Here is a 243,793-nt window from a genome sequence, read left to right on the forward strand (position 1 = left end):
TTTATTAAAAACCGATGACCATACACGATTTAAATAATTTTGTCCCATTGTCCTCATCAGGATCGTCAGGATAATGATTATAGCATGGTTATTACTTTTTAAACTATAATTTTATTAAGTCTCTAGAAAATAATGTGCGCGTTAAATTTACACAACTATTAATCACAATTGTATGCACATTACTTTGCTAAAAATAGACTCATAGTAATATTGTGCAGTCAGCCGGTAAGCGGTGACTAACACGTGTTAAAACACTTTTTATAAGGCTCCAACTAAATCTAGTAAGAAAATAAATATTGACTAAATGTATCTAGTAAATAATCATATTCTTAAAAGGCCTTGTTAAGTGGTGACTCTTGCCCGTAGAGATCTGTAACCAACTAAAACTAAATCAGTTCCGCTTGAAGTTGAATACAGGTATGTTTTCTGTGAAAATTAAATTAGAACGTCTCGTAGAAGCTTTTCTGTTCAAACCCGAATTTAGCAGCAACAGCAGCAACAGCTGTTGTACGGGTAATATAATTCGGTTGTACGACGGTCGAGTTACAAATAGTAAATTATTTTATTTTTTATCTCCATTATCCTAATTAGTTATTTAGTTATATAAGATTGTAGAGAATAATGCAATAATTTAATTTTGTGCTTCAATGATATTTATTAACATACAAAGTTAAACCTAAATAAATGTACCTAGAAATATTCAAATTATACTTTATTTATAATAAAATAGATGATTATTTTAATTATTATCTATCACAAGCGCCGTCAAAGTTTAAACGATTACACGGTTAATTAGTAAAAATTCTTAACTACAGATAAAACATTAGGAAATATCCCGGTAGTCACGGAAGCATGAACTCTATAATAGATTATAATAAAAAATATGTATAAATATAACCCCCTTATCTGTAATTTATTCAGTGCTTGTATAAAAAGATGTGTTTGATATTATGTATCTAACTGTATGCTATTTACCTTCATGACGATCCGCGTGGCGGGGCGGTCACCATACCGGACTGACGCGCAGAGGGTCCCGGGTTCGATCCCCGGCCAGACAAATATTTAATGATTAATTTAGATTTCTGATTTTGGGTCTGGGTGTTTGCTTACTTGTCTCTGTGTGTGTCCGTAGCACGCACTATAAAGGGAATCCTAGTGTGGAGCTGTGAGTGTAGAAAGCGACTATTGCATTATTTCATCAATAACCTCGACAAAGGATGCTTCTAGAAAGGAGGGTGTAGTACCTGCCACGAACGTACTTGTAACTTTGTTTATCCCCTCCCCGCCTCCTTCTTTACACACACGAATCCATGGTCACTGGCCTTGGATAGAGAACTAACTACAAGGTGCAGCCCATATTCTGAACTTCGTCATTGACAGGAAGATAACGTGACCTAATTTCTTGATACTTCTATAAAGTTACAAAATTAATATTTCTAAAACTGTCGCTAAAGGTTTACTAGATGTGCTTTTACTATTCCTTGAACTAATTCTGGTAATAAATTCGCTATAATCTTATTATGGAAGTTAAGAAAGTATTATTGTAGAAATGTAAGTACATACATCTGCAAATATGTTTTTATTCATATGTTTTATGTTTACAAGGCTGTACGAACAATGAGACAGAGACCCTTGATAGAATTGACCTTGTTCGAGGTATGTTAATTTAATAATCCGCTCTTCAACATGAGTTTGAATAGTACATGTTAAGTTTTTCAAAACAAACACACCTACATTACATCATAACCCATAGAATTTTAAATTTCAAGGTTCAAAAATATTACCATTAAAATATATGTTATGACCGTGTACGCTATTATGGTGGCGACAAAAGGTGCCCTTGTATTAGGTAGCTAAGTTATGGATGTGTGGCATTTTTTTGTTTAATATAAGAGTAGCAGATGAGCATGCAGTCCATGCAGCCAGTGATGGTAAGTAACTACTGCCGCCCATGGACATATATATAATCACCCCAAAGAGCATTAGATATTCCTAGCTGAGGTCGGCCACAGATGCGCCGCTAACCCTGAGGACTAAGCTGGAACGCATCGAAAAAGTAAGTTTCCCTTACCATACCCTTTGAACCAGAACACAGCAGCGCTTAACACTGCTGTTATGAGGCAGATGTAGACGTAGCGGTGGTATCCACAGAGTCGTTCAATTCACCAATATTGCTTGATTTCCGTGCAATGTCAATAAAGTAGGTAAAGTTCCTTATGTTTTAAATACGACGATATTACTCCCACGCCTATTTCGGCTTTATAACAGCAATGAAACGCTGCTAAATCCTGGTTTAAACATTTTTTATAGAATACTCTGGTCTACAGGCGTTCTTATGATGTTTTTCTTCGCATACATTAACGCAAGTGGTAATTAACTTTTAATCAAATAACATCAAAAAACTGCGTGCCTTTTATTCGAGATTTATCGAGATTCGATCCACCAGATGGAGAGGCTGAATTTTAAACTACTAAGCTATCACTGTTTGTTTTATTATGTTGCAAAATTTAAACTCTTATACGCCTATTGTCTACCTATCCAATACTTTGCTTACCAAAGGAAGAGATTTAACATTTTTTTAATTGGACAATAGACATTGGTTCATAAGTACATACATACGTTACGGACTAACTGACTCGTAAACCCTAAAGTACTGAAGCTAAAACCATTAAATTTATAATTTAAGTAGGTAACCATTGAGAAAAGATATTATATGCGAATCGGCAAACGCTAGTAACAGCCAATATTTATAAAGCTCAAAGACTTCATAGTGTTATATTATTACTAGTTAGTTCGTTAGTCACAAGATCTGAGGAAAACAAGAACGACTCTGTCCACGTGACATCCAACGTGCTTATGGTAATTGTAAATGCAATTACTCGTTAATTCATACCTACTTTACATACAGTTAAGCAGTATTCGCTGTGTTGCTTCAGTAAGATTATAGTATTTTTTTTAATGAATAAGACGCTGTTTATGGATTAAACGTGAATTGAACTATAGATATGGAACGTGCCAGACAAGGGCCGTGGCACACAAAATAATAATGAATTTCTCATAGAATAACAATAATACACATTACTCTGAGGAATTTCTATACGATATTTTGACAGGCACGACCATAGATACAGGAGATATATAGATACATGTCATAGTGAAAAAAATAAGAATATGGGCACGACCTGTGTAGCAGTGTTACGGTATAGTCCGCGTAAAACTGCTAGTCCGCTCTGAATATAGAAATGAAATAGCAAATTGTATGACTACACATGCTCGCATCATTCGCGTCTGAAAAGTTTAACGTCTGTAGATGTAAACTACTCCTGCACGTTGTCATTAAAAACTTCAGTACGAATAGTGTTTTGGACTGAATTTGACTATGGTGCTATAAGGCAAACCACCTTGTTTTTGTTTTGCATATCGACAACCAGCGCCATTTTCCTTAAAGTTTTAATGAAACGAAATTTCCGTACGATATACCTAGTATTTGAAAACATACATTCAAACCTAAATTTAATTAAATAATATATTTTAAATTATAATATAATGTGTTATTATTACATCAATATACTAATTATGTCATAAAACAGGTATAATACAATGGTACAATGGTAAATTGAAATACAAATTTAATTAAATTTTATATTTTCAATTTACTAATTATCTCATAAAACAGGTATAATACAATGTTACAAAATATACGTTAAAAATTGGAACACGATGTAAATTAAAAAAATACTAATCATTAAACCTATATTTTATACACTTATGTAGAGTGTTCTATTTACATTTAACGAAAAAAAAACAGGAATTACATATCAAAACATCTGAGAGGATGGGTATACAACTTCACCTTTTCTTTTATATTTTTTAATATCTGACATTGATGCATACCTCGGCTTTGTGATCGTCGAATCTTTGCCTCGCTTGACGAGAAAAAAGTTAAGAATGAAAAAGGTCGAAATGAAAAGGTTGTCCATATGCGAACAGCCAAAAAAGTAAAAATATGGCCGGAATGTGGTAGGTATTGATCATACAAGTTTTGAACTGTAATAGCTATTTCTTAAGGCCCCGCTTGAATGACAAATTAACTTATTAAATATTCGACTATCAAAAAGTTCTCCAAAAATGTTTTCAATGAAGAACCAACCATTTAAAAAAAATTCGACGTCAGGAATAGCATTAAATATGGGTTTCTACCCTTGAAAATTACCTTGGGACTCTACATGCGCTACCATCTACAATTAATATCTATTATTACTACGACAAACGGAAAATAGCCCAACAATATAAATTTCTTTATAACTATAATTATTTTACCTGCATAATGGGTAATCTAAAGTACTAAAAAATATGTATATAATATAAATATATGTATGTATTTTTGTGTGGTTGTGATAATGTGAGCATTTAGGACACGCGTAAATTAATTGACAACGTGAACATCGCATGGGCTGTCCGACTGTGGACCTTTGCCCAGTAATGGGTAATAAAAAAGTAGTAAACGTTTATTAGTAGAGAGGCACAGAAGACCTTACGCGGAGGTCGCACTGCTGGCAGGGCTGAGGTCAAGGCGAGCCTCCTGCAGCGGCAGTCGCTATGTCCTCTTAATTTACCTGGATTTTCCTGATATCATATTACTTACGTGATTGTTATTGGTTCTTCATAAAGTAACATTTTTTTCTAATGTTTGTCTGCTATCTGTATCTGTCTGTAAGGAAGAAATTGCATTCCTTATTTTGGTAGGATTAAAATAGGTTCATTTAACACAAACTTCTAGCAATCATTTATCCAGTAAGCATTTAATAATTATATGACTATTTTTATACTACTTAAGTCTAAGTAAAAGAAATATGATGCTTGTTTTTTGTAACCAAATTGAGCCTTAGCTATTTTTTTATATAAGAAACAAATATAAATCTGTATAGGTATATATTGCAAAATTAATTAGACACAACTTATATTCCTACCAGTTCTGTAGAAAATGTACTGTACTCGTAACTATCAAGGTGTGATATCCAATAACACACTATCCTCAAATTGATGAGGTAAGTAAGAAAATGTTTTCCGCGGTGGGCTCGCTCAGAAGGCTTCGTAATTTTCTCCCAACGGCGACTAAAATTGCGTTAACAAAATCCTTACTCTTTCCCATTCTCGACTATGCCGATGTTTGCTATCTTGGTTTAACTGAAGAGTAACTTAATAAACTTGAGCGTCTTCAAAACTTGTGCATTCGTTTCATATTTGGGATTCGCAAATATGAACACATATCCGATTATCGAACTAAACTCAAGTGGCTTCCAATCCGTCTTCGCCGGAATATGCATATACTTTCTGCACTATACAACGTGTTGTTTAGCCCCAATGCTCCTTCCTATTTAAAAGATCGTTTTCAGTACCTCCACCTTACTCATGATCACTGTCTTCGCTCCTCCATTAATCTCTCTCTCCAAACTCCCTCTCACACTACATCCTTCTTCAAAAAATCCTTTTCTACTATTGCTGTTTCCTTGTGGAATAAACTGCCCCTCTCCATACGCCGTGCTAAGTCGCTTGACACATTTAAAAAGGAAGTTATGAAATTATATTCATATCCATGACCTTGTTCTCGCTGTCGTCATCTGCATGTATGTCAAATATACTATGATCGCTCTCACTCAATATTTATTATCTTATGTGCTTTATGCGTTTGTTTGTTTCTATTTTTTTTTTCTCTTTTTCTTTTTTCTGTTGGTGTACTATACTTTGTTTCCTATTAACATTAACTATATTTTGTTTCCTATACCTTCTCTAACTTCACACACACTTCCCACTTTCCTTACTATCCTCCTTACCTTTTCCATGCATAGGTTGTCTGGAAGAGATCGCTGCTTAGCGATAAGGCCGCCTATTGCATACGATTAACCTACATAATTGTGTATTATTGTAATGATCTACTGAAGTGTGCAATAAATAATATATCTATCTATCTATCTATTTATTTATAAATCACAAATACTTTATTTTAAGTTGCTATAGTAAACTATCCCGAGATTTACATGGAAACATGGTGACCCTTGTATACCCCACAGCAAAGCATACAATATTGTAAACTACACGATACATTTAGCATTGAATCTTATCGCCACGGGACATAAAACATGAGCATACACTATACATATCAGCAATATATCAGTTTCAGTGCTGATTTGATGATAACGGTTACTCAATGAATAATGATTAGATGGGTTACCCGTGTTAAAACAATGAATATATTAAGGAGAGGCAGCATTTGTTTGTACAGAGAAATATAATCAGAGTTTATGCTGTAAATAAGCACATTATTATGTGAATCTTTTTATGGAGGTTTTCACTAAGAAGTCATACCTACTTCTTATGGCTTATGGAGTTATTCACTAAGAAGTCATACCTACTTCTTATGGCTTATAGAGTTATTCACTAAGAAGTCATACCTACTTCTTTCGGCTTACCTAAGCAATATCATATTTTTTATACATTCGAAACTTAAAACACATTTTAACTGGGCAAACTATAATGAGACGAAACTTTGTAGATACTACAAATTATGTGTTACATCGATGCGCGCAATTTCGCCCCACGTTTAAAATATGTGTTACACCGGCGCGCGCAACTTTGTCGCACTCTAAACTTACACTCGATCTATTTCCTCAAATAGGCCAAAAGAAGTAAAACTCTAAAACTGTCTAAAGGAACTGTTGGAGGAAGCTAGGAGTATTAATACAATGACATATCCATTAAATTGATATAAACTGTGCGACTATACATGCGCTACAAAGAGAAATCTACTTGGTTTCTTAGTGTGATTACAAACTAAATACCATAGATAAGTAAAGATTACTTACTCCTAACAAGAAAATTTACCCAGTTTTGAGAATTGAAATAGTTACGTAAAAAGATTTGCCATGTCCCTAAAATATTTGAAATAATTATTTATTTAGTATGTAAATTACGCAGTATTAGTCATTTATTCCTAAATTTTCTTTTAAAATGTTTTTATTTGTCAAGAATTCAAACAAAGAACTTACTAATAAGCCGTTTGTGGCTTCATTCAATTTCAAGGCGGCGAAGTATCTTTACTAATCTATGCTAAATACATATTACATTTGGAAAACAAACATACGTAAATAAAAAACGTCAAAATCATTAATCAAGAATATTTTTTGAATGTTTACATTGGCCAGCAGCCTAACAAGATTCTAAACAACGCTTACGTAACTACGCACAGTATGGCGGTTTTTACATAACAGTTTACAAAAAGTTTTTAGTAAACAACCATAAGGTAAGCTTTAGGGCCTTCAATATTACTGTAATGGTCGAATTTGGCATAATTATCGCAAGTAAATTAATGGATTGTCTGTATGTGATAGCGAAATAACTAATAATTGCGTACCATTATTAATGTTATTTGTATATGCCAAGTATGTAAGTTTGATGTAAAGTTGGTCTATCTGTTTGTCCATAAAATTAGAAAAAGGTTATTTCTGACATTACTTAGATTTTTTATGGAAAATGACTATTTAGAGGGTGTTATAAGTTTACATTAAAAAAAAATAATTTAAAAGATTTTTGAACCATTGCATCTTAAGAAATTTTATCAACAGTAAACTATTGAAAATTAAAATTTTAGGAATGATAAAAAAACAAATTACTTTTTGTGAAAACAATTATGGGAAATACAGACGCTATTAGGTACGAGTCACTACGAGTATATTATTTTATTAATGGCATTCTCTACCATACATAGAGCAATTAGGATCTAAAATTCTACATTCTTCCTAAAAAATCGTGTTTAAAGTCTAATAGATAGAATTCACTCGTTTTAATTATAACTATTTATAATATTTTTTAAAACTATCATAAATAAGTAAGTATAAAATAAAATACAAAATGACTTCGCTTTTAATTTACTATGCTTAATCCTTTTATCATTAAGATATTAGAAGCTTGTAGTTCAGCTGCATTGCCAATGCTACTGTCTAGTTAAACTTCGCTTCATACTCGTTGCTCGCTAACGATGACACAAGTCACTTACACACTGGAAAGTTTTTATAAACGTGCGTATCCCGGTTATCTCCCTATGTGTTATTCGACGATACAAAACATTGTTTTAGTGCTCTATGGAAAACACCTTTATTATCTTAAGGTTAAGTGGTTACACATTACAGCTACTTTTGGGTGAAGACAAGTGAGATAGTAGTTTTTAGTTTTTTATGGCAGTGATGGGACAGTAGGGCGACCACCCTACCAGTATGTGAAATGAGACTTTTCTTTTTATTGAAATAAAAATAACGTTTAATATTTTTAAATTAGCAGACGAGTGTGTAGTCCACCCGATTGCAGAGAGCAGAGTAAAGAGTGCAGTTATGGTAAGTTTGGTAATTGCGGTCTGGATATCTTTACCTAACGCCATTTACATTTTTATTAACATTCACTATTGCTAGAAGGTGTAACAATATATGTACTATTTTATACAATCAAATAAATACCAAGTTTTATTACTTAACTACTAGAATCATGGTTACCGCTAATTCAAAACAGATTTTTTATAATCTATCATTCATGGCCATATTTTTCTCAAATGATAGACCATGAAACCCTGAAATGTCGATTTGTAAGAATTATACCTAATTTAATGGAAACATATATTTTTAAATTAGCCACTTCACAAGCTTTCATATTTTCCATTGTGAATACAATTATTGAGACCGTAAATTTCCGTTGTTTTCTCATCCTAAATTCAGGAGAAAGAGGCAATAAAGGATTTAAATGACTATAACAGTTAGTGAAACGAGTTAGCGTAGGCGGAAGGAAAATAAAAACTGCAATAAATCCCACCCATCCTCGTGTAGACTGTGGACTGCGTCGACGTGACGCCTGAGTGTGCCTTAGAGCCGTAGAACTAGAAAATAAATAGATACCAAACATATTTATTGGTATTTTGAGATTATCCCACATTTTTTTTTTTATTTTATAAGAGTAGCAGACGAGCATGCAGTTCACCTGATGGTAAGTGCCTACTACCGCCCATGGACATCTGTAATCAACCACAGATAGGATTAGATATTCCTACCTGAGGTCAGCCACAGATGCGCTGCTACCCCCGAGGACTGAGCTGGAACGCCTCGGAAGAGTCTGTCTCCCTTACCACACCCTTCAAACCGGAACACAGCAGCGCCTAACACTGCTGTTATTAGGTAGAAATAGGTATGGCGGTGGTGCCGCCGGAGTCGAACTACAAAGGGTTCTACCACCTTCAAAAACACTTCTTTTCTTCGAAAGAATAAAAACTATTTCTTGTAACAATTTACAACTTTTATTATTCCCGCGCAAAATACAACTCAAACGTCAACATCGTTTTTTTCTTTTTTATGCTAACTCAAATAATTGTACCGCCGGTGACTATATAAATAAGAACTTAATTATAAAAATACCATAAAATAATTAATGTTAAATTAAATAATATTAATAATAAAATCATTTGAATAGATTTCTAACAGTGTGTAAATAAGTTAGTAGCGTATATTTTGTTATTTGCTTGCTTGCGTTTTCTGTCTGAAAGGGTGGGCTAATTGAGCTACATATTTATTGGTAATTTAATCACATTAGTTCTTTTATATTGCATAGCTTATATTTCCTTCCCGATATATAGAAATACGTTTTTATCGCTGAACTTTTCCTGGTCGAAGACAAACTAGTAAAAAAATACTAATTTATCTAATATTAGAAAATGCGTGGCATTATGAATCTATTTGTTTACTCTGTCCATGGTTACATGAGTTTACGATCGCTTTCGAGGACTCGCCTCGTAGATAAATCTTTGTTTAGTACTGTGACCATCCGTCCAACACTTAAACACACATAATTAGGCCGTATTCAAATGCAATGATAGTTTTATACATACTATGGTTCAAGTAGTAATGGTCTAGTGGTATGAACTATGAATATTAAGTTAACTTCCCTTACAAGGGTCTTGTATTCTATTCAAATTCAAATCTCATTTATTCAAAATTGATTCATATAGAAATCTTCTTCAACGTCAACAAACTACTACTTACTTTTATACTATTGTTGAAGTAGTTATGGTCTAGTGGTAAGAATATTAGCTTATGTTACAAGAGCCTAGGATTCTAATCAGGATTGTTATGGAGTTCTGACCGTGACCGAAACTATCGGATATATAAAACTTTCAAATAATTTCGGATAGGACAGTGTCTAGACAGATAAAGTCTCGATTCAATCAAGTCTTCCTCAGAAAATATAGTCAAATCATTACCTATTTGTATTTTCCACAGACAATATCCTAAAAAATCTAATACTTATCCGTATCTGAAACGATCGGATAATCCAAAAAATAAAGAAATAAGATAATTTGTAGAGTTTTCTACCAGTAGGTACTTATTTTAAAACTATATTACTTTCGTCATATATCAAATATATTTGGATAACCTAGTGTAACCTCTACTAAGAACGAGCTGTACGTGTCAGACGGACGGACAGCATCTCATTACTTGATAAACATTAAATCTAATCTGCAGTCAGCGTTCAAATGCGCATAAAATAAAGCACTAGGTCACCTGTCTATATCCGTTTATATATTGCATGCATTATAATATCAATGCCTAGGCATTATATATTTGAAAATGTATAATGCCTAGGCATTACTTTAAAATAAAAAAATAAACTTATGACGCGAAACGTCGTAACAAAATAAATGATCAAGAATTAAAAAAATAGTATTTTTTTAATAATTAGGTATATAATTAATACGTTGCATTAATTTATTATTTTACGTTTTTGTTCATACATTTCTCAAATCAGGTAGGTATAGTATTTCTTTTGTTTTTTGATTTATTTTAATTCAGTAAACATTTCATCGACGCAATATCAAAACAAAATTCGGATACACAATTATGTTAAGTGCCTACATATGAATATGGGTTAAGAATTTCTATGACTTCTAACAGGTTTTTATGCAAAACTTATGCACCTCCTCATACAAATATTTCGAATGGGAATAGGACATTTAGGTAAACAACTTTGAAGTAGTTATCTACGCATAATATAACACACAAACCTATGACACAAACTTAGATATTTATTAAATTTATGGAATGAATACCTAAAGTAAATACAAAACAACGTTTGGTAGTATTATCCAAACATTATTATTACGAGATGCACAGATGTGTAACGTGAGTAACATTTCTCTCGTGGCGTGTAGCATCATATTGAACGTATTGAGCACCTGTGGGGATTAGTCCCGAAATAAACGAACACGTCACCTTGCCATCGACAGTGCATTTATTTTTATATTTTCTTAGAAAAATCAATATATTTCGAGACGAGAATTACTAGTAAATTGTGCTGATCCAATGATGACTCAAAAAACAATAATTTAAAACCTTCTGCAAATAAAGTAGCGTTGTCAGTTCGTGAGATTTGGTTGATTATTGTTTTACAAAATGTTTAAATGTGTTGTAAAAATTTGTTCCACAAAATGTTTTACTACTAGTTCATAGATACTTCATTTATTAATATTTAAAAACCTAAAAATCACGGTTTTTTTCCACAATACTCTATTTCATAATAAAAGTAAGTATTTATACGTTTCTGTTATTGTATATTTATTAATTATATTAGTTAAGAAAACTAGATTTAATTGAAAACAGCAACCCTAGTTGCCTAATGTGGGAACCTAATTTCTTGTCCGTTTTTTATTGTGAAAATTTAAGAGACTACATCCTATTCATTATATGATGTTAATAATAAAAATATTTACTTGTTGTTATGAAAGTTTTTCTACAGAGAACGAAATTAAGAAGAAACTTCTCAAAAATTTCGTCGCATTGCATAATTTCCCGAGGAAGTCACATCTCATAAATATTGTTACGAAAGCATCGCAGCCTGTGAGCCTCTGAGGGTGTGTCGAACTGTCGAGCTGAGTGGAGCGCAAACGAAGCCGCGGGCATTAGTTACATCACGAGTAGCTGAAACATGTTGTTGATGAGAAAAAACAGGATTACACTACAGACACCTTTGAATAACATTAACTTCCAAGTGAGAGAATAAACAAAATTAATGTTACATGGCTATAGAATATTGAATACATTAATTTATTTATTATAGTATTGAAGTAAGGTATTGAAGTTGAGACATCCATAGTTGTAGATAATATCCAATGTTGCGCTTATAGAGATTTCTGAGAAACGCTTTTTGCACTTGCACTTACATAAGTCATACAATATTGAAATCGGAATGTCCTATTAAGTTCCGAATATACGGCGTCATTCACGCTGTATATTTAGATCACGTGTTTGAACTTTGAAACTTATTTTGTAAATTATTAATTATGTCAAGCCTACCATCCATAAATCGAGTTTTGAAAATCCATCTATGGGCGGTAAGTGATCCTTTTTGTGGCTGGTTATATAATATCCACTGCGCAAAAACCACTGCAGTAAAATACAGCTTTAACTGTATTTTACGACATAATTACAGCAATGCCCACGAGCACATCATCATCATCAGCAACCCATTATTGTCTCACTGCTGGGCACGGGTCTCCTCTCATAATGATCACCTCTCAGAAGGATTAGGACATAGTACACCGCGCTGGCCAAGTGTGTATGGGTAGACTTCACATATCTTTGAGATTTTTTATAAATCTCTCAGGTATGCAAGTTTCCTCACGATGTTTTCCTTCACCGTTTAGCAAGTGATCATAAATTTGTAATACGCTCATAATTTTGAAAAATCAGAGATGCGTGCCTGGGATTTGAACCTCGGACCCCTCGATCAAGAGGCCCAGTTTCTTAACTATCTATCACTGCCTTTGTTATCATTGCCTTTACGGGCACATATATACATAAATATACAATATAACAAATAATGGGAACCGGAATGTCCCATTAACTTCTGAAAACACAGCGTCGCTAATGACGGTTATTCACGATGTATATTTAGATCACGTGTTTCAAACGAGATGCGCGGTGTTTACGTTGTTTACGGACTCGTTTATGGCAAAAACAGTTCGTTTTATGGCTGCTAGCATTTTGAATAATTTATTAAGTACCTACTCTACTTGGTGAGTAATAAAGACGAGATGGTTACGTGGCACACAAAAATTAATGGCTGCCGTCAATTACTTTTGTAGATATTTGTCATCAATCCTACCCCCTAACCCCTGAAATCATGGTCATAAATAAGGGGGTTTAGGGCTCAAGCGGATTAAGGGGGGGAGGGTCGGTCCGCCCCGGGTCCCGGATCCTGTATTGCCCTTAACACAATTGCTAAAAAAAACAATGCCAGTCAGCGGAATCATACATATTTTTGGGCAAATAAGTGTATGAATGACACATTTTAACTCTGGGGGCCTCCATTCAACTTTCCGCCCCGGACTTCCGAGGACCTTAGTCCACCTCTGGATTAAGCAAATTAGCCCACTTAGTTCAGAACATTTTTTCCGTCCTTTAAATCTATTTCTTCTTTCAAATCACACTTCAAACTAGATCACAGCAGCAGTAATACTTCTATTAGATCTTCGAAGGCTTCGAAGAAGTAGCTTTGCCCGAGTTGGGCCACAAAGGATTCTAAAAATTCGATGCCATCTTGTTTCTTAAGAGTAAAGATGTAACTATAAACATGAGGTTAAATTATGGGAACTTGGAAAAACTAATAAAAATATTTATTATTGAAATTACAGACAATTTGGTGCGATCTTCGATCAACAAAACAATACCAACTTGGTATTCTTGATCGAAGAGTGCGATGTAAAACTATTCTCACTTCAGTAACGTATTTTGAGGTCCATATTAAAAATGTATACGAAATTTAGCAGCGAAATTTACATATCTACCAACCTTATATATGTAGGTATATACTTAGACAGAAATATGATATTAAGATAGCGACCAAGGTCACTTTACGATCGATATCAATATAGTTCAAGGTAATATGGAAGCACTACCCATCTGTGTTTCCTAGGGTTTTCAACTAATACCACAAACTAATAGATCCCATAATAATAATTAAGTAAAACATATGTTTTACGATCCTGTATAGGAATTTATAAATATCTTTTAAATTATAATAAAAAAATATAGTACAAATTTGTTGTGGAAAACACGTATTTGATTAATTAACAAGTAATGGTAAAAGTTACTTTGATTAGGTACGTATTGTATATATATTAATGAATTAAGTTATTCATTAATTCCTCTAAATAGTCAATTTGCGAAATTAATAGTCCATTTATGAATATTAATAATATTTATTAAGTTATCCCTCATTTGTAGCTGTACGTAATTACAAAAAGTTAGGAAATGCTATAAAAAGTAAATACACTAAATACCCACATTTAAAATGTAAGTTTGGTAGATGTTGCGTTGAAATGATAACATCCTAGCGTTTAAGAGATGATTGGCTTGGAAAATGCGTCAGGCGCTTTGGTTTCCGAGTACCTATATACCTTTAGGTGGTAGAACCCAGTGGCGTAACGTTTAGCTACCCTAGAAATAACTTGAAGGTGGTAGAACCCTTTGTGGTTCGACTCCTATTTCTACCTAATAACAGCAGTGTTAGGCGCTGCTGTGTTCCGGTTTGAAGGGTGTGGTAAGGGAGACAGACTTTTCCGAGGCGTTCCAGCTTAGTCCTCCATAAGGGCCTCCTATGGGAGATATATAACTGCAACAAATGAAAATAACATCGCGGAAGTCTCTTGTCTCCGAAACAAGTCTACGAAATAAATGCTCTCCTATAAATAATACACCTTTCTGTGATTTAGCCGTCTAGGTCTGAGTTTATTTTGCCTCCAGGAAATAATTCAGCGAAAAAAGTAGAGGATACACCATAGGAAAAGACATTAAATGTATAAATAAGAAAATAAAATATAAGAAATATGTATGTATGTAGTATGATATTGAGTCTTCACGTAGGTACCTTACTACTTCCCTCCCTTAATTCGCATTACAGCATTCGCATGATGCTTAAGTCTTATCTAGAAGACATAAAGAAAGTAGAAATCAAGAACCCAGAAGGTAAATAACATCGGTATATTAACGGCAAGAGTATGCATTTCCAAGAATGTCAAGGGTTATTTAGGGTGCGTATGTAATTATAGGTGGAAAACCCTTACACCTACGACCTAACATTTGCAACCCTACCGTTTTGTTCTGTACCTCCTAAAAGTTCCGTTACAGACCCTTTGTAAGTTATGTAACCTTTTGAAACATCAAAGGTATTTTTACGTCAGGCTTTCACGAGAAAGTACTTCAATTTTAATTGATAGACGCCGCCTATAATATTTCATTTTAGTGATACTTACTCGATCTATTATTAAAATTAAGTGATAAAGTAAAATTTTGTTTCTTTATGATATGTCTCAATTACTTTTTTATGTAATTTGGAAAATATAGAGCGTATGCCATAAATACGAACATAGAAATTAAAATGTCCTCTTTATGTCACAAAAATATACTGATTTCGAGAGAATAGTATAAAACTTTGTATTTAATTGGTTGATATATTGTATCGATATACTATAGCTTTATTTGTAATTTCGAAACAATGTTCCCGTGCGTTGTGGAAACCAAAAATTAGGGCATTTTCGAAATAGATTTCCAATTATTCAACAGCATGTTACCAAAAAATGCGAAACACTTTAAAAAAGCGGTGGAACATGGGTAGAATAAAACTCCAAATGATGTCGTTGAAATATTGTAGTGTAGTTGAACGGTTGAAGAGGGAAGGGAATTTGCCGCCCATGTCGGGTCGCACCGCTGGCGCCGGGGAGACGACGCGCCGTCGCGGCGCCGAGAGTATTCCTTACTACTGCGACTCGATTTTGGATCTCGATGACGGCTTATTCCACTTTTCCCCGTTGGATGATCCCCATTGATGGGGATTAGTGAACTTTTTGTTCACTATTCCCCGTTGACCCAAAATTTTTATTTAATGGGGATAAGTGAACTAAAAAGTTCAATAATCCCCATTAGGTAGGTACGTTAAAAAAATAAAATATATGAATCATGTTACATTTATTAATTAAAAATATAACTTTCTTATACCTAATAAAATCACAGATTGTACAATTATTAATTTAAAATAAAAAATATAACTTTCTTATACCTAGTAAAATCACAGATTGTACAATTATTAATTTAAAATAAAAAATATAACTTTCTTATACCTAATAAAGTCACAGATTGTTACAATCATTAATTTCAAATTGTAGCATGAAAATATTTCTTTCTTATACCTTGTAAAATCAAAGATTACAATCACTTAAGTTTTTCTAATTAGGTACGTCTAATAAGATACACAATACTGTAAAAGATGCTCATTTTCTAGAGGCGCGCGCGCAAGGCGGTGGCGGAGCGGGGTGCGAGTTAGCTCGTATGTGATTGGTCGACCCATCTTTTGTTTTTGTTTCGTAGTCGTTAAGGGTTAGTAGTGTGTAGTGTAGTTCAAGCGTGCAGTTCTTATCAGTTCGCAGTTATTAGTTTAATATAGGAATAAATAAAGGAAATGGCTGGTAGTTCAACTGACGTTTGTTTAGAGTACGTTAAAAAAGGTAAAGCTACCATACTTCTCCGGGCCGGACATCAATACAGTAAAAAATGCAAATATAAAAATGGTGGAGTTTTGTGGGAGTGTACCACAAGAAAACAAAGTAAATGTGCCGGATCCATCACTGTCATGGTAAGTTACTTATTATATTTTGTGATTAATAATGACAATAATAACTCAGGTTATGTGTGTTATCAATATCACGTTTATCAATATCAAAATTTAAAAATCAACGTTAAAGTTTAAACACTGTTTCTGTCATGGCGGCACGTGTGACGTCATTCTTTTGTCAAACAAGTCTATTACACCTAGTGTAAAAGAGTGTAGCTGAAGTGAATTGTATATATTTAATTATTATTACATATTTTAGTTAAGCATAAAGTGAAATATGTTTTGTTGAACTATTCTGATAGGATAACAACAATTTGTTATAAGTTTTAAAGGTTGTTAAATAGCCTATTTAATTTTGTATTCTATGTAAGTGCAATATTGTTTACTTAAAAAATAATGTAAAGTAATTAATTATTATTACTTAATTTTACAGGACAATCAAGTTGTAGCTGAGAAACGACACAATGTTTGTGAACCTGATTTTGCGCGGAATGAAGTTACCTTGAGGTTATTCAAACTAAAAACTACACTTGCGGATCCAGAAGCACCTGCTATTCCCACTGCTTACAACGCGGCTGTGAGCTCACTAAAAGATACCGGAATTGACAAAATAAAAGAATTCCCTGCCCTGAAGTCTATCAAAACAACATTATATAAACACAGAAATGCAGCATTTGAAGTAAGTAAAATTGAGTTCAAAAATGTTGAAGAAGTTAAAGTACCTCCAGCTCATCAGGAATTTATTTTAGCAGACTACAATGACAGTGGTATCCGTGTAATAGCTTTTTGCTCTGAATTTGCCCGACATCAAATGAAAAATTTGAAGATGTTCTTGGGTGATGGAACGTTTTGGATCTGTCCATCTCCCTTTTACCAACTCTACACCATTCATGGGGATTTGGGCAGTACAGAAAAACACATAAACATTGTGCCACTTGTTTATGCCCTCATGAGCCATAAAAATCAACAAACATATGAAATTTTATTTAGTATGCTAAAATCTGCATTACCTGATTGGAATCCAGAAATATTTAAATGTGACTATGAAGTGGCTCCGATGAACGCAATGCGAAATGTTTTTGTAAATATATCTATTAGCGGCTGTTATTTCCATTTCACCCAGGCAATATGGAAGAAAGGAAAACAACTCAAACTAACAAAAGATAAATTAACCAGAAGACAAGTTGCACTTAGCACTGCTTTGGCTTTGTTACCATCAGATAAAATCATTGCGGGTTGGTTTTATGTTGCCTCTCAAAGCCCTGATGATGATAATAGCAAGGAGTTTAGAAATTACATGCTCAGACAATGGCTACAAGATGATTTTATTAAAACGTGGTGTGTATTTGGACAGACTCATCGCACTACGAATTTAGTCGAAGCATGGAATAATAAAATAAAAAAGCGTGTGAAAATAAAGAAACCCAACATTATGAAGCTCCTCACAGCGTTGGCTGAAGATGCATCGTATTACGAAGTTCTTGCATTGGGGGTTTCTGAAAATAAAGGTATAGCGGAAAAAACAAAAAAAAGCATCAATCGCGATAATTATATACAGGAGGTCCAAATGGAACTCATTAATAATGAAATTACGATTGGGCACTGTTTAGAAAAACTTAAGTGAGTGTAATCTTTGATTTTACAAGGTATAAGAAAGAAATATTTTCATGCTACAATTTTAAATTAATGATTGTAACAATCTGTGACTTTATTAGGTATAAGAAAGTTATATTTTTTATTTTAAATTAATAATTGTACAATCTGTGATTTTACTAGGTATAAGAAAGTTATATTTTTTATTTTAAATTAATAATTGTACAATCTGTGATTTTACTAGGTATAAGAAAGTTAAATTTTTTATTTTAAATTAATAATTGTACAATCTGTGATTTTACAAGGTATAAGAAAGAAATATTTTCATGCTACAATTTGAAATTAATTATTGTAACAATCTGTGACTTTATTAGGTATAAGAAAGTTATATTTTTTATTTTAAATTAATAATTGTACAATCTGTGATTTTACTAGGTATAAGAAAGTTATATTTTTTATTTTAAATTAATAATTGTACAATCTGTGATTTTATTAGGTATAAGAAAGTTATATTTTTAATTAATAAATGTAACATGATTCATATATTTTATTTTTTTAACGTACCTACCTAATGGGGATTATTGAACTTTTTAGTTCACTTATCCCCATTAAATAAAAATTTTGGGTCAACGGGGAATAGTGAACAAAAAGTTCACTAATCCCCATCAATGGGGATCATCCAACGGGGAAAAGTGGAATAAGCGTCGATGACGTCTGTGTATAGCATGGGAAACCTCAGAGGTTGGAATAAGAGTTCACCAAGAATAAATTGTTCTCTATTTTCTCTTAAGCCCCTTACATTTACACTATTTTTATTTCAAATTCTCTTAGAACTTTGAACATAACTTGTGAGAAAAGTATTAGAAAATAAATAACCGACGGTGAAAACATATGTAAGAACTATGAGATAAATCGTGTCTTTAAACCATAATATTTTATTTAAGTGTATTTTTATTTGGGATTGTGTATTTTAGAATGAAGTTAATTTATAAATAATTAAAAGAATAATTATTTATAATGCCGGGCATTTCGGGTATTATAAAAACAGATTGTTAAAACTGTAAGATAATTTAACATATAATATTTTAATAATTTATTTTTATTTGTGATTATTTTATTGCCAAATTAATGTAATTTATAAACAATTATAAGAATAATTACGATCGCTCACGCCATTTCCGGTATAATAAAAGCAGTTCCTTTTGTTTAGTTTTTCTGTTCCGGTCACAAGGGTAGTTGGGAGGTGGCGAGTGCGAAAAGTGGTATTCGACTTTTAGTTCTGACCGCGAACGGTCGTAACTGTGTATACCAGTGTAATTGGTTGGAATTTGTAAAAGAAGCAAATAAATTATTGTTAAATGTGAAGAAAGTGTTATTATTTCAACGTCTAACACATAATTGAGTAAAACATTTTCGACTTTTGATGTACTTAAGGAAATCCATATTAGGTGGGTATATACAACATCAAGTTTATATAAAGCTCCCTTTAACACGTTAGCTGCGGAACGCGGCTTAAAACACCTCGTCCATGTCTGGTCGTTATAGCGGTAAGAAAAAACTTTAACTTCTCTGTGGTGCGAGAGGCATAACTTCCGTCTGGTTCAGTGTAGGAGAGTGATAACTATATGTTTGTGATGTGCTACTGATTCCTAGTTCTATGGTACACCAACCTAATGTCGGGTTTGTTAGACCTCGTACCGCACTGAACAAATAATAATGCTAACACAGTGCGGAACGAGGTTGGGAACGCCTCGTTTCCCCACGCACCTCGTACCGCACCCCACGCTAGCTTCACGTGGTTAGTGTTGTGCAACGCAGTCGAGGCTGCGTAACGACGAAGTAGGACCGCTGTCTTTATGTTGAAAATTATCATGTCGAAACGTTGCCGAAAAAAGTTGATCATGGAGGAAGATGAAGAAAAACCGGTTGAAAAATCTGAGCCAGAATCAGAATACAGGAAGATATTTCAAAAACAGGTAAGTCACAAATATACTCTGTCTAGGTGAAAGTCCAGTAGTGAGACTTGGCAGGCTAGGCGTATATCCGTATAGTAAGAAATTACATTATAGATAATTACGTTTCCTGTTATGGTTCAAACAAAAGTTAAGTAGCTACATTATTGATATAGGAAACGTAGGCAAAATCGTTACCGAGTATTCCGATTACTCTTTACCCTAATCTACTCGCTCCTACTTTTCAGAATCCACTGCAAAGAAAGCACATCATCTCGATAAGGGTCCAAAGAAGAAGAGATGTGTCGGATGCTACGAAAAACTCCGCACATTCTTGACATGTCGTGAGGCAGACAAAAAAACCAAAAAAAAAATCTCACGGAATGCACTGTTTGCAAAAAACCTTATTGTCTGAAATGTTTCAATGAAAAACATCCATAACTTTTCCCCTTTTTGTATTCATTCTGTCCATAACGTTGATAAATAAAAACAATAAAATAAAATCGGTATTTATTTTCCCATCACTAAATTATATGGAAACCTGCCATTTTTCAGTGCGGTCCGAGGTGCATTAGACCCACATTTTATTTTACCCATAGAATCTAAAGTAACGAATTTAACCAAGGGCGGCGGCAGTTTTAGGTTAATCAACTCATTGTTAATAATAATCAAGACAAAAGCCGTCGATTTTGTCTTATTTGGCGCCAAAAAAAGGATTTTAGTCTCCTTCGGGCGGTGGGATTTAACACGCCTCGTGCCGCCACAATGTCGGATATAGGACGAGGTTTAAAACAACTCGTAACGCAGTAATGGAAAGTACAGAAAAATCTGTGCCGCAGGGAACGTGTTAAAAGGCTGTTTTGCTGTAGTCTCCGCGCTTTGCAGTGGGTTTACGCGACCGCTCTATATGTAGGAATTATACGAAGAAGCTATTGCCTATTTCGTGTCAGTAATCTTGAATCTCGCTATAGGCTGCATTAATGAAGTGAATTACATACAAACTTTAATTCGAGTTCGAAAGTATGTATATTCGAGAACCTATGATAACGGAAAGTACCCCTACATAAACGTCACATATTTAATTTGGTCGGGGACGGTTCCGACGACCATCACGATGATAAATTTACTCATAATACCTTTATTTTATCGGCTTATTAAAGAAAATTAAATGTTAATTTCATGTTTCGTAACTTACAATGTTTGTAGAGCCCTCCGTGCATGAAATGAAACCACTATATAAGTATGAATGACAACTATTATATTTAAGTTTTTTGTATAAGTATATATGTATGTATGTACTACACTGTATGTAAGGACATCTGATGGATCTGATGCATTTTAACTTAAGGGTTCAACGGGTTGTAAACAACTACAGACATTGAGCACAGAACTTGACGCGGACGTGTTTTGGTGGATGTATGTAGACATAAAGAGAGGTAGCATCCCATCTGCGTTTATTTATATATGCCCAATGCCCATGGCTAGCACCGGCGACTTACCATCACGTGGACTACATGCTCGTTTGTTTCTTCTAGAATATATATAAAAAAAACTGTCCGTTTTTCAGTGTGAGATGTGTCATGTATCTTGTTACATAAATTGTCACGCTGCTGTATTTAGCAGACTATTATCTAAGCAATACAGCTTCAAATTCAGCACAGATACTGAATCCGTAATTCCATTTAAAGGTTCAGTAATCCTTCGGCCATATGACTCGTTTCGGAATTTTGCAATCAATTGACGATTTTTGTAATTTATAAGCTAAGGTTAATAAGAGAAAGTATAGACAGAGTATGTTCTGTGTAACAAATAATGTAATGTGTATAAGTCCAAGCCAAAAACGTATGTAGTATGTACCTATCTGTTTAATAAGTGTCTCGTCGGGTTTTCTTATGGGCGAATCTCAATTTACTAATTTTATTTCGTAACATATTACGTGTTTTTCCGAAATTGGTTACAAATACGAGGAAGTCGCAATTGTACCATGGACTCCATGAATAATTTTACCACCTTCATGTTTTGGTACAATATTTCGAAAATAACGACGCCTTTTATGTATATACGCTTGAACCGCTTAAGCTGTGCGTTGTTTGTCAGTAAATTTTAGAGTAGTGAACTAGGTAGTAGGTAAACAAAGCAATCAGCTAAGACTGGAAATAATCTAAATTAGCTGAAAAATCGTCCTGCGCCAGCGTCGAAGGCTGACTCACGCGACGGTGGCGCCACTTGATTTATAGCGGACTCGGAACTAAACGGAATTGGAGGAGACTAGAAATTGTTTAATGAGTAATAATTAAGCTCGCCGGTCGTAATTAACGCCTTGCGAATTACGCGGACGGAAATTGAAAGTTTTCGATTAGAGGAAGTTTACGGTAATCGTCATGTATCGTGTTACATATTTTTTATATTAATAATTTATGTAACAAAACTCCTAGTAGCATTTTTTCTATAATTTGTACAATTTTAAATTAGAAAGTAGGAAGAAGAAGACCGTACTTTTCTCATTCTGAGAGAAGATCAGTCTCCAGGAGTGGGACTATTGGCTTGATGACGAAACTTGTTACAGTTGTATAATCATTGGTTGTAAATTGGCTTGTAAAATTAGTTAATTATTCGGCTAAATTAATGAGTTCCATTTTCAAGTCGCCAATTCTAGTACAATTTAGGTCCACAATACGCACAGTCGTGCGTACTCTTGATATAAATAGGCGGCAAAAAGACAAGACAAGCCCGCTTTATTAGCGCCATATGCGGCACAGATACATAATGTTATTTATTCTGTGCACCTCTGAGAAAAGTAGATTTAGCTTTAACACAAATTAATTCTGGATTTAAACGGAAAATGTACCGAATGTAGGTACGTATTAAATTAATCTGTTTCAATTTAATTGTTGATTTGGAAATACAAAGCAATTAAATTGTTATAACTTATAAGTGTAGTACCAATATATTTTGATATGGGTGATCTGTAGGTATTAAATTTCCTCCGACTTCTAGATCTTTGTCTAATCAAAAAAAATATCTTACAAGTACCAAGCGACTTTTTTTAAGACCACCGTGGCGACAAGTACCTAAAGCGACGGTGAATGGCAATTGTCGCCCATAAATATCTATAATCAACCCCTGATAGGATTGAGTCGTATCTGAAGTCGAACATAGAAGCGTCACTCTCCTTGAGGACTAACTTAATCGAACGCCTCAATTGATCTAAAGGGAACGGTGATGGCATACAAGAATACATTATAATAATGCACTGTAGGTATAATTAAGTTCACAATTACAACTCATCACGCCCTTGCACGTGGTTCCACACGTGGTCTAAGTAAATGATGCTATTTTACTAAGCTACTATAAATAACAATATATCTATCGATGCATTACAATGAAGCTCGTTATAATAATGATGCCATTTCATTAGTAACATCGGAACTCAAGGATTACAAGGAAGTATAGGTTGCGGTTAAGATACTTTATCGCGCGTTACTAATAAATAATAATCATTCTATCCAATGTTTTATGGTGGTAGAACCCTTTGTGGTTCGACTCCGGCGGCACCACCGCCACACCTATTTCTACCTAATAACAGCAGTGTTAGGCGCTGCTGTGTTCCGTTTTGAAGGGTGTGGTAAGGGAGACAGACTTTTCCGAGGCGTTCCAAATTAGTCCTCAGGGGTAGCGCCGCATCTGTGGCCAACCTCAGGTAGGAATATCTAATCCTATCTGGGGTTGATTACAGATGTCCATGGGCGGCAGTAGCCACTTACCATCAGGTGGACTGCATGCTCGTCTGCTACTCTTATATTATAAAAAAATAAAAGGTGGACTGCATGCTCGTCTGCTACTCTTAAATTATGAAAAAATGTGAAAATAAATAAATTATATGAATATATTTATGAAAATTACAGACAGACACTCTTTTTATTTATATTAATACATTATGTACTCTTCGAGAAAGCTCTCTATTGCATCACATTTATTTATCCAATATTTTCTTGCGTTTCATGACCCATTGGCAAATGTCCATTGCTTACTCAACTCAGGGCATTAAAAATGTTTTATTTACCTTTTCGCTTTAAAAATATAGTCTAAAATACAATGAACTCCGATTCCCAGAATTTCTACATAAAAAATCGACTTTAGTTCACGACCATATGGTTTTTATTCGCAAAGGTAGTCAGATAGACTACTTTAATAGCATTTTCCGAGTATCTCCTACAATTCATTCATCACAGCGTTTCCTTTATTGAAAATGTTTACAGACATCTGGATTGATAGTGTTGAGAAAGTTTCTCTCAAGTTTCTTTTTGTAAATGTTTATTTACGGTTGTAGAGTTCGATTCTAAGGTTTGAGAACGTAGAGCTGCTAGATATATAGGTTTGTTTATCACGGTTATACTATATCTTATATTGCGTTATATTCGAAGATCTATATTAAAAAGTTTCTAAAATCAAGATTTTTAGTAAGGTACTTTTTCGTATCTTCCCAGGATGCGACATAAAATTATTTAAAATTGAACTGCAAAATTTGACCCTCATAATACCCGAACTAACAAAGCAAGTGAAATAAAAGTTTATAATAAGACTAGCAAGCCGTGTACCAGAGATTTGAGGAGGCCACAGAGATAAGCGGATACTGAACCGAAATATTTATTTTTCTCACAGCAACTGAGTTAATCGGGGATTCCATAAAGTACACACGCCACTGGCTTTCGCGAGCTGGACGGCCGCCAGATGACACACGGAGGAACCTAACGCGATACTTCCGTACTTCTGCGAATCGTACGTACACTGAGACGTAATCATCACTAGTATCAGCCCACGGTAACGTCTTCGAAAATTATTAAGTTTGGTTTCAATGTCTGTCTAACAATAATGTCGCAATGCCGCGACTGATCGACAAACAAACTTCAAATAACCCGACATGGTGGTTATAAAATGGTTATAAAATAGTTTGACGTATCAAATTTACATATAAGGAGTAAAACTTACATATTGTAAAGAGTAAGAGTTACGTGTTTCATTCTAAAGCCCTCTGTGTAGCATTTTTAATCGAAAAGAAGTGTCATTCTCCACTACCTTTTTACATTATTTTTACGTCCAGTCCGAAGGGGATGTTTAACAATGTACGAAGTACAAAATATTCAAATTAGGACAAAAAAAAACGGAAAAATTTCTTATGTGCATAGTAAACACCCGATAACATCGTCGACGTTCCGTGCAAACGAAGATTAATACAATAAAAAAATAGTTACAGGACTAAGGTAAAATCTCCTTCCTTGAAATCTGTTAAAAATATGTTCTTATAGAAAAAAATCATACGAAAAACAAAACACATTCTAAAATACAAGCGTTAACAAAAATCAAATGTCAAAATTAATTAAGATCGTGTCTGTAAATTAATGAATACATTTCTGTTCCTTTGAAATTTTCATTTTAAATCAATTTTCGCTGGACACTGGCAGCGTGTCAAGCTTGAGAAGTACGACCTTGAGTAGCTTATGGTCCATTTTCATGGCTGATTCATGAAACCACCCGAATGACAGCGAAATATATTAATGTTTATCTTTCGCTTTTTGAGATTTTAAGCCCAACGAAACGTAATAGGCTAATAAATTTTGACAACAAACTATTAATTTCACGTTTTTATTACTTTTATTGCTTTTGTGAAATCGTTTGCAAAACGTTAATTTTATCTGTGACACACATTGATAAGTACTATGTAAATAATATTTACTCTGTATGCACATAGTCAAAATTAAGAACTAAATAAATTATTATATTAGGATTGTTGAGAAATTCCTACATACATGATTTTTTTTTAATTGATGATAACTTATTTATCATTTGCCATGAATATATTAGACTTATTTATATTTTATGTATATGCATTTATTATTAAAGAAAAAAATCGAAGTCTGTGGCATTGATAGTGTGATGAGAAGTCACGATTAGTCATTTTGGCGCTACATTTTGACATTGGTCTGAGTCCAGAAACATGGTTCTAAGAAAATAGAGGTGACCTTTCGGCACCAATTCCATGATAGAGACAGCTTGTTGTCTCCATGTAGAATGTAGAGCCTCCTACGCATTTAATTTCGGTCTCTACCTACATTTTCGTAAAATATATTTCTATTACTAATGTTGAATGGGTATTTCTTTTCTAACGTAACAATAAAGGGTTCGAATATTGGTTCGAATTAATAAATTTTCCACTTGAGTATAACTGAACATGAATGAATAATCTTTTCCTCTACTGAAGTGCTCAGTGACACTGATCGTGCTGACCACTTATTTATCAGACAGGCTGTAGCCTGTACATAGATTAGTAAAGATTACTCACTCCTAACAAGAAAATGTACCCAGTTTTGAGAATTGAAATAGTGGCGTAAAAAAGTTTTGCCACGTCTCCGTGCTAAAATGTCCCTAAAATATTTGAAATAATTATTTATTAATTACGTAAATTACGTAATTATTACGTAAATTAGTTATTTATTCGTAAATTTTCTCTAAAGATGTTTTTATTTATCAAGGATTCAAAAAAAGAACTTACTAAAATAAGCCGTTTGTGCCTTCATTCAATTTCAAGGCGGCGAAGTATCTTTAGTAATCTATGAGCCTGTATGACAATCTAATTATGTAATTATTTTAATTTAAAGAAAACCGTAAGAAGCAGTTTTAGTCTTAGATAGTCAATGTTAATGTCATGAATTTTCCTCGTCGACCTATTATATCCTCACTGGCAAGAATTATAAGGTATGCTGGCGAAATGAAGGTTGATAGACTTTTGATTGACTGTTTGATTGATTTGACTGTTGACACACATCTTTGATAACAATATGTAGAATTAATCTTGGATCCCGTATACGATAGAAGTAATATATCACTACCTTAAAATGGCTCTTAATACAAACCCAAAAATTACTTACTATAAATGTGTCTACAAATTGTTAGAAAAAAATAATAAGGAAACCTTTGGAAATTTGAGTATCGTAATAAATAAGATAGTATCGTAATACCCCAATAAGTCAGACTTAGGGCAGGGAAAGTCTGGGGGCGTAGTAACCCCTGTCCGCCGTGTCACGAAATTCGCCTATATTTACGTAATTCGTAGGTAGGTGACCTTCAAGGCACCCCTAGCAAATAGGGCTGTCACAGTGAAATGAAATAGATAACCTGTGTATGTTTTGTTTATTAAATTGAACTTTACCTCATTATTAGTTGATAATATTTTAGTAATGTAAACTCGATGATGTAAAAAAGATTATTATGGTCTTATGTATCTAAGTGGCAGAGGATTTGGGTATTATTTTATTGATTAATACTGCATGCTCACTATTTGTTTATTTTAAATTATTTATCTCATAAAATGAAATGTATATTTCTTTTGAGAATAAATGTCTTTAACCAGATTTATATAAATATATATACCTACTTCAAAACAACACCTAACACATAAAAACACTAAATATAAAAATATATTATCTCGACGAAATAGAGTTCCGTAGATGGCGGCATAGACTCAACTACGTCCAGAGATGTTTATTTCTTAGTCCTTAAAGAGTTTGTGATTGATCGTCCGCATCGGTGGAGCATGGTGAAGTTTGCTTCAGGTCTCCCACATTTGTAAGAGGCTGTGAGACTGTCCAGTATGTGATATAAAAAGGTTTGCAACCAAATACACGTACGTCATAAAATGGTAACAACATTGTCTAACAGAGAAGACAGAGTTTAAACAGACGAATCTTTCTAAACCCTTCTGCATAATTTCTTATGAAGCGTAGATGCACTTAACATAATAATTTTTCTTGATTCGTCGCCAAATAATTGCTAAATAAATTTTATAAGCCGTATTTTTATAATAGGCGCCATTTGCCAGCCCTACGTCTACCCTCTCCCATTATACTCAACCAACCCCCACGCACGGCATTGGCACCCTTCGATGCATTTATATGCCAAATTATACAATCGATTCGAGTACGTAACAGCCACAAAATAAACACGATACTATTCGGCTTCGTGGTTTTATTTTATCAACTCTTATTCTAGTCTTCTAACGTAAGTAACAAGTAGAAAACGGATAGACAGTCTACGTAATGCTACGTGGCTATTGTTAGCGACATCTTTGAGAATTTTCAAATGAATAATGGGAGTTGTACTTGAAGGGGAGATTTTACTCCATTCTACTCCTAAAGGCTGTTTTCATGCCTGAAGCCTGAAGTCACATATGGATCTACGCTAATCGGGGACGTCTTGCTCCCCGGGCGCACATATTGCAGCAATGTCAACATGAGGGTGGTGAACAGGAAATTCGGGTCTCGAGGATACCCTCTTTGCCCGGGCAGATTCTCAGGTGGTCGAATGCCCTCTGGATTTATTATATTTTATCAGATGGTTGAAATGGGTGTGTTTGAGTGAAGTACCACAACTGAATCAGGAAGAGCTGTACTACGATCATGATGATGACATCATTTTTTGATTATTTTCGTATAAACAGATGATTAAGCGACCTTGAACTTCAGTTGTAACAAACATTAAGTAATCAACTGAGTAATTAAACATGACCATTGACCAGTATTAATTAAATTACAGTGACATATGGGATTAGCTGCTATATAGCCTTTTACAGTGATAGTTAGTGAAATATTACTCAATTTATAATTTTCAAGGGACATTTAATTACAAATAACATGCTATATAGGTATAGTCCGCGTAAAACTGCTAGTTCACTCTGAATATAGAAATGAATCGCGTTGGCATAGCAGATTGTATGACTACACCTGCTTGCAACAATTTTAGAACGGACTAGCAGCTTGGCGCGGACTATACTTACAACTTTTTATTATATTTTATGCTATAAAAACAGCAGGCTTGATGGCAATTGTTCTTTACCATCCGCGGAGATTTATCTTTGGACTCTGATACCTCAGAGGTCCTATCTGCTTGACACATGTATTGGTACTCTTCAGAACTAATTAAAAACTAATTGTGTGCACCCCAGGGAAATCCTTTGTCACAGACTTTAAACAAGAGTAGGTATAACAGTACACACTGAGTAGTAGATTATATAATTTATTAGCAGTTAGCATAATAAACACGAATAATAAGTACCTATTGATAATTTTGTTGTTGACCAACAATATCATACACCCTAATCATGTTCTATCGTATCATGTTCTGTATTCGATTACAAATCAGTTCTACGTCATAACCCCATTCCGGTACTGACCCAAGACAATAAGTTCTACACATAACAGCTATTCTATAGATCTATGTATGTGAATATAGAATAAATGTCAATCAGATACGACATAAAGTGAAGGTTTGGTCGCAGTAAAAAATAAATAGTAAATCAATTAAATAATATTATTACAAAATATTCCATTGGGTATTCAGGATAGTATGTTACCCAGTCTGGAATAGCGTATTTACGTTATCCTCTCCCTAAAGTAAGAGTTTATCTCTTTCCACTATCTACTACATAAAAAGCTAAGTACCTACTCACAAGCTCTTGAGACCCTTACTTATTAAATCACCAATCTCTCGTTTCTAAGATCGCGCAAGTAACGCAACTACAGAAATATTATAGGTACTACACCTGTTTTGACGAAAATTACAATGCTGACAAATATGATAATGATGATTTACAAAATAACACATATGTGTTGTTCCAAGTAATAGATCTAAAACTGATTAAAGCTCCTCTTATTTATAAAGGAACAAGATAAACTATGAAAAGTAGGTACCTACTTGGCGAGATAAAATAAATACCTACGATGGAAAGGACCACATAAATATTTGATGATAGATAATGATTTTATTAACACTGATTTCTGAAACAAGTGGTCTAATTTCTACTCAAAAATTCAATATATGCATAACTTACAGTTTATAAAAAATGGGTGCCGATGATGAACAACATGGTCAAGATCTATTATATAACTTACTGATTATATTTCTCTGTGGCAATTCTGAATCACTGATACATAATCTTTGCCAACATCCAAATTTTGCACATCTAAATGTGTGATCTGACCTACACTTCCACTCATGTGCATATTGTAAATTGTATTTTCTATAGTATTTTGTTTTCTGCGGAAAAGTCAACACTTTCAGCTTCCGTGACTCATCGCAACGTATAGAAAATTAACTTTTGTCAGCAACTCTGCTCGCGTCTCTACTTTTACCTACTTTTGTTATAGAAAAATATTGATAAAAGATAGTCTTTTTTTCTGAAATCGGTTTGTGTAAAGTTAGTTCTTTGGTTATTTTGTTTCTTCTTTTACGTAGGTGAATGAAGTAATGAATAATACTTCGAAATGGGGAACAGGGGTTTCAAAAGAAAATAGACAAATTCGATACTATTTGATTTTTCCCCGGAATAAATATTTTCCCAGATTTTTTCCCGGAATAAATAGACTCCAGTCTTGTTACAGCGATTGCAAATTGATTGTTTGTTTTCAGCGATAAAAAATATCTACCGGATCATCGTACCTACTCTTCATTGCGTCTTCAGAGAGCCTCACGGAGAAACACCCAGATAGGGGTGTCATGTTGAATTTCTTGATAGATGGAAATTAAATAATTAATTCTGACTAAGGCATAATGTAGACCTCCATAGGCGCATAGATAGAACACCTAACACGGAGTAAATTTGCGTATAAAATGCTGACTATTTCAAGGCAGAAATGCAAAACCAAATGGTTTAAAATATGATTTAACATATTATGCTTCAAATTGTAGTTTACTTAATATGATGTACTAGATTTGGTACTTTCGTTAAATAATATTTTCAACTATTGATATCATCACGATATTAATACTTTTACTATGTAACTGTAAGACATATATTCATTCATATGAGTACATACTCGATACATAATAAATTGTATCACTAAAATACGTTACGATACAAAAGAAAACACTACACAATATTGAAATATGTGTATTATGGCGCCATCTCGTATCGTGCAACAGAAGCGCACGTTCAACAAGCCGTGGTGTGATTTTGGCGAACACAGCGGGTTCTCGGAAACTGGGGGTTGCTACAGGGGCTTCTTGGCATCCGCTACTGTGCCGCTGTCCGCCCACGTTGAATTATTGATATCCTGATGACCGTGACTTAGCGTTTTAACTTACGACTATATTATGATGAAAATTCTGATAAATAAATAGAAATAGGCTATAAGCTTTTTTTATTTGTCTGAGGATGATATAAATTGACGACTGGCGTGGCGGTGCAGTCAGCGTACCGGTCTAACGCGCAAAGGGTACAGGTTTGATTCCCAGCAAGACAGATAGCTAAATGTTTAAAATTTAGATTTCTGTTCTGACTTCAGGAGTAAATTGTGTAGTCCTCTATATATGTGTGCGTAGAGGGTCCCAGGTTCGATTCCCGGCCAGGTAGATACCTCAATGATAAATTCAGATTTCTGTGCTCGTTGCGGGTCTAGATGCTTTTGTATTCATTTTTGTCGTCTAGGTGTTTTGTATCCAGGATATAGGGAAACCTAGTATGAATGTACAAAGCGTTTTTTAATAAACAATTTCCAACTTATTTTTATAAAAACTGAAATGAAGTCTTATTTTTATGCAAAAATGACGTGATTCAATATTTTTTCTATACTTCTAGCACAGTAGAATGTCTGTGTTATATGTATTGTGTATGACGGACATAAAACAAGAACACACATCATTCACAGTTTAATTAAGATTTAATGAAACTCCCGACACGGTCGATCCTATAAAATTGATGGCAACTGCTTCTTTGAATCCTGAATAATATTATGTAATTTCAACTTAAATTATTCAGGGAACAATTTTCTTTAATACGATTAGTAATCTGTAACTAATCAATTTAATAATACATTACACTATATTATTGTCATAATATATTTTCCAGTGTAAATTTTTAGTCTGAATTATCATTTCAGTTAGAAACTACAAGTTAGGAAATTTTAAGATATTGCACCATATTATGGTAATCGACGTATTTCATAACAAAGGGTAAATACTATAAATAGCGCCATCTTGTATACAATACAGTAGTTGATATGTAAGATACCATTTAACACAAAACGTACAAGAGTGAGATGGTTTTAATATTTTGAGGAATATTTAATTTGTTGAAATTATTTATTTAAAATCACTTCCTTCCTGAATTCTGAATTCCTGATTTTTTCAATACGTTTAATATAAAAAAACATATGTGTTTTAAGACTTGAGGTTAATACATTATATTATTATTTTAACGCAAGATAAATAATCATAAAATAATATATTATTTCAGACATTTTGTAATAACCTTGTTTTTAAAATTCCTCATTTTTACTTGTTTCTAGGTGTGTTGTAATCTGTGCGTATTATTAAACTGGCAACCCGATTTGTCTATGAATTATACGTCGGCTGACGGCTGGCAGGTACATCCGGCCCACGAAGGAAGAAAGGGCCCTTTTTCAAGCGTACGCCATTGCTGGCGTATGGTAGTGTATTTTATTGAAAGAAAAATCAAAAACCATCCAATATGGTGAGTATAGAACTTAATCGTAGTGTTCAAAAATATGAAGAGATACAATCGGGCTACTGTTTTGCGTAAATATTTTTGGAATTAAGTGTTAAATAGTCGTTTTATAACTTAGTTTCTTCACGACGGTCGTCTAATCGTCTTTGTAGTCGGATGACGTTTCTGGATTAGTTAGTGAAATACCTAAGTGTTGTGCGGGAGTAGTAATACATTAAATCATTTGCTATTACCGAGTAATATTCTGAGATTAACGGTTTATTGACGAGAAAATGCAACGTGCGTGTGACATATTGGCGTTCGAACATCTGTGTTATGATGTTTCGTTAGTCGGCGTGATGATGAGTGGTTTTCTGGTTTGCGCAGGTGAATTTTACAGTAGACGAGATCCGTACCATGATGGACAAAAAGCGGAATATCCGCAACATGTCCGTAATAGCCCACGTCGACCACGGCAAATCTACGCTCACGGACTCTCTCGTCTCGAAAGCCGGTATCATCGCGGGGGCGCGCGCCGGCGAGACCCGCTTCACAGACACGAGGAAGGATGAACAGGACAGATGCATCACCATCAAGTCGACGTGAGTAACACATGGTGCAATAACCTTTCTTTTTGGGTGTCATTGACACTGGTGCAGCTGCGGATAAAATGGCTGCTCTTTTCTTGCCGACATTTCATTATTTAACTAGCCATTTATTAGTAAAACGACTTTACAAACTCCTTGTGTCATTGCAACATTGTTGATGCATCCCAGCTGATACTATATTGAATCTTAGTCGTTATAGTTAGAAATAAAATGATGAATGTTCTTACCATTTGAAACTGAAAATCTTTGACGATTTTTAGAACGGCCATCTGATTAAACCTCAACACTTAACCTATATTTAAAATGAAAGTCATGATTTGTAAGATGTTCCAACATTCCACAGAGCTATCTCCATGTTCTTCGAGCTGGAAGAGAAGGACTTGGTGTTCATCACAAATGCTGACCAGCGTGAGAAGAATGAGAAGGGTTTTTTGATCAACCTGATCGACTCCCCCGGGCACGTTGACTTCTCCTCTGAGGTCACGGCCGCCCTCAGAGTCACGGACGGTGCCCTTGTTGTAGTGGACTGTGTATCTGGTGAGTTTGGATCCTACTTTTTATAAATTTAGAGTAACCAATTAGCAATCGGGCTGTCTGATGTTCGGTGACCACTGCTGCCCATAACTATGTGGAATGGAGTGGCCATATAGGACAAGTGTTCTACTTAAAACAAATCACACATGTTACTTCTTCTGGGGATTAAGATTTTTGCGTATATATGTTATAAATATTAACTATATAAATTAAATGTTTTAATTGGGGTAGCTGTAATGACCAATTGAAGTTTAATCTTTATCCTTAACTGCTGTAACAACCTATTACATAAAGAAAGGATAAGAAAGTATCCAAAATGTTTAATAATATCCTTGTTTTTGGTTGCATACTGTTATGCAACTATTATGCAATTTTTCCTACACAAGCTGTGTATTTGCCTTAGAAGTATAGGTATAGTATAAGGTTTTATAGCAGCTATAAAACCTTGGGACATTGTTCAAATCTAGGTTAAAGTTCGATGACCTGAATCTTTCAACTTAAAGCTGGGACCAAACTGGGATTAAATTTTAAACAGCTATTTGCTATATGGATATTTCATAATATCTTGATTTCACTGACATATTTTTTTTTAAATATGCGGATATCTGTGATCAAAGAAAAAATATGCATGATCAACCAGGCCTAGAATATCCCAGATTAGTTGCTTATTCTAAAGTTGCAGATGTCCTTTAGCAGCAGCAATCATTTACCATCAGGTGGAGTGCATTTTCGTTTGCTTTATCCACTTTTTCTTTTAAATATTTTCCTTCATAGTTTGATGTAAAATGTTCTGTGACCAGGTGTGTGCGTACAGACTGAAACTGTACTGCGTCAGGCGATCGCCGAGCGCATCAAGCCCATCCTGTTCATGAACAAGATGGACCGCGCCCTGCTGGAGCTGCAGCTGGAGTCTGAGGAGCTGTACCAAACCTTCCAGCGTATTGTTGAGAACGTCAACGTCATTATCGCCACCTACTCTGACGACAGCGGTCCCATGGGTGAGTACATACTTTGTCACATTGAATATCCACAAATGAACTATGGTACTAATTTTTAATTGGATTTTGAATAATTTTCACGGGCACTAAGTACATAATTTATGCATAAATTTCAATAATAAAAAAGCGTCAATTTTTAAAACTTGAATGTGTTTTAATAACGAAAGAAAATACATTCCTTAAGATTGATATTAGTTATACCATTACAATATAGGTGATTGGTGACAATATAGGTAAAAAATTTGCAGGCAATGTAAAATCAATATGGAAAGAAATGTGTTTCAATAGTGTAGTCTTTGTTAAAAGTCAGTTATTGCCTTGTAAAAGTTTCTCTTCAAACTTTCTCTCCTTTCACTGAGTATTGATTATGTTGGAGGCACAATTTTGTTAAGTGCAATTGATATAGGTACAAGGTAAATTATATTATGCTACTTATTGATGAAATGGTGCAAATTTTATTTATAGACATTGTGCAATCATTTTCTACGTACATTTGTTACTTATTATTATGAAATATGCTTTGTATGTTACAACAATGCTTTATGTTAAAAATAATAAAATGAGTTTATTTATTCTGTAAAAGCCTATCGAGGCAGTTATAATTTATATATCATTTTTTTCTTATCTACTACTAGATTAGTATGTAATAATTATGTATTATGAGCAATACAGTATTTTTCATAAAATTATACAATAGTAGCCGCTATAGGAATATTTTTATTGATTTTACAATATTATATCATATCTATCACATCATGATTAATTATTATTATCAGATCAGCACTGTTGCACGTTATAATTTGATAAAAGTGTCTTATCTTTTGCATTATTGTAACACGTGACGTTAAACCCCAATAACATTGTCAAGGTTATGCTTGTGTAATGTAATCTGACCTGTCGGGTGGAAGTTGCTGACTCATGCCTAGGTTTTGTGGAATTTGTTATAGTAACAACACTAGATTTTAGCGGATAACTTATAAATTAGTCATACATAAATTAATATCTCTAATGACAACTACTATACAAAAAAATGAGTTACTTGGGATGTTCTTCCTACGTTGCAACATAATATGGTGTTTTTTTTATATTCGTCCCATTGATACTGGGTAAAGTGTTTACTACTATACTCCAGCGGCAGACAAGGACGAACATTACGCTCTCAGGCTGGATTGGTAGGATGTTCCTGGTGGATGTTTTGCAACAAGCATTGAGAAACAAATTACATGCCAGATTCTTGAATTTTATGTGCTTAAAAAATAAAGGCAAGCTGAACTAGCCTCCCCCGTTCAAAAACACATTAATTTCGTAGTTATTAGCTATTCAAACATGACCAAATTACGTTGTTCGAAACACTTTGACTAGCTATCCTCATGATTGACTTATGTTTTCACGTCTATATGAGCTAACATTGCTAGGAATTTTAAAGTTAGACGTAATCCCGAACATATTTAGGGTTAGAAATCCGTGAACAATCCATGTGAACAACAGCGGGCGAAGCCGCGTTATTATGTATGTAAACAGTACAATAACTTGTACATTGTCTGGTCTGCCAGGTGAGGTACGTGTGGACCCCAGCAAGGGTTCCGTGGGCTTCGGTTCTGGCCTCCACGGATGGGCGTTCACGCTCAAGCAGTTCTCCGAGATGTACGCCGACAAGTTCAAGATCGACCTGGTCAAGCTTATGAACAGGTATGTAAGAATTTCACAAGTCATTTCTAGGATCATGTGTTACGACTTACAACCCCCTTTAAAGTAGATAGGAAAAAAAATTAAACAGGTGGAGCTTTTCGATAAAAATTGTTAGATTATTGATTTCAGCCCTCCAAACACAGGGTAACAAAAATGTCTACAGGCAGACCAGTCTTCCTTCTTTCCGTTTTTTTCTTTGCTACTCGTTTTGGACACAATTAACAAAGGTACACACAAGACAAGTATACAAATAAGCACACATACAGACACACAGATCACATCTACTTTTGTTATTCACATAGATCTAGATTTGGGTCATTGATTGCCCCATTTTATAGTTCCCTGACGAACTTAATCTTAAGTAACGGTTTCAGATAGATTTCATCACATTCATGAAATATACCTCTCAGGTTACTTCCATAAATCTTAAAATTAAATCAAGTTTATTGTCAGTAAATGATAATCTCTTTCTTGCATATCGTTAAATTTAATAGAATAATGTTGTAGGAGTAAAAATATTCGAATTTGAGTAAAATCCCAAGTTAAATATAGACACCGCCCACAACTAAGGGCGGGCGTCTAAAAGTAGATTCGTCATTAATATGGAAACAGTAGAAGTAGATCGAAAGTTGGTTGACGTCATTGAAATATAGCTCGCGTGGGGGTAAAAGGAAGTCTAGGTCACCTAACCCCCGCCTACGATAGCGCCTGAAAGGGCGAATAAGGTCAAGTTGTTACCACCTACTGCTGCCCACATATTGTAATGTATTTTATTAATTGAATCCATGGGGGTGTCGCGTATAATGGATAAATGGAATAAAGCTTTATTTGCCTTAGATAATCTTGTTTCATGGTTATTGAACTTAATAATAGGGGCAGATGAAACGAAATATGATGTAAACTTTTCTTTATCTATATTTTAGGGTATGATCACACAAATACCAACATAGAACTAGGATCACATCAGTTTACTTTCTAACGAAATTTCTTTAGCAATAAACAGTCTATAGGTATATAAAACTTTTTATAACGAAAGAAAATTCCTTGATATTACTTTACACTGTAATATAACGTTGGTGACAATCTATTATAACTTTGGCGGGCGTCGAAAAATCGATGTGGAAAGAAATGAGGGCACGCGTAGTGGCGCAGCGGCGACGCTCGCCCGCGATCGATACTGCAGCGACATGCACTGGCAGTAACCTACGACAGGACCCAGTACAATGCTTTCTATAGGTGTAGGCTCTTCTAAATATTGAAACACCTTGCGAAGGGGTAGTAGGAATATATTGACGTTCAAAACGAATGCCGTAAAAAATTACTATGAATAAAATATTTTTGATTTGGTTAGGTATACAGTTCAGATTACTCTATTTATCTTTATAGTATGTCTGCAATGTTATGTAATGTTTCATAAGTAATTATTATAATTATTTTAGGGATACTTTATTTTACATTAAAAAACACAAGTTAAACAGATAAAGGTATAAAAATAATATAATACAATTAAATCACGACAATGTTTAATCAAATACTTTGAATATGAAAAAAAAAATCAATAAGCGTGACGTGACATAGACGTGACGTCTATTTAAAATCAGTCATCATCATTCGAATTCCGAATATTGATGCTTAGTTTAATTGCATCCGTAACTTTTTCTCATTATGCTCTCCTCGGAATTAAAACAAGCGGTAATTACTTATATACGAAGTTTAGTTAGTGCTTCCAAGCATTTCTATTTCAATTAACTTGACGCTCATGTTTATAAGTGGTACGATAAATTAACCGTAGATTTGAATGGCGATTGTTTTACACGATCGTTTTGATCGGTCAAATAGAAAGTATTAACAATAGGAATCAATTCAATATTTATTACATCATTACGTGGCATTCTGATAGCTAACTTTATTGCACCCGAGTTTTACTGTTTTGATTGCACTTTACTACAGTTTTGTTTCGCCGCTCCCCAGGAATTTCGGTCGACGGTAAAAAAAACCTCATCAAGCGCTATAGCTTTTTTAAGAATTGTGGTCTCTTAATTTTTTTTGTCACACCAACGATCGACCGGTTCATCTCGATTAGCGGGATGACTACCCCCTGTGTATTCCTTACTTACATCGTCATAGACGACATAGATATATTTTCATTTTTACATAGCAAAAGGAAGTATTCCGAAAACGGAAGGATTATAGCGTTGAAAATAATAGAAAGACGTTTTGGCTAAAAGCATCTGCATTCGTCCCATTGATACTGGGTAAAGTGTATAATGCTATACTCCAGCGGCAGACAAGGACGAACATTACGCTCTCAGGCTGGATTGGTGGGATGTTCCTTATGGATGTTTTGCAACAAGCACTGAGCTACATTCTTACTTCGATGCCATCGATAAGGACAAAATGTTTTACCTTGTAATGTAAATGTATGAAAATAGTATATAGAGGATTTATTTGTCTTTAGTCCTTTATAGTATAAACTTAAATACTTAAAGTACTAACTTTTTCTTAATAATGTTAATAGGGGATGTGTATTATTATTTTTCATCATCAAAACCAATAATATATTTTCGATATTTTGTTAGTTTATCTGTTAACAATTACAATGCGTTTTACCCATGTAATGTAACATCTCATGTGTTATGCAATAAATCTGACACTAATTTGAATAAAAGACGATTCGACCTGGTTTTTAGTTGTTCCTGACAAAGAAACTATCTAAAATCAAAATCATAATGCACACAACATCACTTCAATTTAAAGTGATGAGACACAGTTTCAAAAGATACTACACGTTCTCAATAAACGCCTTCTCCACCAGGCTGTGGGGTGAGAACTTCTTCAACGCCAAGACGAAGAAGTGGGCGAAGCAGAAGGACGCCGAGAACAAGCGTTCGTTCTGCATGTACGTGCTGGAGCCCATCTACAAGGTGTTCGACGCTATCATGAACTTCCGCAAGGAGGAGATCGACGGCCTGCTCAAGAAGATCGGCGTCACTCTCAAGCACGAGGACTCTGACAAGGACGGCAAGGCTCTGCTCAAGGTTTGTTTTATAACTTGTTTTAGTAAAGGAAGTGAGGCTAAATGGCGATTTTGTATATGACATGCCTGGCTTCTACATTGTAATGTATCAAGAGGAAATACAGTCATTTAGTTAGTTAATGAATAGTATGTTATTTGTTTCTTTGTATATACATATTAAGGTTACATAATATTGATATTGATTTAGAGATGGAACGAAATAAATTATATTATTGAGAGAAGACTAGAAATAGGTTTAGTTGAACAATTACCAATTAATTACAATGAATAAAATGTGATTTCAGTAGCACTTTAAAAGTATGTAGGCATAAAATTTAATCAATAAACATATATTTTGTAGTAAGATTTTTTGTTATCAATATTAATAAAAGAAAGATGATTATTATTAGTCCCAAGTGTTGCCAGCTACTGTTACAATAAGTTTCTGGGTGTCAAAGTGGACTTACAGTAAATTCTTTCCGGAATTGGTTGTTAGCTTTAATGGTTTATGACCCCATAAATGGAAGAAACATTTAAATTATCATTGAATATAATATTCTAAACTTAAAATAATATATCAAATATGATAAATTACGAAGTGATATTTATTTCCTTTTACCTGATTTTCTGAAATTCTCAGCATAATTTCAATATAAATAAATGCTTTTCATTGGAATATAGAAATAGAAATATAGGAATACTTTCTCTTGCCACATTTACTATTATCAAGTCACATTAAGTGAAATCATAGTAAAATAACAATAACAACATGTTGTTTCTGTACAGGTGGTGATGCGTAGCTGGCTGCCCGCCGGCGAAGCGCTGCTTCAGATGATTGCCATCCACCTGCCGTCCCCCGTGGTCGCGCAGAAGTACCGTATGGAGATGCTGTACGAGGGACCCCACGACGACGAGGCCGCCATTGGTATCAAGGTACTGCCGAACTATTCAATCTCTGCTGAAAAAGTTGAAAACTTGTATAGAAATGGAAAATTTATAATGTGGTTCATATTTACGTCTTTGTGTTTTAATGCTAGAGGGAACATGACGTTTCTACACTTTGGTTTTTCGTATGTTGTTTTAATAATATTTAGGTCAAATTATGTCATACAAATAAAAAATATGTTGAAATAAAATTAAAATATATATATACAAAAGGATAAATTAAACGGAAGATGTATTTTAAGATAAAACTATTTTTTTTTTTAAATATATTTTTAAAAGTGCTCATAGTCATAGATGCTCTACAATAAATAACTAAGGGTGTCTGTAGGTTTTTTTTTATTATAAAAAATAATGTTATTTATCAGTTTTCTAAATGCCCCAATATATGTATCGTAACAGAACTGCGACCCCGAGGCGCCCCTGATGATGTACGTGAGCAAGATGGTGCCGACGTCGGACAAGGGCCGTTTCTACGCGTTCGGCCGCGTGTTCTCCGGCAAGGTGGTCACCGGGCAGAAGGCCCGCATCATGGGACCCAACTTCACGCCCGGCAAGAAGGAGGTTTGTACATATTAACTTGTTTGTTAGTGTTATGTCACTTGAGGTTATCAATATGAAATATTTTTATCATAATGATTATTTTGTTTGGCTTGTTAGGAACCACCAAGAATTAGCAATAATAGTAAATTACCTTAATAAAAATTATTAATTATTAACTCTATATAGAAAAAGAATAATATTATTCAAGATTTCAAGAAAACTTCACTTCCTTTACTATGGATTAATATGGAAATACATAAAAACATTCTTGGTGTAATATTTATTTATATACATTTTTCGGTACGTTAAGCGGTGATTAGCGATAAATATTTGAAGTCTGCATACTACTTACCACTGTTACCAATATGCAAGGTGGTTTATATTAAAGTGGTGGTAAAGATAGTAGAATAAAAAAAATAATGCAAATTAACTTGAATAACAAAAAGACTTATTACGTAAACGCTTCCGCGTAACGCGCCACGCCGTAGCGTATCCGCTGCGACTTCGCGGCGAGTACGCCGTGACGGCGGCGGCCTCCGCGGAAGCAGAGCGATGCTCTCGCGCGTCCAAACGCTGCAAAGGACCTCTATCCTTATGTCCCAGTATTGTACGCTACGGCGCGTGAGATACAGATCTTATTTTTAGTATTATTTTGTTCTTTTTTATGATTTTCGGACTACGGACGATGTAAATCGTATCCATTGTAAACCATATTTGTTTAAATTCCATACTAAATTTCTGTAAATAATATCATCAAAGGATCCTCCCTGGGTTTTGTTCTCTTGAGGTACTGCCCAGACCTAAATAATTCTTATCCATTCCCATCATACAGCCATTGATACTAGGTACTAGTTCCAGTGATACTAGGTATAAAGCGGGCCTCTCATATTTACGATGTTATTAAACTCCTTATGCTAATCACTTAACAATAAACCCAGGATCTGTACGAGAAGACAATCCAGCGTACGATCCTCATGATGGGCCGTTACGTGGAGGCCATCGAGGACGTGCCCAGCGGCAACATCTGCGGTCTCGTCGGCGTCGACCAGTTCCTCGTCAAGACCGGTACCATCACCACTTACAAGAACGCACACAACATGAAGGTATGTATTGATCTATATAACTATAATAATGATCTATTTTGAAGGAGGTAGAACCCTTTGTGGTTCGGCTCCGGCGGTACCACCGCCACACCTATTTCTGCCTAATAAAAGCTGTGTTAGGGGCACTGCTGTGTTCCGTTTTGACGGGTGTGGTAAGGGAGACATACTTTTCGGGGGCGTTCTAGCTTAGTCCTCAGGTAGCGGCGCATCTGTGGCCGACTTCGGGTAGGAATATCTAATCCTATCTGTGGTTGATAACAGATGTCCATGGGCGGCAGTAGCCACTTACCATCCGGTGGACTGCATGCTCGTCTGTTACTACTATATAAAAAAAACCCGCAAATTGGTAATGCGCCTGACCGCCATTTTGGGGACGACGAGTTTCAACACAGTACCGTTAGTAACACTGGCCGGCGAGTCAAATATAAAATATCCAGTTTTGATTTGTGAATTCACACATACAATAGGAAGCAAAGAGTGAAATTAGCCCTAATATTAGATTAAAAGCCCAATTAAATGCCCCAGCTACATTGGTAATGAAACAATACTAAAATTATGCTTTCAGAATACATTTTATAAATTCCTATTAAATATAGATTTCTGACTATATTTCATGAATCAGTCAGAAGTGGTAAACTTCATGTGCGAAATCATGTTTCTTAAACATCTAATAGATAGTCCCAAGTGTTGCTAGTTACTTTGAAACTGAGTAGCTAGGTGTCAAAGTGGACTTACAGAAAGTGCTCTCCGGAATTGGTTGTTCACTTTTATGGTTTGCGACCCCATAAATGAGAGTAACACAATAAAAAACTTTGACGGTGACAATAAAAAATTTTGACGGTGGTAGAACCCTTTGTGGTTCGACTCCGGCGGCACCACCGCCACACCTATTTCTGCCTTATAACAGCAGTGCTAGGCGCTGCTGTGTTCCGGTTTGAAGGGTGTGGTAAGGGAGACAGACTTTTCCGAGGCGTTCCAGCTTAGTCCTCAGGGGTAGCGGCGCATCTGTGGCCGACCTCAGGTAGGAATATCTAATCCTATCTGGGGTTGATTACAGACGTCCATGGGCGGCAGTAGCCACTTACCATCAGGTGGACTGCATGCTCGTCTGCTACTCTTATATTGTAAAAAAAAAAAAAAAAAAACAAAGATTTTACGCACAAAAGATTTTATACACAAATTTTAAATCGCATCGCGATGGATGAGTCTTTTACACCCGTTACATACATAAATATATAAGTATTTGATAATTTCTGTCTACTAAAACTTAGAATTTTAATCTTCGATAGGATAGATTGGTTATTAATCTCGGGCGTTAGACATGACTTTATATTTATAAATAAAGCACTACACAATATATAAGCTTCTAAACCATGATTATAAACCTTAAAAACCACAATGTATAAAGTAAAAAAAACTTATTATTAAGCCACTTAATCAATTCCTCTTATATTTGGTCATAGGTGATGAAGTTCAGCGTGTCGCCCGTGGTGCGTATCGCCGTGGAGCCGAAGAACCCCGCCGACCTGCCCAAGCTGGTGGAAGGTCTGAAGCGTCTGGCCAAGTCCGACCCCATGGTGCAGTGCATCAACGAGGAGTCGGGCGAGCACATCGTCGCCGGCGCTGGCGAGCTCCATCTCGAGATTTGTCTCAAGGTCGGTAATTGTAAACTTAAAACAACAGAAGGATGAATTTTCAGTTTGGTTTCTGTGGAATTATTATCATAATATTGATTTACTGTTATGAGAGATTTGGGTTCAATTCCAGTCTACCGAAAATGTAAATGACTAAATTTAAAATTTGACCATGATTTTTAAAACCATGATAGTGATAGAGCAATGTTATCATACTCGTCGGGCGCCATCTTGTCTGTTGAATTCTTTGTTCCACTTTTACTATTCAAATTCGATTATACAAAGAAACGGTATATAATACTATATGTACTATACGAAATATAGTTAAATCTGGCAATTTCGTACCATATTTTATTCATATTACGCGACGAACACAGAATTCATATCAAACTTCATCATTGTAACCATGTATAAATGTTCCCAGGACTTGGAAGAGGACCACGCTTGCATTCCCATCAAGAAGTCCGACCCCGTGGTGTCGTACCGTGAGACTGTCGCCGACGAGTCTGACCAGATGTGCCTGTCCAAGTCGCCCAACAAGCACAACCGTCTGTTCATGAAGGCCCAGCCCATGCCCGACGGTCTGCCCGAGGATATTGATGAGGTGAGCTCTATGTACATGTAGAAATAAATATACCTAATTGAAATGCATACTTTATTTTACAACAATGTAGCCAAATAAAAAAAATACCACCAAAGTAATATATCACTATGCACAACCAAAAACAAAGAAAAGTCGAATAAGTGCTGTACAACCCTAAGCAATATGTTCCAAGCAACCTTTTAGATGATTGTGACTATTCATACTGTGAATGATAATTAATAAGTATTATCCCTTGGTTGGGCGCGCTAAGCCTAAAGATTATTAATTTGTTCAAAATAAGTATTCAAAACAAAAATACGTGCCTCAAACATAATTATACAAATAAGAGACTCGAACGTTAAATTACAAATAACATTAACGAAATTTTACAACATGTTTCTAGAAATGTTTGAAAAACTAGTTAGATAGTTGTGATAGTTAGATATTACATTACACTAACTTTCCGATATAATCTTAGGGCCGCGTGAACCCCCGCGACGAGTTCAAGACCCGCGCGCGTTACCTGAACGAGAAGTACGGCTACGACGTGACCGAGGCGCGCAAGATCTGGTGCTTCGGCCCCGAGGGCACCGGCCCCAACATGATGGTGGACTGCTCCAAGGGAGTGCAGTACCTCAACGAGATCAAGGACTCCGTGGTCGCCGGCTTCCAGTGGGCCGCCAAGGAGGGTGTCATGGCAGAGGAGAACTTGAGAGGCGTGCGATTCAACATCTACGACGTGACGCTCCACACGGACGCTATCCACAGGTCAGTGCCATACATACCAGTGACGTCACGTACTTATCGTTTTTACATAAAATTATACAGCCTTTACTCAAAAGCTCTGTTTATAATACTATTGAAAATAATACAGTCAAATAGAAATCCTCATCTTTTTTGAAGACTGTTAAAAATTCGATATGAAATCAGTTAATTGATTTATAAAATTATGACATCACTTTAGTTTTATTGTAGATCAAGATGTATCGTAATATGTTATTAATAGTATTATCCAATACTTTTTATTTCATTATATTAAATCCACCCTTTAAAAAAACCTTATGTACTAAGAAAATATGTATCCTACCTCTCGTTTATGTTATAAAATATAATATTTATATACTGTTTGTCACAATTTTTATACTAAATTCGATTTAATTCTCGCAGAGGTGGCGGTCAGATCATTCCAACCACTCGCCGGTGTCTGTACGCGTGCCTGCTGACCGCGCAGCCGCGTCTCATGGAGCCCGTGTACCTTTGCGAAATTCAGGTATGACACACTATTCCTATTGTATGCTAACTATTGTGTGAAACTTCCCATTCCCAACTGGTCCATTACACCTATATTTACTACCATTGTCCTGGAGTAATTAAAATGTGAGGCTGTTCATTTTGTGTAAAATGTAATATACAAATCATATAAATTAATTTGTGAATAAGGGATGGTCATACATCATAGTTCATCATCACTGGCAGTCAGATTCTTTTGAATTGCTTATTGCGCAACAGGATGGCTACTTTTTATTGACATTAAAAAAATGAACAGTTTCATTTACGCCCGTTTTTAGTAATTATAATCAATATATCCTGCAATAGATGGAACTATTGATAATTTCTTCATATTCAAAATTTATTTTTTTTGATCGATTTTTTTTTTCGATTTTGATCTTTAGTAAGTCAAATTTGGATAGATGTTTTTTTTTTTTTTTTTTATAATATAAGAGTAGCAGACGAGCATGCAGTCCACCTCATGGTAAGTGGCTACTGCCGCCCATGGACATCTGTAATCAACCCCAGATAGGATTAGATATTCCTACCTGAGGTCGGCCACAGATGCGCCGCTACCCCTGAGGACTAAGCTGGAACGCCTCGGAAAAGTCCCTTACCACACCCTTCAAACCGGAACACAACAGCGCCTAACACTGCTGTTATTAGGTAGAAATAGCGTGGCTGTGGTGCCGCCGGAGTCGAACCACAAAGGGTTCTACCACTTTCTAATTGATTAATGATTGCTAAAAACTGGCGTTAAAGAATCCTAAGTGTAAGCATGATTGTTATGCTAGAAGCATGCCCCCACCCCACGTGATTCCTGAGCGGGCCGGCACCCTGACGCCTGACCGCCTTTCCGATACGTGGCACATTAACAGTTCTTTGTTTTGGCATCGACGACCCACACATACGCCTTGCCTGAATAGGGGAACTAACATGTATACAAAAATTCTTAACATATACCCGATATTGGCGATTATCCTGATCTATTATTTATAAATTCTATAACTGGGAATCCGTTAATAGTAGAATTATATTTCCCGTTAAGAGGTTCAAATAAGTTATTGGTCAATTATACTTTATATTGAGAAGATGTTTAAACATGATGTTAAAACATTTTGACACAAGTTAATTTGCATTCTGCAGCATGTATCCTGTATTTGTGGTATGATTCATTAATTCACACATTGTGTTGTCTATGTTATTATCATTTCTTTATATGGATTTCAATGTTTAAACAATTTGTTATAATAGTAGTACATTATGTATATTTAGCATTTCAATTTGTTGTTGTCATTATCAATAACACAATTCATTTTATATGGTTTCCCAAAGTAATGCTTATTTGTTTAGACGAGACTTATTTTTCTGTATTTCGTTATATAATAAATCGTATTAATTTATTTGATATTGTTATCAATTTTATTAATATTTTATGCTTATTACTCAACAAAACATATATGTGGAAATATTACTTCTATATTATTCAGTTTAATACAAAAAATATAATATAAGTTATATTGTATTTCTTTGTATGGTTAACTGCTAAAACATGAAAAATCGTATTTATCGCATTCATTCGGCAAATTTCGCATCTATTTCGTAAATATGAAAATTACGTATCCCTAAATATAATCAAACGAAATTTCGCATCAGTGTCCCGAGGTCGCCGTGGGCGGTATCTACGGCGTGCTGAACAGACGGCGAGGCCACGTGTTCGAGGAGTCTCAGGTGGCCGGCACGCCCATGTTCGTGGTGAAGGCGTACCTGCCCGTCAACGAGTCGTTCGGCTTCACGGCGGACCTGCGCTCCAACACCGGCGGCCAGGCCTTCCCGCAGTGCGTGTTCGACCACTGGCAGGTGCTGCCCGGCGACCCGTGCGAGGCCGGCAGCAAGCCGTACGTTGTAGTACAGGTTGGTGAAACTAGTCTCTTTTTTATATTATGTATATACAAGTGATTTTTTTTTAAATGGGCCTTTAGGGCCAAATCCGAAACTATAAGGATAAGCTAAAAATGCTGAAAGGCCGATCTTGATTAAAACTAAAACTGCATCTTTACTTTTTTAAGATATCTTATACTCGAGCCGGGAATGGAAATATTTCATTTTGAGAAAAATACACCCTCTATATTATTCCAGTATCTGATAGTGTTGATTGTAAGGATATGTCCGGTATGTTTGTGGTAGCCTAACTTGAAAAGTAGTCTGGATGCCTCTTAACTCATTGTACAGATTTATCAGATTAAATCACAGCAAAGAAAACTGGTATAAAATAACTCTATTTTCAGAATATTAAGTCATGTCTATTTTTTGAGTTTTTTTGATGATTTGCAACTGTAAGGTATAATTAAATATTTAAGATTGATTATAAATTTCTGTAAACTTTAACAAACACAATAGTTTGAAGAATTTAAAGTAGCTATATATCATACTAAAAACGCTTCCGCGTAACGCGCCACGCCGTAGCGTATCCGCTGCGACTTCGCGGCGAGTACGCCGTGACGGCGGCGGCCTCCGCGGAAGCAGAGCGATGCTACTCGCGCGTCCAAACGCTGCAAAGGACCGCTATCCTTATGTCCCAGTATTGTACGCTACGGCGCGTGAGATACATGTGTACATAACATACTTATAATTATGTGTTACTGTGGTTTGGAGAGGCAGGACATTAACATGTATCATTTCTTGTTCCAGGAAACAAGGAAAAGGAAAGGATTGAAGGAAGGTCTTCCCGATTTAAGTCAATACTTGGACAAATTGTAAACGCCGTAGCTAATGCAATCATACTGTAATATATGTAACATTACCGAAAGCGCCTCACGCACTATACAATATGTTTATTACACACATATGATTTGTTTTTGTTTCATATGATGAGCCACTAGTTTTCGCCTCATTAAGTTTGTAAGTGCCGCGGGAAAATATCGACAACTTTCAATAAAATATTCCTGATGGATGCGCATTGTTAATATTTACCACGACTTGTGATAATGGGCAGTTTGCCGATATCTTACATGAATATTATAAGATATTTACAGTCCCAACACTCGAGAGATTTGTTATCATTCAATCGTAGTCGGGAACCTGGACATCTTTATTATACTGTAATTAATTTTTAAATTATAATTTTTCTATTGTAAACACATTGTTTAATTTTAATTTGGATTAGGTTTAGGTAATTTGCACACAATTTTGTTATAAGGTGAGTTTTAAACAACTTTTTCATTGTGAAATATATGCAATATGATGTAATATGTAACAAATTATGTTTAACAATTTCTTTTTTTATTTTTAGACGACAACTGCAACTATTACTTGAAAAGGTAGGCAATATAAAATGTTAACCATATTCATAAAATCACATATTTTATATTTAGATCAATTACATATAGATAAATTATTAAACTATGACTGATCTTAAAAAATCCTTTGCTTGTTTTATCGTAAATTTATTTTAATATTAATTTATTAGTAATACATATAATTTTATTCCATTGTAATTACTGTAATTTGAAATTATTTGAAACATCTCACTATGATGAATATCACACAGACCTGTTCTGATGTAATGAGGACAACCTTAAAATATACCCTGACTCAACACTATAATGTATAATATTTATATGTTATATCGTATGAATATGAATTTTAAATATATATTTTTTTACAGTTACTACATGGTGCAAGTCTCGGTTGCTGCGGCTAAATAAGGTAAAGTATACATACTGTTATGGACTATTACAATTTACTATTACATTTTCTGGGGGAGGCCTTGGATAATTAATCAATTAACTGCAGTCTTGGTAGGAAAATATAGATAGCAAATATATTTGGGATTAGAAATAACGAAAATATAACATGATGATGTTAAATCTTTATTCAATAAATTTGTAGATTACTTTGACAAAGTACTATGCTTCATTTTACGATTGTGATGACAAAAAAATTGACCAGATGCCATCATGAAGGTTTCAACAAGCTCAACAGGCCTGATGTATTTATTTTAGGATTACTTACTTCTGTGCACTGAGTTATGAGAACTAACAATTCTTATAATTTTACAGGTACAAGGACTTGTGGCATTATGAAGTGCAACTGTTGACAATGGTAAGTGTATATCATTAAAGTTTAAAACTTTTACCGCCTTTAAAAATATAAATAACTACTACCTACTATGTTCCACTGTACGTATTTTTTAAGTAAAATGTTAATAAAGCCAAAAATATTTTTTAAAATTCTTTAAAACCTGTTACACTTTAGATATTCTTAATTACTATTATTATATATTGTGTAATGATGATAGACTTTCCCTGATGCCATCATGACGGTTTCATTAAGCTCAACAGGACTGATTTTATATATACCTTCCTATAAATTGGTTTATTTTTATGTATGTTTACTAATCCAACTTTTTTGTTGCAGTATGTGAAACAATGTATTGTTCGCTTCGACTTTGTGGTGAGTATTAAAATATACGAATAATATATCCCTAGTAACTGCATATTTACGACTTATTTATGGTCTTTTTTGCTCTTTTTGCTCATGAAAATGATAAATGACTACTGTGACCTTGTGAATGAATAAAAACTTGAAATGTTAACTGCGTCGATGTTGTTCTTTAGTGGAAAACACATTTTATAAAGCAATAGTTGTTTAAAACATTACTTTTTACCCGTCGACATATTTTTTAAATTTGTCTATTGTAGATGTAGATAATATTAAATGATGATCATATCACAGACCTGTTCTGAATATTTTTTGAGGTCAACTATTTAAAAACCCTGATTATGAATACATTCAAATTTTATGTTTCCATTGTATACCATTATTAATTTGTAAATTATTTGTTTCAGATAATTCAACTGGAATTGAAGCAACACTGCACATCAAATAATCATTTAATCAAGACTGTTTTTAAAATAAAATAATAAACCCATATATTTTGTTTTTTATACTTCCCGACACTATTCCTTTTTGCTGCAATGAACAAAGTATTTTTACTATTATACAGAACATTTATTTACATCAGTAATATTCTAAACTATAAAAATCCCCAAGCGAATCATGGGGATTATAATGCAAGTATATGAATGTAGATTACCTGGCACTTTTCCTATTACACGAGTTTGAGCCCGCGTGCGGCTTTGGTCCCCATCATATTTTTGCTGTCATGTGTGCCATACATACAAACAATAGTGAATGGTGAGGTGGTACTATTTTTCTGTCATGCGGGTTTACGGCTGCATGGGCATCTGGTAGTAAGGCGTAAAGCAAGTGCAGCAGTGAATCCGGGCTGCAGGAATGTATATTGATTAGTGCCTCTTAGCCAAGTGTAATATATAGTGCACACCAATATTGAAATTATAAAACTCAATAATTTAACTGATTACAAAATAAACATTGAATATGATTGCTGGTGATACTATACTACTAAATCAATATACGCCGATCAGTATAAGTAGGTATACGGTATACGACGGAATACAAATATTGATAAGAGTATTGAAAGTACTCTACTATACTACTCTATATAATATTCTTGTCTTGATAATCAGTTCAGATAAAAAATAATTATGGAAACTTTGAGCACTTGGCATCATAGGCTTTGGTACTCTTTGGGTCGTATTTAGATGTAGGCATTTTTAAAAAGCAGAGCGAGACAAAGCTTTCTATTTTGATTTGGTGTAGTATTATTAGCCCAAACATTGTATGCTACATAAAATGTGACTATTCTGAGTAACGTAGCAAACAAGATTATGTTAATATAATAGAATCATAGTATGAATAGAATGTTAATATTTAAGATTATAGTGTGAGTGTTACCAGGTTTCTTATAATGTGTTGCTTTAATGTGAGATTAAACATCTAAAGCCTTCAGGTATGCATATTTATTAACGTATCAATTTATTAAAATGAATATTCACAAAGATAACTCCGATAGATACCAAGATAACATGAACGCACCTCAGGTAAAAATATCGTATTAACCATGTCTGACGCCACCTTTAGGTAGGCCAATAAAAGGAGCGCTATGCGCCGCGATTACGTCAAAATCGAATAAAGCAAGGTTGCGGTTGTGCGCATGTTTTTTAAAACGAGGAAGACCTATCAATTATAATTAGGATAGCTGCTTAATGTTGGATCGCTTGGTCAGACTGTTTTCATTTCAAATCAGAAAAATGGTCCCCGAAGTCGTGTTCGTGTTGGGTGCGCCCGGTGCCGGTAAAGGAACCCAGTGCTCCTTTATTTCAAAGGAATTGGATTTCGTGCACTTATCCGCCGGAGACTTGCTCCGCGAGGAACGCCAGAGGCCCGGTTCCGAGCACGGGGAAATGATCGAGGAGAAAATCCGCAACGGGCAGATCGTACCCGTCGAGGTTACTTGCTCTCTGTTACACAAAGCGATGGAGAAGTCTGGCAAAACTCGTTTCTTGATCGACGGATTTCCGCGTAACAAGGACAACTTGGAGGGCTGGGAGCGCGTCATGTCCGACAAGACTAAGTTATTGTTTGTGTTGTTCTTTGAATGTTCTCGGGACAAGTGCACGGAGCGGTGCCTGGGGCGCGGCGCGGCAGGCAGCGGCCGCTCCGACGATAACCTGGAGAGCCTCACCAAGAGGTTCAACACCTACATGAACGACACCATGCCGATCATCGACCATTACGAGCAGCAAGGGCTGGTGCGGAAAGTCAACGCCGAAGTGGGGCCCCAGGACGTCTTCGAAGATGTCAAGAAAGTGTTCATGGATATAGGAATTAAGAGGATAGAAAATTAAATTATATAAATATTTAGGTAATCTTCAATGCCATGTTGAACATTAATGCATATAAAGATGTATTATGAATAATAATTATTATCCATGTAAATGCCGTCATTGATTGACAGAACATGTTAAGAATACTAGGTGGATGAGAGGCAAGGCTAAACCCGTTTGATGTTAATTTATTGTAATATATCTATTGTACAAAAACACTTCTTTCTTATCTTTTGTAATTAACTTATGTTTGCTTATCACTTGTTATGTCACATATAGTGAATGCTATTAAACACACAAGGTTACAATTTTGCCATCAACTCTGACCTTCACGGTAATAGCTTCCATTATAATTCAAGTATCTTAACAATGCATAAACCGAGGTCAACAATGCTGTGGATCTTGTCTGCTTAATTTCTTGTAGAATTTAAAAGATAATGTTTATAAGGAATTCAGTTTTACACAACATTTGTATTGAAATATATGTAATTTGCAGACAGTTGAAATTATAATTGTAAAGTGTTCATATAATTTACATAATGTCTTCAATGATAAGCTATCACTACTCGTTTTTTCCAGAATGTGGTTATTTAATATTTACAGTTTTGTTTAGGTATTAAATTTAATTAGTCAGCAATATTCAGTAGAGATTGCTCCACTTCAATCTTGATCATAATATAAAGCATCTTTAGCAACTCTAGTGTAAATGTGGAACTAAAAAGTATTGAATAAGGAGATTAATTCAATTTTATTTTATTGGAACGGAGGCAAGGTAGAAGCAATAAATAAAATATTTATATTATAATTTATAAACCAAAGCTCTAGAAACTTAAGATTGAAATGAAACTTTCACTAGTGCTTAGCAAAGTAAGTTGTGTCAGGTTTACAAAGTTCAAATCATGCTAGCTAATTAATACATTTAGTGTCCTGAGATTGTACAATACTAATAGTTTGTTTATCATATTGTTACTAGTGTAGTGGTTACATTAGTCAGAAATTAAAATAGATTTTAGCAAGCTTTAGCCGGAATACTAGTCTTATAAGATTTTGGCAATACATGCTTATAGCATAAATTCAAATCTTGTTGTATGTATTTTGTAAATGTAAAATTGAATCACCTGGGATAATTTGAGTGGCAAATCTCAAGTCTATTGGTTGGACAGTTTTGAGATTGATTGAAGATCTTGTTAGATACATTTCTTATTTACCTGGAATGCTAATGGCAATAAGAAATTTGTATGTATAATATAACATTAATTAAGAAGTTTGTAAAAAAAGACAGGAAGCCAGCACATTTTGCATTAGTTTTGTTTCAACATTCCTTTGACTTCATTTATTAGCAGCTAAATCAACGATTTTACTATTAAGCAATTCATAATCAGTGTAATTATGCAATAAAATGAAATAAAGATATAAATACTGTTTCATGTTCATTTTATTTTACTCGTTAAAAAAATGGTAAATTGATTTTGAGATAAGATTAATCATTTGTCACCTTGTAGGTGGGTACTGGGTAAATGTAAAAAATCATCAGTTGATTATAACGTTGCTTATCAATTATTTTGTTGAATAATTAAAAAAAATATTTTGTTTACCTATACTTCGAGTGTTGCAAATCTATAAAATTACAACATGGAGTATCTACTTTTGGTTTGAGCGTGTAAACCGTGTTTATTATAACTATCTCAGGATTTTTACTGAGGGATCTTTAAAATAAAAGGCGTACTGCCGATTTGGAGGCTGGTTATTAAACCAATAACCAGTCATTAGACTAAGTTAAACATTACATGGTGGGCTCATCCGGTGGCCCAGACCGCTGACTTTGCAACGTTACACGGTGGTCTCATGCGGTGGCCCAGACTGCTGACTTGGCTAATACTTATCTAGGCTGTCGCCATAGGCTTATACATAATTATAGCTAATCTAAGGCAGAGGGTTCTGTAGTTTCCATAACTCCTCCGACCTTAAGAGGAAAATTATCGGAGGCTTCGAGTTTAGAATCTATGTTTTATTATAATATTAGGGTAGCAATGCATGGGCATTTAAATGCTTTATGGTCCTTTAAAATCATTCTAGAAAAGTCATTGATATAGTAACTAAAGATACGTTACTAGTGGGCAAAAATTGAAGCACACAGCAATCTTCTAAGCCTCATAATGGTAACGAGAAGATCGCGCATTGCGTAAATGTACAAGTGAATGAGGAGAAATTTTTAAGTTTTGATTATTATTCGTGTTTGGTGCACCATGATTACGTAATTGACAAGAAAGAGAACATATTCCTTCCACAAGTAAGGTGACAGAGACTATTTACGGTTATATTATTACGTATGAATGAAACCTGAAATTCGAATGTCAAACACTATTGTCTTTTTCATCTTATTGTTTAAAATTTTAAATAGCTCTGCCCCTTATAGAATATTTCTCTATGTAGTAAGGGCTCGAACACAAAACTGCGATGCGACGCGATGCGAATTCGCAACGCAGAAAATTGCGATGCGATATCGTGCGGCGTAGCGTCTCTAAGGGTAACCAACAACAATAACCACTGTGCGATGCGAATCAATTCGCAAGTTCTTGCGATGCGTCGAGGGAGCTCGCAGATTTTTGCGATGCGACGTCGCATCGCAGTTTTGTGTACGAACCCTAATATGTAAGTAAAATGAAAGACGTGTATGTGTTGTTTAGTGGCCATGTAAACGTATCTATTGTTTTAATTAAAATTCCTATATGGAAAGGATATAAAATAAAACAAGGAAACATACACATTTAGATATTTAATAAACATCCACAGCATCGTAAATACAGTCTTATAGTAGTGAACTGTAATACAAGAATAAGTACAGAGGATAATTAACCCTCAATTACACAATTATACATAAATTATGTCACAGTAATTTATTTTTTCCACTCCACGCCCAGTTTGCCACACTTAGCGTCCATTTTATGATTTTACACTTTTACCAACAGTAGGTACTTTTAAATTTAATAAATTATATCGAAGTTATTTTTGAAAAGTTCAAGACTACAAGACAAAGAATTTAGAGATAAATTGCTAAGTTCTCTGTCTGTAGGTCGTTATATATAATCATTAACATAAATAGTTAAAAGTTTTGCTTTAATTTTTTATAAAACGTCCTTTTTTAGAAATATTTTTTGTACATATCTAGGCATAGATGCAACATTATTTATGATTTTATAAAATATATTCTTATACGATATGACGCCATCGAAATTTAACCCTGCATGTCACGCAGTGGCATATTTTGAAATGCATATTGTAGAACATTTAAATACATTCATTCCTTTCCTAAATTTGTGACATAATTTATGAGCGAACCCTCATATAGTAAAATAGTTGGACAGTTATAGCAATACATATACATCAAAAACATTAATACATCGAGACTTTTTGGGGAATAGTTATCCGTTATAAAACCCGAACCTCGAGAAATATTGTCACTTACAAAGTTTATATTTTATATATTTACGTAGATTCTCATAAGAAATCTATATGTGTACTATTCATTTAAGCGTTATATATAAAACAGATATTTAAAACTGCAAAAATATGTAAAATAATAAGACGAATTTATCAACACAAAATACAGAAGTAAGCATTTAAAAAAATATTCAAAAAGTGATAACACAAATTACTCACAAAGATTAAATCGGAAACTATTGTTATAACTATAATACTTTGGTATAAATACCTAACTAAACATAAACCTAAAATGTGATGTGACGATTTGTTGAAGCTATTACAGTAGTAGTAGAAATTTAATACGAGAAACCCTTAGCACAAAGAAAAAAGCCAGGGAATGAATGAAACGATTAATAAATGAATGACTGGAAAAATTGAAAGTGTGGAAAGTAAGGAGTATCTATTTAAAAACAAGAAAATAATACATACTGATAATATATATGTATTTATAACAATAAAATAGTTGAATGTCATTTATAATAATGATTCTTAATTAGCAGCATCTTAGAGACTGATTGAATTGGTCAACTTTCACTTGAAATAACTTAGGTACATTTATATTTGCAATTTTACAGTACGAAAGCTAAGAATCTACAAATATATATCACAGTTATATAGCAAAATAATCGTCATAACTGCCTTACGCCTAACCTTAACATTCTACCGTGTTACAATAATAATTTATAATAAAATATACAGCGTCATTGAAAATTGTGCTTGAAGAAAAAAGTTAGCTGTAGCGTTCATAAACATGAGTTTGCATTACCATTTATATTTTTCATGCGCTAATATTTATAAGACATATAAGCACTAAACAAATAACGTCTTTTTATCATGGAACTGATTTTTTATTTATGATGGAATGACAATTATTTGTGAAGTTGTACACAAAAATCTACAACACTCAAATGATCAAAAATTACCTTCTAAATTATCCTACCTACTTGTAGGATTTTCATTCATGCCTACTAATCAACATCGACATAATCAGACTTCTAAACAAATTGATAAATATATTGACGATCGAAATAAATTGATGATCTATGGATCACTCATAATATATCATGTCTATTCCCATTTAATAAATTACATACACATGATTCACATTCATACTAGGTTTGCATACATCAGAGGACGTAATAACAGGAATGTAATATTTCAAAGTTAACACGGCCCACTGCAACAAAACAATTGGGCAAAGTTTCGAGTAAAAAAGCAAGTACAAATCACTCCATTGGTGCAATCATTATTATCTTTATATGATCACATATTTAATGCCCAGACTCTTTCGTTTTTAATAATACTACAATTTGCCTAATTTATAATATCAACGTAAATTTTAAGCCATGAGATTACTCTTAATTGGAGGACAAACGAAAAAATAGACTGAATGCATGACAAGATATCTTCTGGTAATTAAATCAGTGAAATATATTTCACGTCACTCTTTGTAAATTTTCAAATTGTATTGGTGATTATTTATTAAATATTCATGTTAAATATACTTCTTCCGATATAGAGAGGGCTACCTTGCCTATTACTTCAGAAGACTCACCAAAGAAATGTTACCTAGTAAATTCAGTGCGGTATATAAGAGCAGAGTGGTTCAGTCCAGATTAGCACCGCTTTTTTGTCATGGACATTGGACATTGAATACTATAAAATCATTTTATTCAGGTTATAAGTGTCTCACTAAGTTACTGCTTTCATAGGGGAATTATAACCAAACATGGACTGAAAAATAGTTTAATGAAACATTTTTGGACTTTCAAGATTCAAGTTGGATTAGCACAACATATTTAAATTACATTTTAAATATATACATTTTTTACTTTTATAGTGTATTGTTTGCATAATTTTATAACACGCAAAAGCATTTTTGGTATTTCAACAGTTGCCGATGCAATCAATTAGCAACAAATATCTTTGTAATACTTTTTAACTATGTAGCTCTTTCATCTCTGACGTTTCAGACAGAACCATTATTTCAATAAACCAACCTATTTTCCCTGTACCATTTATATGTTATGTGGTTGTGTTTGCGAAGTGACCACAGCCTCTAGGGCGGGTTCCTTGGCGAAGGACAGGAAGACCTCCTCAAGCGTGGTCTCGGTGACCGAGTAGTCCTCCAGCAGCTCCGGGAAGTCGCCCCGGAGGGCCTCCAGCGCGCCGAACAGGTTGCTGTAGCTCATCGACTCGTTGATGTGGTAGTGGAGCATCGTCTGAGGAATTGGTTTTAGTTGTGTAGTAATTGTAAGCGTGTTTCACATATTTTATTTGCATTTAATTGTTATCAGCGCCACCTAGTTTAATAATTTAATAATTATATATATTGTCTTAGTAATTATTGTTTTTATAAGAAGAAAAGTGACGGTAACGCTTTTATTCTACATTGTACAAAATTCTAGAGGCTAATTTTGATTTTCAGCTGTGGTAATTAATACTACCGCTAAAGTAAGTAGTCTAACTACAAAGATTGCAAGATTTACAGTAAATATAAATAACAAGTTTACCGTATGTTCATCTTTCAGGGTGCAGTTGAAGACGTCGCGGAAGGCCGACTTCAGCTGCTGCAGTTGCGCTTCAGTTGGTGGCACGGAGCTGTCGGTTGCTGGAATATTATTAATGATTAGGGTAAGTTTTATTTATTAACAATTTTTATTTCTACAGAAATAAGGCAACTTTTTATTTTATGGAACTGATATTTTTTTATAATCGTATTAGGCAATCAATTTCAAGCCAGTGTTTCTAACAAGTATCACAGTCATACTTATATTTTTTTATATTTTGCAATTGCTAATCTTAGATATAAATTCTGTTTTACTATATTACTAGCTGTTTAACCCTCTTAGAGATGTTTTTTTAATTTTTTCTTAATCGAAGATGTGATGTGATTGTATTTGCTCGCTTGTGCATGTTTGTACATGCACGTAATATTTTTACGTTTATGAATGTGGTGTATTACCTACCGTTTTTATAAGACATTTTGACATATATATTTGATCGCAATCCGTCGGTCGGTCGATAGCGGCGAATGACATGTGTTTGCATATGTTTTGTTGTAGTTTTTGCCTATATGTATGTGTATGTATATGTGCAGCGTGTACATTGTATGAAATTTAGTTACCGACACGTAGACAAAAGTTTCAATTAAAGTGTAATATTGTGTGTTTACAGGCGCGCGCAATATATCTACACATGCCAGACTGTGTGCGGCACGCGTTCATTCTAACGCGGTCGTGCACGCACGGGTTCATGTGTGCGTGCATAATTGCGGATGTTCACGCTTAAGTGCGGTTGAGCACGCATGTGTGTTGGTGTGCACGTATGGGTGTTGGTGTGCACGCATGGGTGCGGAATTGCACGTATGGGTGCTTGTGTCACGTATTAGGGCGGATGTGCACGCATGGATGTTGGTGTCATACATGAATGCCGATGTGCCTGCATGGGTGCTTGTGTCACGCATGAGAGCGGATGTGCACGCATGGGTGCGATCGTGCACGCGCATACGTACCGTCGCCATGCGCGCGCGCAGCGGGGCGCAGCTTGACGCGCACGGCGTGTCCGGCGGCGTGCGCGGCGCGCAGGGCGGCGGCGGCGCCCAGCGCGCGCACGCGCCCCTCAGCCATGATCGCGATTCGGTCGCACAGCGCCTCCATCTCCTCCATGCTGCGGACAACGAGGGTAAGTTTAATGACGATTTTATTTTAAGTGAGAATCTAATTAAAATTTAAAAAAATCGTCTAAACAGTCGACCGATATGTCACAATTGCAAAATTCCATCTATCGTACTCGTATATATCATAATTGCAAGACACAGTTAAATTTAGACATGTATACTTCAATTGTATTAGATTCAAGTGTTGTTTTTGGACTTAATTAAAACACAAGTCTAACGCTAACTTTGCAATGTGAATATGTGAATATATGTGAATAGATACTAAAACGTTAATATATGTGAATTGATATATGTGAATTGACAAAACGTAGTATTATACCACATGCATTGATGTTGTTACATATGTTTATAAAATATTTTCCCACATGGCTGTGTGATCACCTGTGCGAGGATATAACCAGCGAGCGCTTGGTCCTCAGCGCGCGTCGCACGGCGGCCCAGAGCCGGCGCCGCGCGGCCACGTCGACGCCGGCGGAGGGCTCGTCCAGCAGCGCGGTGTCCGCGCCGCCGCACAGCGCCGCCGCCGCCGCCAGCCGCCGCGCGCACCCGCCCGAGTACGTGCGCGTCTGACGGTCCGCGTACGCCGTTAGACCTGTAGGTATGGAATTGTATGCATATTATTGTTAGTGCTGTAAAAATGATCGAGTCTGCACTTAAACGCTTGAGTCGATGCTCGAGCAGATTGCAAAAGCTTAAGTCGAGTCAAAACCCAACTTGAGCGTTTGTAATCTGCTTGAGCGTGCGTAGAATTGACTCGAGCACTATTTATAACGTAACACTTAACACGCACTGATCAATCGTACTGAAAACTGGGTCACCTATAGTACGTCACACGTATACGCCACCATCGGAACGCAGTAGTTTCAAGCTAGAATTCAATATTTCAGTTGGATTGGTAGAAGCCAACAAGCCAGCCAGTCAGCCAGCCAGCCACCCCCAACCATTCACCGGCAGCAAGCAGCAGCAGCGCGAGGTGCCGCTCGCTACGTACCGACAGCGGCGGTCCACTCGCGGGCCGCGGCGCGTGCGTCGGGCGCGCGCAGGCCGCGCAGCGCCAGCAGCAGCGCGAGGCGCTCGCTACGTACCGACAGCGGCGGTCCACTCGCGGGCCGCGGCGCGTGCGTCGGGCGCGCGCAGGCCGCGCAGCGCCAGCAGCAGCGCGAGGCGCTCGCTACGTACCGACAGCGGCGGTCCACTCGCGGGCCGCGGCGCGTGCGTCGGGCGCGCGCAGGCCGCGCAGCGCCAGCAGCAGCGCGAGGTGCTGGCGGCCGGTCAGCGCGCCGTCCAGCCCGCCGTGCTGCGGGCAGTAGCCCAGCGTGCTCACGTACTGGAGAATAAACACTATTTATTGTACTGCACAACTAATAGTACTCAGTAGTAGTCTCATAGTGCGCGATTGTGTAGCGCGCGCACACGTGCGCGAATAGGCGCGTAGACGCTCAAACACGTTTACATTATTCCGTACGTCTTTGTGTGTGTGAACACGTGTTTGAGCGGCCAAAACGTGGCTAAACACACAAACAATAAACCAACCAGAAACAAAGAAATCCAGAGAAAAGGGATAGCAACAGTAGGGTTGAAGGTGGTAGAACCCTTTGTGGTTCGACTCCGGCGGCACCACCGCCACACCTATTTCTACCTAATAACAGCAGTGTTAGGCGCTGCTGTGTTCCGGTTTTGAAGGGTGTGGTAAGGGAGACATACTTTTCCGAGGCGTTCCAGCTTAGTCCTCAGGGGTAGCGGCGCATCTGTGGCCGACCTCAGGTAGGAATATGGTGATAATATCTAATCCTATCTGGGGTTGATTACAGATGTCCATGGGCGGCAGTAGCCACTTACCATCAGGTGGACTGCATGCTCGTCTGCTACTCCTATATTATAAAAAAAAAAAAAAAACAGACATGGATGGGGTAGGATGCATTGGAAATGTTAATCAGTTATTTTATTTTGTTAATAAATAATGTAAACCTTTAAACGTGTTTTTCTTAATCCATTAAATTTCTGTATATTCTAAATCCGACACAAAGACGTTTATGAAATGAAATGACATTTATCGTAAAGAAAGATGGTTTATAGCAAGTGAAGGACGTACCATTTACAATGGTGTGCAATCATGTCAAATTGTAAAATTTAGAAATAACATAAAAAATGGAATATAAAACATACGGAAATGCAGCAACATGTAAAAAATTAAAATCAAGTTATCAACCTACACGACACACGACTGCTATAAACATATGTAAGCAGAATACATATTGAATAAAATCCCAAGGACACCTACACGGGTTAGCAACTAGTAGAATAGCAATCCTTACCTTATCAGGTAAGAAGCCGAGATGGTGTCCGTTGGCGTAGATGTTCCCGCGCGTGGGCGGCACTTCCGCCGTCAGCATCTTGAACGTCGTGGACTTGCCGGCGCCGTTCACGCCCAGCAAACCGAAACACTCGCCTGCGATACAGAAAACATTTATTTTTATTTTTATATATGTATATAGGAGTAGCAGACTAGCATGCAGTCTACCTGATTGTATGTGGCTACTGTCGCCCATGGACATCTGTAATCAACCCCAGATACGATTAGATATCGCTACCTGAGGTCGACCGCTGAATCGCCGCTACGTCTGAGGACTGGGCTGAAATGCCTTGGAAAAGTATATCTCCGTTACCAAAGCCTTCAAATTAGAAAACAGCAGCACTTAACACTGCTGTTATGAGGCAGAAATAAATATGGCGGTGGTGTCACCGTATTCGAACTGCAAAAGGTTCTACTATCATCTAAAGACGCCACATGAGTCACTACATGACACTACATGTATATTACTTATGACAGAGCAACCTACCCTTCTTGACGGAGAAGCTGACGCCGCGCACCGCGTTGCAGGGCTTGCGGAACATACACGCGTAGTTCTTGTGCAGGTCGTTCACTAGCATGGCGTCCTGGATCAAATCGGTCGCTGCAATACGAAAAAAAACCTGTTAATACAGTCATATCTGTCATATATACGAATGGGGTTCAAATTTTTTTTTACAAATATTGAATAAGCGGTTTAAAATGTTTTAATTACAAATATTAAATTAATTTTTCCTTACAATGTAGAAGAAAAAAAAGAAGATATACACAATATCCGATACATAAAAATAACAAACATCAAAAACATTGCATGTATGTAACGTATGTGTGCGTGTGTGGACGTTTGCTTGTTTATATATATGTGTTTCTGTGTGTGTGCGTACGCGCGCTTGTTTGTGTTTATGTGTGTGTGCGTGCATATCAGTCATACGCGTATAGTCCGCGCCAAATGGCTAGTCCGCTCTGAAGTTGTTGCGCACAACTACAAGCATATATACCTTAGCAACATAAGGACATACTAAAGCAGCTATACAGCAGTACCCGCGGGCGAGAGCGGGTAGCGGACGGGTGCCGGGAGAGGGTCCCGCGCTGTCTTCGTCCCGCTAATATCTTCAATTTGCTATTCGTCGCGGCTCATTTCTACACTCAGAGCGGACCAGCAGTTTTACGCGGTTTTATCATAGGACAACTCACGCAGGGCGATGGCGTTGGCGACATAGACCCGCTCGGCGCGCGCGAGGTCGTCCGCGTCGGGCGCGGCGCGCGCCGCGTAGCGCGCGTTGCTGAGCCGCTCCCACACCGCGCACAGCCAGCCGCGCTCCACCACCTCCACCACTAGCTAGGGGATGAACAAATAACATTATTGCTTTTTTATGCGAAAATCATTAGTTGAGGCGATATAGGGTAGTGGGGAAGAAACGTTCAGTTTTTTATTAAAAAGTGAAATGAGAGGTGCGAGTTACATTTGTTTTTTATAAAAATTACGCGTTCAGTGTAAGTGGAAAATATATTTTAAGTGAGAAAATGCATAGATAGATTGGAGGTAAAAAAAAAGAAACAACGACTATTATTAAACAACTCGTTTAGAAACATTTTAGAGACAAATTAGAGCATTCATGATTTTTAGGTAAAGTTGCAAACGTGTATACATAAATCAAGGTAGTCTAAAATGTAATCGAAGTCAGTACTCGTCGAAAATGAGCTTTAAGACAGCCTTTCCATTATAAAACGACAAAATAACAAAATAAAATTTAAAAACTAACAGATTTCTCATGTAACACGTCGTAGACGACGTTTATTGTACGAAGGCCGTCGCTGAACAGAGAGCGAACTTCAATCACAAACGCTTTATATAGGGAAACTTTTCTACCTGCGAAATGAACCAACGCAACAAGTACAACGGATCGACACTCCTACTTATAAATTTTGACAAAGATAAAAAAAAAAACCCTTGGAAGGTGGTAAAACCCCTTGTGGTTCGACTCCGGCGGCACCACCGCCACACCTATTTCTACCTAATAACAGCAGTGTTAGGCGCTGCTGTGTTCCGGTTTGAAGGGTGTGGTAAGGGAGACAGACTTTACCGAGGCGTTCCAGCTTAGTCCTCAGGGGTAGCGGCGCATCTGTGGCCGACCTCAGGTAGGAATATCTAATCCTATCTGGGGTTGATTACAGATGTCCATGGGCGGCAGTAGCCACTTACCATAAGGTGGACTGCATGCTCGTCTGCTACCCTGCATTATAAAAAAAAAATCCTTAGATTATTGTAATAAAAACATTATACTATATACTTACAAAGTACAGGAAAACTTGGAACACGAGGAATAACATCGCGGACAGCGGCGAACCGTCTTCGAAACAGAAATAGCATCGTGGCTTTTCATTGACTGTAAAACAAAGACAAAACTTATATAACTCAGATCCTCTGTCGTATATAAGTTGTTTTAGAAGTTGTACTTAGTCTTTTGATGTGTTTGGAAACAGAATAGTTTAATTTTTAATGTGGGAAAAAGTTAGGTGCATTGATGTAAGTTCAGATAAAATTGTTTTATAATAAAACAATATTATTAGTATTGTAATGTGCGTATATAAAATACATACAGGTGTTTTAAGCCAGGCGTAAACACTTTCAAAATAGTAATAAGAATTAGTTTTTATGTCAGCACCTTGAAAACTAAATAAGTAAAGTTATTTTATGTAAGGTCTTCCCAAATTGCACCATCTTTTTATCACCGGCAACGTTAAAATTTATTCCAAGATAAGCCCGTATTCTTATACGGTCTTCTCTCGGAATAAATTAAAAAAAATGTTATTAAGTTTTAAGCATATAAAATAAATAACTTATCAAAATACAAGTAGCTGCAATTAAAAGTGTACATTTTCGGCTTGTTAATTTATTCAGGCCTGGTATAGTCCGCACCAAACTTCTAGTCCGCTCTGATGTTGTTGCCCGCAGGTTTAGTTAACATATACTCCGTAACATAAGGGCACACTAATTGCGCTATGTACCCGCGGGCGAGAGCGGGCAGCGGAGGGAGTCGCGGGGGGATTTCCCGCGGTGTTGTCGGCCCACTAATATTTGCAATTTGCTATTGCGACGCGACTTGTTTCTATATTCGGAGCAGACTAGCAGTTTAGCGCGGACTATACCGATATAATGGTGGAAAATGCTCTGGACCTCCTTCAATTATGGCGGGAGACGCGGCATAAAACTAAACAACTCACCGCAGCACGCCGCAGCATCAAATCCAGGCTCAGCCACGACGAGATTGGGGCACCTGTCCCTGTTGAGCTGGCACAAGGCGTTGACGCGAGCGGTGAGCGCGGTGCGCGTGGCGGCCACCATGTAGGTGTGCGGCGGCGCCAGGTAGTCCGCGCACCGCATCAGGAACCACGTGATCGGGTGCTTCTGCTTCTCCTCGAACATCTCGATCGCGGAGCGGATGGACGGCGTGCCGATACCTAACGTGTGGAAATTTTATACTCATTAAAAATTGGGCCAAGTACGAGGAGGCTTATACACGGAGGGTTCCATACAAACAAAATTTTAATATTTTCCTATTTATAGTGTTTGTCGTTCTAGCAGGCATTGAAGTTAATGCATTATACACATTTTAACTATCACCTATTGTTCAATAGTTTAAGTGAAAAACATCGTTGAGTACTGAATCCTAAAAATTACAAGATTACAAGGTATAAGTATAGTTATTAAGTGTTTTTATGACCGGCATGACGTCACTGCTTACGGATTAGATCACTTTTTTTTTTTTTTTTTGTTGACGAGGGGGAAACCTTCAAAAGGTACCCGATGCCTTGGGAGCGACACAGGGTTATGTGGGACTCTTACCGCACTAAAACCCCCCCGGTGGCCGTCCTCAGCGCTGCGTAGAGGACTCCGGGATCTCCAAAGGAACGCAACCGGAGTCCTCTTAGCGCATTGCCCCGTCGGGCTCCGCCCAGGTGAGCTTATCGCTCACCGCACCGTCTGGTGCATACGACGGTATGCGACCACACATACCGCCGTCCTTCCCGGGGCCGTTGGCTGGGTGGTTCGAGCTCCCACTCTTGCCACCCACGACCCCAGAAGCCCCCTTTTAGTCGCCTCTTACGACAGGCAGGGGATACCGTAGCCCTATTCTTGTCCCGGAACTACAGGGATACCTCGCCGGGGACCGCTAAGTACGGCCGCGGCGATTTCTCCTCCGAGCGGGTTCAGCGCGCTCCCTTGCTCGCTCGGCGTCTTCCTTCGCACACATGACCATGTCGCAGAAGGTGATCATGCCGTCCCAGGCTTCGCTGCGCTGAACCATCGCTCCGACGATGGCCGACGGAGAGAGATCCGGTCCCACTTTTTCGACGAGGATCCGCCGCTGCGACTCCCACGCCGGGCAGAACTGCAGCGTGTGCTGTGCGGAATCCTCGTCGTGCCCGCAATGGTAACACCGGGCCGTCTCTTCTCTTTGTATCCTTTTCAGATACTCACCGAAACAGCCATGTCCGGTGAGTATCTGAGTAAGGCGGTAGGTCACTCTACCCCTGCTCTTCAGCCAGGCCCGAAAGTTCGGTAGGATAGCGTCAACCACCCTTTGGCGTATGTTCCTAGGCTCGTGAAGCCGTTCGCGCCAGCACCTCAGAGCTCGCCATTTGGCTCTCCTCCGAAGCGCTCCGATTGTCTCTTCGTTGAAGAGTTCAGTCCTCTGACGGAGGACTCGGATCTTATGAAAGACCCGTGCGTCCATATCCGCCAGAATGTCCAGGGGCGGAAACCGCCCCAGGACTGTCACCGCCTCATACGAAATGGTACGGTAACCTCGGGCGACTCTGATTGCGATCGTACGTTGCGCGGAATTCAGTTTCCGCGCACGACGCCGGCTGGCAGACAGTTTGTCCGACCATACCGGCGCACCGTAGAGCGCAATCGAGCGTATCACACCCGCGTAGAGACGGCGGACTTCTTCTCTTGGTCCCCCGAGATTCGGCAGCAGTCTGTGCATGGCACCCGCTACCTTATGAATCCGAGGGACGAGACGATCGAAGTGCTCGTCGAAGCACCAGCGGCTGTCCAATATTAGGCCAAGGTACTTCATGAACCTGCCTATCCGGACATCCGCTTCGCCGACACGCACTGAGGTCTCAGCTGGCTCAACTCTTAGCCTACGGCCGTGGAACCATATCGCCTCGGTTTTCTGGGACGCTACCTGTAGGCCCAACCCGCGGATCTTCGCTATGACGCGTGCTACCCCGAGCTCTGCTAGCCGAGCCGTTCTCGAAAAAGACACCCCTTCTGTGAGAACGAGGGTGTCATCGGCGTAGCAAACGATGCTCACTCCTAGTGGGAGCACCGTTTTCAGCACTGCGTCATATGCGATATTCCACAGTAGTGGACCCAGTACCGAACCTTGCGGCACCCCGCGCATGACGTTCCTCTCGTGAACGCTCCCATAGCGACCTGGGAAGCGGATACGCCTGTCTGATAAGTAGGCCTTCAAAACCTCCTGTAAATAGGAAGGCACTTGATGCGCAGACAGGCCCTCCATGATCGCTCTCCAGGGTAGAGAATTAAAAGCGTTGACAATGTCAATGCTTACTGCCAAGACTACTCTACCCTGGGATATGGCCTGCTCTGAGAGCGTTCGGACGCGGAGAATGGCGTCTACCGTCGAACGACGCTGCCGGAAGCCGAATTGGTTTTCGGAGAGGTCCGGGCCGTGGCACGCTAAGTGCTGGCTAATTCGAGAAGAAATTATCCTCTCGAATAGCTTACCCGCCTCATCCAACAGGCAGATGGGTCTATAGGCTGATGGGGAGTCCCGAGGCTTGCCCCATTTGTGCAACAGCACTAACCTCGCCTGCCTCCACACGGACGGGAATCGTCCATAGCGCAAGCAGGCGGTGAGCAGGTTTTGAAGCCTCCCCCCCAGCACTGTCAGCGCCAAGACCCAAGCCTGGCCTGGAATTCCATCCGGCCCCGGAGCAGTTTTTCGCCTCGTCATGCGCCTTATGGCTCCGTCGAGCTCGCAAGAAGTGACTGCCAAGTCGTCTGACCAACCAGGGAGATCCGGCGACGCGGCGCGAGGACCCGTTTCGTCAGTGGTTCCTGGAAACAGGCTGTCCACCACTGTGTCCACGAAAAGCGGGTCGAGAGTTTCCGTGAGAGGAGGCATCCATGGACGTAACTTGCCGAGCACTATCCTGTACGGGCGTCCCCATGGGTCCCGGTCAAGCCCCTCCACGAGTGCGCTCCAGTTCCGGGCCTTGCTTTCGGCGATTGCGCCCTGAAGCAATGTCGTTGCGACCCGGTACTCCACGTACTTCTCCTCCCTCTCCGCAGCGCCGGCTGACCGGCGACGTCGAGCCCGAGTGTACTGGCGTCTGGCACGCAGGCAGGCTGCACGCAACCGTGCGATGCGCTCCGTCCACCAGTACACAGGACGTCTCCAGGCAGGTCTGACACGCGGCATCGCGGTATCGCAGATGGCCGCCATGTCATCCCTGAGCCGGATCGCCTCCCGTTCGGGTTCGAGCTGGTCATCCCCTTCGGCGGCACTAGACCAGTCAACGACGTGGGCAGCAGCAACGAGCAGGTCTCGATTGAGCCGCTTCAATGCCCATCGACGCGGCTGATCATTTGCACGGCGGGCGTCTACAGCCGGAAGCTGTAACACTACGTCCACCAATATGTGGCGATGGTCAGACAACGTGACTAGGTCGTCGGCCACTCTCCAGCCCGTGACCAAGCGCTCGGCAGAAAGAGTCGCCCACGACAGGTCTACAACCGACTCTCCCTGCCAACGCACGCACGTGCTGACCGAGCCACGATTCAGCAGACGTAGGTCGAGCCCAGCTGCCCATTCGAGCGTTGCCCTTCCCTTGACACTGTCTCGTCTGTTTCCCCAGACCCTCGAATGGGCATTAAAATCGCCCATCACGAGTATCGGTCGGGGAAGACAGGACCGAACGCAGTTTGCCACACGGTCAAGGAACGTCTCGAATGCCGCCAGTGTGCAGTTCGGGGAGACATAGCATCCCAGCACCGCTAAGGGACCCCACTCCACTGCGACTATGCCCCGCTCGGAGTGAAGCCTGGAGAAAGGGGGATCTCCCTCACCGCCCGCCCAGTACACGGCGACGGACTGCGCATCATCTCCTGCCCACCGCGGATGCTCCGGAACTCTATAGGGCTCCGCCACCACAGCCAAGGAAACCGAACAGTCCACGAGGCATTGCTGGAGTAAGTCCTGCGCCCCGCGGCAGTGGTTCAGATTCCCCTGGAGTATCTTAAGTGACGGAGACCTATCCATTAAGAGTCCATCGCTTCCACTGGCGGACAATGGGACGAAGCGCTAGGATGCGCAGGCCCATCTGTCCGTGCTGAGCTGGCAGCTTTGGCCGCATTCTCATCCCCTCCGTTGCCTCTTTTCCTCCTTTTCGGAGGCGTGCACCTCTTGCTACCCAGGCGGTGGTCAGATGGACGACCGAGGTCCACGCATAGGGCGCATTTTGGTGTCTGTGCTTTGCATTGGCTCGCCCTATGACCGGGCTCGCCACATACGTAGCACAGAGCGCTCCTATCCCTGGTGCTGGTGCACTGGTGCCGAGCGTGCCCCATCTCGAGGCAACGGAAGCATTGGAGTGACCTAGCCGGCAGTATTTCCACCCTAGCGGACACCCACCCGACAAGAAGTCGCTTCGCAGCGGCCAGCTTCCGGATGGCTGTGAGGGGACAGCGCACCCATACTGTCCCCAAAGCCGAAGGTCTCTGCCGAATCTCTCCAACCTTAACGTCGGCGATCGCACACACGCAGGTCGCAGCAATGGCGCTGGCGACAGACATCTAATGTCTAATAACGATATTAAATATTTATCTTTGTAAGTGTATGGCACCTATGTCACAGATTCCTTATTTTTACCACGCCAACAGCTTAACAAACAAGACTTATAAATTAAAACAAACATTTAAGACTTTATCTTCTGAAGCCAATTATAAGCATGCACAATTTTAACATAAGACTATTATGATGTTAAATAACGTCGTATTAACCGCATGGATTGGAGATGAGATTGAAGTAATATCATGAGGAGGTGAGGTAGATTCATAATGTATGCAATTTGGAACAATCACAGACATAACACTATCAGTCTTCAGCTTCAGTATATTGTTATCTTGTGTGCGCGCCAACACGTGTTCCGACGCACGCAAAATCTATAGGGCGCCATCCTACTTATGCTGATACAATTTGCCAATGTATCTATCTATGTCTTGCAATAAAGATTTCTTGGAAGGTATTGCTTAAGGATAACAGTAGATAACGGTGGCGACGAGATAGTACAACAATCAATATGTCTGTCCGAGATTAAAAATTGCAATTTTATTTTACGGTTCATAATTATTTTTTAGGATTATTTATTATTATTATTGTTTTAAAGGTAGTAGAAGCCACTTTCATAGCTGTTCCTGCCTAATAACAGCAATGTTAAGTGCTGCTGTGTTCCGGTTTGAAAGGCAAGAGAAATACATTCAAGGCGTTACAACTAAGTCTTCAGGAGTACCAACGCACCTGTGGCTAAACTTAGGTAGGACTCGAATCTTATCTGGGGTTGATTACGGATGTCCATGGTCGGCAGAAATCACTTACCGTTAGGCAGACTGCATACTCGTGCGCTACTGTTATATTCTAAAATTCTCGTGTCACAATGTTAGTTACCGTACTCCTCCGAAACGGCTTTACCGATTTTCACCAAATTTTATATGCATATTCAGTAGGTCTGAGAATCGGCTACTATCTATTTTTTATACTCCTAAGTGATAAGGGTTGTTCACCCTTAACATTTTTTATTTATATGGGAACACAACGTTTGCCAGGGCAGCTGGTTGTATGTATAAAGCATGTGTAAATATGTACATGCCAATTAATCTTCGTAGCCGCTTAAATAACGAATGTGTATGGTTGGTTTAGGTTTAAAAGATCCGTAATGCAACTCTGTCATTTTTTTCAAAGTGATTTCCATCATCCGCTATTGATTCTGACCATTATGATCGATCATTTAGTAGTTCACGAAACAACGTCGTATTTTCGTTTCAGCCCTTAGCCATGGCTCAAGCGTATTGACATACACTACACGCTATCGTTATCAAAACTGTTTACTGGTTAGTGCTCATAACCTGATAACACGACTATGACATCATAATTACGTTCGAAATTTAAAAATGGATTTTAATCCAATTGATGGTAAGGGTTATTACCGCCCAAAAACATGTGCTATGAAATCCATAAGGACTTGATCATTTTATGTTCATCTCATTTTTTTTGTTAACGAGGGGGAAACCTTCAAAAGGTACTCGGTGCCGTGGGAGTGACACAGGGTTATGTGAGACTTTTATCGCACTAAAACCCCATGCGACCATACATACCGTCGTCCATCCCGTACTCGCTGGCTGGGCGGTTCGAGCTCTAACTCTTGCCGCCCGCAACCCCGGAAGCCCCCTTTTAGTCGCCTCTTACGACAAGCAGGGGATACTGTAGCCCTATTCTGGTCCCGGAATTACAGGGACATCTTTAACATGCAATGCAGCCTAAATAGTTTAACGGATGTTAACACATGGGATGTCATCGAATATTTTTAAGCCATCGGGTTTTTTATATTAATAAGAATCCTCTAGTTCCAGTTATCTTAGTGGTCTTACCGAACACGATGATGAAGACGCTGAGGAACAGCGTGGTGGCGCGCTCGCCGCAGCGGAAGGTGGGCAGGTACGCCACCGGCAGGAACGCCAGCAGCCCCAGCAGCATCACCAGCGCTATCGTACCTGTTGAGATCGCAACTTGTTATAGTCCGCGTAAAACTGCAAGTCCGCATGGAATATAGAAATGAATTGCGTCGCCGTAGCAAATTGTAGGACTATACCTGCTCGCAACAACTTCAGAGCGGACTAGCAGTTTGGCGCAGACTATGCTCTTAGACGAAGTAGCTTAATAGAGCCAAAAACAGAAAAGAAAGAAAAAGAGCCATGCTGTTGTACATTTTCGCGATTTCGTGACGTCATCTCTTACGTCCGATATACTGATAGCTATTACTGATATACTAATACACATGTATTATATTTATATTAGTGACCGAAGTAGGATAATTATGATAGGTTTGCAATAACTTAAAAATATTGTGCAATTGAATAAGGCAAAAATTGTCAAAATTTGAACTTTGATAGACAAAAATGATAAAGATATTATAATATTAATGAGCGTTTAGTTACAATATTCATATTTAGAGGGTATGTTAATATTTCACCTACATAACATATTGTATGATATTAAATTTTTTATATTTAGAACAAATGTATATGAAAATATAATAAGTTAGATTGTGACTTATTTTGGTAAGATTTTATATAATACTCTTATAGATAAGGAAATACGTATCACATTATTTAAAAAACAAGTCTATTTTTTAACTACTTTTTCGAATTTCGCGGATACACATATGTGTAATATATTGCGGATATTGTAGATGATTTTTTACACACAAAGATTTCGAGCTTCGTGATCCTAAACAAAATGTCATCAAACTTACCCAGAAAGTTAGTCTGCAGGAAGGTGTGGTCAGCGTCCGCAATCGCGGTGGCGGCGACGGTGGACAAACACTCACCTAGAAAGTCAGGCTGTATGAACGTGTGGTCCGCTTCCGCGACGGAGGTAGCGGCGACGGTGACGGCAACCACGGGCGTAGCGTACAACACCACGTGTGCTAGCGCCGCCGCCAGCCAGTGCAGCTCGGCCGCGCAGCCCAACAATAGGTCACCAAACTCACCCAGAAAGTCAGCCTGCAGGAACGTGTGGTCCGCGTCCGCGACGGCGGTGGCGGCGACGGTGCCCAGCACGACGGGCGCGGCGTAGAGCGCGGTGTGCGCCAGCGCCGCGGCCAGCCAGTGCAGCTCGGGCGCGCAGCCCGCCAGCGCGTGCAGCGCGCGCGTGCCCGCCGCGCGCTCCTTGATCACCAGCGGCAGCACGTTCATTATAGTCGCCAGCGTACCTGCGACGAACAATGTCTTAGGTGTAGGCATAGATGAGTAAAGATTACTCCCTCCTAACAAGAAAATGTACCCAGTTTTGAGAATTGAAATAGTTGCGTAAAAAAGTTTTGCCACGTCGCCGTGCTAAAATGTCCCTAAAATATTTGAAATAATTATTTATTTATTATGTAAATTACGCATTTATTCATAATTTTTCTCTAAAAATGTTTTTATTTGTCAAGAATTCAAAAAAGAACTCACTAATAAGCCGTTTGTGGCTTCATTCAATTTCAAGGCGGCGAAGTATCTTTACTAATCTATGGGTGTAGGTAGGAAGAAATCTTCAGAAATAGGTGGCGATGCCTCTGGTTTCCAGAAATTCTTTCTAATAACGATGCAAATTTAGTTGTATAAAAAAGAGCATTTACCACGATAAAACTAAACGGTACAAGCTTTTCTTTAACTTTATTCTTAAACATCCAAAAATTCAATATTAATTTGATTTAATTTCAATATGTTAACATCAAGTTATTTTACTTTTTGTTCATTATTCAATTAATTATTGTTAATGATGTTCTTTTGTTCTAATACCATACTATCTTTTTCTAATAGCATGCAAACCTGACATTGACTGTTTACGCAACATGATATTGAATTTTTAACTGAAGTCACACATGCATTGCTATCAGAGAACTTAAAACGATGCAGTAATTAGAACGGGTTAAATATACGCTTCAAACAAGCCACTACGGAAAGGGTAGCAGTCGCGAGCCGTAAGACAAAACCATGTTCTCATATAGCTACAACCATGTCTATGAAGTCTAAGAAGCGTAATACAACTGCGTAGATACTGGCACTGAGCCTGATACTTGGTCTATCAAGATATTGTAAAGAAATCATATTTGGTTACACGTATGTAAGATCTATTCATATAAATGGGGCCCAATCCGCCTAACACCAACACTAATCCTACAAAACAGAATGAGATTTTTGGGAAAGTCGAACAGTCGGAACAGCCAGTCGGAACAGCCAGTCGAAAATGGCTCTACGACTTACACTTTACGCTGATTTGCAATAACTTAAAAATATTGCGCAATTGGGAACATGCCTCATACTAGCGTTAACATTATTTCATAGTCTGCATAACTAAATTTTACTAAGATTTGCATTTATTCCTCACAGAGGAGTTATATACGATTGAAATCGCAAGTACCTAAATGAGGTCATCTTAATATTCAAAATGTCTGTAAACTACATTTCAACGGCCAAAAACAAAGGACCTTTATATTTTATTTATTGTTTTTAACGATTCAAAGGGGGCTTACGGGTAACGAGTGTTAAGAGTGGGAGTTCGAATGGAGGCAGAGGTTAAGAGACCTCTGGTTGCGTTTCATTGGAGGTCCCAGAGTCCTTTATGTAGGACTAAAGAAGACTATTTAATGTATGCAAGTATCAATAATAATAACCCAGTGTCTCTACCAAGGAATCAAATAGCATTTGAAGGTTCCCCCATAAAATATAAAAAGCATATTTTTTTTTTTTGTGCAAATTTCATAAAGTAATCAATACTGAGAAATACTTAACAAATTCTCGTTTACCTACTGACTTATCGCCCATACTAATCTTATTTACTTATCAAAATCGAACCGATACCAAAAATTTCATATATACATTTCGGGAGATAACATACATGTAACGATGACATTATGAAGTTTATTTGACTTTTCAACTAGATGGCGTTACAAATAGTGTAATAATATGAATTATAACTATGTAATTTGACATACAATATAATTTGTAGCAGCATTATTAAGTGATATCTGTAAATATTTTTACATAACACGTGAAAAAGTTAAGTAAATTTGATTTCAGATGTGTACGGGGCATAAACTACTTCTAATCGGACATCAGTGCATAAATCTATATTGTCTATGGCCGGGAGATTACGCACGAATTAAACCTGGCCGTTCATTCGTTAAATCGAGCGGCCTATATAAGCCTTGCGTCCACACTAGCAACTCACAGTATTCGAAAGAATCATCTAAAGATACATTCTCAGAGGATTACTCTGAATAATTCCAAGAAGAATTTGAAAATTTCCAAAACGAAGCTACAAAGATGTCGTTGACGAGGTGCATAGCGATCGACTGCGAGATGGTCGGCGGGACTCGCGGGGAGAACCTGGCGGCCCGGGTGACGCTGGTCAACGAACACGGCGAGGTGGTGCTCGATAAGTTCATCAACCCGATGAAGCCGATCGGCGACTACAGGACAGAGTACAGCGGGATTAAGCCTCAGGACCTGAGCGGGGCGGAGAGCTTGGCGGCGGTCCGTGCGCAGGTGCAGCGGATGATCAGCGGGCGGATCCTGGTGGGGCACTCGCTCGATGCGGACCTGGAGGCGTTGGGCGTGGCGCACCCCGAGCAGCTGCGGCGCGACCTGGCGCAGCACCAGCGCTACCGGAACCTCAACGGCGGCCAGCCCGCCTCGCTCAAGCTGCTGGCCGAGAGGATCCTCGGCCGCCGCATCCAGACCGGGCCGCACTCCTCGAAGGAGGACGCCATCGCCACAATGGATATTTACAAGGCCGACAGGTGGTAGGGACGGTCGTATATATTTTAAATAGTACGGTATATATTTTCTTACACATAAATGAATAAAAGAAATAAAGTGCTTTATTTAAAATACATTTTGGTTATTTTACACGTGAGTGAACTATTTAAATCCTAGTTTGATTATTACTTTCGTTTTTTTAAGTTATATGTCTATTGGAGAAAAGTATTATAATGATTATTATTCATTTTAATATAGAATGACAACATACACGCTACTGATACTTAAAGATGTAAGAATTCTTAAACATGTGATGGACTATAACCTAAAACTTGACTCTAGAAATATCATTTTTTCGTTTATCAAAAATAATTATTTTTATTATTTATATTTTCAAATTGTTTGTGTACGATTTTAGTGGTCACATGTCTAGCATTTATACTTATAGATACTTCAAACATTTTATCACTCGAATATATTTCTGAAATACAATTGTATTTGCTTTCGCTTGTGACCAGTAAAAAAAAGGTCAATTTCGATATTTGAAGAATGAAACGTGGTTAAGTCTCCTATACTTAGGTTATGTGAAAGATAATTTAAATACTGAAGACTGATACACTTGAACCACAATCAAGCTGCTCTTATTTTAAAACATTGCACTTGAATAGTCTAGCGGCCTGTTGGCGGCGGAAGGGGCCCCAGTCCGCCCCGGGCCTCCGATTCCGGGGGGCTTAAAATACAGTTGCTAAAAAAGGTAGTCAGAACCAAACAATGTATATCACTCAGGGAAAAAAAGGTCACCGAATCACAGGCGAATAATTCTATGACACATTTGTCATTTTACATTTTTACACTTTTGGGGGCCTCCATTCAACTTTCCGCCGGACCTCCGTCGACCTTAGTCCGCCACTGCTTGAATAGTTTTAGTTAATTTTAGTTACATTTTACACTAAAATTGTTGATTACATTTACACTTGACACTTCATTACTAACACTGCATACACTAAGAACCTAGAGGTGCTCCGATTTGTCTGCAGTATAACAATCGTAGACTCGATTTTAAACATTGCATAACAATACTGCTACTGACAGATATCCAAAATTGGATATTTTGGAAAAAATCTGCTATATTTGTATCACGGATGCTACCTGTAGGTGGTAGAACCCTTTGAGGTTCGACTCCGGCGGCACCACCGCCACACCTATTTCTACCTAATAACAGCAGTGTTAAGCGCTGCTGTGTTCCGGTTTGAAGGGTGTGGTGAGGGAGACAGACTTTTCCGAGGCGTTTCAGCTTAGTCCTCAGGGGTAGCGGCGGATCTCTGGCCGACCTCAGGTAGAAATATCTAATCCTATCTGGGGTTGATTACAGATGTCCATGGGCGGCAGTAGATGATGATAAGTGGCATCAGGTAGACTGCATGCTCGTCTGCTACTCTCATATTATAAAAAAAAAACTCATTACACACTTACTACACGGTAACAGTCTGTTCTCATCAATCAACGATGTAATGCTCGAATGTGAACTATATACATATAACATTACAGACAAATGTTGCAGAATAGAATACACACTACTTATTAGGCATATTTTACGTGTCATTTAGAATAAGTATCTCATAAAAGTCAAAATTAATAATTTTTTGTTGATTGTAAATAATTTATTTTACTGCAAAAGCTAAAAATACATTCGATATACATTTACATCTTCACAAGTACATAAGCAACTTCAAAATTTGCCCTCTTATTCCAGTGGTCTCAGGTTAGGATATAAGACATTTCTGATTTTTTGAAGTTATGTGCATATTAGATAAAAAATATCCTTTACGTAAATCTTTTAGATGAAAATAAATTCAAAGGTGTGTAAAGTGTACGAATCGGCCCTCTGAGTGTTTTCACTCTGAAAGGGAACCTCAATGTCCGACAGCTAGGATACCGAATATGAAGAACCGAATACCACCACCGAACTATTCTGTGGTGGTACTATCGCCACTCCTATTCTTGACTTATAACAGTAGTGTTAAGAGTGTTTGTGATCAATGTGTGGAGCATCTTATCTGGGGTTGATGACAGATGTTCACAGGCAACAGTAGCTACTTACCATCAGGTGGACGGGGGTTCTGGGTTCTGGGATTTCGGGGTTTGAAATTTAAATTGATCTTAATTTATTTTAATTATTATTTTATTATCGCTGTATAAATTTAATATCGTCAAAAATAAGAAACTAACATTTGATACATATTTTCTTGATAGGTCAACACACTTATTTACATTTTGGACACCAAATTATGGATCAGACTATAATATGCTTGCTAATACAATGTTTACAACTACTCACTGAACACGATCCCGGACGAGTAGAGCACGGCGCCGACGCTGCTCTTGGGCTCGACGGCGGGCACGTGCGCGGCGCTGTGCGCCAGCGGCCAGTTGCGCGCCGCCAGCGTGTGCGCCCCGGCCGCGGGGAGCGCCCTAGCCGCCATGTAGCGGCCCAGCAGGCGCAGCCCCACGGGCGCCGTGTGCAGGTACACCGTCGAGTACCACACCTGCAAGTGACAACAATGTAACACACATTTCTGCCTTCCATGATACAGGCTTTGTTTAGTATAGAAGGCGGTGTTCACTTATATTGTACTAGACATTGTAAATAATTATTAAATTATTTGTCAAATGATACACGTCTAAATTGGCTCAAAATTGATTTGATTATTATTATTTATTGGTGGTTGATTACAGATTTCCATGGACAGCAATTTACCGTTTTGTTTAATGCACAGTTGTTTGCAGCTCCAATATAAGTTATAAATTTAACAACTTAAAAAAACCTTTATGTACATTCGTCTAGATATAAATCTACCGTTGCTTCGTAATGGTTCACATAGAAGATGGGGAGAAAGAAAGAGTGAGAACAAAAGAGAAAACGATAGTTACCTTGGCATCAGTTTCATTAACTTCTATCCCGATTAAGTAATTCGAGTATTTTTTGATGCCAGATTTGCCGATTCGTAGTATTGCTGTGAAAAAAAAAACAATATTTAAAAGCAAACATGGATGGAACATTTAAAATTTTATGTCATTTTATGTTCACAAAAGGTATTATAGCGATATAAATGTATATTTTATAAAAATAAAATGATCATCTGTATAAAACAACAACTTGATACTGATTTATAATAATAATAATAAATTTTTATTCACGGAATACATAGCAGTACACACATGACTATAAAAACAAGAATTAAAACAAAACATAAACATAAAAAATTCTATAAATTTCTATAATACTTAAAAAGGTTGGTAAAACGTGTGGCGCTTTTTTATTATTATACGTTTCACCTATTTTTGCTTAAGAAGAAGAATGGGAATAAAGACTAGATAGTAACTATGACTTACCGTCGTTATGACGATTATAATTATTATTTATATTGTGTTTGTATCGGATATGTTCACCGGAAAAAATACCTTTATAAATTAAAATAAATAAACAAATAAGAATATAAAGTATGGTAACGGTGACTCACCATCGTTGAGGTCGGTCGCGGGCTCCAGGAAGGGCGGCGCCCCCACCACTCGCCGCAGCGTGTCCGTGTCGTTCACCTTGTACAGTATGCGAGCACCGCTCACCTGACCATTATAATTTGTTTATATATTTTTATTATTTAATTTGTCTCACAGAGAGTATAGGACATAGTCCACCGCTGGTCAGGTGAAGATTGGTGTACTTCACCCCACCCTTGACAACTATTAATTTTGTAAGAATGTATGCGTGCATGTTTCTTCACGATGTTTTCCTTCACTGTTTAAGGAACTGATTTTTTTAATACGCACATAACTTTGAAAAATCATTATTGCGGGCCTGGGATTTGAACTATGCTACCCCTGGTTGTGTATATAATTTTTATTTGCATATTACAAGTTTTAAAAGATGTGTAAAGTCTAATAATACACATTACGCGAGCATGGTGAACTATGACCTACCTCCATCTTATTCTGAAATGTTTATGCACAGCTGTAGGATAATAATGAATTGAATAAGACAACATTTAAATGGATTATAGCTACAAACCTTATCATACAAGTCCAAGTCAAGATTAATCGAGCGCTCCTTGTTGTCATACGAACTATCGTTGTTACTGGCGATCGTGATCAATACGGTCAGTAATATTGGCAGGAAGAAATACTGAAACAAAAACAAATACTTGTTATATCACACCAAGTCAGTAAAGTTGGTGTGGTAAGGGAGAAATACTTTTCAAAAGCATTCCAGCTTAGTCCTTAGGGGTAGCGGCGCATTTGTGGCTGACCTCAGATAGGACTCTAATCTATCTGGGGTTGATTACAGATGTCCATGGGCGGCAGAAGCCACTTACCATCAAATACTGCATGCTTGTCTACTACTCTTATTTTATATAAAATCAATTTTATTTCTCTTTTTTCAAAAAAATAATATTCAGAGTTTTTCGCAAACGTCCCAAAAGAAATAAAATTTTAGAATTTACACATTTTCAATAATAATTTTGACTACAAGGCAAAAACAAGTTCTTATTACAAGTAAACTATATAAATTGACCACCACGGTCACCATACCTATCTGATGCGCAGAGGGTCCCGAGTTCGATCCCCGGCGAAACAGATATCTAAATGATGAATATTACATTTATGTTTCTGGGTGTTTGTGTATTTGTCTATGTGTGTGTCCATGGCACCCACGACGCAGTGTGGGGCTGTGAGTGTAGAAAGCGTTTTTTTTAATATTGATGACTCACCACCAAGAAGTACGAGGTCCGCTTGTCGATGACGAAGCGCAGCTGCCGCCACAGCAGCGCCACTACCTGCTGCACGTACAGCCCGAACCCGGTACGCTTTTCGAACTGCAGCTCTGTGAAATGTTAGTATCGTTTAGTAATATGTAGGCGACCATTGTAAAATCACCCGTATGCTTTATATTGCCCTATCGTATATGTAAGCTTCGCTAGAATTCGCTTACTATCCCCCACTACTAGGTATAGGTGGAGTTCTGGTACGTATTCTTACACGTTGCTCATACGATTTGGTGGATCGAGTACAGATTACTGGTCACGTGTCAGATTTTTTTAGACTGCCTGTTAATTTAGAATCCTATTAGATTACAAGGATTTATCTAATGATGGAACTGACTGTTTATGGCCTTCTTATATATGACCTTCTGAAGTACGGATAAAATTTTGGCACTAATAGTAACAGGTCATAAAGTCATCAAGTTACAATCAAAAGTACTCCCAAAAAGGGAAAAGTGACAAAATGGCGAAACATTTGTCAATTGCCAAAACATTAACAAAGTGACATATTATAAAGTTACCTGTCGTGGTGTCATCAAGCATGTCTTCAGAGGCCATTGCGTCCGAGTCGCTGCATAACCTGCGAAATAAGAGGTCGACATACACTTACAGTAGACATTGGCACAATTCTAAAAATTTCTCCCGCCGGACTAGGTGATAATGCCCGGAGAGCGGCCGTGCTCCAACAGTCTCAGTTCGGAGCTTGTATATATGCAAGATGTTTAGAAAACTTCGATAGCGTGATTCAGCAGCGCCATCTCTTGACGAGTAGCGGGAAGTCGCAACAGTAGTGATAGAGTTGTACCGATATGATTTTATGGTTTAAGTAAGCATCGAACATGGTCTGGGTGTTATTACTTAGTATACAAGTTTTAGTGTGTCTATACCACCCACCCACTCACAACTGTCTTTAGAAAACAGTTTCAGTGTAAATGTAACAAATAAATAAATACTTGGGGTATGTTACGCATTGCTTAGGTGCTTCGTTTACGTCACGTGTTATTTTATTTGTTATTATTTTTATTGTATCCCTTCCATTGTTATTATTTTCTTTTGTATGTTGTAACTTGTATAGCATGTAAAATAAATGGTTTCTTTCTTTCTTTCTTTCTTAAAACTTTTTTAACATGACGGCATACTTATTGACTTGTGTACTTTTATAGTGTAGTAATGACGTAACCACACAAACATCATATTAATATGTAACTATATCTTATATATAAAATTCTCGTGTCACAATGTTAGTTACCATACTCCTCCGAAACGGCTTTACCGATTTCCATCAAATTTTATATGCATATTCAGTAGGTCTGAGAATCGGCTAATATCTATTTTTCATACCCCTAACTGATAAGGGTTGTTCACCCTTAACATTTTTTTATTTATATGGCAACATCGTTTGCCGGGTCAGCTAGTAATATATACAATATTATATACACGATACGGTAAAAACGCAAACTCACTTCAAGAACACCTCCTCAATAGTGGAGACACCGACACCGATGGAGTCGATGCCCAGCTCCGGGCGGCTGGTCTCCAGGTTGCTGAACAGCGCCGGGAACTTGGCGTTGTACTTGGCGGGCAGGTTGTATGTCAGCGAGTTCAGCGTCTTGCCCTTCAGCGTGGCGTCGGGCACGTGTGACGTCACCACCGACGTCACCGCCTCCTCCTTCGGGTAGCCGATCGTCGTGAAGGATAGACGGTAGCCGGTACCTGGTAGATTGAGTTTGAATTTGAATATGTACCGGTACTCACGATATGCGGTTTTTAATTTCTTTATTGCCGATATTTCGACACAGTTGCATGGATCGTGGTCACGGTAGTGGTGAATATGAAATATTTTTTATAGAACATTGCAAAATATTAAGAGGTTAAATAAGAAAATAAATAGTTTAATAATACACATAGAACAAAATGGGGAACGATATTTAAATATTCATACTTAACGGAGTATAGGTGTGTACAACTATGACTCACTCAACCTACACGTAACGTGTATATTATTCATATGTAGTGTTTTCTGTTTATGCGTCGCCCTACACCGCGCACGGATCGCAATGATGGCGTGCTTCAAGCACGTCATTTACGCGCATATTGTGCAAAAGCTGTAGTAGGAGGAACGCCTGTACAGACATATGTCTGTACAGGTCGGTGAAGTGACAGTGGAGGTGGTAGAACCCCTTGTTGTTCGACTCCGGCGGCACCACCGCCACACCCATTTCTTATAACAACAGCGTTAAGCGCTGCTGTGTTCTGGTGTAAAGGGTGCGGGAAAGGAGACATACTTTTCCGAGGCGTTCCAGCTTAGTCCTCAGGGATAGCGGCGCATCTGTGGCCGATCTCCGGTACTAATATCAAATCCTATCTGGAGTCGATTACAAATGTCCATGGGCGGCAGTAGCCACTTATTCAAATTCAAATTCAAATTCAAATCTCAAATTCAAATCTCATTTATTCAAAATTGATTCATATAGAATACTTTTTGAAAGTCAACAAACTACCACCGCTTCGGAAGGTATTTCGCTATGGAGAAGAAGCGGCGCAAGAAACTCCATACGTGTGCATATTTGCATCTTTTAAAGAGTAAATAATATACAATTTTACATAGTGGTACATATAATTATTTTTTGATGTTGGAACTGGAGTTGTCATACCATACGGATTTATCATTTAAGTATTGATTTACATTATAATAAGCTTTTTTACATAAAGTTAATTTTATAGTAGATTTAAACCTTTTCTCGGATAGATTGATAATGTCTTTTGGTATTTTATTGTAGAAACGAATACAGTTCCCCATAAAAGAATTACATACCTTGCTTAATCTAAATTGAGGTATGGCCAATTTATCTTTATTTCTAGTATTATGACTGTGCCTATTATAATTTTTTTCCAAAGAAGAATAATTTTTGCGAGCATATAAGATATTTTCATAAATATATTGACTAGGCACTGTCAAAATATTTATAGATTTAAACAGTTCTCGTAAGGACTCACGGGGGCGAAGACTATAAATGGCTCTAATTGCACGTTTTTGAAGTATAAAAATGACATCTATGCTAGCAGCGTTACCCCACAGCAGAATACCGTAAGACATAATGCTATGAAAATAACTAAAGTAAACAAGCCTAGCGGTTGGTATATCGGTAAGATGTCTTATCTTCTTTACCGCATAGGCTGCCGAACTAAGTCTACTACATAACTTTGCTATCTGAGGGCTCCATTGTAGTTTAGAATCTAAATTTATCCCTAAGAAAACTGTTTCATCTACAAATTCTAAGTGATCATTGTTAAGGGTAACATTCATCGTCAGCTTTTTAACATTAGGCAGAGCAAATCGGACACATTTAGTCTTTTTATTATTTAATACAAGATTGTTTGCGCTAAACCAGTTGTGAATTATGTCAAGTGCTTTATTGACAGCGCTCACGTCGTTAGATTGTCTTTTAACTTTAAATATTAAGGAAGTATCGTCAGCAAACAACACAACCTTTGATATGTCCTGCATTACATACGGTAGATCATTAATGTATACCAAAAACAAGAATGGCCCCAAAATAGAGCCTTGTGGGACGCCTACTTTAACACCAGAACCTAACGATTTGTGTCCCTTAACCTGAACTCGTTGTACTCTATTATCTAGATAAGACCTAAGCAGTTTTAGAGACGTACCGCGTATACCATAATATTCCAACTTTAACAAGAGAGTTTTATGTTCTACACAATCAAATGCCTTAGAAAGATCACAGAATACACCTATAGTATCCTGCGCATCTTCCCAAGCGTCAAAAATGTTTCGCATTAATTCAACACCCGCATCAACGGTTGATCTACCTTTGGTGAAGCCGAACTGTTTATTATGGAATAAATTATAAAAATTAAAGTGCACTAATAATTGATTAAGTATTAGTTTTTCAAATATTTTACTAAAAACAGGCAAAACAGAAATTGGTCTATAATTACTAGGATCTTTGTTGTCACCAGACTTAAATAGAGGAATGACCTTACTTACCATCAGGTTGACTGCATGCTCGTCTGCTCTATATTATAAAAGAAAAGCAGCGGTGCTCACCGACGGCCCGCTTGAGGTGCATGGTGGTGGCGTGGCAGCGCAGCGTGCCGCGGTGCAGCGCCGCCACGCGCTCGCCCAGCGCGTCCGCCTCCTCCATGAAGTGCGTGCTCAGCACCACCGTGCGCGTGCCCCGCAGCGACTGCGGACACACACACACACACAGCTATAGAAGCACATACACACGCGCAAACACGACACTGCATGCGCGTGTACAGATACACGCAACCGTGTACACGTACGTACGTACATTTTAATGTGCACGAGCGCATGTATAAGCGTGCATGCACACATACCACTTTGTATGCGTATTGCGTATATACACATATTGTCTTACAATTGTCATAAACGAATCACGCTCATGCTTGTACTCAACATTGTTGAAAAGTTAACACATAAAAAATATAAATTCGTCTAGTTTTTTCTTAAAATAATTATACACTAAACATGTGTAACATATCCATAAAAAAGCTTAATATGAAAACTTAATGAACAAAGCTATACTAGCACTAAATTAATCCATACTAGATATTAACATCGAAGCCAAGATAAGATTTGTCAAACATGAATACGTTTAAACACCTATCTAAGGACGCGAACTTTAGCGGATGTCACCTTAACCCATCCGATATTAAATTTCATATTATAGTTAACATAATACTAATATTATAAGAGATCTGTGCCTACCAGCAGCAAGTCCCACAGGCCTCGCCGCGTCTCCACGTCGAGGCCGGACGTGGGCTCGTCCAGCACCAGCACGCCGGAGCCGCCCGCCAGCGCGCAGGCCAGCTGCAGCCGCCGCCGCATGCCGCCCGACAGCTGCTCGCTCTTAGCACCGCACTTGTCCCCGATGCCCAGCTGCTCCAGCAGCTCGCGCGACGATTCCTTCGCTGTTGACCACGAGCCGCCCTTCAGCTGAAACGGACATAACGTCCTACAATTCAGTTCTTAATTAAGTTAAACCTGGGGTGTCCTTAAGAAAGATTTTTTTATATGTTATAGTGCAGTCCACCTGATGGTGAGTGGCTACAGCCGCCCATGGACATCTGTAATCAACTCCAAATAGAAGTAGATATTCCTACCAGAGGTCGGCCACAGATGCGCCGCTACCCCTCAGGACTAAACTGGAACGCCTTGGAAAAATATTTTTCCCTTACCACATCCATCAAACTAGAACACATCAGCGTTTATCACTGCTGTTATGAGACAGAAATAGATGTGGTAGTGGTGCCGCCGGAGTATAACCGCAAAGGGTTCTACTATCTTCTAAACTCCCTCAGACAGATCGCATATTTGCAGATTTTTTTTAACTACGTGCAGTTGCCGCCCTGCGCGATGACTTCCGCCCACGATCATTGCCCGGCACTCACCACGGTGAACATGACGACGTGCTCCAGCACGGTGAGGTGCGGCACGAACAGGTTGTGCTGCGGACACAGCCCCAGCTGCCGCAGCGCCCGCCGCCCGCTCTGCGCGATGTCAATCCCATCCACGAACACCTTGCCCGATGTCGGGGTTAACATGCCTGAGGGATTAAATCACTTAGAATTAAAGCCGTTTGATCATTCAACATCAAGTCAATATTAACAATTAAAGACGTTCATTAATTCATTCGACGTCAACCTAATTTTACGAATTAAACTCATTTGTTCATTTATTCCAAACGATATTTTCCATCACCAAATGATAAATAATTAAAAATAAAACAGATATGTGCATGGGAATCCCATTTTTATACCATGACACTATTTCATTATTATCAATTATAATGAAAGCGAATATCTTATACCAGTAATGATGGACATGAGCGTAGTCTTCCCGGCGCCATTGTGTCCGAGCAGCACGGTGATCTCGCCCTTGTACACGTCCAGGCTGACGTTCTTCAGCGCGCACTGGTTGCCGTACATCTGTCAACGTCACCGGTGTATTGTAGGGGGCGGTAGTGTAGTGTGCGTTACGTATACGCGCACATGCATACACAGATGTGTAAATGTGTATAGTCCGCGTAAAACTGCTCGTCCGCTCTGAATATATGAATCGCGTCGCTATAGCAAATTGTATGACTACACCTGCTTGCAACAACTTCAGAGCGGACTAGCAGTTTAGCGCGGACTATAACTATATTCTTGTGAGCATTTTATAAATAGGTCACCGCATAAGATTTTAATTAAGGCTGATTTAATTAAGCATAATTGGACCCTACTTGTAAATTCTTGAAATTAATAAATATGTTTTGGAAATGCTGAAATTTTGTATCAGCCATTTTTTTACTACTCAAGTTTCTGGTAGGAGTAGATAGGGCTGAATATACTTCAATTTATTAATGAGAGATATTACTTCACTATTATAGCGTAGGGCATGCCCACCAAATCAAAACACAGAGTCATTTAACATTACTAATAATAACAGTAACTTAACAACGTTTGGTTTATAAAAACCAATAACTGTGACGTGTGTAACTGTGACGGTGCTGTCCTCAAATATGGAATCATCAATGAATTTATTTCCTGTTCTTCATATTCTACTATTCATTACAAAGCAGCTACATTTTTTAAATTTCCTAGCCTATACCATATTTTTCATAACTTACCTTGGACACATTGACGATCTTGATGCCGACCTCCTTATTTTCGGGCACCTTCTCGAAGTACTCTGCGCCGGGCGTCAGGCCCTGCTCCTCGAGCGCCTCACCATCGCTTTCCACTTTCAACGCGTGTAGTTTTCTCTTTGAAATAAAAAGAGAACATTCAATTATATTATAAAAAGAAATTACACAAAAAAACAGCGTACCGACGCTCTTTTTTAAATTAACTTATGACTCACAGACACTAGATAAAAAGGAATTATATTTTGGTATCGTACTGTCGTACCCTATAGGCCTGCCCCCAGTTGTGGGAGAAGAGCGGTAATTAAGGTTTAATTTATATAATTATTACGTAAGCACAATGGGGTGTGGGGCGATTGAGGGAGTCTTCGATTTACTTATTTTTAAAACATGGAGGCAGGGGAAGTCTGTATGGTGTCATTATCAGGGATTTTATTTTTAAATTTGTTCCATTGAAATTTATTGTTAACGTAAAATAAGGGAGGGGGAGTTTTGATTACTTTCATTCACAAGTTGCAATGATACTAGTAATTGCTAAAATTTTGCATACGTACAATTTACATGACCTCCATTAAAAAAAAAAAAAACAACAAAAATCATACATACCATCCACAACCGGAAGCAAGGCAGCTTCAGTCCCATGTACGGCGCGTTGATCAACACCAGTACCATCGTGGAGATCAGCATCTGCACGCACATCGCTACGATGCACGTGAACGCCGACAGGCCGATCGGGTCGTGACGGTCGAACATGTTGCTACACGTTAGGCCCATATCTGAAAATTTTCAATTTTTTTTTATTATATTTAACTAAAATGAACACAACAAATACAAATTATATTGAGGCTAACGACTCACGGACCGTATTCGTCAGACTTTAACAGCAGCCGCCACCCATAGATTAGTAAAGTCGCCGCCTATATACTTCGCCTATATATTCACCTATATACTTCGCCGCCTTGAAATTGAATGAAGCCATAAACGGCTTATTTTAGTAAGTTCTTTTTTTGAATTCTTGACAAATAAAAACATTTTTAGAGAAAATTTACGAATAAATAAGTAATACGGCGTAATTTAAGTAATAAATAAATAATTATTTCAAATATTTTAGGGACATTTTAGCACGGAGACGTGGCAAAACTTTTTTACACAACTATTTCAATTCTCAAAACTGGGTACATTTTCTTGTTAGGAGTGAGTAATCTTTACTAATCTATGCCGCCACCGTAGCAAAATAGCTGTTTTATTTTAAGACAAACGAGATCGTAAAAGTATGCGGTTAAGCAGCCGCCGCACTGGCATGTCGGGAAACTGAGATCGATAGCAACTTTTCGCTTGCAATTTGAGTGCCACGTACGTGAAGGAATTTTACGAATAGCCGCGGAAGGTACACTTCTGCATGTTGCCTGTCAGTACAGCTGCAGCCATAGCGCTACTTCTCGACATCTCGACTCTTACCGAGCTTCTCGAGCGCGGCCAGCTCCCGCCAGTACCACTGCAGCGGCACGTCGGGCAGCAGCGCCAGCAGCGGCCGCAGCCAGGGCACACACACACACGTACCGAGCTTCTCGAGCGCGGCCAGCTCCCGCCAGTACCACTGCAGCGGCACGTCGGGCAGCAGCGCCAGCAGCGGCCGCAGCCAGGGCACACACACACACGTACCGAGCTTCTCGAGCGCGGCCAGCTCCCGCCAGTACCACTGCAGCGGCACGTCGGGCAGCAGCGCCAGCAGCGGCCGCAGCCAGGGCACACACACACACGTACCGAGCTTCTCGAGCGCGGCCAGCTCCCGCCAGTACCACTGCAGCGGCACGTCGGGCAGCAGCGCCAGCAGCGGCCGCAGCCAGGGCACACACACACACGTACCGAGCTTCTCGAGCGCGGCCAGCTCCCGCCAGTACCACTGCAGCGGCACGTCGGGCAGCAGCGCCAGCAGCGGCCGCAGCCAGGGCACACACACACACGTACCGAGCTTCTCGAGCGCGGCCAGCTCCCGCCAGTACCACTGCAGCGGCACGTCGGGCAGCAGCGCCAGCAGCGGCCGCAGCCAGGGCACACACACACACGTACCGAGCTTCTCGAGCGCGGCCAGCTCCCGCCAGTACCACTGCAGCGGCACGTCGGGCAGCAGCGCCAGCAGCGGCCGCAGCCAGGGCACACACACACACGTACCGAGCTTCTCGAGCGCGGCCAGCTCCCGCCAGTACCACTGCAGCGGCACGTCGGGCAGCAGCGCCAGCAGCGGCCGCAGCCAGGGCACACACACACACGTACCGAGCTTCTCGAGCGCGGCCAGCTCCCGCCAGTACCACTGCAGCGGCACGTCGGGCAGCAGCGCCAGCAGCGGCCGCAGCCAGGGCACACACACACACGTACCGAGCTTCTCGAGCGCGGCCAGCTCCCGCCAGTACCACTGCAGCGGCACGTCGGGCAGCAGCGCCAGCAGCGGCCGCAGCCAGGGCACACACACACACGTACCGAGCTTCTCGAGCGCGGCCAGCTCCCGCCAGTACCACTGCAGCGGCACGTCGGGCAGCAGCGCCAGCAGCGGCCGCAGCCAGGGCACACACACACACGTACCGAGCTTCTCGAGCGCGGCCAGCTCCCGCCAGTACCACTGCAGCGGCACGTCGGGCAGCAGCGCCAGCAGCGGCCGCAGCCAGGGCACACACACACACGTACCGAGCTTCTCGAGCGCGGCCAGCTCCCGCCAGTACCACTGCAGCGGCACGTCGGGCAGCAGCGCCAGCAGCGGCCGCAGCCAGGGCACGGCGCGCGCGGGCAGCACCAGCAGCGGCAGCCACAGCGCCGCGTACACGTACGCAGATATCGACGTCACGTATTGCACTGGAATCACGTAATGTCGTAAGCGTGACGTCATTTCACACAGAAAAGTGAAACATTAGACAAGTATTGCACAAAAAGTTGTTTTTTAGGGAAATTAATTCTGGAAATATTAATTAAATTTATAAACATATTTTCAAATTTTATAGGTCCTTTAATAGGGGTCAAAGAAGCTTATCTGAAAACAGAGATCTAACTTGACATCTCTACTATACTAAAATGTCTAAAATGGTAGTTTAGTCACGAATCACAATAAACACCAAAAACAATTATGTTACATTTAAAACCCACTAGACTTAAACGCGTAGCTGAGGACGAACGCTACGAACACGAGCGTGAAGAAGTGCAGCGCGAGCACCAACCCCATCAGCCCGGCGCTGGAGTGGCGCACGAGGGGGTTGGAGGTGCTCGTCAGCAGGATCGGCACCCCCACGCTGAACACCAGCGCCGCCGGTAACATGTTGATTATGTGTGACGCGAACACGTCCTCCGGTTTCACGCCCACCATACGTAGCATGTCCTGGAATGACGCAATATTATTAGGGAATTTTACTTTTTTATCTTCATGTTTTGGTAGTTCAATAAGAGGTTATAATGCGTGATTGAGGATTGCGTGACGCCGTGTCTTATCAAATCGCGAAACGTTGCTTCACTTGCGTAGAAAATGGCAGCTATTGGGGGCAGCCCAGGGCGGCACATTTTGTAGGTGGCAAATTTTCACAAATTACACTTTGTTTCGATGCTTAAAATACAATTCAATAACACAACTTTCATGTATGGAACAAATAGTAAAAATGAAGAGCTTCAAATGTTTTTATTAATTAGAATACTTTTACTCCTTCTAATTCCTTGGGGGGTAAAACCTGGATAACTAACACCCACGCTACATCACTATACCTGGATCCCCGAGACCTTCTCCTCCACCAGGCGCGTGAGCAGCGACATGAAGGGCAGCAGCAATGCCATCCAGCACAGGATCGCCGCCAGCACAGACACCAACTCCACTGCCATGTTCTCTTGCAGCCTCACGTATGGAAACTCTTGGAGTGACACGCGCTGTGTATTAAGGAATAGAGACCTTTTCATTCATTCATTCGCTTCGTCATTTACACATAAAAATGTTTTATTGGAGTACTTATTGTACATTGATGCCCCCTTTCTTATTATAATAATTCTCTTTCATATGATTCTTAGACAAAAATATAAACTATAATGTAATATTTCAAAAGTAAGTAGGTATGTTTCTAGTATACAATTTGGCATTTACTATGGATTTCAAGTCTAGTATTGAAACGACCGTAAATATTGTTTTATAGGTTTACAAAAGTGGAAAAAAAACATTTATGTATAATTAAAGCACTGATCTAAACCACTTTTACCGAGCGGGTCAATTTTTTTTCAAAAACTAGAAGGACGCTCACCTGTTTAATATCGGTTCCGCTGAGTAGCTTGATGTAGCTGGTATCGATCGCCCATTGCAGCCGCATAAACTCTTTGTATACAGTACCTGCAAATTATGATTTTCAGGTACTATACTATTATATATATAATGTAATGGTTACAATTTCTAGGAGACACGAACAACTGCAGTCATTTGCAAAAATATCTCGGTATTTTCTCCAACTCTATTCTTCACCATACATGTAATGATCAATGTTACTTACATACTCTTTTTGTCTGCTACAGTTTGAATTTTCGCTTATCTTAATTGTCATATTTCTAATTGTGGTAGGCAAAAATAAGTTTCAGATGGAATATTACTAACGGGTGAATATGTTCATACCGAAATTCTCATGGGGACCGATTTCCCCGCTCTGCGGTAACGTTAAATACGTCTGGAATTTCTGGTTCATGCGTATGGTGTAGTCCAAACTCGCGGGCCAGGTCTCCCCTTCCATATGCTGGAACAAAATAATATGAAAATATTTATTGTAGTTGTATATATGTATAAGATTATATAAATTCTGTGCGACTTTGCTCAGCTCATTATTATTTATAAATATCATAAAAAAATAGTTTTAATCGAAAGAGTGTACTATGAAGCGAGTCACATTGAAACTTATATTAAAGTATTTTTTGACGACTTCAAGTCTCAAGAGATATTTTCGCATTCCAGTAGCGTTCGGATCCCTATTTAAATTACTTTTAGTGCACGGAGGCTTAGAACAAAAGGAGCATTTTTACCGCTACCATGCGCGAATGTGAAACCGCAACGCGCGTAGATTTGACGGAAAAATCGCTTTGTGAGTGAGTGTTGTTTCTCACTCCAAAACTCACATAATTGAGTTTGTCTTCAAAATTACTACTTGGACACTTCAGGGCCTTTGAAACGTAAGGTACGTGCGTTTCTAAATTTGGATCTCACGATATACCAGATCTCATTTTCTCAGTCAATTAAATTATTTAAAATTAAATAAAATATTATATTTCATTGAAACTATGTAGAAAGCGGCGTTAACCTTCACCTGTATTGTAATAACAATTGCAATTGTCGCAAAAACACGGTATTTACAGCTTTCCGTTCCGGTTCCAAGTGTTTGAATAACATTTGTAACGTTTGTATTGTATTCAGGTGATCGTGCAGTTAATAGCGATTATAATAATTGACCAAAACATGATCTATTACCACTACAGCCCATATTTTAATGGAATTGAGGAAGCAATCGGCGGTTTCATGCCACCAAAGTTTTATTTTAATTGTTAGTTATGATAGCAACTGTGAAAATTTAAAGTATCCGAAATGCGCCAAAAAAGCGGTTCGTATCGGTATCAGGACCCCTTTTATTTTGAGTTTTATAATTTGTTAATGGTAAAAGTAATTAACACATTGTAAAAAATCAAGTGGCTGATCTATAATAATTAAAGAGAAATAGTCCTGTCACAGACGGACGGATAAACAGACAGAGGCTGAGTAAGAGGGTCCCGTTTTTACCTTGGGGTTACGGATCTCTAGAAAAATTTCCTCGTTTTTAATATGAGTCTATTCATTTTTTATGTCCTAGAAATTCCAAATTTTCAACCTTTGGTAGGCAAAAATCAATCTGTCCAATAGATTGATTTTTAAAAATAAATGTTACTATTACAAAACTACAATTTCAGTCGTACCCTAACTCAGACATAACCCCAACTAACCTTACTCAAGCAATATTCTTTATTGAATGAGTAGCGATGATGCACGCACTGCACGCGCAAATCCCAATCACACGATCGCATGTTACGTGATACAACTATAAACATTACACTCCCTACTACGCGTAGGCATGTGGCATGTTCTTTTTAACTGTTATCTGTCCTACCGTTAAACCACCTTGAACATGTGACTCATTTATCGTTAAATTAGATTAATTATTGTATGTATTGTAATTACAGTTATTAAGACTTTATAATAACTGTTTTTTTCTTCTATATACGCGATATTTAATTATAAACGAATGAAGCTCATACATAGCGTGTAAAATTGATAAGGCAAATTTACTGGAAATTCCTAAATTTATAACAATGCAATCAAACCCAAAAAAAAACTACTTCACCTAAAATTATATGGTAGAGAGACGGTAAAACTCTTTAAATAAATAACTTTAAGTCTTCATAATTTAAAGGTTTAATCTAACTTTATAAAATCCATTGAAGTGGGTACTACAGAGATATTATTTTTACGAATGATACGCATTGTTTGTATTCGTACCTTAGATACAAAAATCATTCTTTCATAAAGGAACAATGAAGCTTTATTAATTAAAAATTCTGCGAACTTAACAGAACAGTACGTACCAGAAATTCGACGAGAGCAACGTTTTTATCCAGAATACTATCAGAGCGCAGGAATTCATTTATATCAGTCACTGGGATAGCATTCGTCTTCCTGCCGAGTTCTGTAAAATAACAACTTATTTTAATATTACATTTTATGATTACTGAAGTGACACGAGCATAAAGATCTTAACATAAAGTGGAGTGTCCACTTTATGTTAAGTGATTATTCTGCTTGTAGACATTTGTACTCAAATCGAAATAGGAACTTAGGTCGCCATGAGGTGCGCGATTTTCTGATTTCTAAGTTGATCGCCTCTTGTGTCTTTCTCTTACCGTAATATTAAAAACATCAGACCTTGACACAACTGTTATATTAAAATTGATACAAAAAGGGTAATTATAAATGTTATTGAATGTATCTGTAGCAGCATACATCACACAAAACAAAATGACCATTTGATATTTAAAGTTATATCTGTTGCCCATAATCTTCTAAAACCGATTAAAAATAATGATTCGCCAAGTACGAGTCGATCTCGCACATGGACTCGCTCGTACTTCCAAATGTTTATATGAAACAAAAATAGATAACGTTGTGGTGATGATGAATGATACGTAAACAACTTATAATAAAAATAAAATAACTATATATAAATATGTAATATGTTTTATGGGTTCCGTTTTTACCCTATGGGTACGGAACCCTAATAAATCCACTTGTGGTTGATCATCGGACAAGTGAAGTAAGGTTTTATGGCCAATATTTGACAGATATTTTTGGCCTCAAGGTTTAATAACTGTTATCACATATTAGCAAATGGGACCGATGTTTCAACATGGTCTGCAAAACACGGAAATGCGTATGAAATTTGACTACATGTTGCATAACTTTGTAGATAAGTTATGATATTTAAGATCTACAGTAGGCACGGGGCTAGGCCTACATGTCGTACTACTCCCAATGACCGAAGGTGGTAAAACACTTGTGTTTTAACTCCGGAGGCACCTCCACCACATTTGTTTGCCTAATAACAGCAGTGCTAAGTTGCGGTGTTTCGTTTGGAATGATATGGTAAGAGAGATATACTTATCGGAGGTGTTCCAACTTAGTCCTCAAAGGTAGCAACAAGTTGGTAGCTAACTTTAGGTAATCTCACTTGGGATTGATCACAGACGTACATTGGCTACTAACCATCATGTGGACTGCATACCCAATTGCCATTTCAATATTATAAAATAAGAAAATCACAATCAATTTTTATATAAAAACTCACCACGTCGATTTTGTTGTTTCGGATACAGCTGCTCACAGGTTTTGTTCATGATCAGTTCTGTGTAGTTTGTTAGAGGGTGGTAGTATATTTGTGTTGGTGGTTGGAAGTCATCTAGCATCATCGGCTCCTGTACAAAAACAAAATACAATAAAACATTTTATTGTACACATACAAATAAGTAACTGGTCTAAGCTAGATTTGCCACTTCAATTATAAAGTCAAGGTAAAATTACAGTTCTATGATCTTAGTATGGGGCTTAGGTATAATGTTATCCTAGAAGACTAAGTAAGAATGCCTTAAATAAGTATGTGATCCCTATCAGACCCTTAAAACCAAAACACAGAAGTATTTAACACTTGTTGTAAGACATAAATAGGTGTGAAGGTGCTACCTCCAGAGGCTAACTACAAACGGTATATCACTTTCAATTTTATACCTTCCAAAAAGTATAAAATAGAAACAGTTCATTTGTATAGAATTTAACATTTATTTATATTATATAGTGCGTTAATATTGTATAAGCCAATTAATTTATTGATGCAAGGTCGGGAGACCCCTTCTGGTAGCTGTAATAGGTTTGTTAATGGAATAATTGATTTTCTCAATTAATATGTTAGGTCAAACATATTAATTGATTTAGAAATGTAGGTACAACAGCCTTTAATTCCCGACGAGCTCCTGCTAGTTTATCAACTTAAATACAAAGTAAATTGAATTTGAAAAGTCTCAGTGATCATTTCAATATAATACTGGTGGATGCATATGTAAACAGATGTATTGTTTTTTAGAATCAGAGTTTTTTTTATAGAGGAGTAGCAGATGAGCGTGCAGTCCATCTGATGGTTAGTGGCTATTGCCACCCATGGACATCCATAATCAACTCTATATAAGATTAGATTCAGAGATTGACTAACCCTGACCTATGAGGACTAAGCTGGCAAGTCATGTCTCAGAAAAGTATGTCTCCATCAACACACCCTTCAAACCAGAATACAGCAGCACTTAATCTGTGTTTCTTTTGTAACAGCAGTCTGTTACAAAAGGGATTGTTAGGGAGAAATAGGTATGGTGGTGGTGCCTTCGGAGTGGAACCACAGAGGGTTCTGCCACCTTCTAACTACTGCCAACTTCTAACTTGCGTGATTTAATCTTCAACATGTATAAACTAAGAAAGAAAGTTAAATGAAATTGTTAATTAATGAAGGTAGTTACATAACTGCAATGTGCAAGTTTATAAATCAAAGAAGTTTTAATATGATTACTGGGTTACCAATAAACTAATCTTAATAGATACAATGATGTGTCACTGTTCATAGTCTTCATACTGTATTATATAGTTCACGCCAAACTGCTAGTCCACACTGAAGTTATTGCGAGCAGGTGTAGTCCAACAATTTGCTATGGCAAGCAATCCATTTCTATATTCAGAGCGGACTAGCAGTTTTACGCGGACTTTACTGTCATACATGGTGATGTCCGAAGCTAATCAACCAACATCAAGTTTTTGCAAGAGTATATAAAGAGTTTCAGTTTGCAAGATAGCATCTAAGGTGGTTGTAATTGAGATCCAAAAAGATTATCTCTTATTGCAGAACATCTTTTCAGGTTTACAATATAGTCAATAATAAATCCATAAATAATTGTAAATATACAATAAATTATAAATGGCACAAACAAAAAAGAAATTGTTTAGAGTCGTTTAGTGAAAAATTTATCTCAAGCACTTTTCTGTTTCTGAGCAGAGCCAGGACACCAGAAATTGTTAATGATGTTATGGCAATAATAACTTACCGTATTTCTGATGTTGAACTTGTCCACCACAAAAGATTTTGGTTTTGGGTTGATATCATCCTTGAAGGTAAATAAGATCATGAAGAGGAGGATTGGAACCACAAATTCTGCGATTGTTAGAATATATCTTCTGACGCGCACGATGGCATGCCTCCAAATAAGGACCAGAAGCCTTTTTAGGAAGCCTACATCATCATCACCAATTTTCTCCATAGTGGATTTAGGTGTAGGTCGATCGATATTTCAAAAGTTTCCGCACGGCCGGATCGTTATGTGCAACCACCCATAAACATTGCTATTGTTTGCAAAATACCAGGAACACACTCATTACATTGTATTTTGATACCGTATGTTAGTCATTAGTCTCACATTTAATGAGCGCACTGAGAAACATTATATAAATTAGCCAGTCATTCTAGAGGTGAAATTTAAGCACGGCTATTAATATAGCCGTTTAAGTAAGACACAACTCTGTTAGCTTAAAATCGTCTTTTTCACACGAATTTTTAAATATCAACAAGAACTACAATCTTTTGGAGATGCCTTTGACTGACTGAAGTGACTGAACTGGCCCGTAATGTTGCCGCTACTGCGCTTGGAACTACCTATGTTTGAAATAAAAAATAATGTTACTGCACAAGCTATATATAATTTACATAATCTTTCTTCAATAAAAAAAAAAAGGATAAAAAAGGTACATAAAAATAGGTAAATAATTTCAATAAAAAAGGTACTAGCAATCAAATATCCTTTTTTATTATATTTTCAGTTTCAACAATTTTAATTCTATTTGCAATATTTTGAGACGGATAAATTTATTTTTTCTTCGAATTTACTTTTCGGTATTGTATCATTATGTCAAAATTATAATTTATTTCCCCCTTGGTTTATTTAAACTTTATTACTTAACATAAATTTCTGATAATAATCCTATAATTCATTTTATACAAAAGAGATTTTATAAAAAAGTTATGATTTTATAAAGTATTTACCTCGTTAAATAGTCGTTTAAAAATATATTACCCTATTTCAATGTTATTCCATCGATTTCCTTATAAAATGGTAAACGGCATACCTATGGCAACATTATCGCGTACATATGGTATGTCAAGACTGACATAATAAAAAGTCTACTAAATAGGGTTGGCGCAACCATAAACTCACTGAACAATATCTCGAATAATTATTTATAATGATATGGTGACAAAACGAACATATAATCGATATAATGCACCGTTGTTTTTCTTATTAATTATTTTAAGATATATATTACCAAGGATAACCAATTGATAATCGACAATATATCAATTTCGGTAATTTACTATAAAACTATAAATCATCTGTCTAGTAAAGTACTTAAAAAACAAAAATATTGATTTAGTATTTAAGTCGAGTACCGCGCAGGCTCGAAAATTTCCATACGGAGTCTATTGCAACTGGTTTCAATAAAATCAATCTCCTTTGAATGATGAATAAGGGTTGATCATAGATATATTATCCTACTGACGTATATATCTATGGGGTTGATGGTGGATAAAATATTTTGAGGTGCTATTAAAGCACTATACATAAATTAAATAATCTAAAAAATATAATAAAACGCTACCTTAAGTTACTCAAATAATTATTATCCAACACTGTGTCATGACTTAAACAACAACTATCATTGCATTCGCATTTTTTCTACAGATATGATTGTCAACTTTAAATCTACCCACAATAACACTACGCTAACCCATTTAAATTTGTTTATATTTTGTAATTTCTCTGTAAGTGATTTTTTTTTTGTAAAATCTTATGAGAAATAAATGTCTTTAAACGTAAGTACCTATTTTATGCATTGCATTATGTAAATTGTACACATCATCGGTTAAGCACTTAAGCAGAATTAGGTTCGCGTGCTTATACATTGTTGTTAATTAAAGAGTCATAATTGATTGCCCTATGACTATACAGTTAAAATAGCTACATACTACTGAGTCGGTTTCTTAACGCATGGCTTCTAAATATGAAAGCGTTTATAACTTTATTTTTGTATTGCACACCAATGTCATGGTCATGTAGACCCGAAGGATCCTGGCCAGAGTCTCCTGGAAAGAATAGTAAAAAAAAAGATTCCAATAAAACAGGAAATTATTTTTCACCAAATAATTCCTGGGGTGGATGGACTCCGCCAGAAGGGAACGATGACTGGAAGCAGTGGATTGAAAAATGGGGGAAATACAGGACCACAGATCGACCAGAGAGCGACGAGTGGGATTCGGAGAGGGGTCCCGATTCTAACTGGCCTCAAAATTGGAGGGGTAATTCCCATGCATTCCCATTACATTTTGTGATGTGTATTATGATGCAATGACTACAATAGTTAAATGAAGAGCATGCATCTAAGCATTGTTAATTAAAAGAAACGTCTTGAAGACTTTGAGTATTTAATTTTTTTATTGCATATAAAAAAAGAAAAGTTCGCAATACAAATGATTTGTTAGTTTTTTCTTAAACCGCGCGATCACGGAACTGGTACTTAGTTAAGCTTAGTCTAAACTTAGTACCTACAATACTTTTACTTCCCAATATCCTTAGGTTATGGAACTGGCATCGCAGGCGTCCCTCCACCTCCCTGGGCCTACCTCCCGGAGAGTTACGACAAGCCGGAGTATTGCTTTCATCGCCCGGAGTACGGAGATTGCATAGAAGATATAACAAGGTGGGTATGTTGATAATAGAAAAGTGTAGGTACAGTGTAGTACAGGTAAAGTGAGTAGCAGAAAGTGTTGAGAGTAAACCCTTTAGTCTATACTAATATTATAAAGAGGAAAACTTTGTTTGTTTGTTTGGTTGTAGGTAATGAATAGCTTCAAAAACTACTGTACCGATTTTAAAAATTCTTTCACCATTCGAAAGCTACATTATCCACGACTAACATAGGCTATATCTTATATGAAGTATATTTGATAAATAGATTTTGATGTGGTACAAAGTTTGCCGGGTCAGCTCGTATTCTACATAAAATTAGATATTCTGTTTATATGTATGCACGACCCAAATGAAAAGGTTTGAATAACAAATCGCCCTTGGCCAGCGTGATATTTTACATTAAACTCTCTTCATTTTGAAAGGGATACGTGCTCAGCAGTAAGACAATGAAAGGGTTAGTGACGAGGAAGGAGATCATCGAACAAAATCGTAAAAATATGCTTATTATTTTCCTTGACGAGTGACGTCCTTATCGATTCAAGTGGCTTATCTTCTAGATGGGGCTTCAACCCCACTTCAGGGCTATGCGAGACGTTCCCGTACAGCGGCTGCGGGGGCAACCAGAACAACTTCGTGAGCAAGGCGCGCTGCGTCACCGCCTGCGTGGACTGCGCCGCGCCGGAGTGCGAGGATGACCCCGGTGTCAACTTTGAGGAATTGGTAGACTTGGACCTTAATGTATGAATGGATTTTTTGTAATTTCACCCACGAGAAAAACATATTTCGATTCCAAAGTTTTGTTTAAGACGCGCTTGAGAGACACAATAAATTATTTTTTGTTCGATTTTAAAGTAATTGTGCTAATGACGCGTCCATTAACTTTCATGAAATGGACGTTTTTCGAAACTAATAATACCATACCGATAAAAATATTAGCACTATTTGCTGTAATTCTGATCATTTCGCTATGGCAATATTTATTTTTATAATGTAATCTACATTTTATTTAACAACGAAACAACAAGTAGTTCACCTTTACTTTATTAGAAAATAATTGTAAGTGTATAAACATGTATGTATCGAATGGATCATGATCAATGATCAATGATGAAGAATATCTTCTTCACTACGCATCCTCCTCTTCTTCCTCATCTTCATCTTCCTTGGGTTCATCAGTTGGCTCCGGCTGTAAAGGATAATAATAAAGAAATACTTAATAAGTTTTTTTATTCCAAATATAGAAATAGCAGACGAGCGTACGGTTGATGCAGTCCATCTGATGGTAAGTGGATACTGTCACCCATGAACATTTGTAATCAACCTTAAATAGGATTAGATTCCTACTTGAAGTCGGCCAAACATTCGCCCTTACCCCTGAGGACTAAGCTGTAACGCCTCGAAAAGTGTGGCTCCTTTACAACACCCTTCAAAGCAGAACACAGCAACGCTTAACACTGCTGTTATTAGGCAGAAATGGGTGTGGCGGTGGTGCCGCCGGAGTCGGACTACACAGAGTTCTATTTTGAAAATCATATATTGACATATCAGTCAACTGGTTACACGAGAATTTATTTTGAGCTCGATTATTATTTTGAGATCGATTTTGAGCTAGATTGTCGAGAAAACTTTTTCAAAACCAGTTTACAACAAAAAAATATAAATACCTCTGGTTCCGGCTCGGGTGCTGCGACCACTTCCTGCAAAATACAATAAAAACGAAAAATGTTACTTGTTTTGCGTGCAATTGATATTCTTAATAAAGGAGATACAACCGCAGTTTGAAGCTTTCAACTCTTCTCAGGTAAGTACATATTTTATTTCGGGTTTTTGTTGTAATCAACTCCAGATACGGTTACATATTTCCTAAGTTCTGCCACAGATGCGTCGCTACCTCTGAGGACTACGCTGGAACGCCTCAGAAAAGTATGTCTTCCTTACCACACCCATCAAACACACAGCAGCGCTTAACACTGCTGTTATGAGGCAGAAATAGGTGTGGCTGTGGTGCCGCCGTCGAACCACAAATGGTCCTACCACCTTCAAAACCAAATCCTTCAACTAACTTGTATTTCCTCCTCGACGACACTCTCTTCCTCCTCGTACTGGTCGCCGTAGCCGACGGGGAAGAGCGTGAGGCAGTCGCGCTCGCCGGACGCCACGTCGGCGCTGATGTAGCAGGGGTTGAAGCCGGCCAGCTGCAGCAGCGGCAGGCTCCGCTTCCGCGACACCATCAGCGCTAGGCGGTCTTTGCTGAACATTTTATTATACATATCTCTAACGCTTGTTAAAAAATCAATCTACAATTTTTACCAACGAGAGAATGAAATTTAACAAGTCCAGTATGAAGTTATCAAATGACGATTTATGCTAGGCAAAAAGTTGGATAATGTTGGATATTGATACTTTTTGTAAACCAAAAATAGAATGCTGTAGAAAAACTCTGTATTGAATTTAGAAAATATGTCATCGGTATTCTTGCTCTAGCCTTCACACAGAACGCTCGCTAAGCACTAAATATACTGTTAAACTCTGCTATTTCCTAGTTTTCTTTCATATACATTAAATGAATAGATTATTAATAACGAGTATAAGAGAGTTGAAGAAGAGGGGCACACATGTGATCTGTCAAACATACTATGTGTTGTACTTACTGCTTTCGTACTCTTTGCATCTTGTCGTATTGCTTGATCGTGAACGCAAGGTGTTCAGCTGAGTAAGGATCGTCACCAATAAATACACCAGCCTGCAAGTATTCATGATTGTGTAATTTCAAATGCAACGTCTCTTCACAAAAGCCAATTATCAAAATTGTTAGTTTACATTTAATATTTCATTAGGAAACTGTTGCATGACTTCTAGGACGTCGTGTCGCTTGTCGATGGTGAACATGACCAGCACGTGTGGCGGGAGGTGCTCTGTCTCGATGGGGGTTAAGTCGGTCACCACCTGGAAAACAATTAACGATAGACTTCGCCCATAAATTAATAAAGATTACTTGCTCCTAACAAGAAAATGTAACCAGTTTTGAGAATTGAAATAGTTGCGTTAAAAAGTTTTGCCACGTCCATGTGCTATAATGTCCCTATAATATTTGAAACTCTTATTTATTTATTAAGTAGCTAACCGCATACAACATTACAAATCTATTGAAGGCTTATTTTACAAATCCATGATATTCGTAACTTGCCATAATATTGAACAAATGTTCGTTTCATACTGTACTGGTTCGGTTAGTACAAATATAATGCAAATCGGTCCACTACCGTCCTACCCGCACGGCGTCCACACTAAGACTGCCAGACTGCCAGTGACGTGCCAGATCAACTGACAGCCAACTCGATGTCGCCAGATGCGCACCACTACCGCACGCTACACCAATACTCGTATCTATGTTTAGTGTCTAATTATGTGCGTATATACTAATACACTACACATACGTTTAAGTATTTAACTCTTTAAAAAAGTAGGTGAGTACGTATACATCATCATCATCAACAACAACCCATTACTGTCCCACTGCTGGGCACGAGTCTCCTCTCAGAATGAGAAGGATTAGGTCATAGTCACTGCGCTGGCCAAGTGCGTATTAGTAGACTTCACATACATTTGAGATTTTTTTCTTTATAAATCTCTCATGTATGCAGGTTTCCTCACGATGTTTTCCTTCACCGTTTAGCAATACGCACGTTACTTTGAAAAATCAGAGGCCTGGGATTTGACCCTAGGACTCCTCGATCGAGAGGTCAAGTTTCTTAACCACTAGGCTGCACTGCAACTGCACACTCCACTGCACTGAAAATATCACCTTAGGATAGAAGTAAGCCAGTCCATTAGCCTTCGCCAAGTCGTTAGGCGGCGAGTAGAGGCCGGGCACGAACAGCCCGCCCGGCGGGATGTAGTCCTCGCCCTCCACCGACACGTCCGAGTGGAACTCCTCCTCCTCTTCCACCTTCTCCATTTCGATGTCTTCTGGCTGTAAATTGGATATAGGTTTGAAGGTTTTTTTTTATAATATAGGAGGAGCAGATAGGAGGACGAGCATGCTGTCCACGTAACGGTAAGTGGCTACTGCCGCCCATGGACATCCGTAATCAACTCCAGATAGGATTAGATATTCCTACGTGAGGTCGGCCACAGATGTGCCGCTACCCCTGAGGACTAAGTTGAAACTGTTGTAATACATCAGACAATTGCATTGCATAGTAGTTTGCTACGTCTATATTATAATAAAGTGATGTAGGATAGAAGTAGCGAATACATTATATTTTGTTTCGATGTAGGTCTTTCAAGTAAGTACTACTTCTTTCAATTTAAAATTCTTACTGGTTCTTCAGTGGCTTCAGTTTCAGCTTTTTCAGTTTCTTCACCCTCTACAGCTTCTACACCTTCTACGCCTTCCTCGCCTTCAACTCCTTCTTCACCAACCGCCTGCGGTTCTGGTTCCGCTGGTAACTGTTAATGATAAAAAGTATAATCATTAACATTATCATTTTTTTTTGTATAATAATATATTTTTACAGTCTATGGCATATGTTAAGGTGTTTTGTACGTAAGCTTAAATTAAATTTAAGATAATTGTGAGAATCATTCACCGGCATATACATAACAAACATCTAATTTATATACTCTTCATTTCTATTATATGGGAGATTAAAACAGACAAACTAGTTTTTAGACAAGAACCTTTAGGCATAGCAACGCACTTATAATGACCCACATGACTGAGTGGTAATCATCCCGGTCTGACTCTGATATGCAAATTTTTCTTTCGTTTTGAATAATTCTGTACCATATACGTTCATAAATAAATGACGTTTTCAATATGTATGGAAAACTCAATTCATTCATCACATATTAAGTATAGGTATTTATTTATTTATAAACTTTATTATACCTTAACCTTCATTGGTATAAAAGGCGGATTTAATGCTAGAAGCATACTTTGACAGTCTACCTTTAGGCTAAACAAAAAAGCAAGGCGAGCAAGGCGGTATTCAAATGTGTAGGAAAAGTATATTATAACCTCTATGTTACTTTTTTACGTAAAAAGTTTCGGAAATGTGACTTACTCCTGCTTGAATGCGGGCCATTCGTTCCTCTTCTTGCCGCTGCTTCTCCAGCCTCTGCCTCTCTTCCTCCGCCTCGCGCGCCAGGCGAGCCTGCTCCGCTGCAAGGCGCTCGCGCTCTTCTTTTTCTTCCCGCTGTGGTTTTAAACCATAGGGTCAAATTAATTGACCTTTAAAGTACTTCGTCTATATTAAAACCATTAATAGCCTAGTGATTATGAAACTCGGCCTCTTGATCGAAGGCCTCGTCGTAGGTTCAAATCCCAGGCACGCACCTCTGAATTCTCAATGTTATGTGCGTAATAGAAATGAATTAACACTTGCTTAAACGGTGAAGAAAAACACCGTGAGGAAACCTGCATACCTGAGCAACCTTAAAAAAATGTGTCCAAAGTTATGTGAAATCTATCAATTCGCACTTGGCCAGCGCGATGGCCTAATCCTTCTGATTAAAATCAGATGGATTGTTTGATGGATTGTGAGATGGATGGATGGTTGATGATGATTAAAATCAGTATGTATATATTTTGGCCTACCAAAGATTGAAACTTAACCATTTCTAGTCAGCAGATATTGTTAAATTTCGATATATGGTGTGCAAGAAGCGATAGATTGATTATTATTTATGAAAAAAGAACGTAAGATAATGAAATTATCAAATTTATTCAGAAACCACCTTAGTTTGCTTACATTGGCCTCATTACTTTAAGATTAAATTTCAAAGATTTATTTGGAAATCCTGATAAAACATCCACAAAAGTTTTGTATGTATTTTTCTTCAGAAGGTATCGTCATCAAATTTAATTTAATTATAATGCCGACGTCTAAAAATAAAGAAAGAATAAGGATCTTACCAGCTTTTGCATCCTTGCTTCGTAACGCTCCCTGCGCACTTCCCGAGCCGTCTTGCTGATGGAGGCGTACCGTTCGTACGCTGGTATTGGTGGCACTTGCTTCTCCGGCGGCACGTCTTCCTTGGGTATGGGGATCTCTTCGTACAACGCATGCCTCATTAGTTCTACAAGAAGTTTTATTTGAGTATGTATTTTAATTTACTTCATACTCAAACAATCCCTTAAATACTGCGAAGCACATTGTTATGTCTCTAGAAAATCTTAAAATATTAAAAATAACATTAATATAAGTCGAAGATTTATGTTAGCAATCTACACTAATATTATAAAGTGGAAAACTTTGTTTGTTTGTTTGGTTGTAATGAATAGGCTTAAAAACTACTGGACCGATTTTAAAAATTCTTTCACCATTCAAAAGCTACATTATCCACGAGTAACATAGGCTACATTTTATATGAAATATATTTGATAAATAGATTTTGAGGCGGTACAAAGTTTGCCGGGTCAGCTAGTAGGAAATAAAGTGTAATAATGATATAGATATGTTAGCAATGCCATATCACACGAGTCTCTTTAGATTCCTCATCATTCACGAAGGATAATACCTATTATGCGGTTCGTAGGTAGGTATGAAGCCAAGGAGATATATTGGTCCACCGAAAAGATACACTATGAACTTCACACTTAATCATAATTATATATAATACGGCAAACGTTGTGTTGCCATATAAATAAAAAATGTTAACTCTTATCACTTAGGGGTATGAAAAATAGATAGTAGCCGATTCTCAGATCTACGGAATATGCATATAAAATTTGGTGAAAATCGATAAAGCTGTTTCGGAGGAGTATGGTAACTAACATTGTGACAAGAGAATTTTATATATCAGATAATCTTTTGTAAATATCACTTCACAATCAAAACACGCGAAAACATTTCACCGAGCACGTGGAGCGCGTGCGCATCAGTCGAAGGTAACGATCGAACTGCTAGTGAAATCCCTCCCGTGATCTATGACGTTGGCGACTTGCCGTCAAATAGGTACCTATAGCGTAACCCTACATAACTATAACGCAAAACTACCCTCATATTATTATTTGTTTATTTTGCTTTTATCTTTCTCGTACAATTGAATAGTGAAAACTGTATTTATTTTATTCCATTGTGTTGTATTAATAAAATATCTACCTGCGTATAAACAAATGAAATAATTTTACTTCGTCCACTTTCCTTATCCTTATACTTCACCGTTTCACGAAACTTACTAACAAAGTCCCGGTTATCTGTCTCAAACATCTTGAAGAGCACGACGAGCGCCTCCCCGGTCATGAGCGCGTGCAGGCAGGCCTCGTTGGGGTCCACGTCGCTCATGTACAGCGCCTCCTTCGCACCGCTTTCTGTTATTTTGAAGGTCTCTTTGGCTGCCACTGTTATGTCTGTAGAACGTTAATGAGGATCAGTCTTCGATCTAGATTTGCACTTCAACAATTTTTAGTATGCAGCAATCGTCAAATGACGATTGGTAAACAAAGCATTGATAAATTGATTTAATAACAGACATACGTTACGCAGCAATCCATAAGATCTACATGGATGTAAGCATGAGAAAAATCCTTTATCATCCATATTATTACATTTTATATATTAAAACCTAAGTTGATCTTCTGGAACCGTGTGGCGGAGCGTTAACTATACCAGTCTAACGCGCTGAGGGTTCTGGGTTTGATCCCCGGCCAGATAGATATCTAAATTTATTATTCTTTATTTATCTATTAATTTTTAGATGTCTAAATGACAAATTTAGATATCTATTATTAGTCTGGGTGTTTGTGTATTCATCTATGTGTGTGTTCTTGGCATCCACGACACAGGGAATCCTAGTGTAGTGTGGGTCTGTGAGTGTAGAAAGCGTATTAACACGTTAGCTGCGGAACGCGGCTTAAAACACCTCGTCCATGTCTGGTCGTTATAGCGGTAAGAAAAAACTTTAACTTCTCTGTGGTGCGAGAGGCATAACTTCCGTCTGGTTCAGTGTAGGAGAGTGATAACTATATGTTTGTGATGTGCTACTGATTCCTAGTTCTATGGTACACCAACCTAATGTCGGGTTTGTTAGACCTCGTACCGCACTGAACAAATAATAATGCTAACACAGTGCGGAACGAGGTTGGGAACGTCTCGTTTCCCCACGCACCTCGTACCGCACCCCACGCTAGCTTCACGTGGTTAGTGTTGTGCAACGCAGTCGAGGCTGCGTAGCGACGAAGTAGGACCGCTATCTTTATGTTGAAAATTATCATGTCGAAACGTTGCCAAAAAAAGTTGATGATGGAGGAAGATGAAGAAAAACCGGTTGAAAAATCTGAGCCAGAATCAGAATACAGGAAGATATTTCAAAAACAGGTAAGTCACAAATATACTCTGTCTAGGTGAAAGTCCAGTAGTGAGACTTGGCAGGCTAGGCGTATATCCGTATAGTAAGAAATTACATTATAGATAATTACATTTCCTGTTATAGTTCAAACAAAAGTTAAGTAGCTACATTATTGATATAGGAAACGTAGGCAAAATCGTTACCGAGTATTCCGATTACTCTTTACCCTAATCTACTCGCTCCTACTTTTCAGAATCCACTGCAAAGAAAGCACATCATCTCGATAAGGGTCCAAAGAAGAAGAGATGTGTCGGATGCTACGAAAAACTCCGCACATTCTTGACATGTCGTGAGGCAGACAAAAAAAACCAAAAAAAAAATCTCACGGAATGCACTGTTTGCAAAAAACCTTATTGTCTGAAATGTTTCAATGAAAAACATCGATAACTTTTCCCCTTTTTGTATTCATTCTGTCCATAACGTTGATAAATAAAAACAATAAAATAAAATCGATATTTATTTTCCCATCACTAAATTATATGGAAACCTGCCAGTTTTCAGTGCGGTCCGAGGTGCATTAGACCCACATTTTATTTTACCCATAGAATCTAAAGTAACGAATTTAACCAAGGGCGGCGGCAGTTTTAGGTTAATCAACTCATTGTTAATAATAATCAAGACAAAAGCCGTCGATTTTGTCTTATTTGGCGCCAAAAAAAGGATTTTAGTCTCCTTCGGGCGGTGGGATTTAACACGCCTCGTGCCGCCACAATGTCGGATATAGGACGAGGTTTAAAACAACTCGTAACGCAGTAATGGAAAGTACAGAAAAATCTGTGCCGCAGGGAACGTGTTAAAACCTAAGTTACTTACTGATTAAATCCCATTTCTCGTACAGATCATAGTGCGCCTTATGGCAATGCGGAAAGAAGAGTATGAAGTTGATTCTCCTGACGTGCCTGGCGAGTCTCTCGGCAACTCGCTTCTTGCGCGCCGCCAGCGTCAGGGTGCGCAGACGCTCGGTAGCTTCACGCGACTGCTCTTCCAGCTTCAAGTTCTCCTCTATCTTTGCCTATGTGCAGCCGTTTTTACTTTATATGTTATTGGTAATTTATTTTAAAGTTAAGTATATAAGATTACTACGTACGACGATGGAACTATAATATTTGTCTAATTTTGCCAATACAAAACTTTCATAACAATTGTGTTAAGTAAATTAGATAGGATACAAATTTAGAACAACCACCTAATTGTTTTTTTGAGTATTAATTTTCAAACCTGAATTATTAACAACTTCAAAACACAGTAGCGAGGAAAATAAAGTTAAGTACAACGTGCTATTAAAGTTTATAACACAAAGTATGTTTGAAAGTTAACTTCAGGAAAGGCAGAATGTTCGGAAGAAAATCTAGAAGCCGACTTATTTTAGGCATTTCACTGGAAACTTCAGTTTTTCAAGCAAGAATGTGCCTTCGAGAAGAATATAAGTCCAATTCTTCTGGGATTAGCTTACAACAACCCATAAATTTCTCTGTAGTAGGTATAAAGAAATATTGTGTATGTAATATTGAGGTAAAAAACGTCTTCTATATACGGAATGTACGTGTTTTAATTCATATACTTTTCTTGCTCCTCACACCATGCTCTTAAGTTTCTTAATAGAAAAAGAAGTGCAATACCGCTTCTTCAGGTAGCAGCTCGTATATTTCCTGCATCGTCCGCGGCACGCCCGTGTCGATCGACTTCTGCATCAGGCCCAGCTCCTCCTCTATGATCCTGCAGAGCTCGATGCCATTCGCCCCGAACATTGCACGGGTTAGTTTACCTTTCTGTCATGTTAAAAGAAATTAGCATGGTTTTTAGGATACCGAAATTATCTAGATTCGTGTTACTTCATTCTTCTTACTTTAGTGCGTTTATTACCACTTGGTATTCAATAGCTAATGATATGTCGCTAAGTGACTATTGCCGCATTCAGTTTCAGCTTCAATATATACTTTATACTACTTTATATTTATCAATACTTTGATAAATAATTTTATTTATCCGAATATATCTATCATTGTTTTGGAAATTCGTTACAAGGGTTAGCAACGTATCTCAAATAAAAAAATAAGGATAGATACGGATTTTAGACTCGAAGAAAATACTACTTAGCTTGATTTTTAATGGACCCGAATATATAGGCTGCATTATTTTTTTTGGTCTGGGAGATTCTATTTTAAAAATGCAACTTTGATAAATACAAAGCAACAACCTACTTATGTATATGTATATAACAGATACGTAACCTCAATAAAAAGAAAAACAGGTTCGCTTTTATTCTTGAATCTCTCCAAAACGTCTATATTGTCCGCTAAAGCCTGAAAATAATTTTAAAGGTTAAAATGTGATTATTGTGTGAAGGAAATTATTCGGATTCGTGTGAAAATGATTGTTGGGGGGAAATTATTCAAAACTTTTAGGTATATCGGAAGCCGTTACGGTTTCGGAAAGATTTTTTTTCGAATATCCGGTAGTATTGGTAACGGTCATAATGGGGTTCATATAGGCTATGTGAACTTGGCACCCGACTTCGGAAAATTGAACTTTTTTTTTATGATTCCTATAGACTATGGTAAGTAGTTGTTTGTAGTAAAAAATATTTCGTTTGTAGTTGCCCCAAAAAAAAAATTGGTGACCTTGAAAAAAATCTCAGCACCCGAGTTTGAAAAATCGAACTTTTTTTTTATGATTCCTATAGACTATAGTAAGTAGTTGTTTGTAGTAAAAAAAAATTCGTTTGTAGTTGGCCCAAAAAAAATTGGTGACCTTGAAAAAAATTCGAATCCGATTTTGAAAAATCGAACGTTTTTTTATGATTCCTATAGACTATAGTGGGTAGTTCTTTAAAGTAACATTCATTTGATAAAACTAACTCAGAAACACAACTAAAAGACTTTGAAAAGTAACCCATGACCCCTAGATTCGATCGAGATTCCAATAAAATTATTACAACTACAAACAAAATTATCGCCAATATTAACAAAAACCAAGTACTATAAATTAAACTTATATACTGCAAACAACATAGAGTTACTACAAACAAAAATATCGCTACTACAAACGAAATAGACTTACTACAAACAAAAATATCGCTACTTCAATCGAAAAAGAGCTATTACAAACGAATTATCTCCAATATAAACAGAATAAAGTTACTACAAACGGGATTATCGCTACTACAAACGAAATATGGGAACTACAAATAAAAATATCGCTACTACAAACGAAATAGAGCTACTACAAACGAGTTATCGCCAATATGAACAGAAGAGAGTTACTACAAACGGAATTATCGCTACTACAAACGAAATAGAGCTACTACAAACGAGTTATCGCCAATATGAACAGAATAGAGTTACTACAAACGGAATTATCGCTACTACAAACGAAATAGAGCTAATACAAACGAGATATCGCCAATATGAACAGAATAGAGTTACAACAAACGAAATTATCGCTACTACAAACGAAATAGTGTTACTACAAACGAAAATATCACTACTACAAACGAAATAGGGCTACTTCAAACGAGATATCGCCAATATGAACAGAATAAATTTACTACAAACGGGATTATCGCTACTACAAACGAAATATGGGAACTACAAATAAAAATATCGCTACTACAAACGAAATAGAGCTACTACAAACGAGATATCGCCAATATGAACAGAATAGAGTTACTACAAACGAAAATATCACTACTACAAACGAAATAGGGCTACTACAAACGAGTTATCGCCAATATGAACAGAATACAGTTACTACAAACGGAATTATCGCTACTACAAACGAAATAGTGTTACTACAAACGAAAATATCACTACTACAAATGAAATAGGGCTACTACAAACGAGATATCGCCAATATGAACAGAATAGAGTTACTACAAACGAAATTATCGCTACTACAAACGAAATAGGGTTACTACAAACGAAAATATCACTACTACAAACGAAATAGAGCTACTACAAACGAGTTATCGCCAATATGAACAGAATAGAGTTACTACAAACGGAATTATCGCTACTACAAACGAAATAGTGTTACTACAAACGAAAATATCACTACTACAAAAGAAATAGAGCTACTACAAACGAGTTATCGCCAATATGAACAGAATAAAGTTACTACAAACGGAATTATTGCTACTACAAACGAAATAGTGTTACTACAAACGAAAATATAACTACTACAAACGAAATAGGGCTACTACAAACGAGATATCGCCAATATGAACAGAATAGAGTTACTACAAACGAAATTATCGCTACTACAAACGAAATAGGGTTACTACAAACGAAATATCGCCAATATGAACAGAATAAAGTTACTACAAACGGGATTATCGCTACTACAAACGAAATAGTGTTACTACAAACGACAATATCACTACTACAAACGAAATAGAGCTACTACAAACGAGTTATCGCCAATATGAACAAAATAAAGTTACTACAAACGGAATTATCGCTACTACAAACGAAATAGTGTTACTACAAACGAAAATATAACTACTACAAACGAAATAGGGCTACTACAAACGAGATATCGCCAATATGAACAGAATAGAGTTACTACAAACGAAATTATCGCTACTACAAACGAAATAGGGTTACTACAAACGAAACTATCACTACTACAAACGAAATAGGGCTACTACAAACGAAACTATCACTACTACAAACGAAATAGGGTTACTACAAACGAAATATCGCCAATATGAACAGAATAAAGTTACTACAAACGGGATTATCGCTACTACAAACGAAATAGTGCTACTACAAACGAAACTATCACTACTACAAACGAAATAGAGCTACTACAAACGAGTTATCGCCAATATGAACAGAATAGAGTTACTACAAACGAAAAAATCACTACTACAAACGAAATAGGGTTACTACAAACGAAATATCGGCAATATGAACAGAATAAAGTTACTACAAACGGGATTATCGCTACTACAAACGAAATAGTGTTACAACAAATGAAAATATCACTACTACAAACGAAATAGAGCTACTACAAACGAGTTATCGCCAATATGAACAGAATAGAGTTACTACAAACGAGATTATGGCTACTACAAACGAAATATGGGAACTACAAATAAAAATATCGCTACTACAAACGAAATAGAGCTACTACAAACGAGTTATCGCCAATATGAACAAAATAGAGTTACTACAAACGAAATTATCGCTACTACAAACGAAATAGTGTTACTACAAACGAAAATATCACTACTACAAACGAAATAGGGCTACTACAAACGAGATATCGCCAATATGAACAGAATAAATTTACTACAAACGGGATTATCGCTACTACAAACGAAATAGTGTTACTACAAATAAAAATATCGCTACTACAAACGAAATAGAGCTACTACAAACGAGATATCGCCAATATGAACAGAAGAGAGTTACTACAAACGGAATTATCGCTACTACAAACGAAATAGTGTTACTACAAACGAAAATATCACTACTACAAACGAAATAGGGCTACTACAAACGAGATATCGCCAATATGAACAGTATAAAGTTACTACAAACGGGATTATCGCTACTACAAACGAAATATGGGAACTACAAATAAAAATATCGCTACTACAAACGAAATAGAGCTACTACAAACGAGTTATCGCCAATATGAACAAAATAGAGTTACTACAAACGAAATTATCGCTACTACAAACGAAATAGTGTTACTACAAACGAAAATATCACTACTACAAACGAAATAGGGCTACTACAAACGAGATATCGCCAATATGAACAGAATAAATTTACTACAAACGGGATTATCGCTACTACAAACGAAATAGTGTTACTACAAATAAAAATATCGCTACTACAAACGAAATAGAGCTACTACAAACGAGATATCGCCAATATGAACAGAAGAGAGTTACTACAAACGGAATTATCGCTACTACAAACGAAATAGTGTTACTACAAACGAAAATATCACTACTACAAACGAAATAGGGCTACTACAAACGAGATATCGCCAATATGAACAGAATAGAGTTACTACAAACGAAATTATCGCTACTACAAACGAAATAGTGTTACTACAAACGAAAATATCACTACTACAAACGAAATAGAGCTACTACAAACGAGTTAACGCCAATATGAACAGAATAAAGTTACTACAAACGGAATTATTGCTACTACAAACGAAATAGTGTTACTACAAACGAAAATATCACTACTACAAACGAAATAGGGCTACTACAAACGAGATATCGCCAATATGAACAGAATAAAGTTACTACAAACGGAATTATCGCTACTACAAACGAAATAGTGTTACTACAAACGAAAATATCACTACTACAAACGAAATAGGGCTACTACAAACGAGATATCGCCAATATGAACAGAATAGAGTTACTACAAACGAAATAGTGTTACTACAAACGAAAATATCACTACTACAAACGAAATAGAGCTACTACAAACGAGTTATCGCCAATATGAACAAAATAAAGTTACTACAAACGGGATTATCGCTACTACAAACGAAATATGGGAACTACAAATAAAAATATCGATACTAAAAACGAAATAGAGCTACTACAAACGAGTTATCGCCAATATGAACAGAATAGAGTTACTACTAACGAAATTATCGCTACTACAAACGAAATAGTGTTACTACAAACGAAAATATCACTACTACAAACGAAATAGAGCTACTACAAACGAGTTATCGCCAATATGAACAGAATAAAGTTACTACAAACGGAATTATCGCTACTACAAACGAAATATGGGAACTACAAGCGAATTTATGTTAATTTTTGCTTCCTGGGTATTCCATTTCTAAGCCCGTTTGTAAGCTCGTTTGTAGTAGCCCTATTTCGTTTGTAGTAGTGATATTTTCGTTTGTAGTAACACTATTTCGTTTGTAGTAGCGATAATTTCGTTTGTAGTAACTCTATTCTGTTCATATTGGCGATAACTCGTTTGTAGTAGCTCTATTTCGTTTGTAGTAGTGATATTTTCGTTTGTAGTAACACTATTTCGTTTGTAGTAGCGATAATTCCGTTTGTAGTAACTCTCTTCTGTTCATATTGGCGATATCTCGTTTGTAGTAACTCTATTTCGTTTGTAGTGGCGATATTTTTATTTGTAGTTCCCATATTTCGTTTGTAGTAGCGATAATCCCGTTTGTAGTAAATTTATTCTGTTCATATTGGCGATATCTCGTTTGTAGTAGCCCTATTTCGTTTGTAGTAGTGATATTTTCGTTTGTAGTAGTGATATTTTTGTTTGTAGTAACACTATTTCGTTTGTAGTAGCGATAATTTTGTTTGTAGTTACTCTATTCTGTTCATATTGGCGATATCTCGTTTGTAGTAGCCCTATTTCGTTTGTAGTAGTGATATTTTCGTTTGTAGTAACACTATTTCGTTTGTAGTAGCGATAATTCCGTTTGTAGTAACTTTATTCTGTTCATATTGGCGATAACTCGTTTGTAGTAGCTCTATTTCGTTTGTAGTAGTGATATTTTCGTTTGTAGTAACACTATTTCGTTTGTAGTAGCGATAATTCCGTTTGTAGTAACTCTCTTCTGTTCATATTGGCGATATCTCGTTTGTAGTAGCTCTATTTCGTTTGTAGTAGCGATATTTTTATTTGTTGTTCCCATATTTCGTTTGTAGTAGCGATAATCCCGTTTGTAGTAAATGTATTCTGTTCATATTGGCGATATCTCGTTTGTAGTAGCCCTATTTCGTTTGTAGTAATGATATTTTCGTTTGTAGTAACACTATTTCGTTTGTAGTAGCGATAATCCCGTTTGTAGTAAATTTATTCTGTTTATATTGGCGATATCTCGTTTGTAGTAGCCCTATTTCGTTTGTAGTAGTGATGTTTTCGTTTGTAGTAACACTATTTCGTTTGTAGTAGCGATAATTCCGTTTGTAGTAACTCTGTTTTGTTCATATTGGCGATAACTCGTTTGTAGTAGCTCTATTTCGTTTGTAGTAGCGATATTTTTATTTGTAGTTCCCATATTTCGTTTGTAGTAGCGATAATCCCGTTTGTAGTAACTTTATACTGTTCATATTGGCGATATCTCGTTTGTAGTAGCCCTATTTCGTTTGTAGTAGTGATATTTTCGTTTGTAGTAACACTATTTCGTTTGTAGTAGCGATAATCCCGTGTGTAGTAACTTTATTCTGTTCATATTGGAGATAATTCGTTTGTAATAGCTCTTTTTCGATTGAAGTAGCGATATTTTTGTTTGCAGTAAGTCTATTTCGTTTCTGGTAGCGATATTTTTGTTTGTAGTAACTCTTATGTTGTTTGCAGTATATAAGTTTAATTTGTAGTACTTGGTTTTTGTTAATATTGGCGATAATTTTGTTTGTAGTTGTAATAATTTTATTGGAATCTCGATCGAATCTAGGGTTCATGGGATACTTTTCAAAGTCTTTTAGTTGTGTTTCCGAGTTAGTTTTATCAAAAGAATGTTACTTTAAAGAACTACCCACTATAGTCTATAGGAATCATAAAAAAACGTTCGATTTTTCAAAATCGGATTCGAATTTTTTTCAAGGTCACCAATTTTTTTTGGGCCAACTACAAACGAATTTTTTTTTACTACAAACAACTACTTACTATAGTCTATAGGAATCATAAAAAAAAAGTTCGATTTTTCAAAGTCGGGTGCTGAGATTTTTTTCAAGGTCACCAATTTTTTTTTGGGGCAACTACAAACGAAATATTTTTTACTACAAACAACTACTTACCATAGTCTATAGGAATCATAAAAAAAAAGTTCAATTTTCCGAAGTCGGGTGCCAAGTTCACATAGCCGGTTCATATATACAATTTACGCACAGGGTGTATTTACACTTGTGTATATTTACATGCAGTGATAGCCTAGTGGTTAAGAAACTCGGCCTGTCGATCGAGGGGTCCGAGGTTCAAATCCCAGGCATGCACCTCTAATTTTTCAAAGTTATGTGCGTATTAGAAATTAATTATCACTTGCTAAATGGTGAAGGAAAACATCGTGAGGAAATCTGCATACCAGAGAGATAAATAAAAAAAATCTCATAGGTATGTGAAGTCTACCAATACGCACTTGGCCAGCGCGGTGGACTATGGCCTAATCCTCCTCATTATGAGAGGAGACCCGTGCCCAGCGGTGGGACAGTGATGGGTTGTTGATGTGATGATGTATATTTACAAGCTTTAAATGTATGTATTTAAGTAGGTATTTACAAATTAAATACATATATACACCTTTGCCATCGCTATACGATCTTGTCCGATTTCCAGCTTGCCCTTCCTCACAGCGTTTCCTGTCGCCAAACAGTTTCCACAAAAATCTGAATACACCTCCATACCTGGATGGAAACAGTAATGAAGATTCAAATGATAATGCATTCATTCTTCTGTCATCCCCAATACATTTATACAAATTTATAATCTTCTATACTAATATTATAAAGAGGAAAACTTTGTTTGTTTGTTTGATTGTAATGAATATGCTCAAAAACTACTGTACCGATTTAAAAAATTCTTTCACCATTCGAAAGCTACATTATTCACGAGTAACATTGGCTATATTTTATATGATATGAAATATATTTGATAAATAGATTTTGAGGAGGTACAAAGTTTGCCGGATCAGCTAGTAGTTATATTTTGAAAAAATAAATAATACTTAGTCGATTGTCATGATTTCATTGAGTCAGTAATGTCACCTATTTTTACATCATAATACGCAAGTAATTTATTAAATGTTTGACCTTTCAACTTGGTTATTAGTGGTAGGAGCGCGTCTGTGGTGTAATATAGATTTTAACACTTACAAATCAGCTGATGGTAATGGGCTTCGAGATAAGCTTCAAAGTCTTCATTAGACTCTATGGAGTCCTGGATAGAAACCTGTCCCTTACGGGCCATTTTAATAGTAACAACTTATCGAATAAGATATAATTATAATAACGCTAAGATATCGAAGTTTCCTTGTCTTTGTCAAATATATGCCAAACAGAATATTTTTTTAATCTTCTTTTAGGCTATAGTTAGCAAAAAGTGTAAGTAAAACCTACAACGCATATCTAATGCAGCTTCAAGAAATGAAAAAGTAATTTAGTATTTCGGTGGAATACAGGGGAATTAAATAATTATCAACAATAATAATCCCTGTATAAAGATAGTTTAGTTATAGATGTACACACGAATGATGAAAGATGAAAGAGTATTGACTGGTAACACAGTAGATACATGTTCTAAGTAGAAATAAGCGAAACTTTTCGTAGGATCCTTATATGTATAATTTTAAAATTCATTTAAGAAAATATAAATCTCTCTAACAAATACCGTTGTGACATAACCAAATTTGCTGATGAGCTTTCCTGTCGCGCGGGTCTACGCACGCACGCGTGAAATAACTCTCAGCATTTTCTTGGCGACTCATGCGTGTGTGGCATGCATGATAAGAAAAATATTTACGAATCGATACGATGCAAATGGTATGCATGCGGACACAAACACGCATAACATTAAAAATGCCCTATAGTAAGTGATTAAGTATTATCTTTTTTAAATAAATTAAAGTCCTTTTTTACAATAAATTACATTTAACATAATAAAATAAAACAAAAGTCTACATTAAATATTTTTTTTATTTACAAAAAACCATTTCAAACAAGACATCAGACATGTCACTTTAATTACGTGATCTCATTTAAAAAGAAATAACAATAACTAAAACGTAAACAAATAATTTACAATAACAATTACCTTATTCATTTTGCGAAATAAATGATCATAGGAACACATATGATATTATATCAATCGCACAAAACTTGTATAGATGTGTGTTACACTGATCACGTGCTAATCACGTGGTGTCGTTCGAGTCTTAAGAAGTCTAGGACATTTAGACTATTGGTTTGAAGTCAAGTTTCGTTAATGTAAAGGAACACGTCCTCTAGCGTGGTGTCTGTGACTGAGTAGTCCTCGATGAGATCGGAGTAGTCGTGGGAGAGTTGCCCCATCTTCTCGAAGATCAGGCTGTAGAGGAGCTTTTCGTGGACTTGGTAATGGAGTGACGTCTGCAATGTTATATTAAATGTAATAAATTAATAGAAAGTGGTAGAGACAGAGTGAGAGATTTATGTTTGGTTCGAACTTGAAAGCACCAATGCTACACCTATTTCTAGTCTGAAGCAGTTCTGGGTTTCGGTTTAAGGGTAGTGGATGATGGGTGACTTACATATTATGAAAGTTGCAACTCATGTGCGATTGGCTCTAGGTAGAACGTGTTCTATAATGTATGTATGTAAAGTTTAATCAGTATTTCGACGTAAATTATACATAAATATATAATTATGAATCTGATCACAGATTACCATGTTTGGCAGTAACTAATTACCATCGGGTCGACAGCAATACTTTCCGGAATTGACGTTCTTTTCTTCAATTCTAATACCTAGTTTATGCCAAAACCTCTTTGTAGGAATGACTTCTTTCTTCCATGGAGTTTTAAGAGCTGATTCATCACTCACCAAGTGTTCATCCTTAAGACTGCAATTGAAGTTTTGTTGCATAGATTGTTTTAAACTCTCTACCCTTTCGAATCCGGTGCCTGAAATAGCACAAGAATAATGATATTTATTCATTTAAACGGGTTAAGTGCCTGAAAACCTACATAAAAAATTTAATATCTGTGAAAATATATTTATATATAGTTTAAGTGTATTAGCGGTGTATTGCGGGCTTATCGTATCCAAATGCAGCTATTATGACATTTTCTAAATGCTAATTCAAATTATCTACATTTGAAAGATTCGACTTCATTTAATTATGGGTATGCTACTCCCATTGTTCTTGAAAGCTTATTTCGAAAAACAAATTTATTTAGATACTTCCGTTTAGCTTGACATCATGTACATTTAGCTTGAAAACCACGCAAAATTCACTTTTAATAAGTCTATGTGAAAAGCAATTGGCTTAGGTATATGTTTAATTTTTGAGGATTTTAATAATGATAATGCAATAAATAAATTTCATTTCATATCATTTCATGATGATGATGAATACTAACGATTATGCACCGCGTTGACCCTCAGTTTCAAGAGAATGGAATGTCCAGGTGCATATTCATCTCGGAGCGCGAGAGGCGTTCCCAAAACGCACATCTCTCCCTCTTTCAGGATAGTAACTCGTTGACAAAGCATCTCCATCTCGTCCATGCTGGGGATAACAAAAATGATATGCCAACCATAGTCTGTACTAGACATGTTTTCCAAAGTTTTCCAAGTTAACTTTAACTAATTAATAACTACCAATTAATAACTTTAACTAGTTAACTCATCTAAAACTTTTAATATCTTATAACTGTCCGTGTCGGAGTGGTCACCTGTGACGTCATAAAATGGGTACTTCAGAACACAAGCCACACCTAAAGCACTTGGTGGAGCTTCGACAGAGTCTCGGTGCGGCGGTCGTAAGGGACGAACGCACAGAGAGCGACTTGGGACCCGACGAGTGAAGTTGACTTGCGCGCACCGAGGAACTGTCTCCGTTTTGATAGTGTCCATTTAGTTGTAGTTGTATTAATTAGAATATTCTCAGTAAAGTTATTTAGGGACTATAATCTATAACTTTTAATTTCTTGTATCTTCTTTATCTAAATTTAATGTTGAGTTTGGCTTATGCCATATATTAGAATTTCTGCTTTCTACTAAAAGTCCCTTTCAAATCGGATCCATCGTATTTAAGATTAATTCATATAAATAAATATGCAAACTTTAGTGGCCGGGCCGTTACCTATGAATTGTAGAGATTATTCAATAACTCGTGATCTTCTGACTGTGTGACAGATACAGCAAGTTTTATAATTTAGGAGTATTAAACGTGCACGATGGCAAATGGCTACTGCTGCTCATGGACATATGACTAACAAAAACTATTTTATATATTTTAATCATATTCTGGATTGAAATGTTTTAGTCAACACATTTGCAATATATTTTTACTTATTTAATGTCATATAAAAAACGTTTCGTAATATAAAAATATTTAAGAGAAACATAATATTATAAGAAATCATATAATACAAATCTCAATGGTTATAATTATAAAAAAGGTAAATTCATCCATGAATATATTCCCACAATAGATTAATCTTATATTAAATTAATCTAGGTAGGCCTCAATAGTTACATCCGAGTTTTACAGCTGTAATATGAAGTCAAGTATTTTTATAATTTATAAGAAGCTATTACCTCTAAATACTACTCTAACGTTAACTTATATAACGGCTTAGCTTCACACCCATATATTAGTAAAGATTACTCGCTCCTAACAAGAAAATGTAACCTTTTGACAATTGTCACTGTCACCTATTTTCTTGTTTGAGAAATATTAAAAAACTAGACGACCCGGTGAACTTCGTACCACCTAATTATGTGTGACTATCTGTACCTCGTGGTTTCACTCGTGTAATTTATGTATTATGTCCATAAACTACTGGTAAATATTAGGAAATGGCCACAGGAGAACAGGAAAATAAAAAATACAATTAAATAAAATTCACTCTACCTCTCTGCACTCTGTTATTTTTTTACCGACTTCAAAAAGGAGGTGGTTATCAATTCGGCCGGTATCTTTTTTTATGTATGTACACGAATTACTCCGCCGTTAGTGAACCGATTTTAATAATTATTTTTTTATTGTGTTATTTTTTATTGTAGGTTCTAATGAAATTACAAAGTCAGTTCATCATTGACTATTTAAGGGTCTGATAATGTGGCTCGGAGACAAAATATGTAACTCCTCAACCGATGGGGATATTTGAGTTGTGTTTGAAGATATTTGGTGTAAGTTCTAACGAAATTGCAAAGTCAGTTCATCATTGACTATTTAAGGGTCTGATAATGTGGCTCGGAGACAAAATATGTAACTCCTCAACCGATAGGAATAATTGAGTCGTGTTTGAAGATATTTGGTGGAGGAGGTTCTAATGAAATTGCAAATCATTGACTATTTAGTTCGGTTAGGTTGGAACACATAAGACAATATAAAACTAAGCGGGCAGGGCGCGGAGCGCCCTGCGAGCGGGCGGTTCCAATCAATGTAAATTCAGACCGTACCTTAATTCATGATCACGTTTATACAATTTTATATTGTATTAATATAAATGTTATTATGTCATCACTAAAAAGGGTAAAAAAAAATTTAACAAAAAATACAACCGACTTCTATGTCACTACATAGTAAAAAATAATTCAAATAAATGTTGGTTTAGTACATATTTCTGAAGTCGGCGCTCAATATATTTCGTTCGAATTATTTTTTACTTTGTAGTGACATAGAAGTCGGTTGTATTTTTTGTTTTTTTTTTTACAAACACGCGAAAAGAAGTTATAGGTACTTCAATAACGGTTTTTTTTAAAGAAAGTTTATTTACTTATAGTACTCTAATCGGGTTGTTGAATAGCTAAAAATGCTGAAACAGGTGTGTAAATAGAAAGGCGATTTATAACAGTCTTAAGGGTTGATTTAAAAAAACAAACAGTGACTCAGATGCTTCATTATGTCTTATGATAATTTTCTTAGTGCTCCAAATTAACGGATATTAAATTAAAGTTCCATACCCGATTAAACGACCCTAAAGGTTGATTTTCCAAAAACGGTGAAAAATGTGTTCTATTATTTTGAATCAAAAAGCTAAATTCCAATTTTCATAGACTTTGCTTCAAAATCTGCCGATTTCTAAACGAAGTGTCTTCTAAAGCCAAATGCAATTTTTTACAGTTTTTGCTTCCAAATTAACGGATTTTAATATAAAATTCCAACCCCTACTTAACCAACTTAAGGGTTGATTTTGCAAATATCGTAAAATAGATATTTAATTACTTTCTATCGAAATCCTATCAAATACCAATTTTCATATAGATTTGCATCAAAACTGGGGGACTTTAATACAAACTTTCAACTCTTATTTATTCACGGAAACGCGGTCGAACAGGATAAAAAGTATCCTATGTCTGTCTCCTGGTTCTAAGCTACCTCTCCACCAATTTTCAGTCAAATTGGTTCAGCCGTTGTTGAGTTATAAAATGCTTCACGAAAACGCGGTCGAACGGGATAAAAAGTATCCTATGTCCTTTTCCTGCTTCTAAGCTACCTCTCGATTAATTTTCAGTCAAATTGGTTCAGCCGTTCTTGAGTTATAAAATGACTTCACGGAAACGCGGTCGAACGGGATAAAAAGTATCCTATGTCCGTTTCCTGGTTCTAATCTACCTCTTTACCAATTTTCAGCTAAATCGGTTCAACCGTTCTTGAGTTATAAAATGACTTCAAGGAAACGCGGTCGAACGGGATAAAAAGTATCCTATGTCCGTCTCCTGGTTCTAAGCTACCTCTCCACCAATTTTCAGCCAAATCGGTTCAGCCGTTCTTGAGTTATAAGTGGAGTAACTAACACGACTTTCTTTTATATATATAGATGTAGTTTTTAGATTATTTGCGAATTAAACTATATTTCTCCGCACTTGTTCTTCGATTTCGTATCTTAACTGCGCATGTCGGCATTGTTCCGCGTAAATTATACCATGACAGCCATTAAACGGCTGACAGAAATGTCAGCCGTTTAAGTAATTTAATGGCTTCTTTCAATTACAAGGCGGTGTCATATCTATACTTATCTATGTCCACACCACAACATAACAAAGAGCAGCATACCAGTTGGAAGCGAGCATGATCGAGCGCTGGTCCTGCAACCCCCTCCTGACGGCGGCCCAGAGCAGGCGGCGCGCGGCGGTGTCGACGCCGGCGGTGGGCTCGTCCAGCAGCGCGAGCGGCGCGCCGCCGCACAGCGCCGCCGCCGTGGCCAGCCGCCGCGCCATGCCGCCGCTGTAGCCCGACACCGCGCGCCCCGCGTGACGAGACATGCCTGCGGAGGACTGCCGTCTACAAGGGGCAATGAGGAACAAGCATGGGGGGAGGAGCTGCCATCAGCATGGTAATGAAGAACAAGCATGGGGGGAGAAACTAGCATCAGCATGGTAATGATGAACAAGCATGGGGGGAGGAACTGGCATCAACGAGGTGATGAGGAACAAGCATCGGGGGAGGAACCACCATCAGCATGGTAATGACGAACAAACATAGGAGAGGAACTGACAACAGCGAAGTGAGGAGGAACAGTCCGCGCCAAGCTGCTACTCCGCTCTGAATATACAAACGAGTCGCGTCGCAATAGCATTGTAGATTTTCGCAGCACGAAGACAGACCGCATTAGCTCTCTGATTACACCTGCGCGCAACAACTTCAAAGCGGACTAAAAGGTTGGCGCGCACTATAACGAGGAAACAGCTGTACCCTCTATATGAGTTTCTTCGAAATTAAACAAACAATTCCAAATATATTCATATTTTATTGGTTGTATGATTACATGCAACATGGAGACCGTCCAGTCGCAGACTTAATACAAAGCAGACTTATATGAACAGTGTCATCCGATTTAGTCTAGTCAGCATTACTGACATTACACGGAATTGATAAATATTTGTTGTGCTACTTGGTTTGGGACTAATATTACCATTACCTACTAACAAACTAAGTATTTATTTCATTTGAATACTGATAGACTATTCAAATAGACCATTTACAAGCGTAATATTTACGCTTGTAAATGGTCAATTATAACATTTTATGTAAAATATGAAGGTGGTGCGGAATATGAGACCTTAACTAAAAAGATACGGAAAGAAATTTAGCAGATTTAGTTTTTTTCTAAGAAATAATACCCATACTTTATGAGCAGCAAATTTCGATCACGATATCAATTTTTTTGAAGAGACTTTCGTAAATTCAGATGATTTTTCCTTGTTGCTAAATACAAAAACACGTATCAAGATACATTACCAACAACATTGAGCCAAGAATTGGTTTCTCTCTTAACATCTTCATCAGAAAACCCTCGGAGCACTAGCAGCATACGAAGATTATTAGCTCCGGACCTAAAGTCATCCAGACCGTAGAATTGCGGACAGTATCCCAGGGAACGGATATACTGGAAATTGAAGTTTATTATTACTATCCAAATGTTATGTCCATATTGTCCATAAAATGAGAAGGCTTTAGGGCATAGATACCTAACCTGGTCATGTGCGGATTGTTAGACATTACACACCTTTGGAAGTTTATATGGAACTTTGATATTTGATCTAAAGTTACTTACTTTAGATTAAGATGACCTGGGTGTCTGGGATAACCTTTCAGTTGTCGTATTAAAAAAAAAATAATTAAATTGTATTAGAGTTACCTGTTCACTCCCAGTGAAATGTCCATTCACATAAAGAGAGCCTTGCGTGGTTGATTCCGCGCAGACAGCCACTTTGAATGTGGTGGTCTTTCCAGCACCGTTTACTCCAAGAAGACCGAAGCATTCACCTGAATCGTATATTTTATGAAATTAAGAGATACAATACAGTCACTGCGTATGGACAACTATTATTAACGTTAACAGAATTGGTGTCTAAAATGAGGTCGGACACAAATGCATTGTTAACTCTGAGAGGATTCGGAATTTCTTGTATCCTTACCACACTCTTCGAAGAAAACGCAGCAACGCTTGACATTGCTACTATACGGCAAATTTAAGTGTCACAAAGTCGTCTTTGTAGTCGAATTACGAGAAGTACTATCTTAAAACCATCTTTTAGAGTAGCATCAATGTTAAGCCAAATTTTGCCCATTGATAGTTCCTAAGTTGAGGACTGAAACGCCAACGTCGTATTACCTGATTCCGACGAATTATCAGCTTCCTACTGTAAGTCTTCTTTCTTCTAATCTTTATTCTTAAAGTATCACTAACCTTTTTTAACAGAGAAATTCAAATCTCTCAAGGCGAAAGTCGGTCTGCCAAACAACCTAAAGTAAGTCTTCCACACGTTGCTTGCCAGCATAGTATCAGTGATTTGTTTTTTATCTAAAACCAGAAAAAAATATATTATAAAGTAGTAATTACGATAATAACAAAAACAATCATTAAGATAAAACATTCGTGAGAATTAAGCTGGAATACTTTATTTTTCGATCTTAGTGCTAAGACATCAACGACGCTGTAGAAATAAATGTCTTATTTAGATTCCTACATATTACTTATTCTGTCATTTTAGATAAAAATTAAGTAAACATGAAGTTCACCTGGAACGGTCAACATGAACATAGGTATCTCACAACTTGGTTTTTAGGTGGTAGAACCCTTTGTAGTTTGATTCCGGCGGCACCACCGCCATACCTATTTCTGCCTTATAACAACAGTGTTAAGTGCTGCTGTGTTCCGTTTTGAAGGGTGTGGTAAGAGATACATACTTTTCCGAGCCGTTCCAGCTTAGTCCACAGGGGTAGCGGCGCATCAGTGACCGAACTTAGGTAGAAATATCTAATCCTATCTGGGGTTGATTACAGATGTCCATGGGCTGCAGTAGCCGCTTACCATCAGGTGGACTGCATGCTCGTCTGCTACTCCTATATTATAAAAAAAACTTGACAAACCCTTGAAAGTAGACTACAATATCACTAGACACTGCTGCCATAACGTAGGATAGTGGTACATCTGAAGGGGCATCATAAAGTGCGTTTTTGTTACCAACAAAACGGTATTCTGATTTGGCTAATTAGGAAGCTATTGTTATATACTCATACCTAATTTTATCGTGTTACCGACGTACGCCTTTTCCTTGACGACTTCAGGACTATTGCACATCTTCTCAGGGTTCGTCATTTTTCGCCGTTTTCCGATGACGTTCCACCAGCGGTTGAAGTAGCCGTACTCGAGGAGGAGTAGTAGAATCTGGTGATAAGAATATAATACATGAAGGTAGTAGAACCCTTTGTGGTTCGAGTCCGGCGGCACCACCGCCACACCTATTTTTGCCTCATAACAGCAGTGTTAAGCGCTTCGACGTTCTGGTTTGGAGGGTGTGGTAAGGGAGATAATACTTTTCCCAGTCGTTCCAGCTTAGTCCTCAGGGGTAGCGGCGCATCTGTGGCACTTCAGGTAGGAATCTAATCTTATCTGGGGTTGATCACAGACTGAGATGACATTAGGTGAACTGAATGTTCTTAGCTACTTAAATATGATTAAAAAATATATATAAATTACTCTTTTAAGAAATCGTCATTATAAGGTAATAAAAAGCTGGTAATACTAACGGTAAAAATGAAAAACTGAAAAATCACAATAATAAGGTTGTAACCCATCCCGATATCACTGAACGCGAAATGATTGTACGGCCCTGAATCCGCCGAGCCTTCAGCTGAAAGAAAATATGCACCATTTCAATACAAACGCACTTCTTTACAACTCTCACAAATAAATGATAGTAAGTATCGTTGAGTTAATGAATGACATACAGATACAGATACTGATATACAGGTATATGCAGTAGCCTGACCATGAGTTTTCAAAACATTCTACAATTTTACGTTACGTTTACTCAATCCATTATTCTGTTCCGTTTGCTTACTAGACTGAGTAAACGTAACAATAAGTAAGTGCTCAAGCCTGTTTGTCTATCTCACATGTTCGCAATAAGAGAGACAAAACATAAAGCGCCATTTTATCAATTTACACATTTAACGTTACGTTACTGACACTATAGTTCTGATAAAATCCGCTAGGGCCGCTGATTGGAAATTGTATGGGCAAATACGTAAACAAATACCAAAACAGTCATATTTGTCAAAACGTAAAAACTCATGGTAAGGGTACAGGTGTTCATTGGGAAATATTTAGGTAATAAAATAGATAATATTTTATTATTTTATTATTCTAGCGTTACTTAGTGAAGTATGGCATGTTCCTTAAGTCTCTTTGATAGCAAAGAAGGAATAAGAAATCTTATGCCTTCGGATATATGACGGTTACTTAACATTAGATGATCTAATATAATGTAATCTATTGATTACACTATAATACAGGATCGAAATGAAATATATAACGAACCAACACATATGTCATTCATTTACAAATAAATTAACTTATAATTATTTATGAGAGAAGTATTCGCATTGCTTGTTTAGAGCGCGATTCTGATAAGATACGAGTATGTTCATATTCGTACAAATGAAATATTTCTTAAATCTCTATCTCCCTTATATAGGATAGGGAGATTCAGAGATAGGGGGAGGACACCTGTTTGTTATTGAAGAAATATCAAATTAACCTATGAATAAATTTATAAGCCTAGTGGTTAAGAAACTCGGTTTTTTGATGGAGGGCTCCAAGGTTCAAATCCCAGGCACGCACCTCTGAATTTCAAAAATATGTGCGTATTACAAATTAATTATCACTTGCTAAAACGGTGAAGGAAAACGTCGTGTGGAAACTTGCATACTTGAAAAATCTAAAAAAAAAAATGTTTTCAAAGGCATGTAAAGGTGTGGAGGTCTAACAATGCTTCTCATTCAGAGAGGAGACCCGTGCCCATTAGGACAGTAATAGGTTGTTGGTGATGATGATGAATATTAATCCAGCTTTGGTACTTACAGCAACAAAATTCCGTATCGAATCCATCAGTAAAATACGGCAAAGCGGGACACTTATCAAAGTTATTCATGCAGTAGGAGTTAAGTCGGGACGTGTCGGTCATCTTGGCGACAGTCTTAGTGAACATGTGCGCCGGGATCACGAGGCCGAATGTGTCCATTATCACTGAGAACATTGGTTTGTTGCCCGACGTGTTCAGGTCGTCCAGAGCCATCATCAAGATTGGGGATAGGAAACCTGATCGAAGATATTAAGTTAAGATTAAAACTACTTCGCAACAATCCGCTACAACAATAACAACAACAACAACAGCAACAACAACAACAACACAACAACGCAACAAGTAGTTTTAATCTTAACTTAATAGTATGGATTTCCGCAAAGTAACGCCTCGTACAATTAACTATCTGATTGAAGATGTTTATCGTTTTGAGGGTGCCTGTTCACAAGAGATCTGCGAAATAGCTAAGCGGGGGGCAAAGTCCGTTAAACTAAACAATAATTGAAGCAAAATGGATCAATTCTATTGGTGAATTTGACATACATCCAAGCTAAGCTATCTCGCACATCTCTGGTGGTAAGGCACCGTTATATAATAAGGAAAAGTCTGTCTCCCTTACCACACCCTTCAAACCGGAACACAGCAGCGCCTAACACTGCTGTTATTAGGTAGAAATAATCTAATAATACTTTCATTGAAAATAATGAAAACTAATATTACCTTACTAATACTATTAGTTTTACAATAATTTGTTTATTAAATAAACAACAAAATGGAAAGGCAACTTACCGAAAGTAAAAGTAAAACCAATAAGCAACATAGACGCACCACGCTCGTGGAAGTAGAAACTTACGAAGTAGGAGAAAACGTACAAATCCATTCCACAGAGGATTAGAGCTATTAAATAGGCACCTATAAAAACAAATGTAATAAAAAATATAAATACGATTGATTCAGTGATATAAATGAAAAGATCTTTCCAGTAACTATTTGAGTATTATGAAAATAAATTGTATGGCAGTATTAAATACTGTAGATTTCATTAAGACCAAAGAAGAAGAAAAAATAATTTATCCGCAATATGTTTATCGGTAAAGGCAAAGTCAAACTACCACCATATAGATTCGCTCCCCTATTGAATAAAATATTAATTGTAGTCTGTTTTATGTTACGTTTTAAAAATAACAAAAAAAAAATGAATTTTTCATGGATTTTTGAAATTTAGACATCTTTATTACCTTCGCTTAGCAAAAGTGTGTTGCTATGGAAAAAAGATGGCGAAAGAAACATAACATATACATAACGAGGAGCTCGGTGATTTGCATGGCTTTTTTGAACAATTTTTGCGGAGCTTTTGAAGGTACTAGAAAATAATTCATTGTAAAAAATTTAAAAGCCAAAAGTACTTACACAGCGTATCTCTATCATCAATAGTCTTGTCATCATCAAAGAAGGCCGCAGCGGTCATGGTGGCGCCGCAGCAGAAGAGCAGGTACCCTGCCATGTGGTAGAGGAAGGTGGCGAGCCAGTACAGCCAGGGCGGACAGCCCGTCATCAGGTGTGTGTGCCGCGCCACTGTTAAACGCTCCTTGCACGGGAGAGTTACGTCGTTCACGCATGTCGCTAGTATTACTGGAATAGACGTTCATATAATTATGAAGTGGTGCTTATGGAAAATGTTTACGAAAGTTTGAACATTGTCGTAATTAACGTTAACATTTTCAAGCGTTTTGTATAGGAAGGCGGTTATAAAAGTATTAACATTATGATAATTTGCTTCGTTGTCATCATCCTCATCATTATCTGCATTATGATCATAGTTATAACCATTGCCATTACAATTATCATCGCTATCATTAATATGGTCATCAGTATCACCATAGTCGTCACTATCATTGTCAAAGTCATTTCCATCATCATTATCGTCATTGTCCTCACTGTCTTCTTCACAGTCACCACCACTATCATAAAACCTATCACCATATTCATCTCTTTCATCATAGTTATTAATATCATCATAGTCATCAACATCATTGTCATACTCTAATGAGTCCATCATAGTCATCCGCACTAAACATAATTTAATTAATTATAATCAGATTATAAATATTAAGTACTTACTAAAAATATTGAAAATCGCGAATAATGAACAATTAATCTTATCCTTCGGAATGTGGAACTTAACTTCCAGCGGCCAATCAGTGCTGATCTTCGTATTAATAGCTCTATTGTCACCGTATGTGAAATCCTTCGCTAGGATATTGCTCAGGACATTCAACGCCACATGTGCAGATAGTCTGACAGATGGGTCGTAGTTGACTGTGGCTTGCGAATTGTTTAGTTTTATCGCAAAGACGTGCTTCGTTAGTTTCGAATCCTTTATGCCATTTGGGTTTATTGAATAAGCTAGCGGTTCTGAAATTGTAAATTGTAAATAGTAAATTTATAAATATTTTGAGATCATAATTTTAACTACTTTAAAATACCCTATAATTTATTTTGTTCTTTATACATACAAAAACTATAAAAATACCAGTATCCAAACTCATGAACTTTAGTCTCGGGTATAGAATTTTGAGTTTGTTTAAAGTGTTCATTCTCCTTGTGGATTTGTCGATGCCACTGACGATATCAAGAGTAGCAACAGGTGCTTTAAGCGTGGCGAAGGCGCTATCGTCCGTTAACACGTCAATGCTCGCTTTGCCGTTGTTGAAGATTTGTGTCAGCATCGTGCACATTACATACGGCATGAGGACTTGCTGGAACAAACGGATCTGTCGTCAACACACTGCTGAGTAAAACTGCTAGTCCGCTCTGAATATAGAAATGAATCGCATCGCCATAGCAAATTGTATGACTACACCTGCTTCGCAACTGCAACGCAACAACTTCAGAGCGAACTAGCAGTTTGGCGCGGACTAACATAATGTAACCTAAACCTAACCTAAACACTCTGATAAGATAAGAGGTGGTAGACCCTCTTTTTGGTTTGACTCCGGCGGCACCACCGCCACACCTATTTCTGCCTCATAACAGCAGTGTTAAGCGCTGTATTCTGATTTGCAGGATGGCCATTATCTTACAATTAAGACCAAAAAATTCTTACAGGTGTGACAAAAAACTTACAAGAATAGCATATGCTACTATTCGTGATCTCGTATAATTCACTTGTCTTTTAAGCAATTCGCACATTTGTCGCATTATTTGGCGACATCCCGTCACATATGTTACTGCAAAGAAAAATTAAGTGCCAGGTTAAAAATACTAAAATTAAAGTGGGAAAAGTACTCGTAATTAAATATGTACTATACCTGGTCGTGATCTTATATCTTCCTGCGTAATACTCGCTGCGTCGACGTCACAGCATAATCTGATGAAATATCACAAACATTTGTGACAGGATAGGTGTTAAATAAATTTAGGCTATGAAGAAAATCCATTATAAGTAACAAGTAAGTTACTTACTAAAAACTAAATTATATGAAGTCGTAGTCGTAAAATTATTTAATTTGTATTCATTCGGGACATTAAGTCAGTCAGAGAAACACCTCTATATTTAGTGATAAGAACAAGAAATTGCTGCTTTATTATTTATTTATTTATTGTTAATTAGAACGATACATTAATCAATTACACTAATTAACATGTCAAATTCAATGTCATAATACAGGAGATTTCATTATTAAATAGAATAAACATTTATATAATAGCTGAAAGTAAATTAAATATAATAGTAACATTTAAGAATTAATAAGAAAAACAATAATTAATTATAATTAAATAAACTATGTCAGTACGAAATTTAATATTACATTACATTTACAGAAAAGCAACTGAGAATGTAGGAGGTTAGAATTTATCCGTAAACTTAAGGCACACACTTAAAACTTCCTGCCATCCGTCAGCAAATAGATCGAAGTCAGGATATGCGTTTAGAAGACTTGTCAAACCAGCGAGGGCACGAGGTATAGGCGAATTGGCATGTGCGACTGTGTGGCTAGAAGGTACGGCAAGTAGTTTATGTTTCCGGCTTCGATAGTAATTATCCGGCGTGAAAAATTTGGCTAGCTCGTTATGCAGGTCTGGCGCATCGATTAAGCCTCGAAAAATTTTGCACGCAGTCATTAACTGTATGTTTGCTCTCCTAGTCTTAAGGGAATTAAAGTTGAGACATCCTAGAAGGTATGCTGTAGGATACATGAGCGGATAATATCCAAAGTTGCGCTTGTACAGACTTCTGAGAAACGCTTTTTGTACTTTCTCTAGTATCAATTCATAAGTAGGCTCATGAGGATTCCAAACACATGAGCTGGCCTCCAGTTTGGTTCGGACTAGTGTGTTATATAGAAGTCTCACAACACGTTCCGTCTTGAAACTGCGGGAGTTCCTGAGGACGAATCCCAACTGTCGGAAGGATTCCTTGGCTATGGCCTTAATGTGTTCATGAAAAGTGAGCTTTTGGTCGAATGTGACACCCAGATCCTTCATTATTATGGTCCTGGGCATGGTGGTATTGCCGATTTTGTAGTCAAAGATGACCGGATGCCGCGCTCGACCAAAACTCATGACATAGCATTTAGATAAATTAAACTCCATTTTGTTTATGATACTCCACTCATATACCGCACGAATATCCTCCTGGAGTTTTAGGCAGTCCGTTTCTGACTGTATCTGAGCATATAGTTTGAGGTCGTCAGCGTAGAGAAGACATTCTGCATGCCTAAGAACCGCCGGAAGGTCGTTTATCATAATAAGAAACAGTAAAGGTCCCAATACCGAGCCTTGACTTACTCCTGAACGCGTGTGGTAGGGGGAAGACTCGTAGATACCTAACCTAACATACTGCTGTCGATCACGTAAATAATCAGCTAACAGTTTCAGCAGGCCAGGAGCAATTCCTATTGCACTGAGTTTCGCTAGCAAGATATCGTTGTCAACTCTATCGAATGCCTTCCTAAAGTCGAAGTAGAGAACGTCGACCTGCCGACCCCGATCAAGCTTTGTAGAGATGTAGTTTGTCAGGGTCAGAAGATTGGTGTCAACTGAACGTTTAGCTCTAAATCCGTGCTGCTCATTTGAGAGATATTTAGATGTGTTTATGCAAGACATTCTCAAATATCTTAGCCGGCGACGACAGGATGGCAATAGGACGATATTCTTCAACCATGGACTTATTAGAGGTTTTCGGTATCGGCGTAACTCTAGATGTTTTCCATTGCATAGGGTATGTGCCGGTCTTAAGGCAAACATTAAAAATGTGACAGAGCGGCTTGGAGATACTCTTTTTGACATATTTAAAAATAGCAGATGGGACACCATCAGGTCCGATAGAGCTGTTCGCTTTTAGCTTCTCAATGCCGTGGTAAATGTCCGATAGGGTGAACTCAAATATGTTAATGTAATTACTATTTTTACTAACGTCGTCAGTTCCACACGCTATAGGGTCTAAATGTGGTGCAGTCGATGAAAACACGCTAGCAAAGAATCTCGCAAAGACTTCGGCTGCCGCCACTCCTGAAAAATATTTACCCTGATAAGTAACTACTGGTTCGAAACCTCCCCTGGATCGCAAGGAAGAAATATACTGCCAAAATTCCCGGGGGTTCCTGTATATATTATTTTCAATTTTCTTCAGGTGGTCATTATAAGCTAAAGTAGCTCTGTGCTTTAAAGAAGCTCTGAGCGCCTTGAAAAGGTGGTAATTTTCAGGGGATTTATTGCGTTTCCAGGCTGCGTGTAACTTAAGTTTGCGCTTTACATCTAATATGATGTCCTGTGTAAACCAGACCGGATAGCGTTGTTCATTATTTTTCCCGCGGCGTTTCTTAGGCATACAGACATCAAACATGTGATATAAGATGTTATAGAAACTTTGAACTGCGTTATATGGATGGTCATTTTGAAGGACTTTCTCCCACGAAACACTGGAGAACAAACAATACAGTTTCTCATAATCACATTTATTAAAATTCCAGTCTTTGGCTGAATTTATATTACTAGGTGGGATAACTTCCGCATTACGAGCCACCTCGACTGTGACACTAACATCCAAGGCAGGATGATATGTATCGATAGGAACAATACCATCGATGCCAGTAACCACCACTTCTCGTATATTTGTACTGTCGCGGACTAAAACTATATCAAGCTTACCTCCATAAAGGTTAGTAACAAAATTCTTCTCAGATAAATTACAAAGAGATAATAAATAACAATAATAATTATTTATACTTAGAGATGCACTATTTAAATTAATGTCTCCTAAAACAATTACTTCACCATTCAATTTTGATTCTATATTTTCCACTGAACTAAACCACTGCATATAATCATCATCTGTCGCGCTGGGCTTGATGTAGACCACGCAAACGTGATAAGCACGACCGTGTAGTGTGAAACTTGCCCATAAATCTTCACCAATCTCTGTTTCAAGGTCTCGGCGTCTGCGCATAACAATGTTCTCACGTGCTGCGAGTAGAACGCCGCCACAAGGAGTACGTCGGTCACGTCGTAGTACCGACCACTTTCCAACTGTCAATTCTGGATCACCAACTGAGTCATCTAGAAACGTTTCTGTGGCAGCAACCAAGTCATGTTCTGTTGTCGCTAGGTGATTACGCCACAACTGTAGTTTTGTTTTAAGTCCCCGAACATTTTGATAGAGTACGTTAAACCCAGAAGTATATATTCTATTGAGTCTGTGGGAGCACACGAAAGGGCTGCTTATTCTCTTGCAATGTCCGCAGATTTTCGGTCTTCTTGAATGTAACCCATGCTTTTATTCTAGCATTCACTGGCCAAACATTGACTGAAAAACAGGTCTCGTAGTGGGCTACCGGTACACCAATCTTATAAGACTTATAATTGCCCTTAGGCTTTAGTTCTTCAACAGTGCACGTTCCGCTAGGACAGAGTTGACGTAGATATGCTCTGATCTCCTCAATGTCAGACTCCATGTTCCACAAATGAAGGTGTTTGCGAAGCTCTACTGCCTTTAGGGATGTTACTGCTGGACCAGCAGTGCCGCATATAGATTTTGGCCTTCGGTTCTTTCTCTTAACTTCGGTCCATTGTACCTCCTTTTGCAATGGCGCCTCTTCCTCAGCACTGAAAATGGTGTTTATTGTCACACATTCAGGTTCCGGGAGTGCTTTGGTAGAAGTTGGAGAAGGTTTGTTACGAAGGAGACTCTTAGCGGGGGCAGGTGCTTTAATTATTTTGAGCTTATCTTTTTGATTAGGTTTAGATAATTGCTGGGTAGGAGAATAAGCAATTTCTTTCGGTGGGATTTCAACTGCCGTGTCGGTATTTTCGGTCCTTTCTATTTTTCCACTAAGTGACTCCACCTTGGAAACACAGTGCTTAAGCTCAGCCGTAATTGCTGCATTAGCCTCTTCGTATTGAGAAAGTTTGTTGTGCAGCAAATCAATTTGAGCTACGTAATTATTCATTTTTACCTCATTAGACTGAATCATTTTGACTGAGTGTTCAAGCAGTTGTTTCAAAGATAGGATTTCTCGGATTAAATTTTGCATCTCGACTTGTATATCTTTCTCGTCGTAATTCTTCTGTTGCCCTCCATCGATGTGCGACGGCAGTTTTTTTCGAAATGTGACATTGGCATGGCGGGATTTCTTAGAAGAGCTCACAGGAGTTAGATCTATATCCCCTCCCTTTTTTGCCACGCGGCGGCATTCGGGGCATATCCAAGACTCACAGCAAGAATTGACTCCCCCTCCAATACAAAGTAGATGATACATTTTGTTACATCTTTTAGTGGCACACTGCAGATACTCCTCATCGTCAATATCAGTACAGCAAGCGGCACAACTCATTTTATAAAAGGATGGTCAAAATAGCTAGCTAAGCGGAGGCAAATATTCTTAGTTTAAATCATCTACAGCGGTAATGCATATAGAAGTGCAATGCAATGAATTACCTGTTGCTTCTCAATCCTTATCTACGATGCACGCAGCGACTTAGCGACAACTGTGTGTTGCGCAGGTCAGGTACACGATATTCCAACCGTTTCTCTTAAAACATTTAAAATGTTTTTGTCGATTTCTCACGAGTCCCGTGTTCGATTTGCGTAAAACAAATTTAATAGGACGCAGTATACTTTTAGACACAGAACTATACTATACTTTTACTAAGAACTTTGCACTTTTAACTATTTAAACTTTGAAATATTTATAAGATTACCTGTAAGATTACCTGTAAGATTACCCTAGTACGGTATTGCCGAAATGTGTACGGAAAATTGCGCTTGGGCAAATGTGAAGGCGCTCAATACTCTTTCTTAGAATTATCTTTCTGACAGACCTATAGTGATAGTATCAAATTTTATTTGTGATAAACTTACTCTAGAACATCTACCAAACTTTTTTCTCGATATAAACTTACTCCAAAAACACTTCTTCCAGTGAGGTTATACCGATCCCCACAGATTCGATCCCCAGTTCAGTTTTCTGTTTCTCGATGGTGTTGAACAGCTGCGGCATGTTGGCCCCGGGGGGCAGCTCGTATATGAGGGTACCCTCTGATACCTCCTTCAACTTAGCTCCCGGCACCACGTCGAGGACGCAGCGGGTAATGTTGCTCTCGTTTTTAATGTTAAGCGGCTTTATCGTGAGCCGGAAGTCGGAGCCTGTTGACAGTTTTATGTAGAAGAATAGGTAATCAGAGTGTGCAAATAGGCTATTTTAGAGGGGGATTCATTTCAGAATGACTAAGGAGAGTCTTGATTACTTGAGACTCAATTTTTTGTCTGGTTTGAAGAGTGTACTCACATATAGGTATGTGGTATTTGATTCCAATATTTATGGGCGACAGTGATCCTTCCGTTCTAAAAGATCAGTATTACAACAATTGAAAACACTCGATTGTGTCAATTTTACAGACTTCACTTTTGGGTACGGCTTCTATACTAACAAGTGACAATTTTGTTGACAATTTGAAGCATTGTGAGAATTGATACATAAAAAAAATCAGCTCATACGGATAAGGAGAAGAGGGTTAAAAATAAAAGTCTGTATTGTACATAACAATTTGGTGGCTCACCAACAGCCCGCTTGAGGAACATGGGCGTGGCGTGGCATCGTAGACGGCCAGCGTGTAAAGCGGCTAGCCGGTCGCCCAACACATCCGCCTCCTCCATGAAGTGTGTGGTAAGGACCAGCGTGCGGTCACCACGCAGAGCCTGTATAGTAAATTGTTTCTTGATTTAACATATAATTTATAATGTTTTTTTTTTTGCAATATTGAAGTATTAAACGCGCACGGAATCCTGATACGAGTTCCTGGTACCTTGTATCCTGGTATCCTGGTACGCTGCGTCACCACACAGCGCGCAGCCCAGCTGCAGCCGCCGCAGCATGCCGCCCGACACCATGTGCTCTAACCTAACCTAACCTATCTCACCAGCAGCATGTCCCACAGCTCCCTGCGCGCCTCCACGTCCAGGCCGGAGGTGGGCTCGTCCAGGATGAGCACGCTGGCGTCACCGCACAGCGCGCAGCCCAGCTGCAGCCGCCGCAGCATGCCGCCCGACAGCTCCGCAGTCTTGCGAGATTCCTTATCAGTCAGGTCCAGCTGCTCTAACAGTTCGTAGGATGATATTTTCGCGTCCTTGAACGACCTTCCCTTGATCTGTTGGTGATTTAACCGACTTCAAAAGGAGGTTCTGTATTCGACCGCTATGTATGTATGTAAATTGGTATATCCGCAATTTTCTCAAAAACTACTGATCCAATTGAGATAGGTTTTTGGGTTTTTCATAATAGAATATTCTGACACAATATTGACAGATTAGGTATAGTCCGCGCCAAATTTCAAGACGCTCTGAAGTTTATGCGCGCAGGTGTCAGTCAGAGAGCCAATGCGGTCGAACACAAATACAAGCATATACTTCGTAACAACGTAAGGACACACTAACGGAGCTATGGTCCCGCGCTGTCTTCGTCCCGCCAATATCTGCAATTTGCTATTGCGACGCGACTCGTTTCTATATTCGGAGCGGACTAGCAGTTTGGCGCAGACTCTACCAGATATTTTCATATAAAAATGTTTTCGACATCATGTTTTCAGTCGAAAGTTCGGTGCGTGACCACGATTGAGAAATGATGTGCATTTTCATGCTTTATGACGTATACGTGGCTGTTACGGTTGCTATTGGGTAGCAGCACACCTGAAGACTAAGATACTAAAAAGCATATACCATTGAAAAGAACAGAAAGTGTTCTAGAACAGTCAGATCGGGGAAGAACAGGTTGTGTTGAGGACAGAAGCCCAGGTGCTTCCTGACTTGCGACTGCTGGGTGACGGTGTCCAGGCCGTTCACGTAGATTCTGCCCGACGTGGGGCTTATCATACCTGTTTGTGGTTCGAAAAACTTTATGAAATTATAAGAAAAGTTTGACCGGGATTAGAATCTGAAAATCATATATAGAGCATGGATGCACAGACCGCGGCCCGCGGGCCGGATGCGGCCCGCCGGTCGAATACTGGTGGCCCGCCGACAGCAAAAATAATACTCTCGTACATTCGAAAAATATTTAATTCTATTCCAGAATAAAACCAAAAAAATATGTTCGCAAAGTAATTTGAATCTCGCGCACGCGTATTTGATTCTATTTTAATAAATTATTATCAATTCTTTATTGTCTTTAATTACCTATACTTCTGGCGGTCGGCCTGCCATCAGTTCATGATTTGCCCGAGTGGCCTCTAGTCTTATTAAGTCTGTGCAACCATGATCTAGAGTATCAAGTGTGCTGCACATTAGTCCATTGCTAGTCAATCTGAAAATTTTTTGTTAAATTAAATAGTTACATAGTAGTACAAATCGAAATACTTTACAGGGAACATTGGAGAATTAACTATAGTGTCGTGAACCGTATTAATCGTAGTAATCGTACCAATAGTTACAATAGTGAGTTTGTTTTCAAGAAACCATCTAAAAATAGACAAAGAAAAGAAAATCAATACATTACCTGTTATAATAGAAATAATCGTAGTCTTTCCAGCTCCATTGTGTCCCAGGAGAACTGTTATCTCTCCCTTGTAAATATTCAACGACAGATCCGTAAGCGCTTGAAACCGCTTTTTACCAGACCCAAAGATCTGAAAATTCATATTTTATCATCACCATCATCATCAACCCATTACTATCCCACTGCTGGGCACGGGTCTCCTCTCAGAATAAGAAGGATTAGACCATAGTCCACCGCGCTGGCCAAGGGCGTATTGGTAGGCTTCACATACCTTTGATATATTTTTTTTATAAATATCTCAGGTATGCAGGTTTCCTCGCGATGTTTTCCTTCACCGCTTTAGCAATTACTATAAAAAATACATAACTATAATAAATATATAACTATAATATGGAGTTTCTTGCGCCGCTTCTTCTCCATAGCGAAATACCTTCCGAAGCGGTGGTAGTTTGTTTACTTTCAAAAAGTATTCTATATGAATCAATTTTGAATAAATGAGATTTGAATTTGAATTTGAATTCATAAAACCCTTCCCCGAATGTCACAATTTAAAAGAATCTTCATTATAAATTACGTCAAGCCGTTTGGGCTACAGGGCGTACCAAAGAATAAAACATACGTAAATACATATTACATACGCTCGAAGAACTTTACCCTCCCTAGTCGAGTAACGACTAGGGAGGGTAAAATTACATTTTAAGACTGAACGACATTACCTTCGTCACGTGAAGAATTTCAATGCCGACTTCCATATTGCTCGGGGGAGTTTCGAAGTACTTTTCGAAGGCAGGATCATGTGCTTCCCGTTGACCGCTTTCAGCGGGAATGGGTTTATTCCTCGACCAGTACTCTTTCTGTAATCATTCACTCAATCAAATTACTTTCACATTACATTCACTCGTAGCTCTTTTGATAGTACGTGTATGTGTGTGTGTGTGTGTGTGTGTAACGATAATTTGAATAAATTCAATAATAGTTTTTCTGACTAGCGATCATTAAAAATAAAGATCCGGCTTCTTAAAAAAATAGTCTATGATCACTTCCGCACTTTAGACAAATCCGCCGACAGCTCATTTGTTAAAATCCCTCACGCCATTTGGGTTGCAGGGCATGCTAAAGAAGATGCTAAGAAAACATTTTTAACCCTCCACAGTCGGGTAAACAATTACATATAAAACAGGGTATAGTATAGTAAATATTTATAAAGAGTTCATTTAAATAATGGGGCATAAAGTACCTACCTATATTTGTTTTAATACAATCACCTGGAAAATAAAGTTCCACGGCTTCGCAATGCCGTACCTGCCGGGCCGCACCTTCTCCAAGTACCACGCCAGGGTATAGAAGTACGTGATCTGTACGAGTTGCATGATGTATGAGACCATCACGCAGCCGTTCTTGCCGCCGCTATAGTGCAATGCGAACTGAGTGCCCCAGTTACTGAAATCCACGCCTTTTACTGTGGAGTCACGTGATGCGTTTATGAAATATATATTTGTATAAAAACAGATATGTATAAATATATAAATATAAATCTGGCTTAATTTACTTAGAGAAGTTTTATAGTTTTTTTTAATATAGGAGTATACGAGCATGCAGTTTATCTGACGGAAAATGACTGCAGCCATGCCCAACTGTAATCAACCCAAGATAAGATTAGATTCCTACCTGAGATCGGTCACAGAAGCTAGAAAAAGTATGTCTCTCTTACCACACCCTTCAAAGCAGAACACAGCAGCGCCTAACACTATTGTGACGGTGGTGCCGCTGGAGTCGAACCACAGAGGGCTCTGTACCACCTTCAAATATTAGTAGCATAATAGTTAATTAGCAAGTATAATATAATTTTATACCGGGGAACTTCGAGATGAAAGTGTCATAAAAATACTGTTATAAAGACAGGCAATGTTGCGTAAAAATCAAGTTAATATATCGACTACTACTTTAAAACCCTAAAATGACAAACATGAGAACAACGGCGACCAACTAACAATACCACACTTCAGCGACGTTGACCTCGTTGACGAACCAGTAGACCGGGCAGTGCGGCAGTAGACCGAGCAGGAACAGCGCCAGGTCGGACTTGCCGTCATGCTCGAACAGACGGATGGGGATCCACATGCCGATGTACACGAACATACCCAGGGACGCCGTGTATTGGGCTGAGGATTGTTTTTATAATAGAGGTGGGAAATAATGCCTGGTGGTAAGTGGCTACTGCCGAATGTGGACATATGTAATCAACAGATAAGTAGTCCTACATGGAGTCTATCAAAGATACGTTGTTATCACTAAGGACAAAGTTAGAAAGTATGCTTCCTTTACTGTGGTAAAAAGCGTGTGCCCTTCAAACAGTACACAGCATCGTTGTGTTATAATGCGCGCTGTTATAAAACGGAAATACGTGTGGCAGTGGTAGTATGGGTGATTAATTAACAGTATAGAGGGAAGAGTGAGAATCGTAGAAGTTGCGTACAGTTATTAAATAAATACGTTTTTAAATTTTTACGGCTACCATTTTGGAAATAGTACGCTACGTACTACGTACTACGTACATGTGTGAAGTTTAATCCTTCCGATTACTACTCAACCCTAGTAAAACATTGAAGTAACACCCTTACCATTAGTCGCCAGATAGCTGCACGTGAAACACATAGCTATAAGCGTGTTGTAGTGCAGGAAGAAGTCCAGGAATATGATGAGCATGCTGGTCTCCGGGATCATGGGTTCGGAGGTGCATTTGAGGAGGAAAGCGCCCCCCACGCTGAATATCAGGCACGGCGGCAACGAGTTGATGTAGTGAGTTATGCCGAGCATGTTAGGTGTAACACCTACCATTTTTACTAACTCCTGAAATAGGTATTTTTATAATGTTTAAGAAGTATGTACTTACTAAAGAAATTGGACAAACAGGGAGAATACCACTGAATACTTATATTGTATAAAATGGGACGAAGAAATTAAGAAAATGCTTAAGCTTTATGCTTAATGCTTTACGTCTAAGAATAAAGATTAGGGTCTTTCAATAAGAATAATTTGCACAAAATGTACGTCGTAAAATCGAAATAAACTTATTATAAATAAAATAAACATAAATAAACCTATTGATGGGCTCTATAAAGGAAAGGAAAACAAAAGACATACAAAACCACGTATAATTGTGTTGTAACATCTCTATAAAATTAATCTTTCGTTAGACTGAATGGCGCTTTCCAATTCGGAAGATAGCCGATTATACCCGACATAGCCCGACAGTATTTTTTTATTTAATTTTTTTTGTAGCCTGATCTTTGATAAGTAAAACTCATCTAAGAGCTCATGTAAGTGTGACAATGAAGTCACTTGTAAGGTAAGATTTCTAATATGATCTTAACGTAATGTTACCTGTATGCCCGAAGACCGTTCTTCTAGGAGACGGATCATGAGGAATATAAAGGGCAGGAGAGGAGACAAGAATGACGTGTAGCCCAACAAGTAGAACAATGTATTAATGTATATTCGGTTCACTTTTGTCACTTCGGTGCGGCGTTGTGGAATCTCCTTAATTATTATATTCTAAAAATTATGCATTTTATTAGTTTCTTCTACAATTACATAGAATACTGAGTTTATACATTTTCTTCCGTTATGATTGATGTTAATCATTATGGGAAAATATAACATTATCAGCTTACACAACGCCGTGTTTTTTTACGACGCGCGACATATAAAATAATATTAATGTACTGACTAATTTGCTATTGATTTTAAAATATTACTTACCTTAATTTTTTTGCCTGTTGTTAACCTTAAAAAGCTAGAATCGATTGTCCATTGCAATTTCAACAGAGATTCCCGTGTCATTTCTAATAACAAATAAAAATAAGATAGGTACAAAAATGTGAGTACTTAGGCAAATACAGTAATTATAGACTTGAGATTGAGGAGTTAGCGTTAGCATGCAACAGCCAAATATTAAAAAGGTTAAAAGCCAAACGTTACCGAATTGATAAGTTCCGAACTGTGCCTTTTCAGATCTATCAGCCAGCGGTCGTTTGAGCCACACTGTGTAAGTGAGTTTGTCTGGAAAACATGATGAATTCCGGCCATTTGCATTCTCCAACTAAAATGAATAAATAAGTTCTTAAATTACTTTTTAAAATACTTAAATACTTTTTTAAAGTAAAAGTACATTTTAAAACTAATTTTTAGTACTAAAGTGTTTTTTTTCATATCCCTCTAATTTGATATTGATGTCATGGGGTGCACAAAAAAAAACAATTGGTCCGCCATCTTGATGCTTCCGCCATATTGGATTAAGAATGTCGTCACTACGCTAAATCATGTAAACATCCAAACAAAACGCGTTTGCTTTATTTTAGCGCCATCAGATGGGGTTAACTGGTTCTAAACTCAACTGCTACATTTGCCCTTACATAAGCACTATAAATAATAGCAAAATCATCGTAACTTTTCAATAAACGTCAAGTCAAAGTTATTTATACTGTCGACGGCGAAAAGGATTCGGATTTATCCTCTGTGAAACAAAATTTGTGTAAGACAAAACTTGAGAATTTTAGATCTTAATTTTTGTTTTTGATTTTGGATTGTCTTCGCATATTAATAGCATCCACAAAACGTAATTTGCATATAAATAAAATACATTTTTTACCTGAAATTCAATAATAGCGTCATCTGGCCGCATGTCCTTATAGAACATTTCAACTTCACTGCTATTCCAAAACGGGCCGTACCCACTTTTCTCTTTATCTAAAATATTAAAAAAGAAAAACTCTCAGATCTGATACTGACTTATTTTAACTTATAATCTGATACTGACTTATTGTAATTCAAATATTGTACACAAAATAGTCAAAATATTGTATAATTAAACTGATAAGTCTACTTTTATTATAATTATAAAAATCTTACAATCCAATATATTAATGGGTCTCAATTGCAAGGTTTCGCCGAGCTCAGCCATGAGCCTGCGCGTGAATACTGTGTCCGGTGTATACAATATTCGAAGTGGTGGCGAGGAAAACATGTCCGACATCTGTCAACATTGTGATTAATGTAGACGAATGTTATCGCAGAATTGGGAAATTTTAATATGCAACGGGTACTCACGATATCCACGAGTCGAAATATTGGCAAAAAGGTTTTAAAAATGCATATTGTGAACATACGTTTCGTATTATAATTGATCCATTTGAAGATGAGATAGTAAGTAGCATTAAGTAGCATTGCTTTTTAGGAGGATGTTATTTCAAGAAATGCGAAGAGAATGGTAGAACCAGTATGGTTCGTACCTCTCTCGGGTACTACTTCCTTTTGTATTTCTACTGTGAGCTTTGCTTTTCGATGGAAACTGTGTAGATTTCTGACCTCCTCAGTCCTGAAAAATGGCGACGCATCTGTGATAGACTTGAGACAAAAGACTGAATTAGCAAACGAGCCTGATAGTGAGTAGTCATTACAGCCCATGACCATCTGCAAACAACTTCATATAAAATAAATCCCTCTTTTCGAAACTCATCGCAGACGCATTGCTACTTTAGAGAACTAAGATGGCTTTAAATGTATGTCGGCACCCACACCTTTTCATCAAAACGCAACTACTGCTCCACGTTCAAAGCCTTAATAAGTCTCGGTATATTAAAAAAATGTTTGTTCACTCCTTACCGCTTCGATATCAAAGTCCGCAGTCGGTGTGGATTTATTCCTCATAGAGTCCCTCAGGAAAAACAAGCCGAGAATTAACGAAATAGGCGTAGTAAACTCTATGATGGTCTGAACAAATCGTCTTTTCCGGACCATATAATGTTTCCACATCAACACCTTGAACACGTCCATTTCAGAACCACTAGAATCGTCAATATACAAAAATATATAACATTATATGTTTTGTATATCGATGAGTAATTTAATGAATACATTAAATTTTGACAAATGCTTTGTTTGATTGTTAATTGTCGACTGTCAATAGATGCACATAGTCGGATAAAATCTTTGACTTTTTTAATTGATTACAAACTTCTTTTACAGTCTCTATCACGTCTCTATCACAAAGAAGGGTCATTGCTCTGAGCTCTATCATGCTGTATCGTAATTGAAGCTACTTTCAACCATAGATAATGTCATTGCTTTTAGCAAAGTAGTTTCTATTTTCTAATGGAAATCCCGTTAAAGTAAATACAAACAATTCTAATATTAGTCAGTAATTTTGTCAATAATTTTTGATTCTTTTTTACCATGCTTTGCACATTTTATATAATTATGTAGTGTTGCCCATTGTTGCAATCATGGACAGTCGCGCTTGAAAATTTATCGCGCCATAATGGAAACTATATTTTACCCACATTTCTATATTTTACGAATATTGCGGTTTGCTGTCTACCTTCGGAAGCGGCTGAATAATGCTTTGTGAGTTTTAAATTTTAAGTCCCAGAAAAGATAGCAGCAATTTAAGAATTTATCTCTAATTTAACAAGAACTTTTCATAAATAAAAAATCTAGTAATAATGACATACATGCTATATTATTTAATACTGAATTAATTTATAATTAATAATATAAATAAAAATACAGCTTGTAACATTTAAGACGCTTTATTGGTAACACAATGGATTTTTTTTCAATTTGATTAACTTGAATTTTTATATTACGGATATTAAATTAGGTCAGTTTACAGATTTTGTACAATAGTCAAAAATTAACTAAATTAATTACAGATATTCGTTGTACATAATCACGCTGTCAGAAAATATCACTGGGATATCTATTATTTGATTATGAAACACAATATGAAATGAATTTAGTAATTTTGAACACTTTCATTTTGTACTAAATACCTAATAAAATAAATGCAATACTGCGTTTTCTGGTTAGATCCTAGCAAAAAAAAAAAAAAACAAATAATGAATTAAGATTTCAGTGAAGGCTATAAGTGTACCAAGCGTTATATATTGAATTTTCTTAATAATAATAAATTCCATAAAATCGGTTTACATCCCTATACCTTATGGATAACCAATCCTACCTTACTATTAACTATTAAACATAACCATTTCACAGTAAACCTACATATTTATGTACATACAATGACTAGTATAAAGTAAGCTGACGTCATATCTTCGATCTGTAGGGGAGCAGCCTCCATTGCGACTGAATCATCTCTTTGTTATTTTCTATCGTCGTGAGCTGAGAGTCATCTGAAATACATTGTTTTGAATTTAATCCTTGTACCATTTTATTATTAGTTTTTTACTCTACTGCGGAAGACTAGGCTTTTCGAGTGTACCTATGTATGTTTAGTTTTTTGGCACACCCTATAGCTCAAACGGTTTCAATGGTTTTATCATGAGGTTGGATTTGACTAAATTATACACATAGGCAATAAAAAAGGGCAACTAGAATAAGACCAAAATATTTTTCAAATTCGGTTCATAGGCATAGTCCGCGTCAAACTGCTAGTCCGCTCTGAAGTTGTTGCGAGCAGGTGTAGTCATAAAATCTGCTATGGCGAAGCGATTAATTTCTATATTCAGAGCGGACTAGCAGTTTTACGCGGACTGTAACGGAGAAATGGCGTAACACACATAAAAATACTATCGAACATCCTCCTTTTTGTAGGTAGACATACAAAATATGAGACATACATAGATATTTTGCTTGAAAAACATTACCCCCCGCAGTCGATTAACAAAAGCCTTGTTTCTAAAATGGAAAAGACGTTCTTTAACCTCTCTAACCTAAAACAGATCTTTATTTCTATCTTTAATTGTTTCTAGCTTTCCTTCTATCGTTCTGTCTTTCTATCTTTCCTAGTATCTAGTTGTATCTTTAATTATTTTTTTCTTTTTCTTTCATTCTATCTTTCTCTCTCTAACCTCTATCCAGCATGAAGTGCTGCAGGGCTCTGGCGAAGGTCCGGGCGGGCACGGCCATGTTGATGTAGGGGTAGCAGGCGCCGCCCTGCGTCTTGGCGTTGCTCACGATCACCGCTAGCACTTCAACGCGGGAGCGCTTGTTTATACGGTATATTGGACCGCCACTGAAACATAACACATTAACATTAACCCACTAACGTGTATAGTACACATCTCTTGTCACCATAAAAAAGGTTATATAAAGACGAGCTTAAAACTTAGAATGGCATGTATGATGCTTGTTCACTAGGTCAACTTATCAATAAATCGTCCATAAAAGGCCAAGGTTTCTAAACCTTCAAACCAGGTTTCTAACACCCAAATACCTAGTCGCCAAATTATAACAAAGTGTGTCTCTAATTATGTCCACTTATTCACAAATATTTCCGCCAATCTGTACTATTATTATGTATCTACATAGTAAATAATATTTTATGCCCGTCCCAGTCGTGGCAAGAAATCCATACTTACTAGAGGAACGTAAGGGCTTAACAGGTATTCTAACGCAAAAAAAAAATAGTTATCATGATAAACCATTATATTTAGTGTTAAAACACTCAACTCAAAAGGAATTTGTAGAAGGGTTTAAGCGATCCGAAGCAATTATGTGATCTATACACGAATCAGTGATCTTCCAACAGCATTAGTTAACGTTTTAAATAAAAACTTACCTGAAAAATAAATAAAACATACCTGAATCCAGACTGCACGCAACAAGATGTCTGTATCATGGAGGGAGATACGTTGTTCACGTGCCCACTAGTGATCGTGGGCTTCAGCTCCTCCAAGTTAATCTCGTTGAAGTATGGATACCCCGCCGCTAATACTGACTCACCTGGAAAAACGGAGACGAGAATCTAAAAATATGTACAGAAATAATATTTTAATTCGTCATGTCAAAATTATTGGTCCTTCGAGCCGGATATTTTAAAAATTGCTTTTTGTTGTATTTATTGATAAGTAGATAGTTCTATAAAGAAATAAGAAGTGAAAAAAAAACCTTATCTCTGTCCTACACTTGTAAATTCACTCATATATGATAAGAGAAAATAGGTTTCAAAGGTCTTAGAACCCTTCGTAATTTGACTCCAAACAGTTTTTCTCGTATGAGGCATTCTAATTTAGTCCTCAGGAGTATCAACGCATCGGTGACGGATCTTAAGCCAATCGGCAATAGATAACGAGAACGCTTATTCCCCATCTCTCTCACTTTCTAGCCGTACAGTGACATCTAGCAGTGTGTTGGAGCAACTATAACGTGTGATACCATTTTCTGCGGGTTCCTCGGCGAACACGGCGGGCTTGAGGTGCGTCCAGTCCCGCGGCTTGTACCGCACTATCACCGTCTCTCTCCCACTCTAGCGGTATAGCGCCATCTAGCGGGGTATATGAGCAACTTAACGTGTAATACCTTTCTCCGCGGGTTCCTCAGCGAACACGGCGGGCTTGAGGTGCGTCCAGTTCTGCGGGTTGGTGTACAGTAGCGCCAGGTCATAGGCCCGGTCGTCCCGCGTCTTGTACCGCACTATCGCCGTCTCTTTTACGTTCTGGCAGTACAGGGATATTTTGTGGAGGCTATGCTGGAAATAATTACAAAGAAACTTGTAAGCAAAATTGTTATAGAATAACAATGAAGAAATATAAAACGAAAAATTTAATTGATGGGTATAATTCGTGATTTTCTGTTCGACCACTTTCAATATGAATAGCATTTACTTACGTGAATGTCAGGATCGTTTGTCAATTAACCAGATCCCCCTTTCAAAAATAGCTGAACCAAGATCGACAGTACTTTCATGTATTACATTATATTCATGATATTTTACTTAACTCTATCTTAAAAGATAAGATCGTTATAAATACGAATGAAAACATTAATAAATAAAACAAGAATGTATATAACGAGCTAACGTTTTTGACAACGTGTGCGCAGGTGAGCACGTAGCCGCCGCCCAGGTACACGCCCGCGCCCCACGCCGCGCCGCACCGCACCAGCACCGTCGTACTGTCTATGTTCTCTGGAACAAATATCATTATATAAATAAACCAAACATACAATAGTATAAACATTTTTAGTTTAAATTTCTTTTTTTTCTTTGAATTACTGCAATTCTTCTAATTCTGATGTTTCATCCCTAGATACACTAGAATTAAGAGTAATATTCGCATTTTCATATCATATTGGAGTAGCTGACGATCATACAGTCCACCTGATGGTAAGTGTCTACTGCTGCCCATGGACATCTGAAATCAACCTTTGATGAAGTAAATTCCTACGTCAGACCGGCCACAGATGCGCCGCTACCCCTGAGGACTAAGTAGAAACACCTCGGAAAAGTATGTCTCCCTTACCCTTCAAACCAAAACACAGCAGCATTTAACACGGCAGTCATTAGGCAGAAATAGGTCTCGTCTCCTTTACTACACTCTACAAATCACAATAAAGCAGCGCTTAACACTGCTGTAATTAAACAGAAAGAGGTGCAGCCGCAGTGGTTCCACAGGCATTTTACAATGTTACTATATACGATTTTATGTTTTTTTATTTTAGATACTTCGACACATTTTCGCTTAAACTATCCCAATTTCGCGATAATATTAATCTAAAATCATAAATCAGAGAGCGTTCTTCCATTTTAAGCAGCATTAAATAAATATAGTTTTCAAAGGTATGTGTTGAAGTCTACCAATATGCACTTGGTCAGCGCGGTGGACAAAGGCCTAATCATTCTCATTTTGTGAGGAGACACGTGCCCAGCAGCGGGACAATAATAGGTTGATGAAAAGAAATACATAGCTCTTACCCAGTATCCTCGCCTGCGAGGGGGACGGCAGGGGCCTGTTGGCGGCGGCGGGCGCGACGCGCAGCTTGGCGGCGAGCACGGAGCGCAGCGGCGCCGCCAGCGTCAGCCCCACCCACTCGCCGCGCCACCACGACACGCTGCACACCACCAGACCCACCAACTCCTTACTGGAAATACTCGTTATTTTACATATACTTAACTAAAAAATCATGAAAAAATTGCATTTTTGTGTATAATAGACAGTAAACACTGTGTTTGCCATACAATAAACTTGTCATGAACTTTTTTTTATAATATAAGAGTAGCAGACGAGCATGCAGTCCACCTGATGGTAAGTGGTTTTGAAGGTGGTGGTTTTGAAGGTGGTAGAACCCTTTGTGGTTCGACTCCGGCGGCACCACCGCCACACCTATTTCTACCTAATAACGGCAGTGTTAAGCGCTGCTGTGTTCCGGTTTGAAGGGTGTGGTAAGGGAGACAGACTTTTCCGAGGCGTTCCAGCTTAGTCCTCAGGGGTAGCGGCGCATCTGTGGCTTTTTTTTTTTTTTTTTTTTTATAATATAGGAGTAGCAGACGAGCATGCAGTCCACCTGATGGTAAGTGGCTACTGCCGCCCATGGACATATGTAATCAACCCCAGATAGGATTAGATATTCCTACCTGAGGTCGGCCACAGATGCGCCGCTACCCGTGAGGACTAAGCTGGAACGCCTCCGAAAAGTCTGTCTCCCTTACCACACCCTTCAAAACGGAACACAGCAGTGCCTAACACTGCTGTTATTAGGTAGAAATAGGTGTGGCGGTGGTGCCGCCGGAGTCGAACCGCAAAGGGTTCTACCACCTTTGAAACCTCATTGTGGCTGACCTCAGGTAGGAATATCTAATCCTATCTGGGGTTGATTACAGATGTCCATGGGCGGCAGTAGCCACTTACCAGCAGGTGGACTGCATGCTCGTCTGCTACTCTTATATTATAAAAAAAAAAAAAAAAAAAAAGTGGCTACTGCCGCCCATGGATATCTGTAATCAACCCCAGATAGGACTAGATATTCCTACCTGAGGTCGGCCACAGATGCGCCGTTACTAAGCTGAAACGCCTCGGAAAAGTCTGTCTCCCTTACCACACCCTTCAAACCGGAACACAGCAGCGCCTAACACTGCTGTTATTAGGTAGAAATAGGTGTGGCGGTGGTGCCGCCGGAGTCGAACCACAAAGGGTTCTACCACCTTCAACCCTTTTTTTATTTACATATAATAATTTAGTATCCACAACACTTAGGGATGAATGAGAGTAATGGTAGAAATATTGCATGTTATGTGGGATATCTGCGTATATATCACACAGAAATACAAATAAATAATTCTAAGCGTCATTCGCCAATGTCTAAACTACAATTTTTCAGTTCTCCAAATGTGAAAGACATTTGAAATTATTTACCAAGAATATATGAAACGATAATAAATCCTTAAAAACTTTTAGTATTTAATAATAAATACGGAACCCTAAAAACGCACTATTACCTATAATAATTCTTGAAGTAATATTTTATTTTAAGAAGCTATTTTTTTTGCAAATATAATCACAAACTTACGTAGGTCCCTCGGTGAAGACCGGCCCGCCCTCAGAGCCTAAAGCAGTGGCGGCATCTGTGAGGAGGAGGGAAGGTCTTTTACCAACCACCCCGCACACCGACCCCCTCGTCACAGCGTTAAGGAATACCTGGATAGACACATTTTTTTCTAAGTAGTTTCAGTTTGGGAAAAGATGTTAGGAAACTGTGATAGCGTGATTCAGAATACTAGTGGCGCCATTTATTGACGAGTTCCGAGACATCAGCCAGATGAACCAAATACCTTGTATTGTCATGAAAGCAATAAGATTTTTACGAGAGCATGTTTATAGGTTCGCAAAAATTCAATATTAGTAATGATTTTATTCTTACTTACCTCACATCCGAATGGCGTAGAATGCACTTCAACGTTTGAACCTCGTTCAGGAGGAGGTCGCACCATGTCCAGAAGCTCTGATAGTGGCCTCAAAGTTTTTAGACCTAGAATAAAAATATTTATGATGATTATTGTATTGAGTTTTAATAACTACGTTATAAATTAAATAGATTATTTATTTTCAAACAATCTATACCCCATAATGATCTCAATTTAGAGCAGCAATCAACTGCGTGAAATTTATTAATACACGAAATACATTAAGTATTTGGTGTGTCTATAAACTTGGCCACATTATTACGTAATTAAAAAAAATCTCATGACAATAATTTAGTTGTCAATATAATTGACAACCAAAAATAAATAAAAGTACTAATGAATAATACATTACTGATAAAATAAAGTAACAATGTCTTGTGAATGTAAAGAGAAGAAAAGACGAAATTATTATAGATATTACGATACACCTGATGGGTGCGACGTGTCGAAAAAGGTATTACAATTTTTTCAATTCAATATTTCATATAAAATGCTTACGAATGTTTACATGCAGTCTCGCGGCTTGTATCTAGATGTCTGACTGCGGATCAGAAGATTACGTTCTCACAGCAGCAATTAAATGCTTCACCCCGCACACGTCTAAGCGTCATTTGCAGCTACTTGTACTACCAACACAATAACTAAAGTCGATTCAGCATATATGCAGTCGCTGTAAGGCGTGTTTACGATACTGCGTGGACCGTTTCTTTTGTGCTCAACTACTATGTGGTCCTTATTGCTAACAATGCTGATGGCTGAGGCTTTTTTATATAATATAAGAGTAGCAGACGAGCATGCAGTCCACCTGATAGTAAGTGGCTACTGCTGCCCATGGACATCTGTAGTCAATTTCAGATAGGATTAGATATGAGGTCGGCCACAGATGCGCCGCTACCCCTGAGGACTAAGCTGGAACGTCTCGGAAAAGTATGTCTCTCTTACCACACCCTTCAAAAGGAACACAGCAGCGCCTAACACTGCTGTTATTAGGCAGAAAGGTGTGGCGCTGGAATCGAACCACAAAGGATTCTACCATTTTCAAATTTCTTTATCGACGTTTCGCAAACATCACAGATTGGCTATATTTCGCTAATGATTTTGTGATTAATTGTAGACAATGGTGACCGCACGGTACGGAGCAATAGCCGGTTTGGTAGCCGGCACCTTCGACGTCCTGCTGTATTCGCATGCGACGGAGTTGGGACATATAATGCGGCGGTAATCTATCTTTACGTAATAGATCTAGAAGCTTTATCTTAGAGTGATCTTCAAAAAGTCTATGAGGCGTGAGGTCTGGTCCTGAAATAGGGGCAATGTTGAAGTTGGTTATCCGCAGGCACAAGGAGCTCAAGAGAACTCATTAGCAGACCCCTAAAGGGTCAAGACCTCATAATGGCACGGGCTCTGTACGTTTTTTACAAACAGTCACCGGTCACCGTGTTACCAAATGAAATCAAAGGCACACGATGTCAGAGGGCGAAGGCTTTGAGCGCGATATTATATAGATTTTTTTTCTATAATTTAGGTACGCTTTCCACATGGGTCATCCAGCGCTCATGGGCGCCACCTTTGCGCTGGCAGCTAACGCCGCACAGCACGCGAGGGAGAAGGACGATTCCTTGAACTATTTCCTTGGTAAATTCTATCAAATTGTATGACACGTTTTGCCTTTGAATACTCTTTCTTCCCATGGATGTTGTAGAATGCGACAGTTTTGTAATTTCTTCCCGTGAAGTTATGCATCTACTGCAGTCAGCAACATACAAAAATAAAAACCGCGTTAACTTTCGCTTTATTTTCGGAAGATTCTCATATGTACAATCGAGTCTGTTTTACGTGAAAACAAGAATGATGGTCAGTCATTCTTTCTTGTATAACAAAATACAGTCAGATTCGCTAATAACTACGAGGCTAATAATGCGTTATTAACGTTTGAATCCAAAAAAATAGTTCACGTTTACGAGATTATTCCAAATCCTCCATCAATTCTTTTAATTCTCAGGTGGACTGGCTTGCGGACCAATACTAGCGTCATATCTCGGATCCAAGCATGCCATCCTCCTTGGTGGAATATTCCTGGGAGTAATAGGAATGATAAAGAAGGACGCTATCGACAACTACTGGACCTTGTTTCCGACGTTCCCGTCACATATGGGCACTATCAATAGTTGGAGAAATGATTTCACCCTAGCTAAGGACCCGCAGGATGGTAATTTTGTAGACTAGAAGTTGTTTGATGGAATTGCTGCTGAATTTCTAGGTCTTATATGACTTTAGAATAGGGCTACGGTATCCCCTGCCTGTCGTAAGAGGCGACTAAAAGGGGCTTTCGGGGTTACGGGCGGCAAGAGTGGGAGCTCAAACCGCCCGCAAACACATACCGCGACCCCGGGAAGGGCGACGGTATGTGTGGTCGCATTCCGTCGTATACACCAGACGGTGTGGTGACACAAAGTCACCTGGGAGCCCGACGGGGCAGTGCGCTGAGAGGACTCCGGTCGCGTTCCTTTGGAGATCCCGGAGTCCTCTACGCAGCGCCGAGGACGGCCACCGGGGGGGTTTTAGTGCGGTAAAAGTCCCACATAACCCGTGTCGCTCCCACGGCACCGGGTACCTTTTGAAGGTTTCCCCCTAAAAAAAAAAAAAAAAAAGGTCTTATATGACTTTAGACTAACATTATTGCGGAATTTAGATTTAAAATGTAAAGGGTACTCACGATATGCGGTTATAAAATTTCTTTTTGCCGTTATCTCGACAGGGTAGCATTGATCGTGGTCACGCTAAACTGCGATGGCGGGCAGACACCGTTGACAAGTACTAGTAGTAAATTAACCTATCTACCCTAAGTCTAGTTTTAAGTCTTAACGGTAGATTTTATCTAGGAATCACGAAGGAAACTTTTCTTGGTTCGACACTGGTGGCACCACCGCTACACGTATTCCTGTCTAATAATAACAGTGTAAACTGCTACTTTGTTTTTGTTTCAAGGGTGTAGTCAGGGAGACATTCTTCAAACATTCTAATTTAGTGTTCTCCGTTAGTACATCATGGGTGGCTGACCTCAGTTACGATTCAAATTATATTTTTGGTTGATAACAGGCATGTACGATCTAGCAATTACCTACCACTTACTATCCGGTTGACTACACGCTCGTTACTGCTTCAATTTCATAATAACTTACAATTGTAGTTGATTCCTGAGTACTAACTTTTAAATCTATTATTATGTTTTCACTTGACATTAAAAGTAATTTTATCTTACAGAGATGCAACATACTTGTGGCAAGAAGGTCTGTTGATGTTGTGAAAGTTTCGTTAATAAATTATGATTTCATAACAATGTTTTTCATTTACCATTATTCCTATGATGACAACAGAGAAAAATCTTTGCAATATTTATTTAGAAAACTTATGTTGTAACGCTTCTAGTGTTTAGTATATTAATTGAATTGGAATAAGCTCAGCATCAAATTTTGAAGGCGGTCGAACGATTAAACCGGGGGCACCACCACTACGCCCGTTTTAGCGTGCAGCAGCCCAGTTCGATATAGATGCTGACTTACATATGAGGTGATTATATTAGTGGAGTTGCATCATTTCTGACGGCTTCAAGTAGAGCCTCTGTTGATTACAAATGAAGTTGGTTACATATATTCATGAGCGACAATGGTCACAGGATAGAAATCAGATGAACTTAATGCTCTTTGCTGTTAAATCTTATAAAAAATATACGCATTATAGTAGCCGATTGTATAAAGTAGAACATTTTGTGGTATAGGATAATTTATATCGCCCACCGCCGCACCTAATTTCTACCGAATAACTGCTGTGTTTTTGTTAGAGGCAGACATATTTTTCTGAGGCGTTCCAGCTTAGTACCTACTTAGTAGTAGCGGCGCATCTGCGGCCGACCTGTATTAATATAATCCTACCTGGGATTCATATGCCCATAGCTGCCAGTAGCCACTTACCACCAGGTGATCTCCATGTTCGTCTGCTACTCCTATATTATAAAAAAAAAACCAATGATTCATATACCTCGGTTATCGCACTCCAAGTCCACAAGCACGAAGACGGAGAGCAGAGCTTTGCCCAGCTGCGTCTGTTTTTCCACGTCGCCGTCCCGGTGGCCGATGGTCCAGCTGTACAGGATGTCGTCCACGCAACGGTCCAGGATGGGGCACTGCCACGCGTGGACTATTCTGCAGGAAATGTCTTGAATGGACTTATGGTCAAATGGCTATTCGATCCGCATAAGATGGTAGAACCGTTCGTGGTTTGACTCCAGAGACATCGTTGTCTGTTTCCGCCGTATACTATAGTGTTAAATACTACTGTGTTATAGTTTGAATGTTGCGGTAACGGGGGTACCTTATCCCAGACGGTCCAACTTAGACCTTTGGGGTAGCAACGCGCCTGTGGCCGTCCGCAGATAGTTTTCATCTTATCTGGGGTCTATTACTGATATTTATGGGCAGCAGTTGCTACTAATCATTGGATGGGCTGCATACTCGTTTCCAACATTACCTGTCTAAGTTAACGAGGTTTTTTGTAAGGGTAAACGAATTATATTGGGAGTAAAAAATGTTACTTCGAAAATATTTTAGTTTAAGTACCTACGTGCCAAAGCTCGCGTTTAGTTAAATACATGATGCTGTCCGTTAATTTTAATATTAGATGGTTTTTCCGTTATCCATTGACTAATCCACACGTAGGTAGGTTCATAAAGCAAACAACATTAATAAATGTCCTATTCATAAAACTGTTATTAACTAAATCGGTCTGAATCACTTCATTATTTTATATAGGCGTAGTCAAAACTTCCACACTAACCTTCCAGTCAAAACCCTGATTTGATAGCTACTGTGTTCTAGATCGGCATCATTATCCAGATTTCTCTCCCGACTTAACCTTTCGACACTTTCATAGACGTTTGGAGTTTTGGACACCTCCTTCTCACAGGTCACGTACATCTCCGGGAGGTGGTCATAGAACTCATCATTCAGGATAGGCTTCTTCGCGTTCTTGATGATGTGGGCTTCCTTCAGAGGGGAGAGGATGGAGCCGTGTGTCAGCACCCATCGGTTGGAGAACTTGATGCCGGACGCGGCCACTGTCAGGATGTTCGCGTGCTCGCCGTCTTCCGAGTAGTTGTAGGAGACCATCACGCCTTCGACCGCCATTGCAACTGTAAAATAATGAAAATTGTTTTTAAATCTGCACAATCAGTTCACGTTTATAGTACACCAAGATATGTGTTCACAAACAAATGGTAGACAAATTTTGTCAGACGAATGCTTGCAAAAATGTTATGTTTATTAAGCGTTTTCTGGCTTCCCACAATCTTTGATATTACAAAGAAACGTTGTGCGGGCTGAACCTTGTGGACGTAACTTGAAAAAATCATAGTCTGTTATAGCGTGAAAGAATGTGTAGCGGTATGTCGGAACTGCCGCAAGTCGGTAACTTCAAAGGCGCTCTTTTTTTTTTTATTCTCGACCCCTTGCTTTACATATCTTTCAATTTGAGTATTACAATGTCAAAATAGAACCTCAAGACCGACAGACCGATAGAACACCGTTAGAAGGGCCGTAGACCATGGCTTTCCACGACCAAGGGCAGCTACTACAGACCAGTTCTGTGGCAGTTACAAACCGCACAAAGAGCCTTTGTGGGTCCGTGGTAGTCCGCCGTCCGTCAAATTCCGGACCGTGGGAAACTTTTAGGACCAAGTGCGAATCTTTAAAACAAAACATGAAAACAATTATCCAGTACCACACGTCCACAGGCACTTCATAAAAAGATAACTCTACCATAATAGCACCTATACCTACATGAATGAGAGCTCTGATTATTCCCACAAGTGGCTTAATTTAGATGTAGATGCTATCACGAAACATTATTTCCATAAATAGCTGGAACTGGAAGTTACTGGAATGATTCCAATTCAATAAAAATGGACAGTAATGGGAACGGATAATTATGAGACGAACGACTTTTACAATTTTATTATAAGTGTAACAGCTATTAGATAAAGACCTACCTACCTGTTTTAATTATACCTTCTCAGGTATAATTAAAACAGTATAAGACATTTTTTTGAGAAAGATAAGTTATATGTCACCTCCTGATCAGATCGGCATAACCTGAAGAAGACAGCTGACTACCGTTGGATTTAGAAGGCATAGAACAGATTTGAATTCTGAATAGCGCAAATTAGGGAAGACCTAAATTCAACAAAGAAGCTCCATCCCCTAAAATACTTTTTTTATAATACAGGAGTAACATGCAGTCCACCTGATTGTAAGTGGCTATTGCCGCTTATGGACATCTGTTATCATACCCAGATAAGATTAGATTCCTATCTGGGGTTGGACACATATGCGCCGCTACCCCTCACCACGCCGCTAGTCCTCAGATGAAGCTAGAACTCCTCAGAAAAGTATTTACCACAAAATTCAAACGAAAATCGAATATAGTTCGTGTATAGGCGCAATTCAACTATAAGAAAATACTAATTTGATGTCTGTAACTCTGAATGTATGACATCCTTGAATCTTGAATCAATTCATGCTTTCACACGGTCATTTCCTAAAGTTCGCTATCCATTGCCTGTTTTAGCGGTTAAGGGACTGATATTGTAGAATATTAATTAATTTATATCAATATATAATAATATTTCTACTCAATTATATTTCATTTACTCCAGAATTGTATAATTTTACTGTCACGAAAGCATCAGTTTATTTTTCGCTCATATATTTTAGAATACTGACAAGAGGCAAATAGAAATGCTGCCATATTAGATACGCAATTTTTATTAAAAATAAATAAATTTGACTTTTGGCAAAGTAATAAAAAATGCGACAACATGATAATATGTTGCACGGAATGTAAAAACTAATGGTAAAAAGTGGTACCTAAATAACCAGCAATGTACATCAACCAAAATTAGCAACCATCGGACTGTAACATGGATAAAGGTTAATATATCATGAAGACAGGGCGCGTACCCGATTACAAATTTGCAGACCATAACCACACCCTCGAAACTGTGATGAGCTATTCAGCGGGTGGTCTATGCAATTTGCGACATTTCTCCCACTATATAAGCCGGTGGCCATCTTCCTTCACCATCACTTCACATCGGCTGTTCCGACGGCCAAGTTAAATCTATTCCTTTTTCGAATTATCAATTGTACCAGCACCTGCCCATCAGCAAAGGTAAGTTTAGTTTTAAGTGCGGTTTAAATTTGGAATAATTTATTTTTTAAAAACAGATATAGGTAGCCAGTAATATTTATGTGGTTACTTCCATAGTGTAATATTTTAAAATAAATGTGCTAAGTTCCGGGTTCAAATCCCAGAGCGTTGAAGCGTATACAAAGTATACATTTGATTTATATTTAAATCTTATCATTTATTTTATTTCTTACTTCATTAAAACAAGACTACCTTAACACAAACATAATAAACCTAAAACCTTCATTTTATTTACTCAATAAAATAAATAGAACAAAACAAACATCATGTCAAGAACAAAATTGATAAATGATAAGAAATCTTTACATACAATGTTACATTTTATGTTACAATGTTGAGAAGAAACTGAATTAAAATTAGTTTCATTTGATTTTCAAATCACTCAACAGATGTCGCTAGTTGTCGTTATAACAAACTATTGATTTTCTCAAATCTTTCGTTTTATTTAATTTGTAGATTTTTTTATATAGTAATTGCTTAAGAATTTTTATTTATTTAAATTACGTAATTTATTTATGAAGTCGCAAGGACCCCGGTTCAATTCCGGTCTGAAAAAATACAATAAAATTAAGGACAACTTTATTTATTACTGTAAAAACGACTATGATATTTAATTTTGATGTTCCGTTTTGTTTTAATCATGGGAAAACATTGAATAATAAATGAATACTAAATGTTGGCAAAAACTCCTTACAAACTATAGGATCATTCTACAAAAAAGAAAAATTAAGTTGAACAAAAATTATAATGTTTAATAATAAAAAATAATGATATTAAAAATACTTCAATATTTTTTATAAATATACAAGAAAAAAAAACAAAAAAGTTTCCTTCGAGCCGGATTTGAACCAGCGACCTATGGATGACTCTAATTTTAACCGCTACAGTCCACCGCTCTACCAACTGAGCTATCGAAGGTTATTAACCGAACGCGAATTTATGGTACCATTATAACTATAAGTAAGAATTTACAATTTACATTTTTATTGTAACAATATTTATGTCGAAGTATTTTAGGACATTTTTTACAACGACAAACGAAATATTTAATTATTACTACAAATATTTTCAAGAAATTTTGAATTGTAAAATAATTAATAGTATGTATTATGTGTCAATATCATTAAAACTAAAACTTCACAGGGAACTAAAAGTCATTAAAATTTGCAAATATGTACGTTTTTACTGCTGCAACAACTTTTAGTAATTGAAGTAAAGTATAATATACTCGTACATTAGTATTTTAAGACGGTTAAAATGTCTAACGCATCTATGGAATGAGTAAAACCAAAAATAACTGCTATTTAAATTACCTACCGCGTTGTAAATTAATGAATACAAAATATCCAACTACAACACAGTAATGTTATATGTATAAAATATTGGTGTGATTCATTGATCATTTAAAGTCGACTATTACAACAATACTAAATAAAATATTGATACTTACTTGTATACCTAATAACCGATGACTGATATGTAAATATACAATACAATACAGCACACTTTATTACACATTAAAAAAGAAAGACATTATTACAGTGATTTGCAATAAATACGGATCACTTTGATAAAAGACGAGTCTCTGTTGATAGTAGCTATTACGAAATTTTCCAATATTATGAATTGAGTTATCGCTAAGAGATCTCGTATAAAATTTTCCACAATATTTCCTCTAATTTATATTTTTATAACTTTCTTTTTTTAATTAATTATTTAATTAATATTTTATCTTTTTCACTGTAATTATATTGAAATTTATAATAAATATATTATACGACGAACAGACCGTTATCTCGTACAATTATGGATTAATTATTGCTATTATTACGAAATAATCCCTGAGATATCTGTCAATTCTCAACGAATTAATTGTTCAATGCTCCTGTATGTTACAATTAATTAACGATAAAACTATCTGAATTTTAGCACCTATAAACAATAACATTTTTCATTATCTAAATGGCGGGATAATATTTGACACTTGTGCTTATTAAAAATAGTGCTATTATATGGACACTGCCCTTTTTAAATTACGTCGCACAAAATGTAAACATAAGTCTAGTTATACGAAGAGATAAAACAAAAACACTTGCTTTGTTGTCTACATACAATAATGTTTCGTTATAAAATTTATTTTTTTGACATTTAATGTAGTACCAGATGGTATTAAAAATTTTTTAACAAAAAATACAACCGACTTCTATGTCACTACAAAGTAAAAAATAATTCAAATAAATGTTGGTTTAGTACATATTTCTGAAGTCGGCGCTCATATTAGATACGCTGTTGACATCGTTATCCAACGAAATATATTGATACGCTCATATTAGATACGCTGTTGACATCGTTATCCAACGAAATATATTGAGCGCCGACTTCAGAAATATGTACTAAACCAACATTTATTTGAATTATTTTTTACTTTGTAGTGACATAGAAGTCGGTTGTATTTTTTGTTAAAAATTTTTTTTCACCCTTTTTAGTGATGACATAATAACATTTATATTAATACAATATAAAATTGTATAAACGAGATCACGAATTAAGGTAAGGTCTGAATTTACATTGATTGGAACCGCCCGCTCGCAGGGCGCTGCCGCGCCCTGCTCGCTTAGTTTTATATTGTCTCATATGTTCCAACCTAACCTAACTAAATAGTCAATGATGAACTGGCTTTGCAATTTCATTAGAACCTACAGCAAATATCTTCAAACACAACTCAATTATTCCCATTGGTTGAGGAGTTACATATTTTGTCTCCGAGCCACATTATCAGATCCTCAAATAGTCAATGATAAACTGGCCTCGCAATTTCATTAGAACCTACACCAAATATCTTCAAACACAAGTCAATTATTCCCATCGGTTGAGGAGTTACATATTTTGACTCCGAGCCACATTATCAGACCCTTAACTAGTCAAAGATAAACTGGTTTTTCAATTTCATTAGAACCTACACCAAATATCTTCAAACACAACTCAATTATTCCCATCGGTTGAGGAGTTACATATTTTGTCTCCGAGCCACATTAGCAGACCCTTAAATAGTCAATGATGAACTGGCTTTGTAATTTCATTAGAACCTACACCAAATATCTTCAAACACAACTCAATTATTCCCATCGGTTGAGGAGTTACATATTTTGACTCCGAGCCACATTATCAGACCCTTAAATAGTCAATGATGAACTGGCTTTGTAATTTCATTAGAACGTACATCAAATATCTTCAAACACAACTCCATTATTCCCATCGGTTGAGGAGTTACATATTTTGACTCCGAGCCACATTATCAGACCCTTAAATAGTCAAAGATAAACTGGTTTTTCAATTTCATTAGAACCTACACCAAATATCTTCAAACAAAACTCAATTATACCCATCAGTTGAGGAGTTACATATTTTGCCTCCAGAACCCACTCTGATCCTCATCATATTTAAATGGGACCAACTTGTAGCAATTGTCCACACACGAAATTAAAGGCATTAAAATAGGTTCATAAACGGCGAAGTTATGGCTGTTATATTTACATGGGTGGAGGAGTTCCCCTCTTTTTCTCCAGAACCAATCGATGGATCCTAACCATATTTAAATGGGACCAACTCGCAGCTCGTCTCTACACAATAAAAAAAGAATTATTAAAATCGGTCCACTAACGGCGGAGTAATTGCTGTACATACATAAAAAAAAAAAAAAAAAAAAAAAAAGATACCGGCCGAATTGATAACCTCCTCCTTTTTGAAGTCGGTTAAAAATTGATTAAATCTTTCCTGCATAGGTACACATACCAACTGTGAATTATCTATATACAAGCTCACGTACTAAAGAACATTTACATAGTAGCTTGTAATATATGATTATACTCACTTTGATAGTAGCGACAATATATTTAGTCAACACTTTCTTATTCACAATTTCATTAGTCTTATGCCGTATCTACAAAATCGTTCGTATCACTATTAATACCAAAACGAACTATGCAATCCGATAAATGTATGTATTAAATAGACGTTACTTTGGAACACAGTCGTTTAAAGACTTAATGATTTGATTGCATAGTTCCAGTCGGCTATGGCAAATTCCTATAGTAAACAATGCATACGGACCTTATCTACTACGCTGTTTCTCGAGACTCCAGGCATTGGGTCACTGTATTCTTCTTATGAATCACTAGAAATCAATCTAGGTAACTACTCTTACTAAACATACACTAATATGAACAGTAACTTGTTACGAGATAGCTCAAACGTTACATACCCATGAACCCATTTAAACCAATCTGCGCCAATATAAAAGCAATTGTTAGTGCCCACCACGCAAATTCAATTACATAAATGATGTATAGTACTCGAGAAAGTCATATCGCCCATTTTGAGACCGGCCACATTTTCTTTGTAACAAAAAATACGTTTTGAGTTCAAAAATAACGAAACTCCGTACTAAAGTACAACGACAATATACACCTACGTCTGCATAATAGCAGTAGTGGTCAGGCGTTCTGATTTGAAGAGTATGGTAAAACGTATAATAGATATTTAAATCAATATCAATGAGTAACAGTAGTTACAGTAACATCAGATGATTAGTATTAGTAGTCATTAGACATACCAGTTTGTTACTTCTCTTACATAAAAAACAAATTTCGAAATCGGTATCTTCTAAAATCAACAAATAGTTACAAGTGATAGCTGCCTAACTATCAGAACGATCGAAATTGCCAACTCATTTAGCAAATGAGATTTAATATTACTTATATTTACATCAATAAATTAACCATCGCTTTCATTTAATTTCATCGATTAACTCAGTGGCTGTTGCTTCACCAGTTCACCACCAATCCGACCGTAAACATATCGAAACGCGAGATTTCTCTTTTTCCTGTTTCTAATCGCGAGTGTAATTGGTTACAAGGCTTACAGCAATATTAATTCTAAGAAAAAGGAATGCGAACGGGCTGTTATTAAATTGTCATGTAATTCCTCGCTAGCGACGTTCTAGTGGGTGAAGGGTCTACATACCGGCTTCAATGTATACGTTTTTCTCGATCAGCACACACCTGCGCTCCAACTAATCGTTTCTGTATCCTGGATATACATAAATAAACGTAGATTGTATAATCACCGTTAGTAGTTTAAACTATGTATGTACTTGTACTACTAATGAACAACTTTCTGTTGCCTTAAACGATTACCAGATTTACTTTTAGTATTCATTTTAACGATTTTACTTTTATCAGTCGTGTTATGTCCAATAGTTTAAATCTTTTCAATAAAAATCGCCCCTTAAATGTATACGTAAATTTTAACGATTGCTTAATTTACCATATTCTGGGCAATGAGCGTAATACTCACACATTGATGCAGTACGTTATGTGAAGATTTAAAATAAGAAGCGTGCTCGTTTACTATTGGTTGAAATTGATGGTGTGACTGTCGCGCCTTACCGAGGTTCAAACCGTTACCTGCTCAGTATGTTTCTCTTATGGATCAGAAACACTATATTATATGACATAGAAACTCAAATGTGAATCTTGTTATTAAACACCAGTACTAATTGACAGACACATATCAATATTAGGTACGTTTTTTGTTATTTACTTTCGTGTCAAATGTAGTATCAAGTAAAAAAATTGCTAACGGTATATAAATCAGTACTTTAACTCGACTGTGCTTGTTAATTAAGTTAGGTATTTAGGTTACCGTAATTAACTATAGATACGTCGATGGAAGGTACAAGGTCTTGTTCTATGGAATTCAAATATTGTCTATAAGAAACATGCGCTGGGTCCTAGCGAGAACATATTTTTCTTAAAATATCATTAATCACAATGTTTGTAACCTAAATTTAGCGATCCCCTTGTAGGACTCATACTTTTAGCCAATCAGCTGACCTTACAACATCGTTGCAATCATCCTTGTATGAATTCGGTCGTAAGCAATCATACGATCCGACATGCTTCCGATCCCAATGCTTGACCGACAGCTATTACAGAGTTATCACTTCAACCTCTCCTTCGTTTGTGACTCGATCAAACCAGACTTATGTGGTACGAGACAGTTTCAAAATATCACATTACGGGAACAGTTAATGGTGATTCTTATCACACTACCCGCCATTTCAAAGGCTAAGGGCTTGACCCGAGGTCAAGCGAGGAAGCGTCAACATTTTAATATATATATCAAAGGATAAATATTTGTCATCCCTCCCCAAGTATCACATTCCCATAGGATCCTGTGTGAACCATCAACGGAAATAGTCGGCTTCAGAGCTTCGGCGGTACTTAACTGGTCAATTGAACAAACAAGCGTGAGTAACCCTGGATCCGGTCCCGTGACTTGACATTCCCTTAATTTAGGTCTCTCGACGCTTTTGGTATAACTTAACTTATAAAATAATTATTCTTGTGATACAGGTATCCCATTGGAATCGAAGATGATACAGTTTTTAACACATGATATCACATCTACATCGATTCTGTTTGTTCTGTTTTTTTATGTATTGTAACTATATTTTAAACAATTTTCATCATAAGTACTAGGAACGGTGGCAAATACTCCTTTGTTCCCGAAATTCTTGGCGACACTCACACGTTTATCGCTCCCAGCAATTTTAAAAGACACGAGCGTTACGATAAGCCCACGACAATACAATAATGGACGCTCTTTTGCCTAATGGGCCGCATCCTGCACGGCCCAAGCGCAGTCCAGTCAATGCTAAGAGCCCGTTTCTCTCGCTCCTCTACGCTTCAGACGCGTTCCCTTTCAGAAACAAGATTTCCAGCTTCGCTCGTTTACGTTATCGTCATAATCGTTTTTGTAATCACATTCCGCTTTATTGACTACATCCTTGCGTGGGAATACCGCGAGCCTCCGGTCTGGACGATCATTTCGGCGACGACCGACAGCCGTCGGTTATGAACGATGAGCTCGTGTGAATATCGAATACGATAACGAACCTCGAATAACTTTCGCTGTTGCTTTCATAGTACCTATAGTGTTGAGGATGCAGTGTTGATTTTGTGTTGGTTGTAAGAGAATACTGCTGGTGGTGTTTTGAAACGGATATGCCTGCGTTTCGACGTCTGGCATCAAGTGTGAAGAAAAAGAAATCTCTTTCGCCGGCTCCAACGTCGAGTCAATCGCCCAGTTCCAATTGTTTGATGCGATAACGTTTTAGGTGAGCGCATTTTAGAAGTCATTAGTGCAAAGTGGGGTACCTATCCTTAACATTAATGGGCAGTTGGGTAAGCGGTTATGGCCAGGTGTGTTGTTCAAACAATGAGTCCATTTTTTCTATCTGACGCTTCTACTAAGGTAAGATGCCTATTTACGATCTTTTCATAGTAACCATTTTTAGAGTAGGTAGTGAATAGTGATAGTTAGGCATGCGAGCGTAATCTTTATAGATAATAAATACAATTTGATCTTGAACTTCTGGTACTATTTTAATAGAAATTAATGAATTTTATGTAATTTCACTCCTTATTCATACCTAAAAATTAATTATTCAAAATAATTCAATTATCAATATTTAATCCTTTTTGTTGTCCTATTTTGTAATTTATTATGGACCCCGTACAAGATCAAAACATTGTCTAAATGTCACTTTGGTGTTCTGTTCAAATCTAATCATTGTTATCTAATTTTAATACATTGTTTATTTAAATCCAGCAAAAACTAGTATATAAATTATTGTAATCATTAAAAGCAGACTCAAACCACACAATGTTATGATCTTTGACCGTTTAACATTAAAAGACAATCATTATTGTCAGAACTTATAACTAAATAAATTAAACTAAATTGACATGACAATGTTAGCATTACAAATCAAAACTTTCAAAAACAATGCTTCTCACCCTCGTTCACTCCGTAGCGGCGTATTTGTTGACACTTTGAGGTTATTTCACAAGTTTCTTACAAACTTAATATAAAATAACACTATTAACACAAGTCAGATTCTAACTAAGACCGCGTTAACACTGAAAATGTTTGTCTCATTATAATATTTTTATTGCAACAATATATGCACATTATAAATAAAATTTAATAACTATTTCGACCTAACATTATCAGCTGTTGAACTTTGTTGCAACTATTTGTTTTCCTTTTCCTACTACACTAGCTTGAGCTCATTCATACGTCATGTCAAACATGGTTACTATGTAGTTAGAGCTAGCACTGCTAGATGGCGCTAATACTAATTATTAGTATCGTAACAAATGACTTAGTTAAATTATTATTATGTATGATTTAAATAAAGTATAATAGTATTAGTAAGTCAGTGAAAGCTGTACTATAATAAATAAGTATTTTAATGGGTAAATCTAAATTCGTTGCATTTACACAAAGAACAGTACTACAGTAATGTCACCACAATGTCCAAATAGACCGGATATAACATTATATGTCAAATTGATAAAAAAATTAGACCTTTATTCATATTATGGCATTATTACTGAAATCTCTATATTTTTTTAATTTGAAAGAAGACTCCTATTGCGAAAGGTACTTTATACCTCAACATCATACCGAATACCGACAGATATATTAAAATCTACTAACACATTTACTTATAGGTACCTATTCGATTTATTTCCAATACTTAGCTATAATTTAACACTTAATGAATGTAAACTGATAGATGGATTGTAATTTAAAATTAGTTATGGGATTTACAAGAAACTGAGATCATTTTGTTAGACGAGGTACCTATACCTACTGACAAAGGTATGCACCTCGGAAGATAAATAAATATTTAAGATGAATCAACTTTTGCGTGCCAAGGAGGACAATCTTCTTCATACGTGCTAATTTTAAAAGTTAACATACAAGTAGTCATTCATAAAATATCTACCTACACAGTGAATAATGCTAGATACACAATTTAAAAATAGCGTTCTTTTTAGAAACATCTATGTGACCTCAATAACATAAGTAAAATAATTTTAACAGTCTTCAAATAGCTTCTATATTCGGCCGCTTTGTATGTATGTCCGTGATTTTCCCAAAAAAATACTAACCCGATTCGGATATGGTTTCCGTAACTTGAAAGCATATTTTACAAGGAAGGTTTTATTTAGTACGTATACGTTGTTTTCAGTTTGTTTCATCATCATTTAGTTTTCCTCTAAAAAATCCCGTTTAATTTTACCTACTCAAACAGTATCCCAATGACGACAATGAATTTCCAATGATTAATTTTTCCTTTAATGTAAAAAAAAAATCGCAATATTACGAAGCGTGAAATAAAATTAATTAATAGGTAAAACGAATGTTCTGTAACGTGATCGAAACGAAGTGGGTCAATTAGAATATTCCAATTAATTTCCTATTACAGGCCAGTATAACTTCGCAGCCATAGAAGTGTTAGAATTAATAACCGATCTATTATTTAGTCCCACAACGGCATTGGCCGAAATTGCTTTACTTTGTGAAAAGGGTTTACAAAAAAATGGTAATGAAATTGCTGCTGGAAATTCAGTATTTAAATAATAAAATGTTAGATGGATGGTAGAACTCTTAAAGGTATAATAAAATTCTGATCATAGATTTTATTCCTATAAATGCATTGGTTTGTGTTATACACATATTCTGTAGTCTTATTACGAAATTTCAAATGAAGAAAGTTTTAGAAAACGACAGTTAACTCGTCAAAATGGCAACTTAAAATACAATACCGTGAAATAACTTTAACATGAAATTAATTAAAGAATGCTCTAGCATTATAGTCCAACGTCTCTGTTTAGAAGAAATTTAGTTATACGTCAAGCGAACCAATTCAGTCTTGCAAGAGCATCCATAATGAATATCAGATAAGACTTGCCGTATTTGCAGTTTGGTACAGATGTACACATGATAGCAACCACTTATGGTATTTATCTTACAGCACGTGCCTCTTTTGCTATTTTATCACAGAAAATACATTATCTACATGTTTAGATCTTATGTACCTTTTTATTGAAAAGCCGAGTGAACTGCTAACAATTTAAAGGTGGTAGAATCATACGTAGGTCCACTTTGAGGGCAACACCGCCACATAAGCTATTCTTACTTTATAATAGCAGTGTTAAGCGCTACTGTATTCTGGTTTGAAGATCGTTGTGATGGATCAGGATTAGAATTCATTTGTAATTGACCTTACCTCCAATTCTATTCTACCTAGGATTGATTAAAGGTGTCCATGGCTGTCCAACTGCTACTACCCCTTACCATTTTTACTACCATATTAAACTATGAATTATTTAGAAAATGTCCCGACTGCTTAACATTATAGCCTATGTTACTCCCATATATTAAACGAAATCGACGACATCTCATATGTCAAAATTCGTGCAGTCGTTAGGGCTGTAGGACATGCCAAGGAAGGAGACATTGGTACTAAATGCTCGAAAAACATTACCCTCTGCAGTCGGGTAAAAAAAATAAACTGTCAGTAAGACATCGCGTGCCGTGTGTAGGTACTAACAGTCTCATCTTTGCCCACGGCTAAAGTAATCTTATGAAACATGAGTCAGGTATAATTCGTCACCATAGTATTCTAATGATCCCACTTGAAAGATGACCATGTTTGACGTACGTAATTTGCACTGATGATTTGTCTGGTGTAGAGTAGGCGGTTGGTAGAGCCTTCTTGATTACAAGAGAAACAATACTAAAACGTAATTTTTTCGTGGATGTCCGTTATTAAATCAATGACTAAGGTATTAAGTATATTTAGATGGCAAATAGTGATTTCCGAGCATGTTATCTACCAAGATTACTAACACCGCCAACCAAATGTGATAATCACCGAAAACTTCTAAGAAAGCTAGTTCGCAAGTAGGGACCCGGTATCGAATAGACAGTAACGATATTATTATTAGTATTAACAATATTGACATGATTTTTTAGTTTTGAAGTAAATTATTGTAGCTACTCGTAAAAGTACCGATAAATAAATATATATAAAAATACCGATGCTTCAAAATATAACTTATACGTGTGATATCTTCTGAGACATAAAAGCTTAGAGCTTGTACAAGATGTTACTTACTACTTGTTACTGATTATGACAGTAATCATATATTTGAATTGTCTAGATTGTAGCCACTCTGCGTTTTTCTGAATTGTCTTAAATATCAGGATACGTTGCGTAACATTACGACCGTAAAACGTGGTAAAACTTCGTTTCCGTTCTTATTCACTCTGAAAACACGTCATATTGTAATGTACTCTTTATAAATTCGCGTATTTTGGCTTGAAGAGCACTAAGGAAAGATTTGGAACGTTTAAGCTTATAGCAATGCGGGATAGAAACGCATAAGAAACTTAACTTCTCATATTACTTAGTATACTTTGAAACATTTCAAAAATAAAGTAGTAATAGCCTAGAGGCTTGAAACTTGGCTTAACAAACTCGATCAACGAATCCTTGGGCCTTCTCAGATTTATAAAAAAATCTGATATACTTAGTGCGTATTAGAAATTAATTATCAATTGCTTTAACGTTAAAAGAAAATATCGCGAAGAAACCTATATGCCTATTAGCTTATTAGCATTAGGTCTGTGAAGCTCTGTCCCTGTAGTTCCGGGGCTAGAATAGGGCTACGGTATCCCCTGCCTGTCGGAAGAGGCGACTAAAGTGGGCAAGAGTGGGCTCGAATCGTCCAGTATGCTATGCCGGGAAGGACGGCGGTATGTGTGGTCGCATATAGTCGTGTGGGAGGAGCGAAAACTGGTGTCCCAGGGCAGAGCCCGATCGGGGCATCGCGCATATCAATCTGCAGGAAGCCACCGTAGCGGACTATAGCCTAAACCTACCTATGAATGCAAACCATTCCAGCCGTGGGAGTGGGACAGTAATGACCAGATTACATATTAACATTTAGGTAGATGTTAATACGTATTCATGATGACGGAAATTATTTTTTCCATACAAAACATAATCTTATTTATGTAAGTAATCGGGCAAAATCCTAGAAATAGTCAAGGTAATGGAAAATGGAGGCAAACGTGTCTAATTAATTACAATGTCAATCAATTGCACCCTTCCATTACTTGCATATCTTTGTTTATGGATTGCCATAGTTTTGCGTGCTTATTTATTCATACATTTTAATTAAAGATCGAGCATAAGTAAGTCTGTATACACCAACTGATAGTAATATCTTGAAATTCATGTCATCAACCCCAACTAGGATTCTTATCTTAGATTGGCGAAGGATACAATGGCTTCGGAGAACTAATTAACTTACTCCTGGAAACTATGAAACTAAAGAAGTCTACGACCTACTTTACTACGTCCTTTTATGAACATCTTGCGTTTTCTAAACATGGATTTTCAAAAACTTTTACCGCTTTTCAGTAAAAATTATATTTACTCTGTAATAAGGAAAAAAAGTCGCAACGAAGCAAAATAAGACAGTTTTATTCCTAATAAATATAAATATATAATAACAAATATTAAAATTGACTGATAAAAAAACTTTGTTTACAAATAAGTGGATAATAAATACGAATTATTAAACTGAAGGTTATAGGTTAAAGTAAGTCAACTTCAGCTACTCGATAATAGATGGCGTTAGTAGTCCCAAATCGTGCAATGTAAGCTCTAGGTTCAATAAATTATATACTTTACATTATAACATATTTAGATCGAATAATACAGCATTGAGTGCTTTTAAAATTGGGTATCTATATACATGGCATCATTACAATGATTAGCATGATTTTCTTTGGATAACTCAATGAAGGCAAAAATAGAATTTTAAAAATTAATATTAATAAATATGTAGTAATTACTTAACACATAAGTTATATTGTCATATTGCGATTAATTAGTAATGATAATGCGTACCATAATCCTATGTGAGTTTGTAACCCAGACTAGATTACTAGACTATAATAAGTCTAAATACATCTTTAACTTTTTTAAAAGAACTCTGCCAAATTCACAATATTCGACTTTCTAAGTTCCAGTAGTTGCAATACAAGGGATAATAAACAAATATTGTGCCTTGACAACTTTAGGATACACGGACATTAAACGTACTTGTCCATATAACTAGGTTACGCCTATAATAATATATAATTAGGTCTAGATACTTACAAACTTCCAAGAAATTATGTCCGACGTACAGCATATTAGTACGGAAAACTCCTCGGGACCGGAAAATTGTTACGGTGGAATCGTAGAACTTTTCTTATTTCAGAATAAAGAGTCTCTTAGGTATATATATATTGAAGTCATATGATACAAATTATTTACTATATTAATAGCATAGATTAGTAAAGATACTTCGCCGCCTCGAAATTGAATGAAACCACAAACGGCTTATTAGTAAGTTCTTTTTTTGAAATCTTGACAAATAAAAACATTTTTAGAGAAAATTTACGAATAAATAACTAATACTGCGTAATTTACATAATAAATAATTAATTATTTCAAATATTTTAGGGACATTTTAGCACGGAGACGTGGTAAAACTTTTTAACGCAACTATTTCATTTCTCAAAACTGGGTACATTTTCTTGTTAGGACTGATTAATCTTTACTAATCTATGATTAATAGAATAAAACTATTTCTTCCACTTCTCTTTCGTCAAGAGCGTTCTTTTTCTTTTTTGTACTCATTCAATCTTGCCAGCCAGTGACTATATACTCGTAAATGGGCACTTATATTATTATGAAAATAACACAAAATAATTAAATAAAAGAATACTAAAATTACATAAATAATTTGAATATAATACTTTTAGTTTTGTGAAATTTTAAGTTTACGACGAATCGGAGTCGATAAAAATTGATAAAAAGCTTTTACTGAATGCATATATAAGAAATAAGCTCTTAAGCTCCAAGATGCTGGTAAGCAAAATCAAAAAGCAAAATCTGTCGGGTGCACTCGGTTCTTGAGTTCACAAATTGTAAAGTTGCAGGAGCTTTTCCTGTTCTTCGAGTCATCTTTGCCAATCTCGTTTTTATACATTTTTTGTTGTTTTACTTTTTTGATTTATTTACAGTTTTATACTTATTGTAACAATCAATAAACCTCGTTAAAAGCTCTCAGACAACTTATAAATCCAATGGTCGAGTTGGCTATTTACACATTTTTACCAAAGCACACTGATGTTTTGATACAATCTGTTTCGAGAATTCGCACTATGGAAACTTTTTAGATGCTGGAAAACTTCAGGAAATCTGAAAAAAACTTTAAGAAATTATTAGTCGAACCTATATTTCTGCTTCTGACGCCAATTTTAAGTATTGATAAAGACAGACTAGATACACAGGGTGATAATATCAATATGTGTCACATTTACTATTACGAGTAGGTTCTTGTTTATAAGGACGACACGACACGGCACGGCACCGACACTACATATATAATTAGACGTCGCAAGTGTATGTATATGTTCTGAAAATGAAAAGGGAGAGGAAAGCTCTTATAGATATGTATATTCATTTACTATAGAAAACAAACAAAATTCGTACTTTCGTCTTTTCAAATTGATTTTTTGATTAATTTGCTAGCGTCGGTGCAGTGATGTTTAAATGAAGATCGAAATCCATTACTCGGTGGCCCATTATAACGTGGTCTACTCATTTATAGTACTACCAGGAACAAATATGTTACAACCGGAAGACCAGAGCATTCACAACATAATTATCATTGCTAAAACATTTTAATGATTGTATATTATACAGGTACTCACTAAGAATATGTAAAACGAGTAGAAGATGTATACAAATTATATGCATCCTGTCCTCCATTTAATTCGTAACAAGTTTAGTAGTGCGGTTAAATAATAAAATATTTATAGTAAAATGAGAACAGTAGGTTCCCTTCTCGATATTAACTGACGTTTGAACTTTAAATTAAAAGGAAACCATAACGGCATACAACAATAGCACCACATCAATCACATGGCACGGATTCTGCTTTTTTTAATCTAAGCTATCAATATTTCTTAGAACTTGGGAAGTGGCGTGGCGCCCTATAAATCACTATGGCGTTTTACAATTTAGGTATAATTTGCCCCTATATGCGTCAGTTCCGGAGATTTTTTCTTAAAAGTATTATTATACGAGTTCTTGGTAGTGATTTTTCCTTACAATTATGTGAGCTGGGGAAGTATTGAGTTATTAATAGACGCAAAATGTCAATCATGATGGAAGTTTTGCCGCGAAGTATTTAATGATGGTGTATTAGCCTTCCTGCAACTCTGTGAGTTGAGTGGAAAATAATATAAGCGAATAATTTACGTAGAGTTAAAATATAGGCATAGGTCTACATGAAAACTGAGCTGCAAAATTAGTATAAAAATCAAATATCCGACTGCTTAAAACATAACCTGCGCCCCCCACAATTTGAAGGTGGTAGAACCCTTTGTGGTTCGACTCCGATGGCACCACCAAACCTATTTCTGCCTAATAACAGCAGTGTTAGGCGCTGCTGTGTTCCGTTTTAAAGGGTGTGATAAGGGAGACACTTTTCCGAAGCGTTCCAGCTTGTGGCGGACCTCAGGTAGGAATATCTAATCCTATCTGGGTTGATCACTTACCATCAGGTGGACTGCATGCTCGTCTGCCACTCCTATATTATAAAAAAAAAATTAGAAAAAACCAACGACACCTCATATGTTTAAATCTATTAAGCCGTCTGGTCAAGGGTACAGGGTCTGCCAAAGAATGACATACATATGTCCGAATAACCCTCCAGTCTGATAAAAACACTTTTATATATATCAATAGTACTTATTTTTTTTTTCTTCAATAAAATTAAAAGACGAAAAACAAACCAGAAGAAAATTATTAATTTAACTGAAGTCTCTTAAGCTTCTTATTAATAAATATGTCTACAATGTACATTGTACATGTATAAATAAGTCAGTCAATACTGACGGCGATTTCAGAGATTAAAATCAAACTAGCGTCGGTCAGTACTCCTGACATGTAAGTCCATTCGATCCATTCATCAATTCATTGTTTTACACCGTTAGTCCTGTCACTGGGCCAAACTCCTACATCGTTACTTACAGAGCAGTTCGCGGAAAGAGATGAACGCTGCTTATATATAAAAATTACTTACTTTGTAGGAAAATACATCTAGAGTGGAATTTGATCATTATTAATGCAAGGATAATTTTACGGAAGGAATCCGGACAACACAAGAATTAATTAGTCTGTGGTATTAGTCACGCTGCCATTATTTAGATTTTTGAGCGAGCTACCTAAGTAATACACTATCTTTTGGCAGCAATTTCGTATGCGTAAATAATAACATAATAAGTGCAATACAACCTTCGTGTCCTTATTTCATTACCTTAAGGTTGATTAAAAAAGCGCAATGATGATTGATGAATGTTGATTAAAAAGGCGCAAAGAAAGTTTTATTATTTCCAACCTCAAAAGCAAGTTAAATTTAGTTTGAAAGAGCTTGCTTCAAAATTGATAGATTTCAAACAAATTATAAAGCCCTGTATACCATTACTAGGTACAGTAGTTTAGGCTCTACGATGATGAATCAGTCAGTCAGGATCAAGACAAGTATTTCCATAACTATAGATAATTCTGCTTAATGCCTAGGTAATTGATGTCAATAAATGATCAGTTAAGACTAGTAGTCAGATTATAATGCAGATGGCATTATTTACGACTTCGTTGTTTATACTAGTTTTGTACATAATTCATGTAGATTAATTCTTTGCATTTGCTCGTTCTATAATGTCAGTGATATACAAACATAAAAAATATTTATTATAATCATTTTTGTAACACTGTCGTTATGTTAAAATTTCTTATTAATCCACATTTAACAAAAATATTATCATTATTATTTATTATTTCTTAAGCTACACTAAAGACTGACTGGCATTATATACTCTTAAGTAGCCTCTTTGCGTGTTAGACTTATAATATTGTCTGAACTCAAAACTACTCTGTGCTCGATTCCGGATGTTAATTTTTTAGATGATACTCAGTTTGCCATGCGTCAGCGTCGGGTCAGATTTTTTGCAATTTTTTGCGCCGCGTCCGACTCGTGTCAGAAAAGTAAACGCAAGTCTATTGACTGGTCAAAAGGTTTACATATAATTTAAAATACTAGGATTTTATTGATCGAAACTCTACCAAAATCATTTAAGGAATTTCAGGCTTTTTAATTTGAAAAACGAAAGCCGATCAATACTTACGAATTGGATAAAAAAGAAGAAATCAAATTTTTCGCAACTATTTTGTCGTCTTTTAAATATAATAAGGGTGTCATTATTAGCAAATTTCAAATATTTGCATCTGAGAAACAATTATCTAATTGTATTTATTATGAGCACCCCTTCAAATTTGCAATCATCCCTAATAATGGGTGGTGTGTCAATTATGTTTTTAATGATTTCCAAATTGATTATTTTGATTGGTGCTGTCAACGTTACTTGTATAATTATGGTAATGAGATTTAAGAGATTGGCTATAAAAAGTCCTACTTAAATGTTTGACTTTGGTAACTAATTGACAGTTTTGATTTTAATTTAGCGAGACATACGTACTTGCACGTTTAAATCATAGTGCAGATCAAAAAAGATAGACTTACCCTATCAAGGACGATATTCAAATATACCAAGTTCTGTTGATATGCGTACAATACAAAATTTCATACACGTGCAATAAAAATATACGACTTAGTAAAAAGCAGACTATGGGATTAGTTTATTTTAAAATTCTAAAAATATGTTTTATAAAGTGGATAAATATTTCGTCAAATAACAATACACTTATATAATAGTGTAGATTCGCAATGTTATATGGGGGTTTCTTCCTTTTTTAGTCTGAGATCCAAAGAATATCGGACAAAATTGTAACTGAAATAGACCGTGAAAGATTTTTAATCAATTAATATTGCGTTTTTTACTACTGTGGTCTGATTTGGTAATACAAATATAGGTATAGAGTAGAAACACTGTGGTATTATTTAAGCCAATTTTAAATGTAATTTCAATGATGTGGAAAATAAAAAATGTATGACCGTATCACGTTATTACCATATTATATCTATATAATAAAATTATATATTATTATGACATTGTTCATCTTTTCCCCAACGCGCCAAAAGAAGTAGGGTATCACTTCAAAAATATGTTTTTTTCATTCTATTCACTTCTTGTGAAATGTGAATATAAATAGCTTTTTGAACAAGAAAAGAAACGTTTGTTTAAAGAACTTAAAATAATGCACTTCTCCGCAACCTCCTACCAACCATTTATTTAAACAGGTATTAATCTGTTAAAATACGTTTAACATATTCATACGGCCATAGACTTCATTTTTTTTAATGCGTCAAAAAAGTTTTAGGTACTTTATTACTATTATTTAATCTATGCTTCGATGCTTAGGTTGAAGGTCATCTAGGTACGAGCCAGTTTTTATTTTACTTAAACGTGGCGCCACTTTTTTGTCTATGACTATGATTAATATCCTGTGCTTAGTCATATTTTAATTAATGTTGTATTACAATTTATTCGCGGTAATCGTATGATCGTAATAATTTATGAGTGTTACATAAGTAAAAAATCTTTTAAAGGTGATAGACCTCTCGGGTCGCGGTGTAAGGTTTTGGCGGATGTATCAGCAATTGGCATGCTTTTATGAGATGTAAAAATACGTCTTTAGAATCTTATTTATGTTTAGCTTTATTAGACATGTCTCAAGTGCCATTTAAAGTTGTATTACCTATTATTATACTTAACATCAAACCAGTTCTTTGAGAATATACCACTTTTAAGGTAAAATAAAATAATTACAGCTTTATCGATTTCCTCAAAAAAAGATGTCTATGGTACTTTATCTAAACCTAATTATAACAGCGGAACATTGTGTAGGTATCTGTGACTATATTAGAGAGTTGCTATAGTTAAAAAATATTAATACAAAAGAACAGAATCTAAAGTCGCGGGATCATACGAAGATTGCGATAAAGTACATACTTAGATAGGTGGCAGTAGTGTGCCATGCAATAAAGTATCTATTTCTACTTCGCGCGTCAAACAGTTCAAAAACAAACAGAGTTTGCAATAAATTTTATGTGAACACATTCCTGAATGGGTAACAAACACATTCTTTCCCAATGTTTATTACTTATTATGCCGTTTCAACTTGCCAGATTTTTGCATCAAAGATTGCGGAAACGGCAGTAAAGTTTTATCTATTACGAGGAATGGAGTATATTTTCGAATTTCGAACAAACATCTGGCTTGACTTTGATCGTGTGCATAGATTTTTCGTTTTGTTTTGTAACTTGGTTTCGAATTACTTGATTCGATAAAACTTAGGCTTCCTACTACATCTAGATTATATAAAAATAATGACTTTAAAGCAAAGCGATTCTAAATGTATTATTCGATAAATCTGAAAACTAACAACGCATCTCTAAGTAACATAACATTATGTTGTTAAAATATCCGAGAAAAACCAAGTTATGGCGACCAAAATAAAATAAACATAGGAATGGCTATTTTTTGTCTGCTAGTATATTTTATTTCTCAAAATATTAAACAACGGCAACAACGTACTTGAGTTTTAATTAATTAGCAAGAAAAACACATGATAGCTCTTCATTAAACATTGTACGTAAGCAAATTTCAAATGACCACAAGTAACGTAATAGAATTGTCCCCTGTATTTTCCCCTGACAATATACGAAACTGTGTAACGTAACTATCAATTTCGACATATTATGTAATTTTACCTCTCAATACAAAATACAGCGTTCTGTTTACGTCCGATTTGGATTGACGTTTTTGTAACCGTTACCTACCGTTTTCTTTCAATAAAATATAGAGCCTATTTTTTATATATAATTGAAATAAACTTAGCTATATTTTTAATCTTCTTCTTACCTATTGTCAGATTAATTATCTACTTAAATATTAAGTATCAAACAATAGCAATCCCTACAATCGTCTTACTACTTGACACGTCTTAAAAAAAGAAAAAAGTTTTCAGGGCTACCGTATGCATTCCTCTTCTGCAAACCTTATGTTAACGCGCCCGCGCTCCACTTGCGCCAGTAAACCAACACCCATAGTCAATACGATCGTCCATTTGTATTTATTTTAAAAGTGCAAACAGCTATTGTCCAATGTCATACGCAAGTGCTGCTGCTGAACTCTTGTTTACTTTTCGACGCTTATCGGAATACCTCAATTGGTAATGTGCTTACGCGTCACGTGGAACTACATACCTATTGTATTGTATACATTGCTGGTTTCCCAGTAAGTTTACTTCAGAAATTCGTTGAAAATTAGTAATGGAGACGTAGCGTTGTATTAATAACGTGAAATTTCTGGAACAAGTATTGCAGTCGGCCGCAGACAGCGCGTCGACTTGTTACGCCCCCATTTTACGGCGCATTACTGTCAGCCGAATTTATTTCTTATTTTATTGCGTGTAGGTCTACTATCGGCGTCGTAACGCCTGGAATAGATGTGTCACAATGTTTGCTAAAGGTTGTTTGGCTTAGATCGGTTCCATGGAAAACAGACGGGGCATTCCTTCTATTGTGCATGGCTTCAAAGAACCCGATATGAGGGCAGCGCGGCTTAATGAGAGAGTTGCATGCGACGATGAATTATTTTTATCCGATGACGATTATACAACGATGTTGTTTAGCTCGCTAATTTGTTTCAAACTCAAGTCTTCATATGCCTACACTCTACAAATGAATAAAGTTGTCTTTACCTACTATCAGAACTTTAGTTTAGAACTCAGTTTTCGAAGTATTAGTGCTTATTTAAGGAAAGCCACACAAGTCACAAACAATATTTATTTCGTTCTTCATGAGCATATTAGTGTTTGTTCAGCGTGATTTTGGAAATCTTATTCTTGTTGACAGAATTTTCACAAAAATATAGATACCTACTCAACTTCACAAAGAGTAATATTTTTGCCCAACTTTAATTTTTTTATCAATAAATATTACATTCCATCAAATAAAAAAAAACCGCTGGAGATCACACAAGCGGGACCATAAGCATTCACTAAAAATCACGCCGCATAACTAGGCGAAATAATCGCTTTGAATTCATTGAACTCTAACTTCCGGACCGTTCATCATGAAAAACACGTTATTATATTATGTACGTACATTACTCATGTTGAGAACATTCAAATTTTTTACTTTTTAATTTGCTCGATTCAAAGAACGGGCAACACCGGCGCGCGCGCAGACGATGACGTAAAGCCCTTCCAGCGCCGACAGTTGAAAAAGTTGCCAAAAAAAAGTTCTCAAAAAGATACATTTTGACTGATCACCGGTTATCACGGCAAATTATATCTGCATTATTATAAATGTTCACTGTTCAGTTATGTAATTTATTGCGTTAGTTATACGTTCCAAAATCGACAAGATGGTAATGATTTCATTTTGACAAATTTGAATGGCGCCGTCATTACCACTGATTGATAGGAATTTTATAATAGCAGACATTTAAAATGTTTAAAAGATTCTCCATGTAATGTGTCGACGGCATATCTTCGTTGTGGTCAATTTTATATTTGATGGTCGTATAAAAGTGAGTTCTCTCGTATTGGACTAACGATATCTCAGTTTATTTTTTCCATGTCTATTCACTAATTAACAATCTAACTAATTATTAATTTTTATAATTGCTTACTGCAAGTCGTATAGTTTTTATATAAAATAACTGTTAGATTTAATGCGTATATTAATCTTGCATGTCAACTAAGTATCCGGCCTAAAATTAACTAATTTACACTTCTATAGAACTTATAAAAGTTCATAAATCTTAGTATAGTACCTTTATTATGGTATCTATTATAAATATTCAAAGCTATTTTTCGTATTATTAGGTATTTGAAATAATAAAAATATTATTATTTATTCTGTAACTGTCACATTACCCTGAAGAATTTGGCGTAGGTAAGTGAAATTGTTTCTCTAATTAGCACCCCAAAACGAAAGCACAGACGAAATTCTTTGTAAAAGTAAATATCACCGTGCAATATTTGCGATCTCAATGCCAAAAATAGATTTTCAGATTATGACTTAAAATCATACGAGTATAATACTTGGCACTCAGTAAGATTAAAACATTCCCATGTTGATATTTATTAAAAAAAATTGCTGTAAAAACGGACGGACAGACGCACGAGTGATCCTATAAGAGTTCCGTTTTTTTTTGTTGAACCCTAAAAACCTTTAAATTAGCTACTTTTCTTCAAGTAATCTATTAAAATGTTTGCTCAATATTTTGCTGACATAACTCAGATTCATAAACGTCTTTATTCTGATTAATAACCTCATAATATTCATCTATAAATCAGTCAAAAGCAACAAAAGAAAAAAATACTTTCCTCTCTATTGTATATCTCACACTTTTACCTGAGAAGAGGTGGGCGTGTGCACAGCATTCCTTCTATAATTAGCGCCCCAAAAGCAAGAGTCTACGATCTTACATCAGAACATTCGTGACCTTAACACGAAATCGAGATACAGATTTGAAAGGTGGTAGAAACCTTCGAGGTTTCGACGCATCACTGCCACACCTCTTTCTGCCTTACAATAGTAGTTTTAAGTGTGGCTTTAAGTAAGGTCGAGATACTCATGTTTCCCTAGCGACACTTGAGAGTTGGAATGTCATATACGCATACTTAATGAATACATAATATACATATACAGTAGGAAAACTGCCATTACAAAGGAAAAAATAATGTACCTACCTGTAGCATAAAGAGATTCATCACATAATGTTATACTTTTCATTGCTGCAATTAAAAAATGCTTCAACCATCCGTACTGGAAAGGCGTGATGGTAATCGCGTGGAGAAATCCTTGCTTAGCAGTGGGATAGTAAAGAAGTTAAGGCACAGTCTGTTTGTATTTATAATAATTGTCATGATGAAAGAGACATGCGATAATTTTAAATTGTGGCCAAAGTCCATAAAGTCAAACCATAGAGAAAAAAATCAAAAAAACCTTAACTTTTTTTTTTATGAAACTCAGCTTACGCATTTTATAATTATTTGTCTCTTTCTTACTTCAAACATTAAAACGCACATGACACGAAAATAAATTTACACGTTTAAAAATATGTATTCTGCTTAAGTCTACGAAAGTTACAAATATCAGACCTACACACAACTGTTAAAACGTATTCAGTGGGCGTGTGCCAAATGCACCAATTACCACCTGAATACAGCAAGAGTCTACGAGTGTTACATCAGCCACGCCCGTGACCTCCACCACCGCCTCTTGTAACATGACGCCTGGCTGCAAGCAGTTGCATCACTTACCACGTGCGCGCCAAGAAAGGAAAGGTTTTTGTCATGCTGCACAAACTGACTATACTGCTACTGTTTCTAGTTTATTGTAGTAGTGTGGCGCTACTGTAGGCATTCGGATTTACTTAAACAATAAATGATTATCTAGGAAATCTGTATCTACCCTTAGTAATTAGTATAAGTTTTTACGTTTGCTCGAAAACGGTCACATTTTACGTTTTCCGACATAGGTACAGCGCCCCCATTAACCGTATCGGATCTTAAATTTCACAGTTTCAAAAACGCTAACGCTAACGAACAATAACGCTATCAAAATTAAATTAAAAATGCAAAAATAAATGCATGGAATTTATATTTAAATTTAACATTAACATTAATTTAAACTTTAACATTAATATAAATATTTAAAATTAACTAACTGTGCCCGACCCCATAAACAATAGACATTCCATAATACACATGCTCTCTTGTCCTCTCTACCCCTAAATACTAATTGAAACCTTATAATATATTATAATCTTTGCTGACTTATTAGGTGAGAGGTATTCCTCAGAACTAGCATTTGTGATCGACGTCAGTTAAGACTATTTGTAAGTATTTCAGGTTGCTCGCCGATGCCCAATGGCCATATACAGCAGTAATAAGTTACCATCAGATGGATTGCCTCTTCATTTTAGCGGTTTTCCTTCTGTATTCATTAACATCGACTCTGCATAAAACCAGGGGTGTAGCACATAAGTCTCCTCATAACAATGTCTCTTTTCCCTGGTAGGCATCTGATTTAATAAGTTTCCTTATAAAGTTCTATTTACTGCTAAATCTATAGCAGTAGGTCTTTAAGGGCTGTTTTAGGTATGGATAGAGGAAAAAATCGATAATTCATTTTCCTTGATACATGGAGCACTAGAGGTACATAAACTTACATTATTGATTGCCTATTAAATAAAATGAATCGTGGTTTATCCTTAACGGATTTTAAATGCTTAATAAGGCACTTATTACCGTTATAACTCATGTGAGCAAACGTATGTGTATTAAACTATTAATGTAAATCTGATAAAAGCTATTTACCACGTAATCATTAATAGTAATCTGTAATATATGTTACATTATAGACAAAGTATATGTTAAGGGTGAACAACCCTTATCAATTAGGGGTATGAAAAATAGATAGTAGCCGATTCTCAGACCTACTGAATATTGGTTAAAAACAGTAAAACCGTTTCGGACGAGTACGGTTACACATTGTGACAAGAGAATTTTATATATAAGATTTTAATAGCAATCAAGCAGCCCATCTGATGGTTAACGACCATAACCGATCATGATCTTCTGTGAGCAACTTCATTTAGAACTGGCTCTACCTGATGTCAGTCACAACCACAAATGATTGTGGCGATGGTACCTCCCCAATAGAACCTACATTTCAACAACTGGCTCCTTAAAAACCGTTTTTTCACTTTATTATTTATAATTTTACACTAGTCCAGTAATAATGGAAAATGGTACCAGTTATTATTTCGTATGAATTAATAAAAGGTAACATATTCAAGGCTTAAATAGAATAGACACTTTGTCATTTATTTAACCTATCACTTGAAATTTGTTGACTTTAACTATGACTCTCATTTATATTCTCATTTCTGAGAATATTCTGTTGTACCGATATTGACTGTTTTAATTTTAAGTTGTGGTTACTCGAAGTCTATTTTTAATGTTCAACAAAGTGGTTGAATTACTCATTTCAATAAGGTCATAGGTAAATACCTAAAGTATGTTTTCTCGAAAGACATTTTACCTAGTACAGTGGTCTCTACACCGACTTAACACGCAGAGTTCCTGATTTGATACTCGGCTAAATGATGAATTAGTAAGGTGGTAGAACTAGAATGGTTCTCTGAAAAGGTTCCGCAGCCACGCACTTCTGCATTTCAGTGGAATAGTGCAGATGTCGGCTGACTTACATAAGAGGCATTATTTTATTCCTCAAGAGTGACAGCTTACCTAATTCTGATCTGCATCAGGTAAAATCTATGTTCGATATGGAGTTGATTAAAGATGTTTTTGGGGCGGTACTAGAATCAAGTGGACTTAGAAAAAAATCTGGTCAAGGTATAGATAATAACATATACGACTATATGTTTGTGTATATAGTTAGAGTTAAATAAATACAATCCAAAACATCACTTATCTTACGTCAGTCTTATTGCAAGAAACAGAAAAGTATTAGCAAGAATTGTTTTTATTCTTAAAATATTTCCAACTTCATAAAAAATTGATCCTTCTGCAAAACGTATGCCTAAAATAGATAAGACATAAATATCTACATCCTTTTATGACTATCTGGCGACTTAGGTCAGAGTTCTGGGAAATATCGTATTAGGTTCCGGACTGTTCCCAGACAATGAACGCCAAGGTTGTCTCATAGAAAAAGAATTAAAAACAAACTGAAATGTTATAGATGTAGGTATATAACTTTAAGTAAGTACATAGCGGTTTGTCTACGGCGCTATGACACATTTATTGAAACTGAGTGAAAAGAAATTATTTATAAGAATCAAGTTATACACAGCTTTAATGCCCTTAGAGATACTTCAGGTACATCTCAGCTAGAACGCTAATCAAATCTGAGGTTGATTACATGTGTCTATAAGCAGTAATGGTCACTGACCATCGGGTAGACCTTATTCATCCCCACATTTCCCACTTCGATGTTACAAAAGGTTAAGACTTCTATGTTACAAAGGGTTTTCATCACACCTAAAAAACAATGAATTCAAGTGCAGGACTATGACCCTGTCCCTAAGAGCTTTAGTGTCCAGCGATGTACCCAAGTTGAAGAAGATATGTATGAATCGACAATGATCATTGACCCTTGCATTGTATATCTGTGTTCTATTTTAATTAAATAAAAAGCTTTAAAGTAATGCTGAAACTGCACCACTCCACTGCTGAACATTTCCCCTTTAAGTGACTACAGACGTTTTCTGATCTACTATGTGCTTTGTTTAGTAACCAGTTTGTTCCGATCTCCTGTAAGTCAAGAATCCACTAAGTCAGACAATTCGACATTACATGTATCAACTTAATTCACATTCTTAACAATGTTAGACTTTACGAGTATCATTCGAACTTTAGTTCAATTCAAAAACTGCAAGTCCTTTGTTAAGTTTCAATTCATTTACGGTATACTTCATATGATTTGAACGTGAATCATAAACTTTCTAAAAATAACACGTGGAATATCCCAATCCCAAACCAGTGCAAATTCTTTTTCAATCAGTCCTCCTTTCTTAGAGTCGTCTGTTCGTCACGAAAGAGTAAGTTCATATAATTTCTTTATTGAACCTAACCTTGATACAAATATAGTCGCGTTTACAACTTTTGTTCAATCCTGATTCATGGGTAATTCCAATGACGTCAATTTATGTGTAAGGGTAGCTGAAATATTGCAAATTTACTAAAGGCGAACTTTTTGCGGTTTTATGAAGCATAATAAGCCCAAAAAACACTATAAAAACGTTGTGGAAAGATACCAAATCGCGTGCATAAAAATAAGTAATTTAATTTATTTTATTATAAAGAACAAACGAGTTCCATGTTTACTTGGTAATAAATGGCCACTGCAGACTACGGTATTGGCATGTTGGTAAGAGTCCTGTCCTAACTGAGGTCGGCCACAGATGCGTTGATAACCCTGAAGACTAAATTGGAACGCCTCGTACCTAAACTGTCTCTTAAAGGTACTAAAGCTGTGACTAAAATAACTTCATTTCATATACAATAACTTATTTTTTCCCTTGTAGTCAACCCCAGCTAGGATTGTATCCTAACTGGGCTCGGCTACAGAGGTAGCAACTTCTTAGGAATAAATTGGAACGCTTAACTTGCCATATATCTAGTTGACCATCTATATCTATCTTACCTCATATCTATCTACCTATAAACTAGACCACATCAGCAGTAATCAATGCTGTTATAAGTGCTATCGAAGTCGAACCATAAAGGGAACCGCTTCGAAAATTGAAAATGGTTTTTCTTATGAAATACTGTTGCTGGAGCTTGTGAAATACTATTGAAAAGTAAGTCTGAAATCATATTGTTATTCAAATGGTTTAATTTACTATGTCTGACATTTAGTAGGTACCCTATTCGATGTCAGGTGATCCGATTAATTTAGAAACATCTCATTAAAGTCCCTAATTAAGTTGTTTACTAAAACTGAGACCCTCATCAAAGAATTGGACACAGGTAAACTTATCATGGCTAATTATTTAAATAGCCTCTTCATTTTTATGATTTTTGTTATGCTACTTTAATTTTTTATTTAATACATGATTGTAGCGTTTGCTTGTTATTTTAAAAATATTTTTTGAGTACTTGTATGATCGTATTCAGTCACTAGATGTCAAAAGCGATTGTGTTCTGGTTTCAATTAGAAGGAGAATGACTTATACGAGGCCGTCCATCATATTTTCTGAAGACCACAGTAAAACGATGTCCACCTGGATTTAATTCTGTCCTTTCCACAACATAGAAAAAATAATTCTATGATGAACTCTATTCTAGGGGTTAAGTTAACCCCACCTACTAGATCCACAATAATGATTCTTTTAAGCTAGAACCAACTGTACACACTTACAAAAAATCGTTTGATTAGTGTGTACATAGAAAAATATTACGACTACCTAAACAAATATAAAGATGAAAGATTTGCATACTACATATTAAAGATCGCACAAATTTCAACGTATTCATTGTCTTTAAATTTCTAGTTGATTATTACGTCTTCGTCGTCATGTTGCGTATTGACCTTAAGGTCTAATTTATGACGAAAGCGAGCAAAAGAGATACAGCAATTTCAATCTACTTTATGAAGATTTTTATTGCCTTTCACGATGTCGCGAGTATATGTTTGCAATCCTTTTTATGTCTCCAAGCTTGGCGCCAGTTCTTCTGTACTTATATATAAAGCTGGATACATTTTCCACCACGCCGCTCCAAAGCAGATTAGAGTGGTACCATATTAAGTTAAATATGTTAAAACCCTTTATTGTTCGATTCAGGCACCACCATTACACTTAAGTCTTTCATAATAATTTGAAGGGTGATCCATGGCGTTCCAACTAGTTGCTTAAGAATAGCAATCTAGATGTCAGTGTGCGGCAATTGCTGCATACCAGCAATTGGATTGCTCGTTTTTTACCTTAATACGTACATATTATAAAAACTCAAATAAAGTCATTATCAGTGACTTACTTGTTGTGTGGATGCGTTGTTTTCCAAATCTGATGTTTGTTTTTCCTAAAGGAAAGGTAGTAGAATCTTCGTATCTCGACTCTGATTGTACCACCGCTACACCTGTTTCAGTCTTATAACATAAGCTAAGTGCTTCTTTGTTCTGATCTGGCGGATGTGTTGAGAAAGACACTTGCACCTGATATTCTAACTTGGTCAAAGGGAGCAATGCATCTGTGATCGAGCTCAGATAGGATTTAAATCCTATTTGGGCTTGATTACAGATATATATGATACTACACTTAATACATACTAGTATGCTACTTGTCTTTCGATTCCTAATATTGATTAAAACAATAATAATGTAACGAGATTCCTTGTTTATAAATACAATTTTTGATAACAGTTCTTACGTCACCACTTTATTTTACTTACTCGTATGACGAAGACTGTATTAAATTATTACTGTTGTATAGCAGTTTATTTTGTTATCTTTTTATGGCCGAAACGTACACGTCATGACGTCATGTGCCTTGTTCTTTTGAGGTTTATGTCTCGCTTCAAAAAAGGAGTAGATATTTATGTTTTCAGTTCCGTAAAATGAGGTAGAGCTGGCCATGTGGCATGTCCATATAATGTAATATCTTTTCATATCATTGTATCGTCTTTTTATTCAAGTCCTAAAGGAAATATGTTATCTATTTGATGCGTATTATGTCCTATTAAGTCTTGGGAAGGGTGAGTAAAATGAATTGGACGTGACGTTTATACTATTCAGTGTTTGCAAGATATCTTTCAGGCAGTTCTTCAACTTTAACTGAATTTAATAAAATTAAGAATTTGAAACTTTTTTGCTTTAGTGATTAAATCGAAGATGTTTAGCAATTTCTCTTTCCATATACATCTTCTAATGTCATTAACATGCGAGCCAAACTTATTATGGCAAATTATTACTACCCCACTAAATATTAACCAGTAACCTTCTAAACGCTCTCTATCAACCTGGGTAGAAGATAGACTTTATTACTAAACTCAACCTACAACATTGTTTGAAATTATTTGAATTCTTTGAGATAACTCCATTCTAACTACGAATCGTCATAATATATCACGCACGTGACCGTCATGACGTCATAACACGTAACACCAAAACAAACAAACTACATTGACACATTAATTAACTTATCAAGTCATATGACTTTTCTCATAAAATCTCTAACCAGCTCTGCATTGAATCACTAGAAGCAGTTAATTGCTAAGGAAACAATTACTGTTTATTAAATATTTGTATTGCCTTAAAAAGCTAGCTTTTGCTCAAACAAAGAATGTCTGATAACAGCTGTTTTCATGTCTTTGCGAATTTCTGAAGACACGTTATTGTTATCAAACAGTTATAAATGTAGCGAGGCTTGCCTTAACATTTTAATTAAGTAGTCTCGACTTTATGAAAAATGAATGAGGTGGTGGTCAACGGTAATCTTTCTGAAAAGTGATTCGTTACTTCGGTCACCGTTACATAGGTACTTACAACTATTAATAAAATAAGTGCAGCAGTCTACTTTTCAGGGATGGTTAGATGATCAGATTAATTAATCAAAATATATGAACCAGAAGGACCTAATAAATTTCCTCTCACATGTATTTTTTTTGCATGCATTATTTTTGTCTAAATTATAAATAAGAAATACGTACTTACCTGACTTAAATGTTATTATCGCCAATCAATCGCTGGGCGGTCGCAAAACTCTTGTTAGAATGAGCAAATAAGAACATAAGTCACTCATTAAGATTAAATTTTGAAAGTAGTAAAAATATTTATGTTTTAGCAGTAGTACCTACTACGGCATACCGATTTTTGTATAATAATATGAGAGCTAAGCGCTGCTGTGTCCTGTACCCTTACCATGAGTTTTTACGTTATGACAAATATGACTGTTTTGGTATCTGTTTACGTATTTGCCTATACAATTTCCAATCAGCGGCCCTAGCGGATTGAATCAGAACTATAGTGTCAGTAACGTAACATTAAATTATGTCTAAATTGACAAAGTGGCGCTTTATGCTTTGTCTTTCTTTTTTGCGAACATGTGAGGCAGACAAAAATATACTTATTGTTACATTTACTCAGTCTACTGAAGCAAAGGGAACAGAATAATGGATTGAGTAAACAAGCGTAAAATTGTGGGATATTTTGAAAACTCATGGTAAGGTACTGATTTGAAGGGTAAGGTAGAGTCGTGAATAGGTGATACTCGTGATACTCAATCTATTTAAAATTTGACTACAATACATCGACATTTGACTATTTCTAGTGTTAAGTAACTGTCAAATGTCGATCCTGGCTAGGCAAAACATTGGACACATTTATTATTATTATTTATAACAGGCATAAGTCATTACTACGGAAAATCGGTTGAAAATGTAATAATACAATTTTAAAATCGATGTTTAATAATTCTTACTTGTTGAGTATTAATATGTATAGAAAATGCCACAAATAACATTTGATAACAATAAATACTCAGTAAATAATGATATAAATACCACAACAGTTAATGTTTGAAGAGGAAATAGATATGATACTTTGGAGGTGTTCCGACGTAAATGGGACGAGGAAATGTACAAAATGTGATATTTATGTCATTAAGATTTTCAATGAAAAACAGATGGACCATAATATAGATAGATATAGATATATATCATGTGGTCTAATGTTATAAGTCTAAGGATGATTCCATATATTCAGGCATTAAGTTTCCCCTTTTGTATCTTTTTATTTTTATTATTACTGCAATAAAAACATATATATAATCGAGCGTAAAACATTGTCTAAATCTAAATGTCAGTCTTGCGTGAATAAATCAAAGAGCAAACGTCCCTATATTTAAGTAGTGCGTACCTTATACTATTATATAGCTACGTATTAAATTTTCTTTAAAAGTATTTTTTTCTGTTTTTGTAGCAAATACTAATTTTACTGAAAAGGGGCGGAAACCCTATTACTTATACTTTAAACATTATAACAATCTTTCAACTAGAACACAGCAGTCCTATTGCTACGTATAATGTAGAAGTGTGTGACACCTGTACCACGACAGTCAAGTCATGAATAGTTTCATCATCTTTTATTTGATGGTAGCAGACAAGGAGTGTAATACTGTTTTTTTTTATTTTTGCAATAAAACCAAATGTGAACGCTACCGGAAGAATATTGTCAAGGATATTTTTTATATTACCTACACTAAAGCAGTTAGGTACATGTACTTAAATATATTTTCAAGCTTAATCACAGTTATTAATAAAGGGCTATAATAATTTAGGTGGTACGTTTGTGGTTCGACTCCACCGCTATATCTATTTCGGTCTAATAACAGCTTTAGCGCTGCTGTGTTCTGGTTTGAAGGGTAAGGAAGATATTCTTTTTCGAGGCGTTTCAACTTAGTACAAGGGGAAGCGGCGCTTTTGTAGACGACCTCAGATAGGAATCTAATTTTATCTGGGGTGGATTACGTGTACCCTTGGGCGGCAGTCGCCACTACCTATCAGGTGGACTGGTTAGCAAACTAGTATAATTTAAATGTTATAAAAAGGTACATTTTTTTTTAAATCTTTATATGAGTTGCCTTTAGTTGCCCACGTTACTGGGAAGAGGGTGGTACCACATGGTACAACGTGTAGGTACATTTTGTACTATTATTTACCGATGTGACAATACAGTTGTGAGTATTTAAAACTAAATGATGACTCATAGTGCATTGAAAGCTCGTGTACAGACTAAATATAACGCATTGTATTTATTTTTAATTCGTTACTTAACATCCATAGAGTATAAAGCGAGTAGAGGGCCAACTTTATTTTTAAATATAGATAAAATATGTTTATATCTTGCAGGTATTTTTTCATTTGATTCAGTAAATATTTATTAACGGAAATATATTTTGCAAATTGAAATTGAAATATTGCAAAACAATGCAATTGCAAAATGTAAAACAATATTAACTTCAACTTTTATTGACCATTACAGCTGTACTCTGTGCTACGGCTGCCATTCACAAGTCGATTACTCAAATGCAAAAACCCGGAAAAAAATACAAAATTAATCATTTAGATATTCATCTGGAAATCGAACCCGGAACCTGCGTAACGGTCAGCGCTCCGCCTCAGGTCGTCGCCTTTAATATCGGCTACTACGCATAGTGCGTATGCCAAGCCCACAGAAATATTGCGTCAGCTGTAAACCGCTCCCACTAAATCTTATATATAAAACTAGTGGTGCCCGCGGCTTGGCCCGCATTTTAAAGAAATAATATGACATACATAAAACGGAAAATTTGTACCTGCATTGGAATGACAGTGGTCCTTCTGTCGAAAATTGGTCTTGTCAACTCCCAAATCCTCGTGGGCTCTTGGACAACAACTTTGCTAAAGATCATCACTTGATGAAATGCATAGTTTCCGATTCTATAACTAAAATTTAATTAAAAAAACCTTTTCCCACGGCCTAAATTGTGAATCTAAACCATTCTCAAGTCCCCTTGAACACACAACAAATTTCATCAAAATCAGTCCAGTCGTTTAGGAGGATTTCAGTGACATACACACGCGCATAAGAAATATATGTATAATGTATGTATAATTCTCGTGTCACAATGTTAGTTACCGTACTCCTCCGAAACGACTTTACCGATTTTCATCTAATTTTCTATGCATATTCAATCGGCTATTATCTATTTTTCATACCCCTAAGTGATAAGGGTTGTTCACCCCTAACATTTTTTTATTTATATGGCAACACAACGTTTGCCGGGTCAGCTAGTGTTTCAATAATTACCTTTATCTCACCTTAAATATATTAAAACCAAAAATCGTCATCAACAATACGTTTGAATAATATTAATTATTATTAATTAATTATATTAATCATTATTATAATCATTTAGTAATAAATTGATAAAAATATCGATATTAAACCATTTCAGATACGTTATTATTATGTCTAATATTTAAATATCGAAAATGTAAATATTTTTATATTAATAAAATAAATACCAGTACTTAGGATGGCGAAAAAAAAATCGGTCGTTAAAGTAATAATGTTTGAATTTGTCATTTGTTTCAAAACAACTACCACATAAATTATCGTGTTCAAATTTCAATAGTATCGGTATGTCCATATTTTAGGCCTTCAATACAAAATATCGATATTTATATGGATAATGTCACCAACTTGCTTCGCGCCAACGCTCGGAGTTGCTTAACTTTAGATCGGTTACGATCGGTAAGGGGCGCTTCATCGTCAAACGATTATGAATCTTATCTTATATCTGTAAAAGTCATGTCAACGCCATTGTGAAAGATAGTAATTCTAGGCGTGTTCATCCATTCATGCTGACGCGAGCGCATTTTTGGGATTCCATTAAAAATGATGAATGGATTCGAATATTATGTCATGTCGCGTTCTTGCGCGTTTTAAATGAAGTTTTCTTTTTAAAAATTGTACGCAATAGACAAAATAATTGCTGTAGGCTAAAGTTATAATTATAAAACTTGTTACCACATATTTATATTTATCCCACTGAGTATTACTAATAATTAGGTTTTTACCACTAATGAATAGTTTAATCTTAATTCATAGGATAATATATTTTTGTATCAATTTCAGGTAATGAATATCATTTAAATGTAATTAATATGCCTCTCGACCAAAATCATTTACCTACAGATATTTTATTGATGTTCACTGAAGCACTAAAACTCTAATTATTTATTATCAACATTTTCACTGAACAGGCAGGCAACTTCATTCATATGATAAATTTGCACAGATTAAATACAACATCCGTGAGAAAATATGCAGATAACATACAGAATAATAATGTAACTGCCATTTCAATTGAACACAGCGAAGCATATTTCAATTTCTAAACATCTCCACTTGTAAGATATTATTGTAGTGGGATGATCGAAAAAGCAGGCATATTGCAAAATGACTTATCTTAAATTGGCTAAAGTAAATAGGGAAAAAGTAGAGTAACTCAATTATATCGTACTTAGTGTCATACAAAATAAGATTTTCCTATAATATGCAACAATGTCACTCAGATAACGTATTTATTTAACAAAAGTCGGATTTTTGTAAGTATGGACCAGGAAGGAAAATTAGTTATTAAGTGTAAACGCTTCATCGTTTACACTTCGTCTTCTACGAGAAATGTTTGCGTCTTTATGCTAATTAGTTCCTTGCCTTTTAACTTGTGGCACCTTTCTAACCTGTAATGAATCGAATCTTCGTAATTTATTATTGTGTATCAGTCCAGACACAAACACACCATAAAATGCAGTGGTAAAATATGATCCTATTGATTATTAAGGTTAACTTAATAATCAATAAAATATGATCCTATTGATTATTAAGGTTAACTTAATAATCAATAGGATCATATTTTACCACTGTGAAAATATCCGGGCACTTCACAATATGCCGGATCTTTCATTGACATTTCACCCACATTCTAGCAACACAAATAGGGCTGTACATTGTACAAGTGACAAGTTTACTGCGTTTATGCTAAGGACGCACACGGCAGCGTGCGATGACTCCTCGAAGGCTCTTTATGATGCAAATTGTGGTAGTTAATGCGGTGGCATGCCAAGTGTCCCAATTGGAACTGTGACGCCACAAGTGTCACGTGATTGGCGAGTGTTGCCATGCGGAAGCGGTGTTGGAATAGTCCCATTTTATCTGGCTTGTCGTCGTTATTTTTCATTACAGAGATCTCTCATGGGTTTATTACGGCCATTTTTTTTTCGGGCTACACGTTACAATTCAGAACGAAACAGCTGTACATGGGTATTAGGTATTGGTAGACAAACCTTTCTTACGTATAACATAGAAGTGGAAAATGAGTATACACTCCACCTGATTATAAGCTCATTTGGAACTGTATGATAATCATATGGCCATTGCCGTTCCTGGATAGTTCTCCCCCCAAATAACATTATCCTTACCTTAGTGTGGCCACAAATGTATTCCCAATCCTCAGGACTAATTCCGAACACCTTGATAAGTGTCATCCGCACTACATCATTCGAATAAAAAAACGGCGTAACAGAAATATGTGTGGTGGTGGTGCATTCACAGTCGAACTATAAAGGGTTCCGCCACCTGGAAAACAATTATTAGTTCACCTTAATTACTTAATCAATCCCACGTAATGCTTAGCGTGGTCGCCCTACCGTAACATACACTCAGGAGTCGGTGCCGCCAAGCTGTCTTCATGGTTGGTGCCAACGACACCACCGTATCATGTTCAGTACCTGTTACTGCTTGGAATGTTACACCCAATTGACGACTTAGTCATTGCTTTGAATTATTAAGTCTAGCTAAATTGTTAATCTTCAGAAATTAACTATCACTTGATTAAGTCTAGCTGAGAACGCTAGAAGTGCCTTCAGATAGTTTTCAGAATATCGGTTAGTAAATATTGTTGTTAGTTGTTTTAGAGAAAGAGAAAGAAACTCGAGGACATATTTGTATAGAGCATGAATTATATTACACTTTAATATTGCATAATAATCAAAAATATTTGTGTTCAAAATGGATTATTTAGAGAATCATACACATACACAAAATGTCTTACACAAGTAAATATGAAATTTATAATATATTTTTTAATAAATTATTTACAAAACATCAAAAATAAGTAATCTTTATTTCATAAAATACTTATTAATAACAAGGACGCTAATTCTAGAATCAATAGACTTTGTTTCTCATAAAACAATACTCAACAAGACTAACCATCAAGGTAAAAGTAATTGAAGGAACTAAATGCATCTATAGAAAAATTCCATTACATACTGATCTTATAAGTTGTTTGTGGAATCTGTCTGTTTAAAAAGATCACAGGCTAGAGTCACTTCCTGTCTACTGTTATCTTATAGTATTTGATTATCACCTACTTTTTAGACTTTTATTTTTATTTAACTTTAATTGTAATCTATGATATAGGTAACTTGTTGTAACTTACTAATAATCTGTAATCTTTACGGTAGACTGGTCTGTTATGCTTGGAGAGGTCTAGAGCACGTCAGCATATCTCGAATTGCGAGCTGTATGCAGATCTTCGACTCCTTGGCTCTTCAACTAAATGTTCAGTGCAGGCGTGGACATTTATTAATTAACCTGCCTTGTAAGATGCTAGTAACCCAAGGTTATACAAAACAGACATTTAAGGGCCTCTCCCTTACACTCTTCTCACCAGTACCTTTATCATGAGTTTTTACGTTTTGACAAAAATGTATGTTTTGGTATTTGTTTACGTATTCGCCCATACAAATTCCAATTAGCGCCCCTAGCGCATTGTGTCAGAACTAGGAAATCGTATGGGCCAATACGTAAACAAATACCAAAACAGTCATATTTGTCAAAACGTAAAAACTCATGGTAAGGGTACAGAACACAGCAGCGCTTAACACTATTATTTTATAGCAGAAATATGTCAATGATATCTCCGTAATGTAAACCACTAAATATTTAACAAGTTAAATATCATATAGGCACTTATTTTGTTGCTACACTCTGTTTTCCAACAAGTTCTAGATAAATATCTAATAGAATTATTAAACAATTCTTGATCACACAGTCAGCTGATTGTGACGGCGTAGATTTTTGTAAATAACGTTATCAGTCACTTGTAATATTCGTGAGAAGATTAATTAATAGGCAAGAAGAGCCTTTGATAACGCTCAAGGCCGCTTACATTTGTAAATGACTAATTATAAACATTGTTTTATTATTATAAAAACAAAAACCCGACTGCTTTTATATAACTCTCACTATTTAACCTGTTGGTTTCCGTTAAATATCTCATATATTAAACTCCGTTAAACCGTTTGGGCTATAGAGCGTGCCGAAGACTGAAACATAAACGTACGCTCGTAAAACATTACACCCCGCTGTCGGGTAATGAGTATTCTTGCATAATAACCATGAACGTTCATCTAACTACGATCATTTTTGCGGAAAATGTGGAATGAACTTCCTCCTGAAGTATTCCCTGAGCGCTATGACATGGCGCTCTTCAAGAGGGGGGCAAAAGGAGTTCTCCGAAGCCGGCGATGCATTGGCGGCCCCTCTGGTGTTGCAAATGTCCATAGGCGACGGTGACTACTTTCCACCAGGTAACCCGTCTGCCTTATCGTTAGGTATAAAAAAACATCTAACTCCTATCCTACAACTTCATCAGCAACCCATTTCTGTCACCCTGCTGGGCACGGGTCTCCTCTCAGATTGAGAAGGATTAGGCCATAGTCCACCGCGCTGGCCAAGTGCGTATTGGTAGACTTCACATACCTTTGAGATTTTTTTTATAAATCTCTCAGGTATGCAGGTTTCCTCACGATGTTTTCCTTCACCGTTTAGCAAGTGATAATCAAATTTAATACGCACATGACTTTGAAAAAATCAGAGGTGCCTGGGATTTGAACCTCGGACCCCTCGATCGAGAGGCCGAGTTTCTTAACCACTAGGCTATCACTGCTTCCTACAACTTATTACTTAGCGTATAATATTACCTTATAGTCGATTAACTTATTTAACGATGTACACACCAATAAAATTGACGTGCCGATCTAAGGTTCAGGATTAATCTTTAGGATTAAGGTTATGATCGTAAGAATGTATTGTATGTAATGCTGTTTGTGTGTCAATAAATAACCTAGGCTTAAAGCACAATCGTTTCTAGTATAAGCCTTGACATTTCTCACGAGTTTAAATATTTCATTGCGTCATAACAATATGGCGGTAATTATGGCTATATAGAGCCTTTTTCTTGACCATGTTGCAATATCGTACTTTAAGTTGTAAATATGGCATGATTGTAAAATAATTACATTTTAAAGGTGGTAGAACCCTATTTCTGCAATGTTAATGGCTGCTGTATTTTGATGTAAAGGGTGTGCGAAGAGAAATACTTTTCCGAGACATTCTAGCTTATTCTGAAGGTTTAGAGTTCACAGGGGTAGCGGCGAATTTGTGGCCGACCTCAAATATTAATCTAATTTTAACTCGGGCTAATTACCATTACCATGCATGCTTGCCTTCGAGAGAATATGCCAATATATTTATATATCTCCTATATCTAATTCTGCACACCCGCATAGGTAGAACATAAGAAAATATGTGAAAATATGTAAATAAACTGAAATGAAATTTAATTGACCATTACTTGTTTTAGTTATTGTAATTTTGGAATTTCCCTTCGGCGTAATCATACTGGTTTTTGTTCAGGCTACTTATAAGTTATCCTTTCCTCCTTTGTACCCATATGTGTAGTTCTCTAACCACACATGGGCTCTACTACTACTACAGTAGTAGTTAGGGTTGTCAACTGTCAGTTTCACAATTTATTTTGGCGTTCGTTTCGTAGATTTATACATAGTAATGGTCTAATCCCTTATGATTTGACTGCCCTGCCTGCAGGGCGGATTTTAACTGATGAGGTATCATTGGATTTGTCTAAATTCTTAGTCTACATTACTTCCCTTTTAAGTATATATAAAGCAGTCGGTACTTTAGTTTTACTAGTTTATATTATAGTAATTACTAGTTTATATTAATATTAAGTACTCGTTTTGTTGAAATTAAATTTAAGAAAAATATTCAAATTACGAAAATCCAATGGATGTAGTATGGCTTACAAGTAATGTCCGTTAAAATGTCCCTTAGAAACGCAGCAATTATTTATATAATCTATATATATAAAAGCGAAAAGATACTCACGTTCGAAACGTATTAATCAAGGTTTTGCCGAAACTACCGAAGCTACAATCATGAAATTTGGAATATAGCTTCATTTTATAATGTAGATGCGCACTAAGAACGGATTTTTTGATATTCCACCATTAAGGGGGTTAAATGGGGGTTGAAAGTTAATATGAAAGTCCGTCAGTTTTAAAGCAAACTGGTTGAAAATTGGTATTTAGCTTTCTGATTTAAAGTAATAAAAATCTAATCTAAGGGTTTTTTCAAAATCAACCCTAAAGGTGGTTAAATAGGGGTTGACAGCTTATTTTAAATTTTGCCATTTTGGAAGCCAGCACTATGAAAGTTAGCCATTGCTTTACTGGTTAGATATAATAGAACTTTAGTTCTACCGTTTTTTGAAAATCAACCCCTATGTTGGTTAAATAAGGGTTGTAAGTTTGTATGAAATTCCCCCAGTTTTGATGTAAACTCTTTGAAAATCGGTATTTGGGGTTTCGATTAAAAATAATTAAATACTTATTTCACCATTTTTGGAAAATCAACCCTTAAGTTGATAAATTAAAGGTTGACAGCTTATTATAAAATTTGCCAATTTGAAAGCCAGAACTATAAAAGTTAGCCATTGCTTTACTGGTTAGATATAATAGAACTTTAGTTCTACCGTTTTTTGAAAATCAACCCCTATGTTGGTTAAATAAGGGTTGTAAGTTTGTATGGAATTCCCCCAGTTTTGATGTAAACTCTTTGAAAATCGGTATTTGGGGTTTCGATTAAAAATAATTAAATACTTATTTCACCATTTTTGGAAAATCAACCCTTAAGTTGATAAATTAAGGGTTATCAGCTTATTATAAAATTTGCCAATTTGAAAGCCAGAACTATAAAAGTTAGCCATTGCTCTACTGGTTAGATATAGTGGAACTTTAATTCTACGGTTTATGGAAAATCAACCCTTATATGGGTAAAATAAGGGTTGTAAGTTTGTATGAAAATCCCCCAGTTTTGATCTTATCTCTATGAAAATCTGTATTTAGCTTTTTGGTAGAAAATAATTAAACACCTATTTCATCGTTTTTGGAAAATCAACCCCTAAGTTGGTAAAATAAGGGTTGACAGCTTATATTAGAATTTGCCAATTTGAAAGCCAGCACTACGAAAGTTAGTCAATGCCTTACTGATTAGATATAGTGGAACTTTAATTCTAGCGTTTTTAGGAAAATCAACCCTTATATGGGTTAAATAAGGGTTGTTAGTTTGTATGAAAGTCCCCCAGTTTTGATGTAAACTGTATGAAAATCGGTATTTGGGTTTTCAATAGAAAATAATTAATCACCTATTTCATTGTTTTTGGAAATCATCCCTTAAGGTCGTTAAATGGAGGTTGGAATTCTATTTCAAACTCCATTAATTCGGAAGCAAGGAATATAAAAATTTGCATTTGGCTTTCCTGTTGGAAATAGTAGAACTTTTTAACACCATTTATGGAAAATCTACCCTTAAGAGGGTAAAATAGGGGTTGAAAGTTTGTTGGGAAGTCCGCTGATTTTGAAACAATGTCTATGAAAATTGGTATTCAGCTTTCTGATTGTAAATAATAGAACACCTATTTTACCGTTTTTGAAAAATCAATCCTCAAGTTCGATTAATAGGGAATAGAACTTTATTTTAAAATCCGTTCATTTGGAAACAAGGATTGTAAAAACAGCATTTAGCGTTCTGGTTCGAAATAATAGAGCTTATTTAACACCGTTTATGGAAAATCTACCCTTAAGAAGGTAAAATAGGGGTGGAAACTTCGTTTAGAAGTCCGCAGCTTTTTAAGCAATGCCTATGAAAATTGTTATTTGGCATTCTGATTGAAAATAATAGGACACCTATAAAACAGTTTTTGGAATATCAACCCTGAACGTTATTTAATAGGGGTTGGAATTTTATTTTAAAAACCGTTTATTTGGAAGCAAGGACTGTAAAAAATGTAATTGGTTGGGAATGATAGAACTTTTTTAACACGATTTATGGCAAATCTACCCTTATGAGGGTATAATAGGGGTAGAAACTTCGTTTAGAAGTCCGCAGATTTTGAAGCAAAGTCTATGATCATTGGACTTAATGAAGCATCTGAGTCACTGTTTTTTTTTTAGATCAACCCTTAAGACTGCTATAAAAGGGTGTATGCATCATGCCTTTCTGTTTACATATCTGTTTCAGCATTTTTAGCAACTCAACAATCAACCCCATTAGGGTGCTATAAGTAAAGAAAGTTTCTTTAAAAACCGTTATTGAAGTTACTTCCTTTGGCGTCTCTGGAAAAAGAACAGAGTGCAGAGAAGTTTAGTGTAGGGCAAAATTCCACGGGTCGTAGTAACATATATTTTTAACATGGCAATGTATTGCGCGTGCTTAAGTGCAGAACAGCGGTTTTTTAGGGTTCCGTACCTAAAGGATAAAAACGGAACCCTATTACTAAGACTTCGCTGTCTGTCCATCTGTCCGTGTGTCACAGGGCTCTATCTCTGGAACCGTAATAGATAGACATGTGAAATTTTTACAAAGGTTACATAACGGTGGCTGCTATAACAACAGTTACTAAAAATAAAAAATAAAGTTGAAAACAAAAAGGGGACCCCATACAACAAACTGCTATTCGTTATTTTTCCAACTAACTTTTGAACCGTTAGAGGTAGACAGTTCAAATTTTCACAATGTGTGTACTTTAATGGCTGCTGCAATATTGAATACTAGAAATTTAAAAAAATGAAAATTTTGGTTGTACTGAACCCTCCAGGTGCTGGTTTGACTTGCACTTGGCCAATTATTAGTAACGCACAGAACCGCGGGCCACAAGGGAAAGTCGCGGGCCACACACCACCCGTGGGTGTCGGGTTGCCAACCGCTGGTGTTGAATATTAACTTCCAGAAATTTGCCGATAAAGTATTTATTGATGCATATGTACATAAGATGTTTTTGAAATTCTACTAAGGAGGTAAAGGAAGTGTTATACGTATGTATACGGGAATCTTTTAGGTTCGAACTTAGAAACGTGAAATTTCAGATAACGCCTATTCAGACAAATGCACGACCACGTGGACGGGTGCAAATTTTATATATGATAATGCGTAAGTCTATTCAAATTGGCCTACATTTTGGTATACTGATTAGATACGTCGCAACTAATTTGGACACACTATGTGCCAACATTTTGTCCTGCCGTGGGGTATGGTTGTGGTTATGCGTGGATTAGTGATGGTGATGTGATAGATACATAGATATTGGATTAAAATTTTGAACTAGAACAGGGCTACAGTATCCCCTGCCTGTCGTACGAGACTAAAGGGGGACTTCTGGAGTTGCGGGTGGTAAGAATGAGAGCTATAATCGCCCAGTCAGAGATCCTGGAAAGAACCACTGTATGTAAGGCCCCATAGATGGACGGTTCTTATGGAATAGTGTAAATAATAAATATTGTGTGCTACATGAAACTTATATTTCAAATAAAGTTTCATTATAGTCCACTAATTAGAGTTTTAGTGTATGTTTCTGAAGAAACCTTGACCAATTTAGGTACACAGTGACGAAAAAAAAGCTTTTATTAATTAAATATTAATGCTACTTTATCGTTAAAATTGTTAAAGCTACAAATTTACGATTACAGTTATTTCTATGTCATATCATATTTTTTTACGCGGGCGAAGCCGCGGGTTCTGCTAGTATGTACATAATTTTCTAAGGTTATTGACTTGATTTTACTTCCCTTTTCTGTTCTTCACATGTTGACGTCACAAAATGTTTTATCTGTTCCATTATTTTTTGATTAAATCACATAATCTTTTTATCTGTGCTACGTAACGACAATATGATAAGCACTAGGTGCCAGCAATGTTAATTGACTAAATATAAATATTTTGTTTTCCTCGTTTTGGTAAACTGTGTACTAATTACGAATTTACTTACAAACCGTAGTGTAATCTCATGTTCTTTATGATAAGGTCAATTATAAATGAGAATACTGTCTACTGTAAAAATTTACGTGGAATATGGCATGGCGTGGTACCTTAAAACGTCTTTTTTAGACTAAATAACTGGGATCATCTTTTTTTTTGTAATGAAAAAGTACACCTGATGCCCCAGATATGATAAGAGTTCTATCTAAGGTTGGCCTCATTTGCTTTGCTACCTCTGAGAACTAAGTTGAAATGCCTCAGATAAGTATGTCCCTCTTAAAATAGCCTTCAAACCGGTGATGCGTCCGGATTTGAACTACAGAGGGCTCTACATTTATTGTGACTGTCAATTTGTTCTGTTATCGTACGCTGTTTTTTTAATTAAGGTGCGTATAGATTTGCAGTACTTGCTAGGTATTTCGTAACCATAGATAAGTAAAGATTACTCACTCCTAACAAGCAAATGTACCCAGTTTTGAGAATTGAAATAGTTTCGGAAAAAAGTTTTGCCACGTCTCCGTGCTAAAATGTGCTTAAAATATTAGAAATAATTATTTATTTATTACGTAAATTATGCAGTATTAGTTATTTATTGGTAAATTTTCTCTAAAAATGTTTTTATTTGTCAAGAATTCAAAAAAAGAACTTACTAAAGTAAGCCGTTTGTGGCTTCATTCAATTTCAAGGCGGCGAATTATCTTTACTAATCTATGTTCGTAACAGATAACAACAATAAGCGACATTGAGCGTATTCGGCGATTGACCACCTACTGCCACCTAATGGTAACTTCGAATTTAGGAGAAAACCACTGTTCTGGTTCACAGCGCAACGCGGGGTGTAGCAACGCATATGTGACCGACTACACATAAGGTTCCTATCTTATTTTGTTTTGATTTCAGATATCCATCGATGGCACCGCTTACCGCCTTAGCATTAGGTGGACTCCATGCTAGTTTGCTATTTCATAACAAAATCCACTTCCTTTAACAAATGAATCAACTTGTACATAAAAAGTGGGTAAAGTGCGGCTAGTGGTATTTTCCGGTTTGAAACTTTAATTTAATAGGTAATAATGACAGGCAGTTGAGTATTTCACAACATTTTAAAAATAAGTAATGACGTCATAAAATACTGTCATAACTGCATTGAATAGGTAAAATGGTAAACTCAAGAGTAGATAAGGTACTGCGGTGTTATATTTTAGCACGTGCGCCGGCGCAGAAATAACTATTGTGTATCGTATACCTATTAATTTCTTAAGTAATAGATTTCCAGTAAATTTTAAGTTTATTTTAGCGTGATCAGATGTGAATGGTGGTAGCAAACGACAAAATATTTAATGCCTTCGTGTTTGGTAACGCGATGTAATTTTTTTGTGATGTCACTAAAAGTATTTGTAAAAAGTTACAAGAGGCCCTACATATTTGTAACAGTTACAATATAATCTTTGTCAGTCAAATTATTGGTAATTTTACTTAATTTTTTCATAACTTAGAAGCAAAAATTGTAACTGATATGGTTGTAACTCTATCTGACAAATATGAGCTCTACTAGGACAGGATTAAATGGAGGTGTAAGTTAATTGCAGGAAGACTTATAAATCCAGAACGTCAAGTGGGCTTGTTCTATGGATTTGCCAATAATTATTTAGTAACTACTTTCCATTATACAATAAAATACTTTCTTGTTGACAAAATAACGTAGAATAAATATGATTTACAAAAGTGATAAATAGATATTGCAATACTTTTACCTCACGCATTAATTTCGACTAATGTATTGCAAGTAGGAATATAAATGTTATCGTAATATTGATACAATTAATACGAAACATTCGTTAAAATTAACTAAGACATAATAATATATAAAAAAGCAATGTAACTTTAAGTTACAATTGCTTATTATAAAGTAAAACTAGAACTCATTTTATGAAATCAGACGGGACAAAAATGGACAAAAATGTTCCATGGAGTCTCGGACGACCCCTGATATGGGACGCAACGTGCGTTGATACCTTAGCCCCCTCTCACCTAGCTAATACTTCAGTGAAAGCGGGGGCTGCAGCCGACCATGCCCAGACTCTCAAGCGTCGTAAATATAGTAATTTATTAGACAATTACTTGTTTGCGGCGCTTGCTTTAGAGACAATGGGTCCATGGTCATCTGACATGAAAAAATTCATGTCAGATATGTCGACCAGACTTGTCACTGCTTCCGGCGACCAAAAAGCTGGCGGCTATTTTGCACAAAGATTAAGTCTTGCCGTGCAGCAAGGAAACGCCGCCAGCGTTTTGGGAACCATGCCTCACACGGCAATTTTAGATGGCTTATTTTATTTATAATTTTCTTGTATATATTTTGTAAATAAGTCCATTTTTAGTTTATATTTAACATTTAATGTATTTTAGTAATTAAAAATGTATCATTCAATAAAGAAGACGGGACAAAATAATATTTTGGATACAATAGTCCCGGGAGTCAAGTAGTATCTATGCCATGACGGCAAACGTCATGAAGCTATCTTATGCCGCCATGCTCACTCCTAACACCGATATAGAGATCGGTGCTAGGAGTGAGCGATCGATGCTAGTTAGTAAATACAACAGTGAACTGTTGTACTAACGAAATTGTATGTTTTATTTCATTTAATCTTTACGTCTTATTTAATTATTGGTTTTCTTTCATTATTTTTCAGTAATTATCTACTTTCTTCGGAAATATTCTTGAAAGCCTGGCTATCTAAAGAAAATCACAAAAAGAGCTTTCCTTTCCTTTACAGTCTGTAAAGCTAAGATTCCTCTCATTCCAAATATTTAATACTCTTGTTTAATACCCTTAGGACCACAGGCGATGGTTACAATGCTCTGCTCTGAATCATAAAAACACAAACTTTATTTACTGTAGAATACTAGAAATACTCGTGGAAGTAAACTTTGAAATATTCCGACTAATTAACATTGAATGCAACAATAAATCAACACGAAACGGAAAAGCCCGGAATCTTACAGAAAAATTATCCATTTCGCGTGTCACGATGACGTCTTAAAGTTACCTATAATTATTTGAACAGTTCTTAGTACTAAGTGGACTTTAGAACCGTATCAATTAAATAGAGTAAAGTCTCATTTTGCTGTTTTACCCGACTATAGAGGATAATGTTTATCGACCATATATGTTTTTAAACACTCACAGATCCACACTAGGATTCCCTGTATCGTGGGTGCCATGGACACACAGAGACAAATACATAAACACCCAGACCAGAAACAGAAACCTAAATTCATCATTTAGATTTCTGTCTGGCCGGGGATCAAACCCGGGACCCTCGGCGCGTCAGACCGGTATGGTGACCGCACCGCCACGCGGGTGTATGTATGTATGTACCATTCTTTGGCACGCCCTACAACCCTAACGGCTTCCTGGATTAGTATAAATTGTGTGACGGACATAGACTTCGCTTTTATGTTAATTATTTTAAGCAATCGGGAGCTTGGATTTATACTAGTACTAGTTGTAGAATTTAAAGATGAGGAAGCCTTTATCCTGCGAATTTTTAACTCTGACTCTAGTTCAAGTCAAAGTATTATTTAAGTCAAATTTTGACTCAGAAAATTCAAACAAGGGTTCTAGAGTTTCATTTTGTATTAAATTTACATTATTTGAATGTAACTTAAACGTGATTGTGCACATAAACTAAAAAAGTAAGCAAAAAGTCAAAGCTCTTAAAGCAGAATTGAATGCGGCACAGCGTCAACAGCTCGTAAAGTTTACAGCCCGATTTTAATATCCACTTAGCGATGCAGCCGCGCACGTTTCGGTCGTTCGTTTCGGACGGGAGGTGGCGTGCACTTTAACGGAGGACCAAAGTTGCAGGCTTTCCACTCCGTGACGTAGCCGTGAGTCAGGCGGGCACGACGCCGCTCGGCCAATCGCGGCGTTTACCGCCCCATATATACTTGAACCGGCGACCGGTCGCACTCAAACTTTGAACGCACGCGGCTCAGAACGCACGCACGGCGACTACTCAACGCGGGTGACCGTTTTCGTTCTCGTACAAGCATTCGTTCGTTGCGCTTACGCGAAAGTGTTTTGTGTACAACCTACCGGATAAACAGTGAGTAGAAACTTTTTTCTAATAACTCACCCGATCGTAGGTACGGCCAGTCTGCGGCCGTAACTCGACACTGGATTGTCAAGCGCGTTATTTTACGTCTGTCACACGCAGGTACCCCCTGCGAGCTGTACACGTACTGGTAACGCGTGTCCGATTTTGACAGATGGTATTAGTGTGTCACTGGCCATTACCGTTCAGTGTTTACTAAAGTTTATTTACCCCACCGTCGATTATCTGATAACGATCCAATTGTTCAATGCTGTGAAATTGGTCCCAGTCACGTAAACTAGAAACGATTATTTCATCATTAATTAATCGTAATTAGTGACTACCATCAAGATTAAAATGACAATTTTATAATAATTTAAATAAATTATGCATTTGATAGGGCAAGCGTGAAGCGTTGAGATTTTATTGTTACATACTTTCCAATGCACGCAAAAGTTAAAACATTTTATAGTTTATATACTTATATTAAATAAATATTGATATATTCTTATATGAATAAAATAAATTGGTTCATCTTACGCCATCAGATATAATAAAACGCAAAACTCAGAGCATTGCAAGTATCAATAAAATTAATCCATTTTGCCGCCATCTAGATTTTACATAAGTGGCCGGTCTCTTTACTTTTATGTACAACATATACATTATCTGTATTATATTTTATCTGTTACGTAAGTTGGCGCCAGATAGCCCGAGAGCGTTTATCTGAAATTTGGAATTTCAAAGAAATAAGGATTCGTTATAATCTATTGCATATTCAATTGATATGTCTATATTTTTATCTGTACAATATGGATTCAATTGAAATGTAGATATTTTATCTGTATATTGCGTGTTATATGAGAACTATAACAGAAGCCATTACTGTATATTCTTAAGATTGATAACTGAATCAGAGCACATTCAATTACGTGATAAAATAACATCCTAACTCATTTGCATCTTGTGTATTTCTGAATGATCAGTACGATACATTGAACTAGGCTCTGTTTGTGTAAATGTAAAGGTCGAAATAATAATGTTTATTAAAAAAATAATTACAGATAATAATATAATATACATTAATGTAGATGCTGCATTATAAAAACACAAGATACGATAAAAAAATCGATTTTAAATGAAAATGTAATTGACAAGGGTTTTTCGTTCAACCGTACTAAACGGTACTTTTACACATATACCCACTATAAGATAGTACTATAGTCCTATAGTCCTAGGTACTAGGTAGGTACTATAGTCTTTTTGTACAAATATATTTAAAACATCTGTAATTTATCAATCAAGGCCATGTAAGATTCATAACTTTTAAAGCCACTTTAATTACATGTACAACTACCACCAACAATGATTTCATTGACAGGATAAATAGCATAACAAAAAGGACATTTTTCAAGAAAGCTTATAGATTGAAAATTTTATGAATGCAGTAATTTTATTTGTATAACTACAGGTAAAGTGCTATTTATGCCTTAACTATAAATTCGCATCACGTAACAAGTGTCTCAGTCCCTTCTACATCTTTTGCATGCCTTCGAATTCAACATGAAACAGTTTTTACACTCTTATACTTTTATCAATACCTTTTATCAACACTTTTATCAACATCTAAGCCGCCACCACCTCACCTATTTACAGCAGCGTCTTATTACAGCAGTGTCAAGTGTCACTGTTTTGTGCTTTGAAAGGTGGTTGAAGAGAGTCATTTAGTCATACGGTGCGTTCCAACTTAGTCCTCAGGGGCAGCAACACATCGTAGTCGACCTCACATTGAACTCTATTCCTATTCAAGATTAAATACAGATGTCATACAACCTACCATCAAGTGGAAAACATATTTCTTTATCAATCAAATTAATAAAAAAGCAGACTCAACTCAAGCTTGAACTCGGGACCTTTTCTCAACATGCGTCGTTCATGCAGTGCCAAGTGGATCGTCAAATTATGTACAACCTTATGGAGTCGTTTAAAATTCATAGTAAAATCATGAAATGGATAAGTGCCGACATTTGCGTAAGCCGCCTCGCCTGAGTGACTCTACTAACTCGAATTTCCACACAATAGCCAATATCTATGGTTATAATGTCGTTTATTGTTGAATCAGTATGCAGCCAGAGACAATTGTTTGAAATTAGACTTCAAGACTGTATTGTTCGCTATATTGTCTATGGTCGTGTAAAGGTCTTATTTTACAAACTTGCCATTTAAGGATTACTATGGAATTAAAGTTAATAAGTAACCATGAATTGCAAAACAATAATGATTGTGAAAACTATCATTTTTAAAAGTATTTTAAAAGACATGCCCTTTTTCAAGACGTAGTAGATATCATTATACTTTCGTCTCATAATTAATAAGAAAAAAGAAAAAAACCAAAATAATAAAAATAATTAAGATTTTTACACAAATTTGGTAACATTGAAATTCTATATTACGCTCAGTGAAAAAGACATCAACGCAATCCTATGGACCCCGCCGATTGTTTTTAAAACAAAATTATGATATGACGAGTTTTTATTGGAGTTAATTATTATATTTTTAAATCGGAAACTGTTAAATATTACTTGAAACTCTTGTGGCTGTGTAGCGCTAGTATATTGCAAGTTAAATGACCCTTTATGCGAAAGCAAATGTAGTCAGTTGTAGGATAAATGATTTAAAACCAATTCCCGTTAACATTTCAGTGATAGAAAACACTGTTCACTTAGTTATTAAGACATTCGTTGTCTATCCATTACTTTACCAGTGCGAGTAACAGGTAGCCTCTTAGATTGAGAGGAGTTTAGGCAAAGTCCATCGCGCTGACCAAGTCCAAATTAGAAGACTTCATACACCTTTGAGTACTTGTTATACGCGTATAAGTTTTCTTGCAATAATATTTATCTGTTAAAGTAACTTATAATAGATATCTAATACGCAAATATCTTTGATAAATCATATGTGCATAAAGTCCTCGCTAAACTGCTAGTCTGCTCTGAAGTTATTGCGAGCAGGTGTAGTCATACAATTTGCTATGGCGACGCGATTCATTTCTATATTCAGAGCGGACTAGCAGTTTTACGCGGGCTATACCTGGGATTCGGATCTTGATGCCCGATCTATGGATGCATGCATGCTATGCATGGGACTCTTATATATGTTAATCGAAACTGCAAAATAGTATTATTATATAAATCGGATATATAATTACGAATATCATTAAACATTTAAAATCGCATCAACTTTATATTAATCTCAATGAGTGTCACGAGCCATTTAATGCTTAATTTATTTTTAAATAATCGTGTTTTAATTAAAATATCGATTACATCAAATCTAATAATAATATACTTATGTTCCTAAAATAAATATAAATTTGGCAGAAGGCTTCATGATTTTACTGGGGTGGCTCTATTATATCGAGGACCTACGTAACAGCGGTCAGTTAATCGGAATAATGATTATAATTGTAATAGTAAATTGTGCCCGGGTTCGATACCCGACGAGGTAGACACCAAAGTCATAAGATTTTGGGTGCTTATACACTTGTTTTAAGTGTGGCCATGACATTCACTATAAGAATATTTTTAGTTGAAGATTATGACTGTAAAAACATTTTTTTTACTTGGGTCAATATTTTTTTCAGTACAGATATAGTACGTAAATTCTATCAACCCCTACTTATCAAAGATAGATTTAAAACCTTAACCCTTATCACTTTTATATCTGTACCTAATAAGTCTGAATTGGATAATAAAATAAAAATTCGCTGTATCATAACACCGCCATTTTGAACAATATATACAAGATACAACCTGTGGGACCACCCAAACGGACCTCATTAACTACAAACCGAAATCAAATGTCAGCTAATCTCGATCGGTAATTATCAATTTAAAAATTATAAATTTTATATTAATTCAAATTTCGGTCGCACACCTGTGAGTAACTTGATACGGATGGAAAACAAAATATGACGTTAATTAATAAATTTATTGGTTTTAATAATATATACTCGTGTATTCAGATATTTTTTCTCGAAAGCGTTTAAAACTAATTTTAGAGTATCAATAGCGTCAAGTAATTAATTATGATTACGATTAATTAGCACTAAGCAATTGCACAAATACCAAACGTTACTCAAATAGATAATGTGCTAAGCACTCAGACAGAAAAGTTATACGCTAAAAATGTATTTTTTTATGTAATATAGATATAGAAAACAAACATGATGTTGTTAGTGAGTGGCCATTTCTGCCCTTTGACTTCTGTAACCTCAGATAAGATTGAGACCCGACTTGCATTTTTTTACCAATATGCCGCTGTCCCTGAAGACTAAGTTGGGACATGAACACAGTGACGGGAACACAGCAACGTTTGACAAAATTAATAAGTCATAAATAGGTATGGCGGCGATAACTATTCATATGTTGATACATACGCAGTAGATATGACAATGTAGAGTTGCCTCTCGTCATGTTTACATAAGAGTTACATACAAACAAACTACACGTTAAATTACAAAAACATTTGAACACCTTACAACAATGTTACAAGGTTTTCTTCTAAGCCTAATAGGTATTAAATTAGATCATTTTATTATATTACTATTTACTTACCAATTTTTTAAAGAAAATTATTTAGTATTTGCTTGCACATATCCTGTTGAGTTTTGTTAAATTATAACGGTTTTAAACAACAGTTTATTAAGATAACATCCTTGAATTATATCGTAAATCATGATAAACTGAAACTGTTGATACTTTATGCGGTATGTTATTTAATATAATACGAAAAATGCTTGTAAATGGAATAAAGAAATAAGCTGTTTTAAGATGTCCATATAATTATTGACATAGGATGCAGTTATTTGACTATTATTGCCTATTAGCAAAGGCAATGGTATGGATATTCGATAATTTCATAATATGAAACAAGATGGTAGCCAGAACCTTACTAAAAATAACTCAAATCACCATTAACGTCTTACCAAGCACTACTTGTTTTAATAATAAGGATAAAATACTATTTTTAAAGACGCTTTTTCCTTAGGCTTTATTCTGGGACAGGGTAAAAACATTCTTGAATGAGTTGTGTATTTACTAAGTGCGTCATTCATGTTCTCATTTAAACCTCTTTCTTTAATATTTACAGTTCAGTTCGATTACAGTGAGGTCAAAAGGCAAGAAGCTGAGGCTGTGGAATGAAGTATTAAAAAAAATATTTTTTTAATGGCGAATGTCTGTGGCGATCAATTTGCGTTTTAGTTTTTTATATAAATTCTCTGAGAATATATCAGATTCCAGTAGGTGGGATTTCTGTCCAGAGTATATATTGTTTTTGTATTTTTCAGAGTTCTTTATGATATTTGGCTATCGGTATATGCACAAAAAAAGAAAAAAAAATTTTCCGTTCTTTTCGTATTCGATTTATAATTAACACTTCAACTTATTTCTGCACATCCTCAAGGTTGACTGGGAGAAAATGCTATTTAGCATTAAGTCCGCCTTTTGCACCACAACTTTGTTTTGGTCAAAAAAGTACAAAAATAAAACACACAAAAAAAGAAGTTTCTGGAGTATGGCATAGGTCTAGTTATGGTTTTTACAATAGTTACCTAAGTAACAGTTAACCAAGCTCCATTTTACACGTTTGCACGGGTCCACGAACACACATTACCTACTTAGTTTGCGAACGCTAAACATTTGTAAACTTGTAACGAAATATCGAAGGCCATGGTAAGCACGTAGCTTGGTTAGATTATTTTCTATACTTACCACCCACGGGCATTTCAACTCAAATATTTTTACGATAAAGTAACAAAAATCCCAACTAAATTAAATTTGTCCATTTAGTTGTACTTGTACTTGTTTTTATGAAAAGCCCAAAAGCCAGTTTGGATAAAGAAAAAATTAAAAAAAAAATTGGTAGGCAATATAACCTTAAGAAAATTATGAGTTGCAACTGATGCGTCTTTATTTTTTATCCGACTTTCCAAAGAAGAGTTATGTTAATTAAAAAAAAATACAGTCAGAATTTGTATAAAAAAAGATTTTGTAGAATTTCCAATTGATATTTATCCTTCATACTTAAGGAGTAATAATAGCGGCATTCAACACATATCATACAAATCGATATTCCCACACTACGTTTCGTTTGGCTGTACTCTGGTATCTGGTTGTGTACACACTCGGTGGCGTGATTACCCGGAAGCGGTAATGTCGCTCGCACACGCTCGCCCGACACTTGACCTATCCCACTCTCTACCTGTCATAATCTCACCACTACGCGCATTCTTTTGACACACACACATTGAACATCACATTGTTGTAGTGTAAACAAAGTACGATGTTACGATAACGTTACACTTTACCTTCAAGTTGGACTTTTAGCTTTTTTAGTTACCTTCAAAAGTTTAAACTTTTAATTTTGTTGATTGAATGTTGATTAAAAACCTTCAATTATATATTTTTGTCACTAAATTATTTTGTACGCACATTAAACTGTTTCATAGTTTAATTAAAATTATTTACAACTTTTAATCCATTTTATATAAATTCTACTTGGTTCTAAAAAGATCAAGCAATTTTTGATAATTATATTTTCAATACCTCAAATTATTTTCTTCCTTACTCGATAGTATTTAAAGTCCCTATTAAAGCAAGTATTTGTTTCCCCGCGTTTCCCACGGCTACAATATCGCGTACCCTCTATTTCCCTACAAATTAAATATTATCTGGTTATAGAAAGCTTGTCGGTCGCCGTAATGCATCGATGCGATCCGAGACGCGGCGGCGACTCAAAGCAGACCAACCGCCTCGATACACCACTTGTTGCACACATCACTAATAACTAGCAAGCGATCTTTGATAAGTATTCGTGAGAGCAAACGATAAAAAGATTTTTTGTCCATAATATCGACAACATGTAGGTTTACAAGGAACTTTAAAAAGATATTTCAGGAAGGCATTCATTATAGAGTACATGCAAGTATGCATTTTATAAAAAAAAAGAATTGAGTGTACATAAAAAAACATGTATGCTATTTTTGGGATAAAAAGTATAATAATAGTCAAATAAATAATTTTTCACAGTATATAATACCGCGCGCTAGCGGTTATACAATTATATCAGTAAAGTTCATAAAATAAACTATAAAAGCACAAACCGACTAATGTAGAGCTGTTAGATAAATTGGATTTCTGATAATCTTTAAACTTTTTGAAACATTGTTATAGAATTTATACAAATATATCTATTTAGCAACAATATAGTTAATCGCTTCTTATTTCTTCGCTGACAATTGCCTTATCAACGACCGGCCCGCTACAGATTATGAAAATTAACAAGTATACGCAACTATTTATACTCTGTGCTTTTAGATTCCCAGCGTCGCTGCACGCTCGATTATGCATTTTGCGAAACAGCTAAACGTTCGCACATTTTGCGATTTAAAACCTCGTTAATAAGTTTTAAATGAGTAATTTGAGGCATTTATTCTTCAATATTAATATTATGGAAACTGCTTTATTTATTTTTTAATACTGCAAAGTATGAATAATACGAAAGCTTATGTCCTTACTTAAGATAAGCTTTATCAAAAAAAAACGACAAAAATATGGACTCTACGTCTACTCTCGTACATTCGGGAAATAATATCTGTTTAACAATGAAATGGTTAATAAAAATACACTCGAAACATATTTGTCTCTACATAAGAAGATCCTATATAGACAACTATAATTGCATGATTTTCATACCTCAAGACAGCTCTACATAACATACAACAAAATAAATGTCGCTATTAATTTTATAATTAAACCAAAGGCGTAATAATAAAATGGTAAACGGATGTTGGGAATTAAAAATAGCTTTAGCAGCTTGCCAACTACGTTGCAGACATCTTGGTTTGGTTCATTTTGTAATTGTCTCTCTCCATCTGTTACTCGGAGAACTTACCTTTTATTTTAAATGCATTTGGACTCGAAATTATAAATTTATGGCAAATACATTACTCGCATGTGATAGTTTTATTTTTATTATCACACATTGGCTCTGTGTCAATATAAATGCAAAATATAAACCTTTGGCTACAGTAACCTCATTTTTTTTATTTTATGCGATGGCTTGTTAGCTTTTAGACTAGACCATTTTGCATGCAATTATTAAAAGGTAGAAAATATGATTTAAAAAATGTTTCATAATGGTTCGTGAATTTGTAAATAAAATACAAGTATCAGGACAGTTAATCGATGAATTTGAGCCATTTATATAGTACTTTGAGTATAGTTACTTTTTCTACAGTTTTTATCATTATAAATCGTAAACTTGCTTAGGTGGCATGAAAAGAAACCAAGATAAATGCTTCATCCATACGATCAATTTGCTGAAAATAAGTCAGAGAAATCAGCCTATATTTACGTGCGGACGACGTCACGTGCTCAACCTAGTTAAACCAATCGTTCTAGAGAGTTATGGAGTGTAGCAAAATTAATCGTACTCAAGGAAATCAACAGGAGATTTAATTTAAGATACCACTCATTCCCTTTCACTATGACTTACATTAATAACTAGATGCCCGGGTGTTGCCCGGTTTTTTATTTATGTGTACCACGCCCTACGGTTTTAATTAAATTGAATCAAAAATTACCGGTTTTTTGTGTACGCAATTATGGTTTTGTCATACAAATGTAATACAAATATATTCAATTCTCAATAATGTAAAAAAATGATTTTTGATTAATTTCATAGTTGTCATAAAAATAAGAATATTTTTTCACAATATTAAAAATAAATAGATTTTTATCGAGTGCATCTTCGTAATATGAAGATTCAAAATTTGACCGACTCTCAATTTATTAAAATTATTTTTATTACAGCGTGTTACAAATTAAACAAAATTAATTAAAACCATTAAGATCCTGTCGATCGGAAAGCCACTACGATCGTAATAATTATAAAGTTACGACAGATATAGTGATTTTATTTTTAAATAAAGGACAAAATACACAGTGGCTTATAGTAGCTAGCGATGGAAGGCGTCGGGTTGTCTCCGTGTGTCGTACGTACGGAGCTCCACACACGCTTGCATGATCTGGTTGTGACTGACAAAAGCCGTGTAACCCTGCTTAATAGACTAAACAATTAGTTAACTTGTTAAAGATTCCAGTAACATATTATCAAATTTTAAAGTTATCAGCTTTTTCGACCGTGTCTACACCAAAAATGCATAATTCATTGAAGCGTAAAGCTTTCGTAGAATTTAGGCGAGTTCAAATCAGTTCGGTTGTTAACATTGTCCATTATCTGTCAACTCCAATTAGTTTACTCATTAAACCGTATCTTTCGGACAATAGCTCTTTTTACAGCAGTCGGTACTCTCACAAGACCGGCTCGTCAACCACGGAGCATAGACAACGCCAATTACCCCGCATTAAACAAAAAACCGGACATAGCTACAGCGATAAAGCTTCCCATCAATGGAACAGTAAATGGACTATTAGCGGCTATTAATAAGTAATAAAAACTAGTGCTCGGCGCGGTATAAACGAGCCCTTACACGTTGCGTTGGCGCGCGTTGCCAAGAAGTCTGCCGCGGTACACGCACACACTCGCACGTGAAACTCGATCCACGCACACTCCCGCCGGGGAAAATCAACCGAGTACCGCGCGTGGCACTCGACTCGCCAGTACGCAACTAGAGTGGTAAATATCAACTTCAATGCAATACCAAACATCAAATCAAAGCACAGTTATTTGTATTTTTAAATTACATATCCTCAGATATTTGAATCCAATAATGTGTATGTTCGCTGTATATCTACTTATATCGTGGCTTACGCTGTCAAGTTGTACAGTCTACTGACATTATCTGTGGATATGGTCGTCCGTAAATAAATTTTAAATTAAAATCTATGTACAGTCATTTGCGTCTTCATTTAAATAAAGTAACATGGTAGTTACGAGCCGTATAATCTATTCAATCAATTTATACGACCATCAATTAGAGAAAATAAACGTGCAGTGCAAGCTTCATTATTATTTTTAAAGCAATTTATGCATCCGTCCTGTTTTAAAATAGACTACAGTCTAGACTCGAGCCGAGATGTGAGGGAAATGACCGGAATATGTCAACCAGCTGTTTCCTTCCACAAATTATTAATTTAATTTTAGTTAAAAATCGCCCGAATGACATTTACGTAACATTAAAAATGGCGGGTTTTTCATCGAACTTTTTCATCGAAAGGTGACTGAGTCAAACGTATATTTTTCTTTCAGCCAGTAAAATTACTCATACTTTTACTTAAAAATATTTATAACAAATAAGATCCGGATTTAAAAGGATAAATGTTGTAAACCACTGTATTTTTATCATTATTATAACGGTATAAAATATAAATAGAAGTGCGAGAGGTCCTTTACTTAGGAAACCGCGCAGAACAGACGTACTAAGGTCGAGTCCGCGGTCAAAGAGTTATTGTAACATGAGAGGCAAATGTATTTGGGTCACTCAGCCAAGTAGAGCGATACTTGATATTCGCAGATAGAAATCACAGGTATGCACACTTGTGCGCATATTGTGTAGGGCAATAATTATGTTATTCAATTAAAAAACGATTAAACCTTATTAAGACGTACGTAGTAGATACAATCGTAAAATAATATTTTAATTCAAATAGATACACAACCATCCTTATCTATAGTTTTGTCAAAATCTATGTAACGTATTTTAAATTTTGTTTTATCTATAAATAGATTTAGTTAAGATAAAGATATCGGCCATCAAATTAGGGAGGATTTATATGGGATACACTAACGACGTGGGTCCCACAGGACGCGTGTAAATTGTCATTGGAAACGTACTTCTAAAAATATAACTCTCAGACCGTCGCTTGTTAAGATAAAGTAATAAATAGTACCCACTAATAACCCCTTTTCATAGTGTACAGAGTATACGAAGTTAATATTTAAAGCAAAAAAAATAGAAATAGATTATTTGTAACATAATATAAGAAACAGTACATATTTTTTGCTTAATCATATTTTACACAGAGTATAAAGTATCATCATGTATTATTAACTGGTATAGAGTATTTTGAGAAACAAATAATTTATTTTATTAATATTTTTTTGGAAAATACAACTTAAATATTGGTCAATAGTTCCAGTCAAAAATAGAAGTATAACAAGCAGACACATATATTTTAAAATGAATTGGCTTTCTGTCGTTAAAGCAAAATTAGCCTACCTAATTATGTAAACAATTCGTTCTATAACGTCAAGGCTTAACTAAAACCAATATAGCTGATAAGGTTAATAAGTCACACAGAGTTATCAGCTCGTCATCTTTGCGTAAAACGTAATCTTAAAAAGTAATCACGTAACGAATTAGTCTAATTGTTGTGTATAGAATGTAAACGTTAACTTCACTATGTTACTTCACTTGATTCTTATTAGAAAGAAATTACGAATTAAAATTACTGAAACAGCGCGTTATTGCACTGTAAATTGTACCTAAGAACTATAAATAACTATTCATCTATACTAATATTATAAAGAGGAAAACTTTGTTTGTTTGTTTGGTTGTAATGAATAGGCTCAAAAACTACTGGACCGATTTTAAAAATTCTTTCACCATTCGAAAGCTAAATTATCCACGAGTAACATAGGCTATATTTTATATGAAATATATTTGATAAAAAGATTTTGAGGCGGTACAAAGTTCGCCAGGTCAGCTAGTTGTAAAATTATTAGCTCTTTAATAGCTTCTTGTTCTACACAAGAATTGACTTAACTTAAATTAATTGATTACTTATTCTAATGTCAATTTTCATGTGTAAAAATAAAACGTAAATTTATTCCGATGTAATCTGATGGATAATGTCACCGGATCGAAAACATAAATTACGCAGTGTTTAATCGCAGTGTATGGGTATACACAATCGCATCAGGAAGATTTGATTAATCGTCCTCTCAAGTTAACGGAAGTAGTATTTGTGTCGACCATAAGATTTAAGATCTATCTAGATTGATCATAGACAGTCGAAAAGGCGCGTTTAGTAATAAGTCCATACCGAGTCTGTTGGGAATAGGCCACAGGAGAACGAGAAAATAAACTATGAAATATAATAAAATAAAATTCACTCCAAAAAAATACTTTTTATTATATCGAATCATTGACAAGAATGACAAATCAGAAGAAGAAAAATATATGTTTTTCAGCTGCCAGCTTTATCATATACAACCTTCTTGAATATTATACATTATGAGAGGCTTGGGTTTTTGCTATATTCCAACAGAGTCCTTGCAGAAATAAGTATGTGCATAAATAAGAAATACTAAGTTTTCATCCCAATTCAAATGTGTTTAAAATAAAATATTTGTTATGTTGCTATAATGATTAATAAGGTATTCTGAATTATTTGTTTCATGTCTATAATGATGATTAAGGTATTCAAATTGACAATTATATTTTGACGCACACTATGCCATTGAGAAACGTTGTTTACGTTGTTTGTTAAAGTTTCCACAGTAACTTATTTTTAGCACTGATAGGAACGAAGCTTACCTTCTATGTTTTATTAAATTTTCCGATTGAACCACAAGGTTTCTTCCTGCATTTGAACATGTACCTACCGATACTACCGATACTGATAGGTATTTTAAAAGTGATTAATTAAGATATTTTGAAGTGATTATATTATGATCAATTATTATGATTAATCAATTATTATTTAACCAATTATGATCTAGAGAACCAAGTCCTCAACACCATATTGGGATCATAGTATGGATTATGGTCTAAGCCTCCTTAAGCAAGAAATGTGCTGAGTGAGATATAGTCGACAAAAACGTTGAAATCTATCAAAGGGATTTTCATTGATATTCTCGGTTCTGTTTCAAATCACGGTACCCTATTAAGGACACGTATGAAAGTGAAATGTATGTCCTACGCAATTCGGAACCGAACATGTTCATGGGCGGTCATTTAACATCCTTAAATATGGTGGATTACATATCGTTGTAATTTATTATGTTCATAAGTGTTTCAAGATTCTGCATTGACAAATGAGTGTAGATTTTTGGGCTGTGGCCGTCACTGAACCGCGATGAACGGCATCGAATCAACCGTCTCGAGGTCCAATTTATTTATGTTCAAATCACAATACTAAATATACAGATAGCTTTCTTTACTTATAATGTAAACAAACAAAAAAACACGTATAAATAATTCCAATAATCCCTACAATCGTTCCTTAATACTATGTAAAGGGGTAAAATAATAAGTTTTATTAATTTTAGTTTACCCACCTACTGTAAAAATATCCATACTTGCTTTCATTAAATGACTATGAAAATAGAGACGCTATACAAATAAAAAACTAATAATTCTTAACACTTACTACTAGTTTGACTACGACGAAAAAAATATTTCGTATTACTTATATCAAATGTCGTAAATCTGAGTATCTTGATATTTATTTTGACAGCTGTCTAATATTGGCGGCGTTGGCGCCATTTTTTCACACGCAATAAAGACGTCGTGCCATTGTATAATTTTAAATAGATAATTTAATATACGTGTTATGGTAATATTATCAAAACAGCCTAATGATCATGTCATATATTACACGAAATGACTTTTACTATGGCTGTAAATTATGATAGTCTAAGCAGAGCTTGATTTATTTTGATACAAGGTGTTTTACTTAATATCTCTACATACAAAACTTTTATGTAGGTTTTACTTAGCAGTGTTATAAAACAGTAGAATACATTATTTACAGGAACAAGATTTTTCATGCAGCTTGTTCCGTCAAATAAAATCCCTCAATTAAAGTCATAAACGTACTAGTTAGTGTGAAATGTGAGTATATTATATACTACGGTATAATATATGACAATGTAGACCTTTAAAAAGTGTACCGATTACCCATCGCCAACTCATATCAGAATTACCGTGACCGGTTTTCACTTTTAATCGAATTGAAATCGAAAACAATAAATAAGACAATTAATTGATGGTTCGTTTTAATAAGTCGCGTCGTGATCGTTGGCGTGTCGAGAAACTTCTGTTATTATGAATGGGCGGCGCACGTCGTTCGAGAGTGAATGAAAGATTAAAATATAATATCTCGCAATGATAACAGAAGACTTGGAGCGCAGCCAGCTCCGAGAAGACTCAGGGTTCGTTTAGCGATAAATAAGAAGTTAATGGCACTGGCCAGACGGCGTTGACAAGTTTACTTTACCGCCAGACGGTTTGATAAAAAGAAAAAATTAACTTGCCAAGTGCGTCCCGCCTTTGACTTTTTAGCAGTTTCGAAGTTACCTTTTTTTCTGCCCACCGGCGACGTTTCCGCTCGTTCGACCGAACCTATATATATAAATGTTTAAAAGTTATCTAATATTGGTCGTTTTCTTATCAATGTTTATGTTTAATTAGTATTCAACGTCTAACTTTGATCAGGTAAAAACTTTTTTAATAAAAAACATACAATATTTAAATGGTCACAAAATTTGAAACACCTGTTCTCTGCGGGTGGTCCATATTATTTTATGTAAAATTGAGTATGACTTATTTTGGTCAACTTATGTAACAGATGGCTACTTAGTACAAAAATAAGCAATTTATGACGGCCACCGACCTCATTCTGCGGTTGAATGATAAAATCATTAATCATAAGAATACGTTACATAAGCTTTATTTATAGATGTGGTAATAATACAAGGTTTTCCATGTAATATGAATTTAATTAAAGAGAAAATTTTGCAAAGGACATTTAATAATTCAAGCCTTGTATTTTGTCTTGATTTCCATATTAGTTTTAGTTTATTTAAGTTTAAAAAGTATATTTATATACAGCAGCTTAATTATTGTTGATGGAATCAATATCTTAAATTTTGAGGGCTTTTTTATTAAAATACAGTTCGTATAAAAACATTTACAAACTTTACATGACATCATGAAAATTTCAGTGCTGTTTAAATTTAAAGGTTCTAACATCTTCGTCTTGAGTAAGATTGTAGTTTTATTATTATTCCTAAGTAATATAACATTATTGTCTATGCCGAAGTAATGAGGTGTACTGATACATCTTTATATCAACGCACCTACTCTGAACAGGTTTTCTATAATTATGTAATAAAGCACTTGATACGTGTATGCTTCACTGAGAACATAATCCATAGAAAGAATATCTAGTGTAATACGTTAGGTTTGTATTAAGACAAGTTATTTAATTGTTGAATGTAGCTAATCTGTACGAATCGATTTATTTATCTGTTCCTAGGTGATATAACGCATCTATTTTTGTCTATGGATATTAAAAAAAAACTAAGAAACATTCTACATCCATTGATCTTTTTATGGCAAATATATAGAACAGATGTTTGCTTACAATCAATTTATATTATTGAAACCTTAAAAAACTGAGCTTTTTATTATACGTACAAAACTTTAGATTCTTTATTGATACGGTTTGTTTGTTACCAAAAAGTCCTACAGACGTGAAAAAGGAAATGAGCCAAAAATACATCAGAGGACGCGCCCCTGAAAGCTCGGATATAAATTCAGTTAATGCACAGTAATATTCCGAAATTATTCAACCACTTAGCCGTGTATTCGTGTTTGCCTTTGAAGTGTCAAGCCTGTAGATATATATAACGCACTAATTCTCACTTATTCTGGGATTATTTTAGTTAATAAATAGGTATCCATCATCAACCCGTTACTGTCTTCTGGCTGCAGGTCGCGCAGAATAATAAGGCTCTAAGTATAAGCAGTGAAAGCTTGGTAGTTTGAAATTTGTCTTCTCACACGAGGCGCTAGGGTTTAAATACCAGGCACCTCTGACTTTTCAGGATTATGTATGTAATTTATTATCACTTGCATGAGTAGTAAAGCAAAATGTCGTGAAAACATTTAAAGTTTTCAAATGTAAATGAAACTCTAACTTTAAGAGAAACCCCGTACCTACCCATGATAAAATATGACATGGCTAGCAAATTAAAGTAAATTATAATGGAACCTAAAGTATGTCATATAGGTTGACATACTATACACAGTCATTGGAAGAATATGATGTTCTTTCGTTTAATATTCCTTGGCCATGTAGACACTGTCTCCAGAACTGTTTTCATAACATTATATTACAAATTCAGATGTAGATATTTTATAGTTATACTTTTTATGTCTAAGCAGGAACGTAATTTGCATTTCCTTAATAAATATACCTACCTACTTATGCGTATTATTATAATTCATTAAATGAATACCCAGTGTAATTACGTCACCGCAGTTTAAAATACTATTATTCCTCATACCCTATTAACAATGAATGAATAATGAGTTTTGAATTAAAATCAAACCATTGAGGAAACTGCAATCACATACCTACATAACATCAGTCAAAACATTACGCATTTGTAGCGTAAAACACAGGACACATGTAATTATAGTGTGAGGAATTAATATTGTTTTGGTTACCCACTGGAGATTAATGTTTTCAGAAATTTGTTTAAGAAGTTAATATGCACAGACAGACGACTATAGCGTCGTGTATCAAAGGAAAATATTCTATCCTGTAAGTTGCAACCTACCCATAATCGGTGGAGTAGTTTCGAAAAATAACGCAGAGCATAGTGGAGTATTAGTTAAATAAACACGGTTACACGTTATTTTCAAATTAGAAGATATTTAGATAGGTATTTTATTAGACATGAAAGGGATTTCGATGAAACAAAAACGCACTGTGTTTTCTAATTAATTTCTATTTAAAAAAAAGGAGGTCGAAATATTTACCTACCACTAGACCTGTAGTAGTCGTTGTAGAGTTTAATCCTTCAATGTCGTCAGTCGCTGGTTTTCTCTTTTATAAATCTGTTTTCTTAATCTGTAATAAATCTGTTTTCTGTCTTTTATAAATGACTTAATTTATTGTTGGATACATGAGGTAAGAAAAAAAATAACGTAGGATCAAATTCAGAAGATTTTCCTTGTATAACAAATTAAAACTCGTTGAATGGAAAATAGCTTGTTTGTCTCGTTTCAACCTTCAAGACCTTTCTGAGCTATTTTCCTACGCAGTTGTTGTACGTAGGTACCTTAAACGTTAAATGTTTAACATACAAGCCTTGATACTTGTTTTACTTCCACAAAAGAACCACAATCAGTTGCCAGAAAATAGTAACTTTAAAGTAAAAATTACGAACCACGGCGTAACTACAAAATACCTAAATAAATCTACCTACCTACGTATTCCACTTCATACCTATATTGGAATATTTCATACAAATGCAAAAACTATTGATTGCGCGTTATTATTACCCAACTGTGAATGAGGTTTATGTTTTTCGATTTTATATGTTTTTCTTTCTTTGACACGGGTTCTAGCCTAATAAGCTCAATACATTTTAACGTATGTATAAGGTGTCGTTAGATTCTGCGTAGCGCGAAATACACTGGGTACATGGAAACCCAAAAAAATGGCGAGCAAACTTTGCTTTTTCAGCATAGCATAATCAACACATTTTGCCGGGTTTCACGTTTATGAAAACATGTGTCTTGTTGTCTGTTTGTTTATTTGTTTCTCAGAATTATGTCGGTAGTAATTATATTATCATTTACATAATGCCTGTAAGAATTCTTTTATACGTCCGCTTCCTGTATGTTATTTCCGCCTTTGTAAAGTGCAATAAAGTTGTCATGACGTTCAACACTATGTTTAAAGAATTTTGTTGCAAATATCTTGTATATCTACATGCGCACTTATAAAATAGATAAAACGTAAATTAGAAATAAAATTGAGTTTTTTGTGCCGCTTCTTCTAGATAGCGAAACGCCTTCCGAAGAGAAGGAAGCAAGTTGACGTGCAAAAAGGGAATACTATAGGAATCCATTTTGAATGAATGTAATTTGATTTTGGAATAACTACTTTTCTAATGACATTCGTTCATTTGTATGTTATAACGTATTACGTAACTAACGCATCACAATCTTAATAAATATCGAAGCAATTAAATTATTTCCGATATTCATATTAGTCATTTTTCCTGCAAATCACATAAATACAGTAATTGTATTTCAAAATTCCTTGTGCTATTATTAAGAGCGATAAACCTTCGGTGTATATTCCTTTTATAATTAAAATAACACATTAAATTATATGTACCTAGATGATTTAAAACATAAAACCGATGAATAGTATATAAAGTATGTAGCGAATAACGATTATCAATAACGATTTTTTCCTAATTACAAAAAAGTACTTGTAGTAGAAAATTTTGTCCTAGTTTAAAATCAAGAAGAGAGTTTTCGTAAATCGAATCAAATTGATAATTCTATTACATAGAAGATTTACCGAGCAGATTTACTCGTGCTCACTTGCAAGAACCATAAATCTTCTTGGTAAAAATAGCTTGTACAGTCTATAAGTTCTCTAATTTTGTGTATTTCTCTAATTGTGTGTTACTTCAGATATGTCGCACATTTGCCTATACAATCAGAAGAATATTAAAATTAAAAATTTTAATCTTTTAGTGACCATCGCAGCTAGAACTCATGCCCTTATTAAAACTGGTAAATATATATTGAGCTTCAAAACAAGCTTTTTAGTCAGATAATTGAATTTCATTTATTTGCGTAGATTCGTCTCGCACAGCTCTACAATTAGTTCGTTTGCGGTATATTTTCCCGCGGTGTCCTGTCACACGTAACTCTCGGTTTCAGTCCGATGAGCAAACTATACTTATGCGTCAATCGGTAAGCACTCTATTATTATGCCGTATTAAATTTATCTCTCGTAATCCAAGGCCCACCTGTGCGGTTCAACGGCACTAGACCCAACCAGTTCGTCTGGTTATTTTAACCGACCAATATAGATTTACACCTATCGATTAATAGCTACGCAAGTTTCAACCTTGCTGCGTTAGTCGCAATAGCCATGTTGGCGACAATCGCAACTGACGTTTGCCCACAAAGCGCCATTTATGTATTTATTTATTTTTTAATCTGTATCGGTCTGGACGTTCGCGATTAATGCCAGTGCCCGCGCAAAAGTAGACGTGTGTTGTCTTTTTTATTCGGCCTTTTCAGGGTGGCCTGGGAATGAGATGAAGAGCCTACATGGTTGATGACCACGTCATTTAGATTTATGCATGCCTCGGGCGGCGCTCGTCATTTATGACGCACAGATTATATGTTAGGAAAATGTGCCGCTAAAAATAGAACACGGCTTAATTATGTATTTATATAAACACTACTTATTTATCTATTCAATACAAATTTAAATTACACGTTTTATGACCCCAATATATTAACTAAAACGTTTAAAGACCATTCCGCGAATAATGATTAAGAAACTTTAAACTGTCCCAGATATCGGTCCGAAAAGCTTTATCTACAACTTAATGATTGCAGACCGGTTATCGGCGTTTACTTTGGATTTTTAACGGTTACCTACAAGTGGATTTGCGACTGTCAAGTGTTCCGAATAAAGTGCACAAGTAGCCCCGTTTGTATGCGTTTATGTAAACGAACGATCTAGAACGTTCCGCGGCTTTCCTGGCCGAGTAGGTGTCTGCGACAATTTTCCGATAGTTGCCCTAAGTTTTTATGGCTTGGATCTAGTCTTAGCGCGGTAAACGCCGCCGATCGCCCACATTATGCCGTCGTATTTCTAATTAGTGTGAAATGTATGGCCGTAAATGTTGTAATAAATCTTCAATGGAACGCTTTACGTCACCGACGTAATAATTCATTGCCCAGAACACTGACTTTTTGCGGCTAACATTAAAGAACAACATTTCCTTATGTTTTCATAGGGCTAACAATTGTTGGTACATTTGTAACTTAATAGAGTAATAAAACGTGTTCTGCGTCCGTTTGCGCGAGTAATAAATCGCTAACACTGTTCAAACGACATTAATGTTAACAAAATCACACATGATTGACATGCAATCATATGGAAATAGAAATTCCTTTTGTCTTAGTCACCTAAATAATAGCTGCGTAGGTACACACTAGATGCAAATTCAAAGACAATTTGCGCACAGCTTGACATGCCAAGCACGAAGCGGGCACAATACACTTCTCTACCGTACTACCATGCACGATCCCTTAAATGTCAATAGGGCCAGATAAAAAATAAAAATGTTTTATTTATGTCATAAGAATAAAAATCGAAATTGCTAGATCGCAGAACTCGTCCAGGTGTTGGACGTCGCACAAGAATCCCACGATAACTTGATATGTATTTACATCATTTGTATTCATGATACTGCCTTTTCCAAGTGAGAGAATCAATTTTCATTCGAGGTCGATAACCCGATGGATACTTGTAATTTAGCAAACGAGATTCATATCAAAACTATCAATACTGGTAGGTTTTCCTCCTTTCCCGCAAATTGCATAAAAAAATAAATGCTTCAAATATGGCGATTTTAATTATATCAGCTGTTTTTTCCCGCGAAAGTCATTGCACATTGCACAGATAACACATAGTTTGAAGTAAAACATAGTGACGTGCTTTAGTAGTCGACTTTGCGACCTGGCTAAGGAATGCAAGCATGCAGCCTGAGGACTACGAAATGAAACGTTAATGTTAAAAAGTGTAGTTACGTAAATATGTAATGCGTCAGTGTGCGTACTGCGTAGAGCGGCAGTCGGGCGCAGACTGCGAGGCGCGGCTGCGTCGCTCCGCTGGTTACAAATCGAAACATTACTTACCTCAGCTGCATGCTAATACGGACCCGATTGTGAATAGTTATTTATTGCAAAAATCCTACACATTTCTCTACTATGTCACGCGCATACACAACTAGTTATCTTATTTAATCTACATACATGATGTTTGGAATTTAAAATTGTTCGCCAAATTCTAGTTTTTGATTTCAATTGAAGTATATTATGACAAAGACGTAGAATATATTAATTAAGGAAAACGAAAGGATACTCGTGTTCAGAATTAAAACGAAATATAATACACACAATTACACGAATGACCACAGACTAAAATAGTCTGGATGGATTAGCAGAAGGTTCGGTAGCGATTACGTAGAAGACTATTGTACGAAGACAACGGACGTAGAGTTAAAGTAATTTTCCTGGAAATGTCTTTAAACATCCATCATTTAACTAAACTCATTAACGCTTACTGACCTCTTTCGTCTAATCAAATTACCTAGCATGCAGATAACATATAACAAGTTAATTGTCAACCATAGACAATTTCACAGTTTTTAAAATTGTCTTGTCATGAAATTATTCAATCCTATTAATGATATGCGATATATTAATGCTACAAGATATGCGATACGCGATATATGCAATACATTAATATCATATATGGCATTTATGAGTAAATTTCACGAAATCTAGTGTTTAAGAATGTACCACGCACAATGCAGCACGTATGCAACTATTGCAAGGTCGCAGCGACACAGTTCATTTCACCGGCCCTTTTAAATCTGATGCTGACGCAATGGAAGCTAACTTTCGCACGCGACTCCTGCGGCCGAACAAGTTGAACTTGTCATTTTAGTCTTACAAAATTCGTAAATCATGTGATTGCAAATAGTAAATGTGGAAATTAGAGTTTTGAGAGAGAGACAGTAGAGTCGCTGAATAGGTATATAAAAATAAGTACGAATACTTTTTCACACATAAAAACGTATCAATGACGAACTTTTGAGAAGATATTTGAACTTATTACAGATTTCCACACCTGGTAGTGCCACTTAGTGTAATGTGGACTGCATACATAAACGATCTTATTTATCAAAGTAAAATAATAAACTTAATCTAGATTACCTGTTCTATTTTTAAAAGGGATTACATTAACATTGAGGTCATTGACCACCTATTTTCAAGTTCCTATTACGGTTCAAGAGTTAGAGCGCCCTGACAGACGGACTGACAGGCTTAGTAACAGTTCCGTTTTACCCTTTGGGTACATCCAACAAGTATGCTAAGTTACGCCTCCGACCAACAATCAAATTTCGCAACAGTGACGTCTGCTCACGTCAGCTTTAGCGTCTGTAATTCCTCGTTGACCCACATCGTGGTGCACGTGGCTAATTGCCGCTGATTGGCGGAGCAGCCGGTCATCACGCCACGGCCTAGCCGCTAATTGATACGCGACTAACCGTTTCGGAATGTTATATAAATAAATGGACAACGGTGGTACGACCTTTTGTTGCGCTATGGTGGTTGGTGATATATCAAGTTGACTGCCCTATGATTGACTTATTTGTAAAGGTGACATTCCAGTCGGTATTTAAAAAAGTTTATTTACCATCTATCATTGGCGCAAATTATAGAAATAGAGATTTCTATTCAATTCATTTTCTTTTAATTTAAAAAAAAAATCTATTCTTTATTTATATTCTACCATTCTGTTAATCAATAAAATCAGGTCATATTTTGGTCATAGTCATTTAAATAGGAAGGTATTGATAAATAACCAACGACAAATAACAAAAAAAAAAACAAAACAAATTGTCAAAAAGCCCTCAGGAAAGAATATACCAAAGATCAAGTCCTCAGCCAGCACAATACGCATAAGATCACATAATATGAAAGTGATATACAGTAGGTATGTACGTTTAGATGAATGTTATGACATAACCCAGTAGCGCAGAATCCGGCCGTGAGCCTGACTAAACAAAACGCGATCAATTGTGTACTCAGGCAAAACAAACCATAATTACAGTACTTGCTACATATCAATTTAATCTACGTCCCTTTTATACGTATTATTGTGTACGTAGTGATGTTATACTTCTTTTAGTCATGTGTTTGTATTGTTTTAGTTAGGGATCTTTTAAACTTAAAAATACTTTTTATAAAATGTTTGCTAATATGTTTATATAAGATTATTTGAAAAAATGGTAGTCATAATTTCTCTTGATATTAAATGGCCACAGCAGTATATATCTCTCAAATCTCAAATGTACAGTAAAATAACCTAACCTGAAGCCAATAACATTGCTAAGCCCCTTAAGGTAGACGTATCACGAAAAGGTCTTCTAAACATGTACTATTTTTATTAAAAAGAAGTAGTAATCTAGCAATAATCCAACTGTACCCTTACCAGGAGTTTTTACGTTTCGACAAATATGACTGTTTTGGTATTTGTTTATGTATTGGCCCATAGGATTTCCTAGTTCTGACACAATCCGCTAGGGGCGCTGATTGGAATTTGTATGGGCAAATTCGTAAACAAATACCAAAACAGTCATATTTGTCGAAACGTAAAAACTCCTGGTAAGGGTACTGATCGTAAATATCCATTGCCAACCATAAACAACCCCAAGGACTGAACTTACTCGTACCTGCAGGCTACAGATACGTCGCTCATGATGCTGGATTGTCTCGTGTTTTTCCCGCCACAGCTGATATAAGTTCCACGTCATATCCGGAGTGCCTATACACCCCCAGTGAAACTAGGAAGTAAGAGCACGCAGATTCTAGCAAAGGCCGGCGAGAGGTCACGCCGAAGGCTGCGCGCGCGCACCCACTATACCACAGGGTTGATAAACTCTGATTACCAAAAAAAATCTAAGAGCAAAAACCGAAGGACTAGCCAGTAAAGTTATGGCTCTTCTAAAGTCTATCTATCTACCTATTGCATTGTTCTGAGTCCTGATGACTTAGCCCAAAATTAAATAAATTATTAGTCAAAAACGCTAGACTCCAGCTATCTAAAGTAATTAAAAAATCAGCTTAAATACTGCATTAAAAATCGTGCAAAAGCATTTCCAATCACACCAGAAGTTTTGCCTAAACGTTAGCTATTTTAAAAGAATTTTCAATCTCTAACCACCGGTAAAATTATTTCCTGACTTAATTATTTATAAATTTAACAAAAAAAAAATGGTAGCAAGTAGCAACCCTACTTCCGATCGTCGGTCAGATAACAGCTATTGTCTTTAGTTCATTTGAATACAACAAACGCGTTTTATTACCTGCCAACATATTTTTTGTACGGAATTACAGATGCATAATTCATTACAAAGTACTTACATGACTTGATTATCGTGTAACTACGCAATCGTTACATAAAATGGACTTATCACTGCTCATTTTAATTCAACTTAATTCAACAGAGTATACAAGTATGTTATAAATTCATTTCAAAATACTTAAACTGATATAACAATAATAAATATTGTAATCAAATTAAAAATCTAACGAAAAGAGTAACATATCTGTACTTATATAAATAACCGTACTCTATGCAGATGCATACATATGCAGAGAAAGTCGCAAACAGATGTTAAATTTGCTTAAAATGTTATAACAAGATAGATTAATTTATCAAATTTTGTTATGAAATAAAATTATCGAAACAAGGATTATATAAAACAGTAGCTTAGTACCAATAAAATTCCAGTAAAGTGTCATTCGGTAAATAGTTAATAACTGTGTCAAAAATGAAATGTCACGACATTTGACATTTCCTTTTTGCAAGTAAATGCGCAGATATAACTATCATGTTGCAATATCTTAAGCCATCGAAATAAATGTTCTTTCAAAGGTGATACAATAGCTACATTTATATATTCCTGCCTAATTATAACAGTGTTAAGCACTGATGTGTTCTGGTTTGGAGGGTGTAGTAACGGGAAGAGACGAGGCTTTTTAACTTATTCCTCGAGAATAACAATAATGTATCTGTGGCCGTCTTAGGTAAGAGTCCAATAGTATCTGGGGTAGATAATAAATGTTCATAGGCGGCTGTTGCTATATACCACCAGGTGTATTGAATACTCGCTCGCTACTCTATAACAATAGATGGCAATCTCTAAATCGTATTACTGCAGGAAATGTGGACCTACTTCGGCCATGACTTACTGAAAACATGTCAAAATAAACATCTGATCACATTGCGCAAATATTGTATAGATAACGGTATGGGTCATAGCGATAACTGATTTTATGCGAGTAGTCGGTGGAAAATTTCATCGTAAAGTAGTCCCAAGTAACTTGTACGTTGCAATCGTAATGGAGGTGCCGTTGCGTCTCGCACGCGAAACGAGATTACGAGTTGTAAGCTTGTAAAGCAATCTGCGTTATGATTCCACTCACAGTGTTGGTAAGAGAGAAACACTTGTGCGAAACATTCCAATTGAATGTGTTGAAGGTAACATCCATGTCACGGTAGAAATACTAGAAATACACATGCATCCATGTGTATTTCTAGTATTTCTACCGTGAAGCAGTATTTGCATTTTGGTTGAAGGGCGAGGATGCCCGCTGATGTACTCTCAGAACTACTCTCTACTGTTATATAGATATTTTGTCGAATCCCCGTTAATATCCTAATCGTAGAAGGCGACAGCATATCTATCAACTTCAGATTTGCTACCATTGACAATTATTAAGTTAGTGCACCTCATGAAAGTCTCTGCCTGGCCACACTCTTCTAACCAGAATACGACAGCACCGAACAATGGCAACAAAGGCCTAACACATGTATAGATATTCTTACAAGAAGATTTCATAACCATAAGGGAAAGGAGAGCGACGAAACAAATTTATAGCGAGATTTAATAATGGACAAGGCGTCGCGCGGTTTTTGTAAACAATATAAAATGAGAGTATTTATTGAACGCCTCAATATGTAAACGGAGGCAATCTGCAATTAAATGAGATTGGTCAACTGCGTTTTCCTGGCAATACGTACTTTATTTAGATAGATTGGGAGGACGCTAAGAAAATTATCATTACTTAATTATCATTTACTTCGTAACTTTTCACGGATTTTTATGGATTAACTATAATTATAAAATAATTGTTCTTAGATCAAAATTTTCGAAATGTCATTGGTAACACAAACACTAGTTACTGAATGAATTTTAATAAACATAAAGTCATTATAATTTGTATTATTCAATCGTAAATTGTCTTTTTATAAAAATATTCTTTCATATTATGTTTGTATCCCCAAAATTAGAAAAGTTTCCTACGGATTAGCTTGGTATTATTACACAACATTAAATTTCTATATAAGAGTGTTTTTATATACTTTACTATTCCAAAGTTCTATAAGAATCAGGCAGAACCACAGCGAAGCGTAGCCGTACTAGCTCCACATAAACATTTATCATGAATATCGTCGCTACACTTCAAAAACACAACACTATCAACGTATTTATAAACAAAGTCTTCTTCTTTATTAGTTACGTATAAATGTATCCGGTTTTATAAGTTTTAGATGTGATTTTTGGTAAAATACGAGCCGAGATTAACAAGTTGGCACTACCAACATGTTACACGTCTTCGAGTTGGCTCGAGCCCAACGATGGACGATGTAATTTAATGTACTATCATAATAATATTTACTCACGCGAAATCATTTTAGAGTTTTTCAACTTTTATCATCTTCGTCATCCTGGGTCCTATTGCTGTCTTGTCTCATCCTACCTAAAGTAAATTAGTATATATAGTCCATCACCTTGCAACATAACATTCAGAACGTTTTTTATTTAAGTATTATCTCACTCGTTAAAACAAGTGATTATCCATTTCTACAACTATAACTTCAAAAATCATGCCTGGAGTGTTTTGCCAAAACAATCACTCAACTCATAGCTAAACTATTAAACTGCAATTTTCGCCATAAAATCAGATTACTTTTCGTTGCACTAGCTATCCGGTACGAAGGACCAATTACAGCGGCCACATTCTCTTTAGCAAAAACGAGCGTATCCCACAAGGCTGCACGCATATCCTCGCCTTGGGTGGCAGCCGAGCAGTCTAGCACGCCGACCGCAATTAGTATGCGTTTGAGTGCGTTGGCCAACACACACACACCTCACTCCGTAGTTAAACTCCTCCTTAGACTTAGCTCAAGTTTTATTTAAAACGTTACACCGTTGTAGCTGTTTCGTTTCCGTATCGATATCAAAAACTGTTTCTCATATCGATATCCGATAGCACAGTTTGTTAAAGAACTTTATTTGGTTTTCATATTTATATGAAAGACGTTACTTATATCGATATCATCAGATATCAGGGTCCAGATATCAGTTGCAAACGATTTAAAACGGTTGTTACGATATGGTTTATCGGAACCACGCCTTACCGTAGCTTAGAAACCGTGGAATCTGATGTTTAATTGATGAATCGCCTTATTGAGAGGCTCTGCGTATTATCTATTCGGATTTTCACGTGATAACGTTGACACCATTTGTATTCAACTCAACCACTCAGTTTATAGCAAGTTGGTTTAACTAAAGTTTAAAATGTAGTAGATGACCAAAGACATTTAATTAATAGACGGAACATGGGGAGGGTGAAAACCTAAAATATGTAGGACTATAGAGCGGACAAAGGTTTTCATATAAAAACATAGTACGTGGGTTACATGATAATTTACCATGACACTCGGTGGTAATTTTGTTATAACATTTTTCGTGACAGATGCGTTTCTACACTTGTGTACTAAGATTGCTTCCCAATAATACTTGACTTACACGTTTTGCCTATTTGAAAAGTCGGAAAACCCACCCTTTAAATCAGAGTAGTGGCGAAAAACTGATAAGTATACGGTAGTTAAATAAGTTAGTAGCAGTGTTATGTTATATCCGCAAACCACAACAAAAATCGATTACACTGTAAAAAAATACTTTGAAATAAACATTACTTACTTAGGTTATTTTTACATAGAATTTACATTCACAAAGAATTTGTCCTAAAAATCATCACTTAAGTTTTTATAAACCGACTATATTGAATGTATTATTAGTTATAATATCACAGTTCTTATTAAAACAGACCACACACTATCGCGGAGTTATTTTTAAACTTGCACTGTAAACCAGATTGCTGATTGCACGTTCTCATGCGAAACTCGATCGACATAATAACTTTATTACTAAGCCCATGCATGAATCAGGAGATGTACGCCTTGTTAGTTCTAAAGGGCCCGCTTGACCACACACCGAATGGCAAGCGCGAAACGGTTTTAAAGAGAAGTTCCGTAAACAAATTTAATTTTTATCGTTAACTAGCTGACCCGGCAAATGTTGTTGCCAATAAAAAAATGTTAAGGGTGGACAACCCTAAATCACAGTGGTATGACAAATAGATAGTAGCCGATTCTCAGACCTACTGAATATGCATATAAAATTGGTGAAAATCGGTAAAACCCTTTCGGAAGAGTACGGTAACTAACATTGTGACACGAGAATTTTATATATAAGATTACATTAGAATACGAATCACAACATTTACAAGAATAATACGTATAACAACACATATTCTTATAACAACAATTACGAAAACATCACTTTGTTGTAACGAATCAGCAGGTAACTGATAATTGCAAGCATAGACTGTCTATGGTCTCGTGCAATAAGCCCTACCCTCATTTTTAGGTCAAAATATTCTAGAACAACTATTACCTGCTATTAGACAGGTAGAGGTGCGGTAGTGATTTAGTATTACCTTACATTATCTGTGCATTATCTTTGTTACAAATTTTATGATGTTATTTAGGAAATTATTATGTTAAATTCAACATTTTAGATAAAAGATAAACTGTGCTAAAATTAGTGAGACAATTTATAAGATTATCTTAAGCGTTTCAAAATCAACGACATACTGCCATTGAATAGTAATAAAACATTTAAAGTCTATATAATAATCACAACTAATATTAATACTTTAATATCATAATATGAGATGTGCACAATAGCATTTCTCAATACGTTTTATTCGTAAAAATAGTATGAACCATTCCAAGAAACGTCGGCTGAACTCTAAAAACAGGTTCTTCGCCGCAGTACAGGAAATGTTCCCACGCCCACTGATACATTAATCCCATTGTTGGGTTCTTGGAATCGGTGAAAATAACCTGCGAACTGCAGTGTCGTTCAATGTACACGATTTGAGTCTATATTTACTATATGTTTGTTTACGTTTTGCAATGCATCATCGAAGCGATTAAAAATTAAAAAAAAATATATTGTCTATGCGTAGCTACGCAGTACGGTGTGCACTTATTTGCGCTAACTTCGATAATATGTGTCGTTTAATTTTAACTCGCATATGGCGGCATTTATACCATAAATTATATTCTCCCATTGTTCTTTTTTCTTTCATGCCAATGCGCACTCAGTCAATAAAGAAACAAAAATATATTTTGTGGATTAATGAGCCGAGTAGCGCCATCTATGTAAAGAATATAAAATTAATATAATCTCAGTTTTATGTATGGAAGTATTTGTAGTAGTTTATGTATACACCAACGACGATTTAAAAATAAATGAATCATAATGAACAATGTTATTTAAGATTGCATAACAAATTCTCTACATTGTAGATAATCCACAGACAGATCTCAAATGTCACTGTTCGTATGTAACACGTAAATACGCCTTATCTATATTCTTAAGATTTTTTCTTCTCATTTCACTCTCCATTGGATGTAAAGACACTATCTTGTGGCCTGACAGACTCTATCTGAGTTCGCTTTATCACTTTCACCTGTTTATCATTACTTTCATGGCCATTACTGTCACTTCAGTATTTCAGCATATGTGTAGATATGTGAAGATAACATAATATGTATGTAATATTGTAGGTTTACTTCTTAGAAAACTCTTATGTAAAATGACAGCTCTTTTACTATATTATTTAACAAGTAGATTAATTTATTATTTCATGTAGTTGTGCCATTTAAATACAATTATAAAAAGGAGTTAAGTATAAAAATAAACGCTTTTTGTATCCTTAGGCTCATGGGGATTTTTATCCAGAGCAACCAATATACCTCTACCACGAAACAGATCAAATTTTGTTATTTTAAACAGACTACTATACCAGTACTAGCCATACTAGTTCTCTACTTCTTCACGAATCTCAATACTTCTTCAATAATCTTCAGTTTAAAATATACTCAATGCATATTTCAATTTGACAATAAATAAAGCAGGCACGCAGGATCGTTCGAATGTGCCTACTATACCTACATAACGCCACCAAATAAAGTACCAATCCATAATATTTTATGACTAAGTCAACATTTCCAGTACCTGAGTATTAACCAGTTGCGTTTATTGGCCATAAGTAAGCGGGTTCCGCGTTAATCGGCGAATTACTCTCGATAAATCGGTGGAACGATCGGGCGATCTGTCGCAACTACAACTAGTAATCGCGAGCCAGTTTGTCGCCAGAACTGAGACTTTTTAATGAACTCAAATCAGCAATCAAGCTTGCAACCTCCTTTCGTTAATTGGTGATCTCCTCGCTCAGGGATATCTGCAACTGGGCGGAATAGTTCCTTTAGGGTTTCTTTGTTGCCCTTAAAAATTAGGTTGGAACGTTGCTAAACTACTACTTTGTCTTGTCAGTGATAGATTATTTAAATCTACGTAGAATTTTTTCGGACGGATTTTTGACGGAATCCATAGCCTTTTTTTTCAAATATCAGGTGGTCACATTTTAAGCTTAATGATGTGAAAACACGCACAGAAACGTGGGTCTTACAATGATCTTATATCATAGGGTTCTCGTGTATTACATAAAAAATATTCGTGTTATCACTGAACATTATAATTATAACATAAGACATAGTATTTACATAGAGTTATAGTTCCCACAATGACAATCCGCTCTTTAAAATCAATCACGCCAGGACCAAATACTTACAAAATGAAGCCGCAATTGCACTTTCACAAAAGAATATCCACGAATAATAATGAAATAACGGTTCTTACAACTCAGAAAGTGTCAATTAAAAATTTATATCACTGCGTTTGAGTTTAAGACTTTTAATGTAATATGGTCTTAATTTTAATTTTAATTGGGCAATATCAACAGTTACTTTTTACTGCTCGTATGACTGTACCGTTCCAATGTACTTTTGATTTATTGACTTATTAATTTAAATTTGCAGTCATATTTATTTATTAACCCCTTATTATGCTAATAATTACAACAGGATAAAGCCATTTCTAACTCCTGGTAGTGCAGAAAATTTACGTCAGGAAACGGCTGTAATAAAAACATTTCAAATAACAATCCACCTGATGGTAAATAGCAACTGCCACTGACAGACATTGCAATCAAAACTAAACAGGTCTGGAGTTTTACCTGAAGTCAGTCACAGAAGCGTTACTACCTCTGAGGACTAAGTTGGAAAGCCTCACGATAGCCTAATCCTAAACATCCCTGCGCTCAACACTGTATTGAGGCAAAAATAGGTGTAGCGATAGCTGGAGATTTTCACTTTCGAAACAACACCAAATCAACAATAGTGGATATTAATCTTTTAGTTCCTTCTGACCTAAGTATAACCATCGCTTCCTTCATCCCCAGATGCATCTCAGCTCGTTACAAGTAGCGGTGGCGGCTCTGTTGACGCTGACGCTGGCGGCCGCGTCGCCGGCGGGCGCGCCTCACCACGTGGCGCGCCGCTCCTTCTTCAACCTGCAGTGCAAGGGGGTCTACGATGCCGCCATCTTCGCCCGCCTCGACCGCATCTGCGACGACTGCTACAACCTCTTTAGGGAACCCCAGCTCTACACTCTATGCAGGTTTGTCTATGCTCCGTTTGGCGCGTACACGCGTAGCTATATAAAAATTTGATTTTGGAATTTTAAAACGTTTTCATACTATTCGGAAATTATAGCTACGTTTGTACCGAGTTTCAATTGTGGCGTTTTTCAGCCCGTAGATAATAAAATTACACTGAACATAAATTCATACAGTATTCATTTTTGAATTGTAATCATTCTCATTTCATTAGAATATCAAACTAGAGAATATGTAAAAAGTATTATATTATTTTAATTTAATTACGACGAGTACTTGCTAGCGTGATACTAGCAAATATGTGTGTGTTTAAAAAAGTCACCAACATTTTTGTTGCCTACCACCTTATCCTACACTGATACATAAAATGTTCGATGCACCTCATTCCACTAGATCAAAAATTAGCACACATAACATCCACACTAAAATTTGAAAACACGACCGCAATCTATAGCTCTCATACTAGTAGAACGAGATAGCTGATGACCGCGGTCGTTTTTCAACCCCTTGAACACACTACATACACTATAGTTAAGTAACAATTACCGATGTTAAAATATGTTTGATTGTTGGGGCACAGGAAAGACTGTTTCACGACAGATTACTTCAAGGGCTGCGTAGAGGTCCTGCAAGAGACCGACCAGCTCGAACTCTTCAAGACGTATATACAAAAGTTACACGGGGCGGATCCGAAAATTTAGGTACCTTTGAGTTTGATTTTGTTCTCCCTTCCTACCTGGGCTAAGTATGAATGCACTAAAATGTCATGTTATGGCAGTTACTGAGTTCCCAATCTCTAGCTCATAATAAACTTACATGTTTCCATGTTTTTATCTATGCTCGCTTATAGCGACCTCTAGTGATTTATTATAGAATGGTGCTAAATTGAGATGCGCTTCAAAATGATCAAAATGACTAACGTTGAAATATTTTTATAATCTTATTCCGAGAATATCAAATCTTTTCATGATGCGTAATAACGGACATTACTTGATCAAAATCACGTAGCATTCAATGCAGATAAGGATAAATTAATTCACATTTAATGACTGTTAAACTGTTATGTAATACGCTAAGATTGAAATATTAGCAGAATTTGTAGCGTTAAACTGCATATCTGCGAAAACTAGTCTACATACAATGGTGCCTATTAACTATAATTTGCATAAATACCAATTTATGGAATTAGATAAAACGTTTAAAACTCAGTAACTGCGTAAAACGGAACGCATAGCGTGACAGTGTTGCACGTTCTATCCACCTCTCCCTTTTTTGGGTAAAAATGGCTTTTGGGATTTTACTTTGTACTCCTCTTCTGGGATATTTTATTTTGGGACTTGAGCAGCGCTTCTAGGAACTTACCGCATGGCACCGGCACTCTTCTTGTTTTAACTAATTCTTGCTTATACTTTTGCTAAGTTGTATTAAAATATATTGTAATAATTGCGTTCTCTTATCGATATTAGACCTTCTACTTAATATCAAATAAAAGAACGTAATTAATATCTGATTTTGTAATAACATATCACATGTAATAACTGCATGATACTCTTACACTTTATACTACTAAGGGGTGTTTTTTCTAGCTTGTCCGATCTTTTAATGGGGATAACTATTATATATTAATATATGAAACTGTAAAGTTTAATTTGTTTCTACATTTCTTTTCAGTAAGTTCTGACAAATCAACATGAACAATATTAATCTCCAGCAACGCTTCCAAATTGCAGAAATTTATTTCAAAATTCAGTACTCCATCTATCAATTTCAATATCCCTAAACAGAATTAAAATTTCATTGAATTCATTAACTTTTTGTTTTATTTCAAATCAAAGTTCGGACGCGCTTAAAAACATCTTCACTTCTTTGATTTACTTTTAAGTAACTAATAGCTTGAAACTCTGTACATTCAACATTTGTTTACAAAGATCTAATGAAAATACCACTTAACATTTTTGACATGGATATCTTAATTTCTAATACATAATTTTTTCATTGGATCCTTGTCACCTATCTTCTTTGTTTTCTACGAAACTGACTCATTTTCGTCTTAATTTCGACTTTCTAATTTTAAGCTGCATGTTTATTTATAAGGAAAATATTTTGTGTAGTTTTGGGTCTTTTATTTGGAGATTAATCACTTATTCAGCGAAGCATATAAGTACTTAGTAAAAAAATATAGAGCTAAAGTAGATTCGTTATTTTTTAATTTATCCACAATTAAAAAGCTTTGAAGTTTATCAGCAACTATAAAATTACTTTGTCATCTTTGAATTGTTAATTATTTTATTTCTAACTAATTTGTTGCTTATAAATGTAGTTAGGCTGATAAATTTGATTTAATATGGACATAGTCTAATATAATATCTTTGTAATTGCAGGTCGAATTGTTTTACTACGCCCTTCTTCAAGGGTTGCATGGAGTCTTTGTACCTCTACGACGAGGAGGAACAGTTAGATCAAATGATCGACTTCATCGGGAAACGCTAACGCATACAACCAGCCCAACATTTCGCGCGAATTCTTGACACATGACGCCATCTTGTATAACCCAACCGAGCGAAAAAGCCGCCGCAGACCACGCAAACACGTACAGCGTAACGGTAAACACAAATCCACCGCTTTGCCAATAAAAGCAGAAAAGAAAAGTCAAGTTCCTCCAGATTGACGTCTGCTTTCTATCCTCAACGTATTCTAGTCTTTAACGCGACATAAAAATATTTATGTTTGCAACTAATTGTAATGTTATCATAATTTGTATTAGATAATGTGTATACAGTGTTAAGGACATTTATTATTTTGTGTTTTAATATAAAACATGCACATTTGTGTTATTAAGTGTTGTAAGCTTATGCGAATTATGGGAGTGTAAAGTACATTAAAGATTTGTTTTTAAAAAGATTATTAGGTCACCTCCTAGGGATTAAAAAACAAAAAAAAAATATGAGGCAGAGGTTTTCCTGGATTCGATGCTGGTCATCTCACTACATTCTGTCTCCGAAAATGTATTCCCGACAAGATTGCCAATTAAATACATATACAATGTACATTGCGACGCATTCCAATCACAGTATTTAATAAAAATTACTTACGCTTTTTATCTAAATTTGTTTTTACTAACTCGATACATTGTTTGTTTAAATTTACGGTATTAACACAAGTATTTAACGGCTGATGTAAGCCCTACTGTACATAGTTCTACAGTCACAAGTGGACAGTATGTATTATTTTCTATTAGGTTCTTCTTTGCATAAATAGTTTTAAATTGGACACATTGTATTTAATTCATTTTATACAGTTAGTTTCGGCTACGTATCGATAAGACAGGTAGCGTTGACGCGAAGATCTATTTTTAATTAACAATTTTATTATGATAGTATACGTATATATTATAATATTTTCCATGAACCTTTAGAATAATTATTTTATGTTAGTACGAATTTCTTTAACATCTTCGCATTTATCCGTTCCTGCATTATCGATGTTGGCACGATAAGTAATTTAATTAGTTTTTAAGTATTTATAAAGATTTATTTTTTATATACATACTTCCGACCTATTTATTATTTGTTACTTTTTACGTATTATTTATTGTGAACGGTATTTCTTGCAGCCGTGGAGATTACCAATGGTATTTTGTGAATGAACATAATTTCTACTCAATCTAGTGTATCTGACGTTTATCTATAAGTTGCGGTGTATACTTATTTGACTGTTTATTATTGTTCCGCTGAAACTTCTCTGTTCGAATCTCAACTTTACTAGAATTCTTTTAGCGTTTCTCTCAGATTCCTATTCCCAAGCTTCGAAGGGAACTCGGATGTTATTTTAATACCACAAGTAACAACTTATTTAGTCCTGTAATTTAGAGAAATGGTGCCAATTAAAGTCCCAAGAAGAGTAGGTTTAACGAATTTAACTTATGGTAAACGCAAGATTAAACGAATCATAGGACAAGTGAAGTATAATTATTGTAAAAATATTGAATTAGTAAAAATATTAATCTATTTGTATAAATTTTATAGAAAACAGCTAAGAAACGCTACGGGTTCCACGAAATATATCATTTGAAAATCATTTATGCATTTTATTTCCCATCCCAAATACTATATCACACAATATATTAATTACAATAAAACCAACATTATTATTATAATTAATTTAATCAATAATTAATATTTAAAACATAACATAAGAATCACAATATTTGCCAACACTCGCGACGAGTTGTGCGCATCCCACTCTCAGTGTGACCACAGACAACTAATAAAACCGAAATGGTAATTTATAATGACAACTCAACTGTCAAACAGGGTAAACTGTCACTGTCAATAATAGATAACACATATATACATTTTTATAAGCAGCTTTAGCCAAAATAGTATTTATATTGATCAAGTATCCTAGCATACACATGTGACAAAGAAAATAAAAAAAATATTGCTCTACTATTTATGGAGAAACTAGTTACTTTACTATTTCATACAATTGTCTACAAAAGCCAAGGACATTAGAAGCGTAAAGGTGGACTTCAATTATAATATAAATGTGAGTTGCTCAATTACAAGCAACTGCCTGACAGTTGGTCTTTGTCAATAATATGTTATTTAGGACAAGAGTACAGTCCGCGTCAAACTGTTAGTCCGCTCTGAAGTTGTTGCGCACAACTACAAGCATATATTGCGTAGCAACGTAAGGGCATACTAACGCAGCGCTACCAGTGGGCGAGACCGGGTAGCGGACGGGTGCCGGGAGGGGTACCGCGCTGACTTCGTCCCACTAATATCTACAATTTGCTATTCGACGCGACTCGTTTCTATATTCCGAGCGGACTAGCAGTTTGACGCGGACTATACAACGCTTTACACCTTCATATAATAGGATTTTTTGTACACATTATGTAATATTAATGACGCACTGTTATACAAATAAATAAACAATCAGACCCTTACGAGATTTCTCAATTCATCATTCAGATTCCTATGACTTTTTTATATAACTTTGCCACATGTACATGCTAAGGATTTCACTGTATTCAGCCATATAAATAGATACAAACAATTTAATATATAATTTTTGGTTTTATAAATGGTTGCATTTTGATCACAGATGATCAACTACCCTCAAATAGATGACATCCCAGAGTTACATAACATTATAACTTGATTTAATAGTAAGTATACATTTATTACACATATTCACTGGGAGGTACTACATTTGTTATCAAAAAAGAAATCCTATAAAATCTCTATCTTTTTTATCTATTTCAATACACTCAAAAACAGTCAGTCTCATATATATCGCAAAATGTACTATGGAAATGTCATCTATGAATAAATTAAACCATAGTTCTTAAATGTAAAGAAACTAAAATATAAATATATAAATATTATTAATAATATAGTTTCAGTCATACCTATTTCAATACGCACAGAAAAATCAAAAGGCCAATTTCATAATATCGACGATGTATAGTAGCAATAACTCTCTATATATAATAATAGTATCTCATTTTTTACGAAAAAGCTATTTTTGCATATTTGGACTTAAAATGACGTATCACAGATCGTCCTTAAGACACCAGGTCCTTAGGTTGAAAATTGAGCAAAACATTAAAGTGCGGCAATACGTTCTGTCTTTTTAAAGTAGCGTTTCTTCTTATATAAAGTAGCGTTTTTTGAGTTACGAGTTATTGCCAATTCGTCGTCGATATTTAAATTAAAAATATATGATTAGAAACACACTCATTGT

At 36.3% G+C, this 243,793-nt stretch overlaps 10 protein-coding genes, 1 long non-coding RNA gene and 1 other non-coding gene across 15 annotated transcripts; 7 read left to right on the top strand and 5 right to left on the bottom strand.

Moving 5' to 3' along the window:
* Window positions 1-15,896: 15,896 nt before the first annotated feature.
* On the top strand, window positions 15,897-18,611 carry LOC140752435 (uncharacterized). The gene is made up of 2 exons (XM_073086729.1): window positions 15,897-16,719; window positions 17,132-18,611. Exons 1-2 carry the CDS (start codon window positions 16,546-16,548, stop codon window positions 18,320-18,322), a joined length of 1,365 nt encoding a protein of 454 aa, XP_072942830.1. The 5' UTR covers window positions 15,897-16,545; the 3' UTR covers window positions 18,323-18,611.
* A 13,999-nt stretch (window positions 18,612-32,610) lies between these two features.
* On the top strand, window positions 32,611-48,796 carry eEF2 (eukaryotic translation elongation factor 2). Its single transcript, XM_073086431.1, has 15 exons — window positions 32,611-32,766; window positions 33,127-33,341; window positions 33,691-33,884; window positions 34,682-34,879; window positions 36,433-36,568; window positions 39,384-39,606; window positions 40,371-40,517; window positions 40,929-41,090; window positions 42,008-42,172; window positions 43,636-43,827; window positions 44,231-44,410; window positions 44,868-45,157; window positions 45,557-45,659; window positions 47,315-47,572; window positions 48,350-48,796. Exons 1-15 carry the CDS (start codon window positions 32,764-32,766, stop codon window positions 48,416-48,418), a joined length of 2,535 nt encoding a protein of 844 aa, XP_072942532.1. The 5' UTR covers window positions 32,611-32,763; the 3' UTR covers window positions 48,419-48,796.
* Window positions 48,797-48,984: 188 nt separating this feature from the next.
* On the top strand, window positions 48,985-50,589 carry LOC140752215 (uncharacterized). Its single transcript, XR_012103417.1, has 4 exons — window positions 48,985-49,366; window positions 49,720-49,762; window positions 50,078-50,113; window positions 50,509-50,589. It is a non-coding gene; the product is annotated as an uncharacterized LOC140752215 (long non-coding RNA).
* Window positions 50,590-51,543: 954 nt separating this feature from the next.
* On the top strand, window positions 51,544-53,832 carry Dak1 (cytidine/uridine monophosphate kinase Dak1). The gene has a single exon (XM_073086432.1). The coding sequence runs from the start codon at window positions 51,790-51,792 to the stop codon at window positions 52,429-52,431; it is 642 nt and encodes a 213-aa protein (XP_072942533.1). The 5' UTR covers window positions 51,544-51,789; the 3' UTR covers window positions 52,432-53,832.
* Window positions 53,833-56,434: 2,602 nt separating this feature from the next.
* LOC140752529 (phospholipid-transporting ATPase ABCA3) lies at window positions 56,435-97,233 on the bottom strand. Its single transcript, XM_073086866.1, has 33 exons — window positions 96,638-97,233; window positions 94,846-94,972; window positions 93,590-93,690; window positions 91,602-91,719; window positions 91,240-91,325; window positions 90,716-90,874; window positions 90,110-90,338; window positions 88,433-89,821; window positions 87,581-87,750; window positions 86,960-87,094; window positions 86,159-86,276; window positions 85,740-85,894; window positions 85,057-85,284; window positions 84,373-84,511; window positions 81,764-82,013; window positions 80,822-80,880; window positions 80,250-80,362; window positions 79,550-79,663; window positions 79,005-79,107; window positions 78,415-78,497; window positions 77,822-78,029; window positions 72,729-72,950; window positions 71,608-71,730; window positions 65,148-65,384; window positions 64,218-64,309; window positions 63,117-63,261; window positions 62,413-62,526; window positions 61,888-62,021; window positions 60,752-60,899; window positions 59,954-60,164; window positions 59,408-59,562; window positions 58,407-58,504; window positions 56,435-58,115 (listed from the first exon to the last, which is right to left on the bottom strand). Exons 1-33 carry the CDS (start codon window positions 96,848-96,850, stop codon window positions 57,912-57,914), a joined length of 6,180 nt encoding a protein of 2,059 aa, XP_072942967.1. The 5' UTR covers window positions 96,851-97,233; the 3' UTR covers window positions 56,435-57,911.
* Window positions 97,234-98,630: 1,397 nt separating this feature from the next.
* Window positions 98,631-100,090, top strand: LOC140752105 (uncharacterized). The gene is made up of 3 exons (XM_073086278.1): window positions 98,631-98,940; window positions 99,218-99,341; window positions 99,889-100,090. The coding sequence occupies exons 1-3, from the start codon at window positions 98,646-98,648 to the stop codon at window positions 100,073-100,075; spliced, it is 606 nt and encodes a 201-aa protein (XP_072942379.1). The 5' UTR covers window positions 98,631-98,645; the 3' UTR covers window positions 100,076-100,090.
* A 266-nt stretch (window positions 100,091-100,356) lies between these two features.
* LOC140752058 (uncharacterized) lies at window positions 100,357-117,720 on the bottom strand. The gene is made up of 15 exons (XM_073086204.1): window positions 117,516-117,720; window positions 116,944-117,047; window positions 109,918-109,989; window positions 109,306-109,455; window positions 108,500-108,698; window positions 106,518-106,688; window positions 105,252-105,415; window positions 104,401-104,532; window positions 103,655-103,783; window positions 103,137-103,304; window positions 102,152-102,277; window positions 101,983-102,074; window positions 101,395-101,581; window positions 100,996-101,028; window positions 100,357-100,517 (listed from the first exon to the last, which is right to left on the bottom strand). The coding sequence occupies exons 1-15, from the start codon at window positions 117,607-117,609 to the stop codon at window positions 100,458-100,460; spliced, it is 1,881 nt and encodes a 626-aa protein (XP_072942305.1). The 5' UTR covers window positions 117,610-117,720; the 3' UTR covers window positions 100,357-100,457.
* A 614-nt stretch (window positions 117,721-118,334) lies between these two features.
* LOC140752530 (phospholipid-transporting ATPase ABCA3-like) lies at window positions 118,335-145,157 on the bottom strand. The gene is made up of 31 exons (XM_073086868.1): window positions 144,878-145,157; window positions 144,125-144,248; window positions 143,865-143,962; window positions 143,195-143,315; window positions 142,976-143,058; window positions 142,598-142,768; window positions 141,835-142,063; window positions 141,205-141,375; window positions 140,479-140,672; window positions 139,930-140,067; window positions 139,214-139,343; window positions 138,439-138,593; window positions 137,643-137,870; window positions 137,283-137,421; window positions 136,626-136,869; window positions 131,534-131,592; window positions 131,349-131,452; window positions 130,756-130,981; window positions 130,344-130,637; window positions 129,629-129,854; window positions 129,012-129,208; window positions 128,222-128,458; window positions 126,886-126,989; window positions 126,376-126,523; window positions 125,543-125,656; window positions 124,991-125,118; window positions 124,591-124,738; window positions 123,406-123,616; window positions 119,759-119,907; window positions 119,220-119,299; window positions 118,335-118,766 (listed from the first exon to the last, which is right to left on the bottom strand). The coding sequence occupies exons 1-31, from the start codon at window positions 145,046-145,048 to the stop codon at window positions 118,611-118,613; spliced, it is 4,977 nt and encodes a 1,658-aa protein (XP_072942969.1). The 5' UTR covers window positions 145,049-145,157; the 3' UTR covers window positions 118,335-118,610.
* A 942-nt stretch (window positions 145,158-146,099) lies between these two features.
* LOC140752416 (peroxisomal leader peptide-processing protease) lies at window positions 146,100-167,292 on the bottom strand. Its single transcript, XM_073086705.1, has 11 exons — window positions 167,039-167,292; window positions 156,747-157,101; window positions 155,952-156,115; window positions 151,875-151,978; window positions 151,520-151,647; window positions 149,928-150,094; window positions 149,035-149,141; window positions 148,535-148,703; window positions 147,817-147,958; window positions 147,085-147,248; window positions 146,100-146,406 (listed from the first exon to the last, which is right to left on the bottom strand). Exons 2-11 carry the CDS (start codon window positions 157,094-157,096, stop codon window positions 146,321-146,323), a joined length of 1,581 nt encoding a protein of 526 aa, XP_072942806.1. The 5' UTR covers window positions 157,097-157,101; window positions 167,039-167,292; the 3' UTR covers window positions 146,100-146,320.
* Window positions 152,229-155,225, top strand: LOC140752414 (NADH dehydrogenase [ubiquinone] 1 alpha subcomplex subunit 11). Its single transcript, XM_073086700.1, has 5 exons — window positions 152,229-152,367; window positions 153,028-153,131; window positions 153,439-153,548; window positions 153,916-154,122; window positions 155,178-155,225. Exons 1-5 carry the CDS (start codon window positions 152,284-152,286, stop codon window positions 155,210-155,212), a joined length of 540 nt encoding a protein of 179 aa, XP_072942801.1. The 5' UTR covers window positions 152,229-152,283; the 3' UTR covers window positions 155,213-155,225.
* Window positions 159,067-242,119, top strand: ITP (ion transport peptide). 4 transcript variants are annotated; one of them, XM_073086703.1, is made up of 4 exons: window positions 159,067-159,137; window positions 237,827-238,044; window positions 238,623-238,743; window positions 240,424-242,119. In XM_073086703.1, exons 2-3 carry the CDS (start codon window positions 237,827-237,829, stop codon window positions 238,741-238,743), a joined length of 339 nt encoding a protein of 112 aa, XP_072942804.1. In that variant the 5' UTR covers window positions 159,067-159,137; the 3' UTR covers window positions 240,424-242,119. The 4 variants fall into 4 exon arrangements, with proteins under 4 accessions (XP_072942804.1, XP_072942803.1, XP_072942805.1 ...); XM_073086702.1 differs by lacking the exon at window positions 159,067-159,137 and adding an exon at window positions 165,900-166,356; XM_073086704.1 differs by lacking the exon at window positions 159,067-159,137 and adding an exon at window positions 206,246-206,514 and having other exon boundaries at window positions 238,623-238,703.
* Window positions 160,005-160,094, bottom strand: TRNAY-GUA (transfer RNA tyrosine (anticodon GUA)). The gene is given in 2 exon segments: window positions 160,005-160,040; window positions 160,058-160,094. It is a non-coding gene; the product is annotated as a tRNA-Tyr (tRNA).
* Window positions 242,120-243,793: the final 1,674 nt, after the last annotated feature.

This window comes from Epargyreus clarus, unplaced genomic scaffold (assembly GCF_041222505.1).
Source record: "Epargyreus clarus isolate Ecla_fem2 unplaced genomic scaffold, WU_Ecla_fem_2.2 ptg000024l, whole genome shotgun sequence".
NCBI classification, from domain to species: domain Eukaryota; kingdom Metazoa; phylum Arthropoda; class Insecta; order Lepidoptera; family Hesperiidae; genus Epargyreus; species Epargyreus clarus.

Coding starts and splice junctions, on each gene's coding strand:
- LOC140752435 (XM_073086729.1), top strand. CDS start 16,546: ATGGCTGGTAGTTCAACTGACGTTTGTTTAGAGTACGTTAAAAAAGGT. Junction 16,720..17,131: donor CCGGATCCATCACTGTCATG/GTAAGTTACTTA, acceptor TTAATTTTACAG/GACAATCAAGTTGTAGCTGA.
- eEF2 (XM_073086431.1), top strand. Junction 39,607..40,370: donor ACGGCAAGGCTCTGCTCAAG/GTTTGTTTTATA, acceptor GTTTCTGTACAG/GTGGTGATGCGTAGCTGGCT. Junction 47,573..48,349: donor AGCCGTACGTTGTAGTACAG/GTTGGTGAAACT, acceptor TTCTTGTTCCAG/GAAACAAGGAAAAGGAAAGG.
- Dak1 (XM_073086432.1), top strand. CDS start 51,790: ATGTTGGATCGCTTGGTCAGACTGTTTTCATTTCAAATCAGAAAAATG.
- LOC140752529 (XM_073086866.1), bottom strand. CDS start 96,850: ATGGAGAAAATTGGTGATGATGATGTAGGCTTCCTAAAAAGGCTTCTG. Junction 85,895..86,158: donor GCTCATGTCCATCATTACTG/GTATAAGATATT, acceptor TTAATCCCTCAG/GCATGTTAACCCCGACATCG. Junction 85,285..85,739: donor ACGTCGTCATGTTCACCGTG/GTGAGTGCCGGG, acceptor TGTCCGTTTCAG/CTGAAGGGCGGCTCGTGGTC.
- LOC140752105 (XM_073086278.1), top strand. CDS start 98,646: ATGAAAGCGTTTATAACTTTATTTTTGTATTGCACACCAATGTCATGG. Junction 98,941..99,217: donor CTGGCCTCAAAATTGGAGGG/GTAATTCCCATG, acceptor CAATATCCTTAG/GTTATGGAACTGGCATCGCA. Junction 99,342..99,888: donor TGCATAGAAGATATAACAAG/GTGGGTATGTTG, acceptor CTTATCTTCTAG/ATGGGGCTTCAACCCCACTT.
- LOC140752058 (XM_073086204.1), bottom strand. CDS start 117,609: ATGGCCCGTAAGGGACAGGTTTCTATCCAGGACTCCATAGAGTCTAAT. Junction 109,990..116,943: donor ATCGTATAGCGATGGCAAAG/GTGTATATATGT, acceptor AATTATTTTCAG/GCTTTAGCGGACAATATAGA. Junction 105,416..106,517: donor AGATAACCGGGACTTTGTTA/GTAAGTTTCGTG, acceptor AACTTCTTGTAG/AACTAATGAGGCATGCGTTG.
- LOC140752530 (XM_073086868.1), bottom strand. CDS start 145,048: ATGGACGTGTTCAAGGTGTTGATGTGGAAACATTATATGGTCCGGAAA. Junction 143,059..143,194: donor GTTCGGAACTTATCAATTCG/GTAACGTTTGGC, acceptor ATTTGTTATTAG/AAATGACACGGGAATCTCTG. Junction 118,767..119,219: donor GTCTTAAGGATGAACACTTG/GTGAGTGATGAA, acceptor ATAACATTGCAG/ACGTCACTCCATTACCAAGT.
- LOC140752414 (XM_073086700.1), top strand. CDS start 152,284: ATGTCTTGTGAATGTAAAGAGAAGAAAAGACGAAATTATTATAGATAT. Junction 153,549..153,915: donor TTCCTTGAACTATTTCCTTG/GTAAATTCTATC, acceptor TTTAATTCTCAG/GTGGACTGGCTTGCGGACCA. Junction 154,123..155,177: donor AGCTAAGGACCCGCAGGATG/GTAATTTTGTAG, acceptor TTTATCTTACAG/AGATGCAACATACTTGTGGC.
- LOC140752416 (XM_073086705.1), bottom strand. CDS start 157,096: ATGGCGGTCGAAGGCGTGATGGTCTCCTACAACTACTCGGAAGACGGC. Junction 149,142..149,927: donor CTCGCAGGCGAGGATACTGG/GTAAGAGCTATG, acceptor TATTTGTTCCAG/AGAACATAGACAGTACGACG. Junction 147,959..148,534: donor TGAGGAACCCGCGGAGAAAG/GTATTACACGTT, acceptor CCGTTTTTCCAG/GTGAGTCAGTATTAGCGGCG.
- ITP (XM_073086704.1), top strand. CDS start 237,827: ATGCATCTCAGCTCGTTACAAGTAGCGGTGGCGGCTCTGTTGACGCTG. Junction 238,045..238,622: donor CAGCTCTACACTCTATGCAG/GTTTGTCTATGC, acceptor GTTGGGGCACAG/GAAAGACTGTTTCACGACAG. Junction 238,704..240,423: donor CAGCTCGAACTCTTCAAGAC/GTATATACAAAA, acceptor TTGTAATTGCAG/GTCGAATTGTTTTACTACGC.